At 47.1% G+C, this 253693-nt stretch overlaps 7 protein-coding genes and 1 non-coding gene across 25 annotated transcripts; 5 read left to right on the top strand and 3 right to left on the bottom strand.

Moving 5' to 3' along the window:
* Positions 1-14759: 14759 nt before the first annotated feature.
* PPP3CC (protein phosphatase 3 catalytic subunit gamma) lies at positions 14760-111910 on the top strand. Of its 4 annotated transcripts, XM_032855846.1 has the most exons (15): positions 14760-15149; positions 55240-55437; positions 55769-55893; positions 66460-66571; positions 78951-79096; positions 80513-80652; positions 84875-84952; positions 85039-85133; positions 88901-89026; positions 89957-90028; positions 102446-102472; positions 103392-103473; positions 104103-104200; positions 110227-110256; positions 111383-111910. In XM_032855846.1, exons 1-15 carry the CDS (start codon positions 15101-15103, stop codon positions 111607-111609), a joined length of 1605 nt encoding a protein of 534 aa, XP_032711737.1. In that variant the 5' UTR covers positions 14760-15100; the 3' UTR covers positions 111610-111910. The 4 variants fall into 4 exon arrangements, with proteins under 4 accessions (XP_032711737.1, XP_032711739.1, XP_032711740.1 ...); XM_032855848.1 differs by lacking the exon at positions 110227-110256; XM_032855847.1 differs by lacking the exon at positions 102446-102472 and having other exon boundaries at positions 14792-15149.
* Positions 46845-46948, bottom strand: LOC116866772. Its single transcript, XR_004382468.1, has one exon. It is a non-coding gene; the product is annotated as a U6 spliceosomal RNA (small nuclear RNA).
* Positions 111911-114955: 3045 nt separating the features above from the next.
* SORBS3 (sorbin and SH3 domain containing 3) lies at positions 114956-143939 on the top strand. The gene is given in 23 exon segments (XM_032855845.1): positions 114956-116719; positions 120423-120577; positions 124998-125154; positions 125408-125525; positions 126942-127135; positions 128131-128194; positions 130283-130321; positions 130776-130869; positions 133054-133141; positions 133391-133477; positions 133577-133630; positions 134416-134502; positions 135075-135121; positions 135529-135668; positions 135882-135934; positions 136061-136107; positions 136314-136428; positions 137835-137960; positions 139156-139464; positions 140121-140195; positions 140197-140225; positions 140762-140868; positions 143104-143939. Coding segments are annotated over 22 exon segments (2199 nt in total). The 5' UTR covers positions 114956-116719; positions 120423-120470; the 3' UTR covers positions 143166-143939.
* Positions 143940-147630: 3691 nt separating this feature from the next.
* On the top strand, positions 147631-160603 carry PDLIM2 (PDZ and LIM domain 2). Of its 5 annotated transcripts, none has more exons than XM_032855843.1 (10): positions 147631-147735; positions 149164-149281; positions 149952-150103; positions 152532-152601; positions 152713-152864; positions 153019-153097; positions 156868-156950; positions 157195-157340; positions 158861-158978; positions 160022-160603. In XM_032855843.1, exons 2-10 carry the CDS (start codon positions 149189-149191, stop codon positions 160197-160199), a joined length of 1071 nt encoding a protein of 356 aa, XP_032711734.1. In that variant the 5' UTR covers positions 147631-147735; positions 149164-149188; the 3' UTR covers positions 160200-160603. The 5 variants fall into 5 exon arrangements, with proteins under 5 accessions (XP_032711734.1, XP_032711730.1, XP_032711732.1 ...); XM_032855839.1 differs by having other exon boundaries at positions 157156-157340; XM_032855841.1 differs by having other exon boundaries at positions 147646-147750; positions 157156-157340.
* Positions 160227-170842, top strand: CUNH8orf58 (chromosome unknown C8orf58 homolog). 4 transcript variants are annotated; one of them, XM_032855838.1, is made up of 8 exons: positions 160227-160269; positions 165583-166228; positions 167426-167934; positions 168285-168425; positions 168559-168685; positions 168840-168952; positions 169233-169315; positions 169842-170842. In XM_032855838.1, exons 2-8 carry the CDS (start codon positions 166180-166182, stop codon positions 169951-169953), a joined length of 1134 nt encoding a protein of 377 aa, XP_032711729.1. In that variant the 5' UTR covers positions 160227-160269; positions 165583-166179; the 3' UTR covers positions 169954-170842. The 4 variants fall into 4 exon arrangements, with proteins under 4 accessions (XP_032711729.1, XP_032711728.1, XP_032711727.1 ...); XM_032855837.1 differs by having other exon boundaries at positions 169209-169315; XM_032855836.1 differs by lacking the exons at positions 160227-160269; positions 165583-166228 and adding an exon at positions 161504-164043 and having other exon boundaries at positions 167426-167937.
* A 785-nt stretch (positions 170843-171627) lies between these two features.
* On the top strand, positions 171628-185886 carry CCAR2 (cell cycle and apoptosis regulator 2). Of its 3 annotated transcripts, none has more exons than XM_032855831.1 (21): positions 171628-171762; positions 172622-172716; positions 172993-173084; positions 173513-173604; positions 173804-173918; positions 174079-174208; positions 174393-174489; positions 178296-178415; positions 180289-180511; positions 180595-180708; positions 181239-181402; positions 181856-182027; positions 182115-182345; positions 182455-182676; positions 183439-183583; positions 183698-183777; positions 184205-184351; positions 184504-184615; positions 184716-184904; positions 185061-185266; positions 185443-185886. In XM_032855831.1, the coding sequence occupies exons 2-21, from the start codon at positions 172659-172661 to the stop codon at positions 185485-185487; spliced, it is 2754 nt and encodes a 917-aa protein (XP_032711722.1). In that variant the 5' UTR covers positions 171628-171762; positions 172622-172658; the 3' UTR covers positions 185488-185886. The 3 variants fall into 3 exon arrangements, with proteins under 3 accessions (XP_032711722.1, XP_032711720.1, XP_032711721.1); XM_032855829.1 differs by having other exon boundaries at positions 171631-171762; positions 183695-183777; XM_032855830.1 differs by lacking the exon at positions 171628-171762 and adding an exon at positions 172066-172476 and having other exon boundaries at positions 183695-183777.
* Positions 185887-186482: 596 nt separating this feature from the next.
* On the bottom strand, positions 186483-207894 carry BIN3 (bridging integrator 3). Of its 2 annotated transcripts, XM_032855832.1 has the most exons (7): positions 207871-207894; positions 200689-200750; positions 197268-197404; positions 196656-196696; positions 190506-190647; positions 190157-190291; positions 186483-187432 (listed from the first exon to the last, which is right to left on the bottom strand). In XM_032855832.1, exons 2-7 carry the CDS (start codon positions 200714-200716, stop codon positions 187286-187288), a joined length of 630 nt encoding a protein of 209 aa, XP_032711723.1. In that variant the 5' UTR covers positions 200717-200750; positions 207871-207894; the 3' UTR covers positions 186483-187285. The 2 variants fall into 2 exon arrangements, with proteins under 2 accessions (XP_032711723.1, XP_032711724.1); XM_032855833.1 differs by lacking the exon at positions 200689-200750 and having other exon boundaries at positions 207871-207890.
* A 38608-nt stretch (positions 207895-246502) lies between these two features.
* On the bottom strand, positions 246503-252208 carry EGR3 (early growth response 3). 5 transcript variants are annotated; one of them, XM_032855826.1, is made up of 3 exons: positions 251782-251845; positions 251301-251353; positions 246503-250469 (listed from the first exon to the last, which is right to left on the bottom strand). In XM_032855826.1, the coding sequence occupies exons 2-3, from the start codon at positions 251338-251340 to the stop codon at positions 249460-249462; spliced, it is 1050 nt and encodes a 349-aa protein (XP_032711717.1). In that variant the 5' UTR covers positions 251341-251353; positions 251782-251845; the 3' UTR covers positions 246503-249459. The 5 variants fall into 5 exon arrangements, with proteins under 5 accessions (XP_032711717.1, XP_032711719.1, XP_032711716.1 ...); XM_032855828.1 differs by lacking the exon at positions 251782-251845 and adding an exon at positions 251493-251637; XM_032855825.1 differs by lacking the exon at positions 251301-251353 and having other exon boundaries at positions 251782-252208.
* Between the last annotated feature and the right edge of the window lie 1485 nt (positions 252209-253693).

Genomic DNA, 253693 nt, shown 5'->3' with positions numbered 1-253693 from the left:
AGCTGTCTGATATTTGCAAAAGAGAGAGGTTAGGTTTTAGTTATTCATCTTTCCTTTTACAGTTCTGCAGTTCCATCACAGTATTTTTTTTTAAATAACTCAGGTGTTATGAGGATAAATTAGAAAAGAAAATAACTTATGTGGACTGTAAATGTTTTATTTGTAAGATTCTATAAATAAAGCTATATTCTTATTGCAGAATCCAAGTGTGATGTTTTATAGGAACGCGGGTGTAATGGAGACTGGGGAACACAAGGTGGTGATAGTGTCACACTGATGTCCAAAGCTTTGTTTTCGTGCCCCGCTCACATTTGGAGAGGAGATTTATAGACAGAACATTGGATATCATAACCTGCTCACTCGAAAATGATTTAGGGGCACCTGGCTGCCTCAGTTGGTGGAGCATGTGACTCTTGATCATGAAATCCCTGAAAGGTCTATGACAGCAATCCTTTTCCACTGGCAACTGTTTGAGTGGGGTTTTTCTGTCTTTGCTGTTGGTTTTGCTTACGTCTTGCTACCTGGCTCTCCTTTATTTACTTTCTTTTCTTAATTTTTTTAAGATTTCATTATTTTAAGTAATCTTAGTGCCCAACGTGGGGCTCAAACTCGACCCAGATCAAGAGTCACATGTTCTCCCAACTGAGCTGGCCAGACGCCTCTGGTCCTCCTTCATTGAGAAACAAGCTTGAGAGTTGAATTTGTGGCCCATGTAAAACAGGGCTAAGCAAAGCAAACAAGTCCTTGAGGAGGTTAAGTCCTAGAACGTAGCCCATTCTTTATAATGCTCTTAACCAGGTAGGCCATTTTGGACATTTTTGGTGGAAGGTGGATGCCCTTCTCCTACTACCTTGCTTTGAAAAGCACACCAGCATTCAGTGATGCTGAGATTTGATTTGTAGGAAAACAAAATGTTCATTTCTTTTTTTCTTTGAAGATTTTATTTCTCTTTATAAAAGATTTTTATTTATTTATTTGACAGAGAGATCACAAGTAAGCAGAGAGGCAGGCGGGGGGGTGGGGTGGGGGACAGGCTCCCTGCCGAGCAGAAAGCCCAATGCAGGGCTCGATCCCAGGACCCTGAGATCATGACCTGAGCCAAAGGCAGCGGCTTAACCCACTGAGCCACCCAGGTGCCCCTGAAGATTTTATTTTTAAATAATCTCTACCCATCTACCCACCGTGGGGTCAAACCCACAACCCCAAGATCAAGAGTCACATGCTCCACTGACTGAGTCAGCAAGGGGTCCCATCCCAGTGCTCATCTACTTTAGTATTTTTTAGAAGATTTTATTTATTGGGGCTCCTGGGTGGCTCAGTCAGTTGGGCATGTGCCTTTGGGTCAGGTCATGATTCCAGGGTCCTGGTATCAAGCCCGGAGTCAGGCTCCTTGGTTCACTGAGGAGTCTGCTCTCTCTCTGCCCCTCCCGTCCACTCATGCGTGTGCTCTCTGAAATAAAATCTTCTAAAAAAAAAAAAAAAAAAAAAAAAGATTTGGGACGCCTGGGTGGCTCAGTTGGTTGGGCAGCTGCCTTTGGCTCAGGTCATGATCCCGGCGTCCTGGGATCGAGTCCCACATCGGGCTCCTTGCTCGGCGGGGAGCCTGCTTCTCCCTCTGCCTCTGCTGCCACTCAGCCTGCTTGTGCTCGCTCTCTCTCTCTCTGGCAAATAAATAAATAAAAAACCTTTAAAAATAAAAGATTTTCTCCGCCTTTGACTAAGATCAAGTGTAAAAAAGGATGTTATTTATTTGAGAGAGAGTATGAACAGGGGGAGGGGCAGAGGAAGAGAGACACTGAGCCTGGAGCTCAACCCCAGGACCCTGAGATCATGACCTGAGCTGAAATCAAGAGCCGGACACTTAACCAACTGAGCCACCCAGGCATCCCAATGCTCATCTATTTTAGCGATTTTTGTATTCTTCATGATTTAGTATGAAACACCTAGACTTCTGATGAATGATAGGTTCGAATCCCAGTAGAAGTGAATCCACTTCATCTTTCTGGAATAAAATGAATTAACATTCCATTTACAGTAGAAAATTCTGGTTGGAAAAGATCCATCTGTCTCTACCAGCTTTTGGTTAAGTACATATAGAGCTGATGGCCAAGAGAAAATTTTTCTTGGCAACAACCCCTTTCTCGCTGGATTCCTATTTATGGTGGTTTTGAGGGGTGTCGGGGGGGGTAGTCTCCACTTCCAACATGGAGAACTTGAAGTCACATCCCCAAAGTCAAAAGTCGTATGCTCTACTGACAGCCAGCCAGGCGCCCTTCATGGTTTATTTTAAATGAAAGAAGGGAGTTAATAGAAACCACTATCCCTGTCCAACAGTGATCTTTGACCCTGGCAGTAGGTTTGGATTTTGAGATGGTAGCATCAGTTAGAGTTAAGGAGTAACTCCAAAGTGTTCTGACGCTGGCAGTCACAAGCCAAGAAGCAGTTCTTCCACTGGGATCTGGATTTTTTTTCCCTGTGGTTTGCTTCTAGTTTTTTGGAATACAAAGGATAAACTTGGGCAATTATCCAAATGGCTTTTTACAGATATTACACATGTAGAAGGTCTGTCACGCAATTCCTAGTGGAGACCCCTGACAAGACAGCTTTTGATGAAATCATGGTAAATGTGAAATGTGCTCTTAAAATTCTGTTGTCCTGCATTTGGCTTTGTGTGTGTGTCCACATTTAACATGAGAAATGGGGTATTGCCGTCTTTGTCGATGTGTGTGGTAGGAGGACAACCAGAGGACAACTTAGGCCTGAGAGTAAGAGTTCCAGCCCTGGGCTGGGGGGTAGGGGTGCAGACCCAGGGGACACAGGAGGAGTGGGATTAGACGAAGATCTGCATGCGTTCCTCAACTGCAGTCCAAGCCCACTCAGTCACCAAAGCAAGAACCGGATACAAAAATTGCAACCCCAGTGTTGGGATGGGGGAGAATGAAGGCAGCAGGCATGCCCACAGCCACGCTCTGTGCCGCCACATCTGACCCCACCTCCTAGCCAGACTCTCTTGACTGATCACCCTTACATCTGTCCTTCCGTGAGCCAGGCAGGGCTCAAATCCGTGGTTATCAGCAAAAGCCACCACCAAGTGGCCAGTGCCAGTCCTTCTGGGCCCCGTACTCATTCTGCAGACTGTTGATTCGGGACAGGAAGGAGCCAGAGCTGTCAGACACACGGACGCAGCAGGTGCCTCAGTCAGCCCCAATCCCTCAAGTGCACAGCTACGTCCTTAGGAATAAACTTGAGAAGGAACTCTCCCCTGGCACGGGACACCTTCTCAGAGTGATGTTGGAAATCCTTCACTGCAATTGCATTCTTGTTCAAGTCACAAAGTGGGGCCATACAAAGTGCCATTGGGCTGGAAGGTGAGAACACAACTTGTCAGCCACAATGATGTGGCCGCTCTGGAGGCCCACACAGTGGACAGCTCCAATCTTAAACTTGCCCTCGGGGCAAAAGATGCTGACCCCCGTGGTCATCACAGTCTGCGGCGATACCTTCTCCGTTGGTGTCCACCGCCCACAGCTGTCAGGCAGGCCCTAGGGCTGCCCAGGTGAGCACTCACACCCCAGAGCCAAACCTGACCTGGCCCTTGCTGGAGAAAATCAAGTTGCGGCAGTCAGCTACCGCTCTGCTGCTGCGGCTAGCTGCAAGCTGCTGGATTTGCCTTTCTCCCTTCCATGACTGCCAACGTGGGAGGTGGGCTGGTCCTCCTGCCTGAGGCCTGCGCTGAATGAGGAGCTGGGCCCAGGGTCTGCTTTCTGGTGTCCATGGCCACCCAAGGAGGTGGGGACTGGACATGGAGGGTGGAAGGTCCCAGCGGCAAGAACGTGGGTGTGCTGCTTGGCTAACGTTTTTAAATGCAGCAAAATCAGGGCACTTGGGTGGCTCAGTCGATTAAGCCTCTGCCTTCAGCTCAGGACATGATCCCAGGGTCCTGGGATGGAGACCTGCATTGGGCTCCCTGCTCAGCAGGGAGCTTGCTTCTCCTTCTGCCGGCTGCTCCCCCTACCTGTGCTCTCTCTCTCTGTCAAATAAATAAAATCTTAAAAATTAAGTAAACAAATGCAGCAAATCTAAGAATGACAGCCAAGCCAGTTAAGTGGAAATTCCTTCCAAACATGTGAACCCTGTGGGTTTTAAGGGATAAGAAAACAGCTGATTCAATAGAGAGCTTTTGTTGTTGTTGCTTAAAATAAAGGTTTAGGTCTTTAATTATAGATGCTAGTGAGGAGGGGAAAAAAAAATCTCTTTGATCCAGTGTATCCTCCCAGAATAGGAAATTCTTTCAAGTGGCATGTTTCCTATAACTTCTTGAGGTTAATAAAACAAGCTCTTTTGAAGCCAATGTCTGGTTGTATCCTATAGACAGGGCCCCTGAGAAGAAATCTCTTAGGCTACCAAATTTGTATGGTTTAAACATTGTGTAGTAATTCTCCAAAGAATGTAGCTCCTCCTGCACCCACTGCTTCTCTCAAAAATTGTGTGAGCAGAAAAGAGATTAAATTAAGATTTTTCTTTTCTGGAAAAACAGATTTTTTTCAAAGTAGACTCCATGCCTGACATGACTTATGACCCTGAGATCAAGAGTCACTCTACAGACTGAGCCAGACAGGTGTCCCTGGAAAAACGGATTAAAAAAAAACCAAAAATCCCAAACTAGATTCAATTGATTTTTCAGTATGGATGGTTCGGTTGTGTATCTAAATAAAGGGTAGATAAAATCTAAACATTAGAGATCTCAACATTGTTTTCATTTGGTTTTAAGGTCTGTTATTTTTATTCTTGCAATCTGGTTTTCCTAATTATGCTCTACTTAGTCTACCAAAGCTGTTTTGCATTCATTGGTTGATACATTAACATTTTGCTTGAAAACTGCCTTGATCTAGCTGGTAATAATTTTTCATGGGAAATTTTAATGCAGCCTTACATGCTCATGTAAGTAAGAAAGTCCTTAGAAAAGTATTAAGGGGGCGCCTGGGTGGCTCAGTGGGTTAAAGCCTCTGCCTTCAGCTCAGGTCATGATCCCAGAGTCCTGGGATCGAGCCCCTCATCGGGCTCTCTGCTCAGCAGGGAGCCTGCTTCCTCCCCTCTCTATCTCTCTGCCTGCCTCTCTGCCTACTTGTGATCTCTGTCAAATAAATAAATAAAATCTTAAAAAAAAAAAAAGAAAAGTATTAAGTTCAGCGCCTTTTGAAGCACATGAAGATGAGCTAGAATGAATACAAAACTACTCTCCCACAGTTCTGGTTTCTCTGTCTTCACCCAAAAGAGCACGAGATCTGTAGGCCAAAAGAATGGATTTGTGTCAATTCCACTATTGCCTGGGATGTGAACTGCACCTCAATGCCTTTTTCTATGAGGTGGAAATTGTCATTTCTATCCTATCTCCATAAGTGTAATGAGAACAAAATGTAGGAGACCGCGCTTTACAAATTAAAACCCCATGCCAGTGGTAATCAACATTCCGTTGTTTGGACTCCTTTCAAAATCTGAAAAATACATGTTTTCCCAACAGCTCTCATACACACATCCCAAAGTGCCTGCAAGTGTGCTCAAACCTTAATTTAATTTAGAGGAGCAGGATGAGGAGGGGATGATTTGAAACCCTTGCACTACAGGTTAATAACTTCTGCTGCAGATGAGAGTAAGATAGTCACTCATTCAACAAATTATTGAGCTCCAGCTTTAGGCTAGGCACGGCAGTGACAATGGCAGTGACAACGGCAGTGAACAGTACAGACAAAGACACTCCCCTTAAGGAGTGAGGGTAGACACAAAGAAACGTGTTACAGATAAAGTAGGGTATTGAGGTGGCAGCGGGGGTGGGGAGTGCCATAGCTTTAGCTGGTTCGGTGATCAGAGGAGCTGGCAGTTGAGCTTGCCATAAACAATGAGGAGGCAGCTTGGTGAGAATGTTCCAGGAGAAAGAGATGGCAAATGCAAGAGCTCTGGGACAGCAGTGAGCTTGGTCTGTGTGAGGCCAGTTTTACTAAATCTAGTATATACAGTATAAACAAGGCCACCGTGTCTGAACTGTAGCGGGCAGAGGGAAAGAGGTTTGAGCTGACATCACAGTAGACAGGAGTCAGGCCACTTTGGGGAAAGGATCCTTGAGGATTGTAAGAAGAGGAACGATAAATCAGATTGATGTTTTAAGTTTGTAAAGATCTGTTGTGTGGGAGAATGGACTCTAGGGGGCGAAAGTTGACAGGCTATGCCTCATGAGGGACGGTGGTGCCTCCCTCTCCAACCAGCCCCTGCCCACTCTAAATTTTTGGCCCAAGCAACTTGATGAATGCCAGTGCTCTTTACCTTGGCATCTCACCTGTGAATGCTGGGGCTCAGGTGTGACAGAAGTATTAAATTCTATTCTCCTAAATGATTGTGTTATGTAGCCAGTGATGACTGCCACCATTGTCTCCTGCTTTGGAATGATGCAAACAAAAGTAATAGGGAGGGGCGCCTGGGTGGCTCAGTGGGTTAAGCCTCTGCCTTCAGCTCAGGTCATGATCCCAGGGTCCTAGGATCAAGCCCCGCATAGGGCTCTCTGCTCAGCAGGGAGCCTGCTTCCCCTCTGTCTCTGCCTGCCTCTCTGCCTACTTGTGATCACTGTCTGTCAAATAAATAAATGAAAACTTAAAAAAAATATATATATACATATATATATATAAAAGTAATAGGGAATGATGGCAGCTTTGGGGCTCGTCGTCATATCAGAGTTCTCATACTATTGGGGTCTCCCAGGAAGATCAAAGGATAACACACTGCTAAGAGGTTTGCACACCGCCCCAAAAATGGCCGGAATACCAACCTGTAAATACAAATTTACAAGTCAGGACTTTCACGAGGATTTTTTACTTACAAGTGCCTAAAGAGATTCCTAATTTGATATCAGGCTATTATAATTGGTAGGATGATGCTTTGGGCTGTGTTTTTGTCTGGATTCATTAATTTTTTTTAGACCCAACACTGTGGAGGGTCCATGCCCAGGTAATTTTATCAAAATTAAAGTGTACTCATAGGGGGTGCCTGGGTGGCTCAGTGGTTAAAGCCTCTGCCTTCAGCTCAGGTCATGATCTCAGGGTCCTGGGATCGAGTCCCGCATCGGGCTCTCTGCTCAGCAGGTAGCCTGCCTCCTCCTCCTGTCTCTCTCTGCCTGCCTCTCTGCCTACTTGTGATCTGTCTGTCAAATAAATAAAAAAAAATCTTTAAAAAAAATTATTTAAAAAAAGTGTACTCATAGGAAGATATGAATTAAATATAATACCATATATGATGTCCATACAATATGTATTACTACTGGGGAGCCTGGCTGGCTTAGTCTGCAGAGTATGGGCCTCTTGATCTATCAGGTTGGGCTAGGCCCAGGGTCTGCCTTGGGTCAGAGATTACTTAAAAAATTATATAGTGTTTTTCACATAAATTTAGAGGTTATATACTTTAAGATACCTTTTTTTAAAAAAGATTTTATTTATTGATTTGACAGAGATCACAAGTAGGCAGAGAGGCAGGCAGAGAGAGAGGAAGGAAGCAGGCTCCCCGCTGAGCAAAGAGCCCAACCTGGGGCTTGATCCTAGGACCCTGAGATAATGACCTGAGCTGAAGGCAGAGGCTTTAACCCACTAAGCCACCCAGGCGCCCAGGCGCCCCTTAAGATACCTTTTTTTTAAAGACTTCTTAAAGATTTTATTTGTTTATTTGAGAGAGAGAGGGCATGAGCAGAGGGGAGGAGAAGCAGGCTCCCTGGCTGAGCAAAGAGCCTGAGGCGAGGCTTGATCCTAGGACGGATGCTCAACCGACCGAACCACCCAGGTGCCCTGTAAGTTGTGTTTTCTATGTAGCTATTTTAGAAACACTCATTTACCCTACTTTTAAAAATATTCTTGGGCTCCTCGGTCACTCAGTTGGTTAAGCAACTGCCTTTCACTCAGGTCATGATCCTGGAATCCCAGGATTGAGTCCCATACTGAGCAGGAGTCTCCTTCTCCCTCTGACCCTCCTCCCTCTCATGCTCTCTCTCTCAAATAAATAAATAAATAAATAAAATCTTTAAAAAATGTGTATTCTTGGGATGGCTGGGTGGTTCAGTTGTTAAGGCCTCTGCCTTCAGCTCAGGTCATGGTCCCAGGGTCCTGGGATCCAGCCCCACATCAGGCTCCCTGCTCAGCGGGAAGCATGCTTCCCCCTCTCCCACTCCCCCTGTTTGTGTTCCCTCTCTCTGTCTCTCTCTGTGTCTCTCTCTGTCAAATAAATAAATAAAATCTTTTAAAAGAATTCTATAGTTCTCTTAACGTGCATTTATCACAGATTAATATTTAAGGCTGCATACAAATAGAAACTGAAACCAGGTTACTTTTATATAACAATGGAAACTAGGATTCCCTCTGCATTTGTTAAATTAAAAGCATTCATAATTATTTCTCAGACGAGCTGGTCATTAATTAAGGTTTGTGAAGTGCTTAGGGAGTTTCATAAGGAAGTATATCAAATCTCACAAGCTCTGTATGATGGAAACTAGATTTGAAAAGATTAGTAGAAATGCCAATTACACATCAATCTTGGTGATTTCAAATATTTATTCAATACTGACCAATGCAGAAAATAAAAAGAAAGACAATCAGATTCCCCAGTTAGATAAAAATACCACAGCCCCTGGCCAGGTGGAGGGATGTATAAGCTGAATGAAATAGAACATCAAATTGTTGGGAAGCATGGGTGGCTCAGTTGGTTAAGCATCTGCCTTCAGCTCTGGTCATGTTCCCAGGGTCCTGGGATCAACACCTGCATCAGGCTCTGTGTTCAGCAGGGAGCCTTCTTCCTCTGTCCCCCTCCCTGCTCATGCCCTCTCTCTCTCTCTCTGACAAATAAATCTTAAAAAACAAACAAACAAAAAACACCTCTAATTGTTGCTGGGAACTGATAAAGTCATGACTAAAAGCATCACTACTACCAATAAAGTTAAATCTCATTCATTTTAAATTGTTTGGGAGGGAGCTTAATTAGTGTTCTTTTCATATTTTCATTGAGTGGTTTTGGTCAGAAATGTCAAGAAAGTCCCCCCAAAGGAATATGTAACACTACTGAAAATAGGCCTGGACAATAGGTCTTTGAAAGAAAAGAGCACTTTTTTTTTTCACCTAGTTATAAAGTAATACTTTCTCACCACAGAAAATTTGTAAACTACAGAAATTATTGTTCATTTGTTTCTCCTAAGTCACTCTCAGTCACACCACCCAGAAATGGCTATTGTTAACATTCTTTTCCATATCAGAAGATACTCCATGAGGGCTTGAACTGTGTTGATTTTTTTTTTTTTTTAAGATTTATTTATTTGACAGAGAGAGACACAGTGAGAGATGGAACACAAGTAGGGGGAGTGGGAGAGGGAGAAGTAGGCTCCTTGCTGAGCAGGGACCCTGATGTGGGGCTGGATCCCAGGACCCTGGGATCATGACCTGAGCCAAAGGCTTAATGACTGAGCCACCCCGGTGCCCCTGACCTGTGTTGGTTTTAGTTCATCACTGTATCCTTCCACCTAGTACAGTGCCCAGCACATCTGATTAATGTTTATTGAATATACAAATATATTAATATTTCCTTCTAGCCTTTTTATGCATACATCTGCTTGTTTGTTAACAAGTGGGGTCTATACTGTACATTATTACAATCTAGCTTTTTCACTTTTCGTTATTTCCTGAGGCTTTTCTGATGATACCGCATACCTTTGTAATTTAAAATATGTTTGTTTTGGGGGGGCACCTGACTGACTCAGTCAGAAGTTGTTTACGCAGCTCTTGATCTTGGGGTCATGAGTTCCAGTCCCACATTGGGTGTAAAGATTACTAAAAAATAAAGAAATAAAAGTATGTTGGTTTTCCATAATGCATAATGTTCCATTCAATATCATATTTCATGTAACCATTTTCCTTTGCAAATGAAATCATGTAGTATATACTATTTTGTATCTTGCTGCTTTTGTTTCACCATAATGTTTGTAAGCTTCATCCACATTATTGCATGTATCAGTAATTATTTCTCTTTTATTAGCTAAGTAGCATTTCATTATTTGGATGATCACTACTGTCAGGTAAAAAACCTAAAAGTAGAATTACTGGGTCATACAGTAGGTGTATATTTAATTTTATAAGAAATTTCCAGGGGCAGGGGTGCCTGGGTGGCTCAGTGGGTTAAAGCCTCTGCATTCCGCTCAGGTCATGATCTCAGGGTCCTGGGATAGAGCCCTGACTCAAGCTTTCTGCTTGGCGGGGAGCCTGCTTCCTCCCTCTCTCTGTGCCTGCCTCTCTGCCTACTTGTGATCTCTGTCTGTCAAATGAATAAATAAAATCTTTAAAAAATAAAATAAAAGGTGATACTGTTAGTGGGCACCTGGGTGTCTCAGTCTTCAGAGCATTCTGCTCTTGATCATGAGGTCATGAGTTCAAGCCCCATGTTGGGTGTAGAGATTACTTAAAAAAAAAGTGACACTGTTGGTGGAATTACTAATTAGCACAACTTCTCTGGAAAGGGATTTGTCAGTATCAGTTAAAGAAGAGATTAGCTATAGCTGATGAAAAGATTCTCTCAACATCATTAGTCATCAGGGAAATGTAAAATAAACCATACTGAGACACCACTTCACCAGCTGAAACTAAAGATTCTCAATACCCGGGTGCCTGGCTGGCTCAGCCAGTAGAGCATGTGACCTTTGATATCCGCGTAATGAGTTTGAGCCCCTTAAAAACAAAGAAGCAAATAAAATACAGCAGTTTAAAATAAAGATTATACCAAGTGTTGACAAGAGTGAGAACAACTACAACTCTCCTTTGTTACTGGTGGGAAGGTAAAATGCTAAAACTACTTTGGAAAACAGTTTGGAAATTTCTTTTCTTTTCTTTTCTTTAAGATTTTTATTTCTTGGGACGCCTGGGTGGCTCAGTTGGTTAAGCAGCTGCCTTCGGCTCAGGTTATGATCCCAGCGTCCTGGGATCGAGTCCCACATCGGGCTCCTTGCTCTGCAGGGAGCCTGCTTCTCCCTCTGCCTCTGCCTGCCATTCTGTCTGCCTGTGCTCGCTCTCTCTCTCTCATAAATAAATAAAATCTTAAAAAAAAAAAAAGATTTTTATTTCTTTGGGGTGCCTGGGTGGCTCAGTGGGTTAAGGCCTCTGCCTTCAGCCCGGGTCATGATCCCAGCGTCCTGTGATCGGGACCTGAGCCGAAGGCAGAGGCTTTAACCCACTGAGCTCCCAGGTGCCCCCAGTATCACCTTTTAAAAATGTTTTCCAGGGGCGCCTGGGTGGCTCAGTGGGTTAAAGCCTCTGCCTTCCGCTCCGGTCATGGTCTCAGGGTCCTGAGATCCAGCCCCGCACCAGGATCTCTGCTCGGCAGGGAGCCTGCTTCCCCCTTTCTCTCTGCCTGCCTCTCTGCCTACTTGTGATTTTTCTCTGTCAAATAAATAAATAAAATCTTAAAATAAAAATAAAAATGTTTTCCAATTTGCTATGTGAAAAATGGCATCTTGATTTAATTTGAATTTTTTATTACTTAGGAAGTTGAACATTTTTTTTTAAAGATTTTATTTACTTATTTGACACAGAGTGAGATCACAAGTAGGCAGAGAGGCAGGCAGAGAGAGGAAGCAGACTCCTTGCTGAGCAGAAATCCCGATGCGGGGCTTGATCCCAGGACCCTGAGACCATGACTTGAGCCGAAGGCAAAGGCTTAACCCCCTGAGCCACCCAGGCACCCCGAAGTTGAACATTTTTTAATGTTTAGTGCCTTATTTATTCTTTTATAAAGTCACTGTTTGTGGCCTTTGCCCATACGTGTATTGTAGACCTCTTCTTTTGAATAGTGAAAATTCTTTATCCTGACTTAGGAGATGCAAATATCTTCCTGTTTTGTGACTTTTGTGTTTATCTTCTTGAAGTAGTCAAACAATATTCTTTTCTGATTCCTTTCATTACTTTTTTTTTTTTAAGATTTATTTATTTGTGAGATAGAGGCAGCACATGGGGGTGGGGCAAAGGGAGAGGGAGAGAAGCAGACTCCACTAAGCACAGAGCCCAATGTGAGGCTCAATTCCATGACCCTGAGATCATGACCTGAGCCAGAATCAGTCCAAAGCTTAACTGACGGAACCACCCCGGCACCACCCTTTCATTACTTTTGAGCGGTGGCAGTACTTACCCAAATTAACTAAGTTGTGTTTGATCTGGTAAGTGAGGGGGAGGGAGCATCAGCATCTGTTGGGATATATTAGCTCTGGAGTTACCACAATTAACCAAGTAAGATAACTTCTTCATTTTCTTCTAGATTTCTTCTTTTATGTTTTACATGTAACTTTTTTTTTTTTAAGATTTATTTATTTGACAGACAGAGATCACAAGTAGGCAGAGAGGCAGGCAGAGAGAGAAAGCAGGCTCCCCACTGAGCAGAGAACCCGATGGGGGGGGAAGGGGGCGGGGAGGGGGCCTTGATCTCAGGAACTTGAGATCATGACCTGAGCCCAAGGCAGAGGCTTTAACCCACTGAGCCACCCAGGAGCCCCACATGTAACTCTTTAAACAAGGTTCACTTTATTTTGATGCTATAGAGATTACTTAAAAATAAAATCTTTTTTAGATTTTATTAGAGAGAGAGAGAGAGCGTGCGCATGCACAAGCAGGGGGAGGGGCACGGGAAAGGGAGAAGTAGACTTCCCGCTGAGCAGGGAGCCCAATGTGATGCTCCATCCCAGGACCCCAGGATCATGACCTAAGCTGAAGGCAGACATTAACTGAGTGAGCAACCCAGGCGCCCCAAAAGTAAAATCTCAAAAAAAAAAAAAAAAAAAAAAAAGTAAAACAAAAATCTCTGGGGCTCCTGGGTGGCTATCAGTAGAACATGAACCTCTTAATCTCAGGGTTGTAAATTTGAGCCCCATGTTGGGACTCAAATAAAATCTTAAAAAAGTAAAAAATAAAATCGTTTGATGTTATAGAGTGGCTCCAACTTGAGATCCACGTGATAATTTCCTACTACTACTATTATTGAAAAATCCATCTCTTCACAGTGGTTTCCAAAGTTTGCTTTGGAATTTTTGCTTTTATTTTTGTTTTTAGCTATCCTGTTCTTCCAGATGAATTTTAACATCTATTCTGCAGGGACCAATTTATTTTGCCCTTTAGAAATTTGCTCTGTTTGATAGAAGTGTGGAGTTCTCATTACTTCTTAAATGAAGAACTTCCTCAGGATATCTGAACAATTCTCTTGGGTGGAAACCTGATGTCAAAACCCAAGGAAACAGAACCAAATTAAATCCAGCTTTCAAGGTGCTCCTGCCTCTTTGGGGTTACTACGAATAGCCTTAGGTCAAAATTCCAAGACTTAATTCAGGGGATGACTCCAGAGTATATCCCCAGATCTCCTCCCAATACATAAATCTATATTAATGGAGATTTAGGCTTCAACCCTTCTAATCTTTTAAGTGGGAGCTGTCCAAAAGAACTTTCTGCTATGATAGAAATGTCCTATGCTACCATGTCCAGTAAGGTAGCCACTAGCCACAGGTAGTTGATGAGCACTTGAAATGTGGCTAGTGCACTCGAGGAACTGAATATTCAAATTTTTTTAATTCTATTTAATTTAAATATGTGTAACCACATAAGACTTATTGGCCACAACAGTAACTGTTAAGTCTGGATTGTCTGTTTTTCCTTGGATCTCAGTTTCGATATTACATTATCATGGCTAAACTCAAAATACTTTTTTACTTTGCCAGGCACTATACTCGGTGAGGGAAGACAGGCACAGTAAGACAGTTTCTAAGTTTACAATTTAAGGAAAGAAAAGATCAGTTTTTAACCCAGAGATGAGCTAGACTGTTAGGACTCTCTAGAGACTTGCCCATCGTGTCCCACAGTAAGCCTGAGTGGGGCAGATGTCACTGCATCGAACTGGAACAGGGGGGTGCTTCTAGCAGAGTAGGTGACCCACAGGGCTTATTGGAAGGTCAGTTCCCTGCACATTGGAGGTCCCTAGAGTTGCTGCTCTTCCTTCTCTTAGAGGTGGAAAGGAAGTGAGGAGGCCCGGGGGCCAAGCCAGGTCTCACGCCATGGAATCTGAGGCCCGCCAACTACTGGACTGGAGCTGGCAGGACACGAACGGACTTCTTCCTATACTAACTGCACTCAACAAATGTGAAAACTGAAATGAGGGCTTAAATGAGTTTGGTGAATGGGATGGGGGGAGGAGAAACTGCGGGAAGGAGCGTGGTCAGCTTGATAGGGACTCCCTAGAGACCGAGGGGGTGGAAGCCCAGAAGAAAAGGAGGGAGGACTCCCGTGAGGAGTGTCTGGGAAGACAAGGGCTCTCGGCAAGGTGGCCCCGGAGTGAGGGTGACAAGAGGCTCGCGGCCCGGGGAGCCCCTGCTCGGACTCCGCGGCCGGGTCACAAGATGGCCGCTGCTTCGCAGGGGCTTTCCGTGCCGGACCCAGGGGCCGGTGGTAGGTGCTGCGGGCCGGGGCAGCGGCAGGCAGCCTAGGGGGAGTCAGCTGCGAGGAGGGCAGGCTGAGCAGAAGGGAAAACTGACCGTCGGAAGCAGGAGGGGAGAAAAGAAGCACGCGAGTACGGAGTGCGGCTGCGCGGGCCTCGGGCCTCTGGAGGAAGGGGAGAGTCGGGGTGGGCGACTGCCGGCGGGAGGGGGCGGGAGGTCAGGCGGCCGCGCAGAACAGGGCAGCGGCGGCGAGTTGGGCTTCGGCGGCGGCGGCAGCGCGCGCGGGCCGCCGGGAAGTTGGGAGAGCGGCGTGCGGGAGCGCGCGCGCGCGCGCACGCGGGATCGGGCCGCGAGCAGCCGCGGCCGCCCGGGTTGCCTCGCCGAGCCACCCGCGCTCCCGACTCGGCTGCTCAGGAGGGAGCGGCCAGTGGGCCCGCATCGTGTCAGCGAGGTTCGAGGCCCGGCTGCCGTGGCCTCCCCCTTCTGGTACCTGGGCCGCCCGGAGGAGCCGGGGCCGGAGCGCGGCGGGCTGACTGGCCCCGGGGAGCTGACACTGCTGGACACCAAGGCGGAGGTGCACGTCTGGCGGTCGCCTGGAGCCGGGAGGAGGCCGAGGGGACCATGTCCGGGAGGAACCACCACCTCTCCACCACCGAACGCGTCATCAAAGGTGCCGGCCGGGCCGGGCCCTCGTCGTCCCCCGGCGGGAATCGGCCTTTGGCGGGGAGACGGCGGGGGGACGGAGGGCGGGGAGTGGCGGGAGGGCGGCGGGGGACACCGGCTGCGTCGGTCCGCGGGGAGGACGGGAGGGGGTGTGAGAGAGGGGAGGGGGAGCCCTGCGGGGCCGTGCCCGGGCGCTTTCTGTCGCACCTCGATCCGCAGCTAGCTGGAGATTGCCGCTTTATCTCCCGGAGTGTGGGACCTGCAGGTGGGGTGGGGATTTCTTCTCCCGCCACCCCAAAGGGCCGGGATCCCCATCTTTTTTAAAAGAAACGATTCCTCTTTTCTCGTCTTTCATCTGGTGAAGCCATCTGGGGTGATGTGCGCAGGGACTTGAGTAGATTCTTCCAAGTCACATCTTCCTGCCGCTCCCCTTCTTTAGGATCGGATGATCTCGCCCCTCCCCCACCCCCTTTTTTAAAGGACGTTTACCATGTACCTTTTGGCCCACTTTCTACAGATCACCCCAAGTCCCTGCTGTTATTAAAAGGAAGAGTTTGGTGAGATAAACACAAATAAATCCATTTTGTGATGTGTGAAAGGGACTTACAGATCTCTTGACATGATGTTGGTGCTTTATTTTATTTTTTGGCTGTAGAGACCTGAAGAAGGATGTTCTCTCATTCAGATATCTAACCAAAACTAAAATGTTCCTTACTGTAGGGATTTACGTTGTCCTTGTTTCTGGTCTTAAACTACTTATACTGGTTTAAACGTAACTACTAATTTATGCACTTCTTTTGTTCAGCGGTAACACTTAGGTACAATTCTTTGCTCTTGAGTTTTAACTATGGGGTTGAAAGCACTATTTTATAAGAAGGGAGTATACACCTAAGCGAGCTGTTAGTGGCTTCTGGATAAAGGGGTTAAGTGTAAGTGGGCAAAACTATTAAAATACTTTTATGTTTTCGTTTTGGTAATTAGAAGGAGAAAGGAAACGAAGATTGGTGACAATAATTTTTTTTTTTTAAGTGGAAAAGCCTATTGAATGTTCAATGAAGAGGGAGAATTTTAGTGTTTAATTTAAATATTTTTCTCCCTAAAAAATGAATCATCATAAATTGATTTTCTACACTATTAATTTTAGTGTGTAACTTAGTTTCTTCCCCTCTAAAAAGTCAAGATCATAAGTGATGATCATAAACACTGATTACCTACATTATATAATGTTCAGTAGATATAATGAGGTTTTTGAGATATAGCTACTCAGAGATCATCTGGTATTATTGAGGATTGAAGTGAATTGTTCATATAACTGACATTTTTTAGTCCTTTGTTAAATAATTTTGATCTTTTTAATGTCAGCTTTTATAGTATATAAAAGTATAAACCTTCTCTTAAGATAAAGAGTTTAAACCTTCTCTTAAGATAAAGAATATACTAAACATAACCTTTTTTGATTAATCAAGGTCAGTTGTGTACATTAATTTCTGTCCTGTGCTGTTAACATGGCTGGTGCATTCTGCTGTTTAAGGGTGTTGGCAGTTTCCTTCTGTACCAAAATGACTGCTTACTGCTATACTGTTTAATGCTTCTGTCTGTTTTTTATCTCTTCCAGTACTGTTCTTTATCTGTCAAAATATGCCCTTCTGATCTGCTATTTCTAAGCTGAAGTAGGCAGGGAAACCAGATAAACCAGAATTGTGTGTCAAGTTAGAAGAAACAGGATCTCAGTGAAGCTTAGTGGCAGTCCTCAGACCTTTAGGAATCTCAAATTCTGATCGCCATTGTAGCATGTAATTTCCACCATAAGATGCCATAAGATATAAAGGAAATCTTAAAATAACCCTTTCAGACCCTTAAATATAGAAGTAAAGTGAAATGAAACATAGTTAAAAGGTAGGTATTGTCTTATTGCTAGGCACGCTCACAGTTAAGTAAACACTCTTATAGTCTGTATAATTTATGTTTTTTGGCCAAATTATAGATTACCGCATGTTGTATACTTATTATTTTTTTTGGCATGTTATATACTTATAAGATTACTCTTAAATAAATGAAGTATAATGATTTCAAACCCTTAGTTAGAATGTGTGGATTTATCTTAAATATAAAAACTGTAGAGTAAGAACTTGACCACAGCAATCTTGGCTTCTCTGTGACTTATGTTGATTTTTTTCTGGGTTTTCCAGAGTTTGAAATAGTAGAGGTTTGTTCTAAGAAAGTAGGGTGTTACTGTTATGTGTAGCTAAGGTCCATTGTATTGGGTACTAAATCCTGATCTGATATTATCTTGACTGGCCAGAGTTGACTGCATTTATTCACAGCTGCAAATCTTTTCAGAGGTGAGACCACACCCCAGTTATTTTTGGTTCTGTCATTTCCTGTTAACTTTAAAGTCTCCTTAATTGTTTGGTTTGAACAAATCTTGGAGAATAGTGGGAGGGAGTGACTAGTATTTTAAGTGTCCTTTAAACAGAAACTTTCCTAAAATGAAGAAGTACTAGACTGTTGGTCAGAAAACCTAGGTTTTACTGCAGCAGGAGCTTACTTGTGACCTTGCCTTTTTTTTTTCTTTAACCTTGCTTTTTCACTTAAACTCTCTCCCTTTTTTTTTTCCTTCAGTAATCTCATGGGCAAAATAAGGTTAATAAAACCTTCTTTGTCAAGCATCTGAACCACGCAGAGATATAACGGACATGAAAAGCTTAAGACAGGTTGTATTATGAAACACGATAGTAGTTTGGTAATAGGTCAGTTTCTACATAAGTGGTTAGTAGAGAAAACATTAACATTTTTATTTTATTTTTTAAGATTTTATTTATTTACTTGAGAGAGAGACAGTGAGAGAGAGCATGAGCAAGGAGAAGGTCAGAGGAGAAGCGGACTCCCCATGGAGCTGGAAGCCCGATGTGGGACTCGATCCTGTGACTCCGGGATCATGACCTGAGCCGAAGGCAGTCGTCCAACCAACTGAGCCACCCAGGCGTCCCAAACATTAACATTTTAAAAAAGATTTTAGAGGGCGCATGAGTGTGGGGATGGGCAGAGGGAGAGGAGAGAGAATCCAAGGAGACTCCAGGCAGAGCACAGAGTCCAGCGCAGGGCTCCATCTCACAGCCCTGAGATCATGACTTGTGCTGAAATCAAGAGTTGGTTGCTGTTTTCACTAGATTACCCTGAACCCTGTTTCAGTCTCTGGTACCTGTGCCTCATTTATTTCCACAGCTTTTGTCCCCTCTTGCCTTTTTTTGAATTATGAGAATGGATTTACCAAGGGTTTATATGGGTTTTTTAATTTTTTGCTTTTCTTTTTCTTTTTATTATTTAAATATTTTATTTTTAAGTAATCTCTACACCCAACCTGGGTGTTGAACTCGCAACCCTGAGATCGAGAGTCTCGTGTTCCACTGACTGAGCCAGCCAGGCACCCCTGTTCTTTTACTTTCTTAATAGGATTACAGTTTTTCAAATATAATAAAGTTGGTGAGAGATAAAAATGAAAAAATGCAATTAATAATTGCCTCAGGACAGCTAGGCTTGGGAAAGGCCACCATTGTATTTAAGGATTTGGTAGTGTCTTAGTGAGGAAAAGCTAAAAAGAAGAAAATGAGTTTTAAAGTATATTATACCTAGGGGCACCTGGGTGGCTCAGTCCTTAGGCATCTGCCTTCTCTGCTCAGGCCATGATCCCAGAATCCTGGGATCAGCCCAGGGCTCCCTGCTTGGTGGGAAGCCTGCTTCTCCCTCTCCCATCCCTCCCCCTGCTTGTGTTTTCTCTCTCGGTGTGTCTCTCTCTGTCAAATAAATGAATAAAATTTTTAGAAAAAGAAAAAAATAGTGTATTATACCTGATGTGAAGTGGAGGTAACTTGTTTAGCAGAAAAAGAAGTTGTTTTAGCTACACAGGGTTTGGAAAAACATTCAGAAGTAAGGATGGAGAAAAACAAAGTATAATTGACTGAGGAGTAGACAGGTGGGTAAAATTAGGAGCGTCAAAGAATTGGAGGAGGTAAAAGGAGGAAGAGGAGAAGAGGGATAGCCGAAAACCGTTAGGGCAGTTGATAGTGATTTCATTAAGGGAACAGCAAGATTATTTTGATGGCTGGGGTTCTTGGGTGACTCAGTTGTTAAGCGTCTGCCTTTGGCTCAGGTCATGATCCCAGGGTCCTAGGATGGAGCCCCTCGTTAGGCTCCCTGCTTGGTGGAGAGCCTGCTTCTCCCTCTCCCACTCTCCCTGCTTGTGTTCCCTCTCTTGCTGTCTCTCTCTGTCAAATAAATAAATAAAATCTTTTTTAAAAATATTATTTTTGATAGCTATCTATTAAAAAAAACCCAAAGCTTAATTGACTTGTAAATATAACTCAGAATTACAGATGATTCAAATACCATAAAGATATTATGACAGTGAGACAGACTTGTTTTTATTTTATTGAAGAGATTGTTAAAAAGGTGGAAAAAGTTGGTAGAGGGATAAAGTAAATATTAAAAAGCACTAATAAGCAGAGGAGTTAGAAAGGATTTTCTAAGAGTATTTCCCATCCCTATTAATCACACCACTTACCCATTTAGTCAGTGGCTCGGATGACAAGCCTGGGAGTCAAGCCAGACTCTTTCCTATCCCTTTCACTTCCCATCCAGTGCTGCTAGACTCAGTTCTGTGGATTTTTGGATTGTACAGAACCTTCTACATCCTCTTCCTCTCTGACATTTTGCCTATACTATTGCAGTAGCCTCTTGCTAGGGGTATTTAATTTAATGTCCATGGTGCCATCATGATCTGTGGATAATTAAAGGATTATTCTTGTGCTTGAAATCCTTCAAGCAAGTTCTGCCAATAGGATAAATTCTAATTTTGTTGATGTATAGTTCTCTTCATGCTAAACCTTCAATCCTGTGTTACTTTCTCCTCGTTTCATATCCCTGTTCCTAAACTTACTTTACTACTACTTGTAGTTCCCCAGAATGCCCTGAAATTTTATATCTGTGAATGGGTTCTTTGCATTATTTTTATGTAGAATCTTGTGCCCCAACTTGGCCAGCCCCTATTTATCTTTCAAGCTTTAGCCAAGAGGACATCTAAGAAGCTTTTTCTCCTTTACTGCTAAGCAGCCTTATAGAATAATGGTTTTAGAACACAGCCTTGAAATCAGACATACCTTGGTTCAAATTCTGCCTCTTTTAGTAGCAGTCTGACCTTTGACCAGTCACTTAATCCTGTTTTTCCTCAATTTCCCTATCCTAATTAAAGGGATAACAGAACCTAGTTTATAGGATAGTTGTAAGGATTAAATAAATCCCACAAACTGCAATGACAGGTGCCTAGTAAGTGCTCAGTACATTAGCTGCTTCCATCATTATTAGCAGCAGCCTCAGAAGCTGTTGCCTCCTATATGCTCCTGTGAGCAGTCTCATTGCTTTTCACGTTTCTCTAAATATTTTTATGTTATTTATTTATACTGCACTGTATAATCCTTGCCCTTCAAGGGCAAGGATTGTGTATAATTAATGCTGAATATATTGCTTAGTATATAGGTGGTTAGTAAATGTTTAAGTAAAAGCATAAGAAGCTTATTTTATGGAAGACGGTGTAGAAAAGGGCACAGGCTCTGCTAATTACTAGCTGTGTGACTTTTGTCATTTATTTGCCTTGCTTTAAGTTTAAAATGGAAAATAACAGTACCTACCTCAGAATTTAAAGATTGCATTTCATATTGTATGTAATGTGCTTAGCATAATGCCCATAGTTAGCTGTTCTTTATTAAATGAGGTAATCTTGAATGTTAATGAGATTTGATAGCAGATCTGTTTGACTTTATTATTAGGTTTTAGATCTCTTTGACTCTAAGTGGCCTAGGTGAAATGAAGTTTTAAGAGTGTTGTAGTTTTTTAAAAGATTTATTTATGTATGTATGTATTTATTTATGAGGGGGTAGGGGCAGAGGGAGAGAATCTTTTTTTTTTCTTTTTAAAAAAGGTTTTATTTATTTATTTGACACAGAGATAGAAAGAGCCAGAGAGCACAAGCTGGGGAAGGGCAGAGGGAGAAGGAGAGGCAGGCTCCCCCCTGAGCAGGGAGCCCTACAAGGGGCTCCATCCCAGGACCCTGGAATCATGACCCGAGCCAAAGGCAGTAGTTTAACTTAGTTTAACGGACTGAGCCACCCAGGTGCCCCAGAACCTTTTTTTAAAATTAGCATATAATGTATTATTTGTTTCACGGGTATAGGTCTGTGATTCATCAGTCTTACATAATTCACCGTGTTCACCATAGTACATACTCTTCCCAATGTCTATCACCCAGCCACCCCATCCCTTCCTCTCCCTCCACTCCAGCAGTCCTCAGTTTGTTTCCTGAGGTTAAGAGTCTCTTATGATTTGTCTCCCTCTCTGGTTTTGTCTTGTTTCATTTTTTTCTGCTCTTCCCCTATGATCCTCTGCCTTGTTTCTCAAATTCCACCTATCAGTGAGATCATATGGTAATTGTCTTTTTCTGATTGACTTATTTCGCTTAGCAATTTCTGATTGACAGAGGGAGGGAATCTTCAACCAGACTTGCTCCTGAGTGGGGAGCCCAATGTAGGCCTCCATCTCAAGACCCATGAAATTAGACCTGAGCTGAAACAAAGAGTCAGATGCTTAGTTTCTGAGCCACCCAGATACCCTAAGAGTATTGTGTTTTATACTTTCCAACTGTAGTCTCCTTATGAGGTTTTTAAAGGATTTAAACCTAAAATGCTTAATAAGAAAATGGTGGGGTGCCTGGGTGGCTCGGTCGTTAAACATCTGCCTTCCATTCAGGTCATGATCCCAGGGTCCTGGGATGGAGCCCCACATCGGGCTTCCTGCTTAGTGGGAAGCCTGTTTCTCCCTCTCCCACTCCCCCTGCCTGTGTTCCCTCTCTTGCTGTCTTTCTCTGTCAAATAAGTAAATAAAATCTTTAAAAGAAAAGAAAGGGGCGCCTGGGTGGCTCAGTGGGTTAGGCCTCTGCCTTCGGCTCAGGTCATGATCTCAGGGTCCTGGGATCGAGCCCCACATCAGGCTCCCTGCTCAGCGGGGAGCCTGCTTCCCCACTCTCTGCCTACTTGTGATTTCTGTCTGTCAAATGAACAAATAAAATCTTTTTTTTTTTTTTTTAAGAGTTTATTTATTTGACAGAGAGATCACAAGTAGGCAGAGAGGCAGGCAAAGAGAGAGAAGGAAGCAGGCTCCCAGCTGAGCAGAGAGCCTGATGTTGGGCTTGATCCCAGGACTCTGGGATCATGACCTGAGCTGAAGGCAGAGGTTTAACCCACTGAGCCACCCAAGCACCCAACAAATAAAATCTTAAAAAAAAAAAAAAAGAAAGAAAGAAAGAAAGAAAAGAAAAGAAAAATGGTGAAAATTTCCATGTCTATAGTATAAATAGAATTTTAGAAATCGTAAACAGATGCATGAACAAATATCCAATGAATCCCTACTAGAAGCAGTATGTTTCGCTTTATACTTAGAAGCTTAAATACTGTCTTGGAAAGTACTCAGTATAGCATATAATGGCCTCCCAAAAGTGTGATAGAAAATCAGAACTATGGAGCTTCCTATGACTAATAGCACCAAGAAGAGCAGATGACTAAATGGTAGACTATATATGGTATGAAGGGTTTGCTCCCTCACTTTACAAACTGATAAATGTTTCAAGTTTGAGCTTTCTTGATCACTAGCCTAAAGAGATAAGACTTAACTTGTGGGTTTTTGTATGTATCCATAGGTACATTTTGTTCTGGTGACCTAGGATTTTGTGGAGATTTAAAAATAAAATAGGATAAAATAAAGAACTAAATAAAAATTTTTTAAAACATAAGTAAAGTAGGATAGTTTTAATGAATGGCCAGAGTAATAAAGGTAATTGGTGGATTTATCCATGAAGGGAGGCTACTTATTTTTACTTTTGGACACTGTTTTATTGAAAACATATGATGTCACTGTAAACTTACTGTTTCTGTCAGACTATCACTGATAGTGGTTATTACTTAATTGGTTCTGGGAGAGCTAGTTCCCAGTACTTTGAAAGCATGCTCTATGACTGTCAAAGAAGAGAGGGAGTATCTCAAAGAGCTGTGTCAGACTCTGAAATAAAATTACTTGTTCTAATAGGTTATGAAAGGATCTGAAAGCTACTTATGACTTTCAGTAATAATATTTAACATAACCTCTTCAGCGGTGTTTAACTGGTTCATGATTAGAAAAGCAGGTGAGTAGATTAGGAAATAAGTCTGCAAAAGTAGGGCAGGCTTGCTGGCTTAAAATAGGAATGGAAGCAGGGTTATTTGTAGTGAACAGAGATAGCTATTTAGGTAAATCCTAGTGTCCTGTGAGGGTAAGACCACACAATAATCTAAAAATAATAACTTATAGGTCAATAACTTTTAAGGTTTATCTTTCACACTTAATGTAGGATTAAAGTGGTCATCACCAATGTTTTCTTTCTCTTTTATGCGGATTTGCATCCGATGTTAGGTATGTTTACCTAAAAATATCACTTATGTAGTAGGTGTATATTGTAGCAGGATACTGATACTGCCTGTGAAAGGCTGCAGAATTTCTTCAGGTTTAGAAACTTAGTTTCAAAAATGTATTACGCTTTTACTTTTAGATTCACAGGATGTTGTGAAGAAATGTACAGGGAGGTCCTATACTTCCTCCCCTAGGTCTCTGTCCTCCATAGCGTCAACATCCCACACTACCACTCACTATACCAAACCGAGAAGTTGACATTGGCACAGTCCATAGAGTTTATTCAGGTTTCACCAGTTATGCGTGAACTTGTGTGCCCATGCATGTGTCTGTAGCTCTATGCAGTTCTACATGTGTAGACTTGTATAACTACCACAATGAAGATGTTTAAATAGAAACATCACCATGAGATTCCTGTGTTATTGCCCCTTTGTAGCCACACCCATTCCCTTCAAGAAACCAATTTTATTGTTTATTTATTGTTTTGAATCATGTGCACACCTGGTTTGATTAGTTTTTTTGCTTCTGATTTGGAAGCACTGCTAAACAATTTTTTATTGAAATAAGGTAATGCAGCAGCAACTGACTCGTGGTAAAAAGCTAAGTTAATATGTGTTACCAGAGGAACCTGGCTGGCTAAATCAGTAGAGCCTGTTAACTCTTGATCTCGGGGTGTTGTTCAAGCCCCATGTTGGACATAGAGCTTACTTGAAAATAATAATAAAATGTGTTAGCAATTTTGGAGCACTAAAAGCTTTCTTAGATAATATATATGGGCTTAGAATGATAACTCTCAACTCTGGTCACCAATCAGAATTAGCTGTGGAACTTAAAAAAAATATGGGAGAAAAATGGATACTGTGGCTGCATTTTAAATATATCTGGAAACTAGTGTTGAGTATAAAAGTGCAAGTTACAAAAGGATACACAGTATGATACCATATATATAAAATTTAAAATGTACTATGTTGGGGCGCCTGAGTGGCTCAGTGGGTTAAGCCTCTGCCTTTGGCTCCGGTCGTGATCCCAGGGTCCTGAGATCAAGCCCAACATCCATCAGGCTCTCTGATCAGCAGGGAGCCTGTTTCCCCCCTCCCCCTCTGCCTGCCTCTCTGCCTACTTGTGATCTCTCTCTCTCTGTCAAATAAATAAATAAATAAATCTTAAAAAAATGTACTATGTTATGTATAGATATATTTATAACAAATTATATACATGTCGGAAGGATATACAACTACTTAAATATAGTAATTACCTCTGGAGAGGAAGGACTCAGTTGGAAGTTGCTCAGTTATAACTGCAATTTTTTTTTAGTTCTTAAAAATATTTGAAACTCAGGGGTAGCCTGGGTGGCTCAGATGGTTAAATGTCTGCCTTCAGCTTGGGTCATGATCTCCAGGTCCTGGGATGGAGCCCCATATCAGGCTTTCTGCTCAGTGGGGAGTCTGCTTCTCCCTCTTCCTCTGCCTTTTCTCCTGCTTGTGCTCTGTCTCTGTATCTCTCTCAAATGAATAAAAAAAATTTTTTTTTGAAACTCAGAACATAGGGGTGGTTCAGCCAGTAAAGTGCCTGTCTTCCCCTCAGTTCATAATCCCAGAGTCTTGGATTGAATCCTGCATTAGGCTCCCTGCTCTGCTCCCTGTCTGCTGCTTCCCCTGCTTATGTTCTCTCTCTCTGACAAATAAATAAATAAAATCTTAAAAAAATATAGTTGAAACAGATATGGCAAACTTAGTATTTTAAATCTACATGGTAGGTACATGGGTAGGTAGCAACATTTGTATTTATTTCCTATACCATATTATATAAAATTATTTTTGAAATATTTCATTAAAAATATCCATATAGGAGCACCTGGGTGGCTCAGTGGGTTGGGCCTCTGCCTTTGGCTCAGGTTATGATCTCGGGGTCCTGGGACTGAGCCCTGCTCTCTGCTTGGTGGGGATCCCAAGCTCTCTGCTCTCTCTGCCTGCTTCTCTGCCTATTTGTGATCTCTCTCTCTCTCTGTCAAATAAGTAAAATCTTTTTAAAAGATATCCATACATACAGTATATTATGTGTATGTCTGGAACTTCTTCTTTTTTCCCTTTTAGTATACCTTTTATTTATTTTATTTTGGTGCCAAGGGCAAAATGCTGCTATAACAATTATCTGTAAATGTGGAAATGGTTTGGAACTTTGAGAAGACGCAGCTCAAGTCTCAACTTTTTTTGTTTGTTTATTTTGTTTTGTGTTTTAGGTATTTTATTTATTTACTTGAGAGAGAGAGAGAGAGAGAGAGAGAGAGAGAGCACAGAGGGAGAGGGAGAAACAGATCCCTGCTGAGAAGGGAGCCTGATGTGGGGCCCATCACAGGGCCCTGGGATTATGACCTGAGCCAAAGGCAGATGCTTAACCAACTGAGCCAGCAACACGCCCCTCAAGTCCCAATTTTCTGATGTCTTCCATAATTTCTGTAGCCACCACTTATACCCCTTTATAGTCTTCCCTACTTAGAGTCTGTACCATACAGTGTATTGTTTAACTGTTCTGTGTTCATATTAAATCTTGTGATTTGAATATGAGTTATTTTTTCTACTTAAATAGAATATAGGGGAGCCTGGCAGACTCAGTCATTGGAGCATGCAACTCTTGATTTTCAAGGGTTGAGTTTGAGTCCCACGTTAAGTGTAGAGATTCCTTAAAAATAAAACCTTTTCTTAATTTATTTATTATTATTATTTTTAAAGACTTTATTTATTTGACAGCACAAGCAGGGGGAGCAGCAGGCAGAGGGAGAGGGAGAGGGAGAAGCAGAAGCAAGCTCCTTGCTGAGGAGAGACTGATGAGGACCCTGGGATCATGACCTGGGCTGAAAGCAGATGTTAACTGACTGAGCCACCAAGGTGCCCCTTAAAAATAAATTCTTAAAAAAAAAAAAAAAAAAAAAAAAAGAACATAAAGTTCTTCTAGGTAGAGTCCAAGTGTTAAAATTGTATAATCTGTAAATGACTTACACAGATTGAACATGTAATAAGGCCAAATAAATATTGGATAATTTAACTACTTCCCTAGTATTTTCGAATTTTACTTAAAGAACCCTTCCACCTCTCTTTCTCCTATAGATTTCAGAACTTTAGACTTTAACAAATATAATTATTATCCTGTTCCATAAAGTCTATGCATAGAAACTTAGATCAATTCTAAATAGAATTATTATTGAATGTTTTGTTTTTCAGTTACTATCCTAGTCTTTTAGCTTTTAAAAGGATGACACTGGATGATTAGACTTGAATTGTTAACTTCCTCCAATAGTATTGTTGGAGATGAAGCTAAAATGTCAGAGTTTTATAGAGAAACAGGAGAGTTGGTGATTGTACCCAAACTTTCCTAGCTTTTGTTATTAGGAAGAGAAAAAGGTAGTTTTAACTGTGGTCAGTAAATTTCTTTACGTTTATTGCTTTTAAATTAAGTTAAGGAGGTCAGCAATAGTAAGTAGAATAAGAGAATAAAATGATTCATTATTATGAAGAAGAATGGTGAAGTCTTAGCATGTGACATTGTGTTTCACATATTGAAGTTGACATTAGAAAGGTAAATTTAGTATTTTTTTAAATATTTGTTCTCTTTTATGATAAAGCCACAAGTTGCTCACTATTCCTTGTGCAATCCAGGTGTGAAGTTGGGTTTTTTTTTTTTTTTAAGGTTTTATTTATTTGAGAGAAAGAGCGAGCGAGTGAGAGTGTGAGGAGCTCGCATTTGAGTGGGGGGAGGGGCAGAGGGAGAGCGAGAAGCAGACTCCCTGCTGAACAAGAAGCCCCATGTTGGCAGATGCTTAACAGATTAAGCCACTTAGGTGCCCCTGGTTATGAAGTTTTTGAGTGATTTTGTGTATTTCCATAAGAATTAGAGTGGATTCAAGATGACCACTAATAATCACTGTCACTCACTTTGTTGGGGAGGGGGGTTGTATCTAAAAGAGACAGTTATAGCTAATTTATCTGGAATTGTGTAAAATCCTTTAGTTTCCATGAGAGTATATCTTGCATATTTGTTGTGTGTTATGCCTACATAGTTCTCATTTGGATTTAAACTTTAGTGGGCTCTCAGGGAACTTATTTTCATTCTAACCCATGTTATATTACTTTGAATTATATATTAAGAAAAAGCATTAGAGATTATTTGTTAAAGCAGTATAGCAAAAAAGGGATAAGAGGTTAGTTTCTGGAATCAACTGACCTGGAATCACACTCCACCTCCTCCAGCTGAGCTGTGAGATCTTTGACAAATTTTCCAGCTTCCCTAACATTGGTTATCACATCTGTCAAATAGAGATAATAATACTTAATAGAGAGACGACTGGGTGGCTCAGTTCGTTAAGCATCTGCCTTCAGCCCAGGTCATGATCCCAGGGTCCTAGGGTCGAGTCCTACATTGGGTTCCTTGTTCAGTGGAGAGCCTGCTTCTCCTTCTGCCTGCCGCTCCCCCTGCTTGTGCTCTGTCTGTCTCTCTCTGACAAATAAATAACATATTTAAAAAAAAAAAAACCTTAATAAAGTGTTATTAGATTAAATGAGAATATATATGAAGTCATTAGCATAATGCCTGTTGTGTAGTTAGCATACAACTAGTAAACATCATGATCACTGTAGTTATTATTGCAATTCCAGTTAAGAAAATTAAAATCTAAAACCTATATTGAAACCTAAGGTTTTGTGGATACCATAGTTTTGACAATTTTGTACAACATAAGTAATTACTCTGTGTCAGAGATTTTTAACTAACTTGTATCAGCAACTTGGATGTACTAATAATAACAACACAATTGCCAAGTAGGGTATATCCCAGGAATGCAGAGTTGGTTTGAAAATCAATCAGTATAATCTACCATGGTAACCATATGAGAAAACTCATCTGATTACTTCAGTAAATTCAGAAAAACCAATTGACAAAAATTCTGTACCCATTCATGATTTAAACAAACCTCAGAAAACTAGGAATAGGATAGGGGAGCTTCTTCAACTGATGATCATTTAAGAAAAACCCACAACAAATTCATACTTAATGGTAAAATATTGAGTGCTTTACTCCTAAGCTTAGGAATAAGGCAACAATGCCCTTGCTTGCTACTTCTGGTCAGCATTGTAACTGGTTGTCCTAGCCATTGAAATAGGGCAAGAAGTAGAACAGAAACAAAACAAAAAGGCATATAGTTTGGAAGGGAAGAAATAAAAATGTTTCTATTTACAAATTGCAAGACTGTGTAAAAAGTCTTAGGTAATCTGCCAAATAACCATTAGTAACCGGATTTAGCAAAGTAAAAGGATACAAGGTGAATATATAAAAATCAATTGGTTTTTTGGGGTTTTTTTTGAAAGATTTTATTTATTTATTTATTTGACAGATAGAGATCACAAGTAGACAGAGAGGCATGCAGAGAGAGAGGAGGAAGCAGGCTCCCTGCTGAGCAGAGAGCCCCATATGGGGCTCCATCCCAGGACCCTGGGATCATGACCTGAGCCGAAGGCAGAGGTTTTAACCCACTGAGCCACCCATGCGCTCCAAAGTCAATTGTATTTTTATATACTATCAGCAAACAATTGGGAAATGAATTTTTTTACTTTTACTTAGAATATTTCTAAAACCCAACGTGGGGCTTGAACTCACAACCCCAGTCGGTGGTATTCTCCACCAACTGAGCCAGCTAGGTGCCCTCACACAGTATTTTTAAGTAAACTTTATCCTCCTAAAACAAACTACTAATCCCTAGTACACAGGGAGTCTCAATTTATTTCCTTCTTTCAGGCTTTCAGTACAACTTCGTAATAGTCTATTAACTTAAGATCTCATTTTAACAAAGATAAGTCGTTTGTACTAAATCCTGCATTAATTTTAGGGTATAGTTTTCATATCTTCTTTTTTTTAAAATAAACTTTATTGAGGTTTATTTAGGTACAATAAACTACATCCATTAAAGTGTAAAAGTTGGTAAATTTTGACACATGTATATATTTGTCAAAACCACAATCTTGATCAAGATACAGAACATCTCCATTACTACCAAAAGATCCTCTCCTCTGCCCCTAGTACCTCAACCACTGATCTGCTTCCTGTCACTAGACAAATCTGGACATTTCTAGTTTTATATAAATGGCACTGTCCAGTATACAGTCATTTAAAACCAACGAAATACTTGGGAATAAATGTGACAAAATGCATAAAATCTCTTTACTGAAAACTGTAGTACATTCCTGAGGGAAATTAAAGACCTAACTATAAGGAGAGTTGGGGTGCCTTAGTGGCTTAATGGGTTAATAAGCCTCTGCCTTTGGCTCAGGTCATGATCTCAGGGTCCTGGGATTGAGTCCCACCTCGGGCTTTCTGCTCAGTGGGGAGCCTGCTTTCCCCCCCTTCTCTGCCTGCCTCTCAGCCTACCTGTGATCTCTCTGTCAAATAAATAAAATCTTTAAAAAAAAAACAAACCCACTTTGGGTGTAGAGATTGCCTAAAAAGAAAAAAAAACAGGGACACGTGGGTGGCTCAGTTGGTTAAGCATCTGCCTTTTGCTCAGGTCATGATTCCAGAGTCCTGAAATCAAGTCCCTCATCAGGCTCCTTGCTTCGAGGGGAGCCTGCTTCTCCTTCTGCCTGCTGCTTCCCCTGCTTGTGCGTGCGCTCTCTCTCTCTGACAAATAAATAAATAAGTAAGTAAATAAAATAAAACATTCCTGGAGTTGAAATGCCTTTTAAAAGTGTGCTTTAGGGAAAGAAATATTTGCCCTTTACTGCTAGCTTTAGTATGTGGGTGTGTTTTTAGTCATCGTTTTATTTAACTGCAAATCACAGAAAAAGAAAGAAAAGTGAGCAAAGGATATGATTTTTATAGATAATTTATAAATAAATACATTTAAATGGTTGATAAACATGTGAACTTGTATGAACAAAGGTAATTTGTTGCTATGTTTTTCCTGATAGCAAAGAAAAAATAACTGCAATGTTTAATAACGGGTTAGGTGAATTATATTATCTCTATGATGGAGAGTCTGAAAATTATAGAAGAATATTTGTTGTTATAAGAAAAATTTAGTAGTTTGTTACAAAATTCAAAAGATTACAGGGTTGTATAATACAAGTAATTCTAAAATAGTTTGTTTAAATATTTAAGATGTTAAGATACATACCAAAATTTTAAATAGTTGTTTTTGGCACTCTAAAAGATTTGTTTCTATTTTGTGGTAGTTACTGGTTTTTTATTTTTTATTTTATTTTTATTTTATTTTTTAATTTTGTGTTTTGTAGTCTTTTTAAGATTATTATTTTTAAAATTTTTAGGTCCCATGCCCAGCATGGGACTTGAACTCATGATTCCCAGATCAAGGTGCACTTGTGCTCTTTAGTTTTTAAAAAAATCTTTTGCATTGAATTATAACATAGTATCTTTGATTTAGAGAAATCTTTAAGAACGGTTTGAAGATTAGCTGAAGGTTGATAATTGTTGCTATGTGGGTATTCATTATGCTGTTCCACACTGTATAATAAAAATTTGTCCACAAAAGATGCAAAGCTAATTATCACTTCTAACTGCTGGCTGATTTAGATTTACCTTCCAAACAGGAAGAGATTTTGAATTTTGACACAAAGATCTGTTGATACCCACTGATGATCCATTAATGGTCTGGCGTCTTTTTAGACTTTTTGAAACAGGTAATGAATTCTGTCTGCTGACAGCCAGCAATACTCTGATTCCTGGATGAGTTGTAGCTGATTGGATATTGGTAGTACTACTGTTGGTTAACTCATTTATAATAGAATTATATACGTTTGTAGATTTTATTTTATTTATTCTTTTAAATAGGTAATAAAATAACATGGTATAGAGTTTTAAAAGGTATATATCATAAAGTCTTCTTCCTATTCCTAATTCTGGGCCGCCAGTTGCCTGCCATAAGGATGTTAAAGCCTACCATGAAAGGCCACCAGGAACATATCTATGGTCAGAAAATAAGTTCACATTGATTTAGCTTGCTACAGCAGGGAATAGCACACACCAGAATAACTGTGGGGCATTTCAGAAGGGGAGAGTTAGCAAAGAAGATATACAAGGTTTTAGGAGCTGGAGTTAGTCACGGAGTGATTTTAGGGTAGAAATTAGTAGTTTGGGTGGGAATTGGCTAGAATCTGTAATTTAGGTGAGTTGATGGAATAGTCAGTGGCTTTATCTTTAGAACACATGAGTCCCTCAGGAGTTACAGTTGTATCAGTGTGTCTTGATATTGGAATATAATGAGCTAATGTTTGAAAAGATTTGAGCTTGGGTAGTATGTAATGCACATTGTGGTTTGGTTTGGTTCAGTTTATCTGTTTTATAAATCATAGTGTTTTTCTGAGTGTTCGTGAGCAATTTGTGGTTTCTCTTTCAATCCTCAGTCTCTGCTTTTGATCATTTGTTAATGATGTTGAGAGACTTAACATTTAGGGGAAGTGATCAGTCAGGATCTGTATCATTGTTAGATAGGTTGTGAATGTTTATCAAGCTTTTGATGGTAGTAATTTTGGCCTTTATAAGCACCAGGCCACTTTGTTCTGTTTCTTAGATTTGTTAAATCATCTAACATGATAATATGTGACTGTAGCAGGGACGCCTGGGTGGCTCAGTTGGTTAAACAGCTGCCTTCGGCTCAGGTCATGATCCCAGGGTCCTGGGATCGAGTCCCACATCAGGCTCCTTGCTCGGCAGGGAGCCTGCTTCTCCCTCTGCCTCTGCCTGCCACTCTGTCTGCCTGTGCTCCCCCACTCTCTCTCTCTCTAACAAATAAATTAAAAAAAAAAAAAATCTTAAAAAAAAAATGTGACTGTAGCATTTAAAACCTGGAGATCACACACACATGGCATTTAGAACAAACAAAACTTCAAACAAGAGTTACTATTAAAGTTTGAAATAATGTTTTATGTATTCCATATCTATTTGGATCTTCCTTTATTAACCAAGTCATTTTTTCCCCTTTAGTTTTGGATATGGATTGTTCACCTTGTCAGTGTCTGAAGAATTTAGTCTTATATATGGTGATTGTCAGAGATAAAGGTCTTGGTAGTACTAAGAATAAAGGACAGGGTGTTTACTGACATCTGGAATCTTGAACTAGCAGAGAGAAGAAAATAACTGAGAGAATAAAGGGCAAAATCTTGCAAAGTACATGGTAATCTGTGGCTTCTAGCATCTCAGAGGTTGTGTTCTGATGATCTTAAAAGTAAGTAGTCTAGTGGCGTTTGGGTGGCTCAGTCGTTAATCATCTGTGTTTGGCTCAGATTATGATCCTAGGGTCCTGGGATCAAGCCCAGCATTGGGCTCCTGGCTCTGCAGGAAGCCTACTTCTCCCTCTTCCACTTCTCCTGTTGTGTTCTCTGTCCTACTGTCTCTCTCTGTCAAATCTTTAAAAAAAAAAAAAAAAAAAGGAAATAGTCTATTTACATTGTCTTCTGCTTTTGGACCAAAACAGTTTGGGAAATTCAGACTCAGCCACAATGTCTGACCATGGCAATGATGTCAGCAATACACATAATTTATTCTCTGTAGTATCAATAGTTATGATACCTTCACAGAAGTTCTTTTGATAGGTCTCCACAAAGTTCAGTTGCTGATCTTTAGATTACAGTTGTCCACTTCAGGTGAATATAAGGAAGAAACAGAAATTACTTGTGGATGCTGAGTCTGGGCTTCAGTTTATTTGTTATGTTAACCAGCATTGTCAGAATAGAAGAGAGTGGAATCTTCTACTAAAGTACATACTCAGTTTTATAAAGAGTTAGTCACTGATTATCCTGAAAGTAAGAATATGCTGTGACCAAGGGAAATTGACAAATCTTCAGGCCATGGGTTTATCCTATAAAATGTATTACGAATTTCACCAGTACAAGCTTATTTAAGCCTAGAGAAAAAATCTTTTTGTAGACAGCTGTTGTGTTAGTCTTTGTGTATGAATATTTGTTTCCTTTAACCTGAAAGATACATAAACATTGTAGCATATTTACTTTTAACATATTTAACTTACACATGATAAATTTACGAAGACTGAACTTTTTTTATCAGGTAGTTTTTTTTCTTTTAACCCAATTTTAATAAAGCAGAAAACTCAATATTTTTGAATTAATGAAAAGTTGGAGGTGCCAAACAAAGCTGCTAATTTCTGTAATCCTTTAAAAACATTTTATTAATTAATTAATTTATTTATTTTAAAGATTTTATTTATTTGAGAGAAGAGAGAGCACAAGCAGGGGGAGTGGCAGAGGAAGAAGGGGAAGCAGACTTCCCACTGAGCAGGAAGCCCGATGTGGGTCTCCATCCCACGACCTTGGGATCATGACCTGAGCCAAAGGCACATGCTTAACCAACTAGCCACCCAGGCTTGTTTTTAGAAACATTTTTAATAATCTTTATGTTGCCTAATGATCATTTATAAACCCAAAAATATTATAGGTATGAGAAATATCTTAATAGTTTTATTATTCTGAATTTAGAGAAGAACAAATTCAAAAGGAATTGTCATTTGACAAATGTAAGTCATAACTATCCAAACAAATAGTTACAGGCAGTATCTTTATTTAATTTTTTTAGATTATATTTTTAAAAATTTTAAGTAATCTCTACCTCCAACTGGTGCTCAAACTCAAATCCCCAAGATCAAGAGTCGAATGCTCGCTGACTGAGCCAGCCAGGTGTTCCCAGGCAGTATCTTTAAAAACAGTGATTATTAGGAATGTTAACTTTTCCCCAAAAGTAAAGAACTTAAAAAACAAAAGATTTATGAGTGTTTCAAAAAGCACAGAGAGGGGCACCTGGGGGGCTCAGTCAGTTAAGCGGTTTAGCTCAGGTCATGATCCCAGGGTCGTGGGATTGATCCCCACATTAGGCTCTCTGTTCAGCTGAGAGCCTGCTTCTCCCTCTGCCTCTGCCTGCTGCTCCCCCTGCTTGGGCTCTCTCTCTCTCTCTCTCTCAAATAAATAAATAAAATCTTAAAAAAAAAAAAGCATAGAATGTTAACAGAATATTTTGATGATTTAAGGGATGTGTTATCCAGGCACAAAATAGCTTTTGCTTTTTTTGACAAAAAGGAAATTAAATTCTAGTTTTACTCCATTTTTTATTCATGGAGAAATTACATTAAAAAGATTTATAAGCCCTTATTTTTAAGCAATTTTTTTAATGTAATTGTTTTTTTAAAGATTTTATTTGAGAAAGAAAGAGAACACGTGCACAAGAAGGGGAGGGGCAGAGGCAGACTCCCTACTGAGCAGAGAGCCTGATGCAGGGCTCTATCCCAGAACCCTGAGATCATGACCTGAGCCGAAGGCAGACCCTTAACCAATTGAGCTAATGAGGTGCCCCTATTTTGTTTATTTTTTATGATAAACCTCTCACATTTGACCAATTTTATCAAAAAGTTTGACATATTTTATTTCTCCCTTCAAATTTTTTTTTTAAAGATTTTATTTATTTGACAGAGAGAGATCACAGGTAGGCAGAGAGAGAGAGAGAGGAGGAAGCAGACTCCCTACAGAGCAGAGAGCCAGATGCAGGGCTCTATCCCAGGACGCTGGGATCACGACCTGAGCCGAAGGCAGAGGCTTTAACCCACTGAGCCACCCAGGTGCCCCTTCAAATTCTTTTTTATACCTATTAAGGACCCAGACAAATAAAGTGTACTTACTCTCAGACCTTGTACCTTTATAGTATACTGTCAATTTTTTTTTTAAGATTTTATTTATTTATTTGACAGACAGAGATCATAAGTAGGCAGAGAGGCAGGCAAAGAGATAGTGGGGAAGCAGGGTCCCCACTGAGCAGGGACCCCAATATGGGGCTCAGTCCTAGGACCCTGGGATCATGACCTGAGCCAAAGGCAGAGGCTTTAACCCACGGAGCCACCCAGGCGCCCCTATACTGTCAAAAAATTTTTTTTCACTCTATTCTTTTACATCTTGGTGCAACCAGAAATTTCTCTTTTTTTTCCCCCTCAGATTTACTGAGATATAATTGACATATAACATGTAACTTAAGGTGTACAATGTGTAATTTGATACACCTATATATTTTGCAAAATGATTTACCACCATAGGATTAGCTAACAATGTATAAACGCCATATAATTACCATTTCTTTTTTGTGGTGAAACACAACATTTATTATTTAAGACAAAATTATTCTCTTTATTTCTAGATAAAGAAAAACACCTCTGATACTACACATTCTCATTCCCTTGTCTTTACACATATTCTTTTATATTCATTTGAAATCAGTATAACTGCAAGACAATGTTACAGTTAAGGGCCAAGTGAAAAGGATTTTCTGAAAGTGGTATATCAACCACCTGAATAATCTCATAACTTCCAGAGAGTTAAAAATTATAAGGGCTTTTCATTCATTATTTCTTTTCTTCTTCTTCGTCTTCATCTTCTTCTTTTTTTTAAAGATTTTATTTATTTATTTGAGAAAAAGAGCACAGGCAGAAGAGCGGCACAGGGAGAGGGCTCCTGAGCAGGGAGTCTGATGCGGGGCTGGATCCCAGGACCCCGAGATCATGATTTGAGCTGAAGGCACTCAACCAACTAAGCCACCCAGGTGCTCTTTTCATTATTTCTTAAGGATTAATTTCTAAATTCTTTTTAGTGTGATGCCAATTAGCCTTTCCCAGGTTTTGCATCTCCAGGGCACATCAAAATATGGCCTACCTTGCTAGGGAGGCTTATACAAGGCTGATTTTTTTTTTTTTCAATGAATTTTCTCCTTTAAAAAAAAATTATTTATCTTAGAAGGAGAGAGTGAGAGAGCACATGAATGGGGGAAGGGGTAGAGGGATAGGGACCTAAGCTGAAATCAAGAGTTGGACACCCAACCAACTGAACCACACAGATGACCCTAAACTTTCTCCTTCTTATCTTGGGGTTTGGGGATTCTTTCAGGGAGGCAGTTTTAGAATTTGAATTACATTTAGAAATTTCTTCATGTTAAGGAATGTAGACCATTGGATAGTCAGAATTCTGTTTCCTTTTATTCTTTTCTTTTTTTAAAAAAGATTTTTTTTTTAAAGATTTTATTTATTTATTTGCCAGAGAGAAAGAGATCACAAGCAGGGGGAGCAGTGGGCAGAAGAAGCAGCAGCCTTTCAGCTGAGCAGGGAGCCCAATGTGGGACTCGATCCCAGGACCCTGGGATCATGACCTGAGCCACCCAAATATCCTAAGATTTATTTATTTTTAGGGAGAAATAGAGAGGGTGTGGGAGGGGAGGGGCAGAGGGAGAGGGAGAATCTCAAGCAGACTCCTTACTGAGCATGAAGCCATTTCGAGGCTCCATCTCATGACCCTGAGATCATCACCTGAGCCGAAATCAAGGGTCGGTCACTTAACCAACTCAAGTGCCATCCAGGCACAGTGCCTTTTTCCTTTTAAGGTACTCCTCAGGTAATCTTGTTCATGTCAGTAGTTCTCTAAGAGGACATTTAGAATTTAGATCTTTTTCTTGGTGAAATTAATGCCATTTGTTGAGTTGTAATCTGAAAACATGAAAGAAGTAGATAGAGGAGGTACAGAGTGGACATCGATATAGACTGAGAAAACTCTTAAATGACATGCAGTAAGTATTTGCAACCATCTGTCTCCACAAGATGGGAAGTGACACCAAAGATCAGCTGTCATCAACTGAGGATTTGTCAGAGCCTCTGCTCCAGGCAGACAAAACTAAGCAAAAGATATCTCAAGATTATAAGGACTAAGGAAAGTCCTTAGGAGGCTTTAGAAAACATGACCCAAGACAAAGTTTACATAAAGATGCTGGTCTGATCAGACCTTCTGAACTTGTCAGTTTTCGGAGCTGGCGGGAAGAAAGACTTATTAGGCCTATGTCTGTTCCATTCTGTGGACTTCCTCTTATAGATGAATGACACTCAAGATAGTGAACAAGGAGTGCCTGCCTGGCTCAGTATGTAGAGCATGTGACTCTTAATCTCATGGTGGTGAGTTCAAGCCCCATGCTGGGTGTAGAGCTTAAACAACAACAACAAAAAGGAGACTCAACAAGCAGACAAATGATAGGAATGCTGTTAATTAGGTAGAAGTCAAATTTCACATGAACAGTATAATCTGGTAAAACTTACAGTCAGAGAACCCAACTTTTACTTTGATCCTGAAGCGCTCAACAAAATTATTGAAGCTCAGATACCTCACTGTTACAGGCAGGGTGGCCTTAAGCAAGTGGAAATCAAGTGGTCACATATGTGCACACTGTGACAAAGCCATAGGTCTTCCCAGAAACAAGGAGGTCAGCTGAATCTTAGTGGAAATGCCAGTTGTTAAATAGTCGGACACCCATAAACCAAAGATCATCAAGGATTTATTTGTAGTTAAGAAAAAAAGACTTATGGGACGCCTGGGTGGCTCAGTGGGTTAAGCCTCTGCTTTCGGCTCAGGTCATGATCTCAGGGTCCTGGGATCGAGTACCGCATCGGGCTCTCTGCTAAGTAGGGAGCCTGCTTCCCCTTCTCTCTCTCTGCCTGCCTCTCTGCCTACTTGTGATTTCTGTCTGTCAAATAAATAAATAAAATCTTTAAAAAAAAAAAAAAGAAAAGAAAAAAGACTTAGGTTTATTTAACTTGCTGCAACAAGCAGAGAGAACCAGAGGAATGAGGGACCATCTCAAAAGAGGGGGACAGGGGCGCCTGGGTGGCTCAGTGGGTTAAAGCCTCTGCCTTCGGCTCAGGTCACGATCTCAGGGTCCTGGGATCGAGTCCCATATCGGGCTTTCTGTTCAGCAGGGAGCCTGCTTACCCCTCTCTCTCTGCCTGATGCTCTGCCTACTTGTGATGCCGCTCTGTCTCTCTCTGTCAAATAAATAAATAAAATCTTTAAAAAAAAAAAAAGAGGGGGACAGTTAGGAAAACCTGCTCACTGAGGACTGTTGTTAGATTAGGGACTGTTGTTAGATTTTAGGGTGGAAGTTTGTAATCTGAGCAAGGATTAGTTAGAATTTGTTCACTAGATGAGTTGCTAGAACTCATTAAGTTCTAGTATAAGGTCATATCTAGTGTCTGAGCAATTACTATTAAATTAGTTTGTGTGAGGTCTTATCTTAGAACATACGGATTTGAAGTCTGGTGTGAAAAAGAGTTTGAACTCAACACCAAAAAAAAAATCTGATTAAAAAAATGGACAGAGGGGGGCGCCTGGGTGGCTCAGCGGGTTAAAGCCTCTGCCTTTGGCTCAGGTCATGATCCCAGGATCCTGGGATCGAGCCCCACATCAGGCTCTCTGCTCGGCGGGGAGCCTGCTTCCTTCTCTCTCTCTCTCTGCCTGTCTCTCTGTCTACTTGTGATCTCTGTCTGTCAAATAAATAAATAAAATATTTAAAAGAAAAAAATGGACAGAGGAGCTGAATAGACATTTTTCCAAAGAAGACATGTCCAACAGACTCATGAAAAAATGCATCAACATCCCTGATCATCAGGGAAATGCAAAATTGAAAACCACAATGGAGTATCACCTCACACCTGTCAAATGGCTCAAATAAAAAACATAAGAAGTAACCAGTGTCAGCAGAGATGTGGAGAAAAGGGAGTAATTGTGCACTGTTGGAGGAAATGTGAATTGATATAACCACTATGGAAAACAGTATGGAGGTTCCTCAAAATGTTAAAAATAGAAATACCATATGATCCAGTCATTCCGCTACTGGGTATTTACCCAAAGAAAATGAAAACATTGGGACGCCTGGGTGGCTCAGTGGGTTAAAGCCTCTGCCTTCGGCTCAGGTCGTGATCCCAGGGTCCTGGGATCCAGTCCCACATCGGGCTCTCTGCTCACTGAGGAGCCTGCTTCCCCATCTCTCTCTCTGCCTGTCTCTCTGCCTACTTGTGATCTCTGTCTGTCAAATAAATAAATAAAAACCTTTAAAAAAATTAAAAAAATAAAAGAAAATGAAAACACCAATTTGAAAAGATACATGTATCCCTGTGTTTATTGCAGCATATTTTTAATAGCCAGGTTATGTAAGCAGTCTAAACCTAAGTGTCCATCAGTAGATGAATGGATAAAGGATAAAGAAGTGGGGTGCACTCGTGCGCGTGTGCACACACACACAGGAATATTACTTGGCCATAAAAAAGAAATTAGATTTTGCCATTTGAGACAACATGGATGGACCTAAAGGGTATTATGCTAAGTGAAATAAGCCAGACAGTGAAAGACAAATACCATATGATTTTACTTGTATGTGGAAACTAAAAAACAAAAACAAATGAACAAACAAAAAAATAGAGAATAAACTGGTGATTGCCAGAGAGGAGGTATGTGGGGGTGGGGTGGGGTGGGTGAAATAGATAAGGAGAAAAATGAAAAAAAAAAAAATGGAGTTTGAGTTTAGATGGTCTGTAATGCATGTTGTGGTTTGGTTTGGTTCAATTTATCTGTTTTATGAGTCATAGCACAGTTACACATTATGGCTTTTGTTGCAATTCTAAGAGACAGCCTGTGTTAGTTTCTTGTGTATTTAAAGCTGTATTTATAATTGTTGAAAGGTTATAGAAAAGAATTTTGACTCTAAGAATTTTGCATTCGTTTTCTATTGCTGTGTAACAAATTAGCACAAACTCAGTGGTTGAAAAGAGCAACCAATTTTTAGCTCAAAGTTCTGTGGGTCAAAAGTCCAATCATAGCATGGACTTCGCTGTTCAGGATTTCAAAGGCTAAAATCAAAGTGCCCAACAGATGGAGTTTTCATGTGGAGCCTCTGGGGAAGAATCTGTTTTTAAGCTCATTGAAGTTGTTGGCAATTCTCATGGTAGTAGGAATGAAGTCCCTGTTTTTTGCTGGCTTTCAACCAGGGGTCACTTCTAGAGGCTGCCTGCATTCCTTGCTTCATGGTCCCTTCTGTCTTGAAGCCAACAATGTAGAACTTGCAAATAAAATCTGTCTTATACTTCAACTCTGTGAAATCTTATGTATGTTACCTCTAGATCCAGATTTAAAGGTCTCATATGATTAGATCAGGCCCACCTGGATAATCTTATTTAAAGGTCACCTGATTTGGGACCTTAATTATGTTTGCAGACTCCTTTCACAGCAGTACCTACATTATTGTTTGATGGAATAACTGGGAGAAAATGTGTGTATACCATGGGCCAGAAATCTTGGGCCTACCCCCTGCCTACCATAATGTCTTTTTAATGCTCTGAAGCATAAGCCTCTGTGACATCTTAGTAACTCTTGGTGGTTTTAGGTGTAACTTAAGTTTGAGGTTGAATTTTTCATTATTACTGGTAAGAGTCAGTTTGGGATACAGCTCTGCTGATCTGAGAAAAGTCTTATTTATATATAAAACTGATTACCATTGGGAAAGCTATTGCCAATGGTGTTGCTTTGTGGGTTTTTTTTGTTGTTGTTGTTTGGCCTTGTCATCTGTTACTTTTCCTTTTTTTAAGATTTTCTTTCTTTATTTGAGAGAGAATGAGAGAGGGAGCATGAGAGCGGGATGAGAAGGGGGAGGGTCAGAGGAAGAAGCAGACTCCTTGCTGAGCAGGGAGACTGATGTGGGACTCCACCGTGGGACTCCACCCTGGGACTCCAGGATCATGACCCAAGCTGAAGACAAGTTGCTTAAGCAACTGACCCATGAGATCCCCAGGCGCCCTGTTACTTTTCTTTCAATAAAGTCTATAAAACTTGGAAAAAATGGAATGTAGGGCAAAGCAGATAGAAAAAAAACAAACCCATCTGTAGTGCACTCTTCCTTATACTTTTAATCATTTTCTTAGAGTTTTTTTGTTCAGTTAAAATATCATTATAATCATATAGTATATGAAATAATTACATATGCTGACTTCTTAAGTATATGTTTTTCTTTGATTATAAAAGTAATGCAATCATTGAAAAAGGTTAAAAAAGTAGGAAAGTAAGAATAAAAAAATTAGTGCACTAGTACTAACACTACCAGCACTAATTCTTGGGTATATTTCCCTAGTGCCTTTTGTAATGTATTCTTTAGTCACAGTTTAGATCCTATTGTATGGATTTATTTTCAGTAGAATTACCACCGGAACACTTATAGATTTTAAGTAAGAGGCATTCAATATATTATATATTGCTAAGTAGTTTTTTGTGTCTTAACCTTTAAAAATGACTTCACTGGGGCAGTGGGTTGGCTTAGTGTTAGGGCATCCGATTCTTTATATCGGCTTGGGTTATGATCTCACGGTCGTGGGATTGAACCCCGCTCGGAAGGGAGCCTGCTTAAGATTCTCTTTCTCCGGGGCGCCTGGGTGGCTCAGTGGGTTAAGCCGCTGCCTTCGGCTCAGGTCATGATCTCAGGGTCCTGGGATCGAGTCCCGCATCGGGCTCTCTGCTCAGCGGGGAGCCTGCTTCCCTCTCTCTCTCTCTCTGCCTGCCTCTCCATCTACTTGTGATCTCTCTCTGTCAAATAAATAAATAAAATCTTTAAAAAAAAAAAAAAAAAAAGATTCTCTTTCTCCCTCTCCCTCTGCCCCCATCCTGGCATGTATATACTCTCTCTCTAAAATAAAATAAATCTTAAAAAAAAAGAGTTCACTCTGTAGGACTTTTAGATTCATAAATGTTTCTTTTATTTTCAAAGTTGTACATGTGTACATATATGTATATATTTGTGTGTATATATGTATTGGTACAGGTTCATAATCAATATTTACTGAGTATTTAAAAAAAAAACAAACAAAACAACGCCACCATCTGTCCAAATTGACTTACTCCCTAAGGGTCCCTGACAGCTGAGTTTTCACTGTTTATTATCATCATCAGTGGATCAAGGATAACAGCATTTCCACTGGCTCTTCCATCTTCTTGCTTGGGATAGGATACCCTGGCTCTGGCATCCCTATGTGGGACAGCAGCTCAAGAGAGGAAACTGCTTTGAAAAGAGTTTTTTCTTTTTCTTTCTTTCTTTCTTTTTTTTTTTTTAAGTTTTATTAAGTAATCTCTATGCCCAATGTGGGCTTGAACTCGATCTTGAGAACAAGTTGCATGCTCTTCCAACTGAGTCAGCCAGGTACCCCAAAAAGAGGTCTTTTTTTTAAAAATAATCTTTTAGAGAGCGTATGTGTGCTAGTAGGGGGAGGGGCCAAAAGGGAGAGGGAGGGAAAGAATCTTAAGCAGACTCTTGAGGGTGGACCCCTGCCTGATGTGGCTGGATCTCATGACCCAAGATCGTGAGACCTGAGTCAAAAACCAGAGTTCTACACTTAACTGACTGAGCCACCCAGGCGCCCCCTGCCCCCACCAAAAGAGGTCTTAAAAGAACATTTTAGACTTAATAAAACAGCATTATATGCCTCCTCTTACATCTTCTCCTGGTTTCTTATACTATCATGCCAAAATGTTTCAGCTGAAGGTACAGACTGATATCAGACCTCAGTGCACTGTCTTTCTTGTGAAACACTGATAGGGCTCTCTTGCTATGTAAATTTTTGTAAATATTTATTTATTTACTTGAGAGAAGAGAGAGAGTATGCAAGCAGTGGGAGGAGCAGAGGAAGAGGGACAAGCAGACTCCAACCTGAGTGTGGAGCCTGACCAAGGGCTCAATCCCATGACCCTGAGATCATGACCTGAGCCAAAATCAAGAGTTGGCCACATAACTGACTGAGCCACCCAAGTGCCCTTCTTGATGTGAATCTTTTTTTTTTTAATATTTTATTTATTTGTTTACTTATTTGAGAAAGAGAGAACATGAATGGTAGGGAGGGACAGAGGGAGAAGGAGAAGCTGACTCCCTGCTAAGCAGGGAGCCTGACATAGGGCTCTATTCCCGGACCCATGAGATCATGACCCGAGCTAAAGGCAGATGCTTAACTGACTAAGCCACCCAGGTACCCCTTGCTATGTGAATTTTTAAAGAATATAGAAAATCAGGGACGCCTGGGTGGCTCAGTTGGTTAAGTGACTGCCTTTGGCTCAGGTCATGATCCTGGAATCCCAGGATTGAGTCCCACATCGGGCTCCCCTCTCGGCAGGGGGTCTGCTTCTCCCTTTGACCCTCCCCCTTCTCATGCTCTCTCTCTCAAATAAATAAATAAAATTAAAAAAAAAGAATATAGAAAATCATTATTTGAGTTGCTTGACAATGAAAATAATTTATTACTTACTATACTTTTAGTTTTGAGGAGAGAGGAGAGGTAAAGACAGATATTTTATTATGTTATTTTCCTTGCAGAGTGTCCAAAATGTAATTTGTAATTTGGATGTAGTTATTGACCATATCAAGAAAGTTTCTGTTTGAACAGTGGGGTGAAAAAAAGAATATCATTCCAGAAACACCTTTCCTGGGGTTGGGAAGGAACTAAAACGAAGATGTGCACACAAGGCAAGGTTTGATCTCCGAGTTACATAATCTTGAAATCAACCAGAACTTCTGAGTCTAGGGTTCAAAATGAATAAAGCTCAACTTGAAAATCTTTATTAGTACCATGATGTCTTCATTTTAAACTTGGAATTTGACATTTTATTTTGAACCAAGTATTTTTAAAATTTTGCTTTATATCAATGGTTTATTTTTGCATTTTTATCCCTTCTGTTCATTTAGAAGAAAAAAATGCTGATTTTTTTTTTTTTTTAACAACTAGCAGATCAGAAAATATTTAGTTTATGCAACTTCTAATATAGCACCCTAAATTACTTTTGAAACATTTGGGAATGTATCTAATGTTTTCCTTACAATAAATGAATAAATATTCTCATTTGGTAATAGCTTAGAAAATATAGGATGGACAGTTTAAAAAGCGCTCTGATTTAGAGGTATTGTTAGAGGCATTGGGAACTTATTTTTTTTACTTTGAAATAGAGAAAATATGACAGATTCTCCTTTTCAAGAAATGGCCACAGCTGTATTTCTAATCCAGATACTCACAGGATTTTGCCACTCTCCATTAATAGGTGGAATCCATTTCCTCTCCCCTTGAATTTGGGCAGGCTTGCTGCTGTTCCAACCAGCTGGGTGTGGTGGGAGTGATAGGATGTGATTTCTGAGGCTAGAATATAAAAAGGATACAGGTTCCTCTTGGCTTTTTCTTTTTCTTGGGATCCATGTTCTTAGAACCCAGTCACGTGAGCAGGCCACGTGTAGATCTTCTCATCCCAAATCTGAGCTAAGCCTCAGCCAATAGCCCGTGTTAACCACTGGATGAGTGAGTGAGTGAGCTTTCAGATGATTCCAGCCCCTGGTTATCAAGTATCTGGTGGAGCTCTAGATATCATGGAAGAGAAACAAGTCAGCCCCACTGTTTCCAGTGCTGAATTCATGGTCCACAGAATCTGTGGGAGATAACAATAATTATTGTTGTTTTAAAGCCACTAAGTTTTGGGGTGCCTGGGTGGCTCAGTTGGTTAAGTGTCTGACGCCTGGTTTTGGCTCAGGTCATGATCTCAGGGTTGTGAGATCAAGCCCTGGATCGGCCTGCTTAAGATTTTCTCTCTCCCTCTGCTCCTCCGCCCCTCTCTAAAAAGAGAAGAAAAAAGAAAAAAGAAAGTCACTAAGTTTTAGGTAATTTGTTACACAACAGTAAATAATTATGTGCAAGTTTTAGACATCCATTATAGGGGAATAATCAGATGTGGACAAGGATATAGGGGTATATATATATATATATATATATATATATATATATATTCATATATATATATATATAAGAATTTCCACTATAATATAATTTATAATAGTATATAAATTTTTTTCTGAAAAAGCCTGTCAGTAAGAAAATCATTAAATTTGTGATACATCCATTATTTCCTCAAAGAAATTAAGTTTCTATATTTTCAAAAAAGAAAGTTTAAAGAATTTCTGCATAGTCTATTCTGTTATAATGATTATTAAAAAATATAAAATATAAAACTCATTAAGTTGTATGCTTATGTAAGTAAAGATGATTAAGGAAAGAAGTATATATCTGATGAAGGGAACCTACCTTAAAAGTAAGAACTTAAAAGTAAGAACTTTTATTAGTTAATGAAAATAATATATTAAGTAAATTTTTAAATGGATAAAAAGATTGATTAGAAATGTCCCAAAGATAGCTAAATGGCCAATAAACAGATGGAAATGTGCTCAACATCATTTTTCATCACGGATTTGTAAATTAGAACCCTAAAGAGGTACCTGTAGACACTCACTATTATTGAATAAAATTTAAAAGCTTAACCAATACCAAATGTTGGCAAGGCTATGGAGAAACTAGAACCCTCACAACTCACTGGTGTGAATAAAATAGTATAAGCCTTTGGTGAACTGTTTGACAAAACTTATGTCTACCCCCTATCTTGCAGTCCCACCCCTGAATATATACCCAAGAGAGAGGAGTGTTTATGTCCACTGTAAGATAGATAGAAAAATGTTCATAGCAACTTTTATTCATTTTATTTTATTTTTTAAAGTAATCCCCACACCCAGCATGGGGCTTGAACTCATGACCCCAAGATCAAGGATCATGTGCTTCACTGACTGAGCCAGCCGGGTGCTCCCATAGCAACTTTATTCACAATAGGTCAAAATTAGAAAGCTAATCTAGTAACACATTTTGCTGTGTCTAGCCTAAGGCTTAGCATGTAACTGTTTTTACTTTAATATGTGATATTAATGAAAATTAATGTAGGGCATCCCAGTCCCCAATTTTCTAACCACCTTTTATTATGTTCAGTTAGTCAACATATTGTACCTCATTAGTTTTTGTTGTAGTGTTCAATGATTCATTAGTTGAATATAACACCCAGTGCTCATCACAATACGTGCCCTCCTTAATGCCCATCATCCGGTTACCCCATCCCTCCACCCCCCTCCCTTCTGTAACCCTTAGTTTGTTTTTTGGAGTCCAGAGTCTTGTGGTTTGTCTCCCTCTCTGATTTCTTCCCATTCAGTTTTCCTTCCCTTCCCCTGTGGTCCTCCATTCTATTCCTTAAGTTCCACATATGGGTGGAACCATATGATAATTGTCTTTCTCTGCTTGACTTATTTCACTCAGCATCATCCCCTCCAGTTCCATCCATGTCATTGCAAATAGTAGGTATTCATCCTTTCTGACGGCTGAGGAATATTCCATTATATATGAACCACTTCTTTATCCATTCATCTGTTGAAGGACATCTCCACTCCTTCCACAGTCTGCCTGTTGTGGACATTGCTGCTATGAACATTGGAGTGTGTTTGCTCCTTCTTTTCACTGCATCTGAAAACTGCGGAACACTTCATAAATTTGTGTATCATCATTGTGCAGGGGCCATGCTAATTTCTGTATCGTTCTAATTTTAGTACATGTGGTGCTGAAGTGAGCATCCAATTTTCTAAATTCTAAAACTGTTTTGAAATTTCTTAAAATCCTGTGATTTTGAATTTGGAGGACTAAAAGAAACAACTTATAGATTGCCTAGAACACATTATAAAAATGCCAACTTTTTCTCTATATTCAGCTCCAATATTCCCTTACTCTTGGATCATTCTTTAGTTTGATTAGTTTTTTTAAGAGTTTATTTATTTATTTGTCAGAGAGAGATGGCATGAGCAGGGAGAGCAGCATGCAGAGGGAGAAGCAAGCTCCCGGCTGAGCAAGGAGCCAGATGTGGGACTCAGTCTGCTGACCCAGGGATCATGACCTGAGCTGAAGGCAGATGCTTAACTGGCTGAGCCTCCCAGGTGTCCCTAGGCTAGTTTTAGATTATTATTATTTTTTTTTAAGATTTTATATATTTATTTGGCAGACAGAGATCACAAGCAGGCAGACAGGCAGGCAGAGAGAGGAGGAAGCAGGCTCTATGCTGAGCAGAGAACCCGATGCGGGGCTCGATTCCAGGACTCTGGAATCGTGACCTGAGCTGAAGACAGAGGCTTTTAACCCTCTGAGCCACCCAGGCGCCCCTGAACTTGTACAACTTAACAGCAAAAACAAGCAAACGGTCTGGTTAACAAAAGGGGAAAAGGAACTGAATAGACATTTTTCCAAAGAAGACATATAGAAGGTCAACAGGTACATGAAAAGCTGCTTGATATCTCTCATTAATTATCAAGAAAACGCATATTGAAACCACAGTGAAGACATCATCTCACACCTGTTAGAATGGTTGCATTGTGCTCCCAAAACAAATGAGGGCCAGCTGGAGACTGTCCAAATTTTTTCTTTTTTAAGATTTTATTTATTTATTTGACAGAGACACAGCAAGACACAGCAAGAGAAGGAACACAAGCAGGGGGAGTGGGAGAGGGAAAAGCAGGCCTCCCACCCAGCAGGGAGCCCGATGTGGGGCTCCATCCCAGGACCCCTGGAATCATGACCTGAGCCGAAGGCAGACACCCTACGACTGAGCCACCCAGGCATCCCAGACTGTCCGAATTTGAGGTATATTTTATAGAAATTAGGCAAACATGTGACTGTGTGTGACTCTTGACCGCTGGGTCATGGGTTCAAATCCCACGCTGGACACAGAGCTTACCTTTTTTTTTTTTTTTTTTTTGGTGAGATTTTATTATTTATTTGTCAGAGAGAAAGAACGCACAAGCAGTAGGAGCAACAGGCAGAAGGAAAAGCAGGCTCCCCACTAAGCAAGGAGCCGGATGCGAGACTTGATCCTAGGACCTGGGATCAGACCTGAGCTGAAGGCAGATGCTTAACCAACAACCACCCAGGTGTCCCCAGAGCTTACTTAAAAAAATAGAATCAGCCAGACTTGCTGATAAATTGGGATTTGGGGAGTATTGGGGAAATTGTGATTAAGGGAGGACTGCCTAGCTTTTTGGCCTGAGCAACTGGGTTGAGTGTGGTTCTATATATTTAGATGGAAAAGACTAGAAGTGGTATGGGAAATAATAAGTTTAATTTTGGACATATGTTAATTTTTTCTCACCATATAAGTTTAAAGCATGCGGCATCATGGTTTGATTTACATATAGTTTGAAATGATTACCACAGTAAGTTTAGCTAACATCCATCTTTTCATATAGATACAATAAAAAGAAAAGAAAGAAGAAAAGAAAGAGAATTTTCTCCTTGTGATGAGAACTCTTAGGATTTGCTCTTTTTTTCCCCCTTAGGATTTGCTCCTATAGATCATACAGCAGTGTTAGTTGTAGTCATCATGTTGTATATTATATCTCTAGTATTTATTTATCACTGGAAGTTTATGTCTTTTTAAAAAAGATTTGTTTTAGGGAGAGAGTGTGTGGGTCAGGGGGCAGAGAGAGAGGGAGAGAGTAAATCCCAAGCAGACTCCCCACTGAGTTCGGAGCCCGACATGGGGTTTGATCTCACGACCCTGAGATCATGACCTGAGCCAGAATCAAGAGTCGGACGTTCAATCAACTGAGCTACCCAGGTGCCCCAGAAATTTGTATCTTTTGACTACAGTGCTCCCATTTCCGCCTCCCCTCCACCTCTGCCTCTCACCTCTGGTAACCACAAGTCCCATCTCTTTTTCTGTGAGTTTTATTTTGGTTTGAATCTACATGTGAGTGAGATCATACAGTATTTGTCTTTCTCTGACTTATTTTACTTAGGATAATACCCTCCAGTACCATCCATAATGTCACCAATAGTGGAACTTTCTCATATTTTATGGCTGAATAATATTCCTTTGTATGAAAATACCACCATTTCTATATCCATTCATCCATTAGTCAACTCTTAAGTTGTTTCCGTGACATGTTAAATTTTAAATAAGTATTAAACATCCAAGTAGATATTAATTGGGTGGTTGAACTTAAGAGCCTGGAGTTCAAAGGAGCCTTTAGGCTAATCAGTTTTTACAAGGTTTGTGATAAAACCCTTGGTTATATTTGATTATGCTGCAAATTATGTTAATTATGAAATAAAACCATTTTCACAATTCTTTAGTTTTATTATTTATGCCAAATCGTTTTCCCCCATTATTTATTGTGAATGTTTATTTTTTATGTGGATACACTTCAAGTGGCTTTTTAAAATACCAGTCATCCTTGAATTACAAGACCTCTTCTACTCTTCAGGGGAAAAAACTACCGTAATTTTATTCTATTTTATTATTTTTTAAGATTTTATTTATTTATTTGACCTAGATCATGAGCAGACAGAGAGGCAGGCAGAGAGAGAGGGGGAAGCAGGTTCCCTGCTAAGCAGACAGCCTGATGAGGGGCTCAATCCCAGGACCCTGAGATCATGACCGAGCCGAAGGCAGAGGCTTTAACCCGCTGAGCCACCCAGGCACCCAAGTACCGTAATTTTTTTTATTTTATTTTATTTTATTTTATTTATTTATTTGACAGAGATCACAGTAGGCAGAGGCAGGCAGAGAGAGAGGAGGAAGCAGGCTCCCCGCTGAGCAGAGAGCCCGACGTGGGTCTCGATCCCAGGACCCTGGGATCATGACCCGAGCTGAAGGCAGAGGCCTTAATCCACTGAGCCACTCAGGCGCCCCAGTACCGTAATTTTATATTCACTGAATTATCACATTTCTGGATAAGTCACCTTTTGGTTCATAGGTTTTTTTTTTGTTTTTTGTTTTTTTTTTAACTCTATGCTAGTGTTTTGAGACCCTTCAATCCCTCTGTTAACTCTTCTTCATTGGTAGGGTTTGTAGTTTATAAAATAATAGACCTATATTAAAAATGAAGGGATCACTCCCCCCTCCCAAATTATGATATAATATATAACCAATAAAGCAGTATATTGAGTGCTGACACTGTTGACATTTGATTCTTTCATTTAAAAATGCCTAATTTAATTTTTTGAACAAATAAAATGTCTGGAATAACTTAAATACATTTTCTTTGGAATTTGAAAAATTGTGCTAAGACATTGTTTTAGAAGTATGACCATAAGTGGAGTGTTTAAAGAGGTGGCACACAGCCTCAGAAACAAAGAAGAGAAACTTCAGTGCTTGGTGTTGAGTAGTTGGTTTATAATTTGAAAGGATGCAGGAACTGAAACTCTGTGTTAGAATTCATATACTTCATAGTTTAAAGTAGGTATATGATGTTAGAAGCTGAAACTTCAGCTTGTTCATTTGCCTGCATATGGTGTTTTGTTGTATTTCTTGTTAGTAAAATCCAGTGTGCCATTAAAAACAGTTGGAAATGAATGTGATGCAGACTTGGGTTCTTAGAAAAGATTATTCACTGTGAAGTGAATAGTGAAGTCAGCTGAAAATCCTCTTATGTGTACATTAGATGAAATAAAATAAACTTTGGCTTGAAGATGTGTACATACATAGTATTCAGATTTTAATTCTAGTCCTATTCTTGTTCCCCTGACTCCATGTTTATCTAAACCAGTGTTACACGCAAAGTGTGGTCCATGGATCCGTGTCAGTTTATAACCAGTTATTAGCTTCAATAAGTACAGAAATTGAGCATTTAAGAACTTAAATAGCAGTTTGACATTGGCACAGCATCTAAGCATGTGATCATTTTTCTAGTGATTTATTTCTACTGCATTTTACAAAGTACAGGTTTTGACAGGTTAGAGGTTGGAGTGGGGCAGTTCCCACAAGTAGTTTGCAAAGCACTACTCTAGATCCTCTTTTTCATTCAGAAATTCCAAACTCCTGTTTCCATGTGGTCACAGTAGAGACTGGGAAAAGGACATAAAGACCTGTAAACTATTACTTTGTGATGACTGGGAATGAAGGTGCTGATTATTTGAGATTAGTTGGATCTTTTTTTTAATTTTTAAGATTTTATTTATTTATTTGATAGAGAAAGAGGGGGATCACAAGCGGAAGTAGTGGCAGGCAGAGGGAGAGAGAGATGTACACTCCCTGCTGAGCAAGGAGCCCAATGTGGGGCTTGATCCTGAGACCCTAAGATCATGACCTGAGCTGAAGGCAGATGCTTAACCAACTGAGCCACTCAGATGCCCCGAGATTAGTTGTGTCTTTACTTAGAATTCCCTTAAACCATTTTCCTGGTGCACTCTAACCAATTTTAGTGTGCACAACTGTTGCCTGGGACACCTGTTAACAAAGCAGATGACTGTGCCGAGTCTCCAAAAGTTTTGATTCTACCAGGCTGAGGCCCAAGAATCTACATTCTAAACAAACACCCCAGCTGATTCTGGAGAATATTGTTTCTGGATAGGTGGTTTAAATCAGGATACTGGAGAGTAAAAGAGGATGCTATTAAATCACATTAGGACAAGATAAATAATTTTGAGAATATCCAAATAGGCATGCTCGGACATATGGTCACTGTACTTGGGGCATATTTTTTAAAAAATATAGGTTTAAAGTTTAATTGGAAAGCTCTTGCTATTTCCTTCCATGACCAAACTTAGCTAGATTTCCTTTAGTCCTCTCAGGATGGTGGCTGTTCCCACTTTTGTATGAATCAATGTCAACTATAGTGTATATACAACTTTCTAATAAGGAAGATGGAATTCAGGGCTTCTAAACATAGCTAGGAGTAACTTGAGGAGAGGACCCACTCCTTTAAGGTTGAAGATCCTTTTCTTCTGATTTGAAGGAAATTGATTTTATTTGTACTTAGCTAAAAATTTAGGACTCTTCGGGAACTTTCTGTTAAGCATGCTGTCTCAAGCCCATCTTAATTCCTCTTAGTGTTCCTGGCTCAGCTGTGTCCCATTTCTTTTAGCTGGGCATAATCCCCTTGATCCACTTCAGCCTTGCTTTTGTTTTCATTTAACTAAGTGACTTGTTTACTTGTTTTAAGTAAATAGCAATGGAAGAATTTGAAAGAAAAGATACCTTTCTAAATTTCTTTCTCAAGAGTTCTTTAGGTTGTTGTCACCTCTCCTTACATAACTTTTATGATATATAGAAAAAATGATTTTCCTATTTTGTAAACTGTTACCTGATTACAACTAAGTATTGAAATGAATTTATTTTCATTAGTAGTAATAATATTGCTGTTAGAAGTCAAACAATATCTGTGGATTTCTTGTCTCTGGAACTACCTCTATTATAATACCTTTTTTGTCAACTCTAATATATTTGATTTTATATCGTTTCATTTTGTTTTTAGTTTGTTGGCCAATTTCTTTTATTTACATAGTGGGGATAAAAACAACCAGGCTCTCTGTGGGGTTCATTTCAAAATGGAGAAGGGCAGATTGGTTAGCCAGAAATTGAGAGTAAGAGCTTGAAAATCAAAAAGAGGTAAATTAAGTATGAAAAGGGGAATGATTAAATGTGGAACCTTCCATTTATTTTTCTGGATCAAGATTTCAGAGGACTTGGTGTTCTCTGAAGTCACATACATAGGCTCTTGATTGAACCTCGTGTAAATTTCTTTAAAGAGAACTTTTCTAAGACTTATATTCTTAGTTTTTTCCACTTTTTAAAAAAATATTTTATTTATTTATTTGAGAGAGAGAGAGAAAGAGAGCACTGAGCTGGGAAGAGATGGGAAAAGATGGAGAATCAGGATCCCTGCTGAGCAGGGAGCTCATAGTGTGCCTTGATCCCGGGACTCTAGGATCATGATGTAAGCTGAAGGCAGTTGCTTAACCAACTGAGCCACCCAGGTGCCCCGGTACTATAATTTTTTCAGTAAGCTTTGAATAATCCAAATGAGTCAAGTTGTAGCTAAGAGCATGGTGAATTTACCATATGATTTTTAAGTCTAAAATTTTTATAGTGCCTATAGATTTCAGCTTGATTCTCTCTCTCTCTTTTTTTTTTTTTTTTTTTTTTTTGAGAGAGAGAGTAAGAGTGACGGCACACACCATGTGTGTGCAGGCTGTGGGGAGAGAGAGAGGGAGGGAAAGAATCCTAAGCAGGCTCCACATCCAGCTCAGAGCCCAACATGGGGCTAGATCTCAGAACCCGGAGATCATGACCTGAGCCGAAATCAAGAGTTGGACACTTAACCAGCTGAGCTACCCAGGTGCTGCCCCCCTTTTCTTTAGGTTGTATTTTTTAAAATTTAATTTTTTTTTTCAATGTTCCAAGATTCATTGTTTATGCACCACACCCAGTGCTCCATGCAATATGTGCCCTCCATAATACCCACCACCAGGCTCATCGAACCCCCCGCCCAAAACCCTCAGTTTGTTTCTGAGTCCACAGTCTCTCATGGTTTGTCTTCCTCTCCGATTTCCCCCAATTCACTTTTCCTTTCCTTCTTCTAATGTCCTTTGTATTATTCCTGTGCTCCGTAAGTAAGTGAAACCATATGATAATTGACTCTCTCTGCTTGACTTATTTCACTCAGCATAATCTCCTCCAGTCCCATCCATGTTGATACAGAAGTTGGTATTCATCCTTTCTGACGGAGGCATAGTACTCCATTGTATATATGGACCATGTCTTCTTTATCCATTCATCTGTTGAAGGATGTCTTGGCTTTTTCCACATTTTGGCAACTGTTGCCATTGCTGCTATGAGCATTGGGGTACAGATGGCCCTTCATTTCACTCCATCTGTATCTTTGAGGTAAATACCCAGTAGTGCAATTGCAGGGTCATAGGGTAGCTCTATTTTTAATTTCTTAAGGATTCTCCAGGCTGTTTTCCAAAGTGGCTGCACCAACTTGCATTCCCATCAACAGTGTAAGAGGGTTGCCCTTTCTCCACAGCCTTTCCAACACATGTTGTTTACTGTCTTGTTCATTTTGGTGCCCCCCCCACCTTTAAAGTTTATTTATTTATTTAAATAATCTCAACATGGTGCTTGAACTCATGACCCCAAGATCAAGAGTTGCTTGCTCCTCTAAGCTAGCCAGGAGCCGCTCACCATAAAGCTAGAAGTAGAACCACCAGGCATAAATTACAAATTAAAATGAGCTCATCTTTTAAATGCATAATTTATATAGGCTTGTAGATGTTAGATCATAGATAATCTAAAGTAGACTACATTATAATCTTAAGTAGACTTCCATCATACAATGAGATGATGGCCAATTTTAAAAACGTCAAAAAAGTTTTTTGTTAAAGTTGGTAGTTCACCATGATATTACATGGACTTTATATCAAGAATAAACTGAAGTTAGTTTTTAGCATTTACAGATTAGAAAACACAACTAGACCTTCTTTATCTGTTCTCTTCAACTTTATACCGTCTTACCGTAGCAAGTAATTCTCAGGAACAGCTCTATTTAGTTAGCAGTGTGCTTGTTATCAGTAATATTTTAGTCAACTACCTTTTAATAATAAAGTATACAACTATGATTCCCCTGATCAGGAGCTGAAGTCAGACTTCTAAAACATGGTTCCATTATGTCAGTTCTATGGAAAAATAAATGCCATTCAGTGCTGTGATTTCTTTCCCCTCATTTTAACCACAGTTTCATTTTTAACACATTTTCCATAGAGAAAAGATACTCATATCATCTAGTCCCTGGTCTTTTAGTTTATTTTCTGAATCATCTTCAAGTCTTTCATGTTTATACGTAAAAACATAATTCATACATACACAGATACACATTCATCTCCTAAATAACTTTGACTTTAACTGTGGCCTTTTTAAAAATTAGAATCTATCATCTATAGTATGATAGTATCTCAGATTTCTTTCCCCATATAGTTCTGGTGTTGTGGATGTGAGATCATAGTGATGTATTAGGTTTAATTTGTTGCATAAAGAAATGGGGTCATGGTTCTCTGTACATTTAAGTATTTTAAATTACTTTTTCTCTCCTCCTAGCTGTTCCCTTTCCTCCAACCCAACGGCTTACTTTGAAGGAAGTATTTGAGAATGGGAAACCTAAAATTGATATTTTGAAAAACCATTTAGTGAAGGAAGGGCGACTGGAAGAGGAAGTAGCCTTAAAGATAATCAATGATGGGGCTGCCATCCTGAGACAAGAGAAGACCATGATAGAAGTAGAGGCTCCAATCACAGGTATGTGAAGTAATTGCATGGTGGCACTTAGATTTGAGCTAATTTGAAAAATGATTACAAATAACCAACTAAGGTATGTGATAATATTTCTAGGAATTATGAGATAGTCTTAGGATTATTCAGTATGTTTGTTATTCATCAAAGAAATAAAATTTAAAATACCTAGTATTTTCAGTAGGACTATTCAGTATTGATAGATTGACCACAATTATAGAACATTCCAGTCAAAAGCTTATGTGATTTAAAAGCTAAACTGTGATCTTATTGGTGTATTGCCATTTCTCTTATAAGACATAATTTTTCATCTCACTTTGTGTCCTTTTTTCCCTAGTGTGTGGTGACATTCATGGACAATTCTTTGACCTGATGAAGTTGTTTGAAGTTGGAGGATCACCTAGTAACACACGCTATCTCTTTCTGGGTGATTATGTGGACAGAGGCTATTTCAGTATAGAGGTAAAAATTAAACTGGATACGTTGGAACGATCATATTGTCTTTTTTTAGAAATTTGCTTTCCTTTCTTTAGTAGAAGAAATTAAAATGAGAGCACTGGCAGAATTTGTAAACTTCAATACTTCCAGTATTAAAGTGTTAAAGAAATGTATTCATTTATAGAAGAAAGATCTATTCCTTCTTGTAGCTTCTGTATGTAGTAGACATATAGAAAGCTGTAGACATATAGAAAGCTGTATTAACCCAGCTTTGCAAATAAGTTAAATGCTTACCAACCTTTCCTCTTGAAGATAGTGTATAGGCTGTGTATAAATGACATAAATGGCTATTCACCCTAAACAGGGTTTGAATTAGCCGATCTTAATTATAAAACCATAAGTTGCTGAGCTGTGATTTGCTTTTATTTATTTATTTATTTAAAAAAGGATACTAAATGTCATGGCAATCTCTAGAACAAATTTTTTTTTTTTGAAGATTTTATTTATTTATTTGACAGACAGAGATCACAAGTAGGCAGAGAGGCAGGCACAGAGAAAGGAGGAAGCAGGCTCCCTGCCAAGCAGAGAGCCGGACGTGGGGCTCAATCCCAGGACCCTGGGATCACGACCAGAGCCGAGGGCAGAGGCTTTAACCCATTGAGCCACCCAGGCGCCCCTACGACTTACTTTTAGATTAACACCCTTTACTTTTAGATTAACGCCCGATGCTAAATAAGCAGGCACTTAGCTTATCATAGGAATAATTTTTTATATTGTTGCACATAGTAAGCAGTTAATCATTGTTCATTAAAGGAAAAAATGATTAAAGTTAATGAAGTTAATGGAAACTTACAATTTACTTAAATATATTTGGAAAATTGAATGATGAGGAAAAATAATTAGAATTAAAATAAAGTAGGGGCACCTGGGTGGCTCCGTTTGTTAAGCATTCGATTGTTGATTTCAACCCAGATCATGATCTCAGCATTGTGAGGTCGAACCTCATGTCGGGCTGCACTCTGGAGCCCTGCTTGGAATTCTCTCTTTCCCTCTCCCTTTGCTCCTCCCCCTGCTCTTTCTCTTTCTCTCTCTCAAATAAATAAATGAAATTTTTTTTTTTTTAAGAAAAAAAATTCGGGGCGCCTGGGTGGCTCAGTGGGTTAAGCCTCTGCCTTCGGCTCCGGTCGTGAACTCAGGGTCCTGGGATCGAGCCCCGCATCGGGCTCCCTGCTCAGTGGGGAGCCTGCTTCCCCCTCTCTCTCTGCCTGCCTCTCTGCCTACTTGTGATCTCTATCTCTCTGTCAAATAAATAAATAAAATAAAATAAAATAAAAAAGAATTCAAGCTATTGTGTATAAAAGATAAAACTATTTTAGAACCTAATGCAAAGACTTGAGTACAGTGGAACCAAAGCACATTCATGTTTAATGTCCATTGATTCAGCTATATGTGCTTCGCAAATAAAAGAGAAGTAACTTTTGAATAGTGCAGGTAACTAAATTTATAATGTGTCCAGAATAAGTTTGAGATGAGAAATTGAGTCTGCTTGCTGTTCTTGTAGTCTTTAGTTCTGCTTCTCCCTCATAGTGTGATAGTCTCACTGTACTTAGTTTCTAGTGGCTAAAGACTTACTGTATGTGCAGCATCACTCCTAGATCCAAATCAGCTATCTTACCTAGTACTCATTCAAAGAAGCAGCAGTTATTCTAAAGCTGCCAGAAAAATATACAGGAGAAATAGATTGTCCTCTTCTGTTAGATGAGTAGTCTAAATTCATGAATCAGAAGAGTTCAGTGTTACCTGCCAGAGCCTCAGATTAATTTAGTGTCATCTATGAGGACACAAATTAGTTGTAGAAGCTAAGAAAATAATTGTTTCCCTGCTGCTCAGTAAATTTCCAAGGTCTCTTAAGTATGTATCTGGGATGGGTGGAGATGATACCTGCAGACTGTATCATTGAAATGTTTCTCTATTCCAAGTAACCTAAGTGTCCATCAGTAGATGAATGGATAAAGAAAATGTGGTCTGTATATATATATACCAGATATAATAGAATATTACTCCAACATAAGAGAGAATGAAATGTGCCCATTTGCAACAACATGGATGGACCTAGAGGATATTATGCTAAATGAAACAAGACAAGGACAGATAGTATATGATTTCACTTATATGTGGAATCTACAAAACAAATGAACAAACAAAACAGAAGCAGACTTATAAACACAGAGAACAAACTGGTGGTTGTCAGAGTGGTGGGATGTAGGGAGTTGGGTAAAATAGGTAGAGGGGATTAAGAGATACAGAGTTCCAGTTGTAAGATAAATAAGTCACAGGGATGAAATGTATATCACAGAAAATATAGTCAATAATATAGCATAGGATATGTTATACTAAATGTACAGGCATTACCAAAGAGAAAATGTTCTTAGATGTCTAGGTGATGTAAATGTTATTTGATGATCAATTGTTGACATGTTGACAGCTAATGAATAATTGTTGCCATACAGAAAGGATTGTTGAAGTGGAGTACAAATTCTGTTCACACTGAAATAAAGAAGTGATTTTTGAGTGTCTGAACAAATCTGATAATCATGAGCCTGTAGGGGGGCCTGGGTGGCTAAATTGGTTAACCGGCTGCCTTCAGCTCGGGTCATGATCCCAGGGTCCTGGGATCAACCCCCCCACATTGGGCTCCCTGCTCAGCGGGGAGTCTGCTTCTCTCTCTTCCTCTGATCCTCCACGCTGTTCATGCTTGCTTTCTCAAATAAATAAAATATTTTTAAAAAAATCATGAGCCTATAATTGAATTATACAAGGTAATTGTGCAATTGCATATATAAGGAAATAAAACTTCAGATTAGAGGCCAAGAAGTGCATCAACCAAATTACACTGAAATATGGATATGAATTTTGCTTTTATATATCTCATTACTTCAAAAAGGTGACTTGGTCTTTTCAGGAGTCAGAAACAAAGACCTTGTTAAATAAAAAGATATTTCATGTTCTTCGCTGGGAAATAGAGAAAAAGAGAATGTGCTTTTTAAGTTTATATATGAATTTAATGTCCTTTTTTTGAGTGTAGTTAACACACAATGTTGTATTAGTTTCAAGTGTACAACGTAGTGATTCAACAAGTTTATAAGTCTATGCTCACCACAAGTGTAGCTGCCATAATCTTTACCATAATCTTGACTGTTCCCTATGCTGTATCTCTTGTTTCTATGACTTATTCAATAACTAGAAGCGTATACCTCCTACTTCCTTTCACCCATTTTGGGAGCCCCCCACAACCATCTGTGTGTTCCCCTCTGGCAGCCGTCAGTATGTTCTTTGTATTTATAGGTATGATTCTGCTTTTTGTATGTTTGTTTGTTTATTCCATTGCTTTGTGTTGGATTCCACACAGAAATGAAATCATATGGTCTTTGTTTTTCTCAGCCTGATTTATTTCATTTAGAATTTAATGTACTTTTTCTTTGGAATATTCTGTGTAGGTTGATATGTCAAAAACAAAAGTCAACCAAAAAAAAGAAAAAAGTCATCTAAGTATATTTGTATGTGTCTACGTATTTAAGTTTCATGTTTGTTTTGCAGTGTCTGTCTCAAAATGTACATATATTTTGATCCAACAGTTCCATTTTTGAGAAATACTGCAGATGTACACATAATTATGTACAGACATACGAATGAATAGTTTGTCACAATACTTGAGAGGTTCTACTGGTATTTAATGAGCTGGGTTCCAGGGAAACACACATCATCCAATATGCAGGAAACTCCTAAACAACAAAGAACCATGCTTTTCAAATTGTCAGTAGTGCTTCTGTTGAGAAACACTGTTAAATTCTGGGGATGGAGATGAATAAGCAAAGCCAAGTCCTGTACTGGGTTTTCTGTTGAAGGGACAGCGTCCTGTATTTGTTTATGCCTGTGAAAAGTCAGGGTAAGGGGCTAAAAGAGCATCAAGGATAGCTAATTTAGATGGAGATTAGGGAAGGCCTATTTGAGAAACTTTAAAGACCTGAGGGAATGAGCCATGCCTTTGGGGGTGGGGGTCGGGGGAGGGGTGAGTACATTCCTGCAGAGGACCTATGAAGTGTAAAGGTACTGAGGTTGGAGCTAGCCTAATGCAGTCCACGAATAGTAACAAAGCCAGTTCGGCTAGATGGAATAATGAGTAAGGGGAAGTTGTAGGCAATGTATCAGAGAGATAGGCAGGGGTTAGATGATGTCAGGCTTCGCAAACCATAGTAAGGAGTTTGGGTTTGATTCTGAATGTGGTAGGAAGCCACTGGAGATTGGAGCTAGGGAATGATATATTTGTATTTATGTTTTAAAACAGTTTCTCTGAGGGCACCTGGGTGGCTCTGTTGGTTAAGCATCTGACTCTTGAATTCGGCTCAGGTCATGATCTCAGGGTTGTGAGAGAGTTAGCTGAGCCCCATGTCAGGCTCCTCTTGGGCATGGATCCTGCTTAAGATTCTCACTCTCCCTCTGCCTCTCCCCCTCCCCTCTCTCTCTGAAACAAACAAACAAAACAAAACAGTTATTCTGGTTGTTTAGTGGTAAACTGAATGGAAGCCTAAGAGTGGGTACAGGGAGGGAGGCCAGTTAGGAATTGAATCCAGTAAGCATGGGCAAGAGATGTCAGTTACTTACATTAGGTTTATTGAGAAGTACCTGGATTTAGAATTTTAAAGTCTTTCTTTTTTGGGAGGTGGGAAAATCGCAGTTGAATTAATCAAGCTCTTCAGGTCATGACACATTTATTACTAGTCCCTCTCTGCTGTTTTACTTTTTTTCTTATCTGTGAACTCTATTTTTTTTCTCCCTCTTGCCATTATATATGTTTCTGTTATGGTTAGTATATACCAGAGAATACATAGAATACATTACATTAATTTTTAAATATATAACGTTTTGGTGGATAAAGTATTTTAATTTTACATTAGTATTATGGTGCTTATTCAGCGGTCCCCACACATTAGCATGCATCATAATTTCCTGGAGCAGTTGCTCCAAAACAGGTTACTGGGCCCCACCTGGAATTTCTGATTCACGAGATCTGGGATAGGGTCTGAAAATCTCTACTTCTAAAAAGTTGCCATGTGATGCCAATGTACCACACTTGAGATGAATGTGAGCACACTGAGAACCACCGCTGTAGCTTTGTTTCTGTTAATTTGGATGTTTTTCACTTACCGTGATGTTTTTAGATTCATCCAAGTTCTCTGGGTCATTGCTTTCTGCCTGCTGCATAGTGTTCCATAGTTTACATCTCTGACAGTATAGTCATTTATTCTCTATGGTGGACACCTATGTCGCCTGCAGTTTCTTTCTACAGTTGACATTGCTGTGATGGATATTCTTATATAAATCCACTGATGTTCCCATGTTGTAGTTTCTCTGTGTTTTATCAACAAGAGTGGAATTGTCAGGGAAAAGGGTATATACTTTCATTCTTGAACTGACAATCACAGATTCCTCTTCAGAATAGCTGTACTGATCTATGTGCCTGCCTGTAACACCTAAGAGTTCATATTTCCTTACAGCCTTCTCTCCAGAATTTGGTTTTATCTTATTTTCTTATTTTTGAGTATAAATGATGAGTCTAAAATAGTATGTTATTGTTTCAATTAGTATTTCTCCAATTACTGATGAAATTGAGCATCTCCTCATATGTTAGCCATTCCAGTCTTACAATCACTGTTAGGAGTTTCTTGTTTGACCTTTAAGATACAGATTAGACATTTGCAAACATATTTCCATATCTGTTTTTAAAAAAATAAATGTACTTGTCAGTGTATATTGCCTTTTAAGTGCTGCTCTATCTGGGTCCCACAGATTTTGATATGTATGGTTTTTATTATCATTTATTATTATTTTTTAAAGATTTTATTTATTTGGCAGACAGAAATCTCAAGTTGGGGGAGAGGCAGGCAGAGAGAGAGAGGAGGAGGAAGCAGAGAGCCCGATGAAGGGCTCTATCCCAGGACCCTGGGATCATGACCTGAGCTGAAGGCAGAGGCTTTAACCCACTGAGCCGCCCAGGCACCCCTATTATCATTTAGTATTTATATATACATATATATATATATTTTTTTTAAGATTTTATTTATTTATTTGATAGACAGAGATTACAAGTAGGCAGAGAAGCAGGCAGAGAGAGAGGAGGAAGCAGGCTCCCTGCTGAGCAGAGAGCCTGATGTGGGGCTCGATCCCAGGACTCTGAGATCATGACCTGAGCCGAAGGCAAAGGCTTAACCCACTCAGCCACCCAGGCGCCCCTATTTAGTATTTGATATTTTAAGAATTCTCTTTAACTCTAGGATAATGAAGTAATATTTTTTTGTTTCCAGTCATGCAGGATTTTTTATTAGTGTTATATTTTGTTACTGATTCTAATTCATGTAATTTAATTAGAGAACATAACCTGAATAATACTCATACTTTGGAATTTTTTTGAGACTCCCTTTGTGATGAGGTACCTAGTAGATTTATGTGGCCATTTTTTTTTTAAGTACTCTACACTCAATATGGGGCTTGAACACACAGCCCCAAGATCAAGAGTTGCCATGTTCTACCAAGTGAGCCAGCCAGGTGCCCCTTTGTGGCTGTCTTGTATATACTTGAAAATAATGCATTCTTTTTGCATTGCAATTGTTTGAAATTGCAATTGAAAAATTGTTTGCATTGAATTGTTCCTTGTAACTTTCATTATTTTTTTCTGCTTGAACTAGGAGTTGCTTTTGAGTATCAAAATTGCCAACTCCAGTTATTGATTATCTGATTCTTACCATAATCCTGTCAGTTGTTGCTTGTGTTTGGAGACTTTGTTTGAGATAATGTATATTTCATGATGAGTATATATGATTGATCATTATTTGCAGGTTCTGTGTTTGCATATATGCCTTCTTGCTAAAATTTATTTGTAGTCCCAAAATCAATACACATAGTGATTTTGAGGTCCTAGGCCCTCTCAGGAGGAGCTGGGAAATAGATATAAACAGACTAACCTGCACATATACCCACATTTTTATTTGTTTCTATATCTATCTGTATATACCCTAAAAAGTAAATTTTGATTCCAGTCCAACATCACAAGATTCAGTCTAGTCTTCTTCCTTTCCTATTCCATTACCTACAATATATTCACTTGTCTGTTCAATCCTAGTATACCCATAAAATAAGTATATAAAGCCAATTCATGCTGTGAAAATAGATTTACTAACTAGAGCTACAGTGTTGGTGTGTATTTCTCTATGTCTTTAGCCTTGCAGTATGCAGACAAAATGCTGTTTTTTCAAAGTTACTTTGGTTAGTTCTTTTTTTTCCCATACCCTTCTTTGTTGCTTTATCTATTTATAATACAGTTAGGTTTATTACTGTTTGTATTCTGTTTGGGGTTTTCTTTCACATGCTCATGGTTTAATTATTTATTTTGGGGGGGGACATGTGTAAAACATTACTGTTGTTCTAGAAGTCAAAGCTATCCAAAGTGTTATCCTTTGAGAAGCCTTGTTCCCTCCTCAGTGCTCTTAAACTCTTCCCAGTGCCCCCTTTCTTCCACTCCTTTCCTCTGTGCCCACTATAGATAACTTCAGTTTCTGATTTACCCTTCCTGTATTTCTTCTGCACAAATGAGTAAATACATGTGTATTTCTTAAAAAAAAAAAAAGTTTGTTTTTTTTTTTTAAGATTTTATGTATTTATTTGATAGAGAGAGACACAGAGAGAGGGAACACAAGCAGAGGGAGTGGGAGAGGGAGAAGCAGGCTTCCCGCTGAGCAGGGAGCCCAATGTGGGGCTCGATCCCAGGATCCTGGGATTATGACCTAGGCCGAAGGCAGATGCTTAATGACTAAGCCACCCAGGCACCCCAATACATGTATATTTCTTATATTTCTTCTTTATTACAGAAACGGTAGCATACTTTTTGCACTTTGCTTTTTTCACTTCACAGTGTATTTTGGAAATTGTTCCAAATCAGTTTATAGAGAGATCTTTCTGTCTGGTTTTTTTGTTTGTTTTGTTTTGTTTTGTTTTTTGTTTTTTTTTTCCGTAGCTTCATGGTACTTTCTTGTGTGAGTGTGTCATAATTTGCTCAGCCTTCTGCCCTATGTATGGTCATTTAGGTTGTTTTCAAAATTTTGCTGTATTATAAGGAATACTGCAACTTTGTGCATATGTATTTTCTTATTGTTGGAGGTGTATCTTCAGGGTAGGTTAACAGTTAAATGAATATTTAGTTTTATCAGTTTTTGCCAATTATTTATTTGAGAGGGAGAGAGAGAAAGCACAAGCAGGAGGAGAGGCAGAGGGAGAGGGACAAGCAGACTCCCTGCTGAGCGGGAAGCCTCATGTGGGGATTGATTCCAGGACCTGGAGATCATGACCTGAGCTGAAGGCAGACACACTTAACCGACTTGAGCCACCCACGCACTCCTCACTATTTTTTCTTATAGAACTTAAATGGTTTCATATTGATAGCATTAGCTCCCTTGTTCATTTTTCATTTATTATATATTATGTAGATTATGGTTCTAATTTCTTTGAAATGGCACCAGTTGTCCCAGAGACATTTATTAAGAAGTCCATCATTAGGGGGACCTAGTGGCTTAGTCAGTTAAACATCTGACTTCAGCTCTGGTCATGATCTCAGGGTCATGGGATCGTAAGATCAGGTTCTATGAGGAGCCCTACACTGCGCTTCCTGCTTGTGCGCACGTGTGTACTTTTTCTCTCTCAAATAAATAAATAAAATCTTAAAAAAAAAAAAAAGGAAGTCCATCATTACTCCTAGTGATCTAGGATTATACCAAAATTCTGTACATACTTGAATTAATTTCTGGACTATTTTATTGCATTTTATTTACCTATATATGTTCCAGTACCACTGTTTTAATTATAGAAGCTTTATAGTATCTTTTAATGTCAAATAGACTAGTTCCCCTTCCCATGTAGTTCTCTTTTTTCGATGTTTTTTTCTTGGCTGTTTCCTGGCTGTTCTTGAATGTTCATTTTTCCATAGAAATTTTAGTATCACCTTGTCTAACTCCATAAAATAGCTTGTTGGTATTTTTATTGGAATTGCAGTAATTTTTTAAATTAGGAGGAGCTAATGCTCATCCTATCCAAGAACAAGGAGTATTTTTCTATTTGTTCTTGCCTATTTTTGTGTTTTTCAGGAGGATTTTAAGTTTTTCTTGGTATTAATTTTGCACATTTCTTACTAAATTTATTCCTATATGCTTAATCTTGAATTCCTATATGCTTAATCTTTGCTCTATTGTAGATGGCGTTTTCTCTACCGTGTGTCCTATTTATTGTGTATATGAAGGCTGTTGATTTTGTATATTAATTTTATATCCTGCCTTATTGCTGAGTTCTTGTATTATTTGAGTTAGGTTTTTTTTTTTTTTAAGATTTTTATTTATTTATTTTGAGACAGAGAGAGAGACAGCATGAGAGAGAGCATGAGAGGGGAGGTCAGAGGGAAAAGCAGACTCCCCATGGAGCTGGGAGCCTGATGTGGGACTCGATCCCAGGACACTCTGGGACCATGACCCGAGCTGAAGGCAGTTGCTTAACCAACTGAGCCACCCAGTTGCCCTGTTTGAGTTAGTTTTATGATTGATCTTTTCCTAGGGTTTTTCAGATACACTATTATTTTTTTTAAATTTTTTAAATAATTTTTTTTATAAACATATAATGTATTATTAGCCCCAGTGGTACAGGTCTGTGAATTGCCAGATTTACATACTTCACAGCACTTACCATCACACATATCCTCCCCAATGTCCATAACCCCACCACCCTCTCCCAACCCCCTTCCCCCCGGCAACCCTCAGTTAGTTGTGTGACTTTAAGAGTCTCTTATGGTTTGTCTCCCTCCTGATCGCATCATGTTTCATTTATTCTTCTCCTACCCCCAAACCCCCCATGTTACATCTCCACTTCCTCACATCAGGGAGATCATATGATAGTTGTCTTTCTCCAATTGACTTATTATGCTAAGCATAATACCCTCTAGTTCCATCCACGTCGTTGCAAATGGCAAGATTTCATTTCTTTTGATGGCTGTATAGTATTCCATTGTCAGATATACTATTACTATATCATCTTCAAATAGAGGGGTTTTTTTACCCATTCTTAAACCTCTAATTAATTTCTCTTGTCTAATTCAATTAGCTAATACCTCTAGTATAGTGTTGAATAGTAGCAGAAGATAGTGGATATCCTTGCCTCATTCCTTATTTTGGTGGAAATGTCTCTGGTGTTTCTTCATTAAATAAAATACAGATTTTAGGACATAGGGGTGTGTGTATGTATGTGAATGGCTTTGTCACAGAGTTCTAGATATTTGGATAGAACATTGGAATAGAAATTAAGGAGAAGTATGTATGGAGCCTACTTACTAGATTAGGGCAATAGCATGTCACATTCAAAAAGCTTGAAGTTTTCATGTTTCAATTTGGGAATAGCAATGAGCTATACCATTATAGCAAGTCATTTGAATTCCTATAAATTGTCTTTATGTGTTATCATGGTCATGTATAAAAATTTATCCTTATATTTGTCTTACAGTGTGTGCTGTTTTTATGGAGTTTAAAAATTAATCATCCCAAAACAGTGTTTCTGCTTCGAGGAAATCATGAATGCAGGCATCTTACAGAGTATTTCACCTTCAAACAGGAATGTAAGTATAATCACTTTTCCAGAACTTTTTTTTTTTCTTAAAGTAAACTCTACTCCTAATGTGGGGCTTGAACTCACAGCTCCGAGATCAAGAGTCACTAGCTCTACTGACTGAGCCAGCCAGGCACTTCCATAACTTTTTTAGTTCCCCTGTTCTCAGTCCCAAAATGAACCAAACATGCAGAAAAGAAACTAATGGAACTCAAATGTGTCCTGGTTTTCATTTTCTGGTCAGAACCAAGATTCTACCTTAAAATGTTTATCTTGAAAATAACTTGTAGTTTCACCCTATGTATATTAAAGTAATACATTTGAGGTATTTGGAAAACATAGAAAAGTCCAAAGAAGATAAAAATTGTGCATAGTTATACCACTTAAATATAATAACTATTATCTCACTATTTGAGAGATAGTCTTCTTTTCTGCATATATAAAAGCCTATCATGAAATAGTTCAAATGCATATATATCTGTACATATTTTCAAAATAAAATTGGGCTACTATATGCACTGATTAATAAATTGCTCTTTTCACTTTATGTAAGAAATTTTTTCTGTACCACTCACTATTTTTGAACATGATTTTAAAATGTTATTTTAATATTTTTAAAGTATCCCATCTTATGAATGCACTTATCATGTAGCCAATTTAGTAATAACTATATGACATTTCTATCATTTCCAACTATAAATAATACTGTAATAGTTAAAAAGTTTATTATTAAAGGTAGAATTTTTGAAAGTCAAAATGTTGCTAGCTGTTTGAAAAAAAACAAACAAAAACCTCACAGATTTCTTTGACCAGAATCTAGGTACTCACAACTGGCTTTTACTTAACATTCAATGTGATGGTAATATATTGGGCTGGTTTGAAAGAATTTACCCCAGGGCATTTGCAGTTACTGTTTCCCAGATAGCTATCTGTTCATTCATGTCATCTAAGAGACTTTCTTCCCTGGTTGCTTTTTCTAAGTTAAATATCTCATCATTTTACTCTCATGCCCTGCTTTTTAAAAAAACTAGTATCTATCAATACCTGAAATTTTTATATATTTTTATATAAAATTTATATTTTATTTCATTTTATTTTTTTAAGATTTTTATTTATTTATTTGAGAGTGACAGAGAGAGCACAAGCAGGGGGAGAGGCAGAGGGAGAAGGAGGCTCTCTGAGCAGGGAGACCGATGCGGGACTAGATTTCAGGACCCTGGGATCATGACCTGAGCCGATGCTTAACCGACTGAGCCACCCGGGCACCCTAAAATTTATATTTTAAAAATACATTTATTATTTTTTCTCTCCCCCCATAATTTAAGTTCCATGACAGCGGGGACATGTTTTATCCACTGTTGTTTTTCTAGAACAGTATCTAATAACTCATAGGAGATAGCTTAGAAATATTGGTTGAATGAATGATCATCTAGGATTTGTACTTTGGCACAAATTCTCAGAAGACAATTATTAGACCACAGGGCGTGAATATTTTAAAGACTTTGGTTACATACTCTAACTAGCCCTCTAAAAATATTATGTATCAATTCATACTTTAAGGAATTTTTGTATTTTTATATGAAGTGAAAGGAAAGTATTGAATTAAAACCCACAAGATTTCAGGGACGCCTGGGTGGCTCAGTTGGTTAAGCGGCTGCCTTCGGCTCAGGTCATGATCCCAGTGTCCTGGGATCGAGTCCCACATCAGGCTCCTTGCTCGGCAGGGAACCTGCTTCTCCCTCTGCCTCTGCCTGCCTCTCTGTCTGCCTGTGCTCACTTGCTCTCTTTCCCTCTGTCCCTGACAAATAAATAAATAAAATCTTTAAAAAAAAAAAAAACAAACCCACAAGATTTTAACCCTTTTAATTTCTAAAATGTTAGTATATTCCTTTTTTTTTTAAGTTTTTTTTTTATTTATTTGACAGAGAGAGACACAGTGAGAGAAGGAACACAAACAGGGTGAGTGGGAGAGGGAGAAGCAGGCCTCCCGCTGAGCAGGGAGCTTGATGCGGGGCTCGATCTCAGGACCCTGGGATCACGACCTAAGCCAAAGGCAGATGCTTAATGACCTGAGCTGCCCAGGCACCCCTAGCATATTTTTTTTTTAAAGATTTTATTTATTTATTTGTCAGAGAGAGAGAGAGCACAAGCAGGGGGAGTGGCAGGCCGAGGGAGAAGCAGACTTCCTGCTGAGTAGGGAGACTGATGTGTGACTTGATCCCAGAACCCTAGAACCATGATCTGAATTGAAGGCAGATGCTTAGCAGACTGAACCACCCAGGCGTCCTGCCCCTAGCATATTCTTTATAAAATAAGGAAGCTGAACAAAATTCCTGGGTGGCTCAGTCGGTTAAGAGTCTGCCTTTGGCTCAGGTCATGATCCCTGGGTCCTGGGATCGAGTCCAATATTGGGCTCTCTGCTCAGTGGGGAGCCTGCTTCTCCTTCTCCCTCTTCTGCTCCCTGTGCTTATGCTTTCTCTTGCTATACCCTGTTCTCTAGCAAATAAATAAAATCTTTTAAAAAAATAAGTAAATAAATGAAGTCTTGAGTATTGTTTGACTCTAAAATCTACCTCTTTCCCCACATAATACTGAATATATACAAATGCTTTAATGTCATAATGATGGTTTGAGCATGGATTTTACTTTGTGTCCTATTCAGATTTCTCCTCAGATTATTATCTTGGAGGAATATAACATAAAATATTTAAAGTTTTTTTCCCAAAAGAATATTCAAAGTTGAAAAAAACAACTTTGAAATTTGTTTTCTGAGGCTCAAGAGTTTATCCAGTCCTTCTCCCCAAATCCCTTTACTTATAGGTAGATAACAACTTGCTAGTGTTCCATATGCTCATAGTAACTCTTGTTATTGTAGCTTCCTACACTGGAGTTCGCAGTTGTAATAAACAGCCTTTCTCCTAGTAGATGATGAAAGGAAAGGTCGTTCTTACTACAAAAAATTTTAGAGTATGAACGCTTAAAAAAAGTTCCACTGACAGAACAGTGAGCTACAAGTGGGCAAGATACAGATCATTTCAGCCCTTGGGACTTAGAATAAACAGTTCAAATCAGTAGGTAACACCCAGGAAATTTTAAAAAATTAGATCTGTTGGTGTTCTTAAATTGGTATAAGGTATTTGAAGAGTAATTTTGGAATGTCTGTAAAAATTTTTGACCCAGCCGTTTGGCTTCTAGGAGTTTTCCTGCAGATTATATACGTTTTTTAATGCCGTGTAACAAATCACCACAAATTTAGCTGTTTGAAACAACACATTTATTATCTCACAGTTACTGTAGGTCAGAAGTCCAGGCAGAGTGTGGCTGAATTCTCTGCTCAGGGTCTCCCTGAGCTGAAATCCAAGTGTCACCAGGGCTATGGTTCTCATCTGGAGCTTGGGGTCTTTTCTAAGCTCACCAGTTTTTGTCAGCCCTTATGACTGTAGGGTTAATGTTCATTGTTTTCCTGCTACCTGTTGGCTAGGGACTGCCCTCAGCTTCCAGAGATTGCTTGCAGTTCCTTGCCACCTGGCCCCCTAAGCAGTTCACAGTGTCAGTGTTGATGTTTACTTTTTTCCAGGCAGCTGGAATGCACCTCTCTGCCTTCCTCTTCTGTGATCAGCCAGCTAGGGAAAACCTTTTAGGTTTTTACCTGATTAGGTCAGGCTTACCTAGAAGAATCTTCCTTTTGTCCTAAGGATATGTAATCATAGGAGTCTCAACATATTCACAAATTCCAACGACTGAAAGTGACCATAGATTACACAATGCTGTAAGTCATTGCTGGTCATTTTAGAATTCTGCTTACCATACTGTATACTTGGAAAAAAACAATAGGATATGGATGTATAAGGATGTATGATAACAATTATAGTGTTAATTATAATAGCAAAAAAAAAAAAAGATAATTTATGGGCACCTGGGTGGCTCAGTTGATTAAGCAACTGTCTTTGGCTTAGGTCATGATCCTGGAATCCCGGGATCAAGTCCCACATCAGGCTCCCTGCTCAGTGGGGAGTCTGCTTCTCCCTCTGACCTCTCCCTTCTCATGCTCTCTCTCTCTGTCTCAAAAAAATAAAATAAAACAAATCTTTAAAAAAAAGATAATTTAAATATCAGAAAGGGACTGCTTGAATAATACATTTGAAAGATGTATTAATACATCTTCAAAAATAGAATGAAAGATGTTCATTTTACTGAGCTGTTCTATTCTATTGAAACTGTTGAAAGATCAAGGTGGACCTAGATGTACTAATGTCGACACATGTTAAAATACTTCGTTCAGTGACAGAAGCCATTTGCGGAACACGTATAATGTGATCTCCTATGTAAATTAAAAATATATAATGTGCAAAAAATAAAAAACCATAATTATTTGTAGGGAGTTGGGTCAGCAGGACTTGTACTTTTAATTTTATATCTTCCTGTGGTACTGCTGGAGTTATCTTTTATCACCACCATGTACTCCTATTATAATAAATTTTTCTTTTTATTTTTTTTAAGCTTTTATTTATTTATTTGACAGAGAGAGACATAGAGAGGGAACACAAGCAGGGGGAGTGGGAGAGGGAGAAGCAGACTTCCTGCCGTGCAGGGAACCCAATGCAAGTCTGGATCCCAGGACCCTGGGTTCATGACCTGAGCCGGAAGCAGGAGCTTAACTACTGAGCGACCCAGGCACTCCTATAATATATTTTTGAATTGGTAACTTCAAAATCACCTGAATGGGCCCCAAGCATTTAAAAGGCTTTTTAAAGCACAACAAATAATTGTGCTGCATGCTGCTGGTTTAGAACACCTGCTCCAGAGGCCTGGAAAGTGTCTTCTGTCATTTGAGAACCACTTCACCAAATAGTTTAAAAATTGGAAATATTTTGCACTGTTTTTATAAGGCAAATGCAGGGATATCACTCATTAAACTTCCTTTTCTTTACCTGGGAAAATTAAATAATGCATATCAAGGACCTGGAACAATTAGCATTTAACAGTAAATAAGTCATAAGAAAGCTGCCTGTGGATGCCTCTGTTCTGAATTAAGGGTCAGGTTTTTTTAGGTAACGTTTTTATCCAATTTTTCCTCTGTTTTCTCAGAGTTTCCTTTTTGACTAGTATAAATTGGTTCAGACTATTTTTAGAAGATGGAACAATAGGTATGAGGAAACATTTTAAGTGTTTCATTTTGCACAGAATTTCTTATCTTAGGTTTTTATTTACTTTTCACATGCTTTAATTAGTCAAACCAGGTTTCTTTTTTTCTTTTTCTTTTCTTTTCTTTTCTTATTTATTTGACAGACAGAGATCACAAGTGGGCAGAGAGGCAGGCAGAGAGAGAGACAAAGCAGGCTCTGTGCTGAGCAGAGAGCCCGATGTGGGGGCTCGATCCCAGGATCCTGAGATCATGACCTGAGCTGAAGGCAGAGGCTTTAACCCACTGAGCCACCCAGGCGCCCCTAAGCTGAGCTCTCTTAAAGGGCCACCGTGGCTTTCAGAATCAGCACCTTACAATTACTGCTAAGTGATGCTTCGTTCCAGATTGTGCAGCTGCAGTCTTGTGACTGTTTCTAAGGGTGACAGGTGGAGGTTGTTCTTTTTTACATAAATTCTTAAACTGCTTTACAATTATTTTTAATATTTCTTTCAAAACCCAGAGATAATTTGAGTAGCAAAGAAAAATAGAACAGTTAACTTTAGACATATCATTTATCTTTGCAGAAACATTGCTTTATTGGAATAAATAAAGGTTTACTTTATTGGAAAGCAAACCTAGTGCTTTTATGATTCCATCCTATAACTCTGGGTCCAAATTTCTAAAGTAAATTAATTGTTTCCATGAGCCATTTTTTTGATGTTTAATTAAATAGCTTACTGACAGGTTATGGAAACTCCTGTAATTTTGGTAATGAAAACAATATTGTTATGACAGGTTTCTTTTTTAAAAATAAATATTGCTTGTCATATTAATGCTTACAATATTATTTTTAGTAGTAAGAGATTAGTGTTGTTAGATTGTGGTATATCCATAAAGTGAACTACTGTGTAGACATAAAAAAATTACGAAGCTCTTCATATAAAGATGTGGCATGATCTCCAAAATATGTTAAGTACAAAAAGCAAGTGTAAAACACTGTATATATGCTACCATTTAGGTAAAAAACAAAAGGATATTTTGAAAAGAGAATAAATGTACATATCTGCATATGTATGCGTATGGTATCTTTGTAAAGAGCCTCAGAAAACGAGTAACACTTGTTGCCTGCAGGGGGTGGGTGGGGGGAGTTGGGGTTTGTAGACCTGTATAACTTCTTATAGCCTTTATATTTTCAACCATGTAAATGTAATTTTTTTTAATAATGAAAACAAATATAAATGAAGATAAGTATATAATCAGTAGCTAGACCAGGTCATGGTTTCTTGGAAATAGTGTTGACTCTCAAAATTTCTTTTAAAGAATATTGTTGAAATTTTGTTTTATGGGGCTCCTGGCTGATTCAGTCGTAAAGCATCTGCCTTTGGCTGAGGTCATGATCTCAGGGTCCTGGGATCAGCACCGCATCGGGCTCCCTGCTCGGCGTTCCTGCTTCTCCCTCTCCCACTCCCTCTGCTTGTATTCCCTCTCTTGCTCGCTCTCTCTGTCAAATAAATAAATAAAATCTTAAAAAAAAAATTTGTTTTGTTAATGTTGGGTTACTTTTTTTTAAGATTATTTATTTGAGAGTGAGAGAATGAGAGAGAGACATGAGAGGAGATACATCAGAGGGAGAAACAGACTCCCTATCGAGCAGGGAGTCCGATGTGGGACTCCAGCCTGGGACTCCAGGATCGTGACCTGAGCCAAAGGCAGTTGCCTAACCAACTGAGCCCACCCAGGCACCCTTAATATTGCATTATTTTTTTAAAATATTTTATTATTTATTTATTTGACAGAGAGAGAGAGAGATCACAAGTAGGCAGAGAGGCAGGCAGAGAGAGAGAGGGGGAAGCAGGCTCCCCACTGAGCAGAGATCCCGATGCGGGGCTTGATCCCGACCCTGAGATCATGACCTGAGCTGAAGGCAGAGGCTTAACCCACTGAGCCCCCCAGGCATCCCATAATGTTGCAATTTGGATACTGGTTAGAACTTGTGGGGCATCTGGGTGGGTCAGTGGGTTAAAGCCTCTGCCTTTGGCTCAGGTCATGATCTCAGGGTCCTGGGATCAAGTTCCGCATCTGGCTCTCTGCTCAGCAGGCAGCCTGCTTCCTCCATCTCTCTGCCTGCCTCTCTGCCTACTTGTGATCTCTGTCTGTCAAATAAATAAATAAACTCTTAAAAAAAAAAAAAAAGAACTTGTATCACCACTGTGATCCTGTGATTGAGGTACATTTCCCTTTGATACGGAAATTACTGTTTTATGGATGAAGCTTCAAATTTGTCATGAAAATAAAACACTGAGCCAGCTTATTTAACCTTTGGGAATTACATATTTGGCTATTTCCCTATTAAATATTTAATTTGAAATAATGATTGGGAGGAGAATTGCATGGTATTAAGAGCACGAACAGGTTCAATTTCCAGTTCTACCACTTACTAGCTTGTGACTTTGGGCAAGTAGGCCCAATTTCTTCAGCTCGTTAATGAAGATAGTAATAGTACTTGTTTCATAGGGTTTCTGTGAAGATAAAATAAAGTGATTTCATTAGTTAATGCTTACATAATGTCTACCGTGTGCCAGACGTTATTCAGAGCATTTTATATATATGAATTCATCTAATCTTCTCAGCAACCTTGTAATATAGGTATGTATTGTTATTATGCCCATTTTATAGATGAGGAAATCAAAGCACAGGGAACTAAGTAATTTGTGCTGAGTATCACAGCTAGTAAACCAAGCTTCAGATCTGGGCAGTCAGGTTCCAGACTCCATTCTCTTGACCACCATGCTGTGGGGAACATGTAACTCACTGAGGCACAGATACATTGTGAGCCTTCAACAAATTTCAATAATAAAGGTAATATAATAATAAATATTACTATACAAATTCATATAATTCATCAGAGAAAACATAGATAAACTATAAACAAGAATATAAATATCTTCAGTCTAACCCCTCAGAAAATAAATATATTGGTATTTATATACCTAATCATATACTTTAAGAAAATAACATTTTGTAAACTATTTTGGTCACATGTTAATATAATATTAACTTCTTTTGGCTTAATTTGATTCATAATCTCCTGGTTTTAAAAAATATGAATTTTTAAATTTTAATTCCAGTATGGTTAACAATTAGCATTATATTAGTTTCAGATATACAATATAGTGGTTCAACAATTCTATACTCAGTGCTCATAATGATAAGTGTACTCTTAATCCCATCTCCCCACTCACCTCTCCTCTGGTAACCAGTAGTTAGGTCTCTATCGCTAAAAGTCTGTTTCTTGGTTTCTCTCTCTCTCTCTCTCTCTTTTTAAAAAAAAAAAAATTTATTTGAGGTTGAGAGAAAGAGTGAGCACAGGCAGGGGTTGGGGGGTGGGCAGGGAGGAACGGTGGGAGAAGGAGAAACAGGCTTTTCACTGAGCAGAGAGCCCAACATGGGGCTCGATTCCAGAACCCTGGGATCATGACCTGAGCTGAAGCTTAACCAGTTGAGCCACCTGGCTCCCCCCTCTCACTCTCTCTCTCTCTCTTTTTTTTTGTTTTGTTTTGTTTTTTGTTTCTTAAATTCCCCATGAGTGAAATCATATGGTATTTTTCTTTCTCTGGCTGACTTCATTTAGCATTATATTCTAGCTCCATCCATTTCATTGCAAACAGCAAGATTTCTTTATTTTTGTGGTTAAATAATAAATATTCCATTGTACCTATACTTATAACATTTTCTTTATCCATTCATGTATCAATGGACATATAAGCTGTTTCCATAATTTGTCTATTGTAAATAATGCTGCAGTAAACATAGGGGTGCAGATATCCTTTTGAATTAGTGTTTTTGTATTCTTTGGGTAAATAAGCAGTAGTGTGATTACTTGACTATAGGGTAGTTGTACTTCTAATTTCTTGCGGAACCTCCATACTGTTTTCCACAGTAGCTGCACCAGTTTGCATTCCTACCAGCAGTGCACAAGGGTTCCACTTTTTTCTGCACATTCTTGCCAACACTTGTTTTCTGTGTAACCTCCTGTTTTAATGTACAAAATGGGGTTAAGACACTTGCCATCTTTCTCCAGACTTGGTATCCTTTTGGTAGTAGGCTAAGGAATTCTTTTGAGTCATTTGTAGACCTTTCTCCAAAGAAGACATCCAGATGACCAGCAGACATATGAAAAGTTATTCAATATCACTAATCATCAGGGAAATGCATATCAAAACCACAGTGAGCTATCAACTCATACTAGTCAGAATGGCTAGTATTAAAAAGACAAGAAATAACAAAGATGGGGAGAAGGATGTAAGTTGGTGCAGCCATTATGGAAAAACAGTATGGAGTTTCCTTACAAAATTAAAAATACGAAAAAAAAATAGAAGTACCGTATAACTCCATCACTTAGGGATGGAAACAGTAATTTGAAAGAAAATGAAAATGAAAACAGTAATTTGAAAGATATATGCACCCTTATGTTTATTGTAACATTAATTACAGTAGCCAAGATATGAAAGCAACATAGTATCCTTTGATAGGAAAAAAGATAAAGATGCGGTGTGTATATATATACACATACACACACAGAGTAATATTTTTTTCTTTTTTAAAAAAAGATTATTTATTTGAGAGAGAGAGAGAGAGAGAGAAAGCAGGAGCAGAAAGCAGGAGGGGCAGAGGGAGAAGCAGACCACCCGGCCAAGCAGGGAGCGTGATACAGGGCTCCATTCTGGGACACCAGGAAACTGGGATCGGGAACTAAGCCGAAATCAAGAGTCAGCCACTTAACTAACTGGCTGAGCCGCCTAGGCACCCCCACACACAACAGTGCTACTCAGCCATAAAATGAATGAAAACTCTTGTTCTTTGTGATAACATGGAAAAACCCAGGGGGTATTATATTAAGTGAGATAAGTCAGACAGAGAAAGACAAATACCTTATGATTTCGCTTAGATGTGGAATCTGAAAAACAAAACAAAAGCAGAAACAGACTCGTAAATATGTAGAAAAAATATGGTTTCCAGAGGGGAAACCGGTGGGAGCATTCTCACCCAACTAATGCTTAACCCAACTAAATGGGTTAAGGTGATTAAGAGGCACGAACTTCCAGTTAGAGAATAAATAAGTCACAAGAATGAAAAGTATGACATAGGATATAGAGTCAATAATACTGTAATAACTATATGATAAGGATGGTAACTACACTTATCATGGTGAGCATTACATAATATATAGAATTGAATTACTATGTTGTACTGAAACTAATATGACATTGCATGTCAATTATACTTGAACTAAAACAAAACAAAACACAGAACTCCTGCCTATATCCAAGCTTAAGACTTACAGAGGAATTTTTTATTGACATTGGCAACAGAGGGAACTCTGGCTCCAAGGGTTTTTTAATCACTGGCCACAGACAAAAGGAGTTAGTTTTTTTGTTTTGTTTTGTTTTAACTTTTTTCCTCATATAAACTTTGTGGCCAGTATGGATCTACTTTTGCAATAGTCAAAATTTATAGCGTTCAGATAAAAAGCAGAATATAAGGATGTAATTTTAAGGAGATGCAAAGATTCATAAGGCATGGCTCTTATTAACTGAGTTGTCCTATTAGAGTTAGCGTATGTTGTGAAATAAGATGATCTTACTTGTGGTCATGGTAATATAAAATGCTCTGAAAGTTTTTAAAGGAACCCACAAACTCCCTTAACGCTCTCAAACCTTGGCAATAAGGAGAAGATCCTCACATTCAGGAATGGAAGGTCTTTTAACCTCAAATATGGTCCTTTCATTTTTATCTCCCCTTTAAAAATGTCTCTCCAGACATTTCTGCCATCCATGTTCTGTACTCTGGCCCAAATCTGGACCATTACCCTTCACTTTATTCTCTAAAGCCTTGCTAAGACCAGGCTCTGATCCTTAAACACATCTTTTCTAAAAGCTTGGAAATTACAAGTAAGTAAACACAGAAATAATGATCAGCTAGATAATCTGACTCACTTGCTAAAGCTTTGTTCTCTAGTTCCTGTAGGCTTGTCTCATCTTCACAGAATTTTGGAAGAGAAGGAGCTCACATTTCTGTAAGGCTGCGTGTCTATACAGCCTCTTGCCCTCTCTACCAATAGGTACCTCCATGCTTGACTTTCTGAAATCCAAGGCCAAGGAAGAAGAAAATATTCCCTTTCTCTTTAAACTAAAACCATCTCGTAGCTTTCCACCTCTTACTTCATGGAAGATTCTTTCTGGGTAATTGTGGAGAACCCACCCTTGGCCCACTGGAGTGTTTCCTTGTTCTTTAACTCCAAAATACAGTTCATAAAGATGAACATTTATTTTTATTTTTTATTTTTTTATTTACTTGAAAGAGACGGAGAGGGAGCCCGATGAGGGACTTGATCTCATGACCTGAGCCAAAGGCAAATGTTTAACCAGTTGAGCCACCTAGGCACCCCAAAGATGAACTTTTTTACATAAAATAGAATTGGGACAAAATGTTCTTAAATATCTTAAAAATCATAGCAAATGATTACTGACATTTTATTGATTACTCTTAAAACTTCAGTTTCCAGTTATATATCTTCAATACCCACAGGGAGTCTTATTAGTTCCCCCCAAATTTTCAGGCTTACAAGACTACTTGTGGGCCATGTTGGCATTTATCTACTTAGAAGGATACAGTCCAGGAATGGGGATCCGGGCATCCCTTTTCAGTGGAGTAGTCCTCATAGGAGTGGATATAGCAGTCCAAAAATTTTCTGCCTTTTTCCTCCCCCTCCAAGTCACAGTTCAGGTGCAGGGAGACAATATCCACATTGGGTAGATCAGGGAGTCCCTTTGGCTTAGAAGCCTCATGTAGCACGATTCCTGATATTGCCCATAAGAGCTTTATTGGTTTAGATTCCAGGGTCCCACAGGGACCTACCTTGAGTCATCCCACTCAGAAGTCCAGAGCTGTAGCTACCTACCAGGTAATTGAGTAATTTTTACCATAAGCCATGTTGCCTTATAACACAGCTGACATTCACCTTACCAGGTTTCCAAGGCAACAGAGCTGGAAAGTTAATCCAAGGTCACACTTGTCTTTAGAGGAGATTTTCTTTACCTTTTATCTACAACTTCTCAAGAATATCTTTATAAAGATGATTGTTTTCAAATTGGCCTGAAATAATTCGCTTGGAAGTAGCTTCATAATTTTCTGTCCGGTATCCTTTTTCACATATGATAAATTTTAGCTTTTCTTCCTTTGACTGTTTTTCTTTTTTTGATAGGTCGAATCAAATATTCCGAACAGGTGTATGATGCATGTATGGAGACATTTGACTGTCTTCCTCTTGCTGCCCTCTTAAACCAGCAGTTTCTGTGTGTACATGGAGGGATGTCACCTGAAATTACTAGTTTAGACGACATTAAGAAAGTAAGTAATCTTTCATTAGTCTCATGAAGTATATATATTTTTAGTTTTATTTTTTACTGTAATAATCTAATATGCCTCTATTGCTGAAAATTTTTAAATGCAGATAATCAAAAGTAAGAAAGTGGAAATCACCTGTGATCTCCTTATTGGCAGACAACCACTGTTAACATTTTGCTAAATATCTTCCAGAAAATATATGTAAATTTTAATGAAATCTGTATTTTCACCCACTGGAAACATAACCTATTTTGAGTATAGCCCTGAAACTTTAAATTTTGTAGCAATATGAAAGGAAGGAAATCAGGGTTCTAATCCCTGTCCTGCAGTTAATTGTGTAACCTTGACCAAACAACTTAATTCTAAGTCACATTTTCTTCTCTGAGAAATGAAAAAATCAGAATAGATGGTCTGAGGACTTCCAGCTCTGAAATTTCATTAACGTTGACATTTTAGATGATAGAATTTAATTGCTACACTGTTTGAATTGGTTGTTATTAATTTTGGGATTTTCTATAAGGATGATCCATCCTTTTTTCACTTTTCTTGTTTTACATTGTATCTTTTCTCTACCTTTGTATTTTTCTACCTGTCTCATGTCGGTACTAAAATTAAAGATTTTTCTGTTTATAAGACTTTTCTCTGAATTAAAGTTTACTCTCCTCAGGATAAGAAGATATGCCTATATTTCTGCTGCCTTAGGGTCTTTAAATAACCAGAATTTCTCTTTTACAGTATAAGTCTTGAATTTTGCAGTTCTGAATCAATTGTATTTAAAACTTCCCCTTTCACTTACTAGAAGTCCTCAGCTATTGTAGTTACTGGTTTTGTCTTGGTGTTTATGCTAGTAACAACCAAAGCAGTAGTGACTCAAGTCTTAAATTAATAACTTACATTGAACTGTCTGCACTGCACAGAATGGGAAGGATGAAAGTCCTTCACAAAATAAAACTAGAAATCTCCATTGAAATGAAGTAAACAGTGAACAGAACAATTGTAAAACCTTTCTTGCTCTGATGGTAATGTTAGCTCACCTAGGCAGTAGAAATGAACCGTTGTGTCATCTTTCTTAATAATAGCGTCTCTCCATGGTGGTTGATTTCACGTTTGAATTAGGTGGGTACTGCTTTTAAGACTAGGATGTAACGGAGTCCTTTTCTGCAGTATCGCTAGATGACAGGGATAGTTATACAAGCTTATTTCAAAAAACTAATAAACATTGTGTATCCAGATTTATTAAATGCTCATTTTCTTCCTAAAGGAAAAATCCTTTACTGGGGCTTGCTACTTTTTCTCCTGACATGTTCTTGTGGGGGGGAGGGTTTTGTTTTGTTTTGTTTTGTTTTTGACCCATACCAGTTTCCAGAAGCGCTTTTGCCTTCACGACTTTTCTTCTTTTGGCTTTTGCGTGTTTTCTAGTTAGACAGGTTTAAAGAACCTCCAGCCTTTGGGCCAGTGTGCGACCTGCTCTGGGCTGATCCCTCAGAGGATTACGGCGATGAAAGGACCTTGGAGCACTACACTCACAACACGGTCCGAGGGTGCTCGTATTTCTACAGGTAAGCCGGTCCTCGAGCTTAGAAAATTAGGGAGAGCCATTGTGATAGGCTTCATCAAATCATTTATAAGTACTTTATATCCCTAATTTGTGTACTGTAAAGCCTTTTTTGTTTTTTGAGGACTAGAAGGCAGAAAATCCTTGTGTATGTTTTTACATTTTAGTAGGAATCATGTACCCTCATCTGTGAGTACCTGCATTAGGACCTAAATGTGACACACTGAACATGATTGAACAGAACATCTTGCCGTGCTTAAATGTTATTTTCCGACACCAAACAACCTTGATTGTTTCTTCCCAAACATCATCTATGAGCTTTTTTTAAAAATAAAGATGTGTTGACTCTTCCCCCAGAGATTCTGATTCAGTGAGTCTGACACAGGAAAATCCTGTTATTTTTTTAAAAAAGCTCTCTAGCATTTGGAACCACTGCTATAGGCAAAGATATAAAAAGAACAGGACATTGTGAACTAAGCCCAGGACATTTCCTGGAAGTTGGCTGTTGTCTTAAATCTTGTATGTGAGCTTTTATTTTGTTCTGCTGTTCAAAAATAGGGACATAGAGAGAGGTTTGAAGTCTAAATGTTTTTTTTTTTTTTTAAAGATTTTATTTATTTATTTGACAGCAGAGATCACAAGTAGGCAGAGAGGCAGGCTGAGAGACAGGGGAAAGCAGGCTCCCTGCTGAGCAGAGAGCCCGATGTGGGGCTCGATCCCAGGACCCTGGGATCATGACCTGAGCTGAAGGCAGTGTGCTTTAACCCACTGAGCCACCCAGGCGCCCCAAGTCTAAATGTTTTTAATGCCAGTGTTTTAGTGTGACAAGTAATGCATACATTTAGTTCAAGTCTCTGTTAATTGCTTAGATAAAACACGTATTAAATGAAATACACATAAAATAAGTGAAAAGCCTTAATATTGTCATAGTTGTAACATTCTTTTTTTTTTTTTAAGATTTTTTATTTTATTTATTTGACAGACAGAGATCACAAGTAGGCAGAGAGGCAGGCAGAGAGAGGAGGAAGCAGGCTCCCCGCTGAGCAGAGAGCCCGATGTATGGCTGGATCCCAGGACCCTGGGATCATGACCTGAGCCGAAGGCAGAGGCTTTAACCCACTGAGCCACTCAGGCGCCCCTAGTTGTAACATTCTTCTAAGCAACCTTATTTTATTACTTTCTGAGTCATTTAAATTTTACTCCCTTCTAAAATTTTTTAAAAAGATTTTATTTATTTATTTTGAGAGGGAGAGAGAGTATATGACCATGCTGGGGGTGGGGGAGGGGCATAGGGAGGCTCTCAAGCAGACTCTGCACCAAGCATGGAGCCTGACACAGGGCTGGATCCCACAACTCTGATATCAGACCTGAGCCAAAACCAAGAGTCAGACGCTCAACTGACTAAACCCCTAAAAAACTTCTCTTTACATTGTTTAAAATAAAGAGCATAATACATTTTTATTGTTTGTACAACATAAACTGGTATGATTTCTTTGGAGACGAGCTTAACAACATCTTTCTATTATAAATGCCAAAGACCTTTGATCCAGAAGTAGTTCTTCTTTTTTTTTTTTTCCCTAAAGATTTTATTTATTTATTTGACAGACAGAGATCACAAGTAGACAGAGAGGCAGGCAGAGAGAGAGGAGGAAGCAGGCTCCCTGCTGAGCAGAGAGCCTGATGTGGGCCTCAATCCCAGGACCCTGAGATCATGACCTGAGCCGAAGGCAGAGGCTTTAACCCACTGAGCCACCCAGGCACCCCAAGAAGTTCTTCAAAAGTGTATTCCTGTGGCTATACAATTGATGCTTGTTATTTATGAATTCTGATCTTCAGATTTGCCTACCTGCTAAAAATTACTTGTAACTGCGAAGTTACCACTCACAGCACAATCACAGTCATTCAGACATGCACACGTTGAGAATGATGAAAAATTTGTCACCCCATGTGTGTTCCTAACTGAGGTTAAAAAGGAGCTGCTTTGCTGTCTTGTTTCAGCTTTCATGCTTTAAGATTATTATTACACCATTCTTTTTGTGGTCCATTTAGTGCAATATTTTTCACATTTTTTGTTGGCGATTTTGCTATGTAAAATGGCCCCCAATATAGTGCTTAAGTGCTACTGAGTATTTCTACATGTGAGAAGGCTGTGATGTGTCTTACAGAGAAAATACGTATATGTTATATAAGCTTCATTCGGGTATGACTTAAGGCACTGCTGTCCATGAGTTCCATGTTAATTAATTAGCAGTATATGTTAAATAATGTGTCCTTACACAGAAACACACATAAAACAAAGTTATGTATTGATTGGTTAATGAAAATGTGACCAGAGGCTCACAGGACCCTAACTGTGTATTTTCTCTAGGAGCAGTGGTTCAGGTTTGACTAATGTAGTATTTACAAGATAGCTACTGCAAATAACAAGAATCAACTATGTAAATGTACAGATATATAAAATGTATATACAGTTGACCCTTAAACAACACGTGTTTGAACTGCATAGGTCCACTTAAACACGGGGTTTTTTTTATATAAATATAATACAGTATAGAAATGTATTTTTCTTGCTTATTTTTTCTTGCTTAACATTTTCTTTTCTCTAGCTTACTTTAATGTAAGAATACAGCGTATGATACACAAACCTACAAAGTATGTGTCAATTGAATGTTATGGGTAAGGCTTCTACTCAACAGGCCAGCTTTTGGGAGAGTCAAAAGTTACATACATGAGGGGTGCCTGGCTGGCTCGGTTGGTGGAGCATGTGACTCTTGATCTCAGGGTCATGAGTTCAGGCCCCATGTTGAGCATGGAGCCTACTTTAAAAAAGTTCTCCATCCAAAAAAAAAAAAGTTCTACATCCAAGAAAAAAGTTATACACAGATTTTTGACTGCATGGGGAGTCTGCACTCCCCACATTGTCCATGGGTCAATGGTACAAGGTTATTTACTGCTGTATTATTTATAATAAATTTATTTTTTTGAGTAGGCTCCACACCCAGCAAGGAGCCTAACGTGGGGCATGAACTCACAACCCTGAGACCCTAAGATTTAGAGTGAGATACTTAACCAACTGAACCACTCAGGTACCCTTACGATAAAAGATTTAAAACAACCTGAATGTTCAATGGAAGACTAGTTAGTTAAATACCTTGTGGTATATTCAGGTAATGGAATATGTCAGACTATTTTTTTAATTAAAAAACAAAACCTTTATATGTGGATATAAAATACAGGCATACCATATTTTATTGCAGTTAGCAGTATCGTGCTTCATAGATACGGAGTTTTTTACAAATTGAAGGTTTGCAGCAATCCTGTGTTGAACAAGTCTCTTGGGTATTATTTTTCCAACAGTATTTGCTCACTTCCTGTCCCTGTGTCACATTTTGGTAATTCTCCCAGTATTACAAATGTTTTCATTATATTTATTATGGTGATTTGTGTTCTGTGATTACGACCACTGAAACCTCAGATGATGGTTAGTATTTTCATCAGAATACAGTTGGGTGTAATATTTGCATTTACTCATGAAATATTCCTGCATAATATCAACTTGGCATTGATAATACCTGCGAAGCTATAAGTAGATTCTTTGGCTTTTCAACAATTTGATAATCTGATAATTGTGTGTTCAGTTTTTAGCCCCTAATCTCTCTTTCTCTCTCACTGTCTCACACATGTACACACTACCCTGGTACTTTTTTTTTATATCAAGACAAGAAAAGTTTTGGTGTTGTTATGTTAAGGGTTAAGTAAGACAAAAAGATTAAAAGGTAGGGGAGCTCTTTTCCTGTCCTAAAGTCTGTTAATCTGCATATTTGATTTGGAATGAGGTATATTAGTGAAGTGGAAAGTGATTATTGCTAAGCCATTAATAAAAGTTCAGTGGTATGTCAAACCTATAATCTGGAAATAAATTCAACTAATAGGATCTTTACTTTTCCCCTTCCTCCTATTAAAAACCAGTTGTTTTAGGGATGCCTGGGTGACTCAGTCATTGGGCGTCTGCCTTCAGCTCAGGTCATGATTCCATGGTTCTGGGATTGAGCCCCGCATCAGGCTCCCTGCACGGTGGGAAGCCTGCTTCTCCTTTTCCCACTCCCCACTGCTTGCGTTCCCTCTCTCACTGTGTATCTCTGTGTCAAATAAATAAATAAAATCTTTAAAAAATAAAAACCAGTTGTTTTAGTTCTGGGTTTATGTTTTCTAATTTTCTTTTTCAGCTACCCTGCAGTTTGTGAATTTTTGCAGAACAATAATTTGTTATCAATAATCAGAGCCCACGAAGCCCAGGATGCTGGGTAAGTTATATTAAAACTGTACCAATTATCACTGCAGAGTTTTTGCCTTTTATACCAAGACAGACAGACTGTTATCTCTCTTCCAGGTATCGAATGTACAGGAAGAGCCAAACAACAGGCTTTCCGTCACTCATTACAATTTTCTCTGCCCCCAATTACCTAGATGTCTATAATAATAAAGGTAAAGGAGCCCAGTGATATTTGAATTTGAATTTGTGAGTAATTCTGAGCTCTAATATAATCATATGTATGTGTATATATAAGAGGTCTTAATTGAGACAAAGGCCAAGAAACTTAGAATTTAGGCTACTGCTTGGTTTTCATCTCCTAAGGATTATTAGGCTCTTTGTAAATATAAATAAGGTTCATAATAGGTCTGATGTGTACTCCTAAATCAGAATATAAAAAGAACAGGGGCACCTGGGTGGCTCAGTCAGTTGAGCCTCTGGCACTTGGTTTCAGCTCAGGTCATGATTTCATGGGTCATGGGACTGAGCCCTGAGTCAGGCTCTGTGCTCAGTGGGGACTGTTTTAAGATTTTCTCCCTCTGCTCCTCCCCCAACACCCCCCCCAAATAAATAAATAAATCTTTTAGAAAATACATAAGAAGAAGAAGTTATTTCAGGTTCAAGTTAGATAGTCATCATAAATTAATACCTTTGGTGAATTTATTTATAACAGTACCTTAATAAAGTATCACTATTTGGAGTTTTACTGTTTGTAAATTATTAAGCTGTTTTTGCTTTTCTTGAGGAATGGTACAAGTAGATGAATACTGTACAAAAAGTCAGAAAAATCATTTTAGTCCAAGCCCTGCCAGAAACTAATAGTGTGACTTTAGGTAAGTCACATTATTTTTCTAAACCTCAGAGAGGTTTAAACAGAGAGGATTAAATATAAACATGCCTTCAATCCAGAAATTCTAAGACCTTATCCTATTGAAATTTTTATTTTTGTATGTGCCTAATATGGGGCTTGAACTTATGACCCTGAGATCAAGAGCTGCACTCTACTGACTAAGCCAGCTGGGTACCCCAAAATCTTTTTTTTTTTTTTTAATTTTTTATGATTCATAGATTCTAAGTTTTGTATCAGTGCAAACTTCCTCTGTAATATCCTCTGTACCTATTTTGTTGTTTATAAAGTATGACTATAAAATAATAGAACTTCTGTACAAACATGCCAGAACGTATATATCCAAGTGAGTATTGTCCCTTCACAGTAGTTACCTTGGGAAGCTATATGCTTATTCCAACAATGCTGCCATTGTTCAAAGCGTTTTCGGAACTCCTCTTTTGGCATTGCCTTCAGAGTCTGCGACACATTCTTTTGATTATCCTCAGTGATGGGAAATCTTCGTCCTTTGAGGGTGGATTTGATTTTTGGAACAGCCAAAAGTCATTTGGAGTCAAGACTGGTGAATAAGGTGAGTGATCAAGGTAGATGATACCGTTTGGGGTCCGAAACAAGGTATGATTATAGGGTAATGAGACTGGTTTTTCTTGTGTTGCTTATAAAATGGGTCTGGAGGCGATTCCAAAAGAGGAGTTCCAAAAATGTTTTGAGTAGTGGCAGCATCTTTGGATTAAATATACGGTAAGGCAGCAAGGTTATTTAAAAGAGCACTAAGCTAGGAGTCAAAAAATTTTAGTCTAGTCCTGCTTCACTTTTAAATTCACAGCTAACATGACACTTAATTAACTTCTCTGAGCCTCAGTGTATGTTTAAAATACCTGTCATAGAAGGTTGTTGAAGATAAGTTGGAATGCTAAAAATAAACATTAAAAGTGTCTGTCAAACTTGAAGTTGCTATGATACTGTAACATTTTACTGTTATTGTGCCTCGTGTGATTATATCAGAGGACCACACTCATCTCGTATATAACGTCTGGTGTGTTTGTAGTTGGTGGTTTTTAAGTCTCATTACTTTATAGTCATACCTTGTAAATGCAGCTGGGGAGTTGAGTTTAAAAGCGGTCCGCAGTATACTTATTACATAGCCTGTTTAAAGGGACACCAAGGGGAGGCACATCTCACTTCAATCTGATTTGATTCAGTCATCTCAGTGGCTTACTATCCTTTTTAAAAAACAATTTTTTGACTTCAGTTCTCTCCCAGCCATCTAGTTTTTTACATGTCGTCATTCTTTTCTGAGTCTTAGCTATCCCACGACACTCTGCTTCTCCCTAACTCCATTTCTTATTTTCTTCTTCCTAATATTCCCAATATGTTAGAGACTTAGTTTTCTTATTTCTTCTGTGATAAATGGTATGTGCTGCTTGTATTGGCAACTTCTTCAAGGACACTTCCAGCCCAAGTCCTCATATTTGGGACGAAGAGCAAACTCACTAGGAAGAGTGTCTGTTGCCTGCGCAGTGGATTTATCAATGTGCTCGGCTGAAACCCGCCACCAACACAGCAGTCACTTCACTCACTCACTAAGTGCCAGCTTGTTTTCTGCCCCACTCTAACCCGGTTTGGATACTGATTATTCCTTTAGTGAACTTTCAAGTCACAGTCCCATCTACCAGAGTTTTCTGTTGACTTTGACACAATTGGTAACTTTATCTTGAAACATTCTTATTTTCCTTGGTTGGTCCTCAGACTTTTTTTTTTTTTTTTTTTTTTTTTTTTAGGAAAGAGAGTGGTATATATGAAAGAGTGTCTCCTGGTACTCAGTTATTCCCCATCCAAGTACCTCTTTCTTGAAAATGACAACCTTCTCCCCCTTTCCTTTTTCTCTTTCTTCTTCTGTTGCTTTCCTTTCTTGCATATTGTTACCAAGTATTTCTTAGTTCCAGTGATTATGTGAAAGATCCTAAAGTCATGATTTTTAAAGATTTCTTTTCCTATTTTTGTGTCCACTGAGAACATACCCAAAAGCAATTTGTTATGCTCTCATTTCTAATAATCCACTGTGAAGACCCACCTCTCACTTCTTTTTCCTGTGTATATTGAGGGAATTATTGAATAATTATGTATTCATCTAACCTAAATAAAAAAATATGTACATGAAAATAATGGGACATGTATATTATATCCAGTGTTAGGTTTTTAAGAGTAGGAGAGGCTCCTTTCATGTATTTACAATCCCCATGGTACACATTTTAGACGCTTAGTAACTTAAATTTTGAGCACATGAGGCTATCCTTTAATAAGCAGAGAAACAGGAACCAGGGAATGACCTATATCTGTCATTTCTAAAGTGCTTCATAGCTGATTCTATTTATCATCACAGTAAGACTAAAGACAATAGTGCAAACAGCTTTGCAGGCCCCTGCTCATGATGATGAGTGCTTATGCTCATGGTAACTGGTTAAGTTCAACATTTATATGGTGTTAGCAGTATACTGACTCTGTATAGGAAAGATGGATATTTTTTAATCCTCTATGTAATATGCAGAGATGATACAATCTACTTTTGAGCCATAAAAATTGCTCCAAGTTTGCCATCTGTATCCCCAACTATGAATTGATAATTGCTATGTTATAAACTCCCAGAGAGTTTATAAAATCTTTGGCTCTGGATAATGACTAGCAAAACAGGCTGTGTTTGCTTAGTGAAAAATGTTTGCCTTCAAAAGAGAGCTGTAATTGTAACCATTTGGCCTATAAAAGGAAATTATGACAAAATTTTTCTAATGTGGAATGTGAGATTTCTATGGATGGTTACTGTGTAGTGACCCTTTGAAGTTTCAGAGCTTAGTTTCTTTTGTACTTTTATTATATGAGATCTTTAGGTAACTTTGTTCCTTGGGATAATTCTTAAAAGAATGAACTGTATAAAATGCTCTAAGATTTTCCATCTGCTCTTAGATAATGAGTCCTGAACTTACAAATGGAAAGTAAGTTTATGAATTCTGTTCAGTAGGTGCACAGCTATACAAAGCATACCATTTGCCATGTCATGTTCCTCTGTACTAGATTTTCCTGCTTTTTCCTTTTTAGCTGCTGTGCTAAAATATGAAAACAATGTCATGAATATCAGGCAGTTTAACTGTTCTCCACACCCCTATTGGCTTCCAAACTTTATGGATGTTTTCACATGGTCTTTGCCATTTGTTGGGGAAAAAGGTAAGAGAACTGGATGATCAGTTGTCTTAATTAGTGATGGAGCACATTTTTATATTTGCATGAGCTTCCTGATGGTTCAGAAATGTTTTTCTTAAACTTACAGAAGCAAAATAAATAAACAAATAATAAAGTTATCAGAAGTATTTTCTAAAGTCTTTGTTCTCTACAAAGATTTGTGTGTGTGTGTGTGTGTGTGTGTGTGTGCGCGCGCTTTGATGGCTTTATACAATAATAACAAAGATTGTTTTTGTGTCTGTAAGTACATCAGCATCATCGGACACTTCTCAGTGTACTCAGAGAGTACAAAGATTTTTAAATGGCACTTAATTGGTTTTTTTATTTTATTTATTTAATTTTTTAACTTGGTTTTTAAATTATAGTTCTGGTTAATTGTGGTCTTCTTCTTGTAAATATTAAAGTAGCTATCCTACTATGATCAGGATGTTAAAATAACATAAGTCACTATAGCATTCCTTCAGTGATTTCTTCAGTGATAAAGAGATTTAAATAGGAAATAGTGTGCTGTAGAATTTTATTTGTGTACCTATATAAATAAGCTATGCAAATATAAAATAAATCTGTTGGGCATAGACCTGGTGGCTTAACTTCCTTGTAGAATGGGAGAAAATCTTTTCATGTACCTATCAGTGAGGAAAAGGCTCTGGACAGCAGTCTCATGAAATCAAGTAATTATACAATAGAATCTTCAAAGACCAGACTTTTACTGAAGCGACTAATTTCCCCAAATTCTATATAAACCCGAAGGTCTAGATTTAATGCTACTCTTTATAATCACTCTTAATAGCATAATGACAAATCATTTTTGTCTATGTTTATTTAACATGTGTGTTTATTTAGACATTCTTATCATTTTAGAGAAAATGACTTATTAATTGTATACATTTTGGGTTATTTTGTCTTATCATATAGTCACAGAGATGCTGGTTAACATTCTCAACATTTGCTCTGATGATGAATTGATTTCCGATGATGAAATTGAAGGTAAACTTGCCTTTTCTCATTTGAACTAGAAATGAAGTATTGGTTTTAGTTTTAGTTTGTTTTGAATAATTTTCTTTGTCTTATTAAAAAAGAATTGTGTTCATTACAGAAAAATAAAATTTGAAAAATACAAGAAACCATAAATAAGAACAAAAAAGTTAGCTATAATCCTACCACCTCATAGATACCAACTGTTCACATCTTGATCTAGTATTATTACCTATCTTACATCTTTGCATATATTTCCCCCTCTTTTTCCTTTTTAACAAAAGTGAAATCATGTATGAGTATCATAAGCATTTATAGTTTTTTAGTAGACTAATTTTTAACAGTTATCTAGTTGTTTTTATTGATAATTTTTGTTTTACTCAATCCTGCTGTTGGATTTTGGATTTTTTCCAAATTTTTTGTTTTAAAACCCTACAGATTTAAAAATCCTTATAGATAAATCTTTACACATTCTGTCAACAACCAGTATGTATGACATGCCTAATATATGGCAAGTACTATTTAGATCCTTGCATGCAATCAGCTTACATTCTAGGGGAGGGAAGACAAGCAATAAATGCAAGTCAGATGTTGATATATGGTATGAAAGAAAGGAAAGCAGTATTAGGAATTTGAGAATAACATTTTCTTGATAATTTTCATAGGATAAATTTCTAGAAATTGAATATCTGTGTCATTTAATACTTACAATTTTAAATCAGATACAGATAAGCTCTAGAAAGGCTGTACTAGATTCCATTTTGTATGTGTGGTGTATAGTTCACAGTGCACTCTCCAATACTGTTTATTATCATTTTTATAGTCTAGTATTTTTAAAATTTTAATTTGTACTTTTATGATGACTAATGAACATTTTTTTATTATTGACCACATGTATTTTTCTTTTGTGAATTGTCAATTCGTATCTTTTGCCTTTTCATACCTTTTTATTTTTTGCTTTTCTTCTTATAGTCTGTGAGGGATCTTTATATAGTAACATTTTGTTATATATGTAGTCGAATATTTTTTCCCAAGTGTGTTGTGGGCAGTTTGATTTTAAAGGTAGGTCCTAACTTAACTGAGAATGCAGAAGATTCTGGAAAGATGGTGGCACCTGAGTTCAAACCTCTGGCTGTCTCGTTTTCCAAGCTCTGTGCTAAAGTGATTCACTCAACTGTTAGGATAAACCATCTACATAGTGGAAAAAGCCTAGCTTACTTTGGGCAGATAGAAGGGGGTCCTGAACATGGTTGTTTTAGATTCTGCATTGAAGGTGAAGAGCAGGTGGAGCATAGCTTTACATACATATCTTTATGTAAAGATACATAAAGTATCTTTATGTATGAGATAGGAGATCACTATGATGAACCAGTTCTTCTTTTTTTTTTTTTTTTAAGATTTTATTTATTTATTTGACAGACAGAGATCACGAGTAGGCAGAGAGGCAGGCAGAGAAAGAGGAGGAAACAGGCTCCCCGCCGAGCAGAGAGCCCGACACGGGGCTCGATCCCAGGACCCTGGGATCGTGACCTGAGCTGAAGGCAGAGGCTTTAACCCACTGAGCCACCCAGGTGCCCCTGAACCAGTTCTTCTTGAGGAAATAATGCAGACAAGAGAAAATTCAAACAAAATAAAGAATTTAAGTTAGGGAAAGATGGAATATGTAAGAAATAGATCTAGTAGAATTTATATTCAAATCTAGATAGATACGGAATTTATTGTCAACTCTTAATGTATATACTAAGAAAGGATTCTTAATTACCATAAAGATATGCTTACAAAATTATGCCAAAAATTGTATATAGGAATATATATTAAAGTATTGTCATAATGTCAACAGATTCAAAACAGTCTAAACGTCCCTCAGCAGAGAGGTGGGTAAATCAATTATGACATATCCATATGATAGATTCTCTACATAGAATATTATTTTCCTTATGCAAGCCTCCTTTCCCCCTTTCTCTTCTGGTTAGCTTTCATTCAGCTTATTGTAACATCCTTATGTAACATTTCTGACCTACCTGACTAGATCCAATACCCCTATCATGCTATCTCATATCATTGTGTACCTCTCCTTAGCGTTTGATAGAATTGTAATTTTGCATTTATTTGTAATATTATAAGAGTAATATATTTTACTCCCACTCAACTGTAAACTCCCCAGGTGCTAGGACACGTTTTTTGCTTACCAAAATAGCCCTAAAGCTAATTATAGTAGAGTAAGCATGATAAGTAAATATTTGTTGAGTTTGAGTGATATTACGTGCAACTCTTAAAAAAAGAATGGAGTAGAGCTTTCAGTGCTAATATGGAAAATGTACTAGATACTCTGTTAAGTACAAAAGTAAACAAATAGAATCCTTTCATTCCCATTTTTTACAGGGTGTGTAGATAACAGCTGATACATGTTTTTTAATTTTCTTTTCTGAAAGGAAATGAAGAATAACTTTTTAGGTTATGATGGTGAATTGAACATACTTCTAATTCCATTCCATTCTGAAACTACACTAAAACCACAATACAGTTTTGGTTTCACTGATATAAACTAAGGATTTCCACTTTAGTAATGCCACACTAGATAGTTTGAAACAACCCTGACTTAACTGTAAAGGCTAGACACAATATTCTAAAATTTGATTTAGAGGCATTCAGAAAGCTAACAAAATAATTACCAAGTTGAGATCTGGAAAAAAAGCTAGAGCAGTAAACCCAAAATTTTCGACTATTTCTCTCCTAGAGATATTCATGAATTTCAAAAGAAGAGACTAAGAGGCTGATCAGCCCTCTTGATAGAAGCTAAAAAGTTAGGGCTTGGAGTTCCTGGATGGCTCAGTTGGGCATCCAACTCTGGATCTCAGCTCAGGGCTTGATCTCAGGGTTGTGAGTTCAAGGCATGTGCTGGGCTCCATCCTGGGCATGGAGCCTACTTAAAAAGTTAGGGCTGAGGGTTTGCCAAGGCTGATGTGAGGGCTGATAAGTTTCTGCTTCTTGGTTGGGGACTGCAGAAGATTTCATCTATGTAAGAGTAAGGGTAAACTGGAAATAAAATAGCCCTAAAAGGCACTATAACCTACCTTTAAATCATTTCAATCCATGAAATTTAAATAAAGTGGCCCTGGGCACTTAGCAAAAGCAAACCTCTCTATATTAAGAGAACATCATGTAGGACTTTAAATTACTACATATAATCTTTCAAATATAATATGTGACTCACAACCAAAAATAACTAGGCAGATGAGATTCAACAACATGAATGAGAACCAGCAGAAATAGCAAAAAATAAAAACTGATGCCAGGTTCTCCAGACATTGGCTTTATCAGACTGAACTTTAAAATAGCTATGCTAAAAACCAAACCAAAACAATGCTTACTGTGTTTGAGGACATAAAAAATTAGGTTGAAAATTTTGGCAGAAAATTGTGAATTATAAAAACAGAGTTGATAAAGCATCAAAAGAAAATGCTAGAAATGAAAAGTAAAATAAATTTTTAAACTGTGAAAGATGAACTAACAGATTCAGTAATGCTAAACAGAGAATAAATGAACTGCACAATAGGTCAGAAAAAAAACAATCTAGAACAAATCATGAAAAGAAAAAATAAAATACCAAAAAAGGACTAAGAGACAGAGGATACAGTGAGTAGGCTTATCATCTGTGTGTGTGGAGTCCCACAGATAGAATGGGATAGAATAATTGTCTGAGGAGATAATGGTTAAAAATTTTCTAAAATTGACAAGACATTAAGACACAGATTGAAGAAGCCCTGTAAACCAATGAAGAATGAATACAAAGAAAAATCCTGAGTACATCATAGTAAAAGTGCTTCAGATGACAAAAAAAAATCTTAAAGCAACCAGAAAAAAAGAGATTACTTTCAAAAGAGATCAATTAAACTGACAGTAGAAGCAAGAAAAATGGAATAACATATTCAAAGCACTGGAAGATAAAATTGGTAACCTAGAGTTTCATACCTAGCAGGACTATCTTTCAAGAGTGAAGAGAAAATAAGCATTTTTCAGATACCCCTCCCTTAAAAAATTTACTTAGATAATTACCAAGAGACCCACACTAAGTGAAATTTTATTTTATTTTAAAAATTTTTACTTATTTATTTGACAGAGCACACAAGTGGGAGGAGCAGCAGGCAGAGGGAGAGGGAGATGCTGGCTCCCCACTGAGCAGGGAGCCTGATGTGGGGCTTGATCTCAGGACCCTGGGATCATGACCTGTGCCAAAGCAGACGCTTAACTGACTTAGCCACCCAGGTGCTCTCTAAGTGAAATTTTTAAAAATATTATTCAGGAGGAAAGAATATACCAAATGGAAGCTTAGAGATTCAAGAAGAAATAAAGAGTAAAAATAGTAGAAAATATGTGGGTAAGTCAAATGATTGTAAATTGTATTACACAACAATAATAATGTTTTATTAGGTTTTAAAGAAAGAATTAAAACATAAGACAATAATAATTGGCAGTGGGATAAATAAAGTATGTGAGGGCTGCATTATCTGGAAAGAAGAGGAAAGTAATTGTTAACATTACACTGGGTGGGGAGGGGGCATTCCTCACCAGCTCAGATGGAAGAGCATGTGACTATTGATCTTGGGGTTCTAAATTCAAGCCCCAGGTTAGGTGTAGTGATTACTTAAGTAAATAAATAAACCTAAAAAATAAATTGAAAAAAAAATTAAATTTGGGGACACCTAGGTGGCTCAGGTGATCTCTGTCAAATAAATAAATAAAAATAAAAATGTTTAAAAAAAATTAAATTTTGTTAAGTAAGAGATACATGTTTTAATCTAGAGTTTCCTTCAAGAAAAGAGAATTTTTTAAGTTTGTGACTTTTAAATTATAGAAAAAAATGGAATGATAAAAAAAACCCACAAGAAGGCAAGAAAGGAAGGAAGGTACATATAACAATAAGACAAATAGAATAAATTATCATTAAGAATATTTCAGAAATTTTATTAAATGTTAATGTTTAAAAGCCAAATTGTCAAGTAGGATTTTTTAACTTTTATGTTTTATAAGAGACAAATCACAGCATAAGGATACAGAAAGTTTGTAAATAAAAGGAGAGGAATGAATAGATAATGCAAACACCAACCAGAAAAAAGTTGTTTTAGATAAATATTACATGAAATAGAAACTAAAAAATAAAATGTAACAATTTTATGTGTATATGCAATTAATAAGATGGCTTCACAATATATCAAGCAAAAAATAACGGAAGTACAATGGAAAGTAAAAATATTCACAGTCATGGTGGGAGAATTTAACAAATATCTCTCAGTAATTGATGGATCAAGCAGACAAACAAAATTAGGAAGACTATAGAAAATTACACTGTAATTAATGACCTTGACCTAATGTACAAACAAAGAATGCTGCATCCAACAGGTGCTGAATATATCTTTTTAAACACACATAACATTTACAAAAATTGGCCAAAAACTGAGCTAAAAGCAAATTTCAGATGTCAAAGTATTTAAAATCATAATGAGTATGTTCTTTGACCATATGCAGTTAATACATAAATCAGTAACAAAAAGATAATCTAGAACATCCCCATATTTTTAGGAGACTTGGGGCGGCCGGGTAGCTCAGTCAGTTAAGCCTCTGACTCGTGATTTTGGCTCAGGTCGTGATTTCATGGGTTGTGAGATCAAGCTCCAGTCAGGCTCCACACTCAGCAAGTAGTCTACTTGAGATTCTCTCCCTCTGCCCCTCTCCCCACTCACACTCTCTCCCTCCCTCTCTCTCTAAAATAAGTAAATTAAAAAAATAAAGCTTCAGGAGTGCCTGGGTGGCTCAGTTGGAGTGTCTGCCTTTGGCTGGGGTCATGATCCCAGGGCCCTTGGGATCGAGCCCCATGTCAGGTTTCTTTTTCAGTGAGAGGCCTGCTTCTCTCTCTCCCGCTCCCTCTGCTTGTGTTCCCTCTCTTGCTGTGTCTCTCTCTGTCAAATGAATGAATAAAATCTTTAAAAAAATTTTTAAGAAAAGAATAAAATTTCACATGTATATTACATACACACACACACTTGATAGGAGTGGCAGGCTGACTCGGTTGGTAGAACACATGGCTCTTGTTCTCAGGGTCATGAGTTCAAGCCCCACATTGGGGCTAGAGCTTACCTTAAAAGAAAATAAAAGTGTATGTACACACACACACACACACACACACACACTTGATAGCCCATGGGTCAAATAACAAAACACATTGAAAATCTGAAAATATTTTGAGCTGAGTAAAAACAAAAAGTAGTACATATTAAAGTTTAAGGACAGGAAGCAAGCAGGGAGGCCTGGGCCTGGGGCTGGAGCCTGAACCTTGTGGCCATGTTAGCAGATGCTTAGTGGTTGACAGCTTCTGCTGTCTTCTGAGAATAATTAACTTATACTTGACCTTAAAGTAACAGGATGGTCAGAATTAAGTAAAAGAGATGCCATCCACAAAGATTACTTAAAAAATTATAATCAGGCATTTGGCTTCATGTCCTGAGTCACTCTATAAGCTGAGAAGATGAATCATCACCCAGAATGGTTCAGTGTGCACAGTAAGGTCCAGATAACTCTCTCACCTTACATACCTGTGGTGTACTGACTAAGAGCAATGTGAAAGTGGTCAAATTTATTGACAAAACAGCTGCTTCTGTGTGGTGTCTTCCAAAATGCATATAAAATCTTATATACAGCTTAGTTGCAATGTATTTTGAAGGCAATTTCCATGAACAAATTAAATTGTAAATTTAGTTCACCTTTATACCACACCTTGTGGTATAAAATCAGTTCTTTTTTTTTTTTTTTAGATCTTATTTATTTATTTGACAGAGAGAGACACAATGAGAGGGAACACAAGCAGGGGGAGTGGGAGAAGGAGAAGCAGGCTTCCCGCTGAGCATGGAGCCCCATGTGGGGCTCCATCCCAGGACCCTGGGATCATGACCTGAGCTGAAGGCAGACGATTAACGACTGAGCCACCCAGGCGCCCCATAAAATCAGTTCTTAAATACCAATTGATTTAAACTTGGGGGAAAAAAAAACAAAAGTTGGGGGATGTATCTAAAGCTACGATTAGAGGAAAATTTATAGCTTTAAATATTCTGGAAAAGAAGAAAGGCAGAAAATCAGCATCCACCTCAAAAAGTTGACAAAAGGATAAATAGTACTTTAGACCTAAAGAAAATAGACGAAATGAAATAAAAAATTTAGAATATTTGTTACAAAATAGGAAAAAAATACAGACGTAGTAATACCAAAATGTACTCTTTTAAAAGACTAATAAAATCGATAAATCCCTGGTAAGATTTAACAAATAAGATAAGACAAAAATAACCAATGGTAGTACCAAAAAGTGGAGACATCAGACCCTACAGATATTAAGAAAATAATGAGAATTAATTTCTACCAATGAATTTTAAAACTTAGGTGAAATGGGCAGATTCCTGAAAAATGTAACTTACTCAAACTGACAGTATAGAAAATCTTAATAATTACATACCTACCAAGAATAGGTTCTGTAATTTACAGTCTTTCTATGAAGAACAAAATGCCAGGTGAAAATAACTTCACCAGTAGATTTACAAAACACTTAAGAAAGAAACAACAGAGACACCTAAGTGGCTTAGTTAGTTAAGTGTCTGCCTTTGGCTGCTATCATGATCCCAGGGTCCTGGGATTGAGCCCCGTGTCAGGAGCCTACTTCTCCCTCTTCCTGCACCTGCTACTCTGCCTATGTGTGCGCTCTCTCTCTCTCTCTCGCTCTCTCTCTCAAATAAATAAATAAATAAATAATAAAGTGTTTGAAATTTTTTTTTTGTTTGAAAAATTTTTTAAAAAGAAAGAACACTAATCTTACACAAACTCCTCCTAAGAATAAAAAAGAAGAAATGCTCCCCAACTCATTAAGTGAGGCTAGTATAACTATGATACTAAAATGTGAAAGGACATTAATATAGATACAATAATCCTAAACAAAACAACAACAAATTGAAACTAGCAATATACATAAAAGAATTAGATCTCCCTACCAGGTTGATTTATTCCAGGAATTTTAGAATATTTGGCCCAAAATTCAAATAGTATATAGTAATACAAGATTTTTTTTTTTGAGATTTTTTTTACTTATTTGACAGAGAGAGTACAAGTAGGGAAAGCAGCAGGCGGAGGGAGAATGACTCGGGGCTTAGTCCCAGGACACTAGGATCATGATTTGAGCTGAAGGCAGCCGCTTAACTACTGAGCCACCCAGGAGCCCCTAAAATCTTAATAATAACAGGAACTGGGTGAAGGGTATATACAAACAACTTTATGAATATCTAAAACTATTCTAGGGGCGCCTGGGTGGCTCAGTGGGTTAAAACTATTCTAAAATAAAATTTTATTTAAAAGTGTAATTCATTGCATTAAAAAGATGAAAAATCATATCTTAGGAGATATAGAAGCAACATTAGGTAAAATTCATCCTTTTGCAAGAGATCCCTTAAATTCAGCTTAGAAAGGAATTCTTTAATCTAACAAACGTAGCTATAAAAGTCTGTTGCAAACATCATATGTCAAAATGTTGAAGGCTTTCCTTAGTGATTGGGAACAGACAAGGATACCAGTTATCAAGACCTCTATAGGGTGCCTGGGTGGCTCAGTTGGTTAAGCAACTGCCTTCAGCTCAGATCATGATCCTGGAGTCCCTGGATCAAGTTCCACATAGAGCTCCCAGCTCCGTGGGGAGTCTGCTTCTCCCTCTGACCTTCTGCCCTCTCATGCTGCCTCTCACTCTCTTTCCCTCTCAAATAAATAAATAAAATCTTTAAAAAAAAATCAATACCTCTATAGAATATAGAATATCGTATTAGAAGTTGCACCCGATACAATAAGGCAGGAAAAAAGCTACATAGGGTATAAAGATTGGAAAGAGAGAAACTTAACTATCATTATTTATAAGTGATATGATTGTATACAGAGAAAATTTGAAAGAATCTCTAGATTGTTAAAATCAACAAGTGCATGTAGCTGAGGGGCTGGATACAAAGTCAATAAGCAAAAATAATTTTTATTTCTATTACCAGCAACAAACAAAATGAAATCTTAAGAAAGATGCCATTTACAATATCATCCCTAACAATAAGTCTAACAAGAGGTCTGTGGTGCCTCTAAGCAACAAACTATAAAGCATTATTAGAGAAATAAAAGGAGATTACATAAACGGAAAGAAATGAAATGTTCATTGATTTTTGGAAAACTCAATATTGTAAAGATCTCAGTCATTCCCAAACTGATCTATGGATTCAGTACAAAGTCAAGTATTAACAGCCCATTCGATTCTAAAATTCCCATATGGAAATGTTGAGGATAGATTCTAAAATTTGTATGAAAATGCTAAGGATAGGTTCCAAAATTAATATGTAAATAGCTTAAGTCTTAAAGAGAAACAGGGTGGGAGGGCTTGTTCTTTATATCAAGATTAGCTATGGAGCTAGAGTAACTAGAATTATTATTGCAAGAACAGATGAGCACTGGAACAGAACAGAGAATCCCGAAACATTACAATGTTTGTGGACACTTGATTTACACCAGAGGTGGTGCTGCCGGGAGTAGTAGGAAAATGATGTTATTTTTAATAACTGATTTGGGGATATCGGAGAAAAAAATTAAACCTGACCTATATCATATACCAAATGCCCAAATAATTTCCAGATGGATTAATACACTCAAATATGAAAGGTAGGGGCGCCTGGGTGGCTCAGTGGGTTAAGCATCTGCCTTCGGCTCAGGTCATGATCTCAGGGTCCTGGGATCGCGTCCCATGTTGGGCTCTCTGCTCAGTGGGGAGCCTGCTTCTCCCTCTCTGCCTGCCTCTCTGCCTACTTGTGATTTCTCTCTCTGTCAAATAAATAAAATAAAATCTTTAAAAAATATATATGAAAGGTAAAACAGTAAAAACTTACAGGATTTATAATGTAGAATATCTTCATGACCTTGGGGTAGAGAACAATTTCTTAGCCAGGACACAAAAAGCACTTACCATAGGAGGAAACTATTAATAAGTTGGACTATGTTAAACAAGAGCTTATATTTATCAAAAGACCCTTTTAAGAGTGTGAAAAGACAGGGTACAGAGTGGGGGGAGCGTATTTGCAACACAATCAACAAAGGGCTCACTTGCAGAATGTATAAAGAACTGCTGGTCAGTTAGATGAGACTTGAACAAGCACTTCACAAAAGAGAATATCAAAATGGCCTGTAAAGATATGACAGGATATTCATTCACATTAGTAATTGTGAAAATGAAAGTAAAACCACAATGAATGATTCTATACACCCACCAGATTGGCTAAAATTGAAGATGAATTAGCGAGAACACCAAATGCTGGCCTGGGTATGTAGGAACAGGAAGTATAAATTAGTATGTCCACTTTAATAGATAATTCCAAACTGTTGTCCAGAGTTGAACATCTGCATAATAACTGAGCATTCATTTTTTTAAAAGATTTATTTATTTATTAAAGAAAGAGAGCACAGGCAGGGAGAGGGAGAAGCAGGCTCTCTGCTGAGCAGAGAGCCTGACATGAGGCTCAATCCTAGGACCCTGGGATCATGACCTGAGCCAAAGGCAGACACTTAACTGACTGAGCCACCCAGGCGCCCCATAACTGAGCATTCTAATTCTAGGAATATACTTCACAGAAATGGCAGCAAAGAAAAATGCATAGAAATAGTCATAGCAGTCAAATTCACAGTAGCCAAAAATTGGAATCCGATCAAATGACCACTGACAGTAAAAAGGATAAATTATGGCATATGTATACATAGCAGAATTGTATACAATAATGACAATGAACCACAATAGGCAAAACACAAACATAATTTTGAGCAAAAGAAGCCAGGCACAAAAATACATATGTGATTGTTCTAATTACCTAACGTTCAAAAACAATGAAAACCATAGTGCTTGTGGATCCACACATGCTTTCATGGTAAAACTGTAAAGAGCAGCAAGGAAGTGGTTTCAGTAAAGGTCAAGAGGATGATTTTCTTTGGGAAGTGAGAGACCTTATACATTTGTATTGTGTAGTTTTAGGTTTCTCATACTTGACAATAAAAAGATTTAAAAGTTACCTACACGAACAAGATTTTTGCAGGAATTTTTAGAAGCCGGAAAACAAAGTAATGTTCCTCACTTGGCTGATTCAAGAAAGCTAAAGTAAGGGAGAATGCTGAGTTCCAGCACAGAATTCTCAGAAAGCAAAGGAATTGGTAGTAGCAGTTTCTAGAATTGGGAACTATGGGTTGGTGGGAGGAGGGAGATGGTCACTGAGCTATAATAAGTCTAGGCAGAAGCTGTATGAAAAGCAGTTACAGTCCTAGTTGTCCCTGGGCAACTGCCTGTTCTCCAGGTCTGGAGGCTAATCTCCAAAAAAAGTGTACACCGAAAGAATTCCTGGATTAGGGATACAACTGAGGGGCATCAATACCTTGCCCAAAACAGGTGAATTGAGTGGTGAATTGAGTGGCCATGTGCATCCTCAATATTGATCAAAAGAACTCCCTCACACAGGCCCATGCTGATGAATACCTGTAAACCTGCCAGTCAGTGGTCCATCCAGCAACTCGGAGAACCTTTTAGGCCCCCATTCTCAATCACAGGCAGATCCCAAGGATTACCAGCCACCTCAGGAAAGTCTTGTAGAAAATCAGCAACACTAACAGCAAAAAGCAATGTGAATGAACTTGAGATTCTGAAGAAAATATGAAACTGAAAAGGGGAACGACTATAATATATATTATCTCTAAAAAAGAAACAAAGATAGTGGCTCCATTAAACAAAAGCATACGGCTTTATTTATTTATTTTTTTAATATTTTATTTATTTATTTGACAGAGATCACAAGTAGGCAGAGAGGCAGGCAGAGAGAGAGGAGGAAGCAGGCTCCCTGCTGAGCAGAGAGCCCGATGCAGTACTCGATCCCAGGACACTGGGATCATGACCTGAGCTGAAGGCAGAGGCTTTAACCCACTGAGCCACCCAGGCGCCCAAGCATACGGCTTTATTAAGAGATTTGTAGGCTGTTCATTTTGCCCTTTGTTTTTGTTCCCTGTTTTCAGCATCATTTGTTTCCCAAATAATATCTCTTTTTTTGTCCAATTTTATTTGCATGACTTGTGGTGATAGGGTATTTTGGATGACAGCAGGTGTGAATTAATGTAAAACTATAAACTTTTAAGAAATGGAAAAGCTGCTGACAAAAAATCTGTAATTTAATACCCTATCATGCTACCAAGGATGTCTCTTCTGAGCCGATAAAGATAGTAGCCAGCTTCTCTCATTGCATTTCACTTTGATTTGTTTTCTCTCTTCCATGTCAACTTAAATTTCTCTTCCCATATTTCTATCTTCATCTCCTTGTTTCTTGGTGTCTCTTCTCCCTGAAGATCACTACATTTCAAGCTATCGGAAAGGTATCCGACTAAAATGTGCTAAGAGCTTAATACTCTCTGTCTGTCCCACCACAACCTGTTAATTTTATTAGACCTTTTTAGTTGTAGTTGAGTGATTCAGACAGGCTCTCCATCCTCCCTTTTCTGTTTTAGTGTAAATGTTTTCTTTGCACCTGCTATATAATTCTGCAGGATATTGAAAGCTGGAGAGGTGAGGAAGGAGAGACTTTGTTTCTCTTTCTGACTTTTGAGTGCGGTCACCTGGTGCATGCCTGGACCTTGGCTTCTCATGTGTGAGCTGTTCCCTGAACCTTAGATGAGAAAAGGCCATACGATGTTGTTGTAACTTTTTTGGTGTTGCTTTATAAAGACTTTCCCCACCATCATAATTTATATTGCACAGTTGTCTATGGTAGGAAATAACTCACTGGCATGTGAGTAAGTGAGGATTATAGAATGAAAGCAGCCCTCACTAAGTTGAGAGCTAGCTCTGTGTTTTGTTTGCCCGCAGAAGACAACTGTGTGAATCATCACTTGCCATTTGGCAGGCCAAACCCCCGCATCCTGAGGTGGCCCACAGCATTCTCAGAAGAGATCTTTGCTCTAGTGACTGTCTTTGTTGACTCGTGTATGTTTCATTCTTTGCTGTGCTCTGTATTTCAGAACCACAGATGAGTTCCCACCTCTTGTAGGTCCATCCAGTCTGTCTGTGTTGTGACCCCCTCCATTTTTTTCATCTTGCTTTTCCCCTCTTCTGGGTTGTTTTTTCTCTTGCTCCTTAGAACTTCTTGGGATTTTTGTTTGTCTAAACAATCTTAGGCCTTGATTTCTTTTTTAAAATGACAATTTCTTTAACTTAGAAAGATACTTCATCCTGCATTTTTAACAACTAACCTGTTAACAGATTCTTTTAACTCACTGATTCTTTGTATTCCTGAAGGAGGCACTACGGTTCGAAAGGAGGTCATCAAGAATAAAATCAGAGCCATTGGGAAGATGGCACGGGTCTTCTCAATTCTGCGGTAAGGATAAATCTGTCATTACAGTGTGGGAGCAAAGCATTTTGAGAGAAGATTAGAAGCTGAATTCAGAACAGGTTTTTTAGAATTGGAGTTTATATGATTAGATAGGTCTTCAGAGTCAGAGCTAAGTGCACATTGAATCTGACCTCTATGTTAAAGTGACTAGAAATGTTTTGGCAAACATTCCTTTGGTATGAGCTTAAATGGAGTGAATGGAGTGATTTAGTGTGGCTTCTGGAGCCAGGTTGCCTGTGTTCACATTCTAGCTTAGCCTCTTCTTACTGTATGATTTTGAGCCTCAGTTTCCTTGTCTGTAAAAGTGTGATAATAACAAGACCTGTCTTACACAGTTACTAGGAGGGTTAAATGGCATGATATAATGGAAGCATTAAAATAGTACCTGGCTATTAAGTACCTCTAATTGGAAAAACAAGAACCTGCTCGTTGCTTAAAATTGGAATACTTAGAGAAAACCTCTCTTTCTTTGGGTCGGGGAAGGGGGATAGGAAGAAGGAGAACCTTTCCTCCATCTCTGTGCATCTTTTCTTAACTTCCCTTCTAGTATCTTTGTGAACTGTTGAGCAGTAGCCACCCTGACATTAACACGGGGCTTTCAACTTCCTTTGCAGAGAAGAGAGTGAGAGCGTGCTGACTCTTAAGGGCTTGACTCCAACAGGAACACTCCCTCTAGGTGTCCTCTCAGGAGGAAAACAGACTATTGAGACGGGTGAGTATGAGAAATGCTCCTTTCGTGGAAGCCCAGCAGTCAACATAAAATTGAAAATCAGGACTTCTTTCAATAAATGGTACTAGAACAATTGGATATCCACGTGGGGGGAAAGTGAATCTTAACTCTTCTTTATATACACAAAAATCAATTCAAAATTAATTATAACTTAAATATAAAAGAAAAAATAACACAAACACAATATGGAGAGTGTTGGAGTAGGTAGAGTCCTTAGCTAGGACACAAAAAGTGTTAACCTTAAAAGAAAAAAATCAATTAATTAAATTTCATTAAAATTAAGAATTTCTAAAAATACATGTTTAGGAAATGGCAAGCCATTAACTGAGAGAAGATTTTTTGTAGTACATATATCTGACAAAGGGCTTAAATTCAGAATCTGTAAAGAACTATAGACTCAATAAAAAAGCACAAACAACCAATTTTTTTAATGGTCAAAAGATTTTAACAGGCACTTCACAGAAGAGGGTATCAAAGTGTCCAATGAGCGTATGAAAATATGCTTAATATAGTTACTCATCTGGGAAGTAGACATTAAAACCACAGTGAGATACCACTACATATTTGCCAGAATGGCTAAAATTAAAAAGTCTAATAATACCGAGTGTTGGTAAATTTGTGGTGAACAGAACTGGATACATTGCTGGTGGTCATGTGAATTGGTTCGACCACTTTGGGAAACTCTTGGGCAGTTAAACAAAATGTATATCCTACCCCATAACCCAGCAATCCCAGACCTGGTATATTGAAGAGGAATAAGTACATCTATCCACCAAAGGATTTGCATAAGAATGTTCACTAAAGCTTTATTCATAATAGCCCAAAACAGGAAAAAATCCAAATGTTCGTCAATAGTAGAATAGATAAGTGTGCTCTGTTTATACAATGGAATACTATATACATCAATGAAAAATAACATTACGAATTCATGCAAAAACATGGTTGAATCTCACAAATATTATGGTAAACTAAAAAAGCTAGGCACAAAAGGGCACAGACTGTCTGATTTATATGTTCAAGAATAGGTACACTAGCCAAACAGTAATAGAAATCAGAATGGCACTTCCTCTGGTGGGAGAATATTGATCCATAAGGAGAAAAGAGCTTTCTGGAGTAATGGCAGTGTTCTATATCGCTGTCTGGGTAGGAGTTACACATGGGTATTCATACACAAAAATGTATAGAGCTGTGCACTTTAGATATGTGCACATGATTAATGTCTCACATATTGTTTCTTAAATAGATTTATTTATTTTAGAGAGAAACAGAGCGCTTGAGTTGGGGGCAAGGGAGAGAGAGAATCTCAAGCAGACTCCCTGCTGAGTATAGAGCCCTCAGGGGGCTCGATCTCACAACCCTGAGATCATGACCCGAGCTGAAATCAAGAATTGGTCACTTAAATGACTGAGCCACCCAAGCACCCCACTTATGCTTGTTTTATTTTGGGGTGTTAGAATTTCTCAGAGAGGGTGTTTGCCTCTGCCTGCGAGCAGAGTGCCAGTTCTAAAAAGCGTGTGGACACTGTCTTATAAGGAGAGGGCTTTATGGAACCCTGGGATGAAAATATTAATGTTTGTCAGGATAGGCATAGATCTGATCAACCAAGACGACTAATTCGAGGCACAAAAATTGCAGTTGAAACATTAGCAACTTAAACTAGAGTTTCACTGCTTTTTTGCCCCTGGTTTGTTAAATTGTTTCTATTTAAGTTTTTCTTTTTTCTTGTCATTTCATTACTTATAGGAATGCTTTGCTTTTTGTACTAAGTCTGCTGATACTGATTAATAGAAATAAACCCTTTTTTCCCCTTTCTGTTTATGGGATTGAATTCCTCCTTCTCTTTCAAATTAAATACTAGAATATTGGAGTTTAACTATTTAGAAGGAGGAATGAACATTTTACTCCTTGGAAGTACATAACAGTTATGAGACTGATGTGCCACCTACTACGCTGAGGCACCTAGTACATGACTAATTAATTTCTTTTTTTTTTTTTTAAGATTTTATTTATTTATTTGACAGAGAGAAAGATCACAAGTAGGCAGAGAGGCAGGCGGAGAGAGAAGGGGGAAGCAGGCTCCCCGCTGAGCAGAGAGCCTGATGCGGGGCTCGATCCCAGGACTCTGAGATCATGACCTGAGCCGAAAGCAGAGGCTTTAACCCACTGAGCCACCCAGGCGCCCCAATTAATTTCTTTTGGTTCATGGAAAGGATTAGTAAACTATCTCAGGATGAATTTTTTTCTCCCAAATGAATGTACAGTTTCTTGTGAGCAAAATACTTCCCCCATTACTTTGGTAATTAGTCATGTGAGTTACCGTGAGAGCACTTCTGACAAGGCAGGTTGGAATTAGTAGGAACCACTATGGTTGAAGAAAAAGGGAATGTCTTCTACATCCTTACTTGAAAAGTTTTGATAACTTGCTGATCCACAAAGTTGTTTCAGTCTGGACATTGAAAGAGCAGATCTGGGATGAATTAGGAAGAGAATTATATGGATATGCTATTTGGAGATTTGTTTGTTTATAGTCTTTGGTCTGCCTTTTGTTCTCAGTTCCAAGTATATAGTTTCTCTTCATTCCTAATTGGAACATGAATGTTACAAACAAATACAATTTTTTATTGATGCTTTTGAAATTGATAGACGTCTTCAGGAATGCGTAAGAATAAAACTAAGCTGGAGCTAACTTTTTAGAGCTTTTTATGCCTCTTACCGACTGACAGAAAGTGCATTTGTCATTTTCCAATCAGAGTTTTAGTTCTACAAGTTCATTGGAAAACTGGAGCATTAGCTAAAAAAGACCTTTTATTGTTCCTGTAACTTTACTTGGAGAGCTTTCCACCAACAATATCCCATATGGCTTTATAGCATATATTCATTTATGCCTTACCTTGTTTCTAAAGGGATTTGAATAAGTTACAGTATACATATAACACATTGAAGTAAAAATAAATATGCTTGGAATTTGGAGCACAAAGGAAAACAAACAAACAAAAAGCAAATAGATGGCCACAAATTTTACTCCCAAGCTTCCTAGTACTGAAATAAAGAAGATTGCCAGGAACTGAATGAAATTCACGAAGGCCATAAAATAAAAAACAAATGAGTTATAAATTGGACTACATCAAAATTAACATGTGTGCTGGAAATGGAGCCATCATCAAGAAAGTGAAAAGACAATGCAGCCCATAGATGGGTGTAAATATTTACAAATCATATGTTTGAGAAGAAACTGGTATCTAGAAAATAGAAAGAACCCTTATAATTGAAAAATAAAAAGACAACCCAATTAAAAAATGGGTAAAATTGAATAGGCATTTCCAAAGACATACAAGTGGCCAACAAGCATGGGAAAAGTTGCTCAATCATTAGATGTTAGGGAAATACAGACCCAAACCACAACGAGATACCGCTTCACACTGCTAGGATGGGTGTGATCACAAAGACAGATAGTAGCAAGTACTGATGAGAATGTAGAGAAATTCGGACCCTCACACCCTGTTGATGGAGATGTGAAATGGTGCAGTACTTTGGAAACCAATCTGACAGTTTCTTAGATGCTTAAACATGCAGTTGACCTTATGACCAGCTGTTCCACTTGTAGCTATATACCCCCAGAAAACTGAGAACATATCCACACAAAGACTTGTAAGCAGATATTCACACCAACATTTTTCTTTAGAGCTGAGAAGTGGAAGTGGCTCAGACAGCCATCACGTGATGAGGTGGCTCTTCACACAGTAGCGTACTATTCAGTCATAAAAAGGAATGAAGTACTGGTACATGCTTCAACGGGACTAAACCTTAAAAACATGCTAAGTGAGGGGCGCCTGGGTGGCTCAGTCATTAAGGGTTTGCCTTTGGCTCAGGTCATGATCCCAGGGTCCTGGGATAGAGCCCCGTGTCAGGCTCCCTGCTCAGCAAGAAGCCTAATTCTCCCTCTGCCCCTCCCCCTGCTTGTGCTCCTTCTCTCACTCTCTGTCAAATAAATAAATAAAATCTTTAAAAAAACAAAAACAAAAACATGCTAAGTGAAAGAAGCCAGTCACTAAAATCACATATGGTACGATTCCATTTATTTGAAATGTCCAAAACAGGCAAATGTGTAGAGACAAAGTTGATTATTGGTTGGCTCTAGGATTATTGGAAAGGGATTAGGGAGGTAAATAGCATTCTTTTGAGGGTGATGAAAATGTTCTAACTATAGATTGTGGTGATGGTTATACAACTCTAAATATATTAGATCATTGAACTGTACACTTTAAACAAGTGAATTTTATAGTATGTGAATTATGTTTCAATAAAGAAATAAAAATAAATATATATAAATATAAATTAATTGTAAATAAATAAACCAGTTTCTCAGATTTTTTTGTGACTTTTTCTTATATATAATGCCCCTTAATGCAGGTTGGTATCTTTATGTCCAGTGCAAAAAAGCATTCTAGAAGGACCCAAGACAGTGTAATACTAGTACACATTTCACCACATAACACTTAAACTCTAATTAGACCAATAACCTATATACAAATTTCAGGCTATGCTTTGTTCTTCAACTTTGTAACAGCAGGAGTGATGTACTGTTTGAAGGCGCTACCTTTTCTTGTGAACGTTTATTTGTTCTGTTTGAGGAGATTAGAGAGGGTGTGACATTGCTTTACCACAGGCCTACATGTGGTTGGCAAATTTCAGCACTCGATAAATTGATTCCAAGTTTCCAGTTTTCACATTGTGACAGGAAGTTAACTGTCAGTTCTTCCAGTTTCTCCTCTCTTACTGATATCAAAACCTCAGGAACAGCAAACTGTCCTGTTCATTATTTTTCCCTGACTTGTAAAAATCAGTACTGGAGGAACTGAGAGGGTTCTTCTAATAAGATCTTTCTTGCTACAACCTGTAACCTTTTCATGTATTAGGGTTTTTACTGCTTTAAAAAGATGATGCAAGGAAGTTTACCTGTTGACACTAATTTTTTTTTTTTAAAGAGAATCATTTCTTATTTTTTTTAAAGACTTTTATTTATTTATTTGACAGACCACAAGCCCACAGAGAGGCAGGCAGAGAGAGAGAGAGAGAGAGGGAAGCAGACTCCCCGCTGAGCAGAGAGCCCGATGGGGGGCTCGATCCCAGGACCCTGGGATCACGACCTGAGCCGAAGGCAGAGGCTTTAACCCACTGAGCCACCCAGGCGCCCCTTGACACTAATTTTTAAATTACTTCCTTTTCCATCACCAAAGGAGAAGGCCCTCTTAGTAATTGGCCCACTCTCTCCTGCACAGTGAATGGAAATGGGTTGGAAATGGCAGCTTCTACTAGATCTCTAATCCCAGATGGTACAGGAATTTGTATCCGGTATTGAGTACTTTTATGTCTTTGCCTTTAGTACTCCACCCCTGGGCAAGAAATAACCATTTACTTAAAACCCATGTTTCTCTCCTTCCAAATGCTAATCTGTTATTCAAAGGCCATTCCTTTTTTATTAAGTAATTAAAAAGGACAGTTGGACCCCACATAAATTCCTTAGGAACAATAAGTAGTTTCAAGTAACTATTTTGAGTAGGACCTAGCAACAGCACACTTAATGCCATCTGAGCTGTTAGAAACTAAAGAAAAGTTGTAATGTTAAATTATTTGACTCAAGTTATTTTGATACATGAATGTCAAAACATAAATTAGCAGCTGGCTATTTAAAAATGAGGAAAGCAACATAACTTTTGGTTTCCTATAGTCACCTTGACTGACCCATTGTCTTAGCTATAAATGCTATTAGCTAAAAGGGTTCCCATACCACCCGAAATGTTAAAAGTATTAGAAACTCTCCCACATCACATTTCCCCCCAATTTAGTGTTTCATAGTAATCCTCGCTTCTCTAACTAGTTGACCTTTATTATGGATGGGAATAGGCTGAGGTGGGAGCCTGGGTTGTCTGTGCTGGCAGCAATACTGTTGGTTTACTCACTCTTTTTCTGTCTTCATTTTTGCATGCCACTGCTCCTGCCTCTTACAGCCACAGTAGAAGCGGTAGAGGCCCGGGAAGGTATGGCCATATTCCTATGATAGATGTGATCTTGTGTCTGTCTACTAGTTTTAAAGAGCTGTGTCAGCATTTGAAATCGTCTATTATTGCATCACCAGAACTGTAACAGTGAGGAAAGGAATAAATATTTCTAGGCATGCTCACAAAGTGTTTCCTTTGTGTCCCGTATTTGTGTTAATGTAAATGACCCTCTCCATAGCTAAAGTCCTCTGTGGTCTCTGTCAGTTTTAAGGCAATGGCTAAAGCTTAAGCAACTGGTCATGAGGAATCAGGTGGTTTAATCCTGTAGCCCTTCTATATAGAAGTGACTTCTGTGTGATTACTAGAAACTCAAACAGGTCAGCCTCTTTCTCTAATGATTCTAACGATATCAAGAGCAGAGGCAAAAGTGGACTAGGATTTAGTTTGATTTGTTTCTGAGGTTGCCCTAAGGCAGTCAAGCTAAATTATCTCTTTCTCTGAAAACAAATTTTGAGTAACAGGTCATCTAGGAATCTGACAAAGAAAATCATTAGAATTTATAAACTTGTGTTATTAATTTAATTGTGTTGTTATGTAAGGTGGCTCAAAATGGTGATACAAAAGTTCAGTCAGAAGGAAGATATCCAGAAGCTATTATCTAGATGCCTTTTAACTTATATTCAGCTCCTGGTTGTGCCTGAGAAAAAGCTGTCCTTCTAAATGAAAAGATGAGCTCTTTTATTACTTTTTTTGGTCATCAGTATGCTGTTCGTGCTAAAGTTGACTACTCTGTTCAACTTGTTCTGTTATTCCAGTGTTGCCTTTTCTCTTACATTAAGCATGTTTCAGGCCCATAAGAAACCCTTACTCAAATGCACTGAGGTTCAGAATGAACTTGTTAGCCATTTGTCAGGTTTACTTATGCCATGATTTATTGTCCTGAGCTTCTGTGAAAATTACTTGCAAAGTTTCAACTGCCCTATTTGCCATAAGAAGCAGTAGCTTCAAGTGAGGCTGATTCAAGTCAAATGTTGCCCGTTACCTTCACCAGACATGTGCTCCGACCCTTCTATGGTTTTCTCTAGGAAGTTGCTGTATGCTAAAAACCTTCAAGCTTGTTGCTTTGCTGTCTAATCGAGCTCCTCCCTTTCCTCTTTTCCTGTAGCCATCAGAGGGTTTTCACTTCAGCACAGGATCCGGAGTTTTGAAGAAGCCCGAGGTCTGGACCGAATTAATGAGCGGATGCCACCCCGAAAAGACAGCCAGTACCCCGATGGGCCAGTGAAATTGGTGGGCCCTGCACAGTCCAGTGCTGCGCACAGGAGTGACAGGGGGAGAAGAGCCAATAGTGACGCAGAGCCCTGCTGTGGCACAGGTGGATCCAAAACTTAGGAACAAATTTTATTTATTTCTTATTGGAAAACAAAACAAAAACAACTTTAACAACTTAAACCTGGAGGTGCATTCATAATTCACTCTGCATTTATGCTGTAAGAAAGGTGACCATTTTATAAATTGTTTTTAATTTATGTTTAATATATAGAAAAAGTGCATCTGTTTTGTTTTTCCCTTTTTTTCCTACTTTTGAAGAACTGATCTGATTGTCTGATACATATGTGAAGTTCTGTGCCGCAAAGGGGACCTTCCCCTAATAAAAGGGCCTTGGAAACCTCCACCCTGGTTTCAAACTAGCCAGCCTTTTCTCCTATTCTTTTGGAAGGTAATATCTTTCATTTCAGACTAATAATAGTGTTTCAAACATAAGAGGGTGTTTTCCTTTTCCCTGTCTACAGGGTGCCGTTGAAAAAGATTGCTCAGATTTCAGTGGCTAAAACTTCTCTTCTTACAGAAAACTTGATTAGACTAGAACTTCTAAATGAATAACCCAAACCCAGTGGCTTGAGGGCCAAGGAGAATGTTTTCCATATAACCTACTTTCTTCTGAACTCTCCGTTCTTTTTAATATGTTCTATGTTCTAGTAAGGCAGAATAAAAAGCAGTGAGGGATTTTCTTAGAGTTACTCAAAATTTCTTCTTCCAGCCATGGGCATGATGGGTTTAAACTTCCCTTAGAGCTTCGGACATTTGGAACAGTTTGCTTTCATCTTTGAAGCCCAGGTGATGTACCCAACTGCAAAGGAAGCTACAATTCTAAATATTGTATGAATGCCCTCTGTAGAACTCCTGGTAGTAAGAGGTATTTATGTCCTTCTGTGCGATTACATCAGCTCTTGTGTCTGTTCTCCCCATTGTCCTTCTGTTTTTCTATGTAGTGTTTTAAAAACCAACGGGGGTAATGGAAACTGACTAGGGTAGAATGATCCCCTTGTGATTTGGAAGTCTTGCTAAAGGGCATTGGATGACGAGGATTTCCTATATTGTATATCAATTCCTGTGATATACCTCCATCTTTAAACACTCATTAGGTTGAAACTGTATGTCAGTCTCTGTCAGCATATTTTGGAATATAAAAACAAGTGTACAGATACAGTGTCTGAATAGTCTTCTCTTAGTTTTTCAAGTAACAACTAGCGAGGGAAAGAAATTTAGGTGATCCTTGGGCTCCCGTTTTTAGTTTAGTCTGGTGAGTGCCATGTCATAATACTCATTGGTCAACTTTGCAGTGACTGTGCATGTCTGGGTAATACTACACCAAAGTGCTTATTTACAGAATCCTTAATATCATTTGGGAGGTAGGAGTCCAGCAAATTGAAGCAAGCATCCTGACAATAGTGCTTTATGTTAAGTAAGCTTTAAGGACACCAGAAACCTTTTTCCAAAAAAACCCATATAATTTCACTAGAAGAATGAGGATTTAGCCTATCTGTCTCTGTTTTCCTATACCTTTTGCTAACAGTTCCCAGTTTATGACAGAGATCAAAGTATTTTAGGGCTTGGAATCTGGTGTCATGGATTGCTCTGTCACTAAAAAATGGTAGGGAGGGTATGGAGGAAGGAGATAACAGACCTCTTACTGGGTCATGAATAAAACCTACAAAAGGAAAGACACAAAGTCTTGAGTAGTTATCTTTACTGATCATCATTTTTTTATATTCAAAGAGGGAATTCTTCACCTGGATAGCCTCATAGTCCTCCCTCCCCCAACCCCAGTCTAGAAAGGACCACTGTTTTGGAAATCTCACCTAAGATGAAGGTCAGTCCACATGACAGACTTGATGGATGTGAGTCTCCTCTCTTTCTCTTTTCTCCTAGCTGAGGCTGTTACACTTACATAGTCTGCAAGTAGAAACCACTCTTAAGGGCTTTAGTCATCAGACAAGTAGTGAAATAGTTACTGAAAATCCTACAAGCAAAAAAATGCTGTTCTAGTAAAGGGATTATTATTTATGAATGTCTTCATTATCTTCTCAAAAACAAGTTGTACAGTAAAGCAAGGTTCCTTGACAGAGGCGTGGCAAAAGACCTATAAATACAGAGAACAATCTGAGGGTTGACAGATGGAGGGGGATGGGCAAAATGGGTGAAGGTGAGAGGGAAATCCAGGCCTCCAGTTATGAATAAGTAAGTCATGGAAATAAAAGACACAGCATAAGAAATACAGTCAATGATACCATAATAGGGATGTAAGGGGGGGACAGATGGTAGCTACACTTGTGGTAAACAGCATGATATATAAACTTGTCAAATCATTAAGTCGTACATCTGAAATGTAACATGTATCAACTATACTTAAAAAAAAAAAAAAAAAAAAGGATGTATTTTACAGGTGTCCTGTGATCTGTGGAAAGATCAGCCAGAGAGGTAAGAAGTCATGCAAGAAAATCAGAGTGAGTTTATAATAAAGCAACAAGGAAGTTAGGTTTGAAAATTCAAATTCTATTGAATTCTAAAGGTAAATGTATTTCTTATGTTCTATAGAAAGTTGAGGTATATGTTTCAAGAGTTTGGAAAGTTCTGTATAAATGTGTCTCCATGTGGTACATGTAGCTTCTGAAAGTGAGACCATCAGTCTGTACTTTCATCTGTACTTGCACCTGTGACTCAAGACGGTTCAGAAGGTGTGAGCCTTGGGGATATGTGGATATATCGCATATGGATATACATATTATGACAACAGTACTTCTTTTTCACTTTAGATTTCATTGGAGGGTTTTCAGCATGTTTTCGAATGTTTTAATCTAAGCAGTAGCTCCCAGGATGGCTGATTGCCTGTTCCAGGTTTGTCTAAGGCCATCATTTCAAACATTTTAGCTGATGTCAGAGCTCTGCAGTATCCCCATTCTCAAAGCCTCCTCTGTTTTATTAAATCTTCCTCCTGCATGTTTTAAAGATACTAAAAATGCTTTTCTCTTATTCCCCTTCACTTTAAGGTCCCTAGGGACCTTATTTTCTTCAACTCCCATCTGGGGGGAGAAAAACACTTCTTCTATCAGTTCCTTAGACATGTTGCAGGACCCTTTCGTATACTTTACTGAAATATCATTTAAAAAATGACACTTCCCAAGGACCAGTTTTTCTAATTTTGTTTTACATCTATATCATATGGAATTTCAAATTGATTGGATGACTATTTTTTTTAAAATTTTATTTATTTACTTGACAGACAGAGATCACAATCAGGCAGGCAGAGAGAGAGGAGGAAGCAGGCTCCCTGCTGAGCAGAGAGCGCCATGTGGAGGGATGAATCCAGGACACTGGGATCAAGACCTGAGCTAAAGGCAGAGGCTTAACCCACTGAGCCACCCAGGCACCCAGGATGACTGTTTGTTTGTTTGTTTTTTGTTTTTAATAAAAATTTGAAAACTCATCTAACACAAACTTAAAACATACATACTTTTAAAATTTCTGTGTTCTGAATATTTAGAGCAAAAACAACCCAAGAAGCCAAGGGTGTGTGTGTGTGTGTGTATGTGTGTGTGTGTGTGTGTGTGTGTGTGTGTTTAATGGAATGCTTAAACAAAAGCAGCCTCAGTTTTCTTTAAAACCTCAAGGCAAACACTTGGTTATGGGACAGACATTGCTGATTGGCTTGGCTGCCCTTTTTTGACTGGGTACTAACCGGCAAAGTGAAAATTGTGTATCACACTCTGATGGGCTTGATCTGGCTCCTTGCCTAGGGATAGGAAAGTCAGACTCTCCAGGAATATCAGTATTTCTCATATCCTTCTGTCTATATTTACATGGACTTTTCTGTTCCTGCACAAACAGTTGTGGTTCAGTGAGGCAAATTCCTGTCAATAGCAAAGATTTGATATCTTATCCTAATAACTTAGGTATGACTTCCTGACACTGTTCAAAATAAGAAAAGAAAAATCCTTTTATCTGTTTTGCCAACAGAATATTATTATTTAATGTCATTAAGGAGCAAGGGTGAGATTTCTAAAATTAGATAACTTTGGGGCTTTTCAGCCTTGTTTTTGTCCCATAGATCCTCTTCTAAATAATATTAAAACACAAAATTTGAGGTAGCTGGTCTTCATAAGAAAATGTTATAAACCATGCTTATGTGACATGCAGCTGGGTTTACATGGTCATTACTCAAGAGTCTCCAGCCTCTCAGAAGAAGTAAGGCTAAAGTCACTTCCCTCCACCCTCCTTTGTTTTATGTAAATAAAACAGTTTACATTTTAGGGAGGGCTTATCCCAGATGACCTAGTTGATAGTTTTTCTTTCTATTCATTATCAGATTTTTTCCTCCAATTTTTATATTGAAAATTATTTCTGAACCCATGTCATTCTAGAATCCCTAATATTTGCTATGGTTGTTATAGTAACAGTGGAACCCAAGTTTTTTTCAGAACATTATTCAGCTTTTCATACCTAGGCAGAAACAATTTCAGAGGGAAGGTAAACCCAAAGCCCCAGTTATGGGAATGAGTCTCCAATTTCCTAAATAATTTGTGGTTATAATGATGGGTACCATCTTGCCTGGCACCTGGTCCACATCTTTCCTGAAGTCTGCTATTAGAAGGGCAGGCTGTGGGGCCCCAACAGGAGCCAGAGGAGGATCTGGATGACCTGAAGGGTAGTTGCAAGCATTGTGTTGCCTTAGTCCCTCTTCAGCATGGCTCGGATGAAATGCTCCCTGGAAAGAGCAGATGTGTCTAGAGAAAATTGTGTAGTTGGAAAGAAAGGGTTGTTACTCTTGAGTTGTACAGAGAACTGTGTTAACAGTAGAGCTTTGTGCCGTTGCCACAGTGTGAAAGAGGGGACCTGTATTACTCTGAGACTCATGGCCTGCCCTGCATATGTCTAGCCAGCCGAAGTGAATGGGGCCAGGCTTAGCTGCCTTCATCTATGCAGTCACAAAGGTAAAGATGATACTGGCGAGGATATTCCCTCCCGGGAGGCCTTGGCCTCACGCCCCAGCAACCTTGGCAAGACTTGCTAAATAACACCTTTGTCTGAGACAGGGTTATGCATCTTCTCCTCTTCTACACCTCATGACAAGTCAAGGTGGTTTAAGATCAAGAAGCAAGGACATGGCTGTGGACCAGCCCTCTGCGCAGCTCTAAAGTAGGGCCATGCATACTGCCTTCCTGTAAGTTCTTGCCCAGATCCCCTTCACTTCCTTGACATAGCTGTCTCCAAATAACGTTTTGTGGGTTTTGTTTTGGGCTTTTTTTTTTGGCATGTTAAACTGAAAGTGCTTGTAATAAGAAGGAAGCTTACCGCAGATTTTGATTTTCAGCAAGAAAGACAGGTTTTTTGGTCTGTTAGAGAACCTTTTCGAAGATGCCATCATGAACGCCTTACTTTTCCTTTCTCAATGCACTGTGACCAATAGTATTTTTTTCCCAGTGGAAATGTTAGGAGGCATTTTCCAAGAAAGGATTCTGGTTTTACTTCCTAAATGAGGTGGTTAGACATAGATTAGCTCATGATGTCATTTTTTAAAAGGCTTTTCTGAATGATGGATTATTTGCTTGTGCTGAGAGATTACTTGCTTTTTCTTGTTTTTGGTTAGGTTAAAGAAAATGGTGGAAATGTTATTTATTGGAAGAAATTAACAAGTCTTGTGATCAAGAAATTAACTTGTTAAAACTTTCTTGATGTAAATTGGAAGTCACCTTAAAAAAAAACTGTTAAAATTAAATGATAACTTAATTGGCTTCCTGTGTCTTTATTTCCTTTATTTCCTTGTAGAGGCACTTATATTTGGCTCTTACCCATTTAATAATAATTCCAGAAATCAAGGGAAAGCCTGCTGTTTGATGTCTGGTCTGGTATTTGATAAAGGAATCTCATCACAACAAAAAAAGGCCCCTTTCCCTTACCTCTTCAGCTCTTTCTTTAGTTTTAAATAGGCTTTGGGGGCTGCAGTGTTGCCTCTCCCATACTGCCTTGTCCCACCCTCCTTCCCAGCACTAGGCCCACCACTAACTCCTGCTCAAGTCCCAGCTCCTGCTGTGCCTTCTCTAGCAGAGGCCACTACTTGTAGAAAAGGAAGAAAGACATCCCAGAAAACATATAGTCTTTATAAAAGATAAAGATAATTTTTATTGTAGTAATTTAATAACTCTGCTTATGATCCTAATAATAGACAGGCATGAGTTCCATCTTGGGAAAAGTAAAAGGAGCCAGAGAGACATTGAATGTGGAGCTGGACTAACAAGAAAGGGAAGTGTAAGACCAGCCTTTTGATTCCTCCCCAAAGTAGAAATACCACGAGGCACTGTGGATTCACAAGGGAAAATAATTGGAGGATTGAGGGAAGGGGAAGCACCCAGGGCCCTTGGAGTGGATAACTGTATCCATGAAGGCATTTTACCAATTCGGGCAGGAATCCCTGGCAGGCCTGAGTAAGGCAACTGTACTGTAAGCACAGCACCATCAAGCGCCACAGTGCAGTTTACAGGCCAGAAAACAAGCCCGGATTTCTAGTTTCAGATAAGCTGGGTATGCATTTTGGAATCTTTGTTATCCAAATAGAGTCCTGACTTAGCAATGTCCTTATACCTTAGCTAAACCTTCAGTAAAATGAGGCAATGTTTGCCCTTATTTCCAGAGTTGTGAAAAAGGTTACTTAAAATCCTGGAAATTAAGAACTAAAATGCAAACTCCTGTTTACCTGCCACCACATGTAGACTGACTCCCTACCTTCTTGCCTGCTGTATGTAATCGCATGGTCTTCCTGGGTTTTCTCTCATGACTTGCAGGTTTTAGAGAGAAACTAATCAATTTTGGTCCAGTAGATTAATAACGTAATGGTAAATTAGTCTTTCTGATGTTGGTGCAGTTCAGGAGAAGGTTTGTCATAGACTTCAGGGAGTGGGAAGACAAGGTTATTCTTTGTTTGGAGACCAGTGGACGCTGTGAAGTCGGGCTCTAATCAACAAATCAACCCTCTTATCTTCCTTATCTCAGTTTACCTGCGCTGGGAAAGAAGGTTGATGCAGACCTAGTTTTCCAGCCCCTGCTCTGTGTGTCCTTCTTTGTGGCTGAGTGGACTTGGCTGGATTTTCCCTCTGAGGTCATCACTTATTTATTCTTCCCTCATAAAATCTGCTTTCTAAAGAGCTGATAGCCAGTTGCTCTTCCCTGAGAACTGAAAGAGGTTCATCCAGCTCAGTTCTTCTCAAAGACCTGCCATGTGCCCGTGATGCTCATTTGCTCATCCATAGAAGGAGACGGAACAGTTGCTGATGTGACGTCAGTGTCAAGGCTTCCTTGAAGGTAGCCTAGACAGTGGGACAAAAGGCTGAGTTCTGTCGCAGCCTCCGGGGTTGGGATGTGACTGACTCCGAGAACCCGCATAGATGGTTCCTGTTAATATCACATGTGTGCTGTGGAGAGACTAGAGCAAGGTAGGCCTGAAAACTCTCTCCACTCCCGTGAGGGTCCACCCACACCCTGGCCGCCAGGCACAGTCCGTATCTGACCTGTGGTGGATAGTTTTTCACTCCATTCCATCTGCTTGCTCAGTCCCCCTGGCAGAAAGAGAACACTTCTGAGAGCCAAATTAAAAACCTGCTCAAAGCCTAACTAAAGAATATTCCAGAGTTCATCCCTGTGGAGGCAAAGGGAAGGAATAGCAGATGCCCTTTCTTTGCCTACTGTGGGAGGACTGAGGTGCAGGGCCAGGAAGCCACTCAGCTGCTCAGAGGCACATCTCAGAGTGTGACATTCAAATGCCAGACTCCCAGGACTAGATAAAGATACTGCTCCAGAAATTGAGAGTTCAGGTGTATGTCTTCTGGGGTCCCTGGCTTCCGCTTTTCCATTTGAGAAATAAAACTGAATTCTCTGCTCACTTACAATTCATCCTTTTTCTTGGTGACAGAGGTTGGTTTTCAGAGTGACCTGTACTCCTGTATGAACAACCACCACCTTCTCCGGCTCGGTACGAAGAGCCACACCTCTTGGGAGTCTCTCGGCTAATATCCCCTGGGGTGGGGGGCATGGACAGATCTGTGTGGACATGGGTGCCACCTGGGGAGAATTTGCAGAACAAAAGGTGGCAGGCTTGAGGAGCAGGGGTGAGGGTGGGGGTGGGGCATACTGCGGACCGGGATCAGATAGCTAGGAAAAAATAGAGCAGTTATGTAACTGTGTTTACTATGGCTCAGGTGACTCTGAGAAGGCAGAGGCAGCCCCCTGACGGAAGGCAGTGCCAGGGACAGGGAAAGAGTCACAGGGAAGGAGGTCCCTGTTAGATAAGGGAGTCACCAGAGCAGATAGTGCATTGGGATGAAAAGAATCTCTTTGGTTGACAACAGCCAGGTCACCTCAGACAGCCTCTCCCTAAACCATGCCAGCTGTCTGCGGGCTTAGGCCCACAGCAAGTAGAACGGAGGCTGGAGGGAGGAAGTGAGAAAGCAGATACCTGTTTCTTGGCTACATCTTTGGACTTTGCTACTTCCTCCTCCCTCCTTTAATCTCCCACTTTTCAGAGGAGGGATTCTTCTCCCCAAATATGTGCAGAAAGAGAGGAATCGACTAGTCAAAATTCCTTATGCTCTGTGCTCCTACCAATCTCTCATCCTCTTTGCTATGAGGCCCAATGGCCACCAGGGAACAGTAAGTATAGAGCAGCTCAGGAGAAAGGTTCAGGTCTCCAGTGGGGCCTACCCGCCACCTCCTACAGAGCTGTTTACTGGATCCCTATTCCCATAGAGATGAAACTGGTAGCCAGTCCACAGCTCCTTGTCCCTGGCTGCTACCTCCCTTTGTGAGAACAGGAAGTGAGGACCTTTGTCAGCTCAGCTGCACCCTCTACATTAAATATTTATCTTGGAGTCCAGGTCAGAGCCCTAGAGAATAAGAGACGCTCGCTGCCCGTGAGAGAGGGTATGGCCAGGATTCCTGGGATTGGAAGATCTTCGGCTTCACCATCTTTGGAGAGCAAGGAAGAACATGAAAGAGATGTGGCCCTTCTTAGTCGCAAGGATTCTGACAGGTGGGGAAAAAACAGGGAAATGGGCACATATTTTAATCCCTGAGGGAGGGAGGAGGATGGTGCCTCGGGTGGGTAGGTAAGTACCTAGCTTTAGGGGTAGGACAGTGCATGGCTGCCCATCTTCAAGAAGTCCCAGAATGCCTACCCTCCTTTCTGCAGATGTCTTCTGTGGCCCGGGGCTACCCATTCCTCCCCATCCTTCAGCTTTCCTGGAGAATCATAGACTCTTGGAAGGGGCCTTAAAGGTGACCTCATTCAAGAACCTGTTCAGTGCGGTCAGTACTTTTTGATGCCCATGATCGGTAGGCTTGGAACCCCTGTAATCCTCCTAGAAGTTCTTCCTTGGAAACCTTGGATCTTCTTCCAAGTATGCACCCAAGGGTCCCACTTCTAGTGCAGCCGGTCTGTTTCCACATGGCATCCCCGCAGACACTGGACGCTGGCCAGCAATGCCTGTCTCTCTCAAGCTTCTGCACAACCTAAACATGCCTCCTTCCTCTTTCACATGTGATACCGTTTCAAGCTGGTTCACAGCACGGGGAGAGCTCTTTTAACTGAATTGAGAAAAGATAAAGCTAGTAGCATCAATACTGGTGGAATTAAAAAAAAATTTTTTTCATATTTTCTCCAGTCCCTGCCTTCTCCACTGTTGAGTTGAATGATGTGGTTGGAAAACACCCTAAAGTTCATGGTGGCCTCAGGACACCAGTTTTACACCAGTAGGCATGCAATAAATGTTTTCATATTTTTATAATTTATCACTGATCACTCCCCCAGTGGATGTGAAATTGCCCAATTTGGTTGGTTTGGGTCTTGGGTTCCAGAACCAAGCCAAGGGCTAAGAAGTACTCCAGTTTTTCCATGACCAGTAAACATTCATTAAGCACCTTCACATTCTGTAACATGCTCCGAGCGGGCACAGAGGCTTGGAGAAGGGAAAGATGGTATGGCCAGAGGGGCTGGGAGCCAATGGGCACAGGCTCTTGGGACTGGTGTCAGAGCAGCGGGAACAGCGGAAAAGCAGCAAGATCAAAACAACTACGGTGTATGGGAACACCAAGACCCTGGTAACCCCATCCCCGCCAAAGGGACCCCGCCCTCATCCTCTTCAAGGGCGCGGCACGCCCGGGGGGCGCTCCCTAAGGCCGATTTCCTCCCCAGGCCGCCCTCGGCGATGCGAGCACGTGTGTGAGCGTCCGCCCATTAGCTGGTGTACGCCCATCTGTGTGCGTGTGTTTCTTTGCACACGCCCGGACGCGCGCTTACGAAAGCACAAAATCTCACCAAGTGGGGAAGGAGGCGTCGGGGCCTTAACTCGGTCCGCTAAGCCACTCCACTTTTTTTTTGCGGGGGGGGCTGCTTATCTCGGCCCCAGCCTGTCTGCATCTCGGTCCTGTCTCCGAGGCTGCCAGCGCAGTATCAGTTGCTGGCTTGACCCGGCATCTTTAATCATTCCTGCCCTCTGTCCTGGCTCCGCCGTGCAGGGCTCCCTTCCCACACGCTGGAAATGTCACTGGAAACTCTGAGTGGCGCTCGCCACCCCACCCCCCCTAAACACACACACCCCCAGCCCGGACGCCAGCCCTGCGGTGGGGGCCGGGGAAGGCAGCTGGGAAACCAGAGCGGGCTCCCTGGGGACCCTCGGCGGCCCCTCCCGGCGCCGCCCGCGGTCGGCCCGGCCTCCTGGGCAGGGGGCCACTTCGTCCCCGCGGCGCGCCCCGACGGAGGGCACTCGCACACCCCAGCCGGCTGGCCCGAGCCCCCGCCCCGCAGGCTGGAGAGGGAGTCGCCGGCCCCTCCACTCTGTCCGCGCGGCCCACAGCGCAGATTGGAAGGAGACAAACTGCGCCGCCCGCCCGCGCGCCTCTCGCTGTCCTCCCTCCCTGCGCGTGCCCTAGGCCCAGTCAATCCCACTCTTCCTCCTCGGGCTCTCTGCCTCGCGGAGCCCGTCCTGACCTGGTCACGAGGGCGAGCGGCACAGCCCGGACTTCTCCCTGCCCTCCCTTCTCGAGAGCCCGCCGCGGCTGCGCCAGGCGGGAGCCGGGCAGAGATGCTCCTGCCCTCCCTGGCGTCCTCAGTCGGGGCCACCTGCTTGCTGGGGAAGGTAGGTGCCGGGAAAGGGAGGGGGCGGAGAGGAGGCGGGGGCCGCGGGCGGGGAGGGACCCGTGCCCAACCCTCAGGGAAGACAAAGTGCCCCTCCCCCTGGGGTCCTCATCCCCAGCTCTGGGTTGGAAAGAGGTGAAGAAGTCCCCTCTCGATCTGGAAAAGGCGAAATTCGAGAAAACGTGGCTTTGTCCACGTGGTCTTGTAACTGGAAAATACCCGGAAAGTCTCCTAGGGCCAAGCCCCCAAGGTCGGGGCCATACTTGGAGGTGGAAAGGAGTCTGCCAACTACAAACAGCGGAGCCACTTCACATCTTCCAGTCCTTTGGGTGAAGGACTGCCAGAATTCTGGGAGGACCCCGGAGACTTCCTGGCACCTGTCTGTCCTCTGCCAGATGCAGGACCAATGCCTCCATGCCCCCATCTCTCTGTGAGAAGTGGCTTTTAGTTTCTCCTGGCACAGCCACTGAGAGAAAAAGCCCACTCTGCCCCACGCACCCCTGTCTATGTCTGGAGTGTGCCTGCCACAGCCACCAGTGTTGGGGAGGGGTCACCAAGGATCAGTAACCCCCGTCCTGTCCTCCCCAGACTACTAGAGGACAGTTTTCACTGAACAGGAAAGGGTGGGAAGATGGGAGGAGAGGGAAGGCCGCTGGGGTCAGCTGATGGCTGGGACTGCTGGTGCTGACCTCGCAACTTGGCTTCAAGCAGTCAGCTGGGAAGGGAGGGGTTGCTGCTAGGAGCCAGGCAGCCCCAAGCCTCTGGATCTTCTGCTGTCCCCTGCCTCAATTTCCCCCTCAAGGGGAAGGAGAACAGCGGGGGAACTGGGGTGTGCCTGCATGTTTTGCTTTTGGTCGGAGTCCTAATTGGATCCAGCTGGGAAGCTGCTCCTCCTCCAGCTCCAGCTCTCACTCCCCCCACAGCCAGGGAGCGGCATGGGAAAGCTATGTCCCCAGTAGGTCCTTCAGATGTCAGAAGAGATCCCCAGTCAGAACAGAGACAGGGACTGCCACCAGCCTTGTTCATACCGTCCGGCCCCCAAGGCCTGAGGAGGAACTGGGTACAGGAGTAATCCCAGCCCCCTTTCAGAACTCCCAGCCCTTCCCATGAGCCCCCACACCCCTCAGGCACACACAAGCCTAGCTCCGAACACAACGCCAGAAAGGGTCCGGCCCCAGCAGGGGAGGTTGGCTCAGCTCTGGTCCAGTCCAGCTGCACAGGTGGGGAGGCCCAGGCTCAGACAAGCCGTGTTGTACAGCCTGACCTCCTCCATCTCCCGGGTGCCTGGAGTAACTTTTGCATGGGACAGCAGAACCAGGCTGGGCAGGCGGGCATGGTGCTGCCAGGAAGACCCTCTGTCCGAAAAACCCTCTGGAAAATAGGAGCACCTGGCCGGCTCAGTCGGTGCGGTGTGCAACTCTTGATCTTGAGGTTGTGAGTTTAAGTCCCATGTTAGGTGTAGGGATTACTCAAAAACAAAACAACAAAACAAAACAAAACAAAACAAACAGCCTGGGGGTATAAAAGAAAGTGGCAGGGGGAGGGCACTCAGCAGCACCACGTCTCCATAAGCAAGTCCAGCTTGGCTCCTGTCCACCGCTTTGCCTTCCATCCCACCCCCCACTGGCACCCTGAGCCCTCTGAGGCTTTAGTCCCAGGGAAGAAGGCCGAGGAAGGGAGCTGGTACTCCTTTGTGCTCAGAAGTAGTTCCTGCTGCCTGGAAATGCCCCTCCACACTCCCCCTTCCATAACCTTGGCCCCGCTGGGCAGTAGGCGGGTTGCCTTGCTGTTGTTTTGGGGCCTCTCCCGCAGCCCAAGTAACCCCTTGTGCCTGCTGGCAAGCAGATGCTCACAGAGGGACTGGAGGAGTCAGGGAACTGAAACAAAGTCCTGAATGCCCAGGCCCTCCTCTGCCAGCTGCCCCAGTTCCCTCTGCCTTCCCTCTGGGGGAGCAGGCCATGCTGTGCAGTGAGAGCCCCAGAGGGGCTGGCCAGCAGGCCCGTGTGCCCAAGTCTTTGTCCAGCAGGCCCACTCCTGGCCAGCCTCCCTCTTCCTAGCCTAGCTTCCCCCTCCCCCACTCCCACCCTGAGCTCCTGCCCAGGGCCTAACAAGCAGCCCATTGTGCCTCTGGGAGCCCGCACGGGCAGCCTGCAGGCCAGTGCCCACAGAGGCCTGTTTCCTGGGTCCTTGAGCTCCCACCCAGCTGGCCGACCCCCTCCCACAGCTGTACCCTCCTTCCCCCACCCCAAGGTTGGGCCAGAGGGCACAGGCGGCCTGAGCCCAGCAGGGCTTTCCCTTCCTCCTTCCTTCCGCACAGAGGACACACAGAGGAGCAGCTGGCACACCCGGAGCCCTCCAACCTTGACCCAAGCATGCAGGCCCCACCCTGCAGCCTCCCCGCTGGGCTCAGCCTGGACGACTTCATCCCCAGCAATCTCCGGGCCCACGGAGGGTCATCCTCCCGGGGGGCACGGGTGAGTGAGACAGTGAGGAGAGGGTTCCTGTGGGCCCAGAGTTGATGGGGACCTCCTAGGACATGTGGGGGAGCAGGAGGATTAACGGGATGGAGGGAAGGGGCCGGAGATCGCTCTAGAGAGCCTTGTTGGCTATGTGCAAGGGGGTCAGGCTGGCCCTCCAGTCCTCACCATGGGGTAAACTGTGTCTGTGCTTCCCACCCTTCTTCGGAACCTTCGGGCCTGAGCTGCCGCTCCCGGCCCCTCCCCACAGGTGCCTGTGATCCGGAATGGTGGTTCCAACACCCTTAATTTCCAGTTTCATGACCCTGCGCCCAGGACCGTGTGCAATGGGCACTTCCCCCAGAGGAGAGATGCTTCCCGGCACCCAGGTGGGTCTGCTCAGGAATACCTGCTCCAGGAGCCCTGTATCGGGGGTGGGGGATCAGAGGCTCCCGGGCCCTGCCATCTGGCACTACCCTGTGGGGAGGAGCATGGAGGGCTCTCAAGGTCCTGGGCCTCTGAGCTCATCTAGCTGCCCTTCTCTGTGTGAGCACTGATGGCCCGTGAGTGTGAAATCCACTGTGGGTGAGAGCAGGCTGACGCATCTCTCCCTCGCCACCGCACGCCCCTTAACACCCCCACCCCAACCCCCCCACCCCGCCAGGGGAAGTAATTGTGCAGGGGACACAGCCTTGGGAGGCAGGGGACAGGGGGCCAAACCCCACAAGTGCGTACTCAGCAGCCAAGCAGAAGATGGGAGAGGCAGCTCTGAGAGCCCATCAGCCCCTGGGCTCCTACAAGTCATCCCGGCCTGAGCCATGGGGTCGAGAAGATCCCAGGACCTCCTGGGTGCAGGTCTACCCCCGTGGGCCCCTTTCCTGAGGAGGGAGAGATCCTTTATTGAGCTTCCCACTGAGGCAGGCACTGTGTCAAGTAATTTATTCATTTAACAAATAATTGTGGAATGCTTAGAACATGTGGGACACTGAAAAGACACACTAAGCCTTCTGTCATTTAATCCCTTGATGTCCTGGAAAGGTAAGGTACCATTAGCAACCTCTTCCCAGTGAGGAACCTGAGTCTCAGAGATGCTCAGTCACAGAGTCTGAGCTGAGACTCAAACCCTGGTCCTTCCCGCCCTGATGCCCTTATGCTGCTACTCTGGTGACTTGGGGGCTAAAGGTTCTGAGGAAGCTGAAGACTCAGTTGCCATGTCTGGTGAAGGAGGGTCTGTCCAAGAGCCTTGTGACTATGTGTCAGGCACTGTGCTGGGCACGGTCACACACACTAGCTCTCTCTGGATGTTTGCCATGATTACCCTCGTGTTACAGAAGTAGGAACAGAGGCACCAAGTGGTTTCTTGCTTTGCCACAGGTCACAACACCAGCAGGTGGCAGAGCTGGCATCTGAATTCCTTGTCCCCATTTCAAGCCCAGCGCCTTTTCTGCCACACCCTTGCTGCCTTCCCAGCCAGGATGGTCCCCAGCATTTTCTCTAAGTAAGGATTCCCAGCCCTCATTCCGAAGGCTTTAAGGACAGCCCTCCGAAAGGATAGGGTGGACACGGGCACAGATTTCTCAAGACAAAGTCCATTTTCATTCACTTTAACTAAAAAATAAACAAAGGCCTCTGGTCCTGCAGGGGATGGGGAAGGCTGTAAAGTCTGTCTCAGCAAGTCAAGCAAACAAGGAGATGTTGAAACTTTTGAACTCACAGGATCAATGTTCTGAAGGGCTAAGAGACAAACAAGTCCAGGTGGGGGCCCCTGCCCGGTGCTAACGCTCTGTTGCTCATTTCCCCCACAGACCCTGCTTGGTATCAGACCTGGCCCAGCCCTGGGAGCCGGCCCTCGGGGAGCCAGAAGACCCCTGCCTCCCAGCATGCCCAGAACTGGTCAGCCACGTGGACCAAGGACAGCAAACGTCGGGACAAGCGCTGGGTCAAGTATGAGGGAATCGGGCCGGTGGACGAGAGCGGCATGCCTATTGCCCCCCGATCTGTGAGTCCTGGGCTGGGGGCCGCTGATGATGGGGCTCGGGGACCCATGCTGAGCTCCACTTCTGTGAATGAACGTGGGAGCCACCAAGAGTGCACCAAACCATTTCGGATCCCCGTGGTTCCCCCACGAGGGGCTTGGGGGTTGTCATCAGCCACAGAAAGTACAGGCGCTCTTGTGGTCTGAGTTGCACAAGTGGTTTGTGGGGGGAAGGAAGATCTAGAAGGCTCTGTGGGGCAAGGACCCACTCGGTTCCTAGCCCCAGGACCTGGCACAGCCACTGAGGTGGAGAGAGCTGGCAGAGTTCTGACTGAGTTGCCCTCACACCGTGGCAGGCATGGAAGGATCCAGCGCCCAGGCTTGAGCACCCTGCCCTTCTTCCACTCCCTGTCTCAAGCCAGTCACCCGCCTTCAGTTCTGCATCTGAAACTGAAGTTGGCCACGTACCTCTCAGGGCTGTTTCCGTCTCAGTGGGGCAGGAGCCGTGAAATGCCATTCTAACCCTATATTATCGCATTTATTTTTCATTACATAGAAATACATGTTTGTGGACGCCTGGGTGGCTCAGTGGGTTGGGCCGCTGCCTTCAATTCAGGTCAGGATCCCGGAGTCCTGGGATCGAGTCCCGCGTCAGGCTCCCAGCTCCATGGGGTGTCTCCTTCTCATGCTTTCTCATGCTCTCTCTCTCAAATAAATAAATAAAATCTTAAAAAAAAAAAAAGAAATACATGTTTGTGGTAGAAACATCAGAGATATAGGAAAGCAAAGAGAAAAAAAAACGAGAAACCACCCGAAATCTCAGAGCCTTGGCATGGATCATCACGGGGGATCCTTCTCTACACCTTATTCATATGTAATGTGCCGTATAAAGTTCCTTTATTAGACTTTTCACGACAGCCTGCCCACTTCAAGGGTGGCCAGAGAAAGGACTCAGGAAGGAAAAACTTCTGTGGCTTCCTATGAAGAGGGTGGCCTGATTTTGTCTTTTCTGATCCCAGAGTGTTGATAGCCCCAGGGACTGGTACCGGAGAATGTTCCAGCAGATTCACCGGAAAATGCCAGGTGAGACATCCTTCGAGGGCCCTCTCTCTGCTGAGTGAGAGGGCTGTGGGGCGGAGGGGCAGAAAAGGGAACTTGGTGTACCCCAGGCTGTGTGGTGGGTCGTCCAGGCCGAAGGGGAGGAGCCTCCAAACTCCTTTCTGTCCTTGGGAGGACAATGACTACACACTGTCCCTGGTCTCCTTGGAGAGTCCTGGGAAGTCATGCAATCCCTCATTTGAGTCCCTGGTCAGCCTCCTGACCAGAGGTCTACTGAGCACTTCCTGTGTGCCGAGCACTATTCTAGGTGCTGAAAATGAAAGAGGGAATAAAAAAGAATGCCCCTGCCCCAGTGAAGCTTAAGACAGAGAGAGAATAAACAGATATGTATTTAATATGGCAGCTGGTGGTAAGGGTAAGTGAGAAAAAGAAAAAGTCAGTGCCCAGTGCAGTCAGGGAAGGCCCTGGTAGGTGGCATTTGAGCCGAGAGAGCGAGAGTGGAGCCAAGGGAGGGAAGGAGCCAAGGGAGGAGCCTGGCCCACAGGGGGAGCTGCCGACACCCAGAGGCAGAAGCAGACCTGGCTGGTCCTGGAGCAGCAAGGAGAGGCTGGACTGGAGTGAGGGGGGCACTGATGGGAGATGGAGTCAGAGTGATGAGATCTGGGCACAGAGGGCCTTTGGGGCCCTGATCAAGGCTTTGGCTTTTACTCTGCAAGAGCTGAGGAGTCAAGGGACAGTTGTGAATAGAGGAGTGTCATGCTCTGATGGCTCACTCAGGCTGCGAGCTCAGGGGGGAGACGAGGCAATGAAGGACACAGCAGACCACTTAGGGGGCCCGGCTTTCATCCAGGCTAGAGGCCAGCAGTGTCTCAGACCGGACAGCAGCAGCAGGCCTGGTGGGATTCTAGAGACAGTCATGAGAATTTATTGGTAGATTGAATGTGGCAAGAGTAAAAGACGTCAAGGACGACTTAGAACCTGAGCCAGTCGACAGATGTTCCTTCCAAACTCAGAGAAGATGGAGGTTTTTGATGAGGTCCCTCATCTAGTTGGTGATGTCAAGTAGGCAGTTAATATGCAAGTCTGTGGTTCAGGGCTGAGGCTTAAGCTGCAGGTGGAAATACGGGGGATTTTGACTGAAAGCTCCCCAACTAATTCTCATGCAAATACTGCCATAGATGGGTTTTTTTTTAAGCCAGAAGACTAGATAGGATCACCTGGAGAGACAGAGGCCCAAGCACTGAACCCTGAAGTCCTTGGGTGTGTAGAGGTTTGAGAGACAAGCAGGGTCAGCAAGCCGACTAAAAGGGTAGAGCGGAGAGGAAAACCAGAGTTGTCTTCCTGAAGCCCAGTGAAAAAGGAATTTCAAGTGTCGTCCATGTGACAGACGTTGCTGATGGGTCAAGTATTTTGGTTTGGTAACATGGAGGTCACTGGGGTCTTTCTTGAGGGCGGTTGGGGCAATCATGGTGGGGCTGGAAATCTACTTACAGAGAAGGGGAATCGGAGACAGCGAATTAGTTACGGCTAACTGTTTGCGGCAAAGGAAGACAAAGCAGTCCAGGAGCTGGAGGTGTGGGATCTGGAGAGAGGCATTCTGGTCTGCCTTTAAGGCAAGTGCTCTTGTGGCACGTCTGCATGCCAAGGGGACCAAGTCGGCTGGCGGGTCAGTCGCTTTTCCTAGGAGGCCCCAGAAAGTCATGAGCGCCATGAGGAGTGGGTCTGGGCAAAGAGGGTACAGAAAGGGAAAGAGGGAGAAGAGGAAGTGGAATTTTCCCCAACCTGTCTTGGTGAGGGCAGGTTTACAAAGGTCAGGGAAAGGGTGTGTGTGGGAACGCGGGGAGGGAGGAGCAGGAGGGTTTGGGCAAGTCCACTGCCTGGGTTGGCTCACTCAGGCCCTGAGTCTGCCAGAGGCATTTCAAACCCTCCAGAGAACTGCCCTCCTAATTCCTTCCCTCCCTCGGGACATTCTTCAGGCCCTGACTCAGCCCCTCAGCCCCTCAGCCCCTGCCCTAGGCAGGAGGACGGCTGGGAGCAGCTGAGGCAGCCTCGCGGGGCTCGCCATCCTCGCTTGCTGCCCCACCCCTGATCTGGTCCTTTCTGCTCCCGCAGACCTGCAGCTGGACTGGACCTTTGAGGAATCACCCAAAGGTGAGAGGTGCGGGTGGCCCTCCCCAGCCTAGTGCCTGCATCTGCCCGTCTTATAAACCATGCCTGGCTTTGAGGCTCCCCCGTTGGCTTAGTTCAACTTGAGAAGTTCATGTAGCCCATTTCCGGGGAGCTCCCCGTTTCCTGGCAGGTGGCAATGAAGAGCCTCAGCTTCACTGTCCAGTGAGGGTCTCCGTCCTGGCTGTGATTTCTCTGGGCTTCTGTCTCTTCATCTGTAAAATGGGGACACTACTTGCCCCACAGTTGTGAAGATATAGTGATGAGTGTAAAGCTCTTGGTGCAAGGCCCCCATTTAGTGGTCCAGAGTACCCCCAACCCTGTTCCCACAAGACACCCACAAGCATGTGTGGGAGTGGGTGCCGGAGTCTTCAGTGCTCATCCAGGTACCCCTAAGCCCAACTCTCACCTCCTCTGACCTGTCTTCTCCCACCTTCAGTGGCTTCCTCCTGTGCCGCCTCTACAGACTCAAGGCATCCAGGGCCCCAGCAAAGACCAGCTGCCAGGCCAGGCCAGGCCTCTTCTCTGAGTGGGTGAGCCATCCTGGAAAAAAGGTCCCAGGGCTGCGGAGGGGCACTGGCTTCCCGGCTGGGACTGGCGCCCCCTGGTGGTCACAGCCGGTACAGCCTCTCCCCCCCACCCCATCTCACAGCTCTGCTCCTTCTTAGGGTCCCGACCATTCCAGATGCTCTTTCTTCTCCCTGCCCCGTGCCAAAGGGGAATGATGGGCAGGGGTGGACTTTGTACCCATTCCTGGTCAGGAATGCCTGTGCTGCTTTTGTGATTGGTGGCAGGAACTCATCACTCCAAAGATCCACAGGTCACAATGGGGTGGAGAGTGGGATAGCCCGAGGCTAGGTGTGGAACTGTGGCCATTCACTCCAAAGCCTGAGAGAAAACAAGGGGGGGAAGAGGATCCTAACTTTCCTCCCAAGTTGGGGGAGATGAGGATGAGAGAGGAACCCTTCCACATAAGATGTACTTCCTTTGCTCGGCCCAAACCACATAAGCCCAGCCCAGGCTGCCAGGCTCCTGGGGGGAAGTGGGAGGTGCTCAAACAGACCTTGAGAATCAGCAGCTTTGCCTCAAAGTGAAATCAATGAGTTTCTTATTCCTTTACAGGAAGGGGTTAACCTCACGAGCACAGCCATACCTGGCCTGTGGCTCTTGGCATCATCCATAAGGTAGAGGCTAAGAGCCCAAGATTTGAACCCAGGATTCGGATTCAAACTGGGTTGCTGCCACTAGCCATGTGACTTTGGGAAACTTAACCAGTGCCAGCCATCTGCTGAGTGGGGACCACACGGTGGTTGTGAGGGTTTAGGCACATAGCAAGTCTTCACGTGTTCTTCTTTTTTAAAGATTTTATTTATTTAAAAGAGAGAGACACAGAGAGAACGTGAGAGCATGAGTGGGGAGAGGAGCAGAGGGAGAGGGAGAAGCAGACTCCCCATTGAGCAAGGAGCAACATGGGGCTTGATCCCAGGACTCCAGGGTCATGACCTGAGCCGAAGGCAGACCCTTAACCCACTGAGCCACCCAGGTGCCCCTCCACAAATATTATTAATATACAGGCTCAGTTATGACTAGAGCCTCCCTAAATTACGAATGATGTATTCTGTGGGGCGCCTGGGTGGCTCAGTGGGTTGAGCCTGTGCCTTCGGCTTGGGTCATGATCTCAGGGTCCTGGGATCAAGCCCTGCATCTGGCTCTCTGCTCAGCAGGGAGCCTACTTACCCCTCTCTCTCTGCCTGCCTCTCTGCCTACTTGTGATCTCTCTCTCTCTGTCAAATAAATAAAATCTTAAAAAAAAAAGGAATGATGTATTCTATTCTCATTATCAGTGGTATTATTAATATTATTATTCCTAAAATAAAGAATAGAGTCATAGTTACAACCAATAAATCCTGACTCTCCAGTCAGACATTCCATCCTTTGATAAGCTTGGTACAGTGGTGGAAACATTCAGACCCAAACATTGTCTGGAACACATAAGCCAGCCAAGAAAGGAGCCCTGGAGGGGGACGAAGGCAAATGTGACAGTGTGGAGCCTTAGTGGCTGGAGTGGTTTCACAGATGACATCACTGAATGCTGCACCCCCAGGGAGCAGAGGTGCAGGGAGCAGAAATAGCTTGCCCAGGGCCAGGGAGTCAGGGTTGCGGGCCCTCTGGCCTGCCCAGGGTTCTCCTGAGACTAGGCTGTAGTCCCACCCACACCCTTGGGCACGTGTACAAGCCCACTGGGCTGTGACAGCTAGGAAGAGCAGCTTCATTAAGCTGCAGAGACATACACAGCCACAGCCGTGGGGCCAGACTGAACACACACATAGATTATTTCACTAAGGTTGGCAGGAAGGGAATCCTGGCCACTCAGGGAGTGGATGAGTGTGTTAGGCCTTCTCCTGGGCGGCTCGCATATGTTTCCTCACACCTTCACTACACCCTCACAGAGGTGGGATCCCTTCGTGACACCCACATGCCAGGTGTCCGGTCTGAGGCTCTGAGAGCTCAGTAACTCGCCAAAAGGTCACAGCCAAGTGGCGGAGTTGGCATTTGACCTCCGAGCCCGTAACTTTCCAATGTGTAACACTGCTTTCACAGGCTGGAGCCCTGGAGCTGGGGGCAGGGGGCCATGGGAGCATGTGCAGGGCTGTGTGCTCACTTGTGCCTTAGTCTCCCTAAAAGGAAACTGAAGAGATGTCCTCCCCTTTCTTTAGAAGAAGCTGGGACCCCTCCGAAGAGTTTCCTAGAAGCACTTTCAACTCTAATCCTGGAGCACCCTCCCTACACCAGACCCCAAATCAGGTAGCCCGCTCAGCATCCTCCCCTCACTGCCCCCGGTGCTGTGCTCTTTGGCCAGGCCCCTCTGCTGAAGAGCACAGATACTGCCCGTTCAGTTTGGGGCCCGCTCTGGGCAGTCCCGAGAGTCCAGAATCCTTAGGAAGGCACTGGCAGGCAGAGGGGTGAGGCAGTGGCCTACAAGCCTGCTTTTTGGGCCTGGACAGTGTCCCAGTACGCCTCTGCTCAGACCGATGCCCACCTACTTCTGTGCAGGTAATCAGATGCCAAGAAAGAGCAGACAATGTCTGGACGGAAGATTCTTGGAACCAGTTTCTGCAAGAACTAGAGACTGGACAGAAGGTGAGTGTCCTGCTGGCCCTCTGAGAATGGACATACTCCTTAGCTAGTGCATTTTGGAAAGTGAGTTCACCCCCTCTGACTCACCCTTCCCACCCTTAGCCCAAGAAACCGCTAGTGGATGACCCTGTTGAGAAGCCCTCCCAGCGCATTGAGGTGAGTGCTGCGGGATAGGTTGGAAGGGGAGGGAGACAGCTATGCTGGGGGACAAATGAGGGAAACTTCTGGGTGGTGTTGGCCCCAGTGACCATGGGCAAAGGCCAGAGACCCCCAAGCTCTGACCCTGGCCAGTCCTATACAGTTTACCTCTGTATCCCCAGCACCTGGGACAGTGCCAGGCATACAGTAGGCACTCAAATATGTGTTGAATACATGTCTGTTGACCAGAGCGGGAGCAGAGTATGGAGTGGTCAGTGTGGATTTGTCAGGAAGTATTCTCGGAGATGGAGCTGGAGGGCCTGGCCAGGCAGAGAGCATTGTCAGTGTAGGGGGAGTGCAGAGACAAAGGCTGGAGGGGCAGTGGGAGGGAAAGCAAGTGGAGCTCAGGCTGTGGAAAGCCACAGAAGATTTGATGAGAGAGGAAATAAGGAGCTTTATAGGCTCTCAAACAGGAAAGTAACAGGACAAAAGGCACTATCAGACATAGAGATTGACACTATCGGACATAGAGATGGGAGAGACAGGTCCGATGAGAGGGACAGTGAGAAGCTGTGGAAGGGCCATCCTGACACCTTGAGACACAGCTCTGGGCAGGCCCACAGGCAGGGAGCCTGTCCTGGCCCTGTGCCCTGAGCCTGCCCTTTACCCAAGCACAGTGTGCTTTGCTTTGTCCTGCTGCCCACTAAGTTTCTCACATCTGACCTTCGATCAGTGCTCCCCCACTGTGCCCTCCACCCCCACCGCCCCGACTGCCCAAGTCTCTCCACATAATCCGCCCCCAGGTCTTGCTGGAGAGAGAATTGGCCAAGCTGAGCGCGGAGCTGGACAAGGACCTGCGGGCAATTGAGACCCGGCAACCGTCCCCCAAGGTACCGGCCTCCCAGTCCCCTCCTGGGTGACCCTGGGACCCGGAGACCCCGGAGCAGCGGCGGAGCGTGGGTGGGAGGGGCAGGCAGAGCCGAGGTACCGCTCCGGCCGCACTCGGCGCGACCTTGAACAGACTTCGTCCCTGACTGCTGTCTCCTTTATAAAATTCAGGGCGTTGACTTTTCCAAGTGACCCCTAAGAACCCTTCCAGGCCCATTCCACGTCAGCCTGACGTCTGGGTGCCGGGGGCTCCCCGCCCCCACCCCGCCCCTCCCCCCCATCCCGGACCTCAGTCCGCAGGGACCCCAACCCCTACCCGGCCCCGTTTCCTGGGCGGGCCTTCCCTCTTCCGCCACCCCACGGTTCTTTCCCTACCCCCCACCCCCGCAAGTTCCTCGGCTCCTCCCGGGTTCCCGGCCCGCCCGCCTGCGCGGACGACTCTAGGACCCCGCGTCCCTCCCGCCCCTCCCCACCCCTCTCGCCCTTCCGAGCCGCAAACTTTTCCGGAGGCGGCCTCGGCTGCCGCGGGGACCCGGCGTCCCCGGCCCTGACCGCGCCCCGTCTCCCCGCACAGAGCTCCCAAGTGCCCCGACGGTCCCGGGAGCCGCGGCCCTCCGCGCGGTGAGTGGCCAGGCCGGCCGAGGGGGACGTGGCGCGGGGCGGCGGCGGCCGCGCGAGGAGGGGGCGAGCCCCGCGAAGGGCGCGGGAGGAGGGGCCTGGAGGCCGGCGAGGGGCCGCGGAGGGAAACTGTCCCCGTCCGAGGACTAGGTGGCCGCGGCCGGCGGCGGAACGAGGCCGGGGGGAGCCTCGCGCTTCCCACGCGCCCTCCCGCCGCGCGCGGCCCCGGGCCGCACCCTTTCCCGGCCGGGACTGCTGGGGAAGTAGGACATCCTGTTGAGAGCCCGGGACGTGGGAGACGCCTTGGGAGGAGGCGGCGGGAGACAGGGGGAGATATTCGGGAGGCAGGGGTGAGTGGCGTAGGTTGTGAGGCCCCAGACAGGTGGCTCACGCACCGTGTCCCCGCGCAGCCCGGCCCCCGCCTGGAGCTCCAGTTCCCCGAATGCACTTTACCGGGGTTCCTCTCGGCCCCTGAGCCCCCACAGGATGGCGGATGGAGCAAGCCCCTTCCTAGGTCGTAGGGACTTTGTCTACCCTTCCTCCGCCCGAGGTAAGGACCAGAACCTGCTCTTTTTCTCACCCAGACGCCCGCCACCCATTGTACAACATACGCTGGGGCCCCGTGGGGGTGGGGTGGGGGGAGGACAGTCCCAGAGCCCCCTGCTAACACTGGCCCAGTCCTGGGGTGGGGGGAGCAGAACCCCATCCCAACACCACTCCCCCAGACATGGCCTTCCCAAGCTGAGGTAGTGCTTTTTCACAGACCCTAGTGCCTCTGAAAGAGGGGGCAGCCCAGCCAAGAAGGAAGAGAAGAAGGTAAGGAGGGGTGGGAGCACTAGGGTTAGGGTGCATGGTGGATCTGGGGTGGTTCTCGTGATGGCTGTTCTAGACCTGCCACTTGCTTGACTAAGGTGACTTCCCCTGTCCCCTCCCCCTGCCCAGAGGAAGGCTGCCAGACTCAAGTTTGACTTCCAGGCACAATCCCCTAAGTAAGTGCCCTTCTCTCCAACTGGCCCCCCCCAAACCTCTGTGTACCCTATGGGAAGAGTGGGAGCACAGGGCTGTGGTGCACTTCCCCGGGGTGTGTGTGTGTGTGTGTGTGTGTGAAGGAGACTCTGGGTGCACTAGATAGGGTCTGAAGGGGAGGAGGACTGGGAGGACCTCACCTTGTGGATGTCCTTGCTCTGGCCTGCAGGGAGCTGACCCTGAAGAAGGGTGATATTGTCTACATCCACAAGGAGGTGGACAAGAACTGGCTGGAGGGGGAGCACCATGGCCGGCTGGGCATCTTCCCTGCTAATTACGTGGAGGTAAGTGGAGGAACAACTGGAAGCCCAGCTGGGAGGGTGCGTGGGTTTGCAGAGACTTAGCATGCCTATCCCTGCACAGCCCCTCTGTGGAGCTGATTGCTCCCCTACATCTTACCGGCTTCCTAATAGGTAAAACTGTGAACTCCAGGGTGCAGGTGCCGGGTCAGCCTCATTCATGCCCTTGGCCCCGGCACCGCTGGGGCCCAGTGCTCTGTCTGCCCTCGGGACATGTTTCTTAAATGAGCACCAAAGGTGGAGCCCAGCCCATGGAGAAACACATGAGCCCGCTCCTGCCCCAGGGGCCACCAGCCCAGACTTTCACCATCAGCATCCATCTGTCTCGGGCTGTCTTTGGGAAGGATCCTGAGGGCAAGTGTCAAGAGCAGGAAGTGTGTGACAGCTTACCAATCCACATAGACATTCATCACTTCCTTCGTGTGCATTGCCTCCCTTGTTCCTAACCTGAGAAGTGATTGGTCATCCCCATGTTACAGATGTGCTTGCTAAGGTTCAGAGATAAGTGGTTAAGTACAAGATCCAGAAGTGTATGGCTGGCTCAGTCGGTAGAACATGCAACTCTTGATCTTGGGGTTGTGAGTTCGAGCCTTGCATTAGGGGTAGAGTTTACTTAAAAATATGTCAGCATTTAATGATATAAATTTCCTTCTAAGCACTGCTTTACCTACACCCACAGATTTTGATACATATATTTTTTTCATTCCACCCAAACTATTTTCTTATTTCCTTTGTGACTTCCTCTTTGACCTATGGATTGAGTTGTTGTTTAATTCAGGCTCTCTATTCGATAAGCATCAGCAGGTCTCCGCTACCTTCAGAACAGTCTCTCTGATTCTGAAATTCCACAAAGTAGAGAACAGCATTCCATGGTATTAGTAATTTACATCTTAGTATGAACTAGTTTACTAGCTTCTTGATTTTTTTTTTATGAGTAGGGTGAAGCAAAGAGAACATGGGAATTCTGGGTACCGGGTGAGGTAGAAGGGGGAGGGGAAGGAGGGACACTTGGTTCTCAGCAGTGGTAAAATGTTAGTTCCCCACTTTCAGATTAGGTTACCAGGTGTGCACTGCTTTTTGGAACTCCTTATTTACTTCTGGGTTCCAATTTAAGCTCTTAGCTTAAGCTTCCATCTTTGCTCTGACATGGCCTACTCCACGCCTCTGGGGAAATTCCTCCTCCAGTAGCCTTCTGGGACTCACCACCCCTTGGCTGTGCTCACCCCAACCACCCTCAAGCTTATGCCTGGTGTCCGTGTCCTTGCTGGCCTTGGGGACAGACAGATTGCGCCCATCCATCTTCTGTTTGTTTTCTTACCCTCCCAGGAGCCCCAGGTCTGTGCCCAGTTGATACCCGGGCTGAGTCTTCCTCGTGACCTATTTTTCTGTAGGTGCTACCTGCAGATGAGATCCCAAAGCCCATCAAGCCCCCAAGCTACCAGGTGCTGGAGTATGGAGAAGCTGTGGCCCAGTACAATTTCAAGGGGGATCTGGAGGTGGAGCTGTCCTTCCGCAAGGTGCGGCCCAGCAGGAAGTGGGGGTTGGGGGGCCGGTGAAGGCATAGGTAAATATGTGGAGAGTCAAGTGTACCCATCTTTGCCCAGTATTTAAAATTTTTCCTAATCTCTTTGGGTAGGTTTTCCTTCCTTTAGCCCATTTTTTTTTAAAAAGTTGGAAACTTATAGAGTAGTTGTGTGTGTTTTTGTTTGTTTGTTTGTTTTCCTGGTTGCAGGTTTATAGGCTGTGAGGATCACAGTCAGCATTTTTAGAAGAACAGAATGGAAATGTTAGAATGTCTTGTGTGTAAAAAGGGTAGTTGATCAAACTTTCAAGCAGTTATGTATATACCCATGCACGTGTGTGTGTCTGTACTGAGTTGTTATTCGGACATATTTTTTACTATAGATCATAGTCAAGGTAAATTTGAGACATGTTGTCCTAGAAAACAGGGTGCTGGTCTCCCTTTGGTTGACTTTTGGGGCAGAGGCCATGCATGCCCCTTGTGAATGTCCTCCAGAAGAGCTGGCCTCACGGGGAGAGGGGGAAGGAGGTGGCTGGGTAGAGAGAGGTGGGGGGCAGGAGAGGGCTGCCTCATTTTGTGTCAGTGAGCATGCGGGCTGGAAGGTGGCCAGGCCTCCCTCCAGGAGCTTGTGTTTTGATGCCGTGGTGAGGGACACCCCTGCGAGGAGGCAGGGACAGGACCCTGTCGTGGCAGTGGTGGCTCATGCCTGTCCAGTGCTTCTTACCAGTCTGCCACTGATCTCCTTTGCTCTTCACAGCAATATTGTTATCCCCACTAAACATGTGAGGAAACTAGGCTCAGAGAGGCAAAGTAACTGGTCCAAGGCTGCACAGCTTGGAACTGGCCAAACCCGTTTTGTTAAACAGCCACCAGAACACTGGGGAGAGGATGCTGTGAAGTCCCAGGGATAGGTGTCTGGCAGGCCCCAATCTGCACCTAGTGCGCCATGTTGTGGGAAGAGCCCAGACCTCTGGGCTTCTGCGGGCAGCCTGGGCTCGGCTCCTGACTCTGCCACTGCCTCGTGGTGTGACTGTGACTTCCTGCTCACCTGCTCTGAGCCAGCTCGCTCCACGTAAGGCGCTAGATCTACATGAGACGCGCCGCCCCGCTGCGTCCCCTCCCCTAGGTTTCCTGGGGGACATGGTGCCCGGGAGGGCCGTGCAGATGCTCATGCCCTCCTACACCTCCAGGGGGAGCGCATCTGCCTGATCCGCAAGGTGAATGAGAACTGGTACGAGGGCCGCATCTCTGGCACCGGGCGCCAGGGCATCTTCCCCGCCAGCTACGTGCAGGTGCACCGCGAGCCCCGGCTCCGCATCTGTGACGACGGCCCCCAGCTCCCTGCGTCTCCCTGCCTGACTGCTGCCCGTCTGGCTCGTCACTCCGGCTCCCCAGTAACGCCGCACAGCCCTGCGGATCCCACCGACTGGGGAAGCCGGACTTCCCCCCGCCGCACTGACTTCTCCTTCCCCAGCCAGGAGCCCAGAGCCCAGAACCAGGTAGGGTGACCTGCCTCGTACTGGAGAGCTGACCCCCGCCACCCACGCTATATCCTCCTTTCCCTTTGGTGGGTTTGTACTTTGGAATCCCTCCTGGTCTGCCCTGGGACAGAGCAGTGGGAGAGCTGGGCAGAGCTGGGACGTGGTCATGTGGGAGTCAGAAGTCTGCCATTTGCCTGCTGTGTGACCTTAGACACATGACTTACCCTCTCTGGATTGGGTTTTCTCAGCTGTGGAATGGGGTAGTAGTTCCCTCTGGGGAGGGTACTTGGCCAGGCTTGACCGAAAAGTTTGTAGTAGCCGAGGGGTGAAAGACAGCATTGGGGCTCACACTGAGGTAGCCCGTAAACACGTGCCTTTGCTCCTGCACTCATCCATCCACGCAGCAAACCGCTGTGAGTGGGCAGAGCCAGTGCATGGACACCTCCCATCCCCTCCCTGTGTTGGCCTTTAGAATCAGCCCCCTACCCTCCCTGGGCCTCAGCTTCCAAGAGCCTGTGAGGTGAAATGGTCGAACAGAGGCTCTGTGTCTTGGGGGTTGGGAGGATAAGATGGGGACAGGATGAGAAGCGCTGCTGCAGGGAAGGTGGCCGGGCCCGTGGCACTCTTCTCCCTCATGCTTGTGTGTGCCTCCCTTTTCTCCTGTGGACCCCCAGGGTCTCAGCACCCCCGGGTCAGCTCTATCTCATCCTGGAGGCTCCAGCCATCCCGTGGACGTGGGGGGGGATGCCCCCCAACAGCACTCAGATACACTGGACCCCGTGAGTACCATCTGGGGATGCTTGCTCAGGGGTGGAGTGTTGCTTGGCAGGCGGTACTGAGGGCAACGACCCTTCCTGCCCCTTCCCCACCCAAAGATGGAGTTGGTAAACTCCTCCCTCTGGTACTTATGGGTGATTTGGTGGGGGGCCCCTTGCCTGTGATGGTCCTGACCTGTCCCTGCCAGCGCTAGAGCTTAAAGCAGGCCTCCCACTCTCTGCACCCAACCTCGCTGGGTTTCCAGCCCCAAGGTCAGCGCATTTATGTGTAAAGTGTGGGAACTAGTAGAACAGACCTGGAGGAGGGCAGGTGGGGGGGCGCTCCAAGGAGGAGGGGTAGAGGTAGGTAGGGCTCAGAGCGCAGGGAGCGGGCCCAGAGAAGAATGCACTGAAGCCAGACAGAGACACCATTCTAGGAGCTGGGCCAGTGGCTGATGGGATAAATTAATGGGATGTAGCAAGACTTGGGTTAGACTCTCTGGACCTGTTCCAAGGAGGGGGCCAGGCTCCAGTGGTTGCCATGATGCTGTTTCCCACAGGTACCGGGCAGTGTACCAGTACAGGCCCCAGAACGAGGATGAGCTGGAGCTGTGGGAGGGGGACCGGGTGGATGTCATGCAGCAGTGTGATGACGGCTGGTTTGTGGGTATGTGGGCCTGGTGGGCGGGCTGCGAGGCAGACTAGAAGGGGGTATGTGTGAGTCCCTGGGCAAAATAGCCAGGGACAGACCAGAGTGGGTAAGTGGATTTCCCGGGCAGGATAGCTGGGGGCAGAGTGGAAGGGGGCATGTGTGAGTCCCTAGGTGGGATAGCTGGGGGACAGACCACAGGGGGCATCTGGGGGGGATATCCTGGGGGAGATGACCTGGGGGACAGGTCAGAAGGGAGCATCTTGGGGGTTGCTGGGGAGATTTGGGTGGGCTGCCACTGCCTGCCAGTGCTGGTTCAGCAAAAATTTGTGGTCTGACAGATGAGGCCAAGGTACCTGATGGAGTCATTGCAGACTCGGGGCAGCAAGGTTTTGACCCTCACACCCCTGCTTCTTCCTACCACACACCTGTCTTTGGAGCAGTTTTAGGAGGAGGCGCCTGTCTCCTGAGACAGTGTGTTCCTGATGGAAAGGATCAAGTCTCACACCCATGTGTTACCCACCCCTGTTCCCACTTAGCAGCTGGCTCCCCAGTCCTCAGGGTTGGCCCTAGGGCAGGTCAGGCAAAGGACTAAAGCAGGAAGCCTCAAATTGGCCTTGGCCTGGTTCAAGGTAACCAATCCAGCAGGCTTCACATGGCCTTTTTCCTCAGAGCTGGCAGGGCTGGTGGCCTCGGCTTCAGAGGAAGGGGTTGTCCTCAAAGAGTAGTGAGCAGCCAGAAGCCCCCTCCCAGAGCAGAATGCAGAGCTTAAAGGGTGGCAAGGCTGCTTGGGCAGAGGTGACCCCAATGGCCATCTCTTGACCTAGCAACCCATCCTTTCTCATCTGAATCCTAATACCTCATTGCTGACCAAGTTTCAGACACAGCAGTGATTCTGGAGTACTAACTTGTTAACGGTTCTTGCCTGGGAGGGGAGGCTGGGGGACACATTCTCGTTTTACTCTGTACACCTCTGCCTTTGATTTTTTTTTTTTTTACCACTCATAAATTTGCAAATATAGACAAGAAGTAAAAGCACTTGGGGCCCCTGGGTGGCTCAGTCGTTAAGTCTCTGCCTTCGGCTCAGGTAATGATCCCAGGGTCCTAGGATCCAGCCCCGCATCGAGCTCCCTGCTCAGCGGGAAGCCTGCTTCTCCCTTTCCCACTCCCCCTGCTTGTGTTCCCTCTCTCACTCTTTCTCTCTATCAAACAAACAAATAAGTCTTTAAAAAAGAAAGAAGAAAAAGCACCACTTTTGTGGTATTAAAACCACAAGTGCTTCTAGAGGAAAGGCTTAGAAAGTTTAATGTCTTAGTCACACAAGCGCATTTCTTTTCTTTCTTTCTTTCTTTTTTTTTTTTTTTTTAAGATTTTATCATTTGACAGAGAGCACAAGCAAGGGGAGTGGCAGGAGGAGGGAGAAGGAGAAGCAGACTTTGCATGGAGCAGGGAGCCTGAGGCAGATGCTTAACCAGCAGAGCCACCCAGGCGCCCCACACTAGCACATTTCAAGAGCTCAGTAGCTGCATGTGGCTAGTGGTTACCATTTCAGACAGTGCAGGTCAGGGAAGGCTTCCTGGAGGAAGTGGGGGAGCTAGGTCTTGAAGGGCAGATGAGGCATCCCAGGCAGTGGAACAGTATGAGGAGGCCTGGGGGCCAGGTGAGCATGGGCTGCTTGTCAGGAAGTCATGATGCCAGCCTGCCAGGAAGGAAAGGTTTAGGACTTTAATTTGATTTTACATTCCTATATCTTCTAGCACTCTCCCTTCTCCACCCCAGAACACGGGTTTCTTTGGGGTTGTAGCAGACCAAAGGCTTAGATTTCAATCCCACCTCTACCCCTAAGCAACAGAGTGCATTTGGGGATTTCACTTGGCTCTCTCTTTAGACCTTGCCTGCCTGTCCCATCTCTAAATTGAAGGTGAGATCAGTGAGTTTCCTCCACATTTAAGTTCTGGATTCAGCCTCCTGCTTCTTTGCTTTCCTGAGGAAGGTGGGATAATTCAGTGGTGTGTGCCAAGTTATAGAGGACTCAAATTCCTATCCTTCAATTTAGAAAGTGTAGCTTTGCCCGTCTGCCCACTAGGGGGCACAAAGGAGTAAAACAAAGCCTCCCTCCCGGGCAGGGACTGGACCTGCAGTTCCGGGCACTGCCAATAGGGGAAAGGTTTCCACGCCCTCCCCACCCGCAAACATTCTTACTAAAGAAGTCTGGGGAATGCCTTTTACACCTTTTCTCTTTTTCTCTTTCAGGTGTCTCCCGACGGACCCAGAAATTTGGGACATTCCCAGGAAATTACGTAGCTCCAGTGTGAGTGGTCTCCGTGGCAACTCAGAGCTCAGCCAGGATGGGGTGGGGAACAGTAGCACTTATTGGAGGGAGAGAGGATCCCCCCTCCATCCTCCTTCCCCAAGACCTGAGCTGCTGGCATCTGCAGACAACCCCAGCAGCCGTTCTTCAGAGCCCCCCTCAAAGCCCCCTGGACTGCTTCCTACCCACAGCTCACAAACATTCCTCCAGCAGCCTTTTTATTTCCTCCCCTACCCCACTTCCCAAATATAGAGGTCTGCTTTGAAGTGGAGACTGTTTCCAGGCCTTATTGAGTCCAGACCCTGGACCCCCTCCCCCTTCCCCACCCTGCTATGGCGTTTCCTCTAACAGGGGCTGGCTCCCAACTTCACCCCCATGGGGTTCCTCTACCAAGGACCAGCTTCCTAACCTAACAGAGACCAAAGGCCACCTCTGCCTGGAGGGGATTCGTCCCCTTTCACTCCAGCTTGCCCGCTGCCCCCTTTGCCTTCCTGCTTCCAGCTGGGTTTGGGAGTGAGGTGGGAGAGGGACACAGCCCCTCCTAAGTGCCCGAAGCGTGGCAGGAGGTCTTGCTCAAAGGCCCCCTCTTCCCCAAGGCTGCCTGGGCTGTGTGTGTCCTTGTGCTGCTGTAATACCCAGAAGGACTGGGCCTCCCAGGACTGGTCTGCTCCAGGTGTTCTCCCGGAGACTGAGGCGCACTGCCCTCCTGCCTCCCCAGCTCCTCCAACCCCCACGTCCCCTCTGGAAGAGAATGTAAAATAAATCTGGATACCAGGGACCTTGCCCGTCCGTTTCCTTCCGGCTAGGAGAAGGCTCCTCCTGCCCAGGACTGGGGAATTCTTTCTGCAGTTGGCTGTGCTGGGAACCAGGTGGGACGTGAGGCTGTGTGTGAAAGGGGAGGGTGGAAAAGCACCCTCATTGTCTGAAGATCTCAGCCCTCAGGTCTCAGGCAGAATGGGGCAGCCTCCAGGATCAGGCAGCTGTCCGACAAGCAGCTCCAAGAAAGCTGACGTCACAGGGCCTGGGGCGAGCCCGACTGTGGGGAGAAACCAGAGATGGGAGCTGAATGCGGCCTGTGTGCAGCCTGTTTTGATTCCGGAGCCGTCATGGGGTTGCTGGGCGAGATGACATTTCTAGCTGTGCTGCTCCTAATGTTTTCCTTCTGTGCACTCCATTTCCACACCGAAGCTCTCGTGTGTTTGTTTACTTTCTTCTTTGGGCTCGGGTTTTTGAGCCATCAATTGCGGGAAGCTGGGAGTGGTGGGGCACAGCTTAGCCAAAGCAACTCTTCTCGCCTGAGGTTTCTCAGTCCTGCGGCTCAGTGGTCCCTGCACAGCGACGGCAGTGCCACAGCCTGGGCCTGGCTGCTCTGCCAAGAAAGAAAACTGTTCCTTGGCAGCTGCTGGCAGTTGAATGGGGCAAAAGGTGCTGCACGTGTGCTGACAGAAGCTTCCCTATGACGGGTAGGATTCCATTTTACGTAATGAGAGACTGAGGCTGAGAAACGAAGTTGTCTGGGTTGCATCATTCTAAAATGTGAAGTCAGGTCCAATGACTCTTGCCACCTCTCTGCACAAAGTGGACCAAGCGCCCAGGCAGTCCTTGTCCTGGATAAGGAAGGTCATGGGTGAGGCCAAGGACTGCCCTGGGTTGGACCCTTTTATGTTCTTCCTGACAGTCCTGTCTGCTAGGCCTGTCACTTAGGGTACCCCCACCCCAGGTGGGTGGGAACAGGTGGTGGTGCCTAGTTCTGCCGGTGAATGACAGGCCCACAGCCTGGCCCCGGCAATTTCCTTGAGCCTGGGTGTGGCCTGGGCCCTAGTGGGGGTTAAACAACAGCTGGAAGAACAGGACTTACCTATGTTCTGTCTGCTCCGTCCACCCCAGGCCTCACCACCATCTGCTTCTAAGTTGTCTGGTCCGGCCCATAATGTGGAGATGGCCATTCTTCAGAAACCCACTGGCCTATTCGAGATCCCCTGTCCCAGCTTCTTCGCATTCCCCAATGCCCTTAGAAAAGATACCAGGGTTGTTTGAGACTTCCTTTCCCTGGGACAGAAACCGAATCCACACCCTCTTTGATGGGGCCCTGAAACCTCTGCAGCAAACCAACCCAATGCCCTTGGGCTGCTGCCCTGCCAGCCCCGCCTGCAGTGTGACAGTGACTGCTTCTGTGCCTTGACCTGGCCAGGAGGGAGGAGGGGAGGGGAGGGTCACAGGCCTGAGGGGCAAGGGGGACCTGCAAGGTCAAGGTCAGAAAGTGTGGTAGGCCACTGGGGATGCTCCTCCCTCTAGAGAGGGGAGCTGAGGGACTTGCCCAGGGCTGCAGAGTTGCTTAGAGCAGGACAGTCCTCCCTTCTGGTCCACAGGGTCTTGCACTTGGATGAGTCAATTTTGTCTTGATCATGAGTTTTGTGAATGCACAACCCATGGAATATAAATCCTGCAGGTTAACCCGTACATACTAGAGACTAGGGAAGAGTCAGGACACAGAGATGTAAACCAGAGGCATTGCCACAAATCAGGGGTGAAAGAAGAGAAATTAGGGACACCTGGGTGGCTCAGTTGGTTAAGCAGCTGCCTTTGGCTCAGGTCATGATCCCAGCGTCTTGGGATCGAGTCCCGCATTGGGCTCCTTGCTCGGCAGGGAGCCTGCTTCTCCCTCTGCCTCTGTCTGCCATTCTGTCTGCCTGTGCTTGCTCTCTCTCTCTCTCTCTGACAAATAAATAAAATCTTTAAAAAAAAAAAGAGAAATTAATCCCTTCAATCATTCAAACAATGTTCATTTGACATTTATTGAATGCCTACTGTGTGCCAGGCACTGTGCTAGGCTCTGGGAATGGAGCAGTGAACTGATCCCCCACCACCACTGTGCAACCCCACCACCACCCTAACAGGAATCTGCGTGCCAGCAGCTTTATCCAGGAGGACGGTCTTCACAAAGGAGGCTAAGGTAGGCAGTATACTCATTTTACCCATGGGGAAAGTGAGGAAATGACCCAAGGTCACACGGTAAGAGTCAGATCTGGCATGTGAGGCTAGGTCTGTGGGACTCCAGGGCTGTGCTTGCCAGTCCTGCAGTTTCCTGCTCCCTCAAGGGCTTCCGGTCTAGTTGGGGGTCTAGTTGGGGTGGTAGAGCACTTGTGTTAGGCAAAGGGGCCACTCCAGGAGGCCCAGAGCTGGTTGGTGGGAGAGTGGCTTACCTGCACTGAGGACAGAGGCCACAGGAAGGTTAGAACAGGGGAGGTCGGTGGCAGTCCACCTGTCAGTCCATGTGAGGAGGATGAGACACGGGACACAGGTAGGCGGGAAGAGTGGCAAGGGCACTCCTTGCAGAGGGAACTTGGAGGGAATGACTCACACCTGAGGCAGGCAAGTTACAGCTGTGCCCACAGGTGTGCTTCCCTGAAAACACACCAGCCTGACAGAATGCAAAGTGGAGACCGATGGGAGATGCCGGAGCCGGCTCTTGGTGCGCCCTGAGGTCTCCAGGTTTCGGGTTGCCAGGTACGGTTCCGGGGAACCATTTGCCAGATGGTTCTGAGCTGGTGCCTGGGGCCTTCCTCAGCTACCGGCTCCCTAACCCCAGAGCCTGGGTTCCAGGTGGTTGGCAGAAGGCTGGCCACATGGACAGCGAGGGCCCATGGTGATTGTTGGGGCTGGCCCACCCCAGGCAGGGCAGCAGAGAGGGTGAGGAGAGGGAAGCCAGGAATCAGCCAGGAGCATCAGCCCAGGAGAGCTCCCGGCAACCGCCAGCCAGGATTCCCTCCATCTCCTGGGCCTCGGAGGTCGCCCGGAGCCGAGCAGGCTTGTGGGGCATCTCCGTCTGGCAGGGCAGCCCTGAGCAGCCCCAGGAACCCAGCAGCCCTCAGCCACCGCCAGGGGAGCGCGCGCGCCGTTGGGGAACTGAGTTGAGGAGGGCGCGAGGGCAGGCCCGGCTTGGAATCTGTGGGTGTCGGGGCTCCATCCGCGCCAGCGTCGGAGTTCGAGCCGGGAGTGGGCGGAGGAGCCAGGCGGACCGCAGACAGACCCAGCCGGCCCACCCCCGCCCCGGCCCGGGCTGTGGTGAAGGCGGGGGAGGGGGGGAGGTGCTCGAGGGCCCCTGCGAAGGCGGGTGGGCGCGGCCGGCCTGGGAGAGCTTCAGGGTCGCAGCCTGTCCGGGGCTGTCCGCGCAGTGGGGCTGTCCGCGCAGTGGGGCTCGCGACCCGTCACCGGAACGCCTCCCCGCCCTCTCCGAGCATTCAGGAGAAGGGCACCTCGGGGAGGACGGCCGCAGCCTCTAGGGGGCCCTAGAGAGAGAAACCCCCCGCGCACCCCAGCAGGGCGCGGGCCAGGTGGCAGCTCCGGGGCTGGGCTGCGCGGAGGAGGCGGCCTCCTGGGCCAGGGGCGGCGGCAGGGGCGGCCCCGGGATCACATGGGCGGAGGCAGGTCTTGGAGCCCCGGGCGGGCTCTCCCCAGAGTCGGGCAGACGGCGGCAGCGGCGGCGGCAGTGGCGGTGTCTCCTCTGCCTCCCTCCTTCCCTTCCCTTCCCTCCCAGCTCTGGCCGTCCAGCCCGACGGGTGAGCGGGAGCCAGGTGAGCGGGAGCTAGGTGAGCGCGCCCACCTGCGCACCGTCAGCACGGCCAGCGACCTTCCCGGCTCCGGGGACCTCGCAGCTCTGCGAGCCCGCGCCCCCTGCGCCGCTCTCCGAGCCCCGGCCCTTTACTCCGCCCACGGCTCCTCTCCCTGTAGCCTCGCCTGGAAGCCGGTGCCCCCAGCGTGCTGGGCTTTCCCGATCCCCGGCGCTCCTCCGCCAGCACCAGGCCCGCGGGTACTTTGGCCTCGGAGCGCAGAAGGCGCCCGGACTGGGAGAGCTGGGCCAACGGGCTGGGCACATCCCCGCGGCCCGGGACGCGGAGTCCATCAGCCGGCTCAAAGGTCTGAGAATCCAAAGCCTCTGTAAACCGCGAGCGTCGGCCTGGGGACCTGGAGACCTGGGGCAGGGACAGGGGCTAGGCCTGGGCAAAAGGCAAAGCCAGGGACCGTAGAGGGGGCCGAGAGCCCTTCTTGCTTGCTTGGCTGCCTTCTCCCCAGGCTCTTAAAACACGGGAAGTGGCCCTAGTGTCCTTGATGGATTCCGACAGCACTTGCAGCCTCTGGGCCTCCCCAGGGGCAGCCCCAGGGGGGGTGCTGGGCAGGGTGGTGGCCCAGGGCTGGCATTACAGCTTCCTGCCTGGGTTGGCTCCTGGCTCCATAACTAGAGGCTCAGGAAATCCTACCAGGGCTGAGTCTGTAAGGACACTCCCTTGCCCAGCGGAGGGGGCCGTGGATGGGACGCCTGTGGCCCCAGCTAGCAGGCAGCACGCCTGCTACAGCTATTGCCAGGGGGTGGGTGTGCCCAGCTTGGCAGGTGAGCCCGTCCTTCTGGCTGGAGCTGTTCAGAGGGCAGCAGGCCCCTGGAGGAGGTGGGAGGCCTCGTCTTGCCTACCTGGACCACATTGCCAGGGGCCAGGCCGGCCGCCAGGAGGCCCCTCTGAAGACCCGGGGCCAGTCCCCACCCAGCCAACTACTTGAACAGTCTGTGGTGGCCTCACCCCCCTTGTTTGCTGTCACTCCTGTTCCCAGAGTGCTGCCCTCCCCCAGAGTGGGGAGGAAGTACCTTGTGCAGTCAGTTTTGGGGACAGGAAGCAAGCACTGATGGGACTTAGACTTGCTGGTGGAGGAGGGGGAGAGGCAGGAAACCGTGACATTGCCTACCACCTGCCAGCCCCTGCCCGCCTGGTCTCCATCCAGCAAGGGCCTGTGAGGCACCCGAACGGCCTGCCTTCTGGGAGCTGCGCTGCTGAAGACTGTGGCGGTGAAGGGGGAACTCAGAGTCATGGCTTCCCAGCGTGGGGGGGAAGTGAAACCAGGGGGGTGAAGGAGGGAGTTAGTCACTTCCTCTACACTCCCCCTCGCACCCCTCCCCAGTCCCTAACTGGCTTCTCTCTGGACCTGTCATCCCCTCTCTTTTGCTTCTACAGGGTCTCCAGCCCTCCTTCCTGTGATATGGCCCTGACTGTGGATGTGGCGGGGCCTGGGCCCTGGGGCTTCCGGATCACTGGGGGCAGGGATTTCCACACTCCCATCATGGTGACCAAGGTAAGGGCTAGTTCCAGGAGTTAGGATCTACCCTGTCTACCGGCTCTCCACAGCCACCTTTCTTTTTTTTTTGTTCTGGAGTCAGAAGGCTTACTTCTGAGAATGTTAACCTGGGGAGGACTGGGGCCCCATTACCATGGGGCTGTGGTGACCACTTCGGGAACAGACTTCTGGGGATTGACAGGGAGCTGGGCCAAGTAGAGGCCCTTTCTCCTTGGTCACCCACCCTGCACCTGCTGGCAGCCACCTGGGGAAGTTAATAGAACAAGAGCCCCAAGTCCTTGGCAGTGTCCTGACCCAGGCCCAGGCCAGGGAGCATTCACGGGGCAACTACCTATGTGGTGTGTTTGCGTGGGCAGGGCTCTCCATCCAGAAGTATTTCCAAGCACAGCCCCTCAAATTCTGTCATTTCTTTGGGAGGCTCTGTGAGAATGCCAGGGATGGGGTGAATGGGGTGGTTCCCCTCCAGCTTTAGGAGGGGATTAGCTGAATAACTGGGCAGACACTGCGGTGCAGGGAGAAAAAGGGGGACACAGGTCAGCCTGGTTCAAACCTGCTTCTGTATTTCTTGGGCAGGACAGAGACACATCCCCTTTCCTCCATCCCTGCAGGAATGTCCTCGCTGTCTGAGCAGGGGTATCTCAGACCACTTGTCCCTCATGCCCTACAGGTAACTGAGAGGGGCAAGGCTGAGGCTGCTGACCTCCGGCCCGGTGACATTATCCTGGCCATCAACGGGGAGAGTGCTGAGGGTATGCTTCACGCGGAGGCGCAAAGCAAGATCCGCCAGAGCCCCTCACCCCTGCGGCTGCGGCTAGACCGGTAGGCCCTCCCCTCTGCTAGGCCGGCCAGCATTTCTTCACCCCTCTGCTGGCCTGCTGCATGGTGGCTGCCCTCTCAGCCCCAGCCTGGTCTTCCTGGGATCTTTTGGCTCATCTTTGAGAAGTTCCAGGCTCTGGAGCTGCCTCAGAGTGGGCTGAGGGGTGTCCCCGAGCCCGGCTGGGCACGAAGCCATGGGCAGGGCCGGCTGGCATCAAGCACCTGGATGCCCGGGTTTGACTGGTTCCCAAGTGTGCAGGGTAGAGGGTGTGGGCATGAAGTGGGTTGAAGAGGGGAAACGGGTGCCTTAGGCTGGGTCTCCCAGGCCCCTGCCTCCAAGAGGGGATGGCCTTTGTTCAGATCCTGGGAGGGGTAGTTTGAGGAGTTTGGGGCTCACTCCTCAAAGAACCCCCTCTGTCAGTCCCCATGGCTTCTCTGGGCTGTGCAGGTGAAGGCAGATTCCCAGGCTTGGGTTTTCAGCCACGAGGCCTGGGTTGGCCAGGGGGGCGGGGGCGAACAGGTGGCTCCCTGAGGTGGGGCATCAGAGTGAGTCACGGGACAGGAATGCTGGGAGATCCCCAGTCAGGAGAACCCTCTGGGCGGGACTTTAACTTGAGTCAGTTACCTCCTGCCTCTCTGCCTTCCCCTCCCCTCCCAGGCTCTCTCTAGGCCCTGAGTCCATGCCCTCTCCTCACCCCCACTGTCCCACAGTGCCATAGACACTGGCTCCCACGACGCTCTCATGATCCCGGCCCCTTCAGTGACTCCCTCATACCATTCAGGCTCGTGAGTGTTTGCAGGACTGCGACCCAAGGAGCGGGGTGGAGAGTACCTCTCAGCATCTGGGAAGGGAACCAAAGTCTACAAGGGACTGCAGAGTGGGGTGGCAGAGGGGCAGGGAGGTGCTGACACCATCACTTCCCATAGGTTCCTCTTGTACGCAGTGCCATCAGTGAGGGGGGCCTGACCAAGTCCCTCCAGGCCTTCAGCTCCATGATGGGCAGGTCAAGACTCCCGGCATCTTCTTTCTTTTGTCCGGTCCACTCCTAAACCCTCCCAGTCTCCTCCACAGGAGCACCCAGAAGCTCTGTGGCAGGAAGCAGTGCTCTGGACTGGAGCCAAAGCCCCAGCTCCCTTTACTGGCCCCACGCCCCTGCCTGGGGAGGCCGAGGCTGGTGTGGTGTGTGGTGACTGCAGTTCTTGCAGACCTCTCTAGAAGTGGCCAGACATCCAGGAATGGTGTGGTGGGGTTGGGACATGGCAGGCTCTTTCTTCACCTGAGACCAGTCCCAGCCCTCCAATGGCCTCCTGTTCAAGACTCCAGAGGGAAGGGCCTTGGAGGGGGGTTCCCAGGGAGCTGAGGTGGGGCACCTCTTTTTGCTGGCTGCCTTGGTGATTGGTGGGGAGCTGGGCCTGCTTGTTACCCTGGCTGTCTAGGCCCTGCAAGATGGCGGGGTCTGGGAGTTGGGGGGGTTGTGAGGGAGACAGGCTCCACACTTTGTTTTATGGAGGAGAAACCTTTAGAAGGGGCTAGGAATGACTCTCTCAAAGGTATTCCAGCCATTAGCAGCAAAGGTGGTGGGAGACAGCCTCTGGCTGGGCAGGGGAGAGTGGGCAGCTAGCCTGGCCATCGCTGGGTTTTAAGGAACTCACTTTCTCTCTCTGGGCTTCTGTGTCTCCATGGGTGAAAGATAAAGGATTATTTATATGAAATCAGCAATCTCCCCCAGAATCAATCTACAAACTGATGCTGACCAATGACAAAGTCTAGACGAAATGCTAAAAAAAGAAAAGAAAAAGAAAAAGAGAGGTGCCTGGCTGGCTTGGTTGGTGGGGCATAGAACTCTTCCTCTCTGGGTCTTGAGTTTGAGCCTGGTGTTAAGTGTAAAGACTACTTAAAAAAAACAAAAAAGAGAGAGAGAGAGAGAGAGATGCCTGGGAGGCTCAGTCAGTTAAGTGTCTGGCTTTGGCTCAGGTCATGATCTGGGGGTCCTGGGATCGAGCCCCGCGTGGAGTCCTGTGTCCGGGCTCCACGCTCATCAAGGAGTCTGCTTCTCCCTTTCCCTCTATCCTTATCCCTGCTCATGCTCTCTTCCTCTCTCTCAAGTAAATAAATGAAAAATCGTAAAAGAGAGAGACAGAAAGAGAAAGACAAGGGAGTACTGTGAGGTTTTATTAAAACCAAATTGATGAAATTATGTCTGTTTTTCATATTGATGCTAAACTGTCCATTCCTTTGAGAGATGACAGTGGTTGTTAATAAGAGTTGTTTTGAACTTGGCAAAGTTGAAATTTGACAACCTGATGTTCACATGTTTTGAACATTTATGAGTCTTGAGAATCTGTTGGGGGAACAGCTGCAATCTGCCGCCAGTCCGGTGAGTGGGGCTCCTGGACTCCTGTGATCTGCTTCCCTCTGGCCTCTCCTCAGGTCTCGGGCTGCTTCCCCTGGGCAGACCAATGGGGAAGGCTCTGTGGAAGTGCTGGCGACTCGCTTCCAGGTAGGAAGGTGCCTTCTGCTGGGAACTCCAGCACCCTGAGGTGAGGGGAACCCTGAGGGGCAGGGCCGGTTAGGGGATGGGTGCCTCCCTTCCCGGCCCTTCTCTTCACAGGGCTCCATGAGGACGCACACGGACAGCCAGTCCCCCCTGCGGTCTTCCTGCTCCAGCCCCGTGTCCTCCAGCCCCCAGCCAGGCAGCCCCTTCTCTACCCTGTCCCTCAGCAGCCCACACACCCTCCCTGGAGAGGCTGTGGTCAGCCGCAGGTGAGCGCAGGGGTGGGCATGAAGGCCACAGGGTCATGAACAGGCCTATCAGTCTCAGCGGCTGGGTTTATGGGAGCCTGAGGGCACCCTCTGTGTCCCTGAGGCAGACTGGGTGGGACGGGGACACACACACCATCCATTTCCCGCATTTCAGTTTCCAGAGCCTGGCACACTCCCCGGGACCCACCACTGCTGACCGCGTCTCCTACGGGGGCCGCCCCGGAAACCGCCAGGTGAGGATGCATGGGGGGTGGGGAGGAGAGAGCATCTCATCCCGGCTGATTGCCAGTGGCACCCTTGGGGCTGCAGATGACGGGTCCCCCTTGGGTAGCCAGTGCCTCCATCGCCCAGCAACAAGCATGCCCCTCTCCTGAGCCGGGAGGAAACTGTGTCTGCTGGTGGGTTGCACTTGCTGGTTCCCAGCCCTGCCTGGCCGGTCCCAGGTGGCCTTCTACCTCCTGTCCTCCCACTCGCTGCCTCCCCCCCTCTTGCTAGCGTCCTCCCTTCCTGAGTGTTTCTCTTGGGCCAGGGCTGAAATAGTTTTGCTGCTGTTGTTGGGATGGTTCCCTTTGGCTCTAGCTGCATCTCTTGAACACATTCCTCCCCATTCCAAGCCCCATGCCCGCCCCCAACTCCCATCACCCCATCCCCCTTCCTCCTCCTCTGACTCAGCCCAGAGAACCACCAGTGGGACTGTGGTTCTGCCTCAAGTTGCACTTGGCTTACTTTCTGTCTGCCCTCCTCCCTGCCCTTCTACTCTGGACAACCGCCCCCCCCCAACCCACCTACTGTGGTCCTACTGTGAACTAGTGACAGCCCCCCCCACACCCTGTCTTGGTGGTATTTCTCCTCTCTAAGGGCAGGGGTGAGGAAGTGAGGGAGCAAGGACGCCAACAGTCCTGGGCCACAGCTGTTGGGGGCAGAATTGGGTGGGGGGGCATATCCAGCCTTTGGGGTGAAGGGGATGCGGCCCAGCTGCTAGAATCCTCCCTCTGGGTGATTCTGCATTCCAGAAAGCACTTTGGAGATGGCTGGGGGAGGGCATTACAAATGGGACTCTGGGGAAGGAAGGAGAGGGCTCCCATGGGGGCTGCATGGGAGGGTCTTGCCAGTGACTCCTTGTGAGCCCACTCAGTGGACTGCCAGGCAAGGGGCGGCACAGAGATGCCTTCGATAAGATCCCCATCTTTAAAGAATTTAAAGTATAGTTGGGGAGATAAGACAAGCATGTAAAGCAGTTTGGGAACAATTAAGAACTAAACAGTGTGGTCTTAATTATAAAAGCGGGAGGCATTCTGGGAGGGAAGAGAGGAGTGTGGGCTGGGTGGCCTGAGAAGGCTTTGTCAGGAATTTTGCTGGACGTCAGAGGTAGGACTGGATAGGGTTTAGATTAGAGGATGATAAGCCAGGGGGATTGCAAAGCAGTGTATAAGCAGGACGTGGCGTGTCTGGGCCTGGGTGGGAGTGGGGAGGGCCTTCTCTGGGAGAACTTGGGGCTGACACCAGCTGGGACTGCGCTTGGCCCAGGGCATGGCTGGAAAGGGTCCATCCATCCTGGCCTTCTTCCTTGTGGTTCCCAAACTTGGGCAAAGGGGAGACGCCGGGGAGACGCTGGAGGTACAGGGAGTGGCTCCCAAGCCTGCAGCAGCACCTTGGAACCTGTTAGAAATGCACATTCTCAGGTCCCAGCCTGGACCTGCTGGGTTAGATGCAGGGGTGAAGGGGTGGAACAGGGCGCCAATCTGTGTTTTAAGGAGCCCTCGGGGTCCTGATGCGAAGATCTGAGGACCACCCATGTAGTGTAAGGGAGACTTGGGGTAGTCCCATCTCTAACATCTAACCTTGGATCAGCCCCTCTTTCTCTCTCTGGACCTGACATTCGGTTCCCGTGCTCTGAGTTCCCTCCTTTGGCCTGAGGACCATGGTCATTCCTTCAACAAACTTATTTGATTTTTGTTTTAAAGATTTTATTTATTTGTCCGAGAGAGAGAGAGGAGAGCCCAAGCAGGCAGAGCAGCGGGCAGAGGCAGAAGCAGAGGGAGAAGCAGGCTCCCCGCTGAGCAGGGAGCCTGATGTGGGACTTGATCCCAAAACCCTGGGATCACAACCTGAGCCAAAGGCAGATGCTTAACCGTCTGAGCCACCCAGGCGTCCCCCTTCAATAAGCTTTTGTTGAGCTGCTTTGTGTCAGGAGCCCTTCTAGGCTCTGGGGATGCGTTGGTGGACCAACAGAAATTCCTAACCCAATGAAGCTCGCATTCTGGTCTATAAATGAGGCTGTGATCAGACGGTGTGGGAATCACAGGGTCCCGTACCTCCCTCTTGGGAGCCACTGTGTACTTTTAGCACCTTAAAGGCTCTGAGAAGTCCCATGAGAAATATATTTAATTTTAATAATTTCCTAAACTTAAATTTAACTACAGAATTTCTCTTGGCATCCCCTCTCCCCCCACATACCTGCCACTCACTTATTCACATCCCTGTTTCCACCAGAACACAGTTTGAGAGGTGCTAGCTACAGATGAGCTCTTGTGGGGGGGGGAGGTGAGCAGCTTCTCTGGACTTGGGGATCCAAGGCTCCTTCTGGGAAGGCAGGTGTCCCTAGCTGACTAGGAGGGAGGGAGGAGAAAGGCAGAGCTGCTCCTAATCAGGGAGCTGGGCTCCTCTCCACCAGGGCGTCGTGGTCTGGCAGGAGGAAAGGGGTTAGAGGTGAGGTTCCCCCACCCCAGTCTGCTGTGGCCATGGCCTTGCTGCTGGTTCCTGAGCTGGCTGGCTGGGGCTGCACTGAGCCCCAGGCTCAGGACCCCACCAACCTTTATGGGGCCCTTCAGAAAACTGGAAGTTGCCACCTCTGGGTAGGCACATGCCTTGGTGGGCAGATGTGAAGTAAAGACAGCACCCCTCCCTCTGGCTGGCACTTGGACTTGGCTTGCAAAGAGAGCCTGGGTGGGTTTTGGCTCGCCTTCCCAACTAGCCACTGCCCCCATGCCGGGCACAGGCTGGCCTCAGATGGCACAATGGGACATGGTACTTAAGTCGCTGTGCTGAGGAAACCATCTTACCACCTGTCAGTGGACCACAAGGCACCAAGAGCAAGAGGGATGTAGGCTGGCAGAAGTAGGCTGCAGGGGTGAGGATCTAGGGCTGTCTTCTCAAAACCCTCAAGTTTCTGTTTTTAGCTGAAAAATTCATGCCGTTTTATCATTGGACCCTGTACTTTGTCCCTGACTTTGAATCTTAAAATCGAGGGAATTTGGCCTTCCAGGGAACTGTGCCCTCAGCCCGGAGCACTGTGGCCTGTCTGGTGGTCTCTGAGGGGCCCCTTCTGTGGGGGCTGGCAGTGGAGATGAGGCAGGGTAGAGGGAGTGGGTGCAGAGGTGCAGGCCAGAAAGTGGAGCACCAGTGAGGTTGAAGGCGGGATTTCCACATGGACAGCAAGCATCAAGAGCCCAGGGTGGACAGTGTGCGCCTGGAGAGAGGGTGCTACTGTTGGGGTGTGGGTCCAAAATGGGCCTGGCCCCCGCAGACTCCCTGGGGCAGAACCAGACCTCCAGGACAGCCAGCAGACCTGGGCCCTCTCAGGAGAGGAAGTGTGTGCAGGAGAGGGTCCCTTGTGCAGCCCCAGCCCTGACTCTAAGAGGGGTCTCAGGCCCTTCACTCCATCCCTGTGTTTCCTTCTCCTCACAGCGAAAGGATCTGCTTACTTCCTCTCTGCTGCTCTGCCCCTTGCCCAGTCTCCTTGCAGAACCATTTTACTTCCACAGTCAGGGGCTGACCACTCTCCCCTTCTGGGACCGAGCAGGAGGAGTCCCTAGTTCCCAGAGGGAAGGTTTGGGGCGATGGCCCCTTGTTGCCTTGTTGCCGGCCTGCTGGTCAGCAAGAGCTGGGAGCCCTCTGGTGTTGGGCCTGGGGAACAGCCGGACTGGTGTTGGCGGCCCAGACAGCTGTGTTGGCCAAAGGCTCCAGCCGCTGACTCCTCCCCTGGTGCCTCTCTGTCCCACAGGCCAGCCTCACCCGTGCTGGCGACTCAGCTGTGCTGGTGCTGCCGCCTTCCCCTGGTGCCCGTTCCTCCAGCCCCAGGCTCAGGTAGCAGCGGGCCCTGGAGGGTGGGGTGGAATTCTGGAGGGCCTGGGAAACCAGGAGACAGAGAGGAGGAATGGGGGTGGTGGGGAGTGGGTGGGTGGGGTCCCGATGGTTTTAAGCCCAGCTGGCTGTCCTCTGAATACCCACCCCCAGAATCCTTTGCCCTAGGGCGCTCTTTCCCTGCCCCCATGCTGGTCCTTATACCCAGGAAGGGACCCTCACTCCTGGCTGCCTCCTGCCCCTACAGTGTGGACTCAGAAGGGGGAAGCCGCCTTCTGGAAGAGGACTCAGAAGTCTACAAGATGCTGCAGGAGAATCGTGAGGCGCGGCTTGCCCCCCGGCAGTCCAGCTCCTTTCGGCTCTTGCAGGAAGCCCTGGAGGCTGAGGAGAGAGGTGAGCTCCTGGGGGGTTTGCTTGTTGGAAGTAGGTTCCAACAGGATGTCCCCGGACCCTAACTGGGCATGATATTGAATAGGTATGTCTTAAGTACTCATCACAGGAGTGGGCACCAAGGGCAAGTCCCTGCACTAAAGGGGCTTTCAACCTGGTAGGAGTTCCAGGGGTGCACCCAGGGGTGCTGGCTGGGATCAGGAAAATTTCAAGAGAATGACAAAGGTGGGGAATAGGGCCCATGGGGACTGGGTCTCCAGGGAGGGCTTCATGGAGGAAAATGACGTTGACTTGACCCTTGAAGAAAGATTAAGACTTTAACAAAGGGCCTTAAGATGGTGGCAGGGAGTTTGAGCCTCAGAGAGGGCATGGGGCGGCAGGGGGAGGGGGGTTGGTTGGTAGTGGTAGCGGTGAGCGCGAGGCCTGTGGTGGCTGGCAGCCCGAGGGCTTTGGTGTGGGAGCGAGAGAGTAGCAGGGGCCTGGTCTTAGAGGTTGAGTCCTGGCTGGGGGGTCTCATGTGCCAGGCGGAGGAGTGCTCTAACCCAGGAGGTCCCATTAAATAATGCCAGGCAGATGCTGGAGTGAGAAAGAAGAGAGATATGGGCTCTTGCCAGCCATTCCGTTGTTCCTTCCACAGACATTTACTGTGCCTGTCTGATGGGCCTGTGGGGTGCCAAGTGTGGTGGCCGAGAGTGGCCAGGCACCTGTCTGCCCTTGAAGAACAGTTTATTGGGGTGAGGTGGTTGGGGTACAGTGGTACTGTGTGTGTGTGTGTGTTGGGGGGGGCACTGCCTAGTGCAGGGGAGAGACGAGGGGGCCTGGCCTGGCAGAGGCCGCAGGGAGGCAGACAATGGGACAGTCTGGAGCTCCAGATCAACAGCCTCACTGGTACAATATCTGGTGCCTGGCTTCAACTCAGACAGTTAGCTCCTGGGGTGCTCACTGGGGTCAGGGGGTAGCGAGCGAAGCTTGTCTATCAGGACCCCGAGGCCTTGGTGGGCCCGTGGGCAGGGCCCGGAGAGAGGTGGTTGGGGGGGTGGAGCGCAGATGGTCACTGCTGGAGCCTTGGGGTCCTTGGGCCAACAGGGACCATACCCACCCCGTACCCCCGGTGCTTCACCTCAGTGTTGTTCCAAGGCTCACAGGCAGCCAGGCCCATAGAAGCCCTTTGAAAGCTGTATAAAGGTATTGTGGTGCTGCTATTATCTATCATTACCATCTTTTAATTAATAGCATCATGCCTGGATCACGCCTGCTTGGTGGGATGTGTAGACACAGCTCAGACATTCCTTGGGCTGCCTCAGCTTGGGCTAACTCCGCCCTAGCCCAGAAGCGGCTGCCATCACTCCCTTCGTCCATCACCTACCGGCCACACCCCCGGTGTTCCCTTAGCCTTGCGTGTGTAAGCACACCTTTTAGGAGCCTCCTCGGAGCTGTGCTGGAGGAGCGTGCATGGGTAAATAGAGCCTGGCTGCCGCCACGGGGAAAAGAGCTCTAATGTGTGTCTGTCTGCCCACCCCCAGGGGGCACACCTGCCTTCCTGCCCAGTCAGCTGAGCCCCCAGTCCTCCCTGCCCACCTCCAGGGCGCTGGCCACCCCACCCAAGCTCCACACGTGCGAGAAGTGCAGCACCAGCATCGTGTGAGTACTGGGGTGGGGGTGGGGGGCGGGCACTCCCTGGCAGGGCGGTAGGGGGCGGAGCAGGGCAGGGAACGCCCTCGGGAGGGCTCTGCAGAGAAAGACCAGTCCGGGCCGATGCATCTGTGCGAGGGGGTAATGCGGCTTGTTCTCAGGCTTCTTACAAAGCCTTGCTGCCTTCTTCCTGCGGCATCGCCTTCTTTCTGATTTCTTTCGCCCTCCCCAGAGGAGTAGGAAATGTTATTGCTTCTGATTTCTCTCCAGTAATCTAAAAGCCTCTGGAGATCTACCTCCAGACGGGGTGCCTCCTCCTGGAAAATGTTGCTCTCCGCCCCCACCCCCCTTCCCCCACCCCCCTTCCCCACCTACTTTGGAAAGGGATGGATTTTCCAGAGGCAGGTTTGTTTTTCTCAGTGGGTGGCATTATAATGCAGCGGTATTCTCTGGCAAATTGCTGAAACCCCACTCACCCTCCCCTCCGCCCCCGCCATCGATGTCTTGCTCGCGGTGTTAACGGCCAGATGACTCAGTTTAGGCAAACCCCTTAGCCTCTGTGGGCTTCGCTGTTCCACCTGCGGAATGGGATATTACCCATGCCGCTGTGTAGACGCAAGGAAAGGGGTTCTCAAAGAGCAGCTGCAAAGGGATTGTCAGAGGGTTCCGCTCCCCAGAGCTTCCACTTTTCCAGCTTGTCCACAGGGAATGCGATGCTGTGGGTCCTCATTCCTGGGACCACATTTTGAGAACCACTGCTCCATTATCAACCCAGAAAATTCAGGATGCAATTTATCTGCGTTTGTTTAAAGGGGGAACACCCCTCTTTTTTTTTAACTAGAGGTCTTGAGGGTGGGGGGTTGTAGGGTTATTGACGCGAGAGTCCTGAAGGAAGGATCGGGGAGTCAGCGTCTGAAATTTGGGGATCTTCCCTGAGTCCTGTCTCGGAGCTAGGCTCCCTGCGAATGAGAAGGGCTGCGGTCCTGCCTGGGGTCCCACCTCCACCCAAGCCCCCAGGCTAACAGCTCTGCCCTCTCCATCGCCCCCTGCAGGAACCACGCTGTCCGCATCCAGGAGGGGCGCTACCGCCACCCCAGCTGTTACACCTGCGCAGACTGCGGGCTGAACCTGAAGATGCGCGGGCACTTCTGGGTGGGGGACGAGCTGTACTGTGAGAAGCACGCCCGCCAGCGCTACTCCTCACCCCCCACCCTCAGCTCCGAGGCCTGAGCACCTAGCAGTGCTCTCAGCCGCCCTCAACTTTGTGGGCACCTCTGTGCCAGGGCCATGCCAACAGCAAGTTGGCCTGGAAGGGCGGTTGGTGGGTGGTGGGCGGGCCCCTTCCTCCATGCTAGGTGTGGCTAGGTCCTGGGGCCTATCCTGGGCTGTGCATGAGGACAGCCTCGCTGTCCCAGGCCTGTGCTAGAAACTCTCACTTCCCCCTGCAGGACAGGCTGTGCACTAACGGCTAAGGTGGGCACCGCACTGGATATCCTTGTGCAACAGGGGTTAAGCAGGTTGGGACACAGAGAGAAGTATGTAGAAAGAGATGGGTGGTCAGAGGCAAAACGTATTCACTCTGTAAAGTTTTCAACATATGAACTCTATAAATATATATACATGGACAAAACAAAGTAGATCTCCCCTCTCCTTCCCTGCCCCAGCCCCTGGGGATGAGCTTCTCTTGACCACTGGGTCAAAAGTCTTTATTTACATATTTTTTTTCCACTTTACCTGCCCCCCCCAAACCTACCGAAAAAGCTTCTTTCTTCCTTTCCTTTTCTTTCTTTCTTTCTCTTTCTTTCTTTCAGATTTTATTTATTTATTTTAAAAGAGAGATAGGGAAAGAAAACAAGTCTGCAGAGTGGCAGGTAGATGAAGAGGGAGAAGCAGGCTCCCCGCTGAGCCAGGAGCCTGATTTGGGGGTGGTGGTGCTTGATCCCAGGACCTTGGAATCATTCCCTGAGCCAAAGACAGACACTTAACTGACTGAGCCACCCAGGCACCCTGAGGCCTGTTTCTTTTAGTGGAAGTTTGTGATCTTTCTAGATACCGTCCACTCTTTTTTTTTTTAAGATTTTATTTATTTGACAGACAGAGATCACAAGTAGGCGGAGAGGCAGGCAGAGAGAGAGAGGGGGAAGCAGGCTCACTGCCGAGCAGAGAGCCCAATGTGGGGCTCAATCCCAGGACCTCCAGATCATGACCTAAGCCAAAGGCAGAGGCTTAACCCACTGAGCCACCCAGGTACCCCCCCCTTTTAAAAAATTTTTATTTTTAATCTCTCCATCTGATGTGGGGCTTGAACTTACAACCTCGAGATTAATAGTTGCATGCTCCATTAACTGAGGCAACCAGGCACCTCTCCTGGACCCTTTTATTTATTTATTTTAAATATTGTATTTATTTATTTGAGAGAGGTAAAACGTAAGCACAGGGGGATGTAGATGGGGGAGGGGCAGAGGCAGAGAGAGTAGCAGGCTCCCCACTGAGCAGGGAGCCAGATGTGAGACTCAATGTGGGGTTCCATGCGGGGCTCCATCCCAGGACCCCGGGATCATGACCTGAGCCAAAGGCAGGCACTTATGCGACTGAGCCCCCCGGGTACCCCACCTCCTGGACACTTTTATAAAGATGGCAGTTTTACTGGGATAACCCCTGGTACTTTAGAGGCTGGAGCTTCTCACTGGGAGCCTGGAGAGGAGCAGAGATGCAGGAGGCAGGCCCGGACGTCTATTGTGTCCAGGCCTCGGCTGAGGGACACAGTCTCATATTCCCCTGGCCCTGGCTGGCCTGGCACTCTGTGCTCCTTGCTCTACTTGGGGCCAGTGCTGCCAGCTCAGTTGACTTACCCGGATGAGCTGGGTGGGCAGGAGAGGGGGCAACATCTCAAGTACGTCCTGCACTTGGCCAAGGCTGTCTGCACCCATCTGAGAAAGAGAATCACCAGAAAGAACCCTGGACAGGCTGCAGGTTAGCCTTGCCTGGGAGGGACATGCCAGTGGAGCCCCCACCCTGAGGGACTACCACCCATCAAGGACCTCACCTCCAAGTCAGGGTTTTCTGTGTGCCCCTTCCACGGGAGACCCTGCTGGCTTCACTTCTAGTAGATTTGAAAACCCCAACCGAAACCAAAAAAGGATGGGTGACCAGTGCCAGGCATGTCTGCCCTCAGGTGTGTTTGACTTGAGGCCAGGACAGAGGTTCCCTACCAGATTTAGGGCTGGATTCACCCACCGAACCCCAGTCCTCATCCTGGAGGATGTTTTCAGAAAGGTGCATGGGTGCTGCTGGGTGCTCCAGACCCACCCTGTCCCCCAGTTAGCCTGAGGAATGGGCTACAGTCTCAACTTTATTTTCACAGAAAAGATCAAAGCTGGGCTTTAGAGACGGTGCTATCTGGCTCTTTTTGGAGCGAATCTTGGTGGAGAATGTTTGTGTGGGCTCCTCGGGCATCTGTTGATACAATTTACCCCTTGACATAATCGTCTCTCTGGATAGCTGCCTTTATTTTCATAGAAAAGATCAAGGCTTTCTGTGGCTCAGGAGGAGGACCGCAGGCCAGAACACCTGGTCGGCAATGGGATGGCCTCCTTGGCGCCACCTGCTGTCAGGTGTAGCCCACGACAGGGGAGAATGCCGGCAAAAGGGGCATCCAGAAAAGGGTAGCACTTTTTCATGCTCTCCTGAAGGTGGTGGTCAAGTGGCAGCCGCTGAGCTGGCATGAATGAAATCATAGTACATGGCAATGAGTGCTAAGAGCTAATGTGGGACACACGGGCATGGCCTGTGAGCACAGAGCAGAGGGCATCTGTGTGTAAGGATGAACAGAACCTGGACAGGTGCAGTGGACAAATGCTGAAGGATGGGGGTGAGTGCAGGTGGATGCTCGGTTTAGGGCAGTGGCCAAAGGAGGTACCAAGAGAAGACTGGAAGGGGAGATGGGACCCTTGAATGCCAGAAGAAATGGTTTGGACTTCATCTTGAGACTCTGGGACCATTTTGAAAATTTTAAGCAGGGAAGTGATGGATTGGAAAAAGTGGGTGGGAGTATTAACATGGTCAGATCCCCACCTGTAACAAAGTGTGGTGGGCCAGCAATATTCCAAGGAGTAGAGGAGAACAGATGGGGAGTGGAGACCCTTGTGAAAGGGGTATGTCGGTGAGTTGCTGAATGCCTCCAAAGCCTGGATGGGTCCACGCTGAAATCCATCTGTTTAACTGGGGCAAGGAGTTCTCCTTCCAGCGGCCCAGGGAGGGGGCAGGGGGTAGCTTCAGAGAGCTCAGCAGCTACACAGCCAGCCTTAGCTTGGGAGCACACTTCTTTGGTCAGAGGAGAAGGTTGGGGGCAGTCTTTGATCTTTTTCCTCCCTGCCCTCAAACCCACCCCAAGCCAGCTGTGAGCGCCCACCCTCTGCAACCCAGACACATTTGGGAGGGGACACCACCTAATTATAAGACCTCAGTTTGTCCAGTGCTGTGCCCTTTTTACTTTTTTCTGCATTTGGGGGAATAACTTCAGAAATGAGAGATTCGAGTTAGAAGTTCCCCCAAGAGAGCATCTAATAGAGCCCCCTTCAGTTAGAAATGGGAAGGGGGACATTCCCAAAGTTTCACTAGGGAATTCTAACACACAAACATGTTGAGTGCTTTACTCCTCACAATTCTGAGGTCGGTATTGTTGTCCTCCTTGTTCTGTAAATGAAGAACCCCTGGACAGTGGACAGGGAGGATGAGTAGCAGGTCCAAGGACTCCGAGCTGGTAAGGGGAGGGGATTGGGAGTGGACCCTGGAGTCTGAATCCCGCATTTCTGGTTTGGGGTGGGGAGATTTTGCCCCTCCATCACCAGAGGTTGCCTTCCAGGGCACAAGGGAGGTCACCATGGCTCCCAGCCATCTCTACTCTGGCCGGAGATGCCCGCAGCCTCTTGGCTTGGCCCTTCCTCCCACGGGGCCTAGCTCAGTGCTGAGCTGGCAGGAAATGTGCTTCCTGAAACTGGGACTTCCCCATGGAGGATGAGGGGCCACTGGGCATCCCTGGCCTCAGCCCGAAGAAGGATGCTGCTCAGCCACCGTGAGTCTGGAACTCAGGGAAGCTGCTCACCTGTCAGGCGGGCAGGAAGGGGGCGGCAGAGCTGCCCTGTTATTCCTTCAAGCATCAAAGGAAAAGGGGTTTCCTCTGATAGGAAGCAGGGTGGGAGGTGGTCATGCAGGGGTACAGAGGCCTTGGGGTAGAGAAGGCCTGACCTAGTTCTGGTCACAGGGCTACTCCAGTCAGGGCTTCAGAAGGCAGAGGGGTGGGAAGTGTGTGGCCCCCTATGATGGATCCCCATCACCATGAGGGCTCAGGTGTATCTGCATGGTTGAGGGGGAGACATAGGTGCGTGGCCTGGAAGGGCGTGTGCTTGCTTGTGTGTTGGTGGGGGTGTGGGTTCTTTTGAGCCCACACAAAGCCTTGTGCTGAGACACTGCATTCCTGCTGGCTGGGCTTCCTGTTCCAGAAGCATTCTTGCCCCAGAGTCACCAGGGAGACTGCTTGGAATCTGGCCCCACATTCTCCAGATTCAGGGTGAGATCTGGCAGAGGTTCCCTCCCTTTACCTCCCTAACCTCTCACTACAGAGGAAGGAAGCCACCTGAGAGGCCAGCCCTCCAACCCTCCTACCTAGGGAGCCTTGGGGTGGGGTCGGACACTGCCTGTGGGGTTTGGTGCCACACATCCTGTTGGGCGAGCATAAAGCAGTTCCTGCCAGGCCCTGCATTCTCTTTCCCTGTCTGTATCTGGGGAAGAGGAATGGAGTGGGGTTACTGTCTAGGGAATAGGGTTAGGTGGGGAAAACCCAGAGGATTTATGCCTAGCAGGGAAGGGCTTGGCCTGAAAATCAAGGTGTTACGAGATGGCAGGCAATTCAGGCACTAGGCTCTCATTCTTTCTCCAGACTTGGCTACTGGCCTCAGTTTCCCCATCTTATACAGTTAGAATCTTATAGTTTCCAACTTGCTGATAAGGCTCCAGTGTAAGGTGTTTGGGGAAGGGTACGAAGGAGCAAGGAGCAGAATAGGGTGGCAGACTTTCTTCCCCTCCTAGTTAACGGCCACTTCCTTCCAAGGGCTCTGGCTCCAGCCCCTCCCCCAGAGGCTCAGGTGCAAGTTTGCACGTCCACCAGCTCCCTTATCTACCTCCGAGGGATTTGGGTCCTGCTGGGATTTTTCCAGCCCTGTCACCTTACTCAAGAGGATGAGGTTTCCTTACAGGCCAGCAGCCCCCCTGCTCACGGGGCTGTGTCACCTTGGGCAGCTGCCTGGGCTCCCAGCTTCCTTTCAGGCTGGGAGCCTTTGAGGGTGAGGAGTGGTGGAATCCCAGGACCAAACGAGGGTTGGGGTGGGGAGAGGGAAGTATTTACACTTCCACCGCCTCCAGGCTGCTTCCTCGTCCCTCTGGCTCACTTCCCCAGATGCTGAAGACCCCCTCCCCAGATTTAGGGTGCTCCGGGTGAGGGAGAGGTATGGGACGAGGAGGGGATTAAGATCTAGCTTAGGACTCAAGGCGCTCTACAGTTGTCGGAAAGGATTTCCATGTGGACAGGGATCATTTCCCCCTTCTGTCGCGTCAGGTTTCTGAGTGGCTGAGTGACATGCCCCAGGCACACAGCTGGGAGCGCAGGGACAACCTTGTCCCGGTCAGCGCTCTTCCCGCAGCCAGCACGTGGGGCTCCATTTCCTTCCGCGCTACCGTCCAGTGTCCGCCGACCCTCCACCCCCAGCTCCGGCTGCATTTCGGCGGCAGGAAGACAGACCAGCATGTGAACCGGGAGTGAGGGGGTGTCGGGTAACCCCGCACCTCCAGTCAGACAGCGTCCTCAGGCGGAGGTCTCCGCTCCTCGGCCGGGTGTGGGAGCTCGGGGCGGCCCGGAGCCCGAAGGACAGAGGATCCAGGCCTTCTCCCCGCTCCCCGGAGCGCCCCGCGCGGCCCGGCTCCCAGCCTCCGCCCCCCGCGGCCCCTCCAGGCGCGCCCACCCCACCCCCGGCCGTCCGCACACCTGCGCGCCCCTCCCCCCCGCCCCCCGCGGGGAGGGTCCGGGGGCCGCGCCCAGCCGGGGCCGGACGCGCGTGCGAAACCTCCCGCCAGACAGCGGCGGGGGATCTCTGGCCGGGATCGCGGGCTGGCTGCCGGACGGCCGGGGCGCCGCGTTGGGGCCGGGAGCGGAGCCATGCTGGGCCGGCGGCGCGTCTTCGCCGTGGAGCCGCTCCGCGGCCGGGGTGAGTCGCCCGCCCCCCAGGCCGGCCGGGGCCTCCTGTCCTGGAGCCGACTACCGCGCCCGGACCCCGCTCTGCGCTCCCCGTCCCAGCCGGTACACCCCGCCCGGGGCGCTCGACCTCGCCGCCTCCCTTCGGACCGGCGGAGTGATGGCGCTGTGCGCTTTGGAGACCTTCTGGGTTCGGGCGCTAAACCAGCCACCACCTTCCATCCCACTCCCAACGGCTCCACTTCGCTCTAATTCCCGGTGTGGACCTTCGCCCAGCCCTTGCCCCGCCGGCTGGTCCAAAAGCCCCCTCCGCCGCCGCGAAGAAGGGAAGCCCTCTCCTTCCCGAAGGAGACTAACAAGCTGGCTTCCTGGGCCGGGGTGGAGGGGCCCGGAGTGGCCCCCAGTTCTCCCGCGCGGCCGGCGGTGAGACCAAGGCGGCCCTCCATCCTCTCCCGCGCTAGTTTGTGCATCGGTATTACAGTTGGGGACCCAGCACGTGGGTAGGGCCTGTCGCAGAGGGGGCAGTCCTCGGGCGCTTGCGCTGCTTCTCCTCCTACACCCCCTGCCCCCAGTTCCCGTTTAAGTCCCACCCCACCCCCACACGACTCCCCACCAAATCTTCACTATTTCTCATTTAAGAGAGCAGAAGCCCGCAGTGGTTATAGCTATTGTTATTTTTATCGCCCTCCCCCAGGAGCTTCTGGAGAGACTGCATCCTGCATCCTGATGCTAGTTTGGGACCCCAAGCTTCCTTCTTTGTGCCCTTCTCCGTCTCCCTGAGGCCGGAGGGTGGGGGTGGGGGTCGCAGTCTTACTGCCCCCGGGGGAGTAGTTGAAGAGACTGAGGCTCCCCTTTCACGACTTAGAAGTCTTAGGCTGACCCTGGGCTTCAGGGCACAAGAAGAAAGCAGCTATCCCCTCAAAGGAGGATCGCCCATACAAGGAGCTGGTGAACACATCCCACACGGCTTTGCCTGCCGCCCAAATCCGGGCGGTCTGTGATCACCAACAAAGACTTGTGAAGGGAACCCGTGTTAACTTCTTCCAGCCAGGGATGGGGAGAGATCTGGGCGGGGCTGTGGCTGTCCAGTCCGGTCCCCTCCCTTCACCTCTGGCCCAGGACACTCCTCCCTGGGGAATGCTGCCAGTTGCCAGGAATGCTGGGGGCGTTAGGGGCAGCCTGCCCAGCCTGATGCAGACTCTCCTTGCAGATGGGGTTGGTGAGGACTTGGCACACGGTTGTGTAGTACCTGGAGTCAGCAGCACCTACCGACGGATCCCAGACGCGGCTCAGGTTTGCTCACTGGACTCCTGGAAGAGGGATGGCCAGCTGAGAGGTCCCAGGAGGCAGCAACCACTTCTCAAACTGGCTTCCAGGGACTCAGGAGTGGAGATGGTGGTCGGGGACGGGCCCCTGACCACCTCACCGGGCCTTTCTCAGGTCTGTCTGGACTTTGAGCCTACAGGGAACCCTGAGCCCCTGGCCTTTGCTCCCGTGGAGCCTCCTGCCCATCTTGGCCGGCTTCTGGCCAACCGTAAGCTGGAGCAGGTGCTGGAGCGCTCCCGCCAGCTCCCCACCTCCCCGGCCAGCATGTCACGACACTGCCGCTCACTGAATCCCCCCTGCGAGCCTGAAAGTCAAGTGCCCCCTTTTGGAGCCGGGGAACAGGAGGCCACAGAGGCGGAAACTGACCTAGAGGCAGGCCTAGAGGAAGCAGAGGTGGTGAGTGCCAGGTCTCAGGCTGGGTTAGAGTGGGACAGAAATGGCCTTCTCACATGGAGGGGGCTGCTGCTGGCTGGTGGGGCCTCACTGACTTGTTCTTGGAGCTCTCTTGGGGTGGGGCGTTCCTTGCTTCTGGTTGATGGCTTGTTCTCTCCTCGGCCCACTCCCAGCTGGGTGGAGGTGGGCAGAATGGGGCCTGGCCTGGCCGCATGCCTGGGTGGGTGTTGGGAGGCCAGCTGGGGGCATGTGCCTCCTTTCCCCAGACCCTCTGCTCCCATCTGCTGGTCTGCCTAGCATGGGGGTCTGGTTGAGTTCAGAAGTCTCCCCGACCTCACTCTGTCCCACAGGCAGGGGGCCTGGGGCCTGGAGCCTGGGCCTGTCTCCCAGGACAGGGGCTCCGCTACCTGGAACACCTGTGCCTTGTGCTGGAGCAGATGGCAAGGCTCCAGCAGCTCTACTTGCAGCTGCAGACCCAGAGGCCCCCACCGGTGAGTGAGCTGAAGGGCCGGCCGGCCAGCGGGGGGCAGGTGAGTGGGGGCTGTGGAGGAGGGCGGCTCCACGCGGGAGCCCTGGAAGTAGCCCTCGAGTTGGGTCTTGAGTGCCTGTCTGTCCTGTGCACAGGATCCTGAAGTGAAGGAAGAGGAGATAGAGGGGGCAGCGGGGGAGCCAACCCTGGCCCCTTCACCGCCACCCTCTCGTGACCCAGGAGGTGAGGTGCATGAACTGCTTAGCCAGACGCAGGGGACAGGTGAGAGGCAATCGCGTTTCCCTGTGTCTAGCCTGCCTAGGCCCCGCCCCCACCCGGGAGACCCCGCCCCCACCCCGGGAGACCACGTGACCCCGGGGGCTTGATGTTTGGCTTCCTGCTTCTGGCCCTGGATAAGCTGATTCTCTTTCTGAAGGGGCAGAAACAGCTGCACCCCTAAAGGCTGGGCTGCCCAGTGCCAACCCTCCCAGGCTCTTAGAGGCCGCAGCAGAACCAGCTCAGATCTTTGCTCCCTCCCAGGGACACAAGGTAGGTGATGGGTGTGTGTGGAGGCATGGGATAGGATGGAGAGGGGGTAAGGGGGTGGGGGGGTGGAGAGGTGGGGAGGTGGGGGGTGTGGTCTGGTTGGGATGTGTACACAGCGTGAAGGCCACGAACACTGGGAAAGGGACGGAATCCTGACTGGAGCGGGTGACTTGTCCTGGCTGTACTGCCTGCTGTCTATGGGAACTTGGTCAGAGGTTAGTCGTGGGGAGGAGCTCTGATCCCCTCGCCCTCCGCTCAGCGGGATCTCTCCCACTGGAACAAGGTCAAGGTCCTGCTCAACCGGATCCGTTGGAGGAGCCCGAAACACCCTGAGTCCCCTGCCCTTCCTGATGGCCCTGCCCCTAGGTGAGTCCTGGGGCCCAGCCGGGTGGGGGGTGGGGGTGGGGGTGTGAGGAGGAGCCTGATGAACCAGGATGCTGAGATTGTAATGCCAGTGGTGTTTTTTGGGTCCCTTTGAAATCTCAGAGACCGAGATAGTCTCAGAGAGGGTGCTGGGAAAAACGGAAGGTAGTTAAAGCATCCCTTTTACAGAGGAGGAGGCTGGGGATTGGGTCGGGGAAGGAAGTTGCTTTCCCGAGGCTACCTGTGTGGTGAGTCCGTGGCAGAGCCAGGACCAGAGCCTGGGAGATCCCCTCATTCCAGTTCAGCAAGCCCTCGGCTCTCGCAGCTGAACCTTAGGCCACCTCTCGGATTTGCTGGGAGAGCAAGGTTGGGACACAAAGGATTCCACAGTAGATGATGGGGGATAATGTGGGGATAGGAAGCACTGTGTCATTGTCCCTAGCTTCCCAGGGCAGATTCCATCAACTCTGGGGCTATTGCTGCCTTTGTTTCCTCCTCCTAGCCTAAAGCTACCTTTTCTTTTCCACAGGATTGAGTCAAGGGGCGTCCCTGAAAGACCTCCATGCCAGCCCCTCCGGAAGACCTTTATGCCATCATTTGTGGTTAAGAAGCAACGAGCAAAAAACCTTTCTGTGTGCTGAGACCTCCTGGTGCAGGGACGTGACCCTGGGTTGGGGGGTGTGCAGTGAAGTCTTCTTCCTTGCCCTTTGCCCTGTTGCTGCTTCTGGGCACTGCCAGGAAGTGATGCTCACCCTTCTCTCTGAGGAGAGGGCTGGATCTTTCTCCGCTGGGCAGCTTGGCAGAGGAGCCCGAGCTCCCTGAGAGGCCCCAAGGTGCAGCAGCCCCTAGGCTCCTTTCTGGTTGCCAGAAATCCCTGGGCCTAGTCAATGTGAACTAAGTTATTTATCAGGAGTCCATGGGGCGTGTTTGGCATGGTGATCTACTGGGGCCTAGTGTGTCACAGATGCATATTTGTGCAAAATGATCCATGTATCTCCGTGAGTCAGTCACTGCTGTGAACTGGCTGGATCCAACCATCTCTTCTGAATCATACACCCAGAGGGTTGGTTGATCTTCCGGATGAGGTAACTGTAGAAGGATGGAAGCGACCTCCATTCCTCAGTGCGCAGTTACTGATTTGGAGTCCTACTTTCTTTCTCGAACCTTCGTGGGTAGCCCCAGGACAGGGCGGCGTGGGGGGGATGGATGAACTACTATTTTGGGAGCCTCTGCATGGAGTCTTGCCTGTGAAGCAGAGCCCCCGAAGACAACCTGGAATGGAAGGGTCAGGGACAACACGGAGAATAGCAGAGTAAGCTTCAAGGTCTGTCTGCAGCCACTTTGGTCCCTAATAACCTTTACACATCAGAGCTGAAACCAGACACTCATACTAGCTTTTAGACCTTGATAAAAATCCCTTAACTTTTCTGAGCCATAGCTTCCTACTTAGTGTCCCGAATGGTTTAATGATACCTGCCCTACCTACCTCACAGTCTTATTATGAAGATAAAATGAGATCAAACTCTCAAAGTGCATTGTGACTGTTACATGAACAGGAAGGGGAGGGCATGGGGTTGGAAGATGGCCAAACCGGACGGATGATGCGAAGGCCAGAGGATAAAGCAGGCCTGGGTTGCTAATGGAGACTAAAGTGCCCAGTGATTAGCGGCATGATTTGAAGCATGTCATTTCACTCAAGTCTTAGGTCTCCTATCTGAGAATTAGGGCATTAATTCCTGACCTTATCTTTCAGGGTTGTGAGGACTAAAGGAAATGTTTCTGAGAACACTGTAAATGTCTACCAAAATATTGTGGCGGTTTATCTATTACAGCATGTTAGGTTCCTAGCTCTTTGCCAATTGGGAAAGGGGAAAAGCTTAGTCTCCTGTAGATATCCAGTGGAGGGGAGGGTGTGGGGGAGGGGCTGTCAGTGGAAGGGACAGGCTACAGATGAAATCATTGGCTTGAGTTGGACAGTAATGGCTCCTAGAAGTGGCCGCTGATCAGGCACCCATCTCTTTCAGTCAGGAGGGGCTGCTTCTCTTGCAACTGCAGCCCTAGGGTCTGCCAGAAGGGACAAGGCCAGGTGTCGGGTGGTAGGTGTTTCTTCTATTTGGGGGTCCAGCTCCTGCTCTTTGGAGCAGGAACCAATGCTCTAAAGCATACATTTCTAATGGGACAGTAAAGCGGGGACACCACCGAGGCCAGGCTTCCTAACGCGCATCCGATCGGGGAAGGCGCACTTCCGTTCCACAGTTGGAACGGGATGGCAGGCCGGCGTGGGGGAAGGGAGAAGTCGGTGGAGAGGAGGGAGGAACCATATCCGGGAGAGTGGCAGCTTCCGACCAGTGGTCGCGCTTCCGGAGAGGCGCTTCCGGTGGTGGCGGCAGCAGAGGCTGTGGTGGTTCCGGGTGTCTTTGTCCCCCCGGTGTCGCGGCCCTGGCCCGCAGGTGGGTTGGGGGGCCCCCAGCCGCCCCTCTGCCCCTTCGCCCCTCCCCCGGCCGAGGGGCTGCGAGGGCCGGGCAGCAAAGATGCACGGGGCGCGGAAGGGGCCGAGCCCCCCATTCGGACTGCAAGTCCCGTCTCCCTGGCAACGGCCTCGGCCCTGGGGGCGGGCGGGAGGAGGAGAAACCGCGCGCCTTCGTCCTCCCACGGTGGCCCCGCCGCGGCCCGGCCCGGGAGGCCCGGTGCCGGCGGCTGCTGAGGCGGGAGCGAAGGCCCAGGGAGTACCGGAGCAGGAGGGCGGGCGGGCGCGCTGCCGGATTCGCGTTCGGCCGGGCCACGGGGCTACCTTCCCACCAGCCAGTCCGGAGAACAACGGGCCGGGCTTCCGGGGAGAGGGCCCACACCTTCTCTTCTCCGGCACCAGCCTCCTCCATTTTTCGCGGCCTTGCGTGGAGCATTTTGGCGGATGTATTTGAATGAATGAATGTCACTGGGGCCCTTTCCGATCCCCCACTCTCCCCAAGCATCTGCGGGTGGCGTGGCATCGTGCGAGGAGCGCTAAGTTGTTGGCGACCTGGGTGCGAGTCTCAGTTTTGTCACTGATTGGTGATGTGACCCTGGGCAAGTCTCAGTCTCTGTGAGCTTCAGTTTCCTTTTCTTTAAAATAGCTTGACAGTATCACCCACCACTAATTTATTGTGAGGGCAAACTGGAACAATGTAAGTTTTGCATTTCCTGCTCTTTATGTTCCCTCCATCTTCTCCATTCATTCCTCCTCCTCACCTTCATTAAGATCCTCTGTTACTTTTTGGGGGTCCATGGAAAATTCTCTGAGCTGTTAACTTCTTTCTTTTCCAATTAAAGGTTTTTTCTAAGACTCTGAAAGAGGACAGCATTCCCAATGTCCCAGTTTAAGCGCCAGCGGATCAACCCGCTTCCAGGGGGACGCAACTTCTCAGGTGATCACCTTTATCCCTGTTTGGCTGCATACTGGCTATTACGTGCTTTGGAGTTTGTCTTTTAAAACGTTGCTCTTGGGGTTTCCCTAAGTGGAGTGCAGTTTGCTGCCAGCGTTTCATAGGAAAATAGGAGATGAGCACCGTGGTGGCAAGTGAGACCCTGTGGAGGAGTTGCTTGGAGTCACTTTGCCCTTTGGGTCCACCATACCTTCTGTCTGACTCTAGTGTTGGAAATGGTAGATGCAGCTCCTGGAGATTGCTTCTCTGTCCACATAGGCGCAGCTTCAACATCTCTTTTGGGTCCTCCTCCTGGTTTGCTCACTCCTCCTGTGGCCACAGACCTGTCCCAAAATGCCAGGCACCTTCAGGTAGGTTGGGCATTTTTTCTAGTGAGTTAAGACACCTGAGACTACCACAGCATGCTTGGGTGCCTGGTGCTTTCATTCTTGCATCCCGTGTTCATCCTCCCTGGTGCTCCTGGCCTGGGCCAGGATGCACGTGTCTAGACACCCTTCTGACTGGGGAGCCTGAAGTTCTGGCTTTAGGGAAATCTTTTAGGTGATTCTTGGAATTAAAGAGCTGGAAATCCTAGAAGAAGATTCTGACCTAAGAATCAGTCTGATCTCTTACTCCTCCTCGCAGTAGATTATGACTGTTATACGTGTGTGTCTCCTTCTTGTGGCTCTCGATACCATATTTTGTTGAAGTGGATGGGGTTTGGCTGGAGATGAGATGCTAACGATGGAGTGTGTACAGATGCTCTCTGTTACTTTCAAACTGCGTTATTCTCTTACAGGGTGGGGAGAAGCAGCGGGTCTTCACTGGCATTGTTACCAGCTTGCATGACTACTTCGGGGTAGTAGATGAAGAGGTCTTTTTTCAGCTAAGGTAGGCTTGAGGTTAGTCCCCTCAATGCTTGTTGAATTCAATTCTGTCACCGTGCTGGTGGGGCCCCTCTGAAGCCATTGCTTTGCTGTTTTTATGCAAGGTGTGCGAAATCTTGATGGGCAGGGCCTCCTAGGGGCAGTCAAGGTGGCTTGGCCAGGGTCTCTGTCCTGACTGGGTCTCCTGGCTTGTGTGCTGGCAGTGTGGTGAAGGGCCGGCTGCCCCAGCTGGGTGAGAAGGTGCTGGTGAAGGCTGCATACAACCCAGGCCAGGCAGTGCCCTGGAATGCTGTCAAGGTGCAAACGCTCTCCAACCAGGTATGCGTCTTTCCAGCATATGCATTGGAAAGGGGTGGGAGAGAAGCCCCAGTGCCATGAAAGCAGGGCGAGAACCTTACTTTTGTCAAGGGGTGCGGCTGCATGGTGGTGAGCAGATCAACCATGGGATGCCCTGAATTTCCTGGTTACTGTCCTGCAGCCCCTGCTGAAGTCCCCAGCACCTCCCCTTCTCCATGTGGCAGCCCTGGGCCAGAAGCAAGGGATTCTGGGAGCTCAGCCCCAGCTGATCTTCCAGCCTCACCGGATTCCCCCGCTCTTTCCTCAGAAGCGTGCGTACCAGTGGCATGGATGTTGGGATGTGGCTTTATGGGGGTACTCTGGTTGAATGGGGCTGTAACTCTCTGGTTGTTGCTCTCAGAATAGAAGTGGGTACTGCTGTCACTGGAGGAAAGGGACAGGGAAGTTGGGCAGATATGTAGGGCTTTTGAGTCACCAGCCATTTCTTCTCTGTAGCTCTGAGTCTCTTCCAAACATCCCACACACTTCATCTGAGCCACCTGAACAGATTTCCTGCTCGGGGCCCTCACGGACGATTGGATCAAGGCCGAAGGTAAGAGAATGATCAAACAGGGAAGATATTTTACTTATTTGTCTATAGGAGCAGTGTCTCTTTGCCACCTGTTACACTAACATTCTCTTTCTGCAACTAGATCCTGGGCCCTTTCCTCTGAAATAGGCTGATGCATTGAGATGTATATGCAAATATTAGAACTTTATAAACCTGTTCAGCAAGCAGGGATTTGATGTAGTTCATCTTGCAAAATACCATATTGAATTTTATAATTTTCCCTTTTATTTCTAGTTAAGATGGAGATGCCAAAAATCAAAACTATCCAGAAATAGTAATTGTCCAAAAAAATGTAACTTTATAGTGTATGTATTAATTTCTAGTATAAGATGTTTTTTATACACACTATACATACCAGTGTAGCGTGAGAATCCGTAGGTTGCAGTCTGCCCAGAAGTCCAGGCCTGTGCCTAGAACATGGTAGCTTCATGGCCTATATGTAGCCAACATGGTGGATTTGGGACTTTGAGGGTGTTCTAGGCCGTCCTGTGTCACCTCTGAGCTCTGGGGACTGCTGGGAGCAGGCTGCCTATTCTCTCCAGCTCACGTGTTCCTTCTCTCACCTTACTCTGTCCCGAAAAGGTTTTGCTTATATCCCTAGGAGTTAAGCTCTGGATTAGTTTGCTTAAGACTTGTTTTAGTTCTTCTTTCTGTCCTCGTTTTAATTTTTTATTAGGGAAAATTGCAAATACAAGCAAAGCAAACAGAAAAGGATGATGAACTCTCATATACTCACCGCCCCCAGCTTCAATAAGTATCAACATCTTCCATTCTTTTTCATATCTACCTCCATCTACTCCCTGCCGTGTACTTGCTGGTTTTTTGTTTTTGTTTTCTTTTTTAAGATTAAAAATTTTATTGCAAATATTGTATAGATTGAAATGCACAAATCTCAACTGGACAATTTTGACGTGGGAAATTCCACATAACCCTCACCCCAATTAAGATCTAAAACATTTTCCATCACTCCAGAAAATCCTCTCACGTTCAAGTTCTTTTTTGAAGTAAGAACTGTGCTGATAAGGAAAAAAACCCCTTTCTCCAGGTGCCAGTAGATTATTACATGATAAGGGCTGAGAATGAAATCCAGTGTGAACTCTTAAAAGGGCATGGAGGAATGCCGACAAAAAGTTTCGACAAGGGATGCAGCTAGTCTGCTGAAGCTAGTGTTTGTTCCCTTGGGCTAGGTCATTATGAATGCTAACTAGGAGGATGGTCCTGCAGTCTAGGATTGTTTCCGACCCTGCCTCCACTACTTGAAATACCGTGTCTGTCCTCTTCTCAAGTCACTGGTATATATTTTGCAAACACCTACACTCCTTGTCCTGTACATCTTCCTCGTCTTCATCTTCCAAGGGCTTTCCACCTCTCACATCCTGTGAGTTTATTAAGAGCCTCATCACCCTATCATAGCAAGTGCCCTGAGGGATAGTGTAGCCTGGGTGGAAATCAATGGTTGCTATTGACTTTCTGCTTTAGGTTCCTGTTCAGTCTTTCTGTACAGTCATGTGCATTTGATTGTCCTAAGCATACCAAGCCCAGTGCAAGGCCTGTGTTACATGACTTTCGCCATCATGCTTCAGTGTCATGGCTTCTAGAGAAAGACATTACCGCTGGCAGGGAGGTACCACCGGCAGTCAGGACAGAGAATCTGCTAAGTAGGAAAGGGGACAGTAGGAGTTAGGTCACTCTGGGAGAACAGCAATTTACAAAGGAGTCAAGCTATTCGAGCGTTTTGGCTGGAAGCCAAGTTTTATTTTAAATTTCAGGTTTTGGGACGGAGATAACAATGTCCCCGTTGGACTGTCAATACTGAACTACTGAGGTCTTTGGACAGGTGTATCCAGTGGGATGCCATCTCAGTATCCTGTGAGGCTCCTGAGCTGTCTCCCACTGGTACTGCTTTCTAATGTGTTCCTGACGATTCACAATAAGGAGAGAAAACTGGCCATTGAATTCCAGGATTCAGTGGGACATCCACTGTCACTAGCGGTGGACAGCATTTACTGAAGAGTTTGCTCCAGTCGTGGGCGAGCTGAAGAGAGCTGTCCGAATGACTGTTAGAAGCCTGGAAGTGCCGACACCCCGGAAAGGCGAGAGTGGAAGGCAGCTTTTGGATGGAGATGCTCATAAACCGGGAAATGGGCCAGGCAGATAGAGAGAAGATGAAAAACTCTGTTAAATGTAATGAGCTTAGATGCCCAGGGCTGGAATGACAAGGGAAGCGAGGCAGGTGGGTCTGAAGGGGAGAGCAGAATAGTCTGGTCCGTGCCGTACCTGGGCGGGAAGAACTCACAAGTGGTTTTATTTCTCTTGTGAGACATAGGGGTGTTCCTTTAACAGTCTGGCATTTTATAATGGTCTAAAGGTTTTTCTTTCCTGTTTTTACTTCTTGAACTCATAACATGGTGATACTCTCATAAGTAAATTATTATAGGACATATAAAGTAGTACATGCTATTATGTAATGTTAAAATACTGTGAAAATGTGTCACTCCTTTCCCTTTAAAGGTAACCATTCTTAAAGACCTTTAGAAAATAATTTTGAAGAGAGAAATTAACTTCTACTTTTTTTTTGGTCTGTGTTTTTTTGTGGTCTTTTAATATATATACTTTTTATAATTTTATTTAATTTTAATTTTTTTAAATTTTAACTTTAGAGTCCAGATTATTTTTATGCATTGTGATTAAAGTGATTAAACATTTTTTTCCATATTGCAGTATAATCCTTGTGATTGTTTTAATGGCTGTGTAATTATTGTATTTGTTTACTATAAAAGTTTAGGTATTACTGGATATCAATGTGGTTGTTTTACTCTCGGCTTGAATTTTTCAACTATTTATAATCTGTTTTTCTTTTGAATTAACTTTCTTGGGATAATATTTTCAAGAGTGGAATTATTGGATCAAAGGGTTTGAGTGTTTTTATGACTTTAATGTGTATTGCCAAGGGTTTGTTACGAGAGCTGTCTCTTAATAAAACTTCCTTTATAGAATCCTTTGCATGGTACCATATATGTGTTTCATGTTAAAATTATCAGCTAAAATCTTTTCTCATTTCCAAAAAATTACATGTTAGCTATAAATTTTAAAGTTCACAAAAACACAAAAAAGAAGATTATTCATAAGCCTTACTAGGCAGAGGCATCTATCATTAATTTTTTTTTTTAAGATTTCTTTTTTCTTTTTTTTTTTTTTTAAAGATTTTATTTTATTTATTTGACAGAGAGAGATCACAAGCAGGCAGAGAGGCAGGCAGAGAGAGAGGAGGAAGCAGGCTCCCTGCTGAGCAGAGAGCCTGATGCGGGGCTCGATTCCAGGACTCTGAGATCATGACCTGAGCCGAAGGCAGCGGCTTAACCCACTGAGCCACCCAGGCGCCCCTCTTTTTTTTTTTTTTTTTTTTTAAGTGTTATCTGCACCCAATGTGGGGCTTAAACTCACAACCCCGAGATCGAGTCACATGCTCCACCGACTGAGCCAGCCAGGCGCCCCACTTTATTTCTTTTTAGTCTTTTGAAACTTTTTTTAACACTGTTGAGGCATTACTGTATCCGTACTACCCTGTATGTCTTTTTGCTCACAGTGGGTGGTTTTCTGTTACAAGGATTTAAATCTCCATTTTAATAACTTTATAACAATGTGTTATGTGGCTGCTAGCAGTGGTTTCTTCATCCATTTCTCTGATGTTGGGGATTCAGATTGTTTGCAGTTCTTTTAGGCCACTTTGTATTAAATTTAAATGTAACAGTGTGGTTTCTTCCTTCTGGTGATGGACCAACCTCCAGCGATGACTATGACTCCAAGAAACGCAAACAGCGGGCTGGTGGAGAGCCTTGGGGTGCTAAGAAACCAAGGCATGACCTGCCTCCTTACCGGGTCCATCTCACTCCCTATACTGTGGACAGGTGAGTGGTGCGGCGGGAGTGGGGGTGGGGGATGGGTGTGTGTGTGAGGTTTGCAGCTGGTAACAGTTTCTTGTGGAAATGAGGTATAGTATGTGCAAGAGTAGGAGTGTGTGTGCAGGGTCACCTGCCTAGGACCTTTTTGTTTGTTTCTTAATGGGACAGTTTTTAAATTTCTAAATCTCAGATTTTGACCAGCATAGTGCCAGTGACATGGGTTCCCTGATAGAACTTCTGTGATTTGATCAGCAGAAATAATGATGCCAGGCTGTTACTAAGGCGTACATTAAAATCCAGGTACCTAATACCATTTCTAATTCAGGTAGAAAGTATAGATGATAGGCATCTTGGGACTTGTTTTCCAGGGGACCCTAGAATGATTTCTCGAGCTCCCTAGTGCGTGCAAGGACTCTGGCCCATAGGCTTACCTAGCGCACTTAGGAACTGATTGACTAAGAGCCTGACGAGGGATTCTGGATGCCATCCAGCAGTGCGGAGGCGGGGCTCTCGCCACTGCCCTGGCAGCAAAGTTCACCTAAGCCCAAGCTGAGGTGAGGGGCAGCCTCTCGGCACCTCTTCCTCGAGGTGGAAAGGAAAGAGGGCTGTCACCGTCCTTGCTGGCATCACAGGTTCCTCTCTGCGGGGCCGGGCAGGGCCTCTCCTGTGTTCCACCCTGACCCGCCTGCCTCCCGAGGTTCGTCTCTTTGCAGGACAGCATGGAGAGGGGTGCATGTAGGGCCTCCTCCTGTTAGCCAGAACGTGACTGCTGCTGGTCAGCCACACACACAGCTGTTGTGTGGAACATCTGCGGAAGCCTCTTGTACATACTGTTTAGTGTTTTGCTTTTTCGCTCAGTGTGTCTTAGAATTTATTCCATGCTGACGCTGGTTAGAGGGACCTCATCCTTTTTGACGCCTGTGCAATCTTCCACTGCATGGATAGACTGTTGATGTCACTGGTTCTCTCTTCCCACGTTTCAATCATCCTGAATTTTGCTCTCATAAACGTCCTTCTGCAGACGTCTGTGTGGATAAGTGCTAGTAGTGTACTGAGGTCAGTTCCTAGAGATGGAGTAGGTGGCTCCAAGGGTCTGATTTTAAACTTGGACACCCACTGCCAGTTCTCTCAAAGAGGCTACGTCGGTGTCCATTCCTGCCCCCGGGACCTGAAGTGCTCGTTTCCCCACTGGCAGCGTTATGTTACCCAACTTTGCGATTCTTGTCAGTCCCTTAGGTGAAAAGTGATAGTCCAATTTGCATTTATTTTAATTAAAAGTGAGACTGAGGGGCACCTGGGTGGCTCAGTGGGTTAAGCCTTTGCTTTCGGCTCAGGTCATGATCTCAGGGTCCTGGGATCGAGTCCCGCATCGGGCTCTCTGCTCGGTAGGGAGCCTGCTTCCCCTTCTCTCTCTCTGCCTGCCTCTCTGCCTACTTGTGATTTCTGTCTGTCAAATAAATAAATAAAATCTTTAAAAAAAAAAAAAGTGAGACTGAGCATAGGTTCGCAGGCTTTTAAGTCTCCTTTCTTTTTCTGGTACCTGTTGATGTCCGTTTTCCCAGTTTTCTCTGACTTGGGAACCTTCTTGTAAACATGTTAGTAATTTGTGGGCTCCTCTTCAATCAAAACAGTGAGCCTTTAGGCTGTCATATATTGCAAATGCTTTTCTGTTTTTTTCTTTTCCAGTTCAACTTGACTTTGCCATTAGGGCCCAAAACATTTTAGTGGTCAGATCTCATCCATCTTTTTCTTTTCAGAGATGTCTTCCTTCCCAGATTAGAAAATAATTTGCCCTTTTCCCCCCAAGTCTTTCATAGTTCCATTTTTAAAAATAATTTAGTCTTTGCTCAATCTGGATACCCTTGCTTTCCTCCTCCAGCCCCAACTGTGACTTCTTAGAGCTCCAGCGCCGCTACCGCAGCCTCCTGGTTCCCTCAGATCTCCTGGCTGTGTGTCTGAGCTGGCTGTCAGCCTTCCCTCTGAGCCAGCCCTTTTCCCTCCATCCTCCAAGCCGCATCCAGGTATCTTCTGAGAAGGAGCCAGCTCCAGATGCTGGTGCTGAGCCCATCCCTGCAGACAGTGACCCCACTTATAGTTCCAAGGTGAGTAACTGGCCTCCTACCGTCTTGTCCCATGGTGGGAGGAGAAAGCTCTCGAGCATGTCCCTCACACCGCCTGTGCACAGGTACTGCTGCTCTCGTCCCCGGGACTGGAGGAGTTTTATCGTTGTTGCATGCTCTTTGTGGATGACCTGGCTGAGCCGAGGGAGACACCAGAACACCCTCTAAAGCAGATTAAGGTGAGAGCTAGAGTCCACGAAGCAGGAGGCAGTCGTGGGTGGTGGACGGCCAGGCCCTGTCAGATTTGCAGCCGCTTGGCTCCTATTCACAAGCTCATAGAAACAGGGAGCCCCGGGCTGGAATATTGCTATTTCATCAGAAGGACAGCATGGCTCAGGATGTTCTTGTCAGAAAAAGTTACATGGCTGGTGCATGGGTAGAGAGATCCAGCCTCCCCTGCTTCCCCCTCCACTCCTCACCACATCCTGCTGCTTTCATTCCCCAGGGGTGGTAGCTGCCTCATGGGGAGAGATCCGTGTTTTGTTTTGTTTTTTAAAGATTTTATCTGAGAGAATGAGAGAGTGAGCGAGCACAAGAGGGGAGAGGGCTAGAGGGAGAAGCAGACTCCCCGCTGAGTAGGGAGCTCAATGTGGGACTCGATCCTGGGACTCCAGGATCATGACCTGAGCTGAAGGCAGTTGCTTAACCAGTTGAGCCACCCAGGTGCCCCATGGGTTTTTGTTTTTTAATCTTGCATCCATTTTTGCAGTTTTTGCTGAGCCGGAAAGAAGAAGAAGCAGTGCTGGTTGGGGGTGAGTGGTCTCCCTCTCTGGATGGCCTCGACCCCAAGGGCGACCCGCAGGTGCTAGTCCGCACGGCCATCCGCTGTGCGCAAGCCCAGACTGGCATTGACTTGAGCGCCTGCACCAAGTGGTGAGTGGCTGCCCCAGGCTTGCCTGTGTGTGGTCCGTTGTATAGGCGAGACTTTAGGAGGCCGAGTTCCTGTGCCTTTCTGACCTGTGAGTGCTCTTCTCTTCCCCAGTCCTACCTCATCCCTCTCTCCCGCACTTGCAGATGGTCATCCCAATCATGAGCACGCGTAGGGATGTGTATGGGTGTCGAGGGCCAGCCGACCCTCTAAGGCTCATCCCATGTGATCCCTCAGCCACATTTAGTGGTCCTTCATGCTGGGAGCACCCTGGATAGGCGCTGTCTGCTTACTCACGGCAGCCCATTGATGAACCATTTTCTGAGGACTTCGTCTCTCGTTTTCGTATTTTCAAAGCTGTGTGTGCAGTACGTGCTCAGTAAATGTTGATGGAAACTGAAGCAACTGCTTGCGAAGGTTGTGGGTCAGTACTTCCTTTTTCTTTTCGCTGCGAGCAGGTGGCGCTTTGCGGAGTTTCAGTACCTGCAGCCGGGTCCCCCGAGGCGGCTCCAGACTGTGGTGGTGTACCTGCCTGACGTCTGGACCATCATGCCTACTTTGGAAGAGTGGGAGGCCCTGTGCCAGCAGAAAGCCGCAGAGGCAGCTGCCCCACCCCAAGAGGTGTCCGGGGTAAGTCTGAGCCCTACGGACCAGTGGGCAGAGTAGGTGCCCTCACGTCCGGACCCAGGCGGTCATAGCTCTCGGCTTTTGTCACAGGACACAGAGCCTCTGGAGCAGGCAGCTGACGCATCAGAGCCAGTAGCCGACACCTCTAAACAGAATGCAGAGAATCCGGAGGTCACCGCGCAGCAGGAAGTGGACACCGATCTCCCAGAGGCGCCCCCACCTCCTCTAGAACCTGCCGTCATGGCACGCCCTGGCTGTGTCAACCTGTCCCTTCATAGTATTGTGGAGGACCGGAGGCCAAAAGAAAGGATCTCCTTTGAAGTAGGTGTAGGAGTCTGGGGAGGCTGTGCGGGAGGGTGTATGAGATGGCAGGGCTTGGAACATTCCCTTCTTCCTGATGCTCACGGACCTGTGCTGCCTCTTCCCTAAGGTGATGGTGTTGGCTGAGCTGTTTCTGGAGATGCTGCAGAGGGATTTTGGGTATAGGATTTATAAGATGCTGCTGAGCCTTCCTGAAAAGGTGGTGGCCCCGCCTGAACCTGAGAAGGAGGAGGCGGCCAAGGAAGAAGAAACAGTCAAGGAAGAGGCTGCCAAGGAGGCCAAGGATGAGGTACAGAGTGAGGGCGCGGCTGCCGAGTCAGACGCCCCCCCGGTGAGTACCTCTGCTGCCTGCGCGGGCGCGGGGGCTGCACGTGGGAGTGCCGTGTGGATGCAGCTGCCGCCGGGGGCCCCGTGGGGCTCCTCCCACTGCCTGCGTGCACCTTGTCCCCCCACTGCATGGCTGCTTGGCTAGGAGCCGGTGTGCGGCTAGAGGTGTGCCCCACTAGAAGGGTAGTGGGGCTGGAAGCGGGGCCGACATGCCACGGTGGCACAGAAGCCTCCACTAATTGTGCCGTGAGGACAGGTGTTTTGGCTACCCGATGGTTACTTGGAATGCTGCATTTTCTTTTTAAAGGTTTTATTTATTTGTCAGAGAGAGCCCAAGCAGGGGGAGCGGCAGGCAGGGGGAGAAGCAGGCTTCCTGCTTCCTCCTGAGCAGGGAGCCCAAATTCGGGACTCAATCCCGGGACCCTGGGATCATGACCTGAACCAAAGGCAGACGCTTAACAACTGAGCCACCCAGGCGTCCCATAGAACGCTGCATCTTCTTAACGCTTTACAAAAGCAGATGGGTCTATCTCTTGCCTAGATCCTGTCGAGTAGATTTAATTTCTGACAGGACTGAGATTGAGTCCTACAGAGAATCCCAGGTTCTTGGGAATTGCCTTAGTTCGCTCTGAATCCCTTGTCACAGAATGCCGTAAACGAGACCGTGTAGACAGAACCCTTCCGGACACGGTTGGTGGGCAAGTGTCAGCTCTTATCCTTGTTAGCAGTTCCAAGTGACCGTTCTCATCTCTTGCTTTGCTTCCAGAAGGAAGATGGGCTTTTGCCCAAACCTCCGTCTTCTGGGGGAGAGGAAGAAGAGAAACCCCGGGGTGAGGCATCCGAGGACCTCTGTGAGATGGCCCTCGACCCAGAGCTGCTCCTCCTGAGGGATGACGGTGAAGAGGAGTTTGGTATGTGCTCGCCTTGTGCAGCGGCCGCCCGGCTTTGCAGCTGGTGCTCGCTTGTCCCAGCTGTGCGTCTGGGCCCAAGGGTGCTCCATGCTTATCTCAGGCTTCCTGTAGCAGGAGCCAAGCTGGAGGATTCGGAGGTCCGGTCAGTTGCCTCGAACCAATCAGAGATGGAGTTCTCTTCTCTTCAGGACATGGTGAGACCTCTTTCCTGCTCCCCCTGGCCCACTGACACACAGTGAAGCTAAGCAAGGCCTGGGACTCAGTGCTGGGAGAGGGAGACTTTACCGTAGGACTTCTGGCACCCTCTGACTGACAAAAGACAAAATGTGGTTCTTGGCTCGTGGAGTAGGGCTTCCATGGGATCCAGGACACCTCCGTGTCTCCGCCCGGGTGCGTCTGAGTGAGGTAGCCGATGCCGGTGTGCACGCCGCTCCTCCGTGTGCGGGACAACCCCCGGTGCGGCAGAGGTTGCACGGAGGTCATACTGGTGGTCCTGTCTCCAGCTGGAAGGGGCGCCCGTTTGTGATCGTGTCCGCTCGATTTTTGGAAGGCTACGTCCTGGGCGATTTTGCCGTTTTGAGGGCACTCTGAAAATCTTGTTCGTCCTTGTCTCTTTTGCAGCCCAAGGAGCTGGACCCCTCTGCTGTGCTCCCTTTGGACTGTCTTCTTGCTTTTGTCTTCTTTGATGCCAACTGGTGTGGCTACTTGCACCGGCGAGACTTGGAGAGGATCCTGCTCACCCTTGGGCTCCGGCTCAGTGCAGAGCAGGTACCCGCCCCTCCCATCCCCCAAGTCCCTCTGAGCCGGCCTCCCCTGACAGCCGGGCGCGTTCTGGCCTGCTTCGGGGGGCTCGGGGTGCCGTGGGGCCATGGGCTCGTGCGCTCTCGTCAGGGGCTATCTTGGCTGTGGGTGTTCTCTAGGCCAAACAGCTGGTCAGCAGGGTGGTGACCCAGAACGTCTGCCAGTACCGGAGCCTTCAGTACAGCCGGCAGGAGGGTCCAGACGGCGGGCTGCCCGAGGAGGTGCTCTTGGGTGCGTCCTGCTGCCCTGCGCCTTCCAGGGAGGAGGGGCGGGGCCGGCTGCTCTCTCCTCTGCAGAGCCGAGCCTTCACTCTTCTCGTGGCCCCTTCTAGGAAACTTGGACCTGCTGCCTCCTTCAGGGAAAAGCACGAAGCCGGGTGCCACCCCCACGGAACACAAAGGCCTGGTGTCCCACAACGGCAGCCTGATCAATGTGGGGAACCTGCTGCAGCGTGCAGAGCAGCAGGACAGCGGGCGGCTCTATCTGGAGAACAAGATTCACACACTGGAACTGAAGCTGGGTGAGTGGCCTGTGGCCACAGGGCCCGGCCCAGAGGGGACTCGCAGATGCGCGCGTCCGGAGACCAGGAGGGGTCCCGCTGCTCACACTTCGGGCCTCTTGCCCTGGGCTTGGTGCTTAACTTAGCAGCAGTCTGTCTGCCATTTCCCCCCACCAGAGGAGAGCCATAACCGGTTCTCGGCCACGGAGGTCACGAACAAGACACTGGCGGCAGAAATGCAGGAGCTGCGGGGCCGGCTGGCCGAGGCTGAGGAGACGGCCCGGACGGCTGAGCGTCAGAAGAACCAGCTGCAGCGACTGCTCCAGGAGTTCCGGAGGCGCCTGACCCCGCTGCAGCTGGAGATGCAGCGGATGGTTGAGAAGGTGAGCCTCCCCCGGGAGAGCTGGATGGCCGGGCGCCCTGTTGGGAGGCTCGGCCGGGGCGGCAGCCGGCCACGGTGTCCCGCCCGGCTGTGTTGCCGCTGCAGCCTGGTCTCCGCGCGGAGTGTCGGTGGGCCTCCCGTCTGGGCCCTTCCTCCTCGAGTCCTCTCTCGTTCCAGGCGGACAGCTGGGTAGAGAAGGAGGAGCCAGCACCAAGCAACTGAGGGGCCTGGCGCAGGAGCTGTCCTCCCGGGAGGTCGGCGATGGAGCCTGCAGACGTTAGAGCCCTTTTGGTTCCAGAAAGAAGCTGGAGCAGGACCTGCGAGCCATAGGCAGGGGTGGCTGACCCCTGTGCTCAGCCTCCGTAGAGGAGCTCAGGCCATCAGGGTGGGGTCTGTGCTATGTGGGACGGATGCGTGGGGAACCCTGGTTCCACTTAACAACTAAATCCAACACCTTCTGCACCCCTCGAATGTCATTTTGCCCTCCACCTTGGGATTTCTCCTGGGGCCCTTTAGTCTTGTGCTTTCTCCTGTCCTCTTCCAGTTTAGAATAAGACAGGGGAGGGAAAGGCTTTTCGGATATGTCATTAAGGTCTGATGCCAATAAACTGAAGAAACAGCCATGGAATCTGGCCGGGGTTGAGCCCTCCCTCTGGATGGCACAGGTCCTGCTAGGTGCAGGAGCGGGTTCTTGGGGGAAGGGTCTCCCCTTGGCTATCGCAGGAATGGAGTCTGTGCTAGTGAACTCTTGGTGTCGGGCTGTGTCTGCCAGAGAGCACTGTGTTCCGGCCGCCCCAGACTTGCCAGAAGAAACCAGCACCTCCCCATGTTCAGAATGTGGTATTGGCTCTAGCCCAGCCTTTTTCCCTGTTCCCCCCCATAAGTCTTGCCTCTTTCCATAATCCGTGGTTTCAGTTTGACTTTGTATATAAAGTTGGTTTGTTTTTTTTTTTTTTTGGCTTTTTGTTTTTTAAATAAACCAAAGTCAAAAACAAGCCACGTGTCCTCCATAGCTCTTCCCTTTTTCCTCTTCTAGGTGGTCCTGTGCTGCCCCCTTTCTCCCAGCCCTCGTTCCAGATGGTGGGGCGGGGCAGTGGGAAGGGCTGCCCCCCCCCCCCTCGCCAGAGCACCTCACCGCCTGCTGGTGGAGAGAGGCAATGCGGCAGGGGTGCGGCCCGCTCGACAGGGCAGCACAAGCCTGACAAACCCAGGGCGGCTCTCAGTCACAGCACAGTAACAGCTGGCAATTTTATTGAAAACTTCACTTGAAAAAATAAAATTACAAGTATTTCAGGGAGACAAACCCACTGTTCTGGCTCTGAGATCTGTGAGTCAGGCTGTGACATTTTGTGCGGTCGGTAGCCGATTGACACAAGCCGAGTTGTGTTTCCTAAGGAATCTACAAGGCTTGGGGCTCTTCTCTGCACTTGGCCTAAGGCCTTCTCTGCACTTGGACAGAGGCGGGCTAAGCCAGTTTTTGTGGTGCTGGGAGGCTGGAGTGAGGGGTCTGTCTGGGCTGGGGGAACTGCAGCTCTTCCGTTCCCCATGGCAGTATCTCGGGCCTCTTCAGGAAAGAGGAGTCTGAAGCGGAAAGGCAGTGAGGGCAGGTGGACGCCCCAGGATGGATCTTTGGAGGTAGATGTGATCCCGCCCATGCAAGCAAGGCTAAAACCTCAGGTGAGCAGACAGAGCCTGCGCCTTTGAAGGCCGGAAGCTGGCTCAGGCCCTAAGCCAGGATGCCCTCTGGACGGTTCTTTTGGAAATGAGAAGGCCCCCGGGCTTTCTCTGCCCTGCTTACCGTCTGGGCTCTTGCTGTGGGTGGGGGGCTGGCAGCCTGCTTGGGGCTCCTGGTGCCAGGCTCACTGCAGAGGGCTAGTGAGGTAGAGTGGGGGCCACTGCTGTCCCTGTATGTCTCTCGGTGGGGCCTTCTGCTGGCTGACGCCTGAGCCTAAGCTTGACAAGGGCAAAGACCAGACAGGTTGAGTTGTGTCCCAGGAGTCTTCAAAAGGGTGGCAGGGACTCAGTCATCGGCCACAATGGAGAGGGCTCTTAGCTCGCTCAGTCTGGCTTCGTTCTCTCTCTCCCGCTGCTCATCAGGGTGGCCGGGCTGGTCAAGCTGCTGGGTCAGGTCTCCGAAGATCTTCTGCATTTCAGAGTAGTACCCAACCTGCGGAGGATGAGGTTGGCAGGTACTGGGCTCCTGGGGTACCAGGACCCACGGCCTTGCACCCCACTAGGCACAGCAGGACAGGAGGGGCCAGAGAACATTCCAGAGGCCCACATGGTGCTGCTTCCTCAAGCAGAGCACCCAGGCTGAGTGAAGGGAGCTAGTTTCCACTTCTCCCTCCGTCACTGCCCCTGGCCTCAGCCTGTCTCCTGAAACTGCGTGGCCAGCAGGGAGACTGAAGCCGTCGCCCCCAGCCCCTCTGGGACACCCACTGCTGCGGCCAGGATGGTAGTAAGTCAAAGGAGGTGGGAAGCAGCAGGTCCTTGGTGAGGTGAAGGAGGGGGTTCTGCCTCCAAGCCCTCCAGGCAGCTGAGGGGCAGAGGGTGCCGTGCAGGGAGGTGGAGGAGGCCCAAGGCCGGGGTGGGGGCATTAGCCCCTAGGACACCTAGGCAGGTCCTGGGAAAGCCAGGGAGGCAGGCACTGACTAGAGGCTGCTTTAGTGGAGCTAGAAGCCGGACACCTTCATCCAGAGGAGGAAGGGCGTGGCGGGCCCCCAGAGCCCCGGGAGTCCATCTGAGAAGGAAAGGTGAGGAAGGGGACACTCCCTAGCCGTCTGATACTTCCTGAGCTGTCCCGTTGTCGACGGGTGGCACCACGTACTCAGCGCTGCCTCGGCTGTGTGGCTCGGAAGGCAGGGCTCAGAGCCCAGCGCGTTGGCCCGTGCCTGCATGTGCGGCATCGAGGCTGATGGGAGAGCTGCATGGGAGAGGGGTGCGGGTGAGCTGAGGCATGGGGGCGACCCACCAGCAGGTCACAGCCGGCTGCCAGCTGCTCAGACCCAGCGCCTTTTCCAGGGGCCACTTCTGCCTCAGTCTCTACCTCATGATCAAAGGCAAACACCTACTTTAATGAAAGCGATTCATGCTCTTTAAAACACTGCTTGGACACCCCTAAGTCATGTCACCTCCAGCTCCAAGCTGTCTCTGAGGAGAGCCCAGAGTGCTAATACCGCAAGGCAAGGCCGAGCGACAAGTTCGGGGACAGGGTCGTGGCTCAGGTGCTTCTGAGGGAGTGTCTCCCGCACTCCCACAGTTGGATGTCCACTGCGTGGAGGGGGGAGCTAAATGAAGGTGTGCCCATGGGCCGGTCACCTGAGTGGCCAGGGGCCTGAACTCATGCTGGGGGAAGGTAGGGGCTGGCCCGCCCTGCCCCCCACTCCCTGCCCCACAGCCGCACTGCGCAGGCTGAGTCACTGGGAATGCTCACTTCTCTAGTGACTAATGGCAGCAACAGCCTCGGGAGGGGGAGGCTGGTGCCGAGGAGGCAGTAAACAGCCCCCAGCCACCCCGCTGCCTGGTTACAGGGCTGCCCTTGCCCCTCTGGGCACCCTGGAGCCTCCTACTGCGAACAGAATGGAGGGGGCAGGCAGCACGTGGCGGGGTGGGGGTGGGGAGCAGGGGCGGTAGTGGCGCAGGACAGGGAAGGCAGGGGTCTCCTTAAACACATTCCTCCACGGGGCCGGGGCTGAACTGCTGGAAGGAAGCCCTCACCTCTAGGGGCAATGCTCTGGGGGCGGGTGCAGAGCCCCTCACTTGTGTAAGTTCATGTTCTGCCTCATTTCTCCCTAGCGACCCAGAACATTGTCACTAACAAGGCCCAGATCCACCATCAACCCTGCTCAGGGTTCCTGAGCCCAGGTGGGCAGCCCCATGTGTTTGGGTAGCGACCGAAGACGGTAAGCTGGGGAAGCGAAATCCGTCTTCGGGGCGCCAGTGCCTGTTGACTGCAAGGAACGAATGTTTCCACTGGAGGGCGCCAGACACCCAGGCCAAGAGCAAAAGTGGCCTGGAAGTGGCTGAGCCTTGAGCTTTGCTAGTGACGAGGAACTGAGGGAAAAGTGGCCACATGCTGAGCACCTGCCGCGGACTGGGGGTCCCACCTGGCGCAGACCTCTTGGCTTTGGCACCTTGATATTTTCTCTTACAAATGGGGAGAAAAATCCATGCTCATGGCTTGAATGGCAGGTGAGGAGGACAGGAGCTCTGTGCTACATTGTGTCCTTATACACGACGAGTGGGAGACAAGGTCTTAGCCTGCGTCCAGTCTTCTAGCAGCCCGACCAGGGTGCTATTCCCACGCCATCACGCACACCCAGCCTGGGGCCAGCTTGCCGTTCTGGAAGGTGCACCATGGCCGGGTGCCCAGGCAGGGGCCTGGAGCATGGCCCTCCCCAGGGTTCAGACACCCCTCCAGGGGCAGCTAGACGTCAGGCCACCCTGCAGTATCTGCCTAAAGAAGGGGAGTAACGAGTGGGGAAGTGCGGACACGGGGTGCTGAGCAAGGTGCCTTCCCCCCGTAGGCCTCTGTGCCTGGCTGAGCACACCATACCGAGAACCTGCCTGCCAAAGTGGGGGCACTGACAGTGCGCCCTGCTTTCTCCGGGGGACAGGAGGGAGAGGATGTGGGGGAAAAGCTGTTCAACAAAAAGGAAACTCATCCCAGGGCTGGGACGAACCAGAGAGCAACGGAGGAGCCAAGACAGGAAGTGGAGCAAACACTGGCAGTCGGGGTCCCCGGAGGCCGTGCCTGGGGCAGGGTGGCAGCGCCACCGTCTTGGCAGAGGAGAGCGGCCGAGCACCCTTCCAGCTGCAGGTGGCGGCCCGGGAGGCGCTACAAAGCCCGGCACTGGCTCCCTGCGGAGCAAGAGTCCCGTAGTGTCCTCACCTGGGCTCGGATCAGGGCCTCAAAGCTGGGCTGGAAGTAGTCAAGCCGGCTGTGGTAGAACCGCGGCATCTCATCCAGGAGCTGCTTGTTCTTGGCCTCAAAGTCGTCCCGCACAGGCCGCAGCTCTTCTCGGGCCTGGAAAGCAAGACGTCGGGGTCAGGGCTCCTGGTGGCTGACCTGGCGTCCATGCTGGGGGCACAAGTGTGTGCTGGGGGTGGGTGGGTGGGGGGCACTGGAACATCTGTGCCTTGCTCCCACAGCCCCGGAGTCGGTCCCCAGGTAAAGGAGGCCTGGCTGCGGGGTCCCGCAGGGCCCGCTGTCCATATCCACTGCTCCCTTCTCTTGGTACCTGGTGGAGTTTGGCCAGCACGGGCCCCGTCTTCTCCTTCTCCTCGTACTTCTCCACCTTGGCCTGCAGCCTCCGGTAGTCCTGCAAGGCCTGCTCCCGCCGCTTCACGGCCATGTTGAGGCTTGGGAAGACACTGCCGAACCTGTCGGACACGGGCCATTCTGTGAGCTGTGGCCTAGCAGCTTGGGGTGCTGTCAAGCGCACAGCCCATGTGCCCACTAAGTGCACTTGGGGGTTTGGTGCGAGCACACCAGCTGAGGCCCCAGCGCTGGATGAGCTGCCGCCACTGAGGGTGCTCTCTGGGGTCAAGCCGAGGGAAAGAAGGCAGGGCCGAGGGTCAGCCTGCTGACCTGAGATGAGCCACGGGGGTGGGAATGCGGGGAGCCACTGTCTCGGCCACTGCTCTTTCCCCGCCTGCCTCACATGGCCCTGGCCATGGCAGAGACCCAGAACGGAACACGGCAGAGCTGAAGACTCCTCGCACTCCTTGGCCCAACATCTTCCTTTCATACAACAATCAAAACTGAGGCCAGAGAGAAACAACATGACACGTCCAAGGTTGCCATGAGGTAGTGACCATGCAGCAGAGAGCTCAGGGGTCCCAGTTCTCTGGCACCTCCCCACCACCTCATCCTGACGCTAGCAGGTGACACCTGCAGTCAAAACCTAGTCTGGGGGGGTACCTGGGAGGCTCAGTCGTTAACTGTCTGTCTTCAGCTCAGGTCATGATCCCAGGGTCCTGGGATGGAGCCCCACATCAGGCTCCCTGCTTGATAGGAAGTCTGCTTCTCCCTCTCCTGCTCCCCCTGCTTGTGCTTCCTCTCTTGCTGTGTCTCTATCAAATAAATAAGTGGAGTCTTAAAAACAAAAACAAAAAACCTACTTTGAGCCTATTTCTATCAGCGGACCACGGCACAAGTAGGAATCCTCTGGTTCTCCCACTGAAATGGTGACACCGTCCAACCAGATGTTTGAGGAAAACTTAAGGGCATCTGCCTGCCTCTCCCACCCCACCCACCATTCCAAAGGACCACAGGGAAAGGCTGAGGAGCATGCCATTCACACAGAGTGGCAGTGGACACTTTGGTCCCTGTGGGCATCATCTCTGCGACAGGTATCATCTTTAATCAGGAAGGGCAAGGAGATCGTGATATAGACAGAGGGCAGGACCGCATCCCAGGCAGGGATGCTGCCCTTCCCTTGATGAATAAGTGTTGAAGACCAAGAAACCTGCAAGCAGGTGTTCTGGACAGGAGGGGACGGGTCAGCTCCCCTGAATGCAAAGACTGCAGGGCAGGGGGAGCTGTCGCTGTTGCAGGATGCGGCAGGTGTCTGCCCTGTAAAACGGGGGTGCCTGCAGCCCGAGCAGATGTGGCCCCGCAACCGAGGTAAAGGGTGGTGGCAGCTCTGGGGTTATTTAAGGCTGCTAGCCCCAGAGGGGGCGACTCAGAGGCAGGAGCACATGGCGGGGACCCCCCTTCATGGGTGCCCAGTAGCTCCCGGGCCACGATTAGATAGCCTGGATGCCACATCAGGAACGATTCTCCAAGTCTGCCTCTCAAAGGGGTATGCCCACGAATTTGGGGTTCTTTCTTTTCACTTTTTAATTTAAAATTCTAGTTAGATGAATTTGTTTTTTTGGTTTTTTAAAAAATATTTTATTTATTTGAGAGGCAGAGAGAGACAATGAAAGAAAGAGAGCATGAGAGAAGAGAAGTCAGCAGGAGAAGCAGACTTCCTGCTGAGCAGGGAGCCCAATGTGGGACTCCAGGAACATGACCCGAGCTGAAGGCAGTCGCTTAACCAACTGAGCCACCCAGGCGCCCCAGATGAATTTGGTTTTTAAAAGCCTCAACAAGTCAAGGGTGCCTGTGACACAGAATAATGGACATTTTTTTTTTTTTTTTTTTTTTTTGCCAGAGAACAGAGAATATAAATTTGACCAAAGCACTGAATTTCCCAGCCAAGGCAAGGGATGCTGGCAGGGGATTCTGGTGGAACAAAAGGCTTATCCCCAAGAGAGGGCACTAAAACGCATCCCTCTAACGAATGGGGAGTGCTGATGGGCTCACTACCCCACTGGAAAGGCTAGAAGTGGCTAAGACATGCCCTTACACCAATCAGTCATCAAATCAACACTGAACGACAATCTGCCCGCAGAAGAGGTCTCCTCGGTGCTGTGCAAACTGGGTGTGGGGAGTGGCTACCTCCAGGACAAAGGTGTCCCCCCGCTACCCCAGTCCATGGTAGGTCTGCAGAGATGAGATCACCGGCAAGGACTGGCCTCGCCATGTGCCTCTGGTAGGGGCTCTGATGGGGTCTCAGTGGCTAGGCGAACCCCTCTCCCTTCCTAGGAGGGTGACCAGCAGCTGAGAGGCGGGGGCTCAAGGCAGGTACAATGGAGCCTGAGAAGCCACCATCACCTCCCCCTCCACCCCAGCCAGACCAGGGGCCTCTGCTGGGCACCCTCATTCTCTCATTAGAATTAACCTGACTAGGTGGCCCCAGGGCCAGGGCCTCTGCTGTCCGTGCCGCAGTGGCCTTGGGGGGAGCGGGCACAGACAGGACGAGGAGGAGGCAGGAAGCAGCAGGTGAAGCGCTTTCTATTAGACAGAGGGCAGCAGCATGGACACAGCACGCGGGGCAAGCTCTGGGGGGCTGGGTGGGATGACCACCACACTGGTTGATGGTGCAGTTCTGGATACCCTCTGACCCCAGCAGCACTTGTCTTTCCGCTCATCCTCGGTTGCCACTGGGGGTCGGTTTCCAGGGTCTTCCTGGGTCAAAGGCACCAAAGATGCCGACTACTTCTAAGGACTGGAACAGCTTATAAGGGAGACAGGACTCCCACCTGAGGGCCAAGCCCCGGGCCCCAGGGAGGGAGCAAGGCATGGGGCCAGGACTACAGATGTCCACACGATGCCGGGCAACCTCAGGGCCCACCAAGTGTAAGAGTGGGTGTGCCTCCACGACGGGGCTCAGTCTCTAGAAGCAAGACCACCCATTCCCTGTGGGGAGGAAGTGGCCCCAGCGCACACTGGCCCCAGCTGCTCTGTTAGAGCCAAACATCTCTTTACCACGGTAACTTCTGCCACCCAAGATGGTGCCCCTCAGTCACACCAAAAGGCCTCAGGAGGCTTAGCTGGTGGGTCAGGAGTCACTTACCACCTGGGTGGCTTTGGGCCTTGGGCTCTGGGACTCCCTTGTGGGAAGAGGCAGGTGTCATGCCCTACTTACATTAAAGTGGGTAAACTGAGGGCAGGCAGGGAGACCAGACAGCGCATTTGAGGTAGCGGACAAAAGCGTGGCGGCCCAGGGCTCTGTAATCCTGGTTCCGGTTACTGCCCCAGTGAGGCGCCACCTCCCCATTAACTACGTGGACATGACACGTGGGACTCTGCTGGCTCCCTGCGCTGGGCAGTGTGGACACCAGGCTGGGGAGCAAGGCCAGGAGCCCAGATGGCAGCGGTCCGGGGCCCCAGGTGTGGTGTCTGGTGCTCTCCTCCACCCTCAGGTCAGGGAAGAAAGGGGGTAGGGAAGTGGGGGTAGGCAACAGGCTGGTCCCTGGGCCTTCCCAGACTTGCTCCCAGGACCGCACAGGGGTACCTGCTGACTTCAGCTGACCAGGAAAGGTGGGGGACCCGGCTCTTCCCGAGGCCAGAAGTCCACACTTTCATCGGGCTGCCACTAAGAAACAAGGCTGGAAAGTTGGACCCCCTCTGCTCAGTGTCCCACTTTCCCTGAAAATTAGCGGTGACGGGGATCACGGGGAACACTGCAAACATGGAAGGCCCTCGGCCAGGGCCTGCAGGCAGACTCTACCTTCCATAGGCAGCCCAACCCACCACGGGCCACCACTTCAGCCCATGGCCACCTCTGTCCCCTTCTTCCTGAGCGCGGACTCGAGCCACGACAGGGATGGGCTTCAGGCCTCCCCTTCTATAGATGGGAAAACCAACTCAGAGGAGCAGGGACCTGGCCAGGGCTGCGGGCTGGCTGGGGGCATGCTGGCCCGCCCACCGCACAGCACCACCGAGGCGATTACAGACCATCCGGGTCCTTCTTCCTGAGGATGCCACTGTGGCGTCCACCTAGGTCACAAGCTCCTAAAATCTGTGCTGTGTCTACGCTTCCAAGAAGGGCGAACTGGGCTGGGCCCACACCACACCGTCGCTGAAGCTCTGCCCAGGTGACTATGACTGTCCTAAGGTTCAACCAAACTGCCCCCCCACACCCCAAGCGATGGGGTGAGGAGGCAGAGAGAGGGAGGAGGGAAAGGGAGAAGGAGAAAGAGGCCGGCTGGGAGGTAGGCTGGGAGCAGCCGGCCCTGGTGGGGAATGCCTGCCATTCCTCAATCCGTGCCCACACAGCCGGGATCTTCCACCCACCAGGAAAGGGAAATTGAAAGCATCCCCATCCGACCATGTGAACACAGCCCAGAGACTGGGGGATTAGAGGCCGAGCCCCCTGGGGGGAGACCGGGGGCGGCCGGGTGGCCATGTGGCGATGTTCTTCATCAGAGGACAGGAAAGCTGCAGTTTCCTGTTTCCGGTACCGGGGTCCCTAGGAGCGTCTCTCCTGGCAAGAGGCGGCAACAGGCAGTGCCGGTTTTATGTGGTTAGGGGAGATCGCATGTCGGCGCTGGGATGGAGGAGCCTGCCAGGGAGGCAGGCAGGCAGGCAGGCCTGGGAGGCTCAGGCAGAGGTCAGCGGATCCGCTGCGGAGATGGTGCCCGCCCCCTGTGCTGCTCACCCACCTTCCTGGCAGGTGGTGGGCTGCTGGGGCGGTGGGAAGCAGCCGGGATTTCTCTCCATTTGGCTCTAGAAGCCAGGCATCAGATTTCAAGGCCGCCTCCTTGGTTGTGAAATCGAGATGGGAGTCAGTCCCCTTGTTCCCTGAGCTGGTGTCCCCTGCCTAGCTCTGCCAGCCGTGGGTGTCCATGGCAGCCTCAGTGGCGGCCCCTGGTCCTTCCCATCCGGTTGCCAACCCTCGGTCCCGGAGACCCGGTCAGAAGGCCACCAGCAATGGAGCTCCTGCCAACACCTCCCTCCCAAGCCACCAGCCTCCTCAGCACCCAGTTCCTCATGGAACCCTGCAACCCGGGGCCGAGCAGAGGATAGGGGGCCGGGGTTCAGGGAAGGAGTGGGGGACGCAGGGAGAAATCCCTTCCCACGCAGGCCGAGCCTCCAGACAGCCCAGGCTTAGAAACGGCTTTCCCTAACCCCACCCCTTGGACCCAAACAGGGAGCGAAGAGCTCCAGAGCCCCAGCGCCAGGGGCTGGAGGACCAAAACCTGCTCTCTTCGTCTCCCTCCGGGCCCCGGTCCAGGCCTAATGGTAATTAGCAGAGCCTCATTACCCGGGCCTGGTGAGGCAGCTGCCAGGGACCACCACAGAAGAGGTAATAAAGTGCAGCTGCCGGGCTGGAGCGGGAGCCTTTCTAGGTCAGAGGCAGTTTGGGAGAGGCTGGGGAGGAAGATGAAGTGATCCGGGAGCTTCAAGGCAATGCTCCTCCTGCCCACCCCCCGGCCCACCCCCTCTGGGGACTCAGGGAATAGGCCCGTCTGATCACTGCCCAGGGCCTGCCGGAGAGCAAATGAGTCTTACAGAAGAACTTCTGACCCTGACAGGTCACGAGTCAGGGGACCTTCCCAGGCAGGACCCCGCTGCTGCGCCCTTCCCCATGTGCAGCCACCCCCACATTTCAAATGCCGAGCGCTCCAGGCAGCTGCTCTCCCGGCAGCCAGCGGGGAGATGAAAGGCCCTGCCCATCTCCGCAGAGGGCTGGCCGAGATCTCTGCCTGCCCAACGCAGCAAGCTCCGGGCCCTCTGCTTCTCCACCAGGAACAAAGGGGAAAATGGCCAAGTGACCACCGGAGCAGAGGCCGTCTAGCGCGGCAGATCAGAAGTGCCTCGTGGTCACTGGGCGCACCCGGGCCAGGCGCGCGCACTCTGGAGCCACCACAGGAACCACCCCCGAGGACCACGGGGCCGCGGCTGGTGTCCCCGTTTCGATTCTGGTCAGCCCCGCGTGCGTCTGGAAACCGGCTGCTAGAGACCCTATCTGGCCGCCAACTGGCCAGTGGGCCTGCCTTCCCTGCCCCGAGCCCAGGTCTCTGAGGCCTGTGGTCCCCAGACGACGTTTACTTACTTTTTTAAGGGTTCAATCACGGTCTTTTGAATCTGGTTCACCTGTTAAGAGCAAAAAACCCAAAGACATCAACACCGAGGGGAAGTCAGACTCTTCCTCAAACAAGAGGCTCCAGGTTCCTGAGAAGAGAAAAGCAGCCTCGGGGCTCTGCTGAGAACCCCGGGCAGGGACGAGACCTGGGCTGGGGGGACTGGGGTGGGACTGGCAGGTGGGCCACCCCAACTCTGCCGCTGCAGTGAGGCAGAGCTGACGCCCGGGACGCCCGACGGCAGCAGGGAGTACTGTTCTGGTTCTGGTTCCAGGTCAGGTGTCCTCCCGCCCGCCCACTGCAGCCCTGCTCCGTGGGGAGGCCGGGTGGGCAATGACAGCGAGGGAAAGGGAATGCGGGCGTGCACAGCTACCCTGTCTCCCTCATGGTCTCACGGTGAGTGCGCCATGGGAAGCAACCAGGGCCGAGGCAGGGCTGGGAAAGAGCTCCCAGCGCTTGCAACACTCGGGCCTCAGAGGGCTTGAAGGCGGCTGAAGAGAAGACCAAGCCCGTTAAGGACTCCGCACAGGCACTCCACCCACACAGAAGCTGTGAGAAGGCAGGAGAGCAAGACCCCCACTTACCTTTTCCTGGTTGAAGGCATCCATCCGCTTCATGGCCGTGTCCAGAGCTGTCACCATGTTCAGGAAGTCCTGGTCTTGCTCGCAAAGGGGATTGGAGAGCAAGTCCAAGGATATCTTCACGGCAGACTTGGACATGGCTGTAAGAGGTCAAAGTTCAGTGAACCTGGGAAGGGACAGGCTTCAAGGTCTCATTGCCAGGACCCCCGTCCTCCTGCAGTCCAGGGGCCATACCCTGACCTCCCCCAGGCCGCACACCATAAAAGCTTCAGAGTACCACAGAGCATGAGTCACGAGTCCTTCCTTTCCGGTGACTGTTCCTGACCACTGGATGCCGCTCTGGGTAATTCTTTTGAGTGGCTTTACCTTTTGCAGTGACTTAATTTTCTGATGTCTAGATTTTAACAGAATCATTTGGGTGGGAAGCTATTAAAAAAATACTTATTTCTAGCTCTCCAGATTCTCATTCAGTAAGTCTGGAATCCAGGAACATGCATTTTAAAGAAACTCTTAGGGGTGCCTGGGTGGTTCAGTCGTTAAGCATCTGCCTTCGGTTCGGGTCATGATCCCGGAGTCCTGGGATTGGGTCCTGCATCGGGCGCCCTACTTGGTGGGAAGCCTGCTTCTCCCTCTCCCACTCCCCCTGCTTGTGTTCCTTCTCTCACTGTGTCTCCCAACAATGGAGCCTTAAAAACCTGTACCAGACCAAGAACTCCAAAGCTGCCAATGGGTTCCCACCCCACTACTCCTCCCACCCCCATTTCATTCAGGGCTCCAACAACCCAGGAGACATCTGGGGTGGTGTATTTTGGCTTCATTTCCCAGATGAGGCAGGTGAGGCTCAGAAGAGCTCGTAATGGGCTACAGGTCAGACAGCTCCAAGTGCCGAGCCAGGCCCAGCCTCCAGGCACCTGCCTCCCTGTCTGCTGATCGACCAGGCCTGGAGACACTGGTTGGGCCCCACGGGCTCTGCCGGGGTGTCTGCTTATGCTGTCCAAGGTAATTTCCCCATGCACGGAGACCACTGCCCCACTGTAGCCTTGTCCATATGTTCTGACACCCTGTGTGACATATGGGGAGCCCGGAGATCACAGGGCAGCTCCGAGGCAGGTGGGAGCTCTATCAGCAGCTCTGGGGTTCTTGGTCCCAGACAAGTTTTTAGGTCTCCATTACTTGTAAAAAAAAAAAAATTCTAGAGGGGCAGGTCAAGAGACCGGGGAAGGGCCCTGCCTGCTCCATACTGTGCCAGTTTCAAGGTCTCAGGGGAAAACAAGTTTCTGAATATACTACTATTTCATGCCATGAATTTAAGATGCTAGCAACCACAAGACACATCGTTACCGCACAGACCATTAGGAAAGGACAAAAGTGCCAACTAAACGTTATCAAGTGCTACGGTGTCTTGATTTCAGAGATGTTATTAAATGTGAAAAAACGTCTTTGCATGGATGAAATAAGGGTCACTCCAGTTTGTGACAGATGTGGCCTCGCCTGGCCCCTGCATCCAAGGAGGGAGCATCCCCAAGGCCAGCCCCAGCCCGCCTCGAGGAAGGGGAGAGAGAGAAGCCCACCTGGGGGGACCCTCTTCCCGTGGGCCCCTCCACATGCCCACAAAGAGGCCCCCGGTGGATGACTGGCCTGCCATGTCCTGGTTTTTTCTCGAACCTGGGAGCTTGCTGCCCTCACCCAGCAAAGGGGCAGAGTATAGGAGAAGCCCGGGAAAGCAGACCTCCCAGAAATGTTGAAGCAATGGAGCAAAAAACCCTCTTTCAAAGCTGTGAAGTGACTTTGCAGGCTTAGGAGCGAACATCATGTGGAACCCGCCTGGGTTATGAGATGACCTCAGACTGTATCATGAAAGTATAAAGCCTCAGACAAAACTGGAAACGTGTTTGAAAAATTTCTTCCACTAATTTTTTTTTTTTTTTAATATTTGAAGAAAAAACCCTGAAAAGTTGGAATGGGGGAAGACTTTCTTCCCAATTTTCCTTTTCTCTCCTGAAGCATTCACACTTCCTGCCTTTGTCTCCGAATCATCCAAACCCTCTGAAGTTAATTAACAGCATGGAATTCCCCCGGCCCCGGGAGTCCTCACCGGCCTCTGTGAGCGTTGCTGGGCCCTCACTCTCAGGGACTGGGAGGGTGTGGCCAGCCCAGCGCAAACTGGGAGCCTGGTGGCCTTTGAACTTTAAAGGGGGGGGGTCTTGGATGCCACATAGGTCTCTGGAGCCCCGATGCACCCTCAGAATGTAACAGTCAACAAAGACCGGTCACATGCAGGTGAACTTGCCGGGGCACATGGGATGGGATTTTGGTTCTTGTCCAGGCAGTTGAGGAGACCCTGAGATCAGGAAATTTGATTCCCCTCAACCATCTGGAGCAGCAGTTCTCAAAATGGGGTCCCCGGACCAGCTGCAGCAGCACTGCCTGAGGGTGGGCCTTCCAGGGACTCTGATGCACCAGCTGTGGGGTGCGGGGGGCTGGGGCGCCGCTATTTCAGGAGGGCCTTCTCTGTCCAGACTCTGCTCTTGACTCTGGGCTCCAGGGGTCCCCGTTTATCCTGGTTTCTTTATTAGAAAACCATGCTATCCACTTCATGGGTCTCTGACATTGCACTGCTTCCAGAGCCGCTCACTATGAAAACACTACCTTCCCTTCATCTGTGCTCCGACCCTATAGTTGTCAGGAGAAGCACCCAGGAAGGGAAGCAGTAAGTCACAGCCTCTTTTTTTTTTTTTTTTTTTTTAAAGATTTTATTTCCTAGGGCGCCTGAGTGGCTCAGTTGGTTAAGCCACTGTCTTTGGCTTGGGTCATGTTCCCAAGGTCCTGGGATTGAGCCCCACATCTGGCTCCTTGCTCAGTGGGGAGCCTGCTTCTCCCTCTCCCTCTCCCTGCTACTCTGCTTGCTTGTGCTCTGTCAAATAAATAAAATTCTTAAAAAAAATAATACAGATTTTATTTATTTACTTGATATATAGAAAGAGTACAAGTAGGGGGAGCGACAGACAGAGGCACAGGGAGAAGCAGACTCCCCACTGAGCAGGGAGCCCAATGCGGGACTCGATCCCAGGACCCCGGGGATCATGACCTGAACTGAAGGCAGACGCTTAACCAACTAAGCCACCCAAGGTGCCCTACCACAGCCTCTCCTGTACTGGAAAGGCAGTGGTGAACGATGAAGAAAGATTCCACCCAGGCAACCTGGAGCTACCCACAAAACAAAAAGATGGGGCAGACCCTTGGCCCACTGCACACACAGCCTGGAGGGGCCGGGGCAGTCGTGTCCAGACCCACCTGCGTCCTGGGGATGAGCAGCGGCATGTGGCCCTGTGCACAGACCTCGGGAGCCAAGCTGCACGTGACAGAGGGCCGGAGGTCCACCTGTACCCCCAGGCTAGACCTGGCTTAGGGATACGCCACCTACCCAGGTCAGCATCGGTGCTCTTCTTCATGTCCTTCTGCAGCCTCCTGGTCTGCTCCTCCAGCCTGCAAGGCAGGGGCATGGCCCTGGGCACCTGGCACCGCCAGCTTGCTTCAGCCCCTTCCTTCCCATCTACCTGAGCTAAGCCCAACCTGACGCTCTGGACCGCCTGCCAGGAAACGCAGGGGCCCCTGCACCTCGGGGATCTGTCCTACCAGTGGTAGGCACATTGGCCTGTGCGAGGCCAAGAACCCAAAGGCTAAGAGTTAACGACTCTCACACAGCTATCAGCTGGGGGAGAATTTCTGGCAGGCTGTGAACTAAGCTGCCCTTGGCTCCCGGGCTGCTGGCGGGAGGCTCCTGCCCTTCTCCCTCCCAACCCCCCCATCCTTCTGGGATTTGACACTCACTGTTGGAGTTTTCCATACTCCCTCTCAAAATCTCTCTCCACCTGTAACCAAAGAGATAACTCAATCATCGGAGAAATGACAACACGGTGGAAAAAATCTGCCAGCCGGCTGAAACTCCCCACACGCCCTCCCCGGGGCTGCGGAGAACCACCCCGTCCAGTCCACACAAGCACCGGCAGATCGTTAACGACACAGTATCCCTGTGTTCCCGAATTAATTAAGTGTTTGATTTAGGGCAAAAGACTCCCCTCCCACATAGGCCAGCCCGGCAAGTAGCAGCGGATTATGGCTCTGTTCTGCCACCACAGGGCGCGAGGCACTGGGCTGTGTTCCCTCTCCCCACCCCCCCACCCCTCGTGGGGCAAGTGAGATGCTCAGAATGTGACTGAGACTCAGGCAGCCCAGTGGGGAAGCAGGCGGTCCCCTGCTGCTCCACACCCCGGTTTCCTTACAGGGCCTACCTCCTGCGACCTTCAAAGTTCAAGGTGTTTCAGGGTGGATCCAGAAAGCTCCTGTCTCCACTCTGTGTGCTGGAATGTTCCCAGCACAAATTGTTACTCCTGGCTTGGTCAATGCTCTCTTAAAACTCTTCATAAGTTAACCAATTTCCCCGATGCCAGCAACATTTACATCAGGTGAGCGTGAGTCCTGGTCCCAATGCTGCTGCCTCCACGTCAGGAAAGTCAAGAAAGCCACCTGCACACCTAGCACCTGAATGTCCTCATCTGTCCACCGGGGCCCTGGCCATGGTCCCTTAGGAGAGTGGCCTGTGATGCAGATGACATCTGTGAGCCACAAAGAGGGGACCGAGGCCTGCCTTCCTTCCTTTCCACGTGGGCAGGACCGGCTCCTTGGACAGCTTGCTGAGCCTCTGGGCTGAGGTGCTCCAGGAAAACCAGCTCATGCTCTCAGGGTGCTCACCTTGTGCTCCTGGCCACAGCCGCTCCTCCACAGCTGGAGGAGGCAGAGGTACTCATTACCCCCTGTACTCAGGAGCTCCCTCAGACAGAGGCAAAGCAAACCGCGCATGATCACACCACTAGAGAGTGGCAGAACCGGGATGGGGACACGGGCGGCCTGGCTCCCAGGCCTGGCCTCTTACCTGGCATTTTGAGAATGGGGAAAAAGGTATTTGCTGATGAATTAAAGTCATGACCTAAGAAAGATGCCTTCTTGGCTGCTCCCAGAGACTCCTGCCAGTGTGAGCCCTGAACCCTGCTTCTCAATCTCCCGACAGGCCGGCTGAATCTCACGGAGAGGGAAACTGTGCAAAGTGTCAAGGCCCCACTGTTCTTCATCAACACACCCTTCTGTCACAGTGCCCTGTGAAGCATTCGGGAGTCCCACAGACCCCATACTCCTCCTGTGCATTTGGGTAAACTCAACATAGTCCCAGAATGGCAGAACAGTATTTGGGCCAATTATTTCCTGTTACAAGTGAGGGTAATGAAGCCCAGAGGTGGGGGGGGGGGTGATTTTCGGGAGGATGCAGGGCTGGTCGGTGGCAAAGGAAGGTGGAATTCAGACTCCGAGCTCAGCACCCTCCTCTGCTTTGAAAATAGCATTCGTTAATCCCACAAACATTTACTGAGCAACTATTAAGTGCAACGCATTCTGCCAGGTGTGAGGGCTCTGCTGGTGAACAGACTGGACGTGGGAACTGGTGGGAGAGATGACACAGATTCAATATACAAGTGTACATGTGTAGCCCCAGCTGGGGGCAGGGCCACACGCTGGAGAACCTGCCTAGCCAGGGTCCCACGCCATGGCAACGTGTCTCCACCCTGGCATGGACATACCTCACTTTCTCATCTGAACTGTCAAATTGTGAGGTAGTAGCTCGGGGTCTCTTCTTACTTTATGCGCCCAGCATCTGGGACCTGACACAAAACTGTGAAGTAAAATTCACCACTGGTTTCCCTCTCTCCGGTAAGTCTTTGCTCTCTTTTCAGCAGACCCCCCCGCCCTGCCGCCTCTCCACCGAGGAACCTGACATCTTCATCATCGCCTTCCTTAAGATCCAACAAAAGCTGCTCTAGAGAAATTCGATATTCGCATCCACGAAAGCATATATTCCTGACGAAAGCTTCACGTGCCCCCTATCCCGGGGGATGTGTAGCGGGGCAGGAATCAAAGTCTCAGCCAAAGCCTGAAGAGCATCTGGCGAGACGGCAGGCAGGGACTTTGTTCTGGGGCGGGGGGCCTGGCCCTGGCCCAGCAAGTCTGTACTGTGGCAGTCCAGCCCTTTCTCTGGCAGTGCCACCGAGGACAGCGGGGGACAGGAGCGAGCAAAGACGGACGAGACCTGAACTCTGATACCAGCTGTGCAGCATGAAAAATACTACCTAACGTTCTGAGTCTGGGTTTCTTTCCTAGAGGAATGGGATCGCTCTGGTTAGGCTTTCCCTGTGAAGACTGCTGGTGGCTGCCGCATTTTAGCGGTGTCGGGCCTGCTGGCTGGCTTGAGGGATCCCCTAGCAGTCTGTGCAGAGCCCGGTGCCTGGCCTGCTGACGGTGTCTCCTTGCTCCTCTCCTACATGCAGGGGCACTGGGAGGCCCAGAGCAGTCGGGGGGTGCAGACTGGACCCTAACCCCTCAGCTGGGAGGACAGGCAGCGCATAGCATGGGGTCGGCTGATAGCCAGACCTTCAGCTAAGCCTGGATCGTGTGCCTGGGGGTTGCACCGGGGCCTTCCCTCACGGGACACATCCCCTCTCTTACTCTGTAGGATTTGACCACTAAGCAAAGTCTTCACATACAAAAAGCCTTTTTTCCCCAAAAGAAAGAAATTAAATGAAGGAGGTCTTGGTCAGAATCCAGCCCTCCCGATGAAGAACACGGAGTCAGTGCTCCTGGAGGGGGGGCGGGTACGGAGAAGGACTGCCGACCCACCGGAGCTATGGCTTTGGCTCCCAGCACCCTCTTTTGCGATCCCCACGTGTGCTGATGCGTGTGTGGGATGGCGAAGAGCACCTGGTCCCCCTGGCCGGGACTGCTTGGACTTGCACAGAGCGAGTGACGGTGGGGTTCCGGATCCCCTGGGCTGGATCACTCTGGTTGCTGAGAAACGAGGTCTCATGCTGGCAGCTGACAAGTATGTTGGGGTAGGGCTGGCTCCTTTGGCCTCTGCTCAAGGCCACGGGGCTGCCTGCGATGTCCATGAACGTCTCCCTCCTCTGCTTCTGGTAGCCAGGTGTGGCTTGCTCCTACAGCTCGCTGGTCTCAAGATCCCTCTCCTCCCCTGGGGGAAAGAGCCAAGGCAACATCACCAGGATTCTGGCCCCTCAGACAACGGCTAAGGGAATAGAGACACACTCAGTCCAAGGTCTATCCACTCTGAGGGAAGAGCCAAACACAAGAGATCTGAACATCTTTGAATGCTTGATGCTTCCGCCAAAGAGGCAACTGGCCCCAAGTCAACAATGCGAGTGTAAACACATGGGCAGACTGTCAGAGGGTCGGGGTGGGCCGGGCCGGCGAGGTTAGCGCAGGGGGACTGAGCACCCCGCCGTACGCTGTTCCCCGCATGCTCCACGGCTTAAGGTGTTGTTCCCCGCTCTCCCCGCCACTAGCCTGGGGTCAGGGTTAACACGGAGCAAGAGTCAGGATTTGTGAAGGGAGTAAAGGGCCCGAGCTCCCACCCAAACTGCCACTTGTGAAGGGAAAAGGGAGATGGGTGGGCAGGGCTGGGACTCCGGCACCCGAGCCGCACTGTGGCAGGTCAGAGCTGCTGAGGCGGAGGGCATGCGGGCGTTCTCAGAAGCCTCTCTCTGAGGGGTGCTGGGGGCGGGGGAAGCAGCTTCCCCGGGGGATGTCGCAATACGATTAAATGAGGCTGAGAGACTCTCTGCTTGGCAAGGGACCATCTCCCTCCAGGGAAGGCTCGACATGGCGACCTGGCCGGTGATCTGCCTTGAGGCTGTGGAGCGCCACCCCAGCTGAGAGTCGGAGAGGGCGCCTTCCTGCCCGTGGAGACCCTGGCTAACTGCTTCAGAGACGGCGTCCATCCTGCCAGGTTGCGGAGGGAGGAGCTGCTTCTCTCCCCCACGCCAAGCTGCTCCAGCTGCCTTCTGGGATGGAGGGGCAGGAGGGGGCTAAGCCGAAGGCTGGGACTGGGGGGTGTGGGGGTGCCCGTCCTGCCCCTTCCAGGGCCGTGGCCAGCCCCTGCTGAGAACACGCTACCCCAGCCCAAGCCCTGACAATAACGGAACTCGGGTTAACGACCTGGGCGCAGGAGAAGAGCGCGAGCACTGCACAGTGCTTCCTTTGTTTCGGCAGCTGGGTGCCTTGAGCCAAAAACTTCCTGAAACTCCCTGAAGATAACATGAGCGTTTCTGCCCATGACAGGGGCACCAGGACTTCCCGTCAGCAGGCAGCCACGTCTGCCGCTCTCTGACAGCGCCCCGGTGAGACCAGCAGGGCGTTCTCACCGTGTGCAGGCAGCCGCCATGCGGCCTGGGCCCGGCCTGTTGTGGGGGCCTGGAGTGGCGGAGCATGAGACCCAAAGGGGCAGGCTCTCACTCTTCATACTTCAGTGCCTCTGGGGAGTTGAAGGAGCATAGAACTCTCTTCCAAGCCCTAACATGGCTCTGGTTCCTTGGGAGAGATCGAAGGCCCGGCCGACCATTCCCTCCCTGCCCCACTAGGGGATCCGGCCGCTCTGGGGACAGGCTGCATCCCCAGGAATTTAGAAACTCTCTTCCCATCATGGAGTTGACATTTCTTGAGGGCTCGTTATGTGTCAGACACTGTGTTCAGTGCTTCATATGCGTGACCTTACATAAGACTCCGGATACGTCAACGGCATGGGTACCAGGATCGTCTGCACTCACTAAGGAGGAAAGCAAGGCTCAGAGAGGGTAAGGGCCTTGTCTACGGTCATCACACACAGCACATGGCAGAGCGGTGGGAATGCAGGCAGGAAACCTCCCAAATCCGGCTTCTTAATCACTAGTTGATGCCCAGTTTGTCTGGGGGAGCAGATTCCCGAAGTCAAAGGACCACGGTTCTACCTCAAACAAGACCCCCATGAGGAGCAGGAGAAGCAGGCCAGGGGCCCATCTGCCAGCCTGTCTGTAGGGCCATCTGCTGGCACTGGGATTGTACCTGTCCTTCCTCTGGGGAGACCTCGCCACTCCTCAGATTAAAAGACCCAGAGATCTGTCAAAAAAGAGCCTCTGGTAAAGCTAGAAAGTGAATTGTAGCCTGTATTTTCCTATGGAGAACAATGGCTATTTCCATAGAGGTAAGGGTGTCGGGAGAGTTTTCTGTTTGTCTGTTTGTGTTTTGGTAGTGAGTGTGGGGAATAAAGGACCCTTCTCAAAAACCACTTCCCTTTCAGATCTGCCCTGGATTAAACTCTGGAGACTCAAAGCCACACCTTCCCACTTCCTGTAGCCGGCTGGAGCCCAACACTTGCACGCCCAGATTCTCTGTGCTTCAGCTGAGGGCCTCCGCAGATGGCCAGCCTCTGCATGGGAGGTAAAGTGCCGTCTGTCCTCGGCCTGCCTTCACTTGAAAGAGAAACGCAGGCTCACTTCCTTTTAAGTGGCCTGACTTTGGATTTTCCAAAGACTGAGCCATTGGTCAGATGTGTGCTGAACTTCCCTTCTTGCCAAACTGCCGCAGTAGCTTTCCTGTAGTCCTGAGTCCTGAGCCAAGCAGGGCCGAGGCTGTGAAGCCAAGGAGGCCCGTCAGGCGCTCCAGCAGGCCAACAGTGCTGGGCACAAGGAGAGGCGGTGTGTAGTAATGCTTCCCCACAGTGAGGCCCAGAGCCTGCTCCAATTTGTGGGATAGGGGGTTCAAGAGGCCATTCTTTACCAGAATTCCCCAACCTTGGAAGACCTTCGCAGCCTGAGGAAGGCAGCCCAAAGGAATGGAATGTGTATGGACCAGAGGCTCCAAGTCACTGTGACTTCATGGGCCTTGGTTTTCTCACCAGAAATATCAGGTTGGACGGGATGATCACTAAGGGCTTCCACCTCTAACTTTCTAAGAATCTGTGATTCCTCTCCCATTCTGGGGATAGAATAGGGATAAAAACAGCAGGCTTTCGGGGCGCCTGGGTGGCTCAGTGGGTTAAGCCTCTGCCTTTGGCTCAGGTCATGATCTCAGGATCCTGGGATCAAGGCCTGCATTGGGCTACCTGCTCTGCAGGGAGCCTGCTTCCCCCCCTCTCTCTGCCTACTCTCTGTCTACTTGTGATCTCTCTGTCAAATAAATAAATAAAATCTTTAAAAAAACAAAAAAAAAAAAACAAAACCCACAGACTCTCAAGGGGGTAGGATTCACTCATGCCCTCCTGCAGACTCTGGGTCCTTGCCAAGATGCCTTTAGCAGTAGAGAGAAAGGGACCTCCCCAGAGAAGCTTCCTGATCCTCACACAGCTTGACTGGCTGGAGATAAAGGTTTGGGACATATCCTTGGAGGGGGCCTACGTTTCAGGAGCCCTCTTAGGGAAGCACAGACTACAAGCTAGATCACAGAGATGGGCCCTATAGGAGCCACAGATTCCTCCTCACCTGTCACCTACCTCCTCGACCCACTCGAGGATGATGGGAAGGAGCCCAGGCTGATCTGTGGAAGGAAAATGTCCCAGGCTAGGAGGTCCCCACAAGCCCCAGTCTAGGTGAGGTTCTAGAGTGACACGGCTGGGAGGAAGGCAGCCTGGGTGCAGCCCTCTCAGGCCCACGATGAGCTGAGTCAAAGTTCTGGTTCTCTGCAAAGGCCACGTGAGATAGACTGAGCTTCAGAATGAAAGAATCGGGTTACTCACTGTTTTGGGGACAATCTGTTTCTTGGGCTGCCCAATCTTGAAAGGAATCCTATGAGAGAAAGAGACAAAGGGGGCTTTTAGGAGAGATGGGGAGGGATGTGGTTGAAAAGCACTGATGAAGTGAAAGCTGCTGTCCTCCTGCAGCGGCTTGCTCCCAGCCCCTGTGCCGCACACCCCGTGGGTCTAGGGCCGGCGGTAGCCAGGCCGGGCTCCGGAGCGCCGGGCTCCGGAGCCCCAGCTGGGAGTCGTGGGCACCACCTTCTGCCCCAGAGCATCTCTCCTGGCAAGAATCCGGTGTGCAGCTGCATTGCAGGGGTGAGGGCGGGAAAGGGGAGACACCGATCGGCTCACAGTCACTGTGTATCTGCGTCCTGAGGAGCTGCAAAGTCAGAAATTACAGGTTCACCGGGGTAGCGATCAGCCTTGAAAACCAGCGTTTAAAAAAACACCTTGAGCAGCACTTCTCACCTGCATTAGGGGCTTCACTACTTCGCTACAAGGGACAAACAGTAGCCCTGCAGAGCGGCTGCTGTGGCTGGAGAGGGACAACAAGCTACAGGGGCATGAAGGACCAGCCAGGCTGGGTCATTCCCGGTAAGAACTGACAAAAGTGAGCCGTGGCTAATTGGGAGAGGACTCTGAGCCTAGCCCAAGTCTGTGCTGACCCTGCTGGGATGCTCTGCACTGCAGGGTCCCCACTTGGAAACCAAGGACAGTTTGGCATAACAGAAGGAAGGTCAAGGTCTAAAGCAACCCACCACTGCTGCCTCTGCCTCCGAGCTGGCCACCCTCTTGCAGGTAAGGAGGGCCCAGCAATTCACTTCCTACTCTGTGAAAGGACAGGGTCAAACCGGATAATTCAGAAGCTGCCTTGAGGTGCTGAGAATTTTGATTCTCCAATTCTGAGAAGCGTGCCCAGGGCCAGAGGCAAACACAGCCAGTGTCCATGGCTGGAGAAACGGAAAATCCCCGAACCCACTTCTCCCCCCTCAGCTAACAGGGAGTTAAGTGCTTCTGGGATCAGCTCAGGGTACAGGGCCACAGCGGAGAGCCCTGAGGGGACAATGCCACTCCCACTCCCACTCCTTTCAGTGCTCCGTTCAAACCTCCCGCTTCCACCCATTCACCCGCCCCTTCCCTCCGCACCCCCTTCTGCCCAAGCCTGCTTTCTCTTGGCCCAAACTGACCAACACTGTTGCTAAACCCAATGGTATAATTAACCACCGATAATAACCCCAGACAACGAGCCGGTTGAGAGGATGGGCTGGCCTGAGTCACGGTGGTTTAAATTTAATTTCTGGAGGACATCCTGTTTATTGTTAACCCAGCCCGGTAATTTGGGAGCGTTAACCCTTTGGGGGCTGGCTGACTCACGTGGCTTCTGTAAACAAATAATCCGGCAGCTCTATAATTAGCGGAGGGAAGGTAAGCGCTGGAACTGAAAAGGAGAGTAAAGAATTGCTCTTTCCCGTCTTACAGCTCTAAAGAACAGAGGTTAGGGGAGCACAGCTCCGGAGTCCCCTCCTCTTGCCCCCTGGTAACTCTCCCCAAAATTAGGGCTCAGAGTTGACAGACACAATGGTTTTGGCCAGCGAACAATTGCCCTCAAGGGTCATTTTGGTGACAGTGCAAATGAGGTCCTGGTGGCACTGAGAAAAGATTGACTCTGCTCCGCACAAAGCATGCTGTGGTCTAACAAGCTCTAGACCAGGAGTCAGAGAGCCTGCTCTCTGCCTCTGATTCGTTTTGTGGACAAATCATGAGCTCTCCAGAGCTCAGTTTCTTAAACTCTAAAACCAAGGAGATGGACTAGAAGGTCCCTTCAGCCCATCTAAAACTTGAATTCTAGGGGCACCTGGGTGGCTCAGTGGGTTAAAGCCTCTGCCTGCGGCTCAGGTCATGATCCCAGGGTCCTGGGATCCCAGGGTCCTGGGATTGAGCCCCACATCAGGCTCTCTGCTCAGCGGGGAGCCTGCTTCCCCCTTCTCTCTCTGCCTGCCTCTCTGCCTACTTGTGATCTCTCTCTGTCAAATAAATAGAAAATCTTAAAAAAAAAAAAAAACAACAAAACACTTGAATTCTAAACTGAATCTTTGTTGCAGGAACATGGGAGCCAGATGAGAATTCTCCAGAATTCACACAGTTGTCTTCGAAATGATGCTAACTGGGAGTCTAGTACTACAGACCAGCTACAAAGAAATTAGGAACTTAGATGCTATCACTTGTGGTGCCACAGCCTCTCTAAATCTTAATTTGGAATCACAGTATTTTTAGAATTGCAAGTTACCATAGAAATTGTTCCAGTTCAACCCTCTCATTTTGTAGATGGGAGAGCCAATATGGAGAGGTCCAGTGACTCGCCCAGGGTCATGCTGCTGGCTCACAACTGAGCCAGGAGTAAACAATCCCCTTCTCTCGCTCCACTACTCATGGTTTACTACACTTTCACGTGACTTTGTTAGATTTCTTTAAAGGAACTAAGAAAAATCATCTGCTTAAACTACCTAATCTTAACATACTATGGAATTTCGAAGGGGCTCCTTGGTTTTTAGAAGACTGGAAACACAAGAAATGAAGAGAGCAGTGTTGCCGGGAGGAAGGAGGCTGTGCTGACCAGCTCCTTCTGCACAAATGACAGGTTACGTGTACCACATCAACTGCGTGCAAAATGTCACCTATAACGTCGTCAGGACAACAGGTATAAGACTTGGACTGTCCAAGGCAATTGGGACATATGGCCACCCCCCTCACCCGCCACATACGAGATGCCTTCCCTTCTCCCAGCTGCATCAAAGCTGTTCTCAAGTCCAAAACCTTGCGTGCCTTCTTCTAAATGTCTAAGACTTTATTTGGCATTTGAAAATAGTTCACCTTTTATGGTTAATTGAAGTTTATCCCTTTAAAAGTAAAATACAATCAGCAGAGAAAACTTGGGAAATACAGGAAAGTATGAGAGGGAGGGAAGGAGGCAGAGAAGGGGAGAGAGTGAGACAGAGAGAGAGAGAAAAAAAAAAGAAAGAAAAAAACCCAAAACACAGCTCACAGTCTCATATCTAAAGATAACCAAGGCTAATGTTTTGGTGTTAATTATATTTTAAAAGTTTGCAGAAAGAAAAAAAAATCTGAAGCAAATATGCCAAATGTTAGTAGTGGTTAATGTGGGGTGGTGTGAGTGTGATTACGGTTTTCTTCTTTGCACTTTCCATATTTTTCAAATAAACTAAAAAAACAAACAAACAAACAAAAACCCTTGTTTTTTCCTTGACTACAAAAATAACACCTGATCAGTGTCAAACACTTGGAAAACACGGAAGACGCAAAGAACACACAGACACAGAATAAACAGTAACACCCTGAATCTGTGTACACACATGTACATGGGTATATATACACATTTACATAACTTTTAAAGAACAAAAGAAACATATCATGAAGACTTTCCTATGCCAGGATGCAGTTGCCATCAGGCTGATTTATAAGGGCTACCTAGTATTTCATTCACCATTTTATTTTTGTGCCCCTCATCACTTACTGGTGGTCATTTCAACTGTTTCAATTTTTTCCTCTATTACATATTAAAAAAAAATTCTTTTAATAGTGAAATCTTTGCGTACATCAAAGATTAGTCACATAGGATAAATTCTTAGCGTCAGAATCTCTGGGTCAAAGGATACAGACACGTCCAACACTTTGATACATTTGCCAAATTACCCTAGAGGCAGATTGAGACAGTTAGCATTTTTTAAAAGACTGAAATGGTTTCCATCTTACCATTAGCCCTTTGGCCTGTTTATCAGGACTTTTTTCTGGCATAGTGTTTGCCTTTCCCTCTTGTGTACGTGTGTTTAATGTACAGAAGCTTCTGATCAGTTGCAAGTCAAATCTACCAGATCTTTTCCCTTTACCATGTCTTCTTTTGGTATCTCATTGAGAAAGAACCGACCTCTCCATCCCGACATATAAAAATTCACCTGAATTTATTTTACTGGTTTCCTTTTATTAATCAGAGCTTGCTTTCATCTGAATTCTACGTGGGCATAGTTTAATAAGACAACAAGGTCTGTTAAGTGAGACATTAGGTTCTGCCCTCCCTCCCCCGCCCTTGTCTCACTTGCCCAAGACGGGCGCTTTTGACTCCATTGGTTTTACTGGCATCTACCTTTGCAGCTCTAAGTAAAAATGCTTCTGTTGCTAGCTCTTGTTAGGTTTTAGGCACTAGCTCCTTTTTGTTTTGGAAGGGGAAGATTTAAGAAACCAAGCAACCTTTTCCAGGTCCCCCCCACTCCGCCAAATGACACAAAAGCCTATCTGCATCTCCTCTTCTCGACACAGTTATGAGATTTGGTTAGATCAATACTAAGTAAACTATTAGGAGAATAATGTGATTTCTCTTCCTTCCTACATGGGGCGGCGGCCAACAGATTCTTCCACCTAGGCCAAACCTTCTGAAGACTGCTGAGATCCGAGCCAACCCCCCCAGCGAAGCCACTCCCGAATTCCTGACCTGCAGAAACCAGTACTGTTGTTTGGAGACACTGTGTTGTGGGGTAATTTGTTACACAGCAATATGAAACTGGTAACACTATGTTTTTGCTTTCCTTGAGATTGTCATCTTTCTTGCAGGTGCTGAATTTTCTACAGATTTATCCCTCACTCTTATCTCCCTTGTCAATCCGCAGTCAACACATTTATTCGCATCAGGGGTTCACTTCTGGAAGCAGCATCCTTGGTGGCCTCTGGGCAGCTTGGCCCCCAGGGCACAGTGGGCGGCCCAGGCTCTCCCCTTCTCTTCCCTCACATGGATTCCTTTCACCTCTCCCAGGAATTCTGCCACCTGGAATCTGTGTCTTCCTCTTTGTTGGTTTACTCCTTTACTCGTTGGTTTGGGCGGAGTTAAAGTGTGTGTGAGGTACTTTCTTGAGACTTCCACAAGACCAAAGCCCATTTCACTCTGCCTCACACCAGTTAGTTTGACTGGGTATAGAATGTGGGTAGCACTTAATTTCTTTCAGAATCTCTAAGGCACTGCTTCACTGGCTTCTCCTTTCCCAGTGCTACTGTGGTGGTGAAGTCTTCTTCATGCTGACTTCTACCCTTTGTAGGGGATCCACTTCTTCCCACAAGCTCAATGGATCACGTTTGTCCCCAGTGGTGTGAAATGTGGGTCTGATTTTGCTCATTCAGCTGGGGTATGTGCCAAACTCTTTCAGTTAGGCAGTTTATAATCTTTCGTTCTGGGATTTTTTTTTTTTTTAAATGTGGTTTTGGTTGGTTTCTTTCCATTTTCTCTGCCTCTTATTTCTGAAATTCTCGTGATTCTGATGCTGACCCTCTTTGGTTGCTTCTCTAATTTCTACTTTTCAACATTTCCTTATCTTGTCAAGTTTTTCCATTTCTGCTATTGCACACTTTTTACAAATTTTATTTATTCATTTATGTAAGTAATCTCTACGCCCAATGTGGGGCTCGAACTCCTGACCCCGAGATCAAGAGTTGCAAGCTCTCCCGACCGAGGCAGCCAGGTGCCCCATTTCTGCTATCATATTTTTAATTTTTGAGATCTCTTTTTAATTTTCAGGATGTCCTGTGGGTTTTTTAATTTAGTTTTATTTTTCATGGTATCATTTTTTTTTTTTAATTTATTTCGTGGATGCCTTCTCTTTCTGACGACCTTAGTGATAGCTTTAGAAAACGTTTCTTCTTCCTGTAGTCTGTTTCCCCTTAAGTTGTCTTCTGCTTCTGTCTCCATGTTTCAAAAATACTCAACACTCCCCTCGGGCTGTGGTAATCTGGGGTGTCTGCTCACATGCGTGACAGGAGACGAAACAGCTGATCAGAAGCCGAGAGTGCTCTGATGAGATCCGTCTACTGTGTAGAGTGGCCTGGCTGAGCAGTTTTGTGGGGAACCCTGATGTCAGTACGTAGTATTTACTTCTCTGGGCAGAGAAGATTCTTCTGCTGTCTCGTCACGGGACTGTTCGGCGAGCTCAGTGAGCAGAAGAGGTCAAGTGTGTGTGCGTGTGTGTGTGTGTGTGTGTGTGTGTCCTGCAGGTGCCATGAAGAGTTGAAGGGTTGCCTCAGCACTCCCCACGCCTTCCTTGACTTCATCCTCCTGCCTCCAGGATGGCAGTCCCACCCTCACTCAACTGGGCTTATAGTGGATCTGAGTTTTGTGGGCCTGAAGCATATATGATTTGGCAGGCCCTTTTAAAGAAAAAGAATGCAAATTTACACATATAAGAATAGGACAGGGCCCCCGGCTGGCTCAGTCAGCGGAGCATGTGACTCTTGAGCTCAGGGTTGTGAGTTTGAGCCCCATGTTGGGTGTAGAGATTATTTAACAATAAAATCTTAAAAAAAAAACCAAAAAAAAACAAACAACTTTTAAAAAACCCCAAATATAAAAATAGTCATGAAACTGAGTGTTTACGTAGAGAAAAGAACATAACAAATTACAAGTCATAGAAGCTGACAACACGAACATCAGAAAATCAAGAATAACCTAATATTTTTATTAATCATCTGCCTGACACACCTCTGTATTCATTTCCCTACATTTTTCAGCTGCGTAGTCTATGATTGCCTTTTCATGTGACACAGAGTGGGTTTACATCATTTTCTTCGGGAGAAAAGAAAGGTAATTCAGCCTTTCCTCTCGTATGGTCGACTGAAATTTGTTTTCGATTACTGACAGTTTAGAAAAGGTTTTTTCCAACTTACCAGTAATATATAAATACAATACAAATTTTAGGACTGTTGTAAAATTTAGGAAAATCTCATGTTTCTCTCATAAATAAGATTTCAAGACACTTATCAGGTTTTCTTGCATGATGACTAATCTTAACCGCTCTCTGAATTATGGGGGTAACCAGCTTGTCCCTGGAGGAGCGCACACCGTGGGTTTTGTCATCTTTGTTATCTTTCACGTTAACAAATTTAAATGTTTTATCAGCGTGTTCATATGATTTGCTCCTCCTCTTTATTAACTAGATCATCAAACATGAATGATTGCTCCTAATTAAAACTGATCTTGTTCTAGTAATGAATTATTAGCTTTTAGTACAATTTGAAAATGTTTTGTTGTACTTTGATTTCAAGAATATCTCTATTTAATTGCTCACCTTTGTCACTTTTGTTTTGACCCAATTTTTCCCCTCAGCTTTTTTTTTTTTCCAAAATGTTTTCCAGCTTTACTGAGATACAATGGATATATGTAACATTGTGAAAGTTTAAGGTATACTTTTTTTTTTTTAAAGTATGCCCAACATGGGGCTTGAACTCACAACCTCGAGATCGCATTGCCTTTTCTACTGACTGAGCCATGCCCCTTTGCCGTTTTTAAGTACACTTAAAGAGGACCAAAGGTACCCTTTGTATATTTGCATTCGGGAATCTGCACTTTCTCGTGATTTTAGCAAAGTTTTCAAAATATGTCTACAAACTGCAGCTAAAACAGCATACTCCCAATTCAATCCTCCAGTCACATCCCCAAAAAAGGCCTACACTACTCCACAGCTGCCTGACATGAGAGTTAGTATAAAGCAGAAAAAGGAGGAAGTGAAGGCAGAGGTCTTTTTAACCGAGTGCAGTATAACTACATTTTTGATGTTCACGAAAAATACAGGATCACACGAACACACGGTGAGGGCTCCTTCCAGGGTCCTGGACGAGGTCCACGCAAACCAGGGGCCCTGAAGCTTAACTTTATTAAATAGTTTTCACATAGTAAATCCACCTTCGTATGCCCAGTATAGGAACTCCCTGTCTCATACTCTCCAAGGGGTGGGGCCCCTTCCTTCTTTTGCTAGGGTGAGGCAGGGACAGTCTCCCAGGGACACTGGAGTTGGGGAGGAGACAGCAGGGCTCTAAACTTACTCAGAAACAGCTTTCAACCCGTCCTTCTAATCTGAGCGCTTGGCTTCATCCCACTTCTAGAAGCACCTACTGCCACTAATTTCTGAACTTTTGAGGATTCCATAACATAAGTTGTGATGGCTCTTGGTTTTCCTAAATGCCAGTTTAGGATTTGGCTTTCTCGGAACTTAAGACAGTTACTGCACGTAACTGCATTCCAATTCCCAAATGTGGTCTATGTTTCTATTCTCCCTGAATCTGTAGATCTGTGCCTTAAAACAAACAAACAAACGAACAAAAAACCTCTTTAGTGTGCTTTTGGTAGGATTTGTAAGGGAGATGAATTAGATGAATGTATTCAATCTGTCATCTTTACTTGGAAGCTGATTAACTTTTTTTAAAAAAAGATTTTATTTATTTATTTGACAGAGAGATAGCACAAGTAAGCAGAACGGCAGGCAGAGGGAGAGGGACAAGCAGACTCTCCACTGAGCAGGGAGCCCGATGCAGGTCTCAATCCCAGAACCCTGGGATCATGACCTGAGCCGAAGGCAGATGCTTAATCGACTGAGCCACCCAGGCACTGCTGATTTATTAAGTTTTAAGTAACAGCTTTATTGAGATATAATTTATGTACCATAACATTCACCCAGTGTACAGTCTGGTTGTTTTTAGTACATTCAGAAGTTGTGTAACCATCACCACCATCTACGTTCAGAACATTTTCATCACCCCAAGAGAAACCCCAGGGTCTATTAGCAATCACCCCCACTTCTCCCCTCCCTCCAGCTTGCTGGCAAAGCATTAATCCACTGTGTCTATGGCTTTCCCTAGTATGCACGGTTCATGTAAATGGAATTATATAGGAAGTAGCCTTTTCTGTTAGCTTCTTTCAAGTGGCAAAATGTTTTCAAGGATCACCCACTTTGTGGCATATATCCCAACATCATTCGTCTTTCATCGTGGAATAATATTCCACTGCAGGGATATACCATCTGGATCCACTCACCCACTCTCCATCTATCCATTCACTCACTAGGTGATGGACACTTGGGTTGTTCTACTTTCTGGCCATTACGAATGCTGCTGCTATGAACATCTGTGCACATTCTTGTATGTGGACATACATTTTCATTTCTCTTGAGGATACACCTAGGAGTGAAACTGCTGGACCATACGGTTAAGTCTATGCTTACGCTTCTGAGGAGCTGTCAGACTTTTCCAAGTGGCTGTGCCATTTTACAACCACCAGCAGTGGGTGAGGGTTCCTGTTTCTTCACATCCTCACCAACACTTGTCATTGCCTTTTTTACTTTAACCATTCCAGTGGGTATGAGGGTTATTTCATCGTTGTTTGACTGACACGTCTCTAATGACTAATGATGTTGAACACCTTTCGTGTGCTTATTAGGCATCTGTATGTCTTCTTTGGAGAAATATCCATTCAAATCCTTTCCCTGTTTTAAAAATGGGTTGCCTTTTTTTAATTGTTGAGTTGTAAGAGTTCTTGATCTATTCTGGGTAGAAATTCCTGATCAGATATATGATTTGCAAACATTTTCTCTCATTTGCGAATTGTTTTTTTTTTTCACTCTTTTCATGGTGTCCTTTGAAGCACAGAAGTTTTAGGTTTTGAAGTCTAATCTATTTTTTCTTTTGTTGTTTGTGCTTTTTGGCATCATGTCTAAGAATTCTTTGCCAAATTCGAGGTCATGAAGACTCACCCCTATGTTTTCTTCTTAGGATTTTGTAGTTTTAGCTTTTACATTTAGGACTTTGATCCATTTTGAGTCGATTTTTGTGAATGGTGTGAGGTAAGGGTCCTACTTCATTCTTTCACATGTGGATATCCAGTTATCCTAGCGCTGTTGAAAAGACTACTCCTTCCCTGTTGGAACTGTCCTGGCCTCCTTACAAAAAAAGTCAACTGACCATAAATGTAAGGCCTTATTTCTGAACTCTTGATTCGATTCCACTGATCTACATGTTTATCTTTATGCTAGTACCACAATGTCCTACTTATTGGACCTCTGTTGTAAGTTTTGAGATTGAGAAGTATTGAGCCGTCCAACTTTGCCAAGACTGTCTTGGTTATCTGTGTCCCTTGCATTTCATATGAATTTTAGTGGTTTATTTTTTATATTTAAATCATTACTCCATTTAGAGTTTGAGTATATAGTTAGCCAGTTGTTTTAACATAATTTAGAAAATAAATTGTCTTTGAGAAATCATTTCATTAGTGTGAAATACTTCTCTTCCATACCACAGACCTGTCTACTCTTTTGCCAATAACATAGATTTAATTATTCAGGTTTATAACAGTTCTTAATATCTACCCAAACATATCTTTCTCACTACATTTTATTTCAGGTAATTGGCTATTTTAATTTGTCTTTATATTTAAGATAAACTTCAAAGTCATATGCTATGTACCCCACCTCCCCAAATCAGGGTACTTATTTCTGAAAATGCATTACATTTATAGGTAGATTGACTTTTGAAGATCCTACATTTTTTACAAAATACTAGGTTTGCTCATCCAGGGCCATAATACTTCCTTCCATTCACTCAAGTCTTTTTATTATATGTTTTAGTCTTATGAGTTTTTTCATATAGGTCCTGTACTTTTATTCTGTTGAATATCAAGATCCCAAAGTAACACTGACATGGAAGTTTTAGCCCCACACCAATTCCACTTGATTATACTCAAATGGAATTCTCTTTTTCATTTTATTGTCCTAGTACACAGGAAAGCTACTGGGTATTAAGTATTTACCCTGAAACCAGTCATCACACCTACATACTTAACCTACATAGCCCGAGAAATTCAGCGAGGAAAAAAAAACAATTAGGTTTTCCAAATAGACAGTCATATCACTTGAAAATAATGACAAAACTTTCCTTTCCTTTCCCAATATTTTGTACCCACTTCTTGTCTTGTGTTATATAGCATTGGCCAGAAACTATAGAGAAATGTTTCTGACTTAGTACTAAGAATGTTTCAAGGCTGACCTTTCACCATTAAATATGAAAAAGGCCTCTGGTTTCAGACAGAAAGCCTCCAATTAGTAAGGAAATTATCTTTTTGGTTTCTTACTTTTTTTTTTTAAGATTTTATTTATTAGAGAGAGAGAGAGAGAGGACATAAGCTAGGGGAGAGGCAGAGGCAGAGGGAGAAACAGGCTCCTCACTGAGCGGGGAGCCCAACATGGGGCTCAATCCCAGGACCCTGAGATCATGACCTGAGCCAACGGCAGACGCTTAACTGACTGAGCCAACCAGATGCCCCAGGAAATATCTTTTTGTTCCTAGTTTCCTAAAAGGTACAAAGATCGGATCTTTGAATTCTGTCCCAGAGCCTTCTTCTTCAGGCATCTAGATGGCATCTAGACCCAGTGCTGTGATTCACTGTTACTACACTCTTCTTGGTAAAGGGTCAGGCTAACCAACTTTGCCGTGTATAAATCTTGCCTTCTCATTCTGACACATAAGCCCTCTGGTGCAGGGACTGCATGTTCTGCTTCTTTGCAACTCCTATAAGTACTGTAGGTACAGTGCTACGTTCAACCTTCCATTGAATGAATTTCAGCAAATATTTATTGGGGGCCTCCTTTAACCTAGAACTACTCTAGGTTCTAGGACTATCGGGATGAATAAGACTGACTTGTTCTATCATCTCAGGGAGCGTATAGCCCAGTCTGATGCACACGGAAAGGCACTGGGTAAGTGGGTAAATGAAGGAGAAAATCAGTACGTTACCCCAGGGCCCTATACCACACCATACTCTCATTTGAGGTTCCTGAAAAAAGTTACTCTCAGATAAGTCTTTATAAACAAAGAAAGGTAAGATCATTGTTTTCGGCTTCCCAATCCTTATCTGACTAAATCAAAGCTAAAACAAAACAAAATAAAACCGGTCTCACCAGAGCTGTCCTTTAGCATTGGCAGTGAAGCCTGGCTGGACATGGTCTCAGAATATGGGCTGAGGGACAACTATTTTATTTTATTTTAAAATATGTATTTATTTATTTGAGAGACAGCATGCCCTTGAGCAGGGGCAGAGGGAGAGGGACAGTCTCCAGCCAACTTCCCGATGAGCACGGAGCGCAACTTGGGACTTGATCTCCTGACCCTGAGATGCCAACCTGATTCAAAATCAAGAGTCAGTCACTTAACTGACTGAGCCACCCAGGCGCCCCCCAAACTAATAATTCAACGAGCTTAAGAGGAATTATGACGGGAGAAGAGTCTCCTGGGTTTATTCCAAGGCTGCCAAATGGCAGACGTGCTCCCCTCTGCCGGAGCAAGAGCCTGAAAACTGGGGCAGGTACCCTGAGGGAACAACAGCTTCTGGGCCACCCAAGCAGTGGAAGATGGTGGGGGGAGGGCGAGAAGACCAAGCAGAAGGACTACGCTTCAAGCAGCTCTTCTGCCTCTTCTTGTCACTGCCTCCCTGATCTCCTCCCTGTGGTTCTAGAACCCCGCTGGCACACAGGGACTTCCTGGGGAGAAACAGCTGCTCTGGAAGGCGCCCGCGGCAAGAGCATCAGCATGGCGGCAGCTCCGAGAGCAGGGTTGCCTGGCCCCGAGGGGGTGCTGGGGCCCAGGCTGGCAGTCCTCGGGGACTTGGTGAGGCTCAGTGGGCCTCAGGACCTTCCCCAGGGTTCTTCCCTTGGCTTTGGATGAGGAAGCAGCGGTCCAGAGAGAAGACAGGGCCTGCTCCTCGCAGAATCTCTCTACTCTGGAAGAAATCGTGAGGGCTCACAGCTCTCCTGGCCTCTGGACTAGGATTCCTTAGTTGCTTCTACTTGCCAGTCCGTAAATATGAGCACCAGAGGGCAGGAGAAGGGCTATTTTGGTCTCAGCAACAAACGAAGAAAACAATTCTCTCGAGCCTACCTTTCTCCAACCCTCAATGTGCCCTACCTCAAAAAAGAAAAAAAGTTCTATGTGCACAAGGGGGGTGGGGGGAGATTCACTTTCACAATAAAGAAAAGTCAACAGGATGTTCTCCGAAGCTACAAATATACTTTTTCAAACAGTAAATATCTCTATTAGCAGCACGATGCCAGTTGGCTAATTCTGTCTGTTTCAGTAAAACCTTTCCAAAAAAACTCCTGCTCTTGTGTAATGTCTATTTACAAAAACAGCTCTTTTGCATTTTCAATTTGCTGGGTTTCTCAATCTTTTGTTTCCCCACCCCCTCTACTGCAGAGGCAGAGACAAGAGGCAGGCCCAGATGGCAGTTGGGTGGGGATCCCCTGGTCACCCCAGCAGATCCCTCAAGGCCCGCCTTCTCTGGAGAGTCCTCTGCTTCCATGACAAAGAAGAGTGGAAAGAGGGACACCTGGGTGGCTCAGTGGGTTAAGCCTCTGCCTTCAGCTCAGGTCATGATCTCAGGATCCTGGGATCGAGCCCTGCATCAGGCCCTCTGCTTAGTGGGGAGCCTGCTTCCCCTCTCTCTTTGCCTGCCTCTCTGCCTACTTGTGATCTCTCTCTGTCAAATAAATAAAATAAAATAAAATAATAAAAAAGAAGAGTGGAAAGAAGCTGAAACCTACACGTTCCTCCCTGGTCTTCACCTTGGTCTCTGGAAATGGTTCCTACCGAATGTGAATGAGCCTAGGCCTGGCTCGGGGGTGGAGAGAACCCTGAAATGATTCAGTCTACCCCACCCCACATCTTTCTGAGGGATCACAGTTTTGGGGGGAGGGAGGAGGTGAGGGAGGTGAGAAAGAAGGGAGGGCTGAGTAAAGAAGTAGGCGGCAGTTGATAGTGGCTGAAATCCTGGCTCCCCGGGGAGTGGTCTGGGCCTGAGTCACTGTCTCGGGCGAGAGCAGGAAGGTGGGCGAAAGGCAGCAGCTTCTGCAGGCTGGAAGGACAAGCCCCTCCTCCCCCCATCCTTCTGTCACCCGATCCTTGGGTCGTTGCCTTCTCTGGTCTGAGGCCCCACCAAGGCTACCGCCACCTTGACACTCGGAGGGGAAACAGAGGGCTGGGGCCAGGGCAGGGCTTAGGCAGAGGCAGCTGGCTCCTGCAGAGCAGCTGCGTGCTGGAGGTCATCCTCTCGGCAGGGCCAGCTGGCCACAGTGCCACCCGGCCACGGAGAGTTCAGCCTGAGCAAGGGCAGGAGAGATCCCATCAGAAGGGGACATGGACTGAGCTGTAAAATGGCCATTTCCAGCACCTCTGACCACAGCCTCTCCATACCACCCCGGCCCCTGTCAGTCCTTCCCCCAAATTAGCCAGATCTAAAACCAGGGCACATACAAAATACTGCCCTGACTCGCCACCAGTCCGAGGAGGTATGTGTGTGTTTAAAAATAAAAGGCATGACTCTGTGACTTGGCCGATTTGTCATCTGGACTGGAACAATCCCCCAGCTCAGCTGTGATCCCTCCTTCCCCATAGCTCCCCAGGCTGACCTCTGAGCAGTGGAGACGGAATGAATCACAGAATTCGTGAGATCTTAGAAATCCTCCAGTTCAAGTGGCCATTTACCAAGCATCTCCTTAGTGCTGGTTGGCGTTAGGTGCTTCACAGACCACAGTTCATTTAAAGCGGTCCCCTCTTGTATTCCCCACTAGAGACAGTGCGCTGAATGGGGGGACAGACTCTGGAGCCGCACTGCTTGGCTTTTAAGTCCTTGCTTTGCCAACTGCCAATGGTGAGGCTTTGGACAAGTTACCTAACTTTCCTGTCCCTCAGTTTTCTTGCCTACAGAATCAGACAATAATATACATATCGTGTAAGGTCACTGGGAGGGCCAAACGAGTTTAGTTCCTAAAATAGTTCCTGACTATACAGTCAGCGGCCTGTATGGATTTGCAATAAAGACGGTGGTGGTGTTTTCGATAAAGATGAATGAACTGAGGCCCGAGGGGGTGGCTCGACATGGTTACACAGAGGTCAGTATGGTTAGGGAAGCTGCAGTGATTTGTTCTGTTTTGGGGGCAAGCTGCAGTCCCAAGTGGGTCCACTTGCCTACAATGAATGGGGACTTCCTCCTGAGTAGTGAAAGGATTTGTGACTGAAGTCTGGAGGCTGATGGCGCTGCTAAAGGTCTAGAAACAAGAGGAAGGAAGGCAATTCGGGGAGGTAGTCTGTTTGTTTGTTTGTTCTGTAGTTCCTTAGAAAATGGGTTTCCTCATTTTATAAATGGAAAACAGAAGGCCTTGTGAGGCTTACTCAACAAGCCTGAGAGAAGCCTCCAGCGCCTGCTTTCCATTCTGACGGGTGAACCTTGGCTCTGACGGCGACAGACTCTGAGAGGCACCAGCCCAGCCGTTTCACTTCTGAGGCACTGTCTCCAATCTCATTTTCACTTCTGTCTCTAACCAACCAGGAATTCTACAAAGAGCTTTCACTCGACCTTTTCCCTTCTCTGCCGAAGGTCTGAAAGCAGCACGGAGAAGGAGAAGGGGGCCTGAGAGGGAAACTCACTTCTAGGCCTACCTCCCCAGGTCATCCTTGCCTACCAAACGTGGGAGGTGGGAGTTCTCCTGCGCTGAACGGTGACGTGAGCTCTGGCTGTGATGCCCCTCAGGCCAGGCATGACAAGAGTTAAGAGGATTATCAATATTGTAAGCACTCAGAAAATGACAGAGAGGAAATACTCGGGCGTTCACCAAGCATCATCATGCTCTACCATGAGGCCACACTTGCCTCTGACCTCACTCTTGAAGCAGTGTAGCCGCTCAGGCACTGCTGTTGAGCCCCCTGAGAGCTACAGCCCGATTACGTCCCCCTGCTCCCTCCTCCTCACCCCTGGCGGGGAGCCACAGCTCTGCCTTTAGTAGGTATCATTCCCAGACTTTCACTACGTACGTTTAAATCCATAAGCACAATACAGTACTGTTTTATAGGCCTGAACTGTATGGAAATAGTACAATATTGAATGCATCACTTTGAAACTAACTTTTTCTGTCCAGCACTATGCATCTGAGATCTGTCCACATTGATATACACAGCCCTGTTTCATCCACTGTAACGACCACCTGTCTCATTACGTAAAGACACCACACTGGAGAGGCTGGACACCCACACACAATGAAGTAAACTGCTCCCCGGCGGGAGTTGCTCTGGGCCAGGGGGTGCAAACGTTTCCAATGCCACAGGTGCTATAGAAACCTCCAAAGTGGCTGGATCAATACACACCACCCCTCTCCACGCCACCTCGCACCCCGGATGCCAGTGGGCATGTGCTCCCCCTGCTCCTCGTCCTTAGATACTTGGGTGTTGCCAGACTTTAAAACTATTGCCAGGGTGCCTGGGTGGCTGAGTGGGTTAAGCCTCTGCCTTTGGCTCAGGTCATAATCCCAGGGTCCTGGGGTCAGCCCCACATCACATTGGACTCTACGCTCAGTGGGGAGCCTGCCTCTCTCTCTGCCTACTTGTGATCTCTGTCAAAAAACTAAGTAAAATCTTAAAAAACTAAAAAAACCCAAAACTGTTGCCAGTCGGATGGCTGTGCGATGGCATCTTACGGTTGGCTTAATCTGCTTTTCCCTGATTACTAATAAACCAACATCTTGGTACAGGCTTTTGTCTGCTTCGGTTCCCTTTTCCTTAAAGTAACTGACACTTTTCCCATCTATGGATTAAATTCTTACGCAGCACATGGCTGGGGCTCTTCAGGGTTGCCCCCTCTACATTTCTTATTATGACCCTCAAAAACCCACCAGATAAAGGGGCAACACTGTCTTCAGCTGGCTGGAGTCACATGTTGGCTCGTAGCCTGAGTCCCTGTAATACACGCCCAAATCAGTGTTTGTCTACCTGGGGTCCCACATCAATCATGTACGTTGCTACACCTTATCCCGCTGCAAACCTATCAAAATCAGTCATGAGATCAGTGGAAGTACGCCATTCTTTTGAACCTGAACTAGAACATAACAGAAAATATTGGAATGCATCACACATGTGCCTGAAGTATAAATGTAGGTGTGCTGCAATGTGATATCAAAGCTATTTCTGACTGCAAGTTGTGGTCAAAAAATTTAGAGGAGGCCACTGTCCAAGTTCGCGCCCCACCTTCCCCACCCACTCTCCCCTCCACCCCAGGCTCCATGCTTCCCCTTCTCTGAGCTCTCATACAGAGCACTGCCAAATGAATCCCATGAAACGGCTGATCTCCCCGTGTCACTTCCATGCTCAAAACCCTTCCATTTTCAAAAGCCGAAGCTGAGTTTTGGCTCCTCGGGAAGGCCCTGCGAGCGCTGACCAGTGGCCCTAACTCTGGTGCCCGCTGTCATCCGCGCAGCCTCTCCCCAAAGCCCTCTGAGCTAAACCCAAGCCAGACTCCTGACTGACCCCACCGAATACTCTTGATGCATTCCGTCTCCACACGCCTTTTCCACGCCATCCCTCTACCCTGGGCCCCTCTCCCACTGCTCACTGCAACGCTGCATAGTCGCTAGTCAAGGTTCAGCTAAAACTATGTCCTCTGGTTGAAACTTTTCTTGATGATGCCGTACTGACATTTGGTGATTGGCTGTCACTCCTATGAAGCCCTAGCGCTGTCCATACACTGGCTTAAGACAGGCACTGGTTCTGAGAGCCTTTTCTGTGTCCCCAACATGCAGCACAAGCCCCTTGTACAGTAGGAATGTTCACTGAGCAGGAAATCAACAAACAGTTATAGAGCACAATCTGTGAGCAACAAGTCGCCACGGGCCCTACTTAATGTGTTAGCCACCGACATAATGGGTTCAGGGAAGCGACTCTAACAGTTGAATTGCCAATTCTGAAGCTACCCCAACACATGGACATGATGAGCATAACAGAAGAAAACATCTTTGACAAAGAAGCTGTGGGATTCAGGATCCTCGGCTCTCTCCAAACCTTGGAAAAAGCCCCTTCCCCTCTCATTACAAACAGTTGAAACAAGAGTGAGATGTCTTATCCCAGGGCCCAAAGCAACAGGAGGGGTGGGGGGACCAGAACCTGAACTCACCCCTCTAACTCCCAGCCACATTTCTCTACACGGACGCTGATTTCCTTCATTCTGAGTCAAACTTCCGGACCGCTAATAGAGGAAGGTTTACTGCAGGCCTCCTTTTTCCTTGTCACTTAAGCCCAAGAGCATCAAGGTGTGTGGTTCCAGGGAAGGCTACGCTCCCTGGAGACAGTGAAACCAGATCGATAAGGCAGATTATATTCTTAATTCTTCTGAACTCTTCCTCCATACAATAATAAAGATGCAGACACAAGGAGAGAGAGGGGGAGACAAGCAGGAGAAGAGAGGGAAGTGCTTGACTTAGGCCCAAATGGCGGATCAGTGACCTGAGATGTTTGACCTGAATATCAAACGCCTTCTTCCTAGCAGGGCACAACACTGGACCACCTGGCGAGGAGACACGTGGGTGGTCGGTGGATGAATGTATGGATAGATGGTACAGGAAGGCAGCAGGTACCCACTAAACAAACGGGGTGGGTGGGCTGCATGCACAGAGGAAGCAGGGAACAAAGACCTCTCACTCTTCATGCAAAGTCCACAGTGTGCAAAGGGCATCAATATTGGACATTTCTCACTGTGACATTTTGAAAGCCCTGCCTAGCACAGAACAATGGCTACCCTCTGGGGGCCATGGGCTGCATGCCCCTAGGACTTATTCAATGATGGCTGGCATACCCCATGTACTTGGTGAACTTGACCCTGGGCATCGGCCTCCTATGATGGCCCTACGTCACTCTGGTCTCTTCCCCCACTGAGAATTCCAGTCTTGGATGAATGGATGGATTCATTCTGGGAGCAGGAAAACCACTCCAGGAGTGAATCAGAAGGACCCAGCCCCGCTCCCTCTGCCAGCCATTGAGCCATGAACTGAGTGTGATTGTGTGCCCAGGCGCCGGTGCTGTTCCCCTCTCAGGGAGACAGGGTCAGGGTCCACGTAAGAGATGACGTAGAGACCCTCTATAGAGGAAGAAAAAGGAATCTCAGCTTTGAGGGACAAAGCCACCCTTTTGGTTCTGACCCATGGTGCAAGGAGACGCCAAGCTGCATAAGCTCCACTAGTAAATTAAATCTGCAGAATAAAAATCTCAGCTTTCGCTGAACCGTCAGTTGTCAATTTCAATTCTCTGCAACCTGACAGGCCTTAGGAAACAGCTATTGCGTTCTCGGAAAGAAAGCCTTAAGACAGGTGGAAACAGTGTGCTTCAGATCACCAGGAGAATCCTTTACCCTGGCTTCTGCTCTGTTCTCCTGATTTGTGAAGCAAAGATTGACTTTTAAAATTGTAAATGCCAATCTAAGCAATTGTACTCTCTGGTTTTTACCCTGAAAAATTAAGCAAGAGAATTCCAAAGCTTCCAGACGCAGCTAGCAAGAGGATATCTATATCACAAGGTCAGAGAACCCAGGCTGACACTTTAAGGAAGTAATTTCTTTAGAAAAGGGAACTGAAGGATTGCCACTTTGCTCATCACTAACTAGGTTATAACAAGATGGGAAAGTTAGCTTTTTAAGGCTCTAGCCCCCTATCGGCCTCCTGGAGCAAAGGTGGAGGGAAAAAGAGCAACTCCTGCCGGGGCTTATTAGGGCACTGCTCCAGGCTTCCTCTCGTGCTGGTACCATCTGTCTGACATTTGTCCATCAATCTTTGTCTAAGAAGCAAGAGAGCGGAGGGGACAGAAATGGTCTAAATTTTACATTAGAGAATTGTCCTTAACATTGGCTGACATTTACAACTTGTGGCCAGTGCGTAGTTTCCACTAATGGTCAAATGTGAGACTGCAAGGGCCTTGCTGAAGGAGAGTCTCCTATATTCATTCATTCATGACCAGTTATCATACATTTATTTTGTGTAAAGAAACAGACTAGACTATGAGGACAGAGCGACAAACACATTCCCTATGCTAAATGGACCTTGGATTCCAAGAGATTTGATTCATCTCATACATCTCTAAAGGTCAGTGTATTCATACAAGCAAACTATACGGCTAGACCCCCTGAGGTCTGAGGTTGTGGATATTCAGGTCCTTGGGTCTGAAGGTAAGAAAGGCCCTTTGGGCAAACCGAGTCAAAACAAATCAACCATTAAATATTATGAAGTCTCTACTACAAGACTTCATCTACTATGGCCATCATACAGCAACATACTTTCCAACGCTGGAGCTGTGACTCTCATACTCTGAGACTCCTTAGTGTCTTTCCTCATGGCCTGCTGGTTCCCGTAATATTTAAGCTTACCTAGGTCTATGTTTCAGAGAAAGCAGTGAGTGGGTAATGGCCCTGCCAATGATTAAAACTAGTTCAAACCCACACTGGGAGTGTGGGTGTGGGTTTTCGATTCTGGACCCTTCCAAAAGAGCAGTAAGTTCTGTCTTTCAAAGACTGTTAAGTGGTTCAAAGACTAGTCATCTGAAAGCGAGTGGGTTTTTGATCAGTGAGCTGGGCCCAGACTGCTAGAGTCTACGGGAGCCTACGGGAGCCGTGGAGAGATGCCCACAGGGGAGAAAGAAGGCATTTTACTCCACTTCAACGAACGTTTACAAGAGGAGGAAACAGGAAACTTCCTCACTCCAAGCAGCTGGGAGAAGAGGGGACCGGTTCCACGTAACAGAAAGAGTCAGGAAACGGACGCGGGAATCCCAGGCCAAGGGGATTCCCCCGCCCCCGCTCTCGGTGAGTCCTGCCGAGAGACGGAGCCTCCGGGAATGCACCCGGGCAAGGGCCCTCGAACGACCAAGGGCGGAGGGTCCGTGCTGGCAGGGCGGGCAGCGCGGGCAGCGCGGGCGAGGAGACTCAGGTGGGCGCGGGCAAGGCGCCTGGCGGGCCCAGGTCTCCAGCGGTTCTGCCGCCCTGGCCTCACTCACCAGCTCATGGTCCCGAAACTGGCCCTGCCGCCGGGGTCCTCGGCTGCAACTGGGTCCTCAGGGATCACTTCCGGATTCAGCCAGTCTCCAGGAAGTGACGTCACCCACCCCCTATGCCCGGAAGAGGCGGGGGTGGGCGGGGCCCGGGGCGTTAACCCTTCCGCGGCGGCGGGCGTCCCGCGCATCTACCCAGCCCGGAGACCTCGCGGCTTGCGTTGGAGGTTCGGGGCTCAGCTTGTGGCGGCGGCGTGGGAACCACCCCCGCCGGGTGCGTTTTCTGCCAGAGATACTGACTTGTAAAATTCTCATTCGCTTACTACACTTGCCCCTTAACCTTGTTATGGCCTCAGTTTTTCTGTCTGCAGAGATTTCTAAGCAGCCCTTGTCTATAGGGGAAGGGGCAGTGAGGGAGGGGGGGGGTGGGCACTTACGTTCCCCTTGTGGTCTTTTGTGTCTTTTAAGTTGTGTACCCTGTACAGGCCTTACCTGCTACAAACAAAAACACCGATGGATCTGTCCCCTTAAAGATGGCACAAGGCTCTGAATATAAAAGGGGCTTTTCGGGTTGGCAGTGTTCCGTCGATTTACCCACCCAACGAAAGAGAACAAAGAGTAAGGGTTGCACCTTGTCTTCTAGTCCTTCCCTCTGCTCCGCTTTACAGAACCCAGATGATGTGAATGGTCCCATTGTTTTTATTCAGTCATTTGACAAATATTTCTGGAGTTCCTGCTATGTGCCAGGCACTGTGCTAACCTCAAGGCCATAACCCTGAAGAAGTATGGATCCTGCCCTAATTCTCTCCCAGAGCTACATACCTAGAGGGAGAGATAACCGGCAACTAAGTAATCACATATGATGGGAAAGGACAGGGCGCTGGGGCGGCCTATAAGGGGCTCTTGAAAGCTGCATGGGCTTTTTAGTGATGGCTTCCCTGAGGAGCCGATGTGTAAGCCAAGTCCTAAAAGCAGCTCAGTCTAGCCAGGTTAATCCGAGATGAGGGCTGGAGGGAGTCCAGGCAGAGGAAACCTGTCTTAGCTGAGAAGGGGACTGAGTTCCAGGCAAGCAGCTCACTCTGAGTCTCCCAAAGTCAGAATTCAGGGCCTTAGTCCCTCATAAGCTGCCTGGGGTCTTGAGCTGTGTTGGCCTCCTCACCCCCAAGAACCTCCCTACCTCAGAAGAGAAAAGCAGGCAGCGAGGCCTATGCAAGTAACTGCTGGGATCACACAGGCCCTCTCTCTGGGAATTCTCCTTCAAATGGATCTCAAGTTAAGCCACTGAACAGAAGATATGCATCACTTGTTTTGAGTTCCCAGGGGAGAGTGGACGGCTTGGTCAGGAGGAGCTGGGGTACTCAGAGGCTCATCCACAGCAGATGGTCTCTCATTTGTGTTTTCTGTTTCCATTGTTGAGAGTCTAGAGTTTGACTCAACAGGGGTTTTCCAATAGAGGGTGGGTCCCCGAATGCCTTCCACAGATCAGCTTCGTCACCATGTTATTCCTCAGGAAACAAGCCAAAGTGAACACTAGAGAACGTGAAGAATAAAGAGGAAGAGAAGTCACCAAAAGGCAGCCTGGACAGAGGATAGGCAAAGGGAGGGACAGTCCTTGCTGCTTTGTACAAGGTGTGATGGATGGATGAGGGGTGCTGTGGTTGATGAACATTCTGGTATTTTAACACCTGTGGATGGCTCTCCCACCTGCTTCTTCCTTTCCCCATGCCCTGTGTCCCTTAATTATTGCCCCAAAGTGCTAAAGAATTTCCAGAAGTATCAGCCTAGGCAACCACCATATCCCAGAGGAAGTGTGTTTCAGGGTTGGGGGGTAGCAGACACATCCCATAGGACAAGAATAATGGATTCTGGATAAGGAGTCTGTAGGAGTCATGGGCTCTGGTTCCATCTTTGACACTAGGACTGACCTCGGGAAGTCACATCCTGTCTCTGAGCCTTGGCCGCATTGTCCAGAAGATGAGTGGATGGATAATATCACCAAAGTTGCCAACACTATGAGGTTTTAAGTTGACTGTCTTATTGATTGAAGAGGTCCTCGGGAAATAGGAAAATAGAGGAGGTCTGTGGCATGGGCCCTGAACAGAAAGGCAAGCTGAGAGAAGTGAGCAGATCTGAGGAGTCAGTGACATCTCAGGGCGGGGAGGGGGAGGATTCAGCCTGAGGCCCAACTAGGGCCATGCGGCTTACCCACAGCCCTGGCTCTTTAATGGGGCTAGCAGGACCGCTAAGGGTCCTGGAAAGAATGCTGGCCTTCTAGGATTCTGTCTGGAAAGTGCCTGCTTGGACTCCTTCCCTGTGGCTCCTTTGCTCAGCCTGAGATGTGCCAGGCTGAAGATGGACGACCGGGCCCCCTGCTGTCCTGTGGACCCCCAAGCTTCCCTCCATGAGCATGACACGGCATTCTGCATTGATCCCTGGGGAGCTGAACACGAGGAAACATAAACACCTCCCACTGTCACAGAAAATTCAGCTGTGGGTCTCCAGACCCAGGGTGGGAAGCTCCGTCTTTCTTCTGGGAACCAAAGGATGGCACCATAAGGGTCAGGTTGATCCTGCCCCTTTGGGGAGCGGTGGGGGGGCTGGAAAAGGAGCAAATTCAGCTTCTCTGTGGAAGCTGAGAGTGGAGGAGCTTCAGAGAGAGGTGGGATGCTCCTGGATGACAGCCTGGTGAATACTACTTCCTCCCCCAAAGTCTGAGCCTGAAGTTCAGGGAGTGTTCAGGGGGCAGAGATCTGTTTGGGTGACAGAGTTCTGTACTAGAGGGAAAAGAGCCAAAGAACCAGTTAAGCCACCACACCCCTCCCCTCTACTCAGAAACTGGTCAGCAGGTGCTCCCCACTGACCCTCTTCTCTGGGCTTGTCCTATATGCCCTCCCCATACAGAGGTCTGATTCTTTCACCAGGTGGACCTCTAGTCAGCTAGCAGCAAGGCTTCCTGAACTGGAGCTGGGTCATGAGGAACTTCCTCACCAGCATAAGGGCTGAGACTGAAGGGACTGACTGTTAGGGGGCTGAACTGATGGGCCGAGTTCCCTTTGCAGCCCTGAAGGTCTTTGTGTTCTGGGAGGCTCCCGGAGCATAAATTCAGACCGAGACCCTCAGGTTTCTATACAGTTTCGATACCCACTTCCCTCTGCTGTGCATCTGCTCAATAAGGTGGCCCAGAACAAGAGAGTTCCCTGAGGAGCCATGGGCCAAGGACACGGGAGACAAGCAAGGGTGGAAGAAGATGCAGGATATGTGGGTGAAAGTTTCCAGCGGTGGGAAGCATACCTCAAGGGCTCAAATGTCAGAGTAAAGTGGCAAATCAGAGGTTGGGTTAGCTCGGCAGTCAGGGCCAGGAATAGCTGTCTGGACCCTGGCTCTGTCCCCAAGTAGCTTGAGGGAGTCTCTCCCCTCCTTGGGGCCTCATTTTTCTTGACTGTAACATAAAGAATCTGGGTTAGATCTGGGATGGCAAATGGGTGCCATCCCACTTGCCATCTCGAATGGCTTGTTCCTGGCTGCCTGGAGCACCACATAGGATTCTGGGGAATCTGTCCTTGTTGGGGAAGTTCTGTGATTGATTAGCGATGTCTGCCTTGGATGACTAAGGTGGTCCAGTCTATTTTATTATTTAGCCGTTGTTCTTATTTTTATTACCAGTTAATAACTGAGCATTCACGATATGCCAGGCACTGTTTTAAGTGGTTCTATTTTCGCTGTTTCCCACGACGCTGTGAAGTCGATCCTATTACTGTGATTGGCGTAAAGCACAGCTGGTAAGTAGGGAGAAGGAATTCCCACTTGGGCCTCCTGGTCCTGAACTTTATGCTTTTTGACGCTGTGGTTATACGACCTCTCACCGCTGAAGTTCCTACTTCTGTAGACACCTACAACTCTGTCAAGGCAAAGTGGAAAGGAGCAGCAGACAGCTGAGGAATAGGCGAAGCACGAACCCTGGAGGGGCGGGCCAGCCTGAGACCAGGCACCTAAAGGGATTCAGGGCTTGGCCTCGTCCTGGGAACTTTTATATGCTTCCTCCCGTTCAGCGAGCTCGGGACCAGCAGGTGGCAGCACCTGGCAGGATGAGAGAAAAGGGCAGATTCTGGACTTGGCATTGATCCTTCAGGGATCCTTCAGGGATCCGCCAGCCCGGATGCTGAGGAAAGCAAGGACAAAGGAGGGTGTGCAAGAGGGCTAGTCAAGGGCCAGGAGGAAGGAGGCCCAAGCCTCAGACCCACAGGGAGCTCCCATGGCCAATGCTTTAGTTCCCCCCGCAGTGTGAGCCTCTCAGCTTGCATTTCATGGTGCCTGCTGTGGGCTTTTTTTTTCCTCCACTCTGGGAGAATGACTAACTTTAAGGACTAAAAAAAAAGTGTTTTGATTACACTGCCTTTTTACCAACTGGGAGCATTAGTCACCGTGGATTGCTGCAGATAACGGGGAAGGCAAGCAGCATCCCCCACCTCCCCCTCCTTCTCCCTGATTAGCTTGCAGAAGCCAAGGAGGAGACGAGAGTGAGAAAGAGCGCACCCAGGAGGGAAAACAATACCCCTGGACAGCATGGGTCCCGGGCATGTGTCCAAGGGCTGCTCCTTCAGGCTGGACAGCCCCCTGACAGCTTGACCCATAATAGGAGATGCCCGCTGGAAAGAGAACTGGCAGGAGGAGCACTGAGCCCATGCCCCAACCGCCTGGGATCTGAGTTGGCTCCAAGTGGCCTGTTCCTCCAGGTGGGTCCAGGGTACACCTGGAAAGGGGAAGGCAGGGGGAAGTCACTGAAGATGCAGCCCCCGAGGTGGGCATTAGAGGCCAAAGAGGATGACGGAGCCCATGATGGCTGTGACAGGGAATTGCTGCCTTGGGCTGGGGCTGGGGCTCTCAGGGCTCAGGGCTCTGCCTGCGGTTGGGCAGCTCCTGCAGATGGGGACGGGTCCCACTTTCTCTGCCCTATGCTCTGGCATTCCTCTGCATCCTCAAGGGGGCAGTATCTGGCACTTTGGGTGGCCTTTGCTCCTGCTTTGGTGCTGATGGGGCAAGAGAGCTAGGGCGCTCTCCTGGTCTGTCCTGTTGGCCTGGGTGCTGGTGATGGGAACTGTGTACCTTCCTGGGGAAGGCTGGAGCTGGGTTGTATTGGGGACAGGCTGGCCCTGTGAATCCTGTTCTTTCGGGTCAGCCCTTTGGCCCACTCCCCCCACCCCACCCCTGCCCAACCCCCACCATGGTGCTCCACCCTGGGAAGAATGGCCCTTCCATTGGCTAGCCGCTCATGGATATGTAAAGAATCCCAAATATTAGGACAAATAACCTTTGGATTATGTCAGTGAAGAAAAAGAAACAATTTTATTTCTACATTTCCCAAGATCAAAGCTACTGCATCTTGATGTTGCTGCTTCTGATTCTTTTTAAAAAAGAAAATACCCACAAGTGTCTAGTGTTCTCTGACTATGAGGAGCTTATGTGACACCACCTTAGAGCAAACAGGGTTGCAAGAGGGAGAAATCCTGGAAGAAGTCCCCCTCAGCCTCGGGGCTCTGGCCACCACAGAGGATGTTCAGGCACTGGGATTGCCGTGCGGTTGTTCCCATCAGCCCTGGCGTATCTCTTTAGCCTTTGCTCTTCTGAGTGTGGCGCAGTTGGCTTCCTGAAGCTTCCCATGCCCATTCTTTGGTCTTTGCAGTTGTCCGTGATAACCTCCATCAGTGCTGAGTACTCCTGGTGCTCGGCAAAGCATCTGACATGCATTCAATCATGTATTCTCTTTAAAAAAAAAAAAAAGATTTTTTTTTTAAGTGATCTCTACACCCAACATGGGGCTCGAACTCACAACCCTGAGGTGGAAAGAGACACACGCTCTACCAATTCAATCCACCGAGCACCCCAAGACCATGTGTTCTTCACAGTGACTTGATAGGGCAGCTTCTCTGAGGACCCTTTTTATAGATGAGGAAACCAAGGCTGAACCAATTGCCCAAGCGTCATAGAGTTGGCTAAGTGACAATGACAGGAGTTTAAAACCAGGTTTGTCTAAACCACCTTGTAGTAGAAAAGAAAGTAGCCAAAGGGGAGGGAGCTAGCTTTTGTGAGATCTCACTCATGTGCCATCTCATTAACCCTCGCCACCTCCCCAAAGGAGGACAAGGAGGCTTGGTGGGCTTGGCCGAAGGAGAGCCTGGGATGGTCCAACAGAAGTCATTCTTGCGGCAAAGCCCGTGCCCTAGCTGTGGTGCCGCCCAGAGGCCAGCTTGCAGATGGAAGGGGTACCCACTGATTTCAGGTGGCAGGACTGGGAAGACAGGCTTTGAGCTGATTGTGCATGCCTCAGGACTTTTGTTCCTTGGCTGGGATAGCCCTCCACTCTCTACTGAAGCCACAGGGTACCCCAGATGAGTGCAGCCCCCAGGAGGGCATGGCTTTCCTAGGGAATCCTCACAGGTCCCACACACACATGGGGAGAGCAGATCTAGGGCGTGGGGAGGACTGCCCTAGCCTGACCTCGCTGTGGGCCTGGCTGCCCAGTGTCCGCCCCCTGCCGCTGTGGCCGAGACAGCCCCCAGACACCGGCGGGGCAGGTGGCAATTATCCCGAGGCACTGATTACACTGCCGGGCCAGCCGAAGCCCCAAATAGCCCAGCAGCTCAGCCCGGCACAGGGAGTGGGGGAGGAGAAGCGTCCCGTCCCATCCCGCTGGAGAAGATGGGGCAGGACCAAAGGGGTGGGTGGGGTTGATGTGTTTGGAAGATCTGTGGGGGATAGGGATGGCATCATGTCAGGGTTTTTCCTTTGGCGGCAGTTAAGGACCCTCAAAGAAAGGGATGAGGTCTCCACCATGGCAGGCCAACCCAGAGAAGGGGGTCAGTGGATGGGGCAGACACCACTCCCTCAGGCTTCCCGAGGGTGAATCTGGGCAGTGAGCATGGAGCAGCATGTAGAAAGGTTCTCATGCCCTGTGGGAGGAGCCCCTCTTCGAACCTTACGCATCCCTTGCCTTGGATGGCATTGTCACTTCCTGTACCCCAGGGACCCTCGGTCGGGTGGTCTTCAACCAGACACAAAGGCAGGCAGCTGTGGACTTGGGAAACTGGGATCCTGGAGCTGGTGCCCCGAGCCTTTGGGCTGGGGTACCTTGCGGAAGGCGTCAGGGCGAGGAACGCTGGCTTCTCACCCCACTGTCATTTCTAACCACTCTCCCCACTGCCTGAGGCGTTAGGGAGGGTTTGAGACCTGAGGAGCCGAAGCCTCCACAGCATGGGCTGGGGGAGGTAGTGAGAACCCAGTTTCTCAGGCAAGTCACTGGAAGTGGGCTGGACCTGAAGGCCCTCGGAGGGGAGGGTGCGGCAGGTTCCTTTGGGGGCGTCTCGGATCCACCACCTCAGCCTGGATCTGACATCTTTAGAAGCTTGCTTCTTGGAGGACAGGCACGAAGGCCTAGAATGGCTGACCAGGAGGAGGCACTGGATGGAAACAAAATGGAAAGAGAGAAATACAACCCCAGGCATGCACCCTATGTCCTTTCTTATATACGGACAGATTCTCCTGTGTTGACCACCCCACCCCACCCCCTCACTCTGAGAGTGTGCCACCATCATGGCTTCTCCTGTGGTCAGCCAAGGGAGGGGGCTGAGCTGCAGGCCCCTCCCCCACACCCAGAAGCTTCCCCTGAGGGGAAACCAGGGCAGGCCTGTTTCCAGGATTTGCCAACTTGGGGACAAGGTGGGGCAGGAACCTGGTTTCCCAGAGGTCTCTGATTGAGGGGGGTCATGGGGCTTCACGGTGCCCAGTGTCTGGGATCCTCTTCTCCCCACAGCGGGGGGAGGGGGGCGCCCCTCTGTCTGCACCTGCTTGAAAGCCACCTGTGAGTTCTCGGGACCCAGGTTGGAGAAGAAGGCTGCCAGGGGCTCCAAACCACCTCTCCCAGCAACTCTGCTAATCCAAATAAGATAGGGAAAAGGCAGTGGGAGGAAATGATAGTTTCATGGTTATTTTCAGAAAGGAAACAAAAAAAAAATGCAAACAGGAGCACACCCTGCATTTTGGTGCAAAATCTAGGAGTCTCAGGGAAAAGAACCGACAGTGCTTCCTTCTCCTGGTCCCTTCACCCCATGCTGGGGAGGGGCTGCCTGGGCTGCTGGGGGGCGGTTCCGGCAGCTTTTCCTCCTGGGGAGAGGGGCGAGGGGCTTAGGCAGTGGATCGCAAAGACCCTTCCCACAGAGGCAGGCTGGGAAACTGTGGAGCTGAGGCTTGTAAGGCACAGTGGCTTGTGTAGGATTGGTGGGCCGGGAGGGTGTGTTCTAGGAGCACAGCACAGAAAGAGAACGAGAGGGGGAGGGAAAGCAGAGGAGCCTGGGCTGTGGGAGAGCAAAGTGGGGCTGCTGCGGCCTTGCTTGCGTGTGCGTGTGCGTGTTTGGGGCCGGCACCAAGATGGGGTTCATGGGAGCAGGGCCACACACAGAGGGGACAGCCTAGGGCCCCACCAGGGCCGAAGGCTATGTAGGAAGACAGAGCCCACCTTCCTGTCCTGGGGGGAAACGGGGCAGTGCTCCATCACCTCTGGGTTCCCTGGATAATGTGGGGAGAGCACGGAGGGAAGTGGGGACCCGACCCTTGGGAGGTTTGTCTGGAAGCCTGTTCTCAGGGGTTTGGTCGGATTTGTCTGGAGACTTTTATAGGCCAGCCCGCAGGGGCTAGAGTGTGTGAATGGGGGAGAGGCAGGAGCCAAGGCCAGCCGGTGCATGGGGAAGAGGGGTACAGTGAACTAGGAGCCCCTGTGGTGGCCGGCCAGGTGTTCTAGAGCACAGGTGAGAGAGAGCAGAGGACAAGCAGGCCTTGGGGAACTGGCAGAGGGCCCTGGGGAGGCAGCTGGACTGGTGTCCTGCCCAAGGCAGGAGCAGTGTCATTACCTCTGTCTTATAGAAGCATCTGCTGAGGCCCAGAGATGCTAGGTCCTGTGTCCAAGTTTCCATGACTAGCCAGAGAAGGGGTTGGGGTGGAGAGATGGGCAGGAAGCAAATTCAGGCCCTCTGTTGGGTGGTCTAGTTGGTGATGGGGGGTCTATAATGCTGGGGAGAGAGGAGTGCCCATGAGGCACTGTTCCAGGGAAGATAAAGTCCGGCCAAATACCAGGAAAATCCCTGTCCCAAGAAGCCTGTGGGGCCTTGGAGTCTACCCACATGGACGGGAAGGAGCCTGCTCTCCCAGCTTGCTAAACCAGACCGAGCCCTGGGACCTGGGAGGGTTGGGGAGGAGATGGAGGTAATGACTCAACCCATCCGACACAAGCTTGACCTAGGGGTGGTTGGTTGGGTAACCCAGCAGACGCTCCAGTGCGGGGAGGGATGGAAGAAATGGGTGATGCTCCAGATAAGGGAGAAAAGGCAGGCCGGCAGGGAGGGGCTGATGGTTCCGGGCAGCCTGTTTGGGAAGAGGATGGGGAGAAGCACACTTGGTCTTTGGGGATGGGGAGAAGGAATGAAGCTCCAGGACCTCTCGGGTGGCCTCTCCTGAGATCATGCCCCTGTAGGGAGGCAGAGGTTCTTTGGGGCTCATATCCGCAGAGGATTCCTGGTAGTAGGAATTCTCAGGGCAGAGGCCCAAAGGCAGAGCTCTGAGCCCTCCACGCGGCTCCCTTCTCCCCCCAACCCTAGGACAGTGGCTCTGTTCAGGAGCCAGCCACCCCCTGGTGCCTTCCAGTCCATGGGCCTGGGGCTGATCCATGCGCCACAGGCCACTGCCGAGACCCCAAAGCGGGGGACCTCATGACATATCTTCTTATACACATTTGGCTTGGGCCAGAGAATCAGAGGCCCCAGGCAGTCAACACAGGTGGGAAGAGGCCAGCCCTTCTGAGCATCAGCAAGGAGGATCAGGTTTGGGCCCAGGAGGATGAAAGCACAGGCCTTTTCCACTTCCTGCCCCTGCTGGGCCCCTGGTCAGCCCTCTGGCTAGGAGAGGGAGGGGTGGGGCTCTGGTGCACAGGGTGGTGGTACTGGGACCCTTTCACACCCAAGCTTCAAGTGTGGATCCACCAGTAGCAATGCCCACTTTCCTGATGGGGACTTTAAGACACAGAGGGGCTACAGCTTTGCAAACAGCATACAGCTTTGTCCTCATGTCAAAGTCAAGGTCAGGAGCCAGGGCCCCTTACTCCTGGGGTGGTACAGGAATGCTGTCTAGGTGGCCCAGACATGTACAGCTGTTTGATGATATATATATCCTCTCCGGTTGTAGATTTCAGCACCTTTAGGCCCAGAAGGGGAAGCAGGGGTCATTCCCGGACTGTTCACTTCTGAACCATCCAGACCCTGTGTGGTTTTCCCGTCTGACCTACTAAGAAGAGTGACTTGAGTTCAGACCCAGCTCCCAGCTCTGCCTAGAACATCTGCCTGGGATATCCACTTGTAGAAGGAGGTTAGTGTTCCCCAACAGTCTTCTTCAGGCTCCTGGGACAGGATGGCTCTCCTTCACAATTTTGCATTGCAGTGGACCTCTCAAAAGCCCTGTGGAGCAGGGGTTCGTACCCCCTACAGATGGGTGATACCGAGGTGTTCATACCCCTTACCGCTTGGCCAAGGTATGAGGTGGACTGGGTCTGTCTCACATCTTTTGGTCTAGTCTGGTCTGACACAGAGAGAAGAACAAGACTGGGGCCAAAGATACAGCTTGGGCCTTTTTGGTCAAGAGGCCTGAGCTCTTCAACCAGGAGAAAAGGAGAAGTAGGTGGGTAGGTAGAGAGGAGGAAGGCAGACGCTGGTCTCTGTTTGGAATTGTGGAAGCAGAGCTCCAAGCTCCCCGAGGGAAGAGGAGATGGGGACGGCTTTCCCTTCCAGCTCACCATCTCAGGGCCTGGCCTGAGAAACAGGCAGGGAGGTCAGCCTGAGGGATGCTCTGTGAGGACCAAGGAGAATCCGAAGATGGATCCCCTGACAGAACCCCTCCTCCAGCCCTGGAGAAGTGTGCCCTGTAGCAAGAAAAAGCAACCAGAATGCAGCACAGAGAAGTGTCATCTGGGTTGGACAACCTCCACCAAGCCAGCTGGGTGTGCTTCAGAGATGCCAAGCTGCTGTGTTGTTTCCTGGGGCCCAGGGGCCACTGGGGACTTTCTTTTCCTCCTTGAGGAGGAGGACAAGAGAGTGAGCAGCCCCAAGGGGCTCCAGAGGGCACCCTGGGTGGATCCCCTCTACCTAGAGTCCCATGGGATCATTTACACAGAGACCTTAGCTTGGCACTTGGCATGTAGTGAGTTCTCAGTACCTTGGTTTCATTATTATGGAGAGACAGGGGAGAGGACTTTCTGAGATCCTCAAGGAAGTTTCCCTCCCCTTGACCCTTGACTCCCCCACCTCCCACCGGACTCCAATTTAGGTGCTTTTCTATCAGGGACCACCATTTCATGACACCGGGCCCAGTATGTGGAAGTCACCCGTTGATGGGTCTGCCTCTCCCCCAACAGAGCGGAAGACCCTCTAGGGCAGGAATGGTGTCCTGGTGGTGTTCCTCCTTGTACCGCCGGCCACTCCCCGTGCCCCCACGGACAGGCACTATACCTGACTTTGTACAGGTTTGCTGAATTAATGGATGAATGAATGAAATGGGAAGAAGTGCTCATGATGATGTCAAGTTGCCAGGGAAAGACAGAGATGGGGGGAAGCGGGGGAAGGGGAGGCTTTTGGAAAGACATAACATGGGAGGTCAAAGAAAGGCGGAGGGAAGAGATTTCTCTTTTCCAGATGCAATTGCTTAGAGAAATCTATAGAGATAATGCCACAGCACCAACATTTGCAACAATCCTGGGGCACCAAGCTCACAGCGAGGGCTATAGTAGATCAAGTGATTTCAGGAATGTCCCATTGGGCACATTCAGGGCTCGGGGTCCAGGTGAGAATATAACTGTATTGGAGGAGCCTGGCCACCCACCAGCTCTTTGCCAAGGCAGGAAACATGGCCAATCCGGCCACAGATGAAGGAGGAAGCTGGCTTGCAAGGAACGATTTCTGTGACAGGAGGCCAAGGGAGATTCCCATTGTGAGACAGTAGGGCAGTAGGAAGAGTCATCTATCTTATGAGGGATTTGGCACCAAGGCAAGTGTCCACAGGAAGGGAAAGGGTTCTTGGGCTGTGGTTCTTGAAGGAGGCAGTTCTTTCTGTCCTTGGCCAAGCTGGGGTTTAGGAATCATCAGTGGCCTCTGAGAGGACATGAGAGCAAGGTTATGAAGACTGCAGCTGGGCAGGGGGGTGGTTAGGAAGCCAAGTGGGGAAGGGTCATCATTGGGGGCAAAGAAGAGAGGCAGACTGGGCAGAGGGAGAAGGACTAGCAGCCCAGCATGAGTCCAGCTCTCTCCCCTTCTTCCTGGCCCCCTTCTGAGCTTGTCCCTGGCCACTCTGGCTTCATGTGGCTCCTTGAATAGTTCCAGAAGGCCACCAGCAGGGCCTTACACTTGCTGTCCCTTCTTGCCCAGATGTCCACAGGACTGCCTCCAGCACTTCCTGCATCTGTACGAAGGCCCCTCTCCAGTGAGGCCACGGGACTGCTCCCTATGCTACCCCCCACGTGATTGTAACGCCCACCCAGCACCTCTCATTCCAGTCACCCTGCTGTATTTTTCTGTAACACATATCACAATCCAACATACGTATTTGTTACCTGCTTCTGCCCTGGACAAGGGAAGCTTTATGAATGGAAGGATGCTGTGTCCCTCAGCACATAGTACGGAGGAAATGAAGTAACCAGCACTTTCCATGGGGCCCTCCACTGAGAGTCTGGATCTGAAGTCCTAGCTCTTCCTTTATTGGATGTGATCTTGGAAAAGTCACAGAACCTCTGGGAGCCTCTTTTTTTTTTTTTTAACCTAGAAAAGAGGGTGTTGGACAGTTAGGGTCCCTTATGGTACCTCAAATGCAGGGGAACCTCTCAAGGCGATGGGATGAGCTAAGGGCCCGGGCTATCTGCGATTCTCTCCTAGATCACCACGGCCAGGACAGCCCTGGATGGTGCTTCTGCTCCCAGACTAGGCTTGGGCTGGGGCAGTTCCCTCAGCCCTGAGGCTGGAAGCTGAGAACTGGCCAGAAGGTAGAGGTCAAGGATGGATGACTAAGAACAAGCCTCAGATCCAGGGAGAGGGACAGACGGGGAGGAACTGGGGCTGCTGCGTTTTATTGAAATCCCCGATAAGGATCAGGAAGCAGGCAACAGCCCAATGACACATTAATTAACTTTGCAGATGATACCGCATCGGGAAAGTGTCATATCCACCCAGCGAAGTGAGAGAGACGAGAGGACCTGGGATGGGGTCAGGAGCCAGCCAGGAAATGGCAACAATGAACAGCAGCTGCAGCCGGGAGCAGACGGGACGGACTGTGTCCTCTGGGTGGACTTGGGGTGGGAGAGCGGTAGAGAGGATCCATTTTCAGCATACAGATGTCCCGCGGAGGGCTGGAGCTGGGGGTGGGTGGTGAGGACCGGAGGTTGCCGCCGCTCCATTTGAACTGGTGTGTGGATCTCTGGCAGACACAGAGCTTGCTTTCTTGCCTCTGTGTTTGGAGGGTGCGGGAAAGGGGACAGGGCAAGGGACGAAGAAAGGAAGTAACATGTACAGAGCATCCACTGAGAACCAGGTTCCATATCCTTTATGTGCTCGGAACTCCATGATGGCGGGCTAAGACCAGAGGAGGAAACTCAGGTTGGGAGAGACTAAGAAATCTGTCAGTGGTCACACCGTAAGCAAGTGGCGGAGCTGAGATGCCAACGGAGATGGAGATGGTGACTCCAGAGCAGGCTAAGGGCCCCAAGGGAAAAGCCAAGGAGCTGGCTTATCAAACCACCTCCCAGGTTTTAAGACGGAGTCTTGAGCAATGAACCAGTGCCCCAAAGGAGACTTTCCTTAGGACCCTGGGGTCACACAGGCACTAGAAATTTTCTGCCTTCCTGCTTGGAGGGCCTGACCTTCCTAAGCAGGGAGGAAAAGGGGACAAGGAAGAATGGAAGACCTTCAGGGGCACAGACCCCCTGGGAGGGGAGAGCAAAACGCTAAGGAATAGAAAGTGCTAGAGCTCTTGCAGCCTGTGCTTGAGAAGAAGCCAACGTGCCTGGAGGCCCCAGTCTGTTCTGGTCACTAATGTCTCTCTCTCTCTCTGTGCTGGAGACAGGGACCTGATTCTTGGTGGGGGTGGCAGCCACCCCAAACAAGACAGGTGTAGAGACAAAGGTAACTTCCCCTCTGGAGGGTTGGGGTGTCCCCAGCCTCAGTGGCGTCTGACATCTCTTTTTCCCCCTGGGAACCAAGAGGTAGAAGCATTCCTAAGACTATAACTAGGAACTCAGTGGGGAACTCAAACAGGGACTCAAGTCAGCTGTCGGCCAGTTCAGAACAGAGCAGTCTGTTTCTGTGTGGGCCATGATGCCACTGTGAAGGCCTGAGGTAAAGATGGCTGTCGGCCCTGGGCAGGCCTCACTGGGAGAGCCAGCACGAAGGACTTGCATTTGTGTTCCAAGCAAAATGAGCAGGGCCCAGAGAACACAGCTGGGCAGTGAGAGGATGGGAGGGTTGTGGAATCACAGAGGCTCCCAGGAATCGGTGAAGGAGAGGCTGTAGGCGCTGGGTGGGCTTCCTGAGGTCCAGGAGAGCAACTTCTTTGTCCCCTGTCCTGGGACCTTGAGAGGAGAGGAAGATATCAGTAACCTGGTGAAGCCCCACATCTTCGTCCTAAGAGGACGTGCAAGGGCCTTCCTGGAGACGAGGCCAAGAAGCAGGCGAGGCAACATTAAAGAAACCACACGGCGGCCAAACTCCCACTCAGCCTCAACATGAGAGCCTTCCTAGTGAGCAGCCAGTACCATCTAGAAGCTTGGGTTCTCTCATTCTTGTTTGCAGCTTTTGGCCATGTTCTGTGTGCTTCAGCTCCTTTGTAAGATTCCTCAGAAACCTTTCTTCCAGCCATCTGCGTGTTTGCCAGAAGGGAAAAAATACTGTTCTCACGCCCAGGTCAGAGGGCTGAGGAGCACTGGGCTCCTGGTGGCCAGCAGAGGTGGAGGCAGGGACTGTCCCAATTTCAAATGCCAGACAAGGCAACCATGACGAGAATGGGGAATCAGGATCCTAGGCAAGTGAGTCAGGGTCTGGTCCCTTCCTTCCCCCGTCATGGACAAGTCAGCTACTTATGAACATGACCTCTGTTCCTTGAAAATGACCAATTGTTGAAAATATGAGAGATGGGATAGAAGTGAACCTTCAAGCAAAAACAGGGGTGAAGTTTCCAGAGCTGGGATTTTGGGAGAGGCTGACCAGGCCAGACATGTCCCCGGCCACTGTGGATGACTGACAGGGGCCTGACTGCTTGCAGCCTTGTCCCGGGGACTGGGGTGGCCAAGGGGCTCCAAGAGTCCCTTAGATCTTTTTTATTCCTCTGGAAACCTCATTCCCATCCATATCAAGAGTGGGTTTTCTAAAAAGAACCACTTGGGATAGATTAAGGATTATGACCTCTTTTGAAAACCACATGGCACCTTTTAGAAAGCCATTTCCCCCCAGTTGTTAAGAATTTGCTAGTATGACTTCTGGTCTCTGGGACACGCAGAGGCCTTGTACTTTCCTCAGGCTTATTATTCCACGGCACCAGGAGGGCCAACCAACTGAGGCCAGGAAAATGTAGCCCACAACCCCTCATCTATGGCAGGCAAGTTCTGGATTAGTAAAAGGGGATCCATAGCCACTGGCCATTAGCCGTTACCTTGCTATCGTCGGGATCTACCTTGCTATTCCTTTTTATATAGTTGAGAAGAATATGTAGACCCACACTTACATCACTACTACCCCCACCATTAGAAAATAAGCCACTCCTTGCCCCCGCTTCTCATGAAGTATCTCCTCCATTGTACCCAGCCCTAGTTCATGGAGTCCAATTTTGCAAAGAGTCATCACCTCCGGTAAAGCCACTCCCAAGACGAGAGAGAGAGAGAGAGGAAGATAGAGAGAAATCCTTTCATTCACCCTAAACACCTTATAGCTTACTTTGGACATAGTTAAGCCCCTTCCATATTTCTATGCCTGATTTTCCTCCCGGCCAAGCTTCCATTGCTTCCTTCTCCTGATAGCTCTATCCAGCCCTTTCCTCTACCATCTCTCCACTTCATCCCTAAGTGTGAAGGTTGAGTTTCCTCTCCCCATACTTACAAAACCCAGGCAGGTTGGGTTGCTGGTATGATGCTATCTGGGACAGCCTTATCTAGCTACAAAGTATGAATCAGAGATTACACCACACAGGGCTGGTGCCAGCCAGGCGGGCTGCCATATTGTCAAGTAACCCAGTGGTTGAACCAGGTTGGGTTGAGTAATATGCACCAATGGGAAGTGAGTTTATTAATCATGCAGCATAGTACACTGTTGACGAAAGTATAACTCTGAGGGCCTGATTTGATTGGAGAAGGTGCAGGTGGGGCCGGATGCTAACTATGAAGACACCCAGTGACGCTATCCTTCTCTGATAAATATGCCCTTGAAAAACACATGGAAATCTGGAAGCAAATATCTAGTTTAGCAAAGAGGTGGGTTATATGCTCAATCTTTAGGGCTTTTCAGCCATCTTGGATTCCCTTTGCTAAAAAAAAAGGATACTTCCTTGTGGCTATAGTTGCAGTTTGGAATTTCGAAAGTGTCATGAGGTGAAAGAAGGGAATTCAAGATGGCAGCCTGTGACCTAGAATTGTGTGGGTGAGAAAATGTAAGATTCCATACAGCATTCTCTTTATTGATCTCACACTTCAAAAAACATTCTTTTCTAAGGCCACGGCCCACCACCTACACTCGGGTCTGCCCTCAACTTCTCAGTAACTGAAGCCAACCGAAATACCACCCACATTTTTCGGGGCAATGGGCCTGACAGGGGCAGCAAGAGCAGTTTCTGAGCAGGGATGCTGTACTCCATTTCTGTCACTGTATGGTTGCTTCAGGCGGCAAGACATGGTCCCCCAGTTGCTGTATCTACGTCTATGTCTATGCAGCGCGCAGACACCGAGCCCCTGCCCCCAAGCTTCAGTGAGGCAGATGACACACAAAATACATAACAGAAAAGCCCAACTGAGTGTTTTAGAGGGCAGGCAGGAAGAAAGGGAGAAAAAGGACTGATCTGTCCAAGGATCATTCTAGAACAAGCTGCAGGAAGATAAAGGATTGTAAATAAGGTGAAGGGAGCAGAGTGGAGCCAGGGACGCACAAAGAAAGTGGGTGGGTATGTATCTCTTTAAGAGAACAGGGAGAAAGCTCTAGGGTTGGCCAATGAACTCAGTCAAGAAAGAGCAAGGTTCTGGGGGAAGAAAGCTCAAAGAGTGGCGGTGGCATCACCTCTATGGGAGATAGAAGTCATAAGATGTGAGGGGTTAATGCTATATAAAATATTCCTTGTATGTCCTCCAAATCTCAGAAGCATTGGATCCCGGGGAGTTCGTAAAAGCTGCTTTTTTTCAGCCAAAACCCTCTTTCCCAGGCAGCTACAAATAGTGAGGCCTGGAGAGTCCTGCCCAAGTGGGGCTGAAGTTGCATAATTTTTAAATCTGATTTTTCCCAATTATCTGACCACAATAGAGCTTCCAATCTTTCTGGTTATCTTGCCAACCGTGAAGAACCCTCTCTCAAGTCTCCACCTGTTTTTCAGGCTTCAAAAGCTGTAGCAAGAGCACTACTCAATGTGGCTCTAGGGATTCCACAGGGTCCTGCTCTGGTGCTCCTTGTTAGCACCAGAGCTATAGTTTAGCCACTAGAAGATCCCCACGTCTCTACCCTCAATAGCCATTAGAAACCAATGAGAAGGGTTCTAGAAGCTTCCAGTCACCAGTTCCGATTCCCACGGGTTTATCTCATCTGCCCGCCTCATCTCTCTGGCAGTCTGAGACTCCCAGCAGCGTGGAGGAAAAATCCTTTTCTCTCAGAACCACTGTAAACACTCGACACTGGGTTTGAAACAGCAGAACCCGCGCCAAATTCTGACCAGCTTCTCATGATGCCAAATTCCAGGTCTCACATTGAGTTTTCAGAGCAAGAGCAACAAAGCCTGGTACAAGAACCTATCAAACCAACCCTCAGCCAAAAACAAAACAAGACAAAAAAACAGGCCAAACCAAAACTTTATACTATGAAAACAAGAAATAAAATAAGGAGATTAATAGGCCGGCTGATTGTCAGCAAACACAATATCTTTACTGTATTAGCATTTGCTCACAGTGCAAATGGTACAACATTACACCATTTCAATATTTCGGTTTTTAAAAATGCTGTTTTCATTAACTATATTATATTGGCATAACAATGTGACAAAGGAGCAAATGAAATGTTGGTGAAGAATTTCACCTTTTCACAATATCAAGCATATTTTTTTAACCTTAGTATAAGGTACTATAAATCCAAGAAATAAAAACATCCACAAAATATATTACATCTGGTTTGTCTTTTTCTAAGTACTCAACTTTATACAAAAGTCTTTCAAAAAATATCATTCCCCATAGGTTTTCCTGTTTAAAACCTGATTTTTTTCTCTCAGTTCACATAAGTTAGAGTGCATTTTCTTTTGTTGTTTTTTTAAAACATGCAGACATATAAAAAAATCTGGATAGCACAACCTTTTGGCAACAAAGTTATTTTTCTCTTAGTTTAAGCTTAAATGTCTGAGAACAGTTTTATTAAAACAAAGGAAAACTCAGATTATCATGCAGTGACATGCATAAACCAGAAGGAGCAAGGAAAAAATATTAAAGGATATTTGATTCCTCCTTCCAGCTTTGAAGTGACCAAAATTTTTGTTTTTAATAATCATCACATTATAAAAAGTATTCAGCAAAATACTGTCTCTGCAAAGAAAGATTTTACCCTTCAGCTGAAAAAATATGGGCCCTCCTGGCAAACTTCATCCTCTTCTCTCTCCTTCTACAAAAAAGTCCAAGTACCTGGAAACTCACAATCCCCCTGCTCTTTGATTTTTTTCCCCTTTCACTAGACTCTTTAGTATTATTTATCCACCACCAAAGGAAACAAAAAACAAACCCAAAGAACAAAAAAACAAACAAACAAAAACCCCCGGTGCTTTTTTTCTTAAAAAAAAAAAAAAAAGTGGGAAACGCATAAAGTGACTTTAAAAACAGACATTCTGTAAACTCCAGACCTTTGTTCCTTCTCTCTGGGCAGCTTAGTGACCGCAGGAGAAATAACGCTAAGAGGGAACAGTACATTCAGTCAAGACTGCTGGAAGCTGTGTCAGAGAGCAACCTTCCCTACTACTCCATTTCAAAAGAGTCACCCCTGTGTGTGGGGGGAGGAAGTGCTAGGGAGGGGGGGGGGTGCCTGAGAAGAGGTGAGGTAGGGCGGGGAGAAAGTGAGAGCTGGGTGCGGAAAAGATAATGCCTCATTTCAGCAACAGGGATGAATGCAAAAATACCCCTATCTTTAAGGAAAATTTGGACAGAGATGTGTGTATGTGTGTATATGCACGTACACGTACATACATATATATGTGTATATACACACACACACATCTATGTAGATACAATCTCATCGGTTAAATTTTTCATAAAAAATAAATCATTTAAAGCTTATATACCTACAAATTCTCTTTACTCCAGTGCGCTGCACTGGATCACCAAGTGCCTTGGAGATTTTATTTTGCTGAGAGTACATGTTGTGTGTTATATATATATATGTATATGTATGTATGTATGTACATGTGTGTATACACACACATGCACACACACACACACACACACACACACACCATATACACAGCTTTGAATTCTACCTGTTGTGTGGGCAGTGACAAAGGACGAAAAAATGAGCCTGCTTTCCCATCACTGGGGAGAAGGAGAAATGGGTATGAGTGAGCGAAAACAGAAAGATGGTGAAATGAGGTGGCTGGTTGAGGCCTGCCTTTCTGGAAGAAGATTTTGAAAGAGATGGGAGAAGGCTTTAGAGAGAAGGGAGAGGAGGGGGAAAAAGGGCAGAGGAGCGAACTCAGCAACACAGCTTTTGGAAAGTGGGGCTTGAGGACATAGATCTGTTACAAGGCAGGTTTAGTGATGGCTGCTCCTTCTCCCCGCAGATCAAACTGCCCTGAGGCCTGAGAGGGAAGCGCTCGGAAAAGGAGGGGTGCTGAGGGGCCACCCCTATACGGCGGTAGAAGCCCCACGGCGGCATCTGAGGCATTTCTGTAAGAAACATGATTTCCGAGCAGATGGAAGACCGTCTCCTCCGGCCACGTGCAGGCCCCCAACCTGGGACATTCCCCCAGCGGCCTGGGGACCCGATGTAGGGAAGAGTTTGGGGTGGACACAGCCCAGTTCAGCTCAAGAGTCTCACACACACATACACACACACGCACACACACGCGTGCGCGCGCGCGCACACCCACACTCCCACACACATAACACTCACGCGAGCACGCACACTCGCGCGGCGCATCCCCGCACGCAGGCGCGCGTGCGTGCGGCGGGCGGCAAGCTCTGCGCTTTGGTGCGCTCCTTACCCCCTCCCCCTCTCGGGTCTTCGAGGGGGAACCGAGGGAGACGTGGGGGGAACCGTGAGGTGCTTGGGTCGGGCGAGGCTTGGGCGGGCCCCGCCTTCAGTCCCCCGCAGGTCCTTGGCGCGGCCCAGCGGCCCCTGGATCAAGACGATCCGCACTGAACAAAGCGGGCTAGACGCCACCTTTCCGCCCCCACGCCTTGGTTAAGGGGGGGGCAGCGAAGGGAGGGCGCCTCCTGCCCTGGCCCCCGACCGTTGGCCGGTGTGAAAGGGTGGAAACGGGGGACATCGAAGGGGAACAAGGGACCTTACGTCCATGGAGAGGCCAGGGCGCGGCCCCTGCGCCTCCGTGGCTAGCTTTCCCCGCTGCTTTCAGGCGAGCAGCTGGGAGACACTGCAGGGGAAAAGTGGGGATCTGGGGGCCCGAGCCTCAGGCGCAGGTGGTGACCACAGGGGCCAGGGACACTGGGGGCGCCGAGGACGCAGAGGGCGCACCCCCCTTCTCCGCCTTCTTCTCCTTTTGCTTGAGGTGGATCTTGGCGTGGCGCTTGCGCTCGTCGCTGCGCGCAAACTTGCGCCCGCAGAACTCGCAGGCAAAGGGCTTCTCGCCCGTATGCGTGCGGATGTGAGTGGTAAGGTGGTCGCTGCGACTGAAGCTCCGCATGCAGATCCGGCACTGGAAGGGCTTGTGGCCCGTGTGGATGCGCAGGTGCCGGGTCAGCTCGTCCGAGCGACTGAAACGGCGGTCGCAGCCCTCCGCCGGGCACGCGTGGGGCCGCTCGTGGAGCGGGGTCTTGCTGGGTCGGTTGGGATACTTGCGGGGCCGGATGGGCTTGAGCGTGAGCGGCGGCTGGGGCAGGCTGCCAAAGCCCGGGTGGATCTGCTTGTCTTTGAACGCCTTGATGGTCTCCAGGGGGGTAATGGGGGGCGGGTTGACCCGGATGGGGTCCATGCCCTGGAAGGGCTTGTGCTCCGGAATGGAGCCCATGTCGTTGGGGTGGTGGTATAGGTTGTAGTCAGGAATCATGGGGAAGAGATTGCTGTCCAAGGCCGGCTTGGCCGATTGGTAATCCTGGGGGGAATAGGCGAGCCCGGGGTTGCCTTGGGGGTCGTGGAAAGACACAGGCTCCGAGTAGAGATCACTGCAGTTAGAATAGGGGGGCAGCGCCGGGTACATGGCCTCCACGTCGCCCTGCGGCGGCTGCACCATGCTGGCCGTGGAGGTCTGCGTGCTGAGTGCCCCTGAGGCAGGGGGCACCCCCAAGATGCCGGCGCTCATGAGGCTAATGATGTTGTCCTGACACCAGTTGGAAGGGGAGTCGAAGGCGAACTTTCCCAAGTAGGTCACGGTCTTGTTGCCCGGGGCTGGCTGGAAGGATCCCGAATAAGAGAGTTCCGGGTTGGGCTTCTCGTTGGTCAGACCGATGTCCATCACATTCTCTGCGGAGAGCGGGGAAGAGAGGGGAGGGGTGAGTGAAGCCGAGACGGCTCCCGGGCCGGGGCGCCCAGGTCCTCGCCCAGGTGTGGAGGGTGCGGCCGGGTGGAGCGAAGAGAGCGCGGGGTAGGAGGAAAGCTGCGCCCGAGCGCAAAGCGGGCGGTGCCGCGCTCCCGGGCGCAACCTGGATACAGCAAAATACTACGGATCGGGGTGTGGAGTGGCGGCTGCACACACACACCACACACGCCGCGCACACACTCACGTATCACACGCGCACACACACACACGCGCGCACGCGAGAAGCATTGTTGTTGTTTCCGAGGTGGGGCGGGCAGGTAGCTGCAGCTACAGGTAGTTTGAGACCCGGAGCGCGCCGGGCTCTCGCTCTCTAGCGCACGGAACTCGGCCTCTTCCCCTAGCCCTGTCCGCGCCGGGACGCCGCGCCTTTCCTTGCCCCGACGAAGCCCCCAGTGCGCACCACGCCCGGGTCGCCGACCCGGAGCGCTTCGACGCTTTGTCCTCGGCACGTAGAGGGGTTCTGCCCGCAAAGGGAGCTCTCCCGCCGCCTTCCCGTGCCCCAGCCTTCGCCAGGCCTGGAGGAGCTTTCCGCTCTTGCTGCAGGGGGGAAAGCCCAGCCTCAGCTAGCGAGGGTGGAGGGCGGCCGAAAACCGGCCCGCGTTTCCATGGCGGGAGTGGCCGCTCTTCCCAAGCCCCGTGGCTGGGGGATCGCCCCCCGTGATGGCCCCCGCGCGGGTCGACCCCCCTCCCTCTCCCCGCCGTCCCCACACCCCCACGGCTTTGCTGAACGCCCCGGAAAGGCAGCGTCGCAGTACCTCTCCCACCGCGGGGACTCCACGCCGCACATGGCTCCATCCCGGGTGGGAGGCTGAGGGAGTAAGGGGGGAGAGCGCGGGTGAAAGGGACGCTGGGCTCCTCCCGGGAAAGGGGGCGACAGCACCACGCCTTGCGCGCAGCCTGGCGATCGCGCCCCCTAAGTGGAGAACCCCAGAGCCGCTCGCACCTACCTCCCTCTGGTCGGCGGCTGCCCCCACCCGGGAGAACCGAAGCCTCTACCGTGGCGTCGCCAACCGAGCCTTCCCGATCGGGGAGGGCGGGAGGAGTGGGTGGGAAAAGCAACTCGCCCCCCGGAAAATCCCCAGCGCGCCCCCCACCTCTCCATCCATCCATCCATCCATCCATCCACCCATCTATCCATCCATCCATCCATCCATAGATCGCCAGCTCGTTCCCTCCTCCTCTTCCTCTCTTCCCCTCTCCTTCCTCGCTGCCTCGCCGCCTCCCCGCCGCCCTTACCTGTAGCCATCTGATTATAATGGGCTACCGAGTCGCTGCTGCCAGAGAAGAGGTTGAGCGCGCTGGGGATCTCCTCGGGGTACAGATTGTCAGGCAGTTGGTTTAGCAAACTGCTCATGGTCACCGGCAGCTTCTCGGCGAGTTTGCCGGTCATAGCACTCCCGAGCTGCCGCCGCCGCCACCGCCGCCACCGCTGCCGCTCGCTCCTAACGCAGCTTCCAGGCAAGCGGCATCCGAGAGGCGATCCGTGGTGCAGGGGAAAAGCATGCGAGAGGGAAAGTTCGGGGGGAGGGGGAGGGAAGAGGGGAAGGGGTGGGCCAGGGGAGGGGATCTTCTCTTTTTGGGGTGGGTGGGAGATAGGGCAAAAGGGGGTAATCCTCTTGGGTGCCTCAGCTGGTGCCGTAAGAGGCTGGGGGGGGGCGTGTGCGGGGGGTGGGGGGGCGGCCTGGGCTGGGGGAATCTCGGCCCGAGGGGGTTGGATGCGGCCTCAGTATTGATCTCACAAACAGATGCGCGCCGGCGGCCCCCCCGCCCCCCCGAGCCGCCACCGCCACCGCCGCCACTGCCGCCGCCGCCGCCTCTGCCGCTGCTGCTGCCGCTGCTACCACCACCACCAGCCCCGCCGCTTCCTAGCAAGCTCACTGCTGCCCAAAAGCTCCCAGCCAGGGAACTCCACCAGCCTATTTATCTGAGCCCCGGGAAAGCTCCGTGACGTAGCTGCCCATATATGGACAGACAAAGCCCAGCCGAAGGGGCGCGACGTCACAATGGAAGCTCCTCACAATGGAACATTAGAAAGCAGGAAGCGGGCCGCAGCCAACATGCGGCGCCCGCAACGCTCGCGCACCTTAAGAAAATGAGAGAAAGAGAAAAATAAAATAGAAGAATGAAGGAAAATTCGAGACGAGAGAGGAAAGAGGGAAGCATCGGATCGCAAAGAGTAAAGCGCTCGGCGCGGAGTTGAAAAAGCAGTAACTGCCTGTGTGTTTATAGGAGGTCTGCACTCTGGGAGCGCGCTTGTACCGCGGGGGAGGGGGCTGAGTTGTTTGCAAGTGGCCTCCAACACCCGAGCAGGGAGAAAGGGAATTGGAACCACCCGGTGAGGTCCCTTTGCAGCCTAGGAACTTCTGGGAAGCCCGGAAGATGTGCGCTCCGACCCCGCTCCCGCCGCTCCTCTCGCATCTAGGACCCTGCCTGAGACTGACGGACTGGGAGCGCGTCCCTTCGAGGAGGATTCCAGCGGGCCAGGGGTCGCAGATCCAGTATCCCCACCACTTTCTGGCGGCTCTCGCTCCGATTCTCCGCCCACACCCCTGCCGCTCCCTGGGGCCCTGACCCTGCGCTGACTCCCCGCCGAGCGCAGCGGCTGGAGACCTTGGTGGCTAAAGCGTGGCTGCCTCGGAGGCTAGAGCCCCGCGCTTTTGGGGTTGGGGGTGTGCGGTTTGGGTGGCAAAGAAGTAGGAATGAAGTTGAGGGGATAGGAAACATGTGCACCAAATCCCTGATGATTCCCTAACGGTTCCAAAGCACCCCTTTGGCCACGGGATGGCAGGAGGGCCCGGCAGGCCCAGGCGCTGTCGCTGTTTGTTGCTGCCTGCGAAGGGCCCGCCACTGAGTTGCAGCAGGAGCAAGCCGAACCCACAGTCTCTGAGCCACCTCCTCTAGTCTCTGCCCTCCCCCTCGCCTTCCACAGGGCTGTCCCCATCGCTGCCTGCCGGCGCCCTGCAGTCAAGGGCCTCCTGTTTGCAGACCGGAACGCTGTCACCTCCCGGAGCGGCAGCAGATCCCGGGGGCGGCTGCTACGTTCCCCGAGGCCTGCTCCGGGAGCGCGCGCGGCCGGGCCCCGGGAGAGCGGGAGGAGAGAAAGGGAGCGTGGGGGAGCGACCCCGAATCACACCGGCACCGGCTTGGC

The sequence above is a fragment of the Lontra canadensis genome, unplaced genomic scaffold, assembly GCF_010015895.1.
Source record: "Lontra canadensis isolate GAN:19392208 unplaced genomic scaffold, GSC_riverotter_1.0 scaffold10, whole genome shotgun sequence".
NCBI lineage: Eukaryota > Metazoa > Chordata > Mammalia > Carnivora > Mustelidae > Lontra > Lontra canadensis.
This window is presented reverse-complemented; position numbering and strand designations above follow the sequence as displayed.

Bases quoted from the DNA above. Each gene is read 5' to 3' on its own strand.
- PPP3CC (XM_032855846.1), top strand. From the start codon at position 15,101: ATGTCCGGGAGGAACCACCACCTCTCCACCACCGAACGCGTCATCAAA. The intron at 89,027-89,956 runs GTAAGAGAACTG...CTTATCATATAG, and splicing joins GCCATTTGTTGGGGAAAAAG to TCACAGAGATGCTGGTTAAC. The intron at 104,201-110,226 runs GTGAGTATGAGA...TGCCTCTTACAG, and splicing joins AAAACAGACTATTGAGACGG to CCACAGTAGAAGCGGTAGAG.
- PDLIM2 (XM_032855839.1), top strand. From the start codon at position 149,189: ATGGCCCTGACTGTGGATGTGGCGGGGCCTGGGCCCTGGGGCTTCCGG. The intron at 150,104-152,531 runs GTAGGCCCTCCC...GCCTCTCCTCAG, and splicing joins CTGCGGCTGCGGCTAGACCG to GTCTCGGGCTGCTTCCCCTG. The intron at 156,951-157,155 runs GTAGCAGCGGGC...CCTTATACCCAG, and splicing joins TCCTCCAGCCCCAGGCTCAG to GAAGGGACCCTCACTCCTGG.
- CUNH8orf58 (XM_032855835.1), top strand. From the start codon at position 167,269: ATGGGGAGAGATCTGGGCGGGGCTGTGGCTGTCCAGTCCGGTCCCCTC. The intron at 167,938-168,284 runs GTGAGTGCCAGG...TCTGTCCCACAG, and splicing joins GCCTAGAGGAAGCAGAGGTG to GCAGGGGGCCTGGGGCCTGG. The intron at 168,686-168,839 runs GTGAGAGGCAAT...CTCTTTCTGAAG, and splicing joins TAGCCAGACGCAGGGGACAG to GGGCAGAAACAGCTGCACCC.
- CCAR2 (XM_032855829.1), top strand. From the start codon at position 172,659: ATGTCCCAGTTTAAGCGCCAGCGGATCAACCCGCTTCCAGGGGGACGC. The intron at 184,352-184,503 runs GTACCCGCCCCT...GGTGTTCTCTAG, and splicing joins TCCGGCTCAGTGCAGAGCAG to GCCAAACAGCTGGTCAGCAG. The intron at 185,267-185,442 runs GTGAGCCTCCCC...CTCTCGTTCCAG, and splicing joins TGCAGCGGATGGTTGAGAAG to GCGGACAGCTGGGTAGAGAA.
- BIN3 (XM_032855832.1), bottom strand. From the start codon at position 200,716: ATGAAGAAGAGCACCGATGCTGACCTGG. The intron at 197,405-200,688 runs GTAGGTGGCGTA...GACCTCTTACAG, and splicing joins GAGCACCGATGCTGACCTGG to CCATGTCCAAGTCTGCCGTG. The intron at 187,433-190,156 runs GTGAGGACACTA...CATCCTCCGCAG, and splicing joins AGGCCCTGATCCGAGCCCAG to GTTGGGTACTACTCTGAAAT.
- EGR3 (XM_032855825.1), bottom strand. From the start codon at position 251,935: ATGACCGGCAAACTCGCCGAGAAGCTGCCGGTGACCATGAGCAGTTTG. The intron at 250,470-251,781 runs GTAAGGGCGGCG...CGCTCTCCGCAG, and splicing joins TTATAATCAGATGGCTACAG to AGAATGTGATGGACATCGGT.